This window comes from Lepidochelys olivacea (assembly GCF_965140295.1).
Source record: "Lepidochelys olivacea isolate rLepOli2 genome assembly, chromosome: 9".
Classification (NCBI taxonomy): Eukaryota; Metazoa; Chordata; order Testudines; family Cheloniidae; genus Lepidochelys; species Lepidochelys olivacea.
Window position 1 is genome coordinate 82,518,868 of NC_140419.1, and position 256,949 is coordinate 82,775,816.

The 256,949-nt window shown below is 42.3% G+C and overlaps 1 protein-coding gene across 2 annotated transcripts; it reads right to left on the minus strand.

Annotated features, from left to right (window-relative positions):
• Positions 1–981: 981 nt before the first annotated feature.
• Positions 982–227,149, minus strand: NEXMIF (neurite extension and migration factor). Of its 2 annotated transcripts, none has more exons than XM_084639966.1 (5): positions 227,119–227,149; positions 57,988–58,126; positions 12,535–12,659; positions 2,451–6,744; positions 982–1,845 (listed from the first exon to the last, which is right to left on the minus strand). In XM_084639966.1, the coding sequence occupies exons 3-5, from the start codon at positions 12,608–12,610 to the stop codon at positions 1,692–1,694; spliced, it is 4,524 nt and encodes a 1,507-aa protein (XP_084496092.1). In that variant the 5' UTR covers positions 12,611–12,659; positions 57,988–58,126; positions 227,119–227,149; the 3' UTR covers positions 982–1,691. The 2 variants fall into 2 exon arrangements, with proteins under 2 accessions (XP_084496092.1, XP_084496091.1); XM_084639965.1 differs by lacking the exon at positions 227,119–227,149 and adding an exon at positions 226,649–226,857.
• Positions 227,150–256,949: the final 29,800 nt, after the last annotated feature.

Consider the following 256,949-nt stretch of genomic DNA (forward strand, 5'->3'; position numbering starts at 1 on the left):
CCAATATGATACTTTCAGAGTAATTACAAAGCAGATTAGTTGTTAAGTAAAATAATGTTATTAAAGAGATGAGGCTAAACTAAAACCTCAGGATCTGAACAACCCCAAATGCTAAGAGATTTTGGATCCAGGTCAGAAGTTTGCAACTCAGTCCCATCTCTAAGTCTCAATACTAATAAAGTAGGGAATAATTTAATATAAAAATGTATAGCCACCTCCAACTCTGCCATTAATATTACAGAAAAAAACCTGACTATATCAAAAACACTTCCATGTACTGCAAACACAAAGTCTATCCTTATCTACTTTGAAATGCCACCTCAATACTCATGAATAGGTTGAGGAAGTGATCTCCTATTAGATTGCTACTAAGGCCCCTCTCCTTGTACCCATAATTTTCTATTGCATAAATATGTGACCTTACTTTTCTCTGCTTTCATTAGCTCCCCAGTTAGCAGGTCTCTTGCATATCAAGGTTTCATAATAAATCAGCAGCAAAATGCACAGGCTCCTAGTTGCACAAGGAAAATAAGTGAATTTTTGTTTTGTTTTTGTTTTCTCGAGGTGAGGGCATGGTGGGCTACAAATAAGGCCTTCTGAAAATACTTTTAGCATTCAATACTTATCACTGTCTTCATATAGTCCAGTCGTGTATGATCTGGCCTCGATTTGGTGAGATCACAAATATTTCTGTTTTCTCTGTTTTCTCTTTTATTATGTACCGAGTCAAAGAAAAAAATGGTTGCATTGAAAATTGTTTTCATTTTAAGTTTTCAAAAAATATTGGCATTGCAAAGTTAAACCCTTAGAAAACACCAAAGCTGTGATATGAGAGCACTTCTGACAGGATCAGCATAAAAATGTTTAAGAAACTTCTCAAAGAAAAGTAAATAGCAATAAATGTATGAAATGTAGTAGTTCTAATTTTATAACTATTTTAGAATTTATCCCAGGTTATTATAAAATATATAAAACTGAGATACAAAGTATCAGCAATATAACTTTGCACTTTAAATGATCTTCAGCTACAGGTTTTGCTTTAAGAAAACAGACACTTGAAAAGCAGCTGTTCTGTAGTCTCTAAATGCAGACATTTGAGTCCCTGTCAAACTTACCTTGAGTGATTTTCTGAATTCCTCCAACATTTCAACTTTCTCCTATAATGAAACCCAAAATTTCATCATTATGGTTTTTTTGCTCGTGTTTCTAAAGAAAGGACATTAAAATTTCCCAGCTTCAGTTTTAAAGTTCTTTTTTTTTTTTTTTTTTGGTGAGCTTTAAACCACAGGGCAAATCCATGAAATGAGGTAAGTAAATTTGGCACACTTTTAGTTATGTCCATAAAACTTTTGGTAAGTTGTATAAGTGAACAACATCATTTTCACTGTGAGTTACAGGTGCTTTCAAAGGGGGGTGGTTAATACATAATCACTGGAATGTTTATAGTAAATCAAAAGGCATAGTTCCAGAAAACACTCACAACCCAATGTTGATAGAGAAGTAAAAATATGTACAATACAGTCACTTGTTCATAGTTTGGCACAATTTTTGTTGTTGTTGTGGGTAATAGTGCATAAACTACTGTACAACAGTATGACTTTTAAAAGTCTTTCACGGAGAATACCAGATTAGGTTTGCTTTCAAAGAATAAATTCCCACAATTTCAAACTCTTCATTTCAGCACTTACATTTCAACATACCACAAGGCATATTTTGAAAGAAACAAACAAAAACAAAAAAAAAAACCAAACATCAAACGTCTTTCTAGAAAAAGGAGTCTCTTCTTCAAACACAGGTAAAACCAAAGATGTTGTTTCTGCTTTAAGAAGAATGTAGTCTGATTCCCTGCAGAAAAATCAAACATTTTATGCCATCTTAGTTAGCCTGTGTGGAGCCACCACAATAGGATCATATGCTCTAAACTCTGATACAGCAGATGACGCTTTATGATATAGGTTATGATATAAACAGCAGAGGGGGCTAGAAAGCACTCAAAATTGCCACATGAAGCTCAATTATGAATGAGTTTTCATTTTCAAACTAAAGAGCCTTTAGTTAGATATCTTGGCTTTTGGATGCGTAACCTCTTTTTTGTGTTTTGTTTTATACAAAATGTTCAAAAAAAAAGTCTTTCCTTTTCAAAATCATTAAAAAGAGCATGTAATTGTTTTGTTTTTTTTCAATAAATAAGTAATTAAAAACTGAAGAAGCCAAACAGCAGAAAAGAGTAGCCTTGTTAGTTTTTTAACCCCAGCCAAGCCAGAAAATGGGTCATTCTTTTAGGTAGCTTGCAAGTAATAAGTATTTTCATGCACTTAAAAAAAACTGTAAAAGGGGAATGTCTCTTTCATGCAACTCTTGCTTTCAGGAAGGAAAAAATGAGGAACAGCGGGCTTAGCAGGTAGTAGGAAAGTTAAGGGTGCATTCCAGCCAGTTTGGTGCAGCATTACCTCAGTTTTTCAAAAGAAGCTGTCACAGATGGGTCCTTATGGGTCTGTTCACGGTCTGTTCGCTTTACTTTACAGTTCTCATCCCTCAGTGATTTAGAACTTGATTTATGACGGTACAGCTTTTTATGGGTAGGTCCATTATTGCCTAAAGTGCTCAGGTTACTATAGCTTTTATCAAAAAAGGGAGAGTGAATGTCTATATTGTACCCAGTTGAACAGTTGGGGCGACTGGGATCACAAGTTGTGGCTTTGCCATTATTTTTGCTTGAGCCCTTGTTGCTTGACTTGTGATTCTTCGCAGTTCCCGGGGAATTACCATTTCCCTTTTTCTTGGACTCTTGTGATGTCCCTGCCAAAATTTTAAGAGTTTTCAATTTCAGGCTGTTAGATTCAGGCGACCGAAATATATCTGGGACGCTGTTATGGCCTACAGGCCCCCACAAGGGTTCGATTGAGGCCATCATAAATCTCTGAACATCTGCCATTCCAGATGCAATGTTAGATAAAATATTGGAAGGTTCCTCAAATTCCCTTTGATCATCATCAAGGAGGTTGTTAGTGTTTGCTATGCTAGTTTCGGACCAGCCTGTACTATTGTCTTTTCTTAGTGACCATTCACCAGATAGTCCATTATGCTTCCCTATCTTTACAGAGGTTGGGCTGCGGTGCTGAATGCATTCAGCTAGTGCCTTTGTTGTTGAGGCTGTATTATTTAACTGATTGACTGTCCTGCTGCCAGCTGCTTGAGCCTTTTCACCATTGACTCCAGCTGCATTTTTCCCTTTCCTTGTTGATTTGGGAGTCTGCCTGGAATTCTTACTTTGTGGTTTATCAGTTCCTTTGTTAGTTTTAGGAGATTTTTTCCTGGTGTTTTTCTGGGGAGAACTTTGGTTTGTACCTACATTCTTGCTGGATGAACTTTTCCTCTTAGATTTTGACACTTTACTATTGGTGCTAATTTGACCAGATGGCTCATTAAATGTTGACAAGCATGGACTTTTTTCAAGGAGGCCAACAGAATCTTCATCATTGAACATATGGAACTGAAACTGATGATTATTTAAAGTAAACCCACTATCTGCCTGATCTTGGGTCTGGAGAACCCCACAGTTCCACTTGACCTTATCAGTATTGCTTAGCACAGTCTGAGTGGTCTCCTGAAAACCTTTCAGATTGCTTAGCGATTTGGTATCTGACACAGTTATCTGAGGGGAAAGGTTGGGGGTGTCTGGAGGAGACATTTCCGAAAGCGATGACTGACGGAACTTATCAGGTGTGAAGTTGGAGATGTCTAAAAGGTCCGTAGACTCTTTCAAAGGGGTTATTTCATCTATACTTTGTTGGATCACTAGTTTGGGACTGCAGTGGGCCAAGAAATCATCATTAATATCATCTTCACCATCCTTTTCACAAGACTTTAGACTTAAAGAACTGTAATTGCTCGAACTAACTGACAGTGAGCCCACTGAATCAAAACTAATGAGTCTGCCATCATCCGTACTTAGTGTACCTCGTTGGAAATGAAAGCGCCCCTCTCCATTATTAAAATGGCATGACTGATAAGAATCATCAGACTGCACTTGTTGGTTATCCGGCACATATTTTTTTTGGTATAGCAATTTGCTGCTATTCAGATTTACTTGACTATATCCAGAGGCTGGGAGGTTATCTGCTCCTGCTGAGCCACCAAACTCATTTGATAATGCAGAAGCCTCCCTCATGTCACTTGCAAATTCCTGATGGTTGCTGCTAGCAGCCTTGTTTGCTGGCCACATGCTACTGAAGTTGCTCTGCTCAATTTCTAAGTGGCCAGGTGACTGCTGCAGTTCAGATTCAGAAGGCGGGGACAGCACACAACTCTGGGCTGTCTGCAGAGCAGAGAACTGCTTTTCTGCCTGAACAATGCTAGGGAGGGAATGCTGCCGTTCAGCAGGATGCTGGGTGAAGTATGAGATACCAGTGTTACTTGACAAATCAGAAGCATCTAACAATGTCTGCAGATACCCGCCGGGGATCAGGGGTACATTGGTGGTGATATTAGCAGGTGGTAGAGGCTTGTCTGGAGAGCAGGTGGCTGGCAGGAAAGTAGAATTTTTAGCAACCTTATCCTCCTGGCACTCAGAAATATGGGAGGTCTCTGAAGCACAAGGAATATTTTCATCCTTCAAACTAGCTGCTGTGTCCTGATTTTCCAAAGCAGGGGAGATTTCTCCTGTATTTGTGGCAGCTTTGATTTTCTTGCATTTCAATCGGGCTTCACTTTTGAATTTGATTCGGCGTAGCACTTTCCTCTCTGTTCCCTTATATTCCCTTTCCTGTGATTTGTACTTCACTGAGGCAATGCCTGTGATGTCATTTAAATGTAATCCATTTGCGCAGCTGGGGGTAGCGATGGCTAATGTCTGCATCCCTTTCAGGCCTGCATCTTCTTTACTGCTGCAAGGCTGCTTCTGATCAGAGGAGCAGGAGCCCAGTTTGTTCACCGATTGCTCAATGGCTTTAATTCTTTGAATCCTGTGCCTGTTTGCTAGTTTGCATTTTCGCTTTCTCGGGTGAGGGAGGAATGAGACATCCGAGCCATTAAGATAGAAATTCTGTTTGTGGTAAAGAGAGGATCTAAGATAATCCATCCGGCTCTGCTGCCTCTCTTGCCAGAAGCCCTTCAGTGGGGCCAGTTTTTCATACTTGCTGAGCAGTTCCTCACTTAGGGTAACAGTAGTCTCATTGGCATCGACTTTACTGAGCTTCACCAGCATATGCTTCTCCCCTTTAAATCTGTTAATGATGATGTACTTGATGATAACCGGGGGCTCCTTGCGAGAGACTTTTCGCCTTTTCTTTGGGCACCATTCGTCGTCATCTTCCTCTTTGGGTCCATCCGGGAGCCACTCTTTCTTATCCAGAATCTTCTCACTCTCAATGGAATCCACATCGTACAAGTAATCATCGCTGTATCGTACTTTCCTCTTTGCCCGCAGCCCATAGTTCTGCTGAATGAAGGAATTGGAATGTTCCCTGGACAGATACCTGCTACAATCCTTTATATCCCGCAGCACATCATCCGAGGACTCCGTGCAGGTGCTGTCATCACTGAACTCCCCAGAGTCCTCTGTGGAATTCACAGAGTCCAAGAAGTGGCTCCTTTTAGAGCCTATATACTGTACCACCTCTGTGTTGCAAGTTTTATTTAAGGCAGCTTTCTCCTTCTCCTCCTCCCCGTCCTCCTCCTCTCCATCCTCCTCTTCCTCCCCCCAAATGATGCCCTCCTCGGATTTGAATTGGGAAGGATCAGCCCCACCACCAGCCCCCCTCTTGAGGGTGCTCTTGTTGTCCCTTTTAGTGCAGTTGCCAAACACGCTGGGAAAGAAGTTGAACTGGGCATCCTCTTGCAGGGCATTGGTCTTCTCCCTCACGTTGTCTTGGAAAGATTCATATCTAATCTTTAAGGAGCAGACGTCACTTCCCAAGGTTGAATCATCATCATCAAACATATAATTATCCACATCTTCCTCAGAAAACAAGTTTACAGAAAGCTCATTTTTGGAGCAAAGGTCAAGCAGCTCAATTTTACTTTCACTAATGAAAGATTCGAAATAGCCCCACTCCTGGTTGGGATTTGTTAGCAAAGGTTCTTCACCATTGCATTTGTCTGATAGTAATCCCTCGTAATAATTTTTCTGAGTGGGGTCCTCTGAATCACTGTCAGATTTCTCTGCATCTCTTTTGTCTGCTGCCCTCGATTTATGCATAGGGAAGCTTAAAAGCTGGTCTGAAAGCAGCTGATCCCCATATCTCATGGTTTCTCCTGTGCTCATGCAGTGAATCCCTATATCAGAGACTGAACAGGTGTCATAATCCCTATTTATATCACCCACTTTCAAGCTTATTCCCGGCTCTGCATCAATGCCGTCCTTTGATTCAATAAAGCAGCCTAGACAGGTCCGGCTTGGCTGCATCAAGCAGTCACCAGTCAGAGCTGACATGCCTCCGGGCTCCATAATTGTGAATGGAGCCTTCTCACAATCGCCTGGCAGAGACCAGGAGCTCATGCTCTTTGTCACACAAGATGTAAGAGAAATAGCGTGTGCGGACGAGTCATCTGAAGTGTTCTCAGGTACATCAGTGAGTCTCAGAGGAGAAGGAGGGCTCAACAAACAGGGCTTCCTTGAAGTCAGAGGAGGCAGCACTCGGTGGCACACTTGATTTTCCTTCTGAGCTACTGTCAAGGCTGAAAACGTAACCGCAGTATCTGCAGCAGTGCAAGGCTTCCCATCACTGTCTGGGTCATGTGACTCTGGAGGAATTGAAAGAAAAAGGGAGAGTGGAAGAGAAGGAATAAGAGAAAGAGAATTAGTTTAACAACCTTGGGATTCTGATCTGATTATTTTCCCCTCCTCTTGCTATGTTTTGGGAGATGACTTTTGCAAACAAACAACTTCTTTGAAAAACAGCAGTGTCTTGCTTACAAGACTGCAAGACTTGTGCATATGGACAGATTTGGCATCTATGCAATCTACTATAGTCACCTTTATCAAGAATATTTATTTTACACTGAAACTGATGAGAAAACTAATTTAATGTATTTATGCCAATTTGCACTAGCTGAGGATCTAGCCCATAATGTGTTTATGTAAACACCCAGAGTTATAAAATACAATATAAAGTAAAGAACAAATGTGTTACTGCACTGTTAATGAGGAGAAAACTAGGACACCAAATCAAGAAACTCAGAAGATGAAGGTTTTCAAGGCAGCACTAACTCCAGCACATCACAAACTTGTGCATCTATTTAGTAACTTACAGGCAAAATTCTGGGGCTGTTGCGAGGTCCACGGTGCAGGGGTCAAGACATGAATCTCCATATCCCTCTGCACTCCCTGCAGACTAGCTCTGCAGTGACGCAGGGTATGTCTACACTTAAAACACTGCAGGGGCACAACTGCACCTCTGTAGCACTTCAGTCTAGACACTACCTACGCGGATGGGAGGGGTTCTCCCGTCGGCACAGGTAATCCATCTTCCCGAGAGGCAATAGCCTGGTCAACAGAAGAATTCTTCCATCAACCTAGAGCCGGTCGACACCAGGGGCTAGGTTGGTACAGCTACATTGCTCAGCCAGGCCTCTGTCTGCCAGTGCCTTGAGGAACAAGTATGGCCAGGGGATCTCCCATTCTATGGATCTATTGATATACAGAAATCTCTAGGGAGAACAGTGGCCTGTGGCTAATATTCCTGACAACATCCAGCAGTAGTGGCCTTAGGAGCACTGCTGAGCCAACAACTGCAAGATGGGGTTGAGGGTTCTGGACCTCAAGGCAGGTCTACACTGAAAACTTACATCGGCATAGCTAAGTCTCTGACCTAACCCCCAGCATAGACAGCACAATGCCAACAGAAGAATTCTTCCATCAAAATAGCGACCGCTTCTTGGGGAGACGGATTAACTACAGCGACGGGAGAACCCCTCCCCCTTTGCCATTGGGGGGGTCTACACTGCTGTGCTAGAAACTGTAGCTGCAGCTGTGAAACTGAGCGTGAAATTGGAATGGGATCAGAATCAGGCTCAAAGAGCTTAAGGCAGCTCCACGCGATTGGCAGTCTTAAGGGTTGAGACACCTTTAGCTTTAAAGCCTTAAGCAAGTAAGAGCAACCTAAAACTAAAGCGATTCAGCATGCACCCCACCTTCCAAGTAACGCTACCTTCGGGGCCCTGTGAAAATGGAAATGGAAATGTTTTACACATACACAGGCACATTACATTCCACCTTTAAACATATATAGCTTTAAAGCTACTGAACTGATTTCCCTGAAATGTGGTTTACTTTTCCTTTTTTAGAGAGGACTAAAAACAACAGGGTTCAAGAGTTCCTCACTTGAGCCATTTCTGAGTTTGAGGCTGCAAAAATTTCAATTGGATTATACGGGAAAGCAACTTTTGGGCCAGCTCCCATAACTTCAACACAAAATGAACAAAACAAATGAACAAATTCAGCTCCAACTTAAAAAAAAATAAACCAACTTTGAGCTGACAGTAAGCATGGGAAATTGAAGCCAAAAGGAATATGTCTGTGAAAGTTACAAGGACATGAACAAGGGAAGTTAAAATGACAATGGGAACTCAGTCTTAAAACATTCACTACCACCTAAATCATCTCCATTTTTTAGATCTACATCTGTAAAAATGCGCTTGACTCCTTTGAGGTGCAAATCCTGAAAAATGGATTTTCCAGGGACTGTATAATGATAAAGTCAAGATCATATTCAATTAAAAGGTGTATTTACTCAATGGACTGTAGTGACTTCAATGTACAGAGGGGCTGAGAGCCAAGAAGAGCATTTCAGACGTAACTATCGATTTTCTGGCTTTTGTCACAGTTTTTGGTCACAATTTTAACATTATTTCAGTATTTTATGGTAACATGTTAACTCAAAAGCTAAGTAAAAACACAGTAGCCCAAATACTCATCTATAGCCAAAGAGAGTGCAGTATAGTTGCAGAGAGGGAGGGGTGCAAAAGGGGCCTCCTTTGCACTCCCCAAGTTCTCAGCCTGTTTCATGCCAAGCCAATCACTGGCTGTAAGTTAGAGCTACCTAAAAGCTACTCTAAATTACACTGGATGCCAGTGTCCCCAACGGGTCAGTAAAGCAGTGAGGGATTGATAGGATATAGAGAAGCCCTGGCTACCACCATAATGAACATGCAAACATAAGAACGGCCATACTGGGTCAGATCAATGGTCCATCTAGACCAATATCCTATCTTCTGACAGTGACCAGTGCCAGATGCTTCAAAGCGAATGAACAGAACACGCCAATCATTGAATGATCCATCCGCTGTCATCCACTCCCAGCTTCCGGCAGTCAGAGGCTAGTGATACCCAGGGCATGGGATTGCATCCCTCACCATCTTGGCTAATAGCCATTGATGGACCTCTCCTCCATGAACTTAATTTTTTTTTGAACCGTGTTATAGTTTTGGCCTTCACAACATCCCCTGGCAATGAGTTCCACAGGTTGACTGTGTGTTGTGTGAAGAAGTACTTCCTTTTGTTTGTTTTAAACCTGCTGCCTATCAGTTTCATTGGTGACCCGTAGTTCTTGTGAAGGAGTAAATATCACTTTCTTATTCACTTTCTCCACGCCATTCATGATTTTATATACCTCTATCATATTCCCCCCTTAGTCGTCTCTTTTCCAAGCTGAAAAGTCCCAGTCTTTTTAATCGCTCCTCATATGGAAGCTGTTCCATACCCTTCTTCCAGATCATTTATGAATATATTGAACAGCCCTGGTCCCAATACAGATCCTTGGGGGAACCAGCTATTTACCTTTCTCAACTGTGAGACGTGACCATTTATTCCTACCCTTTATTTTCTACCTTCTAAACAGTTACTGATCCATGACAGGACCTTCCTTCTTATCCCAAGTCTGCTTACATTGCTTAAGAGCCTTCGGTGAGGAATATTGTCAAAGGCTTTTTGAAAGTCCAATCACCTGGTACAGAAACTGATTTAAGAGGTGATAAGTTACATACAACACTTAGTAGTTCTGCAATTTCATATCTGAGTTCCTTCAGAAGGGAGATGATGATGGCATAAGAACTGCCATGCTGACTAAGTCACAATCCCCTACACTGTAGTGATCCTCACATGGGCAAAGACACTGCTGTCAGCACATAACCTGCTTTTGGTTCAGCATCAAGTAACTGCACAGCACTGGAAGATCTGGGCCAAAACCTTTAGAAAATTCACTATTATACTCCAGTATTTAATTAAGACATTTTCCTATTTCTGTTTGTTTAACTGCATTTCATGGAAGTTGTATCAGATTCTACAAATCAAATCAGTTTCTATTGACAAGGTAACCATTGATTCTGCTTGGTAGGAGTAGATTAGGCACACGCATAATGGCCAGGAAATCTCTTTGTAGCTCTAGCAACTGTCACCCACTATTATTTTACAGACTGTTTGCATGTATCTGATAAAGAATAAGATTGGCTGAAACTGACAGATATATTCTGAATTCTGTCATGCTGGAAATCACAAATGTGTGTTTCATTTCTCACTACTCTATCAGCTAACAACAGTGCTATTCGCCTATACGTCTGGAGTTACTCTGGATTTATAGCTGTGTGGAAGAGAATAGAATTTGCACCTATAGACTTATGCTTCCAAATTCATTTTGATAGGGTACAAGAATCCGAGCCTATACCACCTCACAGGATTGGGCCCTCAAAGATCCAATATGGTCAAATATCAACAGTCAGAAAAATTAAAAGGCTAATAACAATTTTAAACAGAAACACGCACTTAACCATGTATGTTTAAATAAATTTTAGAGATGCTACAAAGAATGAAAATGCCAGTTTTTGTCGCAGTGCTAGGAACTTGAAAGCTAAATGACATCAGCAAATGCTCAGAGGAATTATTTGAATCGTAGAATCATAGAACTGGAAGGGTCCTTGAGAGGTCACCTAGTCCAGTACCCTGCACGTATGGCAGACTAATTATCTCGACCATTCCTGACAGGTGTTTGTCTAACCTCCTCTTAAAAATCTCCAATGATGGAGATTCCACAACCTCCCTAGGCAATTTATTCCAGTGCTTCACCACCCTGACAGGACGTTTTTCCTCATGTCCAACCTAAACCTCCCTTGCTGCAATTTAAGCCCATTGCTTCTTGTCCTATCCTCAGAGGTTAAGAAAAACAATTTTTCTTCCTCCTCCTTGTAACCACCTTTTAAATACTTGAAAACTGTTATCATGTCCCCTCTCAGTTTTCTCTATTCCAGACTAAACAAACCCAATTTTTTCAGTCTTCCCTCGTAGGTCATGTTTTCTAGACCTTTAATAATTTTTGTTGCTCTTCTCTGGACTCTCCAATTTGTCCACATCCTTCCTGAAATGTGGTGCCCAGAATTGGACACAATACTCCAGTTGAGGCCTAATCAGTGTGGAGTAGAGCGGAAGAATTATTTCTCGTGTCTTGCTTACAACACTCCTGCTAATACATCCCAGAATGATGTTCGCTTTTTTTGCAACAGCGTTACACTGTTGACTCATATTTAACTGTGGTCCACTATGACCCCAGATCCCTTTCTGCAGTACTCCTTCCTAGGCAGTCATTTCCCATTTTGTATGTGTGCAACTGATTGTTCCTTCCTAAATGGAGTACTTTGCATTTATCCTTATTGAAGTTCATCCTATTTACTTCAGATGATTTCTCCTGTTTGTCCAGATCATTTTGAATTATAATCCTATCCTGCAAAGCACTTGTAACCCCTCCCAGCTTGGTATCATCTGCAAACTTTATAAGTGTACTCTCTATGCCATTATCTAAATCATTGATGAATATATTGAACAGAACCAGACCCAGAACCAATCCCTGCAGGACCCCACTCATTATGTGCCCTTCTAGCCTGATTGTGAACCACTGATAACTCCTCTCTGGGAACGGTTTTCCAACCAGTTATGCACCCACCTTATAGAAGCTCCATCAGGTTTGCAGGCAAGCATAGCACTGAAGAATACTTTTAATTAGTTATTGCTTTTGAAAGCAACTATGGAGCAGTTGAAAATGACCAAAGACAAAGCTAGATACAGGAAATTTTGGGCATGTTCCTGAAAGATGCCAATCATTTCCCACTGATTTCAGTGGGAGTTGAAATTACTCAACAGTTCTCAGGATCATGACTTTACCAGTAGCATGTGTTTATGCACAGAAGAGGTGCCTAGAATTCTAATGTGATCTTGGGACAGCAAGTTGGAGGGACCATGCTGCCAAAATGGTCACAACAGTATGTAACAAAAACCAATACACTCAAAAAAAATCACAATTCAGATCTATGTGTGTGTGTGTGTGGGCATGCACATATGTGTGGGGAAAAAGCAGCAGTTGTTGCTTAAGGTTTAAAAACTGAAGATTCATAGCTGCAGCAACATATTTGCACAAAATATCCATCTGCCCCACTGCTCTACATTTTGAAGATGTCGGCAATACTCAGAAATTAAATACATGAACTAGGAAAGTAGATTGGCTTGCTGTTATCACTGCTGCTTCGTGCACTGTAATTAGGTTTCCTTACCATTTTCTTTCACCCCATTAATCAGGATAGTTTCATGGTCTTCTGAGGCACAATCCTTATCTTGTTGGTCATCCATCAATTTAACCTCTTATTGTTCATTCCATACTCCACTGCATCTAGCCAACCTGTACATTTCCAAAAACATAATTACAGTCATTAAAATTCCTGAAATAAGCTCACAGAACTGTGAATAAAAGAAAAAACATTACACACAGCTACTAACCCTGTTTAGGAGGACAAACACTATTTATTATAACAAAGTAGCTATCATATTTTCACTCTTCTAATCCAAAACCTCCCCCAGTCCAATGTATTTCAATGGAGTTAAAAAGAGATGACTCCATTTTCTTCCCAAAAGAACAACAAGCATCAGTAACACAATTTCTTTGCAGTTGTTGAGGAATTTTTCACTACCACCGAGAATTTTACTTCAGTGCAAATCCAAATTTCAGTGGTTCCCCAGAGAGGATGACTTTGTTAAAATGAGACTCCCAGCTTACGGACACCGACACCATTCCCAGCGCCTCAGTCCATTGCTGTGTCTGCCACAATGTTTCATTCAGTGGGCCACGGAGCCCAGTAAAAGATCTACTGACATATTTTAATCAAAGAGACTCCCCATATTTTCAGTAAAATTTCCCAGTCATAAACTATGTATTATTTAGAGCAGTGGTTCCCAAACTTTAACAGCCCGCGAACCCCTTTCACTAAATTGTGAAATCTCGTGAATCCCCTCCTAAAAATGAATATTTCCAGGGATTTAAGTTTAAATATCCTCCGCACGGCTCCTGCTGCTGGACCCCGTTGACTGCCCCAGTCAACTGAGCTCCATTGAGCTCGGGCTGCAGGTCCCGCTGACCGCCGGGGCTCGGGCTGCCAGCCCCAACTGCCCAGCCCCGCTCTCCCTGGGGCTTGGGCTACCAGCCCCGTGTGGAGTGCTGGGGTTCAGGCAGCCGGCTGGCTCATGGGGGCAGGGCTCGGGCTGCCAGCCCCAATTGCCCAGCCCCGCTCTCCCTAGGGCTCGGGCTGCCAGCCCCGTGTGGAGTGCTGGGGTTCGGGCAGCCGGCTGGCTCATGGGGGCAGGGCTCGGGCTGCCAGCCCCAACTGCCCGGCCCCGCTCTCCCTGGGGCTTGGGCTGCCAGCCCCGTGTGGAGTGCTGGGGTTCAGGCAGCCGGCTGGCTCATGGAGGCAGGGTTCGGGCTGCCAGCCCCAACTGCCCAGCCCCGCTCTCCCTGGGGCTCGGGCTGCCAGCCCCATGTGGAGTGCTGGGGTTCGGGCAGCCGGCTGGCTCATGGGGGCAGGGCTCGGGCTGCCAGCCCCAACTGCCTGGCCCCGCTCTCCCTGGGGCTTGGGCTGTCTGCCCTGCAACTGGGTCCCACCTGCTGCCTCTAATGCCCAGGGTCCTCTGGCCGCCATGAGTGAAATTTTTCTGGCGAATCCCCTGTAATGTTCTGTGAACCCCCAGGAGTTCGCGAACCCCAGTTTGGGAACCACTGATTTAGAGTATTTGCATGTAATTTTAGGAAGATTAACTTTTAAGTACGACAGATGCTCTACATTTTCCAGTTACAGGCTGCTTAATAATGTCTCCTGCCTGTTAAACATGCGTTCAGGAGATACACAGTCTAAAGTAGTAAGTGAGACAGCTTGACTTCTTTGGAATGGGCCGCTTGCTGTGTGAGGAATCTTTGGTGGGAGGAGTACTGCAATTTGGTAAGGAGCTTAAACACATCATGGATTGACATTAAACAAATCCATTCTGTCCCTCTCTTATGGTTTTCCAGGTGGAAGACAAATGTGCAATGATCATTCATTTCCAATAACCACATGTTAGGGTTGCCAACTTTCTAACTGCACAAAACCGAACACCCCTGCCCCTTCTCTGAGGCCACACCTCCTGCCCGGTCCCTTCCTCGAAGCCCATCCACCACTCACTACATTCCCCCTCCCTCGGTGGCTCACTCTCCCTACCCTCACTCACTTTCACTGGGCTGGGGCAGGGCTCTGGGTTGGGGATGAGGCATTTGGGGTGCAGGAGGGGGCTCTTGGTTTGGGGCAGGGGCTCAAGGATGGGGAAGGGCATTGGGGTGTGGGCTCACTTTGGGTGGCAGGGCTAAGGCAGGCTCCCTGCCTGTCCTGGCTCTGCACTGCGCCCTGGAAGTGGCCAACAGGTCTGGCTCCTACGTGGAGGTGCGGAAGTGCCTCCGCATGGCTCTCGCCCACAGGCACACTCCCCCCCGCAGCTCCCATCGGCCATGGTTCCCGGCCAATGGGAGTGCCAAACTGGTGCTTGGGACGGGGGCAGCGTGCAGAGCCCCATGACCTCCCCCACCTAGGAGCCAGACCTACTGGCCACTTCCGGGGCGCAGTGCGGTGCCAGGACACATAGGCACTAGCCTTCCTTAGACCCGCAGCACCGCTGACTGGACTTTTAACGGCCTGGTCGGCAGTGCTGACCGGAGCCGCCAGGAGCCCTTTTCAACTGGGCGTTCCAGTCCAAAACCGAACACCAGGCAACCCTACCACATGTGAGTAAAGTCGGATGACTGCACATTCAGCTATCCACACCTCACATTTTTGAACTGCTTGCTTGCTCATTTCAAAGCACCACAAATATGTATGTGCGTCTGGATGATCTCACATTCTGTATTTGGAATGCTGCACGCTGTAATAAATGTCCCTATTTATTTGAATCTGTCATCATCTCTGGTGTGTAGTGGTGATTCTCTAACTTGCACAGGGGCCAGTCAGCACAGGATGGAGAAGCTGAAGCCAGCTCCCTGACAGCTAACCTCCACCTCGTCTGAGTAAATTTGTCATTCACATTGCATACCACATTTCTCCAGAAAGAAAACACTGATACAGACACAGAACACTGGCAAGCTTGGACACCATGATTCCACGTCTTTTTAAAAAGACACCACTAGGATTTAATTTAGGTGAGTACGCGAACGACTCTAAGAATGTTTTCTTAAAACATTCCAACACCAAAATTGGGAAAACTTCCCCACACATTTGTTTCCTGCAGTTTTGTTCTACATCTTCCCCTTGGCCCTACTAATGAGCTGTATGAAAGCTGCAGATCATTGAATTGAGGGTTAAGATAACAATGCAACATCTGAAACTGATTCTCTTATTTCAACTTTCCATCAGTTGTTCTCCAAATCAGATCATCAAAAAATCCAAAATGTGCTTTTTTTCTGTTTTGTAAACCAAGGGGATGCTCCACAAGTCTTATGCGGCCTGGTATTCCTGGAGTGGAGGAAGCTGACTCCAAAGACAGAATGTGGACAGACATGAAAGCAATATTCCTGAGGTCAAATTCTGTTGGACAGGCTCAGTGTTACTGTCTCACAAAGAACGTTCTCTAAATAATATTCATCTCACACAGCCTCTCTCTGTCCTATAGGCAATAATGATATTGCAATGTATACAGAATCTTATTGTGTAGAAAAATCCTTTGATCAGTTTCCTTCAAGGAAGCACTTGTTCCTTTTCCTATAAACAGAAAGCATGGCTAAAATCTACATTTACTTATTTTGCAGGGGCTGAAATCAAAACTAGGGCAGAGGAAGAAACACCCCCAAATTACAAGATTAAAATATCTGGACTACTTTCTACATTTGTCTCCTGCCAGGTAATCTGAAGGCCTAAAGTGCTAGCTGTGTTATCAGTTACTATACGTGTAGAGCCTGATTCTGCTCCCACTAGTATTAGTTTTACACTCGTGAAACTCCACTGACTTCAACTGAAATGCTACTGAGTTACGCATGTGTGAGAGCAGAATTTGTTTAATTACTCGCGAAGATGCTACAGTTTATTTTGCTTCTCCTCTGCTAGACTCATGAGACACTTGTTTTCCCAAGTGCAGTGCATGAGTGTCCTTGACAGATATACACATGGAGTGGACCACTGCCCTCTCAGACTAGGAGAGTCAGCCACTTCTTTGCTCCAGTCTCCCAGTGGGGGAAATCGGCAGGCTAGTGGCAGGAGCAGGCATGCCAGGGTGAGGCAAAGGAAGCACCTCTTTCCCAGCCAGCTCTTGGTCCCACAGTGATCCACCAGAAACATATCAGATCACCTGGGATTGTGGGATCTTGTCTGTGGAAACCCCAATTCTGCTGGGAGTCCTTGGCTGATGATTGGGCAGGAGGCTGCCCAGTGCTACAGCTGGTTCAGGGGCACAGGGCCTCTGCACAGATGGCCCTGGTCTCTTGTAGATCTTTGGGGATTCTCCAAGTTCATTGCTGGGCCCTGTGGGCTGTTCCACGAGGGGCAAAAGTTGCTCCCTCAAATGACTGATTGGGAACAAATTATGCAATGGGATCTTTGGAGAGATTTCCCTCTCCTCCCCCAAGGCCCCTCCAGCAGGTTTTACAATAGGAGGAGGGGTGATCTGGCTCACAGTATTTTCAGGCACAGCAGTGCTGGTCTTGGAGATGTCTTGCAAGTGCGTACAGTGGATGAAGATAAAGAAACCCAATAAGCGGTGATAACCATGTCATCCAGTATCTGGCTGCTGATATATATGTCTACAGCTTGATGCGGATCTCCTGACTCAATTTTCCCATGTGCCAGCATTATCCTCTGAGGCCAAATACACCTCCAAGCATGGAAAAATCCATGCTGTAAAATAAATATTCTACTGTGGGTATGAACTGCCTGGAAAATGGAAACTGATCTATAGCTATCAAGTTAGCTTTATGAATAGAGATAAGATACACATACCTATATACACACAGAGGCCAATATTAGGTAGGTAGGTAGATGATCCAGTGGTGATAGCTGCTCCATAGTTAAGGCTGAAACAGAGTGTTAGTTTAAAGCTGAATATATGGAGGGTCAGTAGCCCTCAGATGAGACCCAGCATAGCGATTCCAATAATCAAATACCTAGTGAAGTGTCCATTGCTTGTTTTTGTTGTGGATGGCAAGGGTTGCAAGAGACACAGAATTGAGGGAAATCTTTTTTACGGAGAGGAGGATTAAAAACCACCATCATGGGAGATCTGATTTTCTGCAACAGAGTTGTAAATAAGTGCAAGTGTTGGAGTGAGGCCTGTATGTGCAATTAGGTCTTAGAGAAAACCTCCAGAGAAATTAATTAGGTGTCAAAGCTTCTGATGCCTCTGACAGGTCTTATAAGAATTAGGATACTTTTAATGAAACCATATACTTTAAAAAACACACCAAGTAAATGTCTCTAAGATATTTATGCACTGAAAAGTAACACAGCAAGAGAGCCCAGGTTTCCGCATAGTAAAAACAGACACTGCACACTCTGTGTTCTCATTAATACAAAGTCTTCCCTCTTCTTGGAGTGCTGTATTCATTAGGCCTTTCACAGAATAAAAAAACATGAATTGCAAAGCCCTCTCTAGCTAGGGCTCTAGGGCAGGTGCTTCTTCCCCAGGCATCAAACTGTAGCAAGTGAAAAAAGAATCAGAGCAGTCCAAAATATAGATATATTTCCTTTCCAGCTATGAGGGCTGGAGTCCTTCTTGTAGACTTTCTGACCTCCCATTTCCCTTCCTAAGCAAAGTCAGCATATTTTATACCTCCTGCTAGGTTAGCTGAAAGGGTAGCAAGGGCCATCTGCCAAGCAAATCCAACTTCAAAACCCTTTGCTGGATCTGGAGATGTTCCCATGGAAGATACAGGGATACTGAATTCTCTTCAGAGAGCATCTTGGGGCAATCAGCTACCAATCCTAAACTCCAGAGTATCCTTGTATTCAAAGAACCAGTATACCCAGTCCCAGACACAGAAACTGAATGACTTTATTTTCCTTCTAATTTCTAAGGTTGTCATAATCATCCTTCAGCTATTTCAAGTATTCTTCTTCATCCTTGATATTTATAATAAATTGATATCTTGTGTGTGACTACATTTAATATTTTCATTTGCCAATAGACAGGGGATCTCAGTCTGTCATTTGTTCCATTCCAGGGTACCTTAAAATGCCTAGTATAAAAGAATCCACTTCTCATAGAGGTGGCAGAAATAAAAATCGATGCCTTGGAACTGGAAGTACTTCTGCTTGTTTTATTTTACCAATGATGTTGGCTTTATTTAGAACAGAGGTACCCAAATTTTCACCAGCAACTTGCCAGGACCCAATAAAATCGAACAGATTGCACCCACCCTCATCTTTAATAAGATGATCCAGACTACAGAAAATACAGGTTGCAACATCCAATTTAGTCCAGCCATTCAGATCAAGATGAACATAGTGTACTAGGAACAGTAATCTCTGAAGCCTGTATATCTGTATTTAAGCTTTGTCCAGCCATAGGCTGCACTGTAGAGCACTGTAAGCCACCCTTTGGTTACCTGATACACAACTTTGAGTTGTAATGATTCTGGAGCATGAAGATAACCTTATAAAGCAGAAGAGCTGTTTGTGTGTAAAGTTGCTATACTTGTGACTCATGATTTGATATAATTTTTGTTACATGATCATGTAGCATTTCTCAAATAATACAATATCCAACTTGTTCCCTATAATCTTAGGCACACAAGGAGCATCTTGCAGCAGTGTGCATGCCAGACAAACAGAATCCACAAGAATCTTGTATAGGAAATGCATACAATATTCATCAGATTATGCATACTTTCAACATAGAGAAATAGTTTCATTTAGATGATATAGTTGGGCCAATAGAATTTACAGGTAAGGTAGCCTCATAGTCTTATCCCCTGAACTAAATCTGAAGAAGGCTATGCAGCTGATTGAAAATTTCTTTGCAATCAGGTATGTAAGGTAAATTCATGGGTGCTAATAAAATAATTAAAATTCATACCTTAGAGAGAAGAGAACTTATCATGTCTTATAAAAACTAAGTCAATAAAGATCAGATGCCACACATTTTTATGTAATGATGCAGAAAAATGTTGCTTTATTTGAGGAAATAGTATGTGATTGTGTAATTAAAAACATAGAGCTTGTCTACGTGAACATATAGTTCACAGCAAGCTGGGGTGTGGATCTAGCTCGAACTAGCTTAAAACTGGACTAGATCAAAGCAAACTAATGAACTGTTAATTTGCATCAGGAGGATCCACATGGACAGTTAGTCCACGAGAAGCTAGTGAGTGCTAGATTCACAACACAGCTTGCCACAAACTGTATGTTTGGGTAGCCAAGCCCTTGTAATACAGACACATGAGGGAGCAGAGTTAAAGTTGTGCATGTACTTTAACTTTAGTATTTCCTGACTTTTGAGTGCTTAATCATACAACTTTCATGATACCTTAAGATAGTTTTTGTAGGGAATTTTAATTCTCTTTAAAACACATGTGCAGGCAGATTTGTTTAGTAGGTTCCCTGCATTTGTAAAACAACAAGTGTTCTTACAGGGCTCTCTCTTCCATTATTCCATTCACGTTTAATAAAGCAGTGGACATTTGCTTTTGAGAATTGGTTCATTTTTTAAAATTTCCAAACAGCTCTATTCACAAATTTACGCGCCTCAGCAATTCACCCAACTAGATGAAAGAGTCATAATGAGGTACAAAGACGCGTCACTTAATTTTATCTTTGAAATAATTTTGGTTCAGCCAGATTTTAAAGTCTGTTTTTTAAGGCAAAATACTGTGTTAGGACAGATTGTAGCCTGTAAGAGATCAGTCCAGCTCTCCATCTGTATCCAGGTAACAATGTGGAACGCACATATTTAAGGGGGAGTGAGGAGAGAATCTGGACAGCTGCCACAACTGCCTGGGAAGCAATGTTTAGTTAAGTCTCAGATATCACTGAAAGATGATGTGGAGATGTCACCCTGTGGGTGAAACATTTTTCTGCATGTCAAATATTCAGCCCTGGGTCTCAGATGTGGAATCCAAATGCTCTGGTCCTGCTCTAGCTTTAGACAATGTGAGATTCCTTTCTGTGAATCTGAGTGCCTCCTCATCAGCCTTCTTTCATTCATAATCATAGGAACATCACTGCAAATTGGTCATATCCACTGCTGAGTCCCCAAACGATAATACTATGATCTGAGAATCTCAAAAAGTGTCCCCTGCATTAATGAACTGAACCATAAAACAACCCCATGGAGCTGGAAAACAGTATCATCCCCATTTTACAGAGGGGGAAACTGAGGCACAAACCAGTGACATGACTTGCTCAAGAACACACTGCAGAAGAGCAGCAGATCTGGGAGTAGAACCCAGAAGACCACTAGACCATACTGATTTCCAGACCACCTTTTCCAGTCTCACCGAATGGCTAATTTCCAGTATCACTATGTATGCTACAGTGTGTGTGAAAGCATATACATTTCTATGTCCATCCTAACCATCTGCAGCCCAGCCAGTCAAAAAACATTCATCTCTTCACAGGAAGATAACTAGTGACCATCATGGCTATGTTTTCCGTGGGTAGTGCCCTTTTCTGGGGTCTAGACTCCTTCGATTTAGGTAACAAAAGAGATGTCTGATGCACTAAACTCAGTATCTTTTGTGAGCCACAGGTACACAGTTCACTGTCAAGCTCTGAGCCTAAGAGAGAGCTATTAGTTGTCTAAAATGCATGCAAGGCTAGCACAGCACCTTCCTTTTTGTGTTGGTGGTGAGTAGGTGGTTCCTTAATGATCCGGCAAACATCCTTAGCATAGTTCCCTTGTAATTATATCATCAATACCTTGTGTGGATTCACACACACAGTTAGTTCACACTGACACTTTGCTGGTCCTATAACCATTTTCTCCCCCACAGACTGTCATTCAGCATCAATTTTTTTTTTTGTTTGATTAAACTTTTTCAAACTAAGAGGAGGTCAGTAAATTTCACCACTCTCCCTATATAAAGCAACAAGGGGAGGGGATCATAAACAAAGGCATTTATCAGCGTTTGCTGGAGGTGTTAGTCTTTGCATATTGAGTAGCAGTGCTGTAATTGTTTCATTAGAAGGACTCTGGTTTTGCCCGCAGCACTAACAATGTTTAGAGTACAGAGGAAAAAATACAACAGGCAGCACCAGAGCAAAGATAAATTGATAAATGCTCCACACTTGACATTAGTTAATACATTGCAGCTTTATTCACTTAAGGCAGCCAAAGAATCATTCCTCAGTAAAAATAAAAAATAAACATCTGGATCCATGGACACAGTATTGGTGCAGAGCAAGAAATGATGGAACAGAAAGGTGAAGCATGTACTGTATATGCCTTATATCGTCACTGCTACACTTGCAAGTCATTTCCCACTTCTAAGTATTTGGCTTTACTCAAAGCAAGCTTTTGCATGTTGGCTGAAACCTAACTAATTTGTCTCTGCTGAGCTTTCTGTAAGGGTGGCAAAGAAGTAATCTCAAGGAGACTTTGCATTGGGTTTATAACAGTATTCTAAGTAAACCAGCCGCACTGATGCAAACATAGGGATTGTAAATACATAAATAAATTGAAAAACAAAGTGAAAGATGCTTTTAAAAATGGTTTTAATCCCCTCTTACTGTAGGAGGAAGTTCTGAGCCCCAGATCACAAAGAATTCTGTAGAGATAGCATCAAACAGAAAGTGAAAGCAACCTAGTAAATGTTAAACTAATTGTGAATTCAAGGTTACATGCTGGAAAAACAAAATAAGATCATGGTTAACTCATCATCTGCAATAAATCTGAATCTGCTAGAATAACTTGTAGATTCTGACAAGGCAGACTGAACGTTTGCGAAGAAAACATGCCTGTCCTTCAAAGACAGAGTAGTCATGGCACGCAGACCAGTAAGGCTGATTCTACCTGGTAACTGCGCATTAGTAATCCTCCAACAGAGAGCACGCTGGAGCCACAGTCAAACCACTGCTTCCCCACCCTCCTCTTCCCAAACTTGCATTGCTCGGTATAAACGGGCATTATGGAAGAAGGAATGTGACTCCTAGACGAAGGCTCTGAATGGGAGGGTAGCCAGGATAACTCCATGTGTCCAGGGACCTCAGACAACTGCTACTAATAAGCAGCAAACATTTTATAACAGCAGTCCTCCACATGACACTACCTAACAGTTTTCATTTCCAACACACTGCACCAACCTTAATTAATGTATCCTCACAATAGTTTCATATGTAGCTCAGGCCATTATGTAAACAGAATTTTATCACAGGAACATTTTTGTGGGACCCTTTGTTAAATTAATGGGAGGCTGGCTGCATGACACTAGTTTCAAGACAAGGAAACCTTTGATGGATGGAGGAAAGCGCTGGGGGCCTCCATCATCCTGCACTTAATCTTGTGCTTTACAAATGTGCCACCAAATGAGAATTCTCCATTCACTCAGGTAACAAGGTAACTGTGGATGTGTGTAATGTGACAGCACAAAGTGCAGGATAGGGACAAATCAGGCCTTTAGCCTCTAGTCTCATGATGAAATCTCACCTGAGAAGTGGCTGTGGTGCAGCTGTACTGTGGTGCATTACTGAGTAGCTCATAAAGAGAGAAATCTCCACTAATGCAAATGGCCAAATCTGGACAAAAAAATCCAGCTTCTAAACTAGATGTTTTTATATGGCTCGTGCACATATTTAAGACCTAACAAAAGAATATGAGCTTCCATTGCAATAGTCAAAAGGGTGATCATTGGATATGTAAATGGGAATCTCAAGTAAGAGTAGACAGGTTATTTTAACTCTGCACTTGGCCCTGCTGCTGGAAGACTGTGTCCAGTTCTGGTGTCCACAAATTCAAGAGGATGTTGATAAATTGTAGGAGGGTTTAGAGAAGAGTCATAAGAAGCCCTATAAAGTCTACATTTAAAATTTAGGTCAGCATAGGTATGGTGCTGACAGGTGTGAAAAATCCACATCCCTGAGTGCTGTAGCTATGCTACCCAACCCATGGGGCAGACACAGCTAGGTTGTTGGAAGAATGCTTCCATCAACCTATCTACCATCACTTGGGGAAGTGGTATTCCTACAGTGACAGGGAAAAAAAGTTGATGTAGGTTAAGTCTACCCTACAGAGTTATGTCGGCATAGCTACAGCACCATATCTATGCTGTTATAGTCCCTGTTAGGGTAGTCATGGCCCAAGAAGCTCCCCTTTAATATCTACTGCTGCTGCTGGGAAAAGAGAGGTGCGAAAGAAACTACCTCTAGTACCATGGCAGCCGAAAGAGGATCCTGCCGGCAAAAAGTCTGTGAAGGGGCAGGGATAGAAAGCTCAGAAAGCTGTATTTTCAATTAAGCTCTCCCACCAGGTGAGTTTTTGCAAGCTTTTTCAGAGGCAGCATTCACCCAGTCACTCACCCAGAATCAAGGTACTTCAAGGGGTTTAACAAAATCCATACAAGACCTCGATCTTTTCATACTGCCTTTTAGGCTTACCTTTTTATTCACCTAGCCTCAATGAAAAGGCCTGTGAGGCAGAGGCCTTGAGGATATTACGGTAGCCATTGCACGCTATACAAAATACTGTACAAACAACTCAAGTCCTCATTCAGATTTTCAGAACTGTTTTTTTGGATGGTAGCAGATGACTATGTGGGGCTTTCATCTATTTTGAGCTCAAATTGATTGGCAATTTTGAAGAATGTGTTGCAAATTGCTATGCTAATCATGGTAAATCAAGCCATGTAACTATATTAAAATAACATTAGCACTGAGACAGAAACTGAGAAAACCAAGGAAATGCTGAGTTAAGGTTTCTTGCCCTGGAATCTTCATCTTGCCCACTTGTGCCTCGATATTTTCTGCCATTATGTGTTGTGAGATCCTAGAGCGGATAACTAGAGCATTATAATGCTTAGGGCACATAAAGAATGTTTTACATTTTACATTTTCAAAGCAGTGGGGGAATATTTTCAGAAAAGTGAGTTTTTGTGGCACACACAATTTTGCACCCACATTGAAATAGCAGGCACTTGGTACTTTTGCTTCAACCTACCTGATCACAGGCAGAAATCAGAGAGTCAGGAGTGCAGATCTGTGGCCACCATATATTTCAAATGAAGATGTAAAATGCACACAGAAAAGATCTTTTGCCTGGCTGTAAAAGACTGTATACCCCACAGGGTAAACCCATAGCTGGCGAGTCTGGGGAAGGAAAAGTATTTGAGGTTCCCCTCACACTGAGTTTCCTCAAATTCTTCTGTTGGGGTATACAGGGTTGCCAACTTACCAAAGAAGCTGGGGATCTGCCAGAGGAATATTGCAATCTGCATGGAGGCCCTGTACGTCTGCATCTCCTCTCCTGCACCTTGGCAGTGTGCTCCAATGCTGCCAGGAAACCGCAGAGAAGTGGCCTCCTCTACACACTCCCCTTTAAGGAGGCTTCCCCAGCATGGAGGGACTCCAGATAAATAGCGGTACAGCCTCAGAGTGTGTTACCTTTTGCAGATTCCCAATGGTTTGTAGGGAAAGGTGTGGATCTGCCCTGCCCTCCTATGTGCATTCCAAACCCCCCAGAGAGTACTCTGCAGGGCCCCTGAAAGAAGTGGAATGTGCCATGAGATAGCTGGCTTCTGCCCTTTCTCATGGGCCAAAGGAGATCAAAATGTCCCTTCCTCATGCAGAACTCAGGAACAAACTGGGCTCTAACTAATTAATCTCCATAAATTGCCTTTTAGAGGGATGTTATCTCCATTTTGCTGGGGAGGATACCGAGGCACAGAGTTGCCAAGAATCACAATACTTCTATGACATGGTTTGGGACAAGGCTACTCTTCTGTACCTGTTTACTGGCATCAAAGAAATACTGGCTACAATGAATCAAATCTTAGGTCAAACACTACACATGTGTGCTGGTATAGCTTAATTTGGTATAAATGTAAAACTAACCCTGTCAAGGTTCCTTCCCCACTCTGAACTCTAGGGTACAGATGTGGGGACCTGCATGAAAGACCCCCTAAGTTTATTCTTATCAGCTTAGGTTAAAAACTTCCCCAAGGTACAAACTTTGCCTTGTCCTTGAACCCTGTGCTGCCACCACCAAGCGTGTTAAACAAAGAACAGGGAAAGAGCCCACTTGGAGACGTCTTCCCCCAAAATATTCCCCCAAGCCCTACACCACCTTTCCTGGGGAAGGCTTGATAAAAATCCTCACCAATTTGTACAGGTGAACACAGACCCAAACCCTTGGATCGTAAGAACAATGAAAAATAAATCAGGTTCTTAAAAGAAGAATTTTAATGAAAGAAAAGGTAAAAGAATCACCTCTGTAAAATCAGGATGGTAAATACCTTACAGGGTAATCAGATTCAAAACACAGAGAATCCCTCTAGGCAAAACCTGAAGTTACAAAAAGACACAAAAGCAGGAAAATACATTCCATTCAGCACAGCTTATTTTGCCCGCCATTAAACAAAAGGAAATCTAACACATTTCTAGCTAGATTATCTACTAACTAACAGAATTTCTGTGACTGCATTCCTGATCTGTTCCCAGCAAAAGCATCACACAAACAGACAGACCCTTTGTTTCCCCCCTCCAGCTTTGAAAGTATCTTGTCTCCTCACTGGTCATTTTGGTCAAGTGCCAGCGAAGTTATGTTAGCTTCTTAGCCCTTTATAGGTGAAAGGGTTTTGCCTCTGGCCAGGAGGGATTTTATAGCACTGTATACAGAACGGTGATTACCCTTCCCTTGATTTTTAAGACATGCCCCCCAAATCACAGATAGGGTGAAAACACTGGCTGTGATTTCTTCCTGGAGCTCTAGGAGAAAACAGAATTAATAAGACACATGCACCTCTAAATAGACTACCAACTGTATAAAGACTAACAATATTTTCCACATCTCAAGGATGATTTTAACCAGTTGATTCTGGGAAACTTTCACGGGAGAGTGCATCAGCCACTTTGTTAGAAGCTCCTGAGATGTGTTGTATGTCGAAATCAAAATCCTGGAGAGCTAAACTCCACTGAATAAGTTTTTTGTTATTTCCCTTGGTGGTATGAAGCCACTGTAGCGCAGCATTGTCGGTTTGCAGGTGGAAACGCCGTCCCCAAACGTATGGGTGTAGCTTTTCCAGAGCGTAGACAATGGCATAACATTCCTTTTCACTGATTGACCAGTGGCTTTCCCTCTCAGACAGCTTCTTGCTGAGAAACACAACAGGATGGAACTCTTGATTCGGTCCTTCCTGCATTAAGATTGCTCCCACACCACCCTCGGACGCATCTGTGGTTACTAGGAACGGTTTGTCAAAGTCTGGGGCCCTTAGCACATGGTCAGACATGAGTGTCGCTTTAAGCTGGTTAAAGGCCTTCTGGCACTCTTCAGTCCACTGAACTGCATTTGGCTGTTTCTTTTTGTTAGGTATGTCAGTGGGATGGCAATTTGGCTGTATTGTAGTACAAATCACCTGTAATATCCAGCCAAGCCTAAGAAGGATTGGACCTGTTTCTTTGACTTTGAGACAGGCCACTTTTGGATAGCATCCACTTTGGCCTGCAGGGGGCTGACAGTTCCTTGATCCACCTGGTGTCCAAGGTAAGTCACTCTGTTGAGGCCTATTTGACACTTCTTGGCCTTAACAGTTAGTCCTGCCTCCCTTAAGCACTCGAAGACTTTTTGTAGATGTTCCAGGTGTACTGCCCAGGAATCCGAAAATATGGCCACATCGTCAAGGTAGGCGACTGCATGTTCTCCCAGTCCTGCTAGGAGACCATCTACAAGTCTTTGGAAGGTGGCGGTGCATTCCGCATCCCGAAAGGGAGCACATTAAATTCATACAGCCCAACATATGTGGTGAAGGCTGACCTTTCCTTGGCAGATGCATCTAGCGGTACCTGCCAGTATCCCTTGGTTAAGTCCAAGGTAGAGATGAACTGGGCCCATCCCAGTTTCTCCAACAGTTCATCTGCGCGTGGCATTGGATAGTTGTCTGGGCGAGTTACAGCATTTATCTTATGGTAGTCCACGCAAAAACGAATCTCCCCATCTGGTTTGGGAACTAGAACCACTGGAGATGCCCATGCACTGCCAGAGGGGCGGATTACACCCATCTGTAGCATACCCTGGATCTCCCGTTCTATAGCAGTTTTAGCTTGTGGAGACACCCGGTAAAGTTGGGCTCTAATTGGGTGAGCATTACCTATGTCAATGGAGTGGTATGCCTGTTCAGTCAGTCCGGGGGTGGCTGAGAACGTCGGTGCGTAGCTAGTGCACAGCTCCTTGATCTGCTTTCGCTGCATACGCTCAAGGGTCATGAAGAGGTTCACCTCTTCCATGCCGCCATCACTTTTCGCTTTGTAGTAGACACCTTCAGGCCACTCTGCGTCATCTCCTCCCTGAGCTGTAAACTGACAAACCTTTAATTCTCTGGAATAAAAGGGCTTTAGAGAATTAATATGGTACACCTTAGGCTTTCGGTTGGAGGTGCGCAATGCTATGAGATAATTAACAGCTCCCAGGCGCTCTTGGACCGTGAATGGCCCTTCCCATTACGCTTCCATTTTATGGGCCTGGAGCGCCTTTAAGATCATGACCTGGTCCCCTACTTTGAAGGGCCGCTCTCTGGCATGTTTATCATACCAGGCTTTTTGCTCTTTTTGAGCATCCTTTACGTTTTCTTTAGCAAGGGCTAAAGAGATTTGGAGGGTGTTTTGTAGGTTGGTTATAAAGTCCAGAATGTTAGTTCCTGGAGAAGGTATAAACCCCTCCCATTGCTGCTTCACCAACTGTAATAGCCCCTTAACCTCGCGGCCATATACAAGTTCAAATGGTGAAAACCCTAAACTGTGGTACAGCTCTGTAGGCAAAGAGCAACTGCTGCAACACTAGGTCTCAATCATTGGAGTGCTCATTTACGAATTTACCTATCATGGCCCCCAAAGTTCCATTAAACTTCTCCACCAGGCCATTTGTTTGATGATGGTAAGGGGTGGCAACCAAGTGATTCACCCTATGAGCTTCCCAAAGGCTTTCCCTAGTTCCTGCCAGGAAATTAGTTTCTACATCTGTGAGGGTGTCGGAGGGCCAACCTACCCTGGCAAAAATGTCCATTAGTGCCTGACACACATACTTTTAGCCCTAGTGTTACTTAGAGCTACTGCTTCTGGCCATCGGGTGGCAAAATCCATGAAAGTCAGTACGTACTGCTTTCCTCTGGGTGTCTTTTTCGGAAAAGGACCCAGAATATCCACAGCTACTCGCTGAAATGGAACCTCAATGATGGGGAGTGGCTGCAGAGGGGCTCTGACCTGGTCTTGGGGTTTGCCCACTCTTTGGCACACCTCACAAGACCAGATATAGGTAGAAACATCCTTGCCCATTCCCTCCCAGTGGAATCACTTTCCCAAATGGGGTCCTGTTCACCCCATCATGGCTTCTAGGATGATTGTGGGCTAAGTTTAATAGCTTTACCCGGTACTTAGTTGGAACTACCAACTGTCTCTGAGGATGCCAGTCTTCCTGGTGTCCACCAGAAAGAGTTTCCCTGTCTAAAAGTCCTTTTTCTACAACAAACCTGGATCAATTAGAAGAGTTGAGAGGCAGTGGGTTGCTCCGTGCCGCTGTCCAAGCTTTCTGGAGGCTTTCATCTGCTTCCTGTTCGGTCTGGAACTGTTCCCTTGATGCTAGAGACATCAGTTCCTCATTGGATTGTGGACCTAGGCTTGGTCCCTCTGGAAGAGATGCAGGTGCTGAGGTTGTTTCTGTTGATGGTGAACCACGCTCCGCTGGTGCACTATGGGGTATTTCAGGCTCTGGCTGAGCCACTTGTGTAGGGTCATCTGCTGCTGCTGCCAGTGCAGGCTCGGTGGTTCCCTGGAGTGTTGGAGCTGTACATGGGGTTGCAAGCGCTGGACTCAGTGCTGGCAATGCTTCTGGTGCTGGTTGCTTCGCCAGTTTTGGTTCGGGGACTGGCTTGGGCTGGGTCTCTGGGACTGGATCCAATACTGCCATTGCAGTTGTTGGCAGGGGATCTGGTTCCACCACCTCCATCTGGGTCTCTGGTAACATAGACGGGGCCCTGGTGGAAGGCTCAGGAACAGGGATAGGTGTGGAAGCTTGCTTGGTCTGGCTGCGGGTGACCATTCCCACCCTCTTGGCCAGCTTTAAATGGTTGGCCAAGTCATCCCCCAGCAGCATGGGAATGGGGTAATCATCATAGACTGCAAAAGTCCACATTCCTGACCAGCCCTTGTACTGGACAGGTAACTTGGCTGCAGGCAAATCGAAAGAGTTGGACTTGAATTGTCACTTGGGTCTCTGGGTTGATTAAGTTGGGGTCTGTGGCTGCAAGGGCTGGGGGGGAAGATACCGGTGAAAGGAGGACACTCAGGCCTAAGAATAGTAAACTATGCTTTATTGAAGGAAGGAAGAACTTACGCTCCAATCTGCGCGGGGAGACCCTAGGACACGTGGAGGGGCTGCAGGGAACCCTGGCCGTTCGGGACAGCTGACCAGGCAGGACTCCGCCAAGGGGGCGTCCTCTGCGGTGCTACATTCTCCGTACTTATCTCGGGGTTACATAGGATCAACAGCTGGTTACATTCTTACATGTATAATTTATGCTTTTTACATAAACTGACTTGTTTACAGGCAAAAATATGCTGAGCTATGCTACAATATCTTTTGGCCGGGTCTGTCGGACAAAGTTCATTGAAACTGCCTACATCCTCCGCTTACATCCAGTCACATACTCAGTCCACCACTTAGTTCCTCGCCAATCTTCCGCAACCTTGCCCCTACAGGGTCCACTAAGGATTGATGGATGACTGACACCTGCGCTCCAGTGTCCCTCCACGCTGTAACCTTCTTCCTGCCCATGCTCACAGTTTCCCTTTGCTCCGAGGGTATCTGGGAGGCATCTGGGCCTGAGGACCTTTGGTGTGACCCCGGTGCAATGAACTGTAAACTGTTGGGGTTCTTGGGGCAGTTGGCCTTCACATACCCCCGCTCATTACATTTAAAACATCGCCCAGTTGACTGGTCACTGGGGCGAGGTGGGTTGCTGGAGAATGGTGTGGTGGGACGATAAGGTGTCTGGGGTTTTCCTTGGGATATAGGTGGGGCCTTGGGTTGTCCCTGGTCATAGGGTTTTGTCTCGGGTTAACTTCTGATATTTGCCCCAACTGCTACTAGTTTTTTTCTTTTCTGCCACCTCCACCCATTTGGCTCCAATCTCCCCCGTCTGGATTACAGTTTTGGGCTTCCCATCTAGGATGTACCTTTCTATTTCCTCAGGAACACCCTCTAAGAACTGCTCCATTTGCATTAGGAAGGGCAACTCTTCTGGAGATTTAACACTTGCTCCTGATATCCAGGCATCCCAATTTTTCACAATGTGGTAGGCATGTTGGGTAAATGACACGTCTGGTTTCCACCTTAGGGCTCTGAACCGCCGACGGGAATGCTCAGGTGTGAGCCCCATTCTGACTCTTGCCTGGGTTTTAAAAAGTTCAAAACTGTTCATGTGTTCCTTAGGCATTCAGCCGCCACCTCTGCTAAGGGTCCACTGAGCTGCAGCCTCAGCTCTACCATGTACTGGTCTGTAGAGATGCTGTACCCAAGGCAGGCCCTTTCGAAGTTTTCTAAGGCGGCCTTGGTATCATGGCCTGCCTTGTAGGTGGGAAATTTTCTGGGATGGGAAGTGGTACCTGGAGAAGGATTGCTAGGGCTGGTTGGTATATTCTGCTGAGCCTTTGCCTTCTCCATCTCCAGTGCATGCTTCCACTCTTTTTCCTTTGCCTCCATAGCTCTCCTGTGGGCAGCCTCCTGGGCTTTTTCTGCCTCTTTCACTGCCTCCAGTCTGGATAACTTTCTGTCATCCTAGAGTCTCTGTTTTTAACTAACTTTACACCTGAGAGTTAGAAAGAAAACCACAAAACAAAAACAAAAAACCTGGCTTGTAAAATTTTGCTGTGCTGTAACATGATTACCTATGTTCTCTGATAGCTATTCTCAGTCTACAGAAATATCCTTTAAAAAAAACCCCAAAAACTAACACCTCTGTCTCCAGGCAAATAGACAGAAAACCCTCTAGCTGCTCTTAGCTTAAAAAAAGAACCTCATCAGGTCTGTGAAAACTTGTGAATTTCCCTGCAGGAGGTTAACTACCCTGCCTTTAGGTAGAGAAAACTCCAGCTCAAAAAAGAAAAATCCCTTTGTTATGCCTGCTGCTCTGTCCCCCAGGCAGAGACACAGAATTTACACCTGCAATCCTCTTTTACAAAACCTTTTAAAATCCTGCTGTGCTTCTGGTTCAAAATGATCTCAAAAAAATCTCAAAATGATGCCACCGCTCTGTCACCATGTCAAGGTTCCTTCGCCACTCTGAACTCTAGGGTACAGATGTGGGGACCTGCATGAAAGACCCCTTAAGCTTATTCTTACCAGCTTAGGTTAAAAACTTCCCCAAGGTACAGACTTTGCCTTCTCCTTGAACCCCATGCTGCCACCACCAAGCGTGTTAAACAAAGAACAGGGAAAGAGCCCACTTGGAGACGTCTTCCCCCCTCCTCCAGCTTTGAAAGTATCTTGTCTCCTCATTGGTCATTTTGGTCAGGTGCCAGCAAGCTTCTTAACCCTTTACAGGTGAAAGGGTTTTGCCTCTGGTCAGGAGGGATTTTATAGCACTGTTTACAGAAAGGTGGTTACCCTTCCCTTTATTTTTATGACAAACCCAAATTAAGGTCACTATAATTCTGAATGAGACTATCCACACAAGGGGTTTAATGCACTCTAAGTAGTCCACTTTTAATTCACACCTTTAGTTAATTTGGATCAACTGTCCTGTGTTTCCCTGTGTAGCGAAGTCCTTGTACACTACCATACAGTCCTGAATACAATGATCACACTTGGTGCATCTCCAAAGAATAACTCCAGTATAGTGACAGGCTTTCTTCCTTTTCCTTTCAGCAAGCAGTATTTCCTCTCCATAGTGACTGGGTCGTTGGGCTCAAGTGGCTGAGCGGCGTTAGGTCACTGCTATGTCTGTGCTCTCAGAGTATATTTCTGTTCTACCTAGCTATTGCTCCCCATTGCATTGATATGCTAATATTTCATTACTATGTCCTCCTTATGTATTCTTTGTGTAGCTCTGGGAAAAAATGACCTCCTTACTCTCACTCTTAAGCTAGGATTGGGTATCAGAAGTGAAGTACTGCTGAATTTATGCTAGGACTTAAAGGGATGCTGTCAACTTGTAACTCACAAAGTATTTCAGTTTTTTCACCTCTGTTAACAATACTACAGAAGTGAAAGATTTTTAAGTATCTAATTTCAGCATTACTAGCTCTCTCGATTTTATCCTGAGTTTCATATTTTGTGTTTCATTTAAAGCCTCAGCTCCTGGAGTCAAGTGGTTACATGGAATCACATCTTTCCTTTAAAACAAAAGTACATTTCTAGCCCTTGTGGCTGCAGAGAAAAGCATGAACCCATGACCCAAGTGTAACCTTAAAGGCTCAAAAAAACAGAAGGCAAATAATAAGTACCCAAAAGGTACTTTTAAAAAAATTATGATTAAATTTCATGATTTTTGAATGATCTGGCAGTTGACAATAGTATTATTTACTTTTCAACATTTATCCAGTTTGTTTACTTTTTACATTTCACTCAGTTCAGTGAAACTCAGCCTGTCAGTTTCACTTTCTAGTCTCATGCCTTAGCATGCTGTCATTATGTTTGGGGATCTAAAACTGCAGGACAATGTATTTAATTCATCCTGTTTTTATTAACAGTCAAAATAAATAAAAACTTTTTTGATAACGTTTCAAATTAGATTTCATACATTTTAAAAAAAAAACCATCTCCATTTTGCACAAAAGGACCAAATCCTTTTTCTCTGACAGGGTATTTTTTCATCCTACAACTAATAAATAAAATAATAATAATTATTATTATTTTTTAAAAAACAGTTTACTGAAGCTTATTTGAAGAAATACTTTCCTGAAAATGTTCAAGTTTTTAACATCTAGAGGCTTTCTATTCAAATCAAAAATAAAATAAAATAAAATCTAGGACAGATTAAAAATCTACCCTTTAAAAAAATTCAACTCCAAAACAGCTCAATGGATTGAAACCATTTTTGTATGAATTTTTTTAAAAAATTGCATCTGGGCTGACAGCTTGAACACTGAGTTGCAGCCCAATGAAACAGAAATGCCAACTCAATCTTAACCATAGTGTTGCTACCAGTTACTATAATGATCTTAATCAAAGAGTATTGTGATAAAAAAGAACTCTGGTTTGACTGCCTTTGGCACGTTCTAGTTATCACAGTGTCCAGATTTCACATTATGCATTCAGAGAAGTAAAACTCCTTCCCAGAAAACTCCATATTGAATTTTTCTTTTTTCTTTTTAATAAAACATAAGCGTATAGCACTTCTATCTTTCTTGAAATCTTTGTGATCACTCAAAATGTTCAGAAAAGTAAATGAATAGTAGAAACCATTGTCAATCCATGCTAAATTCCAGAGGAAATGCTTTGAGCAATGACTTTATGTTCATTGTTTGTGCTGAAAATAAAGTTCCATTTTATCCCCTTATACTGAACAGGCAACTGGAGAAATGACAAAAATATGTTGAATTTTGATGTCTATCACTTAATCGCATTCCAGAACCAAAACTAATTTTGATAACAGAAAGGAGGATTTAGTGACTGATGTGCTAAAAAGTATTTTAAACATCTATTAATGTGTGTTAAAACTTGCATTTTTCAAAATCAGATGACTGATGATAATGGATAAGAGAACCAGATTTGCATGGTGAAGTATATCATACACAAGCACACACTAAGGCCCCAATACAGCAAAGTATTCAAGAACACTTACAGCTAAGCATGTGAATAGTCCTACTGAAGTCACTGTGACAGGTGATGCCATGGCTAAAACAGGGTCCCGTGTTCTAACAGTTTTGCACTATTCTCCTCACTCATCAATACTCCAGTAAAATCCTTAGGGAATCTACCTGAAAGGCAGTTGCTCGATTAGCTGCTTTTCAAAATGAATAATACCTGGCACTTCAAAGTACCGTACAGGTTTAAAATAACAGATTCCCCACAACATTCCTCTAAGGTATATAGGTAAATATAATTAACTCATCCTACAAACAGGGAAACTGAGTTGGAGGCTGACTTGCCTGAAGCCACACAGCAAGTCAGTGTCAAAGCTGGGATTAAAATGCAGGAGAGGCCTAGCTCCCTACCCTGTACTCCCAGTTAAATACCTTCAGCCATTTAATTTCTTGCCCATCCCTTCTTCACTCCTTCTTATGATTGCGATATAGTAGCACCCAGAGACACGAAACAGGGACCAGGACCCTGTTGTGCTAGGGCTGTATAAACACACAGTAAGAGACGATCCCTGCTGGGCAGATTCTACAATCTAATTTATGACAAGATGCAACAGATGCTGTAACACACAATCTGAAGAAATGTGGGAAAGAGGGGGCGGGTAACATTGATAGGAACATGTGCTTACATAGACTGGACATGTGCAAAGTTAGGTTGCCGTGGGTCCCTTAAATATATTAGTTAAAATGTATAAATAAGCAAATAAAAACAAAATAAATAAATATCCATAATCTAACTAGGCAGTTACCTATAGAAGGCAGACTTGTGGGTTTAACATAACAGAGGCACATAATGGAATACTGCTTGTGGAACACAAATGTTCTGAGGTTACAGGAACATAATAAATAAAAGAAATAAAACTAGCCAACTTCCATAGAGTCTTGGAGGTTGCTTTTTTTTGTATTACTTAAAACAGATACATGCTATTTCAAGCTGGGAAGATGAAGAGAAGCCTTTGGAAAGTTGAATGTGGCATGAAAAGGAAGCACCCTCTCTGCTTAACAGAAGAAAGTTTTTGACATCTGAACGTCTATAACATATAAAGCAGATACTGTGGAAACTCAGCAAGCAGTTGGAGCAGTTACTAAAAGGCTGGACTGCAAATACATCTACTTGGGGAGTTGTTTCCAGTGTATCTGCTGCATATATGGTGTGTGTGTGTATGTATGCGTGCGTGTGTGTAATGCACACATTAGCTACACTACAGATATGCAGCAGATACTCCAACTACTTGGTGAGTTTCCAGTGTATGTATGTAAGTCTAACTTGTGAACACATGGGGAAAACAGCACAAGAAACCTAGATAAACAGGTCAAAGAGCAAAACGAAATCTAGGAACATCTTGAAGACATTGAAGAAACTGAAGTGCCTGTAGTCTGGGTCCATATTTTAAAGAACAACATTTTCAGCAAAGGAGCTGAAGAGATGGTCTGAGGCCTGTGGTCAGCCTTGGACAGATAACACCATAGGTTAGAGAGAGACTTTTGTCCTCAAAAGACCTGATCAAGGCGATTAATAATAAACTTGAGTCTGGATTTATTTATATTTTGTAAAACTGAACAGTGAGCCAGCATCTTTTCCCAGGCAGAGCCCCTGCCTGCCAAGATTCAGCATAGAAAGTACTTTTTATAGTCTAGTTGGAGATGCATATCACTATAATGGGCTCTGCACCTTTATAACCATCTCTTAATTAATGCGACATCTTAGGCAAGTCAGCATTTCCCTCTTTAAATGATGCTATTCAATTTGTTCTCCCTCAGTCGCCATTTGGGTTTGCAGAGGTACTGCCAAGATCTAACACGAACTTAATAGTTGGACAGGATTATATTTTTTTAAATCCTTCCATATTTTCTGATGATAATACCATGCTAAGCAAATGGCCACACACCAAGCCAACCCTTGCTGCCTTTACTCAAAGAGTACCATTGGCCACAGCATCTCCTTTGCTTTGCTGGGATTAATCACAGGACTTGGCCCAATGTATTTAAACTCCCACAATCACCACCATACTTTACCACCTCCCTACACCCACAGACTGAGACCTTATTCACTGCTGAGGAAAACATCCCATTTTATAATCTCCTGTGTAAGTGTGTGTCATGCATGCACACTTGGAGAGTTCATTGCAGTATAATCTCCAATTACCTTGTTCAAGTTCTGATGACATTTCTGCAGCCCTTGTGCTTTCCTTAGACAAAGATGGGAAGAAGGATTGATGAAGACAGGAGACTGGGAGATCAGGGTTCTATTCCTGCTTAGTGCTTTCTCTGTGACCTTAGTCAAGTCACTACCTCTGTTTACTGTAGTTTCCTAACGTGTAAAATGTGGCTAATACTAATTCCCTTCCTCATATTGTGGATCAATTAATTAATGTTTATCAAGAAATTTAGATGAAGATGGGAATACATAGAAGGCACCATATTAATTCAAAATATTATTGGTAAACCAGATTCAGAGGTCACATGTAAATAGCTCCAATGCTATTTCAAACATATCAATAACATTGTAATTTTACACTAAGGAGAACATCTTTGCTTCACACAAACATTCTTACGATTGCACCATGTATATTAATTAAGAGAAGTGAGTTGTACATGTATTAGTGGGCATAATATGTTTAAGAGACACTCTTGAATAGATTTCAATCCAAAATTAGGCTTAATAGACACCAGGTTTTTACAAAGCCTAATATCAAGAGAACACTTTGTTTTTTATTTATTAGCTTCAATTAAAACTGTTGTTTAATTTAAATCCCCCCCCCAGTGTTTTCAGCCTGAAAAATGCAGCATTGTGCTAGTGCATGAGAGCCAGAAAGAAACACTGATTAGAAACTGATGAGAATCAAAAGTTGAACTGATCTCTATTCATTGTCCAAGATCAGTGAAGTGCAAAAAGTAATCAATCAGCCTCAATAGTGAAAAGAAAATTAGATTATTAAAACTGAAAGCATTTTAAAATCTATCTAAGGGGTTCAGATTTTTAACCAGAGAGTGCCCCTTCTGATCTGATTTATTAGAGTAGACTATGGATATAGTTACCAATGAAGAGAAGTTATTCCCATACAAAGAAACAAACCTTTTTAGTGACATTTCTTGGTGTCCAAAAATAAGGTGAAAAATAAAATTATGCTATTTTTCCAGATACCATTAAATTATGCCAAGCTGCAGTGTCAAAAACTGACACCATCCTATACAGACCTTTATTGTTCACCCTCATTTTCACCTTTTTAACTCTTGTGTATAAATTACAAATCAAGACTCTCCTCCATGGTTCCACTAAAGGGAACCACTTTAGTGAGGATGCATGACTTGGACTAAAGCCTAGCGGTGAACAATTGTCACCTGTCAAACTGTATGCTACAGTTCCTCAGTTTATCCACTGACTCCAACACATGGCTGGCCAGCTATTTATCACTCCAAGCTGCAACACTATAGACATACAAAGTTCAGACAGAGAGAGAAAAATAAAATGTTGCATCAATTTAAAACCCCCTCCAACCTACTACAACCATTCCTGCTTCCAATAAACCTATTGCAAATTATGGTCCAAATTCTCCTCTTGTTTACAATGGTGTAACACTGGAGTAACTCCACTGACACCAACGTAACTGAGAGCAGAATATGCCCCTCTCTGTTTAAAAGGTATTTTACATGTTATCATCCGGATCATTTGACTTTCTTGCATAAAGACTGCTGTAGTCTGTACAAAAAAAAAAAAAAATCAAGCAATTATGCTACTTCACTGAGAGCCTTGATTTTTGCAGTTTTGGAAAAATCCTATGATTTATTGTTAGATTTATGAGACTAACACAGAGACTTGCAAAGGTTTGGAGGTGGGGTAGTCTAGCTTTCAGTCCTGTATGTAAAAAGCACATTTCCTTAGAAATTCACAGCCTCACAGACATTACTATAGAGGAACCGGAGACATTTTTGCCCTTTCCTAGCAGCTTATATAGCATTCCTTTAAAAAAAAAAATGTTCAGAGAAATGTGGTGCCTTTATTCCCTTGTGTTGTTTAAACCTTTTTTCAGGACACCCCACAATGAGCTTTCTTAGGGAAGTAGAACACTATCTTCTCCTAAGACCACAGTGAAGCAGTTACAGCTTCAGTGTGGTGAGAGGAAGGCGCGGGGGCGGGGCACGGGGAGAGAGAGAGAGAGAGAGAGAGAGAGACTGCGAATGAGTGAGGGTACAATAGGGAACATGAATTACTGAGGAAAAAATGAAATCAAGTGTGAGTATAATTGCAAAGCACCAGCTCACTTCTGGCACTGGGGAAAAAGGGGGAATTATGTACGATTCAGGAGTATGACAAAGAATCCCTTCAACGGGTTGTCTTTTATCACAACTTCACTGGCATACAGCACAGGGAGAAATTGCATCATGTCAGTAGCAAGTTTATAAAGATAAACTGGTTCTGCAGAGGGTTGAAAGATGCTGGAAGTTACCTTGTGTTTTGTTTATCACATTGCAATAAATCCTCCAAGAACAACATAAAGAGGATATTAGAGATAAAAGGTACAGATGCACTTAAAAGGTCAGTTCCCATAATTCTGAGGCTCAAACCGAAGAGTATGGCCCACAGCTTGCAATAAATCTAGAGCATTCCTAGGCAAAGGTCCAAAGCTCTTTGGTTTGTTGGGTGTTTGTTCTAGAGACAATGAGGGTGCATAACCTAAGTATTACACACTCACATATGCTGAGCACAAACATCAAACAAGGACACTTCATTTAGACAGCCTAGCTCTCCATCTGGGCTCTCAGCCTGAAATTTAGGCACCCAAATACCCATTTTTTAAGTATGAACTTGAGCTTTCACGTGCTAAAATGAAGAAAACTAGTTTAGGCTGTGGATTTAAAACTGGGGTCACCATTCCAAGTATCATGAAAACCATGGACATTTTCCTATGCAATAAAACCTGGAATTTCACAAGATAGCAGTTTAATTTCTAAATTACTACACATCTAAGATGCTGACTGTGTACGACTGAGTGAGTGTGACACTGCCTTCTGGGGCTGGCCCAAGGAAAAGAACAATGACCCCCAGCTATTTCTGTCAAAGCTAGAGCCATGTGTTTTTAGAGCAGAAGGCACAGGGTTCCAATCTCAACTCTGCCAGGAACTGATAAATCTTTACCAAGTCCCTACTCAGGTAGAACTCCTAGTGAAGGAAAATGGGAGTTCTGAGCAAGGACTAGGTAACAAATGAGTTAGAACTCAGGGTTAGTGCTCCTGGTAATATAATAAGAATGCAATAGTTTTTCAGTGCTACTACCTTCAGCACTTGTTGAGTACAGTGGTGGTGTTATTTTATTTAAGGGCTTTTCCTGCTTGCCTTTGTACTTTCCCCACAATGGATGGCTTCTGGTTTAAATGCAAATAGTGAAGATGTAGTCATAGGATCTGTTTTTAAATTCCAAAAGAGGAGACTTCTAAGTTTATCTCAGAAGGACACTGGAAAAATGAACAGAGAGAAATTATGCAGAGAAAGAGAAAATATTCAAAGAGTAGAATTATGTATGCATAATTGCATGGCTCCCTAGAGTGCATGGACAAGCACATGCAGTCACTTTGTGAAATAATTTCCCACAACTACTATATCCTAATTATACTGCCCTAAGTGGAGAAAAGCTAATTTTTAAACAGTCCTGATGGGGTAACTGGGAGAGCCATGAGGAGATTTTAACCCCTTATCTACTGCTGCAGGTCTCCAGGCAGAGAAGCAAAAACAAAAGTAGTATGAAATGCAAGCATGATGATGCATCTTTATCTGTCAATTTAAAAGTGTCCTGTAACATACGAGAGAGACCCCAACCAAGTATCAAGCGCTTCTGATTTCTGAACTAGCTGAGACAAGGAATAGATAAAAAGAAATGGGCCTGAATCAGAACACTGGGCTTGAACTCCTCTTAGACTGTGGAGATGATTGGATTCAGACCCTCAATTTGCTCTCTAAAGACAAGCTAACTTCTGTTTGGCTAATGTTATGTGAAGCTCTGAATGAAATGGGTTGAAAATTAATGTGATATAGGGGGGTGTATTGTCATCTCCTAAGAAGTGAAAGGGAAGGAGCGTGAAATTCTGGTCCCACTGAAGTCAATGGCAAAATGCACATTGACTTCAGTGGGGTCAGGATTTCATCGGGTAGATTAAAGGGGAGAAATTATGGAGCACTGGAAGAAGAAAAGACATGCCCTGTAAAAGCCTCCTGTAGTTTCTACTGAACATAGTATTCTTCACCTAAGGCCTAACTCTACTCAAGTTTTTATAGCATCTTTTCACCCAAAAGGACCCCAAAACACATTATCCATTCTATATACCTTTAGTGGTTCACTTCATCCACCACTGAAATGTAGCCCCCCTGCGTGGTACAAACCAGCTGTTTAATGGCATATCTCAATGCTAGACAATGATTTAGGACAGTACGGACCTATTTCAATGCCAGCTGAACTCAAGGGTATTTTTCATGCTTACACGTGAAGCAAGTGGTTCCAGGTACAGACATGCTAAGATACTTCTTGTTTTAATATAGTTATTACATCTTACAATTTGTACAAATAGGTATCACTACACACAAGCATACAGGATTGATAAAAACACACTATAACCATATTGAGCAAAGGGGCATGTTTTCCTGTGTGTGCCGGTATACGTCCCAGTAAAATGACAGGAAATATCTGTCTGAATTGAAAGCAAGTTACTCCGTATTCCACATAATGTAAAGCTTGCTAACATCCTCCTTCCAATGACTCACTGAGACCCCAACTGTTTATTATAGCTATGAACTCAACGTAGTTCACCTGGTTCGTTTTATTAAAAAGCACTAAAATTACTTTAAATTAATTACTTGTTCTATGCTTAAACTCCACATAAAGTTCAAAGAGAAAATAAAAAGAAATAGTAAGACAACTCCATCTTAAAATAAGAAAAAGTAAGACAACACGTGCTTCCCATGTTGCCTTTTGATTTCCTCTGAGTCAAAAATCCGCCATAAACTGCATTCTATTATTGCCAACTTCTACGAATCTAAATTAACTAAAAATATTGCCTGAAATCTTTCAACTCCCATAATTTTACTAGACTTTTCTCTGTTAATCCGACCCATATACCTCTGTTCTTTTGTGATTTTTTTCAGCTGCAAATAGATACTGCAAAAATACCATGAAGTCACTAAAGTGTTCCAATTATTTTTCTTTATTGACACAGATGTTGATTTTTTTAAAAAACAAAATTATAATCTGATGCTGCTAAAGAAACCTTCTCCTCAATTCTCCCCAATACAATACTGCCAAAGTGTGTAAATGTTTGTTATTTCTCTAAAGAGCCCCCCCCCCCCCAAAACCACAGCATTAACAAGTTCTGAAGAATATGACTTCAAACTATTCTTTATATTAACTTGATTCCTAGATTCATTGCTCTGGGTGAGAAAAGAGAATCTTCTCACTCCCAATTTCATTATTTTGAGTCCTTTGGGTATTCTGTTCTTTGCATTTCTCCAATTCCTCATTTGCGGAGCTTTTCCCATCTTTTTCTCCCCAATTGCAAAATCCTCCATGCAGTCTGCTCTTTTGAAGCAAGAATTAGGGCTATTAGTCTTGGCAATGTAAGCCAAATACTTCAGTTCTAGCAAATGCACCTTTCTATTCATAAATTCATTCTTTCTTCTAAAAGATCATCTCCAAAATGTCACCTTTATTCATAGATTCATGGAGCTTAAGGCTAGACGGGACCATTTCACCTAGCCTGACCTCTTGTATAGCACAGGCCATTAAATTCCATCCAGTCACCCCTGTATTGAGCCCAATAACTTATGTTTGACTAAAGCATACCTTCCAGAAAGACAGCAAGTCTTGATTTGAAGACATTAAGAGATCCACCATTTCCCATGGCAGTTTGTTTCAATGGTTAATTATCTTCACTGTTAAAAAATTGTACCCAATTTCTCACCTGAATTTTTCTAGCTTCAGTTTCTCGTCATTGTTTTTTGTTGGGCCTTTCTCTGCTAGGTTATAGAGCTGTTTGGTACCCAATATTTTCTCCCCAGGAAGGAACTTATACACTGTGACCAAGTCATCTCTCAAATCTTTGAGATAAACCGTTTGAGCTCTTTAAATCTCTCCCTGTAAGGCATTTTCCCCAGCTCCCAAATCATTTTTGTGGCTTTTTTCTGCACCCTCTCCATTATTTCAACATCATTTTTAAAATGTGGACCCCAGAACTCCCCAATGCTATATTCAGAGGTAAAATCATCTCTGTACTCCCACTCCCATTTACACCCCCAAGGATCACATTAGTCTGTTTTGCCATGACCTTGCACTTAGAGCTCATGTTGACTTGCTTGTCCACTCTGACCCCTAAATCATTTTCAGAGTCACTGTTCTGCAGGATACAGTCTCCCTTCCTTGTAGGTAGGGCCTACATTCCTTGTTCTAGAGCTTTAACTGTGCATTTGCCTGTATTAAAAAGCATTTTGTTTGAATGGGCTAAGGTTATCAAGCGATCCAGATCACTTTGTATGACTCGCTGTTCTCCCCATTATTTACCACTCTCCCAATCTTTGTCTCGCCCCCACTTTTTATCAACAGTGATTTTATATATACATCCACGCTGTTGAGGAAAATGTTGAATAGTGTTGGGCCTAGTGCTGAACCCTGTAGAACCCCACTAGGAACACCCTCATTCACTGATGATCCTCCTTTTACAACTACTTTTTGATATCTGTCAGTTAGCCAGTTCTTAATCCATTTACTGTGCACTCTGTTGATACTGGAGACTGCCAGACTTAACTCAGAATGTTGTGCGGTACCAAGTCAAATACCTTATGAAAGTCTAGGAATATTACTCCTACACAGTTATCTTTATCCATCAAACTTCTAATCTCATGAAAGAATGAAATCAGTTTTTTTTAACAAGGCCTATTTTTCATAAAACCATATTAATCTGTGTTTAAATACATTTGACATCTTTTTAGCTCAGATACCTAAAGCATCTATATCCCAGTCCATTTCACTAATGAACATGCTTAAGTTTAAAGTCATGGTCATTTAGGTGGCCCTGAAATTTTCTTGTTTAATGCTCCAGGTGCAGAAATATCATCAGCAGTATCTGAAAGCATCCGTGTTGTGGCAGTATTCACTGAATACCAGCATTTAAAATCAGACACACCAGCTATGGGACATAGCATTGCATATCTGTTTTATGTCATATACCTGGCATGTGATGCAGTACTAGTGATGACCTGTGGAAAACATTCATGCTTGTGAGTAGTATTTGGATTATGTCCTCTGCAGCCATGACCACATACACTTGAGCAGGTCTGATATTACATCTAAAGACTTGTCTAAACGAACATTTAGTTTGCGGCAAGCCAGGGTGTGAATCTATCCCACACTAGCATGCCACATATTAACTATCCATGTGGATCCTGCTGTCACAAACTAACAGGTCCATAGTGTGCTAAGGCAGTGGTTCTCAACCAGGGGTTCTGGGACCCCTGGGGAGCTGTGAGCAGGTTTCAGGGGGTCCTCAAGCATGGCCAGCATTAGACTCGCTGGGGCCCAGGGAAGAAAGTCAAAGCCCCACCGCATGGGGCTGAAGCTTGGGGCCCTGAGCCCCGCCACTTGGGGCTGAAGCTAAAGCCTGAGTGACTTAGGTTGGTAGTGATCAAAAGCTGTCCCTATTGATATTGGGAATCAGTCCAGTTCCTGGTATCCAGTTAACAAACGTTTACCATTATGGTTTGTTGGAAGTTTCAGTAGAAATCCCAAGGACACAGTGGGCTCATGGAGACTGAACCACCCTCTCTCACTTAAAGGTGGAACAGCCACAAGAGAATGCCATGGGGAAGCCTGCCTTGTCAGTACCCATCTTGTACCCTATGCTCTGTGAATGGTCTCCAGAGCTGTCAACAAAATACCCATTAACAACACTAAATTCACATGATTATTTGTCAAGTGCCCAAGGGAGTGTTAGGAACCTCAGAAAAACAAGTAAAGATTCCATGAGTGTATAATCTAAATTCAAAATGGCACAGCGAAGGTCATTAAACACACAATGGGATTGGGTGGCCAGGCTTGACAGGAAGGACTAGGCTGACAACAGTAAGATCATGCAGTTCTTAAGATGTGTGCACAGCTGGGTGGTTCAGTTTGTTACTCTTCTGCTTCCTTCTTCTTATGGGTGTGATGGCAGAAGAGAGTTTTTAGGCGTGATCTGAATGTGAAGAAGGTGGCTTGATGAACAGGTTCATGTAGAACATTTCAAGTGTAATAGGAAGTTGTGGAGGAAGGCATGGAAATGTCACAGAGAAAGAGACAAAGGGATATGCATCAGTGGCAGAACAGTGGAGGGAGGGATGGGGGAATCAAAAGAAAATTGGATTCAAGTTGACAAAAGAGAAAACAAATCATAGAATCATAGAATATCAGGGTTGGAAGGGACCCCAGAAGGTCATCTAGTCCAACCCCCTGCTCGAAGCAGGACCAATTCCCAGTTAAATCATCCCAGCCAGGGCTTTGTCAAGCCTGAAAGTAAGACTATGTCTACACTACAATTTATGTTGGGAGAATTTGTGTCGCTCAGGGGTGTGAATCAACCACGCCCTTGAGTGACATAAGTTACATGGACATAAGCACCAGTATGGACAGCACTATACTGGCGGGAGAGCTTCTCCCATCAACATAGCTTCTGTCACTTGTGGAAGTGCTTTTATTATGCTGATGGGAGTGCTCTTCCCCAAACACGCTGCATCGATGCAGCTGCACTGCACATATAGACATGCCCTAAGATCAGACTCAAGCAGCTTTAGAGCTTTCCATACTGATTTATAAACTGTTGAAAGGGACGTGGAGGAATGAGGACAAATCCCATCTATTTCTTTAGCTCAGTCCTGAGGGTCTCCTGGACACAAACGACCATCTCAAATTGTACCACATCAGAGCATGGAGGTTCTGTGATGAGAAATCTTGCCCATTAAGAACAGAACCAGGCACCATCATATTGAAAATATCATATTGAAATATTAGCCTAGAGGTGAAGAGCGGGTGTTCCACCGTTCCACCATTTGGAGTTTCAATTCGGTGAACACGACATTGAGGCAAGATGGAAGGATACTGATACAGCAGCACTCAAGATAAATGTTGCTTCTGAATGTAAATACATAAGTATGAAGGGAAGGGTGAAAGAAAGAGAATGGGAAACAAAGAAACATCACAGTCTACAGGCAATATTGTACTGACTTCTGTAAAGTATAATCTAAGCAATCACACATTGATGCGTAAAGCAACTTACAGACACACAGCATTATTTATTATTTACTAACTCTTCCTTTTTTTTCTCTGCCCACAGCAAGTGCCAAGCCATATATCCATGTTCATACAGAAGAGAGGTGGAAGGTGATTGTATGAAAGAATTCCTCTCTAACCTTTCCATTCTATGTAGTGTAATGAAACAACTGTTGCAGCGATTCCTAGCCTTTTCCACACTGGGATTCCCATCCCATGACCCCCTGACATCTGTTCATGACACTCAGGTTGAGAACTCATTAGCTAGTAGGTGACCTCTGCCCTCTGCTGGCTTGAATCACAAGTCCTCAATGGTGTGCTGTAGGCTGTATACTGCAAACCTCAACTAATGGAGATTCTCCTTCAGTTCAAGTGATGGGGTCTGTGTTTTTGGAACTCTACTATCTGCCTTGATGTTCCAGGTGATTATGGTGTGCACCATAGTGATGACTTTGAAGTTGTGAATTGCTCTGAATTTGGCACAACACTCTCTGTCAAATCCAATAGTCCATTTTTTAAATGGTCTTTTCTGTTAACAGCCCCAACCCAGCTAAATCTTGGAAAAGCTGCTAGTTAAACCAAAGTCACCAAAACATAAAAACAATCACTCCAGCACCTCTTGAGACAAACCCACTGTGGACATGGAACTGTCACATGGTGCTCTATACAGTCTCATCTGCACATAGACCTGCAACCTGCATCTATGACTAGCCAGCAATATACACGTGGCTGTACAGAGAGTAAAGAGAAAATTAAAATCCCATAAAAGGAGAAAAGTTAACGAGCTGCAACTCAGAGGTTCATCATCCGCAAAAGTGATGAGCAATATATAAATAAGGACCATATTAGAAACCAGATTCACATTGTTGCTAGGCTTTTAATTTCCTCATTGACTTTAATTAAACTAACAAATTGAAGATACTGTCTATTTTTCCTCCCCCCTTCACCAGGTAGGATTATCTAAGAGCTCACAGCTAAAGCAAAGAGACACAAGAAACTGCAAAATTAAGAAGCACAACAGACAGCATCATAAAGGGGAAGGAATGTTTATCAAATGTTTTTAAAACAATTCAGTTTTAAAGCAATTTGTGTGCAGTGGTACTGAGCTTTCTTGATTGGAGAAAGCAGAGAGCAGACTGGATCAACTGAGGGGTGGAAGTGGGTGCAGGGAGACAGGAGCAGTAGAGTGTGGCACGGAGGCTAATAGCATTGTAGCAATTTATTCACTGAGAAATACTGCAGAGTGATGCAGGGGTCTGTGTAGAAGATAGCAGTGAGTTCAGCAATGCCACAATGACACAGAGAGACACAGAGCGAGCGAGTGAGACTGACTCAAGAGTGATGGAGAAGAGAGTGTGGAAACTAAACACTTTAGGGAATATGGGACCCCCCCTCCAAATAAATACAATTGATCAGGCCCCCCCATGGAAAAATCTGTGGTAGAACAAAGGATATACCAAAAATGCTGTGTGATAATACCTGCTGAGCTACCAAGAAATTATGTTGGTTAGGGATGTGGATTTCTTTCCCATGGAATGAGCAGGGGTCATGGCTCTCCAGCCTCACCAAGATACATGATCTGTAGGCAACTACAAAGGGCAGGAGCATTCGTTCGCAGAGGGACTGCTGTTCCATACTGTAAGTCCCTTTTCCTTTTGGGACACTTCATGAAACAGTCCTCATTTTTTCAGCCACTGCCTGGCCCTGTATTTTCCCCTTGGCAACAAAGCTCCACCTGGAACCATGTCACAAATGTCTCTCCTCTCAGATCTGCCCCTGCCTCCACATTTGCTAGTACACTGCTGAGACCCCCCCAGGAATTATTCCCCCAGGTGTTTCCAAGGTGGGGGTGATGCCATGTAGAGCTTCTCTCTCTCCTTATTACACCACTCAACAGCCCACCCATATCCACCCTAAATAGGTAGGGAATCCCAACATGCCAAGTTCACACAGCCGGGCTTATCATGAGGCTGGAGAGAGGTAAGTAGCTGACAATGCTAAGACTCAGTTCTTCTGCATGTTCCAAACTCTGCAACTTTCTTCACCTCCCTGGCAAAATCTTGAAGGTGACTGATCTTGCCCCAAGTCCCTTCCCTTCCCAGGCAATAGTTTCTCCTTTCCCATCTCTGCAAACTTCTCTGACTTGCTATCAGTTGCTAATGAAACATAATAAATTGTTATTAGTGCCACAGGTGCATTAGGAACCTCACAGATAAGACCAGGTCCCTGTTCCCAAGAAAAGACAGTAAAAATGCAGCCAACACAGATAAAGAAAGGAGGCTGGAATGGTTATACACTAAGCAAAGGGACTGAGCAGGGCAGCTTGGGACACATCTCGTTACGCCAACAATTTTTTTTTATTTATTTACGATAAATAAAAGTAACAAGATTAGCTGTATACGGAGGATGTCTTTGGCCTTGATCCTTTGTTGATCACACAGAGGACTGCTGCACCTGCACGGAGCCACATGACCCAGTCCTGTGTGGCGAGCAGCTCCTTGTATCCTTCCAGAGATCTACTGAAGTCAGTGGAGCTCTCTGCAGGTGCAGCCGTTGCAGCGCAGAATCAGTCCTTTGCTGTCCTGCCACTTCACCAAATTGCCCTTCCCTTCCTCTTTTCCCCGTTATTCGCCTTCATGGTGTAACTGAAGGAATCCGTCTATTTATATTATTTCTAAGGTCCCTATTGCTATGATATTTACCCACCAGATTATTCTCCCTGTATGGTATCTGTATGACAACAAATGCAGTTTTTCACTGCATTGCTGCAGTGGCTGGCTATGTGTTATGTCTGAACGTACGTGTTTTATTTTCATCTATGAAAACCTCCCCCTGGTTCTAAAAGCAATGGAACAGTCCACTATTTAAACTTCCATCCCTTAGAGAATTCTGCAGTTGCAAAAACGGGTTGAATTTGATTAAACCTTTGGAATCCCTCCAATATTTCCACTTATTCCATCTGTAGAAACACTCTACTGGCACTTGGCACATTTATAGCATTAACTGCCTTCTAAATCAGCAGCAGTTCTGCCTAATAATTTGGCATTTGCACACGCCTTGCAAATTACAAATGTTGCATCCTTGAGTATGAGGAGTTTTCTCCCCAAAAAACCATTAGCTGTCTGCAGAAATTCTGGAGGAAGAAAATGTCTCTTTGTTTTGGCAAAGGACAATCTCACAAACAAACAAAAAAGGGACAAAGTGGGTATGAAATTAACTCTACATCTCATGTCGGAGAAATAGAGAGCAACGCAATGAGACCAGCTGGCTGCTATCAGCATATTGCCAGGAGGCCCTCTTTTTCGTTCTGAAGCTTGTTAGCTTGCATTATTCAATTCAGAATCAAGGGCTAGCATTTAAGCTGTAACTTGCATGTTTCAGGGCTGCAAGAGATGCTGTGTGGCAGGGAAGCAGTCCCTCCACTGGCCATGCTCCTGGAATTAAGTAAAATTCAGAAAACGAAAGATCTATATGCTTTGATACTATTGCCTCCCCAAACCAGAGAGACCGAGCTTGGAATGACCAGCAGATCCACATCAAGTCACAGAACAGTAGGAAGCTGATCAGCAATATCAACAGTGGTTTGTTTGGTCCTCAAGCATGAATAAGGAGCTAGAGCAGGTCTATAGCTGTAGCCTCCCTATCTCTCCTCTCTTATATGCCAAAACTGTTGGGGCAAAAATCACCTTCTTCCCCCAGCTCTCTGAGAATGTCATCCCATCTCTAGTTGTGTCCAGTTCCAGCTCCTTCTGTGACTGATGGATTCTGTCAGGACACAAACTATATGTTCTAGAAGACATGTGCCTCACCACCAACAAATGCAAGGACATTCAACAAATGAAGTGCCAGCTCATGCCCCTCTGCAGAGCTTCTCCCCTGTCAGCATATCAGATCTTGTTTATTCTTGGCATCCTACGCTCTGGCCCTTTCTCCCGGACGCTGCTGTTGTCTCAGTACTTTTTTATTTTCAACCATTTTAAGGAACTCTGCTCCTGCACCCCACCCCAACAATATGCCCCATCGATTTTGATATACACTGTGATTCTGAGGAAAACATATTGTTACAAATCTAGGGTCACCTAAGGACTCCACGGCTGTCACTATGCTGCACATCACGAGCAGCTGGAATCTGACAGCAGCACTGGGGACAGAACTCGGATCTTTGTGCTTCAGAAGCACAGGTCATTTTGCCTCAGCTGAAAAAAACCTCTGTTAGCTCACCTCTTTGCAGTATAAAGCCTATGACACACAGCTGAACCACGGTGATTCCATCCAGAAGGAAGTAGTGACACACATTAGCAAGTTCCTTATTATTCTTCAAATTAGTGACAAACACTTAGATTAGGTCTCCTATTCTATCATTTATAAAATTACCTTGAGTTTTTCTATTTCTCTTTTATCTTGTTTTTTCCTTTTGGTGTCTTTTCTTTTATTATTTTTTGCTTATTTTAAAAAAAAATATCAAAAGGTGGACAGTTACATAGGGTTGTGATTTACTTCCAGCCAAACTCCTACTATCATCTCACTGCAAAAACTAGCCATCAGCATTTTAATAAATAAGAATCCGTAATCTCTCTCATGGCCACGTGATCCCTTTTTGCATTTGTAGTAAGGTCTATGAACTGTGCATGTCCCAAACTCCACATCATACAAATACAGTATGTGCCTACAAAGATATGTCTATATTACAAACACAGGGTGCACCTGAGGCTCTGGTAGACATGCCTGCGCTAGTTTTAATTTAGCTAGCTTGAGTAGTGGAGCAGTGAAGCCACAGAAACATGGGCTTCAACACAGACTATACAAGCCTGCCCGGAACCCTGGGTAATTAGTCGGGCTTCACTGCTCCAGTACCCGAACTAGCTCAGGTATGTCTACATAAGCTGCATCACACCTGTAACTGCAGTGTAGACATACCCTGCAGAACTCACAGCCCAGGGGGAGGAAGGGCTAACATGCCTTTCACTCATCTTTGCACCGTTCCAACCCCATGGCTACTCCAGGGGACTGGAGAGGCCCTGACATAACTTTAACGGCCCTGGGGCGCTAAGTCATAGCAGCCTCCCTGAATTGCCCTATGGGCCACAACACCTCCCAGAACGTTTGCAGCACTGCATGGTGAGGCCCTGCCCCTCCTCCCCCTAGGCCTGCTCCCTACACCACGGCTTGCATGGATGTCCCTAGAGGGCAGTCTTACAGCTTTCTTCCACAGTTCCTATGCCAGCAGAACTCCCTCTCCCCTCACAGAGAAGCCAGGACTTTTAAGACTCCTTGCACCGCTCCAGTCTTTTTATCTGGCATAAAGGGGGCCAGAAGGAAGATGAGGATTTCACCTTATGTGCCTTATGGAATACACAGTGTACTGAAACTGTTGTGAGAGAGTGTAACATGACCTGAACTCTATATTTTTATAAACAGGGCTCCCAGAGTATAATGAGAAACAACCTTTGTTGTCCCTAGGGATCACCTTCTTCCATATCTTATATGGGAAACAGACATGTCTCACAACCACATAGCTATACTGCACTTGATGAAAATGTCTGCTCTCTCACAAAAAAAGCTATCTGCAGCCAGCAGTCAGTGATGCATACTAGATGGCTGCCTTCTCAACATGGGAGCAAAAGGGCAAACGAATCACATTACACTCCATGAATAAAGACTGAGTCTTAATGCAACAGCTACTTAATGATTTCATTTTCAATACACTAGACAGTTTGGCCTCATTTTCAAAAATGCCAAGCACCCACAACTCCCATTGAAGCCAATTGGAAGTGCAGGTTCTCAGCACCTCTGGGACCCAGAACACTTGTGAAAGTTCTCTAACCTGAAAGAAAAAAGAAACACCCTTTCCCTCCCCCCCCCCCCAAAAAAAAAATTCAGAGCATGTATTAGAGATGAGTCTGAAGTTCAGATCCAGATCTGCATTTGACCTATCTGGGGCATTCTAACCTGGGATTCTGGTTCAGGTCCATATCCAGTAATGCAGAAATTGCACTTTGCAGAATCCCCTGAATCATTCTTCTACTTCATCTGCAAGCAAAGGAGATGCTGTGCCAAATTCTGCCCTCAGTTATATCTGTGCAAACCAACTGACTTGTGACTGAGAGCAGAATTTGTCCCCGTTTTCCTAGCCATGGTCACAAATAAGAAAGGAGAGTGGTTTCAGCTTGCTCTGAGGTGATTTTATCAGGCTTGGTTTTGGACAGACTGTATGCACAAGTTAAATAAGATAATGTACAAACCATTAGAAACAAAGAAAATAGTATTTTTAACTACTGTGTGGTATTATTGACAAGGTTTTGTTCACAAAGTTCTTTAAAAAAAAAAAAGCAGTGTGTGAAAGAGGAACGGGAGAACAAATCTACACCAGTCAGGCAGGACCTAGTTAACACCTAAACACCACGGTGATGGGTTGCTTTGGAGAGAGCAGGGTTAGACAATGTGATGGTTTGCTTTCCAAACCTAACCCAGCCACTTTGGAAAGAACAACTCTTAAGATTTAAATACCCTAACAATTTATTTGCATTTTAAAATGTCCCCCATTCTAAGGCAGACTGACAACCTCTCCCACACAAAAGCTACACTCCATGTCCTGTGCTGGGCAACCCTTCAAAGCAAGCAATCCATTATTATTTATTATTGGCCTTGCCATAGTGCTTAGGAGTCTTAGTGATAGACCAGGACCTCAGTGCACTAGGCGCTGTACAAACAGAACAAGAGGACAGTCCCTGCCCCCAAAGAGTTTACAGTGTAAGTACAAGACTAGCAACAACAGATGGATACAGGCAGATGGAATAGTACAAGGCAAAAATGTGAAAAATATTGGTCAACATGATAGGCAGTGGTCTCAGTAGATCAGCAGCCTAACCATCATCAAGGTTCTTGTAGGCATTGTGGCAAAGAAGGGTTTTAAGGAGAGATTTGAAGGATAATGAGGCAGCGTTGCAGACACTTATGGGGAGCAAGGGAGAAAGCACAAAGGTGAATGTTTGAAAACTAAACAGGTGGGTGATGGAGGCGGGCATCATGGGCTGATCAGAGTTTGGAGCAGACACCTCAGCAGGGAATGAGAGATGATGAATAGAGGGGTGATAGGCTGTGGAGAGTCCTAAAAGTGAAGACAAGCATCTTATGTCTGATGTGAAGGACAACGAGGAGGGGCAGTGAGGGGATGCACAGAGATGGGTGATGTGGTCAAAGTGATGGGACAGGAAAATGAGCTTTGCAGCAGCATTCTGAATGGATACAAGTGGGGCAAGATTGCATTGATCAAAGCCAGAGAACAGGATGTTGCAGTAATGGAGATGTGAGATGATGTGATCCTGGATGAGAGTTTTAGCTGAGGAAAAGCTGCATCTTAGAGATGTTATGTAGAAAGAATCTGCAAGATTTAGACACAGTCTGGATGTGAGGATCTAGAGAGAAGTCTGAGTCAAAGATGACACCCCGGTTAAAGGGCCAGAGTGACAGGCAGGGTGGTGGTGTTGTGATCATGTGATCGTATTGTGGTCATTGTGATTGAGAAAGGCGGCAGCAGAAAGGGCTTAGAGGGGAAGACTAAGAGCTCTGTTTTGGCAGTGTTGAGCTCTGGCTTCTTGATAAGTGTGGACAAGGAGGATGACTTAGCACCATTCTTCTCAGTCAGCAGGAAACTCACCTTGTCAATATTCCCATTTTTATTTGAAAATTCTTAATGGGATAAGCCCTCAAAACAAAACCAGCCTCTTGCATGTCAAAAGAAGTCAGATGCAGAGTATTTATTGCCAACACATCTCCCCTCACCCTAAATGGCTGATTAATTTTATCCCTTAGGACATCTATCATTTCATATCCCACATAATTTTTTTTCCTGCTGGCACTGCCTTATTTTCACGCATCAAGAGAAGATGTACAGACACAATCCAATTCACAACTTGAAGTAATTGTTTGAGAAACAAACAGCAGTTTCACTGGGGTCCTAGCAAGAATATCATGAATTGATGCTTCTTATCTCTTCATTATCTTTCTGCAAGAGTTGGCTGGGATCACGTGTTCTCTGCCTCTGTGCAGTGACATTGGAACTTGTCATCCCTCCCATCTGTAACAGACTGTTTGGGAGGCAGCAACCACTTACAATGTAACAATCGGAGGCCCTTGCTAAGCTGGAGAGACTTTCAAAAGAAACAGAACATAAGCCAGAGAGGAGTATTCCGCTGGTATGTGCATCATGGCCCCCTCACTTATATATGTATGCTGCTGTGAAAATAAAGCCGTAAGCTGAGGTTTTCAGTATCTAAACATCTCTTCTGTTTAAAACAGCTGCTGAATTTTAATCAGAACTTAAAAATCAAAATCACAACTCTGGCTAATGCAGTACATCCCATCAAAGTATTTTAAGTGCTTCCATGTCTCCATTTTTGTGGGGATTTTTTAATTTGTACTGTTTGGTTGGGTTTTTTAATTAGACCTTTTGTGCTGCTTTTAAAGTATTTGCATTCAGAGTCATGCTGCAAGATATTAGTCCTGTGTGTAAGTGAGAGACCTTCTCCAGGTTGAGAGTCAGTGATCTTCATTTTAAGGAAAAATTTGAAATGTACTTGCCTATGAAATGGCTAGTGCTAATGCCACATGACTGAAACCACCCCCATCTGAAAGAGAAATCATGTATCCATCACAAGGCTGGAAATTTACAAGAAATATCAAAAACTGATTCAGGCAAAACTGTTTGCAGTTCTCAAACCTTACTGAACAACATACAAATAATGCAGGAATCTAGAGATTGGGATAAAAAATAATTGAAGCAATTAGGGGATGATTTTTAAAACAGTTACAAAGGGTAATAAAGTTATCAAGTAACTAGCCAGTGTTACTAAGAAAGGCTGTGAAAGCAAGTGTGTGTGTGTGTGTGTGTGTGTGTGTGTGTGTGTGTGTGTGTGTGTGTGTGTGTGAGAGAGAGAGAGAGAGAGACAGAGACAGAAAAAGAAAATGAATAGGTAGGTTATTGATTTTGATCCACACTCCTGCAACTACATAGAATAAACAGGTGTGAAATTTAGTTTTTAATTTTTGTCTTGAACATACAGCTGTTAATTGTAGCTATTTGGTCTTTCAATGGGGTTAGGCTCTATGCTGGTGGGCTGGGCTCTCAGTTCTTCCTGTCAGAAAAGATGCGCCTACACCATTAGTCAAACTGGCAAATTTGTTCTTGGATCCAATGATTCCACAACAAGTGGCCATGAGACAACTTGCTCCTTTCAGTGCCCTGGGTTCTCAACCTCTCTCTTTCTGAGTCCCCCCTCTCCCCAAGAACATGCTATAAAAACTCCATGGCCCACCTGTGCCACAACAACATTTTTCTGCATATAAAAGGCAGGGCCAGCATTCGGGGGTAGCAAGCAGGGCAACTGCCCAGGGCCCCATGCCACAGGGGCCCCTACAAAGCCACATTGCTAGGCTTCAGCTTCAGCCCTGGGTGGCAGGACTCAGGGCCTCGGGCTTCAGCCCCATGCAGTGCGACTTCGGTTTTCTGCCTTGGGCCCTAGAGAGTCTAATGCTGGCCCTGCTTGGCAGACCCCCTGAAACCTGCTTGAAGCCCCACAGGGGCCCCTGGTTGAGAACCACTGCTGTAGAAGAGAGGAAAAACAGTTCTTAAGCAGAAACTAAGAGACTAAAATGGCCTGGGAACTGGTTATGCACCCGACCAGTTCTCATCGTTTCCCCATCCAGGTCGTTACCGTCAATCAGGAGATTCTTGCCGCCAGAGCCTATGCTTGGACTCTGTCCTCACTGCAGGGCTCTCTCAGAAGTGAGAACTCTCACAAGCTCCTAAATCTGGCAGCTGTCAGGGCTTCATGCAACATGCATTTCTTCTGCTTAGGGCTCATGTTAGTATTTTGTTCCTACTTCATGCTTTGGCAAATGGCATGTCTAACATTTGACTCTCTGTAACTGCAGTGTTTTACTACCACAGCCCCAGGATCTAGCGAGAAGAAAAACGCCAAAGGACCTGGTTGCAGGCATCAGTGGTTTGCAAGCACCCTTGTCTTGTCCAGTGGGCGTTACTGCAGCAAATAGAAATTGCAAGCAGAGGCCGAATGGCAATGAGTCAGCCAGGCAGAAAGGCATGAGAACAAAATGAACGGAAAGGCAATAAACCTGTAATATTTCACCATCCGTACTGAATTCCTGGATAACCTCAATCTATGAGTGTTGTAGGAGATGAGCGTCTATGAGTGTCCCTGGAGATGTAGTTACAGTACATTAATGACATCACCAATGAAGAGAAACAGCAAAGTGAATGCACTTTCTCTCCACTGTGGTGAAACCATCATGAGGGAGGGATGGTGCAGCTGGCACCCCAGCCTCTTTGTGGATTCTTAAGCCCCTCAGATTCTCCTGCAGTTATCAGATAGCTTCCCAACGAGCAAAGAAAAGGCTCCCAGGGTTTACTGGCTTCCCTGAAGGAAACAGGAGTAAGGGAAGTCACAAGGCAATGCCAAGCCGTGATAGAGGCCCTGATTCAGGAAAGCATCCCTCTTTAGGAAGGGCATTTAAGCAAAGGCTTAAATGCTTCCTGCACAGGTGCCATATTTGTGAAATACTTGGGGATGAGGGAACAGAACACAGAGGTCTCAGAGCTTAGGAGAGAAGTAAATACCATGTGGTACAATGAATGAAATGTAAAAAATTACACTCACACACATACACACACACACACAGATGCATTCTCTAGAAATAGCTAGGAAGCAACCCAAAGTTTAGAATCAGAGAAGAGAAAGTTTAAAAGCAGGAAAAGGAAATTTCCCTGCTTCTCTTTGACACACACAGAGTGCAATAGTTCATCTCAGGGAGATAGTAGGGGAGACCCTATTACTCAGGATATTTAAAACTATATTGGACAAAGCTCTAGAAAATGTACAATAGGGAACAACCCTGCACTTGATTTCCCAGGGCATGGATTCACCAAGGATCCAAATGGGCCACCTTTTTTTAAATGTTCTCTAAATTTGCACTCACAAATTAAATTATTTAGATATCTAACTAGCTGACTGTACCCCAAAAATCAGGCAGAAAATCCACAGTCAATCTTTTGCACCATCAGTGCAGCAGCTGCAGGAGGTGCCAAGCATACATTCGTATGAAATATAATCACTTACTGGCTTTTTCTGGAAGTTAGTCACATAGCACTACGTTGGCACATGCTAATCACCTGACCAAATGGAGTCCTGCTTTCTTTCATATTTTCTAGGCACTCTTGCATTTGTCCCTATAGCCTACTTGGTGCAGAAATAACAAAGACCAAAAAAAACCGATTTCCTATTAGCAACACAGAAATCTCAGGCAGCCAGTTAGAAGAGAGCTCTTTAAAGAGATATAAACCCAAGAGTTTTGTATTGAGATAGGTGCCACAGATGGCATACCAGATGAGGATTAATTTAGGAATCATGTTTCTTAAAATGATATGGTCTACCTTTCCAGTTCCATATTTTCCTTTTTTGACTTGAAGCAGGGATTTAAGTTCCCCTCCCAGCTATGAATTTTTCATGAACAAGCGTTACAAAAATAGTAGTAATGAAGCACAAAACCCAATAACATATTGCAAAATTTTTGACGTGAACAACTGTGCAACCTAGCTACCTATGAATGGATATGTGAGGAAATATAGATATTTGCATGCTCATACCTCGTTTCACCTTTGAAAATTTGTTCTCCAACATTTAGAAACCACTAATCCTAAATAATGCTTTCTAGCAACTTTATTTCAGACAGGTTCCTGATTTACAAAGGCAGGGGTAATAAATCATTATTATATCTTGATTTTTTTCCTTTTATGCGGAAAGGAAAGTTCAGTATAAATAAGTCTCCTAAGATGTATATTTCCAGTTAGATTGCACCCTGATCTGATGCATAATGCAAGCTGATTCATTTACTATCCTTTATCCCTTTGAAAGCATTTTTGGAAGACCCAGTGACATCTGATAATTAAAAGACACTATCTCTCACTGATGCAGTGAGAAAGACATTCATTTTTAGATTCCGCCATTAAAAAATTTACCAAAAACCACAACAGTGGAAGATATCAGAATAGGGAGTCACAACATTCCACAAAATGCAAATAAAATGCTAATGATAAGTTACCCCTCTTCCACATCCGAGTTGCAATGTAAGTGAAAAACACACAGCAAAACTGTGTAAAAAAAGAGAAAGTTCAAAGCTCTGAAGTACTCCCTCTTTGTAAAGGTTTCCTCAAGATTATGACATCCACGTAAACCACATCATCATGTTTCTTGTGAGAACAGTTGTTTTCAGTCACGCCATCACCTTAGTGATACATACAAGTTAAGTTGTTTCATGGCTCATCTCTATATTACCCTCTACTCAACACCAAGGATTTAGCCTGTCTTCTAGACCTCATGTTAAAATGAGGGGAGAGAAGGAAAAGAGGATAAAAAGCGTCACTTACCCTTAAATTATTTCAACACCATCCCACTTTCCCTGTTCTGTTTAAGATGTGGGCCTCCCTTTTGGTTACTTTTTCCAAATTTGGTCTTTGGGTAGTTGAAGAGGAGAGTGGAAGGGTTTATACTTGTTGATGAAGGAGACTGTAAAACAAAGAGAAGTGATTTAGTGCAAAATAGTCCCCTATGCACATACATATCAGATTAAATTCAATTATTGGCACCTACATCAATGCAATGCTTTCTATTGTTTTTATGCACGCATACAAATATCACATGGATCAAGGAGAATGCAGTTGTCAGTTATTTGGAGGGAGAGGGGGAAGAGTGATTTGTAAAAAATACAACAAAACAAAACAAAAAAACCCAGCTTTTAAAAGGCCAGCAAAGGAAGCTTCTGCTGCTCTTTAGCAAGATGCCAGCCAGTGCGCTGGGCAACTGTGCAGAAGTGGGTCTGCCCTCAGATCTTGCCCTCTCTAGGCAGGTATAGAGATGTACTCCACCATCTGGAGATGAAATAGCAGGATGAGGTGCATTGGTCTTCAGCACCTCATGCAGGACAATTTATTAAGCAGCATGGGTGGCAGAAGAAACCATCTACACATTTTTTGCTGAACAAATATAGTGGCACAATAGGGGCCATACTGAGAGAGCAAAAGGAAAATTAAGAGCTGAAGAGACAAAAAAAGATGAACAGAAAGGAACTGCTGGACACTGAGCTAATGCTTAGAGCCCAGGGCAAGATCAAACCAATCTGTGTCAAAAGGCTTTCATAAACTCTATTCATTGAGCAAAGGTAGGTATGGGAAACCGCTCGAGTCAGGCCAAAGGGCAGAAAATTCTGGAACCTTTATTTCAGCTCTTCCCCCACCCCCCAGCAAATGGACAAAAGGTTCTTCCGCACTACATTCAAATGTCAACAGGCATCAAATGCAAGCATTCGTCCAAATCTTGTTGCAACAAAAGGCTGCATATTGTGGAGTGAAATTAACTATGGACAACATTTAGGGCTCCATAAGTAGCCCCAAAGCTTCAGTTTATGTCACACCATCTACTTTAACTGCAGAATTTCTTACAAGTGATTATTTCCCCCAAATACCTACAGACCCATGCATCTATTTAAACACACAGACAGACAATCGGGCTATAAAAAGTTACAGGGTAAACAGCTGCTGTACAAATAAACGTGAGGTTTTTTTTGGGGGGGAGAGTCTGAAACAATAATACATTTTTGATGTATGATAGAAGATTCATTTTTACATCTACAGCCCTCTCTCCACGCTTGGCTCACACCTGGACTCTTAAGGCAACATGGGGTGACTGGGAGAAACGTCTTGGGCTATTTCCTTGACACTGACCTCCAGCAATCATGATTTATTTTTCTACTGCACAGTTTTAGGTCCTTAAAATGTAACTTTATTTTTAGATGGTTGAAAGAAGAATGGAGATGAGAAAGGACTGATTTTCAGTGTTATCTGATGTCATTAAAACTGTCCAACCTTTTGTATCCCATTAAAATCTCTGAGACACGCACAGAGTCGTTTCCCCCCCAACCCCATGATTAATATACACAGCTCCAAAGACAACAACAAATTACATATGTCCTTGGCTAAGTTAGGTTGTAAGGCACTAGTGGTAGGGATTGTCTTGATTTGCACTGTACGGCACCATATTTACAGATGACACCATTAGAAAATGTACAATCAGAACTATTAAACAGTGCTCACAATAAACAGCTAATGGTTACATAACATAACACTTTTCAATAGATCTCAAAGCACTTTCAAAGCTGGGAAGCTTTCCATTCCCATTTGACAGAACGGGGAAGCTCAAGCACAGCTGAAGAACTGAGGTTAAGTGCCTCCCCCAAGGTCACGGGCAGAGCTGGGAACCCAGGCCTCCTGACTTCTTACCCAGCGCCCTATCTGCTGGAACACACTACCACCTTACTGCTTTTAAACAGAAGTGTTACTATAAGCATAAGTAATATAGACTCCCTGCACATTTTAATTTTTAGTACAGAGAATAAATAATTTAAACATCTTAAAAAAGACACCCTCAGCCTAATAATTGCTGAAAGAGGTGACAAAGCTGGTAGCACCTTACTGCACCTATTAAAGGGAATGCTTGCAGTCTCACTAATTTTCCTAGTGAGATTTTTAGCTCTCCTGTTACAATACAGAATAGCGCGTTGGGGCAATTGGGTTGAGGGTGTGGAACCACCTACAAACAATTCAGGGAACCTGCACACCCATCAGAATCATTTCCAGATTTGCTGTCATTGCTCCTGCTCCCAAGCTATTAGATAAAAGGTAAAGCTAAAAAAAGTAGGTAATTTGAATTACTCATGGACAGCAGAAAACTGAAGCTATAATTTCCCACATGTTTTTAATGGGTGTAGGTGTATATATGTGAATACCCTTGGAAAACAGACAAACCTGATGCCCAGAGAGAGGTCTTCTTAAAAAGAAGTCAGGGAAAAAGCAGCACACTTAACCCTGGTCTACACTATGGGATTAGCTTGAATTTAGCCGCGTTAGGGTGATTTAAAAATGACTGCGTCCACACAACCAACCCCGTTCCGTCGACCTAAACGGCTCTTAAAATTGACTTCTATACTCCTCCCCGACGAGGGGAGTAGCGTTAAAATTGACCTTGCTGTGTCGAACTTGGGGTAGTGTGGATGCAAATCAATGGTATTGGCCTCCGGAAGCTATCCCGGAGTGCTCCATTGTGACAGCACTTTGAACTACGATGCACCAGCCAGATACACAGGAAAAGCCCCAGGAACTTTTGAATTTCATTTCCTGTTTGGTCAGCGTGGCGAACTCAGCAGCACTCAGCAGCACAGGTGACCATGCAGTCCCCCCAGAATCGCAAACGAGCTCCAGCATGGACCGAAAGGGAGACACTGGATCTGATTGCTATACGGGGAGAAGCATCTGTGCAGGCCAAACTCTGATCAAAAAGAAGAAATGCAAACATATATGCCAAAATCGCACAGGGTATGGTGGAGAGAGGCTACAACAGGGACACACAGCAGTGCCACGTGAAAGTTAAGGAGCTCAGGCAAGCCTACCAAAAGATAAAGGAGGCAAACGGTCGCTCTGGGTCAGAGCCCCATACATGCTGCTTCTATGATCAGCTGCACGGCATTCTAGGGGGGGGACCACTACCCCACCACTATCCAGGGACACCTGCAAGGGGGGAGTCTCACAAAACAGGGAGGAGGATTTTGTGGATGAGGAAGAGGAGGAGGAGGAGGAGAATGTGCAGCAGGCAAGTGGTGAATCCATTCTCCCTGGCAGCCAAGACCTTTTCATCACCCTGGAGCCAATACCCTCCCAAGGCGGGATCCCCAACCCTGAAGCAGGAGAAGGCAGCTCTGGTGAGTGCACATTTGTAACTACAGTACAGGGTTTAAAAGCAATAGTGTTTAATGTTTGATTTGCCCTGAAGAATTGGGATGCATTCGCGGCCAGTACAGCTACTGGAAAAACCTGTTCACATGTCTGGGGATGGAGTGGGAATCCTCCAGGGACATCTCCATGAAGCTCTCCTGAAGGTACTCTGAAAGCCTTTGCAGAGGGTTTCTGGGGAGGGCTGCCTTATTTCGTCCTCCGGGTAGGACACTTTACCACACCAAGCCAGTAGCAAGAATTCTGAAATCATTGCAGCACAAAACAGGGCAGCAAATGGTCCTGGGTTTTGGTTGCATTCAAGCAACATACGGTCTTTATCTTTCTGTGTTAGCCTCAGGAGAGTGATATTCATGGTCACCTGGTTGAAATAGGGGAAATTTTGTAAGAGAACAGTAAAAGGACCCTGTTCATGCTGGGCTGTTTGTGCTTGGCTACAAGGGAACATCCCATGGCCACGCGGTGGGAAGGAGGGGTGAAGGATCATCCCAGAGAATAGACACGCGGCGGGGGAGGAGAGAAGGGATCATCCCAGAGAATAGCCACGTGGAGAGGTGGGGGGAGGTGTGTGCTGCACATCCACCTGAAAACCACAGCCCCTCCTTTTAAATGCGAAACCCAACCCATCGATTGCTCTGGGAAAGGATGACGCTGCAATTTGAAAACATTGTCACATGTTATGAAGGCATAAGAAGCCAACCCCGCATACCAAAAGGCTTACCATGGCTGCCTGGAAACTGCATTCTGTTTCCCAGCCGTGTGTGTGTGTGATGTTGTGTGTGATGTGTCACCATACCGGCAGGTGCTCAATATAAAAGGCAAAATGCGACCTTGTACCTAAAGCACATGTGCTGTCTACTGTGAATTGCTTGATTCACTGTGAAAGAGTCTCCCTTTTGTTCTCAGAAATGTATCAGCTTAAATTTTACTCTCCCTTTTTATCTCCCCCCCAGGTGCAAATGTTTCTACGCTCCCCCTATCATCTCCGTCCCTGAGGTTATCGCAGATTAGAAAGTGAAAAAAACGGACTTGCGATGACATGTTTTCCGAGCTCATGCAGTCCTCCCGCACTGATAGGGCACAGCTTAATGCATGGAAGTATTCAGTGGCAGAGGCCAGGAAAGAATTAAGTGAGCACGAACAGCGGAGGCAGGACGTGATGCTAAGGCTAATGGGGGAGCAAACGGCCATGATGAAGCATCTGTTGGGGGAGCAAACGGACATGATGAAGCGTCTGTTGGAGCTGCAGGAAAGCCAACAAGAGCACAGACCCCTGCTGCATCCATTGTATAACCGCCTGCCCTCCTCCCCAAGTTCCATATCCGCCTCACCCAGACGCCCAAGAACATGGGGGGAGGCTCCGGGGACCCAGCCACTCCACTCCAGAGGATGGCCCAAGCAACAGAAGGCTGTCATTCAAACAGTCTGATTGTTAGTGTGACTACAAAAAAACAATGTGGTCTTGCCCTTCCCTCCTCCCCCACCCCATCCGGGTTACCTTGTCCATTATCTCTTTTTTTTTTTAAATTAATAAAGAAAGAATGCACGGTTTCAAAACAATAGTTACTTTGTTTCGAAGGGGAGAGGGTGGTTGGCTTACAGGGAATTAATATCAACAAAGGGGGCAGGTTTGCATCAAAGAGAAACACACACAACTGTCATACTATAGCCTGGCCAGTCATGAAACTGGTTTTCAAAGCCTCTCTCTGATGTGCAGCGCACCTAGCTGTGCTCTTCTAATCGTGCTGGTGTCTGGCTGCTCAAAATTGGATGCCAGGTGATTTGCCTCAACTTCCCACCCCACCATAAATGTCTCCCCCTTACTCTCACAGATATTATGGAGCACACAGCAAGCAGCAATAACAATGGGAATGTTGGTTGCGCTAAGGTCTGACCTAGTCAGTAAACAGCACCAGCGAGCTTTTAAATGTCCAAAGGTACATTCTACCACCATTCTGCGCTTGCTCAGCTTATACTTGAACTGCTCCTTACTACTGTCCAGGCTGCCTGTGTAAGGCTTTGTGGGAGGAGGGATAGCTCAGTGGTTTGAGCATTGGCCTGCTAAACCCAGGGTTGTGAGTTCAATCCCGGCGGGGGCCATTTGGGATCTGGGGCAAACATTGGGGATTAGTCCTGCTTTGAGCAGGGGGTTGGACCAGATGACCTTCTGAGATCCCTTCCAACTCTGGGATTCTATAAGCCATGGGAGCAAGGGGTAGGCTGGGTCCCCAAGGATAACTATTGGCATTTCAACATCCCCAACGGTAATTTTATGGTTGGGAAAGCAAGTCCTTTCTTGCCTCTGCTCGAACAGCCCAGAGTTCCTAAATATGCGAGTGTCATGCACCTTTCCTCGCCATCCCACGTTGATGTCGGTGAAACGTCCCTTGTGATCCACCAGTGCTTGCAGCACCATTGAGAAGTACCCCTTGCAGTTTATGTGCTGGTTGGCAAGCTGGTCCGGTGCCAAGATGGGAATATGCATTCCGTCTATCTCCCCACCACAGTTAGGGAACCCCATTGCAGCAAAGCCATTCAGTATGACCTGCACATTTCCCAGTCACTATCCTTGATAACAGAACGTCAATGATTGCATTGGCTACTTGGATCACAGCAACCCCCACAGTAGACTTGCCCACTCCAAATTGATTCCCAACTGACTGGTATCAGTCAAACGTTGCAAGCTTCCACAAGGCTATCACCACTCACTTCTCAACTGTCAGGGCAACTCTCATCTTGGTATTCCTGCGCTTCAGGGTGGGGGAAAGCAACTCACAGAGTTCTAGGAAAGTGCCCTTACACTTGCAAAAGTTTTGCAGCTGCTGTGAATCATCCCATACCTGCAACACTATGTGGTCCCACCAGTCTGTGCTTGTTTGCCTGGCCCAGAATCGGCGTCCCACTGTATCAACCAGCCCCACTGCCACCATGATGTCCCAATTGCCACAGCCCATGCTTTCAGGAACGTCTGTGTCCATGTCCTCTTCAAAATCCTCCTTGTGCTGGCATCTCTTAGCCTGGTTCTGCATATAGTCCAGGATAATGCATGAGGTGTTTACAATGCTCACAACAGCAGCAGTGACGTTGAACTCAGCGGGCTCCATGCTTGCCATGGTATGGTGTCTGCACAGGTAACCCAGGAAAAAAGGCGCAAAATGATCGTTTGCTGTTGCTTTCACAGAGGGAGGGGCGACTGACGACATGTACCCAAAACCACCCACAACAATGTTTTTGCCCCATCAGGCATTGGATGCTTAACCCAGAATTCCAATGGGCAGCGGAGACTGTGGGAACTGTGGGATAGCTACGCACAGTGCACCGCTCTGTAAGCTGATGCTAGCCACGGTAATGAGGACACACTCCGCCGACCTAATGCGCTTAGTGGGGCCATACGCAATCGACTGTATAAAACAGATTTCTAAAAATCTACTTCTATAAAGTCGACCTAATTTCATAGTGTAGATCTACCCTTAGTCTCTGCTCTACCCCTAGGAATTTCTGTAGAGGCCATTGTTAGCATGTGACTCGTGTTACTGATTGAAGATCATCACAAGGGTCACTTTGGATGGGTCATGTTTGTGGCTTTAGATTAACCCAAAGGAGCAATGGGATGAATGAGCCAGTGGAGCAGCTGAACTAAGCAGAAAAGCTCCCACGGGGACTAAAGAATATATTTTTGGTATCTGCTATTTTAAATGAAAGGTCAGAGTCCAGAGTCCTAAGTGACGGTTGATTTGGGGGAGAGAGTTAAGAAAGCAGTTATGATGATTGGAGTTGGTGTGCAATAGGCCAGATGGAAAGATGGATCTGATACATCTGAAACCCAAGGCACAAATGGCCCTAGTAAAAAGAACATCAGAAGATTAAGTACTATAACTTGAACCCACACACTTAATTAACCACATTCCTGTGACCTGGGGTTACGCCTGCTCCCCCAAAGATTCATCTAGCTTTCATAATATTAGCTGTAATGTTTGGAAACTGGTTGTCCCAGGGAATTGGTAACAGGATACAGGGTCTTTCACCATGAGGTTGTTAGTCTGAGTCCAGCTCCGGTCCGCAGTGATATGACCTAATGGCTATTCACTGATGTATCTGAAGGAGTTTAGAGGTCTCAATCCTCTCCCAGTGAATAGGTTTTGAAATAACAACACACAATAGAGATGCTAAGAACTGAATGGGCCATGGAGATGCAAATCTCCTCCTACTCTTAGTAAAAAACAATATGAGCATGCAGGCAGGTCAGACTGGATGGTTTATTTGTTCTATGTCTCTACATCACTAGCACAATGGGGTGCCGGTCCATGACTAGGGCTCTGACATGCTATGATAATACAAATAAACAAACGTGAGGGACATTTCCACTGTTCTTGTCTGTGCCAAACCTAGTTTGCTGCTGAATAAAGAATTTCAGGTCTCCTGCCAGTTCAGTACCTTTCACCAACACTAAATTAGTTGTGAAAATGTTTAGACTGTGATTCTCAAAATAGTCTAAAGGAGTAGTAGATGCCCAAATACCACTGGATGTAATGGGCTTGGGCACATAAATCTCCTAAAATTTGTCTACACTGCAACCAGAAGTGTGATCGCAACACCTGTAGACACTAGCTTTAATCTAGCTAGCATTGGTACCAAGAGCAATGAAGCCACAGCAGCATGGGCTTCCTAGCAGGCTGTACAAGCCATGCTGAGACACTCGGTGCTTACTGAGGTGGCGAGCCCGCCCTGACATCTGTGCTGCCACAGCTCCACTACCATTGGTAATGGTGCTTAGCTTCGGGCCCTCCACGTCTCCTCTGGTTAGATTAAAAGTGGCTTAGGCATGTCGACATGTGCTGCACACACACCCCGATTGCAGTGTAGCCATACCCTGAGACTCCTTTGAAAGTCACAATCTTCAAGTCTCAAGTTGAAGTTTAACTTCCAGTGCACATCAAAACTACATCTGAAAGAGAGTTCCCCCAACTTGCTTATCACAACAGCCACAAGTAGGAAAACATCCATTGCAAACAAGCACTTTGGCTGTTTTTTTTATTGCCTTAGCTGCCATCCAACATATAGGTCCCATTATGAAAGTGCTACTTTATCTATAGAGAGAAGATACAAATAAAATCCTTCAAGGGAAATTAGGAGAGGTTATTTTTGTTGTTGCTGCCTTTGTTAATCTGAGTAGAATACCAAGTGCTGTTGGCCTTTTTAGCAGGCTGACAGCCCTCAAGGCAGGGACAGCTTCACAGGTTTGGCCATGTGCACGCCAGTTTGAAAATAAATCTAACCTTCCAATGTCTGGTTTCAGAGTAGTAGCCGTGTTAGTCTGTATTCGCAAAAAAAAAAGGCGTACTTGTGGCACCTTAGAGACTAACAAATTTATTTGAGCATAAGCTTTCGTAAGCTCACTTCATTGGATGCATTCCAATGTCTGTTTTTGTGCCATCATTCCTCCCTGGAAAAATCTGTGTGCCTGGAAGAGTTTCCCAGAGGTCTGTTGTACCTTCCCTTGTCAGAAGCTCATTACAGCACGTTTATGAAGGGTGGGGGCAGAAAGGATCTTGGGAATTGCAATCCCGACAATCATCCATGCCGAACCCCAGCAGCTAAAAACACGATGAAATTACAGAAAAAGAATCTAACTTTATCAGTGTATCTTTTTGTCTATATATGGACAGAGACTGACCTTCAGACAGATGGGTGATAGGGACAATATAGATTAGAGGATGGGTGTGATACGCAGACACAAGGAATGTGTTTGCATGTGTAGTTCCATATTTTTTACACCAAGGTATGCCAAGATGTATACTTCCCGTCAAGACATCCACAGCTTTCTAATTCTATAAATCCAGCTGACCTTGGACTCCAATGGGCTTGGTAAGACCACAGGGAGAAAGATGCTTGGCAATTTTTTTCCGCCCCGGAAATTCACTGAGCTTAAAGTTAGTCTTGTATAGGATCTCCAGTCATATTTCAGCTAAGTGCAAGTTATTTGGGAGGAGGGGGAAGGATGGGATAGAGGGAAAAACAGCAAAGAAAACCTTTGAGTTTTCAGAGTGAGTTCAAAGATGCTGCATGGGAATTTGGTTTCCTGAACTCAGAAGTTCCATTTCTGCTTAGCCTGACCTGACACCAAGAAACCTCACCTAATTTTACAGTGCAACAGGTTTCAGCACATTATAGATGAAGCAGGAGGAGCTGGTGCAGGTTTCTTGGCAACATTTGAAATTGCACATCTTTCTCCCCAGTCCTCTGCTCCCCACCTCAGAGGTACAGGGACTTGTCCTGGGGCTCAGACATGGTGATCTCTGGCAGGATTCCAACACTGCACAGATGGCCATGATTTGGTTACCCTGTGCTAAATCCAATCTGCACAGGCTATGCACATACCAAGTTCCAAAGCAAAATGAACGTTTGTTCTACAACAAAACACACTGCAAGTGGCCCTTAACCAATTTTAACTGTTGCTACAGACAGATAAGACCATGGTAGCACATCTCACATCCTGTTGTTAGGGCAAGCTCCGCGCTGCTAAACATATGAGTGGCAATGCAGACAGATCTATATTTTGTATTTCAGTATAAATTATAGAGCAGCATAATAGAACTGAAGAGGCAGCTTTGCTCTTCCCTGCATCAGTTCTTTCACATTTTGAAGCCCATTAAATTTCTTCCCATTTAGTTGCTTTATTTTGTTTTTTTGCTGCATAAAATTGTTCCACATTCAAGAAGCAATGAAGCTGAATAAATAATCACCAACTTCCATGCAAAGCCTCCAAGAGCTGTTATGTAAAGCAGAAGGGTATCAGCAGATAGAGACGACTCTAGAACAACCTAAGGTTTAGTATTCTATGTCAGCTTGACACACAGGGGAAATAACCCTTTAATCCAGTGCAGTGTATTTCATTTGCTGTAGTGTTATGCAGTTCGAAGATGTTATGAAAGGCATCCCCAGAGAGATTTAAGACTTCAAAAACATCCCGAGTTTGAACTTAATTCCACTATTCCAAAAGGCTGTAGCAACGGAAGATGACCTTTTATGTACCTCACATGCCAGGAACTGTTCTGTCTCATAATGTCATGCCAAATTAGAATGGTCTCCTCTTGGGCTTTTTTTTTTTTTAAATTAAAAGCATCTGTCACTGCTAATGACACAGCATAAAAAAATCAATAACAAACAGAGGTTAAAAATGGTGACGTCAGGAGAGATTGGTAGGCCCAGGGCAGTAGTAATCAGGAATAGGGTCTTTCACACCTTTGACTTTACCAGGTCACATCCAAATCCAGGCCACGTCACTAGTGAATGAATGTTGTTACCATCTGACCAATGTTGGTGAAATGGACCCATGCTCTCCATCCAATTCTTAATGGAGAGGTATCACAAAAATCATCACCACACTTGGTAGCTCTGCTGAGAGTCTCCACAAAAAGGAATCCAAAGACTGAATGGAACTTGGAGACTGAGGTACCATCTCAGACTTAGGGGTGATCCTTCCAAGAGTTGAGGTACAGTGTAGGAAAAGCTGATGCTACCACAGCATGTGCTGTACCTATTCAGTACATAAGGATAATGAGCTCAGGCTCAAGGACTGTTAATTTAGCTACTTTCTTCAACACTAAAGACAACCCCCTGCCACACATTGTAGCAAAAGGTTGGGCAGGTAGATTGGACAGTGCCTCTTGCAATCTAAGGCTATGTCTACACTACAATCGGATCAATGTTCTGGTGAACGATGCACCGGGGGTCGATTTAGCAGGTCTAGTGAAGACCTGCCAAATCAACCGCAGATCGCCCTCCGGTTGACCGCGGAACTCCACCCCAAACAAGAAGAGTAAGGTAAGTCGACGGGAGAGTGTCTCCCATTCACCCGAGCTACATCAACTGAAGCTACGTTATTCACGTAGCTGGAATAGCATAACTTAGGTCGACTTCCTCCGGTAGTGTAGACATAGCCTTGGTCACTGTATTGTAGGGAAAAATATAACATAGATCTCAAAAAGCTCAAACCCAATGCTGGTCTTGAATATATAGTTACTTTGATTTTAAAATGATAGTGATTGTATAGTAATAAAATAGAAATTGACAATTAAAGCATTAACTGAGGTGACAGAATTATATGACAATACCTGCTGAATGGTGCTTAATCAACAGTAAATGCTTTACTGAGCATCTGGTATTATTTAATAGAACCATCTTATTAAAAGCTTTTGGGAACCTGCTTTAAAGTGGTTCTTTAATATTAAACGTGTCCACTAATTATATTATTTCGAGTTGAACTGTAATATTTTAGTTTTGATTAATTCAAAGACCATTCCATGGAAAAAAATAGTTACTAACCTTTTGTAACTGTTGCTCTTTGAGATGTGTTGCTCATGTCCATTCCATTTCTGTTTTTAATTAAACGTAAATTTGTATTTTTAAAAAATGTTACTCCTACACAAAATATACTAGCTTCTTTGCAAAATTCTTCATAATATTAAATTATTTTGCCTGTTAAATGTGGTACAAATAGCTTTATTGTATCATCAATACTAAAAAATGTTCAGTCAGCACTGCTGAAAAAATATAAACTAAATATGTCAAAGATACATCACTTTCTAGTCTTACTATTTTTTAAATGCCTTATTTTACAGTAGATAAGTAAAAAATCTTTACCACCTGACTCAGTGTGAGGCTCATTTACTCATGCAAATTTGAAACGAAGTGTCATAATACAATGAAATTATAAAAACATATCAAAAAGAAGTTAGCAAATCACTAAATTTAGCTCCTAATGGAGTTCAATGCCTTACACTGCTTTATGTTAATGTGAATAGCTACAGCACTCTGTAAACATCAGAGTGCAGTTTAGAAATCATTATATGTGCATTGTATTTTGGAAAGAAGTCTTTCAGGCTTACAGGATCCTACATCTTGATCTAAGTGAGAGTTGAATTTTGATCCTAGCAGAGATTAGAAATATGCTTAGTAAAAATAAATTAAAATGCATTGTACTTATCTCACTACAAGTGCTCAGTTGTGCATATTCCATCATCGGACATGATTTTAGTTAACCTCTTTGCAATTGCTGATACAAGTGAAGAATCTGGAATTATTACAGGCTAGATATTTTGCATTAGTATGGCTCTTCTAACTCAGTACAAAATATCAGGGCCTGATCTTCTGAAGTGCTGAGCACCTCCAGCCTGGTGCTGAATTCCCTCAACTCCCTCAGAAGTCAATGAGAGTTAAGGACACTCAGCACCTTGCAAGCTACAACTCTAAATGTGACCACTAATGTCAGATGAAAAATTTGTACTCCCTGAATGAATTACAGCAATCCCCATTTAAGGCATGGTCTAGATCCCTAGCTATAATATTCTTCTCCACTTGCTAAGGCTTTTTCTACACTACCACTTTTGTCAGGAAGACTTTTGTCAGTCAGAGGTGTGAAGAAAACAAACACACCTCTGACCAACGTAAGTTTCACCTGCAGAAGTGCTGGTGTGAACAGCGCTATGTCGGCAGGAGAGGCTCTCCTGCCAACACAGCTAATGCCGCTTGTTGGGAGTGGTTTAATTATGCGGGCAGAAGAGCTCTCTCCTGCCAGCAAAGGGCGGCTACACAGGAGACCTTACAGGGGCACTGTAGCGGTAGAGCTATGCTGCTGTAAGGTCCATAGTGTAGACACAGCCTAAGAATCCTACACCAGCACTGGCGCTGCCTTTGAAAAAAGAAGCAGCCCAACTATCTTCTAGGGCAGGATCAAGAGCAAAGGAGATAAAGGATGAGAGAAGACAAATTAAAATGGCCATGTGATCAGGCCCACATGTAATGCTCATTTAATCTCTCTCACTGATATAGCATCAATATTCTGCTCGGCAGTTCAGGAATGCTAAAGGCAAAGGATCTCTTTCCTGCAGAGTTCTCCTGTAATTTAAGTAGACAGTTTACAGGAGTTTATGATTTAAGTATCCCCCTGTCGGAGACCCAGCTTTGGCTCCTGGCCTCTAAGACCCCAGGCTGGTAAGTGTCCTGGAAGTTCTGCAGAGACAGCATGTCCTAACCACATATGACTTTTAAAGAGAAGAGAGAGACCTGCTGTCTATATGTGCAGTCCTTCTTGGCTTGAAGGATGATGGCTGCAGCATTAAGTCTTGGCCACCTGGGTGTCATGGGTAGGGGAAAAATTAGGATCCTCAATGCTCCTCCCAACCTCCTGGAGAAAGATGAAAATCAGGCAGTGTGGAGGGTAGAGGACCGGGATCCATGAAAATGTACTGAATTCCAGTCAGGACTGGGCCAACAGTTCACTGCATAGTCCTTAGGTAAGTCAGTTAATCTTCCTGAACTTCTATCAACCCATAGGTAAAACCAGAGACATCAATAAAGTATATAACCTAGCTGTGATTTCTTCTGTGTGATGTAAATATACATATCTTTATGTAGATATAAATATACAATCTGTATGACCCGGATGACTGTGGTAGACCTGTACTTTAACCATAACATCATCCATTTCTCCTAACAGATATGACAAGGTGTGGAGAATGAGACGGAGAAGGAGAGATGTTCTATATAAATATTAATTTTTTTTTGATATTTCACATACTATTTGGAGTGTGACATTGCACTACATTTCACTCTACAGACTGAATTTTATTTTTATCCTGAGTTAGATTTGAATCAGGTTTTGCAAAAGACAAAACAACACACTGTAATCATCCAGTGTGCCAATTAAGCTAAAACATACCCTGGAAATTAAAATTAAATGCCAAAGCTATGAAAAGAAACAGACTTTTCTCAAGAAAAAAATTAAAAAGAACATGTTCTTGGCAGTCCAGAAATGTATCCAAAGCAGTTATATAACTTACTATCATCCCTCACATCTGCATACTGTGTATCTTCATCAAATTCTGTATGTTTGTGCACATTTATAATCAAGAATTATTGAAGTTGATTCCATAAATTTCATTTAGTTGTTCACTGCTGCTATTTGTTTCCAAGGCAACAAATGCACTTTGCCCAAGCTGCACAGTAAATCATGATTGTTCTGAATTTGGGGGTCCTTGCCCCTTGTGCGGTGGAATGAATGCACTTGTACTGGCAAATAACGTGCCAGCACTTAGCCTGCAATAATTAGCCACATATTTGGTTGATTTTTTTTTAAATGAAGCTATGCTATGAAAGAAAAATGTAAAATGCAAAAGCAAATACGGACTGTGGGCTGCCATGTTTGGACGTCCAGCTACTCTTTGCTGACAGGAAAGAGACTAATGCAAAGCTTCTATCATACCTAATTTGCACCTAGGGTTGCTAGTGGTTGAGAAATCCATTTTCAAATTCAGGAGTCAAGGCTAGTTCTGTCATTTTTGTCCTATCCATCACAGAGGATGCAAAAGGATAAAATAAAACAGAAAACCAATGAACAACACTTGAAATGCAAACATTATATACAACATAGCATCTACGTCCTTATTTTTATTTGCTGTTAATGCCCATCCCTCGCTCCTTACCTCACCTCACCTTTCTTTGTCTGTTAACTTCATTTCTTGTGGTTGGCTAATTAAACACCTAGAGCAGGGGTAGGCAACCTATGGCATGCATGCTGAAGGTGGAATGCGAGCTGATTTTCAGTGGCACTCAGACCACCCGGGTCCTGGCCACCGGTCCGGGGGGCTCTGCATTTTAATTTAATTTTAACTGAAGTTTCTTAAACATTTTAAAAACCTTCTTTACTTTACATACAACAATAGTTTAGTTATATATTACAGACTTATAGAAAGAGACCTTCTAAAAACGTTAAAATGTATTACTGGTACACGAAACCTTAAATTAGAGTGAATAAATGAAGTCTCAGCACACCACTTCTGAAAGGTTGCCGACCCCTGACCTAGTGCATGGTGCCCAGTATTTTCAGCTCTCATTAAAGTTAAACAGGCACTCAGCTCTTTGCAAGATTTTCATCTTCAGGCAGCAAGATTTTCGGAAGCAGGGTCTTTTATTTCTGAAAAACACCATGCAAATTGATGATGCTTATGATAGAATGGCAGTGTCTTCTGTTGACAAACCCTGTTAGCAGGTGTTGGACCCTACACGGACATGCTAATTTAGGCCTTGTTTACACAGAAATTTGCACCAAGTTCTTACTAACTTGCTATAGCAGGTGCAGCTTGTAGGGCTTGGGGGGATATTTTGGGGGAAGACGTCTCCAGGTGGGCTCTTTCCCAGTTCTTTGTTAAACACGCTTGGTGGTGGCAGCATAGGGTTCAAGGACAAGGCAAAGTTTGTACAGGGAAACTCTTTCTGGTGGACACCAGGAAGACTGGCATCCTCAGAGACAGTTAGTAGTTCCAACTAAGTACCGGGTAAGGCTATTAAGCTTAGCCCATGATCATCCTCGTGGCCATGCTGGGGTGAACAGGACCAAAGACCGTTTGGGGAGGTCATTCCACTGGGACGGAATGGGCAAGGATGTTTCTGCCTATGTCCGATCTTGTGAGGTAGGCCAAAGAGTGGGAAAACCCCAAGACCAGGTCAAAGCCCCTCTCCAGCCACTTCCCATCATTGAGGTTCCATTTCAGCAAGCAGCTGTGGATATTCTGGGTCCTTTTCCGAAAAAGACACCCAGAGGAAAGAAGTACATACTGACTTTCATGGATTTTGCCACCCGATGGCCAAAAGCAGTAGCTCTAAACAACACTAGGGCTAAAAGTGTCTGTCAGGCACTAACGGACATTTTTGCCAGGGTAGGTTGGCCTTCCGACATTCTCACAGATGCAGGAACTAATTTCCTGGCAGGAACTAGGGAAAGCCTTTGGGAAGCTCATGGGGTGAATCACTTGGTTGCCACCCCTTACCATCATCAAACAAATGGCATGGTGGAGAAGTTTCATGGAACTTTCGGGGCCATGATAGGTAAATTCATAAATGAGCACTCCAATGATTGGGACCTAGTGTTGCAGCAGTTGCTCTTTGCCCACAGAGCTGTACCACATCCCAGTTTAGGGTTTTCACCATTTGAACATGTATATGGCTGTGAGGTTAAGGGGCCATTACAGTTGGTGAAGCAGCAATGGGAGGGGTTTACATCTTCTCCAGGAACTAACATTCTGGACTTTGTAACCAAACTACAAAACACTCTCCAAATCTCTTTAGCCCTTGCTAAAGAAAACGTAAAGGATGCTCAAAAAGAGCAAAAAGCCTGGTATGATAAACATGCCAGAGAGCGGTCCTTCAAAGTAGGGGACCAGGTCATGGTCTTAAAGGCGCTCCAGGCCCATAAAATGGAAGCATCGTGGGAAGGCCCATTCGTGGTCCAAGAGCACCTGGGAGCTATTAATTATCTCATAGCATTGCCCACCTCCAACCGAAAGCCTAAGGTGTACCATATTAATTCTCTAAAGCCCTTTTATTCCAGAGAATTAAAGGTTTGTCAGTTTACAGCTCAGGGAGGAGATGACGCTGAATGGCATGAAGGTGTCTACTACAAAGCGAAAAGTGATGGCGACATGGAAGAGGTGAACCTCTCCATGACCCTTGAGCGTATGCAGCGACAGCAGATCAAGGAGCTGTGCACTAGCTACGCTCCGACGTTCTCAGCCACCCCCGGACTGACTGAACAGGCATACCACTCCATTGACACAAGTAATGCTCACCCAATTAGAGCCCAACCTTACCGGGTGTCTCCACAAGCTAAAACGGCTATAGAACGGGAGATCCAGGATATGTTACAGATGGGTGTAATCCGCCCCTCTGGCAGTGCATGGGTATCTCCAGTGGTTCTAGTTATGTTTTTGTGTGGACTACCATAAGCTAAATGCTGTAACTCGCCCAGACAACTATCCAATGCCACACACAGATGAACTATTGGAGAAACTGGGACGGGCCCACTTCATTTCTACCTTGCACTTAACAAAGGGATACTGGCAGGTACCGCTAGATGCATCTGCCAAGGAAAGGTCAGCCTTCACCACACATGTCGGGCTGTATGAATTTAATGTGCTCCCTTTCAGGATGCGGAATGCACCTCCCACCTTCCAAAGACTTGTAGATTGTCTCCTAGTGGGATTAGGAGAACATGCAGTTGCCTACCTTGACAATGTGGCCATATTTTCAGATTCCTGGGCAGAACACCTGGAACATCTACAAAAAGTCTTCGAGTGCATAAGGGAGGCAGGACTAACTTTTACGGCCAAGAAGTGTCAAATAGGTCTCAACAGAGTGACTTACCTTGGACACCAGGTGGGTCAAGGAACCCCCTGCAGGCCAAAGTGGATGCTATCAAAAAGTGGCCTGTCCCAAAGTCAAAGAAACAGGTCCAATCCTTCTTAGGCTTGGCCGGATATTACAGGCGATTTGTACCGCAATACAGCCAAATTGCTACCCCACTGACAGACCTAACCAATTAGAAACAGCCAAATGCAGTTCAGTGGACTGAAGAGTGCCAGAAGGCCTTTAACCAGCTTAAAGCGACACTCATATCTAACCCTGTGCTAAGGGCCCCAGACTTTGACAAACCGTTCCTAGTAACCACAGATGCGTCCGAAGGTGGTGTGGGAGCAATCTTAATGCAGGAAGGACCGAATCAAGAGTTCCATCCTGTTGTGTTTCTCAGCAAGAAGTTGTCTGAGAGGGAAAGCCACTGGTCAATCAGTGAAAAGGAATGTTATGCCATTGTCTACGCTCTGGAAAAGCTACACCCATACGTTTGGGGACGGCGTTTCCACCTGCAAACCGACAATGCTGCGCTACAGTGGCTTCATACCACCAAGGGAAATAACAAAAAACTTATTCAGTGGAGTTTAGCTCTCCAGGATTTTGATTTCGACATACAACACATCTCAGGAGCTTCTAACAAAGTGGCTGATGCACTCTCCTGTGAAAGTTTCCCAGAATCAACTGGTTAAAATCATCCTTGAGATGTGGAAAATATTGTTAGTCTTTATACAGTTGGTAGTCTATTTAGAGGTGCATGTGTCTTATTAATTCTGTTTTCTCCTAGAGCTCCAGGAAGAAATCACAGCCAGTGTTTTCACCCTATCTGTGATTTGGGGGGCATGTCTTAAAAATCAAGGGAAGGGTAATCACCGTTCTGTATACAGTGCTATAAAATCCCTCCTGGCCAGAGGCAAAACCCTTTCACCTATAAAGGGCTAAGAAGCTAACATAACTTCGCTGGCACTTGACCAAAATGACCAGTGAGGAGACAAGATACTTTCAAAGCTGGAGGGGGGAAACAAAGGGTCTGTCTGTTTGTGTGATGCTTTTGCTGGGAACAGATCAGGAATGCAGTCACAGAAATTCTGTTAGTTAGTAGATAATCTAGCTAGAAATGTGTTAGATTTCCTTTTGTTTAATGGCGGGCAAAATAAGCTGTGCTGAATGGAATGTATTTTCCTGCTTTTGTGTCTTTTTGTAACTTCAGGTTTTGCCTAGAGGGATTCTCTGTGTTTTGAATCTGATTACTCTGTAAGGTATTTACCATCCTGATTTTACAGAGGTGATTCTTTTACCTTTTCTTTCATTAAAATTCTTCTTTTAAGAACCTGATTTATTTTTCATTGTTCTTACGATCCAAGGGTTTGGGTCTGTGTTTCCCTGTACAAATTGATGAGGATTTTTATCAAGCCTTCCCCAGGAAAGGGGGTGTAGGACTTGGGGGAATATTTTGGGGGAAGACGTCTCCAAGTGGGCTCTTTCCCTGTTCTTTGTTTAACACGCTTGGTGGTGGCAGCATAGGGGTCAAGGACAAGGCAAAGTTTGTACCTTGGGGAAGTTTTTAACCTAAGCTGGTAAGAATAAGCTTAGGGGGTCTTTCATGTAGGTCCCCACATCTGTACATTAGAATTCAGAGTGGGGAAGGAACCTTGACACAGCTTCTTAACTCCACCCTGGCTATACAGGTGGGAGTGACTCTCTGAGCAGAGGGATTAAAGCTTCTGAGGCAGAGAGGCCCTTTTGGGAAATTTAGGAACAGCCTAGTTTAAGGCAGAAACTGACCTTTATTTGATGTTATTGTTATTTTGACTGCCAATATAAAAGAACTCCAAGAACATGGGTGAGTTTGGGCACTAATTCTGATTATTGTTGTTCCATGATATATAGCAGCATAAAGACTGTGCCCATTCACAGTGTGATGTAAATATTAAAAATAATAAATAACTAGAATGCCATACACACACATCCCCTTTGTACTGCAAAACCGTGGTACAAATCATGGCTGATGCATCCTGTTCTGGATATCATAGGTAAAACACATTTTAAATAAATGGTTGCAGAGAAAAGAAAAGCTCAGAATTTCAGAAAGACAAGTGGGACAACATAAATCCAGAAACCAAACACTGGGACTTAATGGAGTTAAAATATGTTTAATATTCCTGCAAACTTCTCAGAAGAAAAGCTTGCATGAAAAGCCATTAGCTCAGCATTTTTGAAAACTGAAACAGCCTTGTACCAATGCCTACATATCATGGCTATTGGACTTTTTAGAGAGGCAAAATAGTTATTCTTGTCCACTTTGTAATAAGCAACATCTCACTGACTGCAGAAATACTGTGTAAGAGATAGTGGGGACTCACCCTTACCTAGCAAGGATATTGATGTTGTTTGGCATACTCTGCAACTACTAAAACTGAAATGTATCAATGCACTTCAGTCTACTTCAGAGAACATAGGACCCTGATTTACTCTAGTGTAAATGGAGATCAGAATCTATGGAGCTACTTAAGATTTACCCTGCTGGAAATGAGATCAAGATTTACCACACTGTGTTTAATCACTTGCAAAAACTCTTTGCTGCCTAGTATAGTCCCTCTACCATGGATATTATTCCCAAAGTGATTAACAGAGACAATATTCCTGATGACAATAGCCACTTATTATTTTCAAATGCTGACAAGTCTTAAGCTTTCTGCTTTGATTATAAGTGTGATTCTACATTTAAATGATAGACACAAAGAATTTGCCATACCAGACTGGTTCAATGATCCATCTAGTCAAGCATGCGGCCTCTAGCAGTGTAGCTATGCCTTCTGAAGAAAGTAATATAATCCCTATACTGCTCCTGGCCAACTGTACAATGTGGGCAACTGTGAGGACATTTATTTTCTGATCTCTGCAGCAATCAGCTACCGCTCCGAAGCATGTGAATTGATTGCTGTTATTAACAGTTATTATTGCCCATGAAATTATCCAGCCCCTTCTTAAATCCACTGAGATCATCTGACTCTATTACACACTTCTAACATTGGATTCTGGCCTGTCACATGTCATGTTATTGATTATACAGCAATGATAAGGCTAGAAAATGATCAACAGAAATGGAAACAATATCATTTCAATTTAAGTAACAGGAAAAAATAGCCCTTTCATTGCCATCCTATCTCAAGAATAGAGCTCACATCTACGAAAAGGTGTAGAATCAAAATAACTAGAAATCTTCAAGTTGCGCTAGAAAATACTTGAGCCAGAAATTATTATTATTAACATGTTTATTATGGTAGCGCCTATGGGCCAACCAGAAATGGGGCCCCATTGTGCTAGGTGCTGTACAAACAGTGTATTTGATGGTCCCTGTCCCAAAAATTCAACTACTGCAAAAAAAACAAAAACAAAAACAAAAAAACAGGGATGTATTAGAGGATTGACTGTGCACCTGAAACAGTTCTACTGATAGCATCACTGTTAATAAACATAATGTAACCGGGAATTACCTTGTGTTAACGGTCACTAAGTATAACCAAACTCCTCTCATAGCAACAAATGAAATCCATTCTATAAACAGTCATCTTTTTGAACATGAAACAAAAATATCATTGCACTATTCAGACACCAAAGTGACAAACTGTATTAAATATTCCAATTAAAGGAGCTTTTCAGTTGTACAATCTAAACCCTTTATTCAAGACTGCATTTCCTGATATTATATGAGCAGGAAAAATAATATGTACCAATGGCACCATCTTCATTTCATACTACAATAAATGAAAAGCAGCTCAGAGGACCCACTCCATGTGCAAGACAAAACGTTCTCTTTCAAGAGCAGCATTAGAAATGCATGCTCCAGCACTTGGACAAAGGTTGTATAATATTTTTATATTTAATGATTTTAGCTGCTCAGGAAATGTTCTCTAGCCATTACTACAAAAGCAGAAGTTCTCTTTGAGCAGCTTATTAATAGCCAAAGGTAACACTTGTGCACTGGTGGGGGGAAAGCATCAATTTTTACCAGCCTTTGCAAGTGCTACATTCTTTTCCAGTCTTTCGCTTGCACTGTCAAAATTGGCTTCCCCCCTGCATGCTTAGTCCAGGCATCTGGGAGAGGGGAGTTTTTGCAATCAGCTCTTACACACTCTGCGAAGAATGGCAGAAAAGTAAATTTCCCTTGCCAGCTGTTTAAAAGAGATTATCAAGGTTGAAGGGTCCAAAATTAAACCTATCGGGGCAAATTCTTTTTGGGTTACACACATGGTCCCTCATTATCTGCAATGAATTGGAATGCAAGCAACAGAGAGTGGTTTTTGTTTTAATATGCCCTCCTGGATGACACGTGCGCGCACAGACACACACAAAAATATATACTATCTGCCCTCTCAAAGAGATCTGAGCTGGGCGGAAAAAAAATCTACAATGCAGCCATGCATGTGCATGTGACACAAGCACCTGTATATCACACTCCCCCACTGCCCTCCTGTTGGGTCCATTCTTGGGAAGAGATTTGAAACACTCTCCAAAGGCTCTATTTGTCAATGAAGGCTGTGTGAGCTACCTCGGCTGCAGAGATTACTTCCTGTTCACAGGAGGTACTTTGCCTTCAGAAACAACAACATAATGGCAATTTCAGCTTTCTGAGGTCACCCAACCTGCCCTCTGCCCAAATATTGGTGTCACCAAATCTGCCTCGCTCCAACCACACCAGTTTGGAAATTTGCCCCCCTCCCCCCCCCCACCACAAAATGGCTATCGGAGGGGCAGGTAGGAGAGATCTGTTTCAGTTGGAAGATTTCCCCTTCCAACTCAAATGCTTTTCCTAGCAATCAGTCCGAGCAGGAGGATTTTCCCCCAGTTGCCTCCAAAACTCAGACAACTAAATGGTGAGGCAAGGGGAGGGAAGACAGAGAGGCAGAAAACCAAGCTCAGGGCCTATTATCCTGGAGTGACTTCCCTGGAAAGCTGAGGTTTGGGATGAAGAACCAGGCTCAGCAATGAGTGCTGGCACAGCTTGCTTTCATGAGCCCCCAACCTGTGAGCAACTCCCTGCTGCATGTACGTGGCTTCTCTCATTATTTGTTATGCTTGGGTTTTAGCTTAGGCCAAACTCTCCACTGAGCAACTCAGCCCATCAAACAGCCAACATCTACAGCATCTCAGGGCCTATGCACCTCAGAAGAACACATGTAACTAAGGCTGCTTGAAAAGAATGTCACTATGCTGCAATCACTGTAGCATATTGAACTGGAATCTCCACTGGCTCCATGGTGTGGCATATATCCAAATCATGCCAAAGTAAAACCATAGGCAGCAATGCCAGCAATGCCAGTTTTTTTAAATAACACTCCAGTAATCAAGTGAACTGTAAAAACATTTCTTTTTGTTCTCTTTGTACAAGCCCTAGCACAATGGTGTCCTGGTCCATGCTTAGGGATCCAAGGTACTGCGGTGATACAAATAATAATTATTTTAAGGGTAGGGCAATTTTCAGACTTATTAATTACAGTTGGGTCCCTGTAAGGTAGGATATTCAAAACTGTAAGTAAATACGGTTGTCTAGTACTGATCTTACTAGAATTCATTTGCACCATCCATCAAAGACGCAAAACAAGGCATTCCAAAGTGGCAGTTTATTATGCAGGAACATATGCAAGGCAAAACATTTTTCTTATTTAAAATTTGCAATGCCCTTTATCCAACCTCCGACTCATTATGCAGACTTGGTTCACTTTTCTTGGTGTCAGTTTCTGCATAGGTAAAATGGGGGTAACAGTTCTCACCTCCCCCGCAGGGTGTTTACAACAAATACTAATAATTCATATTTGTAATGCACTTTGAAGAAGCGATAAGAAGCATCACCTAGCTATCCCAGGCATTTCTAATTCACTCCTCACCTTGGCTTATAGGCACCAGTTAACATTAGAGAATGAAGGAAGGATGCTGTGGTAACTTGGAAGCCATCCAGGCTGTTTGTGGAAGGGAGGTATGCAGGATACAAGGCACAACAGGGAACACGGGGGAGGAGTGTGGCTCCTACGGCCAGTAGGGGAAGAGAGACTGAGTATCCCACCAACACAAAGTGTAAAAAGCAAGGCGATGGGTAATTAAGTCATTCAGCACCCCATCTACACACTACTTATGTTTTCCACTGCAGCACTTTATATGTAAACATGGCTTTAGTCTCACCAATACATTTCCATCACCCCCATCTCCCATTATGTTCACACTCGTGCTAACTAACGTGGAGCCTTAGTTCCAACCATAAGTATAATAAACAAAGGAGCACATATGTGCACCGATTTGAACAGTGTAATTTCTACATAAAAATCATATCAACTCTAGAGCAATCATAAGCATGGATCGCCTGTTCACACATGCTTCCCTAAGCATTACAGAAAACAGTCAGAGCTGCCCTGTGCAACCTGACATCACCCCTCACTTACTGTTCACACATACACCAATACAAAACCACATACAGAACTGCATGGAAAGGCAATTTATGAAAGCCACATTAACCCGATATTAATCATCAAAACACAGGAAACTAGGTTAGAGTTCAAGGGTGCCTGTAGGTGTCCAGGATGAGGGTGGAGCCGCCTGGACACCTGGTGGTGAAAAGTAGGTAGTTCAGGCTGAGAAGGAGAACTGATGAGTGCAGGGTAGATGTTTATTTCCTCTTTTTATGGTCAGGGTTCATGGAACATGAAGTCTAACAACCTAAACTCAATGTAAGCTAAGATTTTTTCAGGGAAATTGTTAATAAATGTGATTTTCAATGAACAGCTGCCCCTTCCACTGAAGGAACCATACACCCCCTCTGGCCTGTATGAGAGCAGTGGCCATGCTGAAGTATCCAGGGCTCTGAAAAGAAACCATTTGGGCAAAAGGAGAACTTCCCTGCTTTGTAGTAATTTGTCTCTCTTTTGTGGGCCTGCCTACTTGAGAGCAATAACACTCACTCACATAAACAAAGCTAGGACATTACATTAGTATAACTGGGAACCTCAGCATCACCCAATTTACCATATAGCCAAGCTGACTAGTTAGGACCCGTCACTGTACACAAGCTCTTAAACAATTCCCTCAATATTTCAGGCATTTGTGATTCTGACTCAAGGTTTGGCCCTTCTGCTGAGATTGCGTGTGCACATGCCTGCCTATATGCAACTGGGCCTATCCTATCCATATTTGTGGAAGAATGAAGGAACTCATGCAGGGTTTTGGCAAGATGAAAGGGAAAACCTTAATTAAAATTAGTTTTAAAAACCATCACAAAATTTTTGTTAGTTATTCACATTAGCACCCATCCTAAAATTACTCTCAGTCTAAAATGTGCTGCCTCTCTTCAGACACGGTTAGCTTTGCATATGAAGCCTTGAAGGTGTCAAAACCCATGCCAACCTAATAAAATTAAAATAAGTAAATTCAATACAGTGACTAAAATGAGGCAGACCTTTGGAAAAGAGCCTCTTCATAACTTTATTTTGTGCAAATTTCCCTCTATCTAATCCATCATCATCACTCCCTGAGGCAAGTTGTAGCTAACCGAGGGCCTCTTATTTGGGAATAGGCCTATGGCTATCTCACTTCCTGGATGATTTTCAGGCTCAAGCCCTTACATTGCAAGCTCCTTAGAGCACAGACTGTGTAGAGCAGGTTCTCTAGTACACTGTGGCCATTATGTGTCACCTCACAGGCAGAATCCAGACCAAGAGCTATGTATCCAGCCCAGAGAAACTTCCCCCAATGCAACAGTGATCCTCTGGTGGGAAACAAAAAAACCCATTTCTATGGCAGATTGATTTAAAAAGCCAATAAATTGGAGCTCTTTGAAGCTGTTCATATGTTTGGAATGTTAGAGTAAGTTCCAGCAGAGATGGATTAATGAGATATCAATGGTGCGTGATAAATGCAATTTATCACATGGCTCTGCAATTTATTACATAGCTATCGCCATTATATATAAGACAGTCACACACATACACACAAACACCAAACACACATATACCTCCTCCTAAGCATTTATTTGGCCAGAATCCTAAGCCAGTCCTACAACAACAGTGAGAGCAACGGAAATGAGTCTCTTTATTAGCATTTCATTATGCTAATAATGTTATGTTAATAAAATGTTCTATTACAACATCCCCACTACCCTTCTCCTTTCATTACACACAGATTTTATGATGTTACACACAGGAAAAATACCACTTTCTCTGACCTTTCTTCAATAGCTTGTTCTTTATTTCTATTCAACCAGGATCCCTGATGAGTTCTAAACAGCAAGGAGAGGATATCTGACCATTCTCCTGCAAATCCAACTCTTCCTATACAACTCCAGTTCTGTACGGATGCTATTTCTCATACCCAGACTTCAGTTTCTGAACAATCACATTCATGCGCCATGACTTGATGTAGCAATAGCACAACAGGGAAAAGATGCAGCAGCATCACTGAAAAAAGTATGCTGTTTGACTTATTCTTACTCTCAATCATCACCACTACCATTTAGACCTAGTGTATTATCTATACTACCTACTATATACCATTAGTTTCATACTGAGTTTTCTTTAGGAAAAAGAAGAACTGAATCAATTTTTTGGGATGATAAACTCACAGCTAAAGAGAAAAACTACAATTACACTTTTCAGCCATGAAAAGTAAATCACATGGTGCTGAAATCCCAGCAGAAAACACAGATTAATTAAAATCTGCACTTTCTAAATCTGTTATTCAACTAAACACAGCTATTAAAAAATGATGTCTTTGCTATACTGTTTATGTACATTCATACCATTGAAATACAGTGAGAAAAAATTAGGGGGATTTGGTTAGCTATTAAAATTGTATAAGAAAAGGAAGTATATATATATATTATATATGCTTCCCTTTCTTCTACAATACTTATATGTATGTACAATTATAACATGGAACATTTTTTATGCCAAGCATAACAGGGGGGCAAATAAACTACCTTTGAGCAATAAAAAGTGTTACACAAAGGGACAGATTTTGAAATCAAAGCATTAGGATGTAAGGCAAGTCCTTGATGTGGAAGACATAATCCTGGAAGTGCAACTTTGCTGCTTTGGGTACATACACAGAATGAATGAAGAGGATCTGCAAAGAGAGCATCATGGCAGGAAAGGGTGGTAGGAAGGAGACCTTGAGGAAAGTTAAAGAGGCGATGAATGGATTGCATCAAAGAACACATTAAGCAGGTGGACGTTAGTGCTACCTTAGACAGACAAAAAAGGTGGATGCGTATGCAATGACAGAACCCCAGGGGATGGGAGGAAGAGGACGAGAAGTCATAATAGTAGTAACAGGGTGGCAGGCTCTTTTTGTGTGCACTCTATTTGCAGGTTTTGGAACCCAGCATGGAGACGTTGATTGACTCCTGCTGAATCATTATGGCAGGTTCAGCTTGTTAAATCCACTAGGGACGTAGGATGGCTCTCTGGGAAAGAGGTCACTAGTGCCTAGGGCAGAGAGAACTCCACAGGGAAATCCTAGAAAGAGCCAAGAAAGTTGAGGTGGAGGTTTTCACTGGAAACTCAGATAACAAGAATGAAGTGAACTCACAAGGAGGGGTTAAGTTTACAATAAATATAGCGGGACAGCTCTTCATCTGGTGTCAAATGACAGCTTCATTGAAGTCAATGAAACCATGCTGGTTTACACCAGCTGAGGATCTAGCCCTCTGTCCACAGATTCTGTTTAAAGCAGGTTGGGAACTCCACCTACTTCCATCATGGGACCAGTTACAGTTACAGTCTAGAGCAGGGGTCGGCAACCTTTCAGAAGGGGTGTGCCGAGTCTTCATTTATTCACTCTAATTTAAGGTTTCGTGTGCCAGTAATACATTTTAACATTTTTAGAAGGTCTCTTTCTACAAGTCTGTAATATATAACTAAACTATTGTTGTATGTAAAGTAAATAAGGTTTTTAAAACGATTAAGAACTTCATTTAAAATTAAATTAAATGCAGAGCCCCCCGGACCGGTGGCCAGGACCCAGGCAGTGTGAGTGCCACTGAAAATCAGCTTGCGTGCCACCTTTGGCATGCGTGCCATGGCATGTCTTCCCTGATCTAGAGCAAGGAACACTGGGTCAAGGAGCATGTTTGCACAATGCATAAATAGTAGTATTTATCCAGTCATAACTCCAGTTCCTGCTATTCCCAAGTAATGGCCACCTGTAAATTGGAGATAAGGCTTAACTGCTTCACAGCAGTGATGAGGGAATTAATTCATTAACACATAACATGCTTTGAGATCCTAACGCTAAATGTACTACAATGGCTCCCTAGGGGCTTGATCCAAAGCCCATTAAAGTCAACGGAAGGACTTTCATTGACTTCAGTGGGCTTTGGGTCAGGCTCTATCTGCGTAGAGAGTCACTTTATTAAATCCCTTGGGGAAGCACACTGAGCCTGAACGATGGTATATTAAACAGACCTCAGTGCTTGCTGTGAAAACGCCCCAAAGCCCCTCTCTAACTACTCTCATCCTCTGACTCAATGGAAGGTTTTGCACACAGTATGCAAAACTGGCAGAGTACAGCTCCCAGTGACACATTGTCTTGTGTGAAAAAAACATGACATGCCTGAAACAAAAGCTCTCTTTTCTTTTCTTTTTTTTAATCCCCAAGTCTACATCAACGATCAAAGTAGAGAGCCGCTTGCTCTGTCACTGAGGGAGGTGAAATTGCCATGATTTGAACACAACCTAAAATGCACTCTGCAATTCAACTCAGTCATTATAAACATACTTCACAGCTCTGACACAGCTGTTCCTCCCCTATGGAACAAAAAATAATATTCAAACCTCACTCCTTTTTAGAGAGGGAGAAAGCATGGAAGAGCCCATCCCTCCCCCGAATCTTTCAGAAATAATTTCAGCTTAATATATAATTAGTATTATATAATATAGCAATATATTAATATTAGCAATAATTCTTTGTGTTTATATTAGCATACAAAGCCCCTGATAATCTAGGCTCACTTCATCTCAAAACTGCTCCATACCATGAGCATTGGATAGGCGCTCAAGTGTTAAGGCCCAACCTCGGTCCTATGATAATTGGGCAAGATTGCACTGATATGATGAGTTGTAAATTTGTACCCACTCTCACTAGGTATGAATTTGGTGGGAAAGCTGCGAAGTGAATCCCACTGTCAGATTGTAAATTCTAAATCACAGACTGTTCATGTCTTTATGCAAAGCCTAAAATGCAGATTTATGGTGGTCTTCTAATGCCCACTAATATAACATATGGCTATAAATTAGCATATATGAAACTGGAGACAAGACTGTAAATGTGTTTAGTATTTATGAGCTTTTAATCAGCAATAAGAACATCTGTTTTGAAATCAAAAAGCCCGTTTTGAGAAAAGCAAAATTTGGAAGAAAAACATGCTGATACATTTTATGAAGTTTTTCCCATAAAAGCTCTCAAAAGGTTGACCTGACAAAATCCCTCTAAAACCTCAGTCCTAAGGAATCATAGGAACTTCTAGTCTATTGTATGGCAATGTATAATCAGCTATGTGTAAAAGGTGTATAAGGTGTGGTGAGCTATTGTTTCAGAAACTGGATGGAACACGACAGAGCACTGCTTGACAAATGTTGTTGTTGCTGGCTTTTGAACTGAACACCTTGATCATTACATAAGGTTGCTGTTATCTATCCATCTCCCTACCCACATTTAGCATACAACCCTTTTACAAATTCCTGAAAAAAAGAGGACCCAAGGGAAGAAACACAATTAAAACCAAACGTGCACCATTAAAGAATAGGAGTTATATTATTGTCAGGATAAGCAAAGTACCACCTATAATCTCCTATTACAGGGTGAAGGTTTTAATAAAAAGAAATATGAAGCGCTCACATTTTTATCTTTTCTCAGAGCCAGAGATGGTTTCATTAGTTTGATCTCTCATAAACCGGGAAAAAAACCCACCATTAGAGCAGTACCCCACTGGTGAATGATACAACCGTGACAACTACTAAAAAAGGTTTTCTTGGAGAAAGAGACCTAGGCTTTTCCACCTCCTCCCCAAATACAATTTCTTCATAATTCCATCCTAAGCAATTCCCTTCAGCTGCCTAGTTTAAATCAGCAGCATTCCTAGTTTTCCCCTCCCTTCCAGCTGCTCAAATAAAATAAAATAAAATAAAATAAATAAACAACAATAATAAAAGATGTGAAAGAGCAGTTACTCATTTTAAAGTAACTGGTTCTTTGAGATGCGTTGTGCAAACAGATTCCACCTTGGTGTACATGCACCCCATGTGCATTGAGATCAGGTTCTTTTAAATAGCAGTGTCCCCTGGGGCCAGGTGTACAGCCCAAGTACCCTCTCAGTCCTCTTAGCCCAGGGCATAAAGGAGAGGGCAGCCACAACCTGCACTCAGTTCCTTTGCCAGTCAGAATTCCACAGGAGCAGGACTCTGACCAGCAGAGGAGGAGGGCCGGTTGTGGAATCTGAGTGGACAACACATCTTGAAGAATCCCAGTTACAATAGGGTAAATAATTACTTTCTGCTTTGAGTGACAGTCCACACAGATTCCACTCTTGGTGACTAACACACGCAGATGCCTCAGTGCTCAGAGGTAGGTGAGCAGAGGCCTACTTCAACAGAGAATGCAGGAGAGCCTTACCAAAATTAGCATCTGACCTAGAAGCTTGCACTAGGGAATAATGAATGTGAAAAGTGTGGAATGAACTTTGCATTGCTGCTAGGCATATCTCCAATGTGGCATGAATGCTAACTTATACAGGTGGGTCTTTCTTAGTCAAAACGTAACAAGTCTGATTCCTGACACAGGCGGAGACCCATTTACATAGCCTCTGGTATGATAAGGATTACCCCTTTCAGCACAGGTCACAAAGAGTCTAGGTGCACACCTGAATGGCTTGGTTCTATGCAAATAAAATGACAATGGTCTCATGACATCCAAGGAGTGCAGTCTCATTTCACATGGGGTACAATGTGGTTTAGGGAAGAAATATGGGAGATGAGTAGACTGATTGATGTGGGAGTTGAAAACCAATGCATTGGCCAGATAGAAAATCAATTCTGTTTGGCTTAGTATGGCAGTCTGGTTGAAGGTTTGCCACCTTGGAGCATGATGTCATTCTGTAGCAGAATAGCTTTTTTCAGTAAGCATCAGCCACCTTCCAGATTGTCAAGTGCAGTGATGTCAAATCCAAGTGAAGGATACAACCACTGTTCTGTGAGATCAGATCCGGTAAGACCAGTAAGGTGATGGGTTGCCATACTGACAGATTCACAAGGCCAGAGTATCAAAACTGCATGTCGCGTGCTGGGGCTATCATGATAACCTGACACATGTTGCCTCAGTTTCCTCAAGACCTTAAGCATCATGGGTATCAGTAGAAAAGGGTACAGAAGTCCAGAATCCCACTGGATGAGAAAGACATCTGAGACGAAGCCCAAACTCATGCCTCCCCTAGAGCCCAACCTCGGGCACTGGCTGTGGTGACATATTACAAACAGGTCCACCTGCGGGAATCCCATCTGCAAAAAGACATTTAGGAGGAGTGAGGTCTTGAGGAATCACTCAGTTCTTGGATACGTTTCTGCTGAGATGGTCCGCCAGTGTGTTCTGGAGGCTGGGGAGGTGTAGAGCTACTGATGTAACATGACAATTAATGCACCTAATCACAGATATGTGTGGCTTCCTGGCGAAAGTGAGAGGATCTGGCTCCCCCTCGCCTGTTGATGCAGTGCATGGTCAGTTGACCCACAGAAGGTTGCAGAAGCATGAGTAACTTCTCCTGTATTACCACCAGCTGTAGAGCCAACATCTCTGCCATTCTTTTTAGCATGTCCTGGAAAACATGGAGCTCATCCATGGAAGCAGTGGATGGGGGTGTTATATGTTTTGTCTGGGGAGGAAGATGAGATGGTCAGAGGCTGATGAATGACTGAAGAGTGGCCATCTCCACTGTGTTCCTCCTCATCCTACACAAGTTGAGAGAGAAGAGCCTGAGATCACTGGATCTGCTCCTTTGGTGAGGAGAATCTACCTCTTGAGACTTAATGAAGCCAGCATTCTAGCAGAGGGGTTCACACCCCAGGGAATCCGTAGGGCCATGGTCGGTATGGATAGTGAAAGGGTGCGTCAGTGGGATGCTCTCTACATGTCCCTGATGATCTTCTGGTGCCCCTCAGAGATTCTTCCCAGGTCTCTGTGCCAGACTCCCACTGTGCCACCCATGGAGGACAGGAGTGACCTCTCGGGAGGAAGCGCTGCTGTATTCCTCTAAGGATAAGGAGAAAGTGTAAATCTCCTGAATGGTGGAGTAGATCTGTCTGGTCTACTCTGTCTCTCAGAAGGTACCTTGGGTGGTTTAGTAATGACCTCTGTAGCTTCTCATTGAGAGGTGAGTCTGGTGCCGCTGCCACTAAAAGATCTCTTGTATGGTACCAGCATAGAGAGTGTGTGAGCTGCCGGAACAGACGACTCCAGTGGTAATGAGGAAAGGGGTCTCTGTACGGGATCGCTCAGTGCAGTGATTCCCAGTGCCAGTGTGGATGGTGCCAAGATGGTCAGTACTGGCATATCTGATGCTAGTGTCTTCCTATCGGTACTGAAGGCAGCATGGTCCTTGAACTAGGAAGAGACCATCCGCACCAACTATGATTTCAGTGCTCGGGCATGGGTACAGGACTTCATGTTAAGGCTTCTGGAGGAATGAGCCTTATGAGAGGCTCTCTGTCCCCTTGTTCTGAGAGGGTATTCAGTGCCAGCCCGAGTCCAAAGAATGGGGCTCCTTACAGTTCCTTTCTGAACGCATCACCAGTGTAGCTGATGAGAAAGGCTTAAGCAAAATGGCCTGGGAGCCTGGAGTGGAATCTCGGTTCAAGAGGATACTGGCTGCATGGGTTTCTCTCTGAGGCTCTGCCAATTAATCTTCCACAAGAGCTTCAGCTTCAGCCCTCTCACCTTCTGTGTCCTCTTAGAGGAGGCTTTCCAGATCAAGCAATACACCGGAGCATGGCCCCTCCAAGGCACTATAGCCATTGAACATTCCTATCATCCACAGACCTAGCAGTGTTGCAGGATAGGCACATCTTAAAGCCCAGTGATTTAGGGTCAGATGTTTTAGGCTACTGTACAGTGGTGGGAGGGAGGTGCTTGTACCAGGAGGGGTCAATTACAGGGGAGAGATCCCTCATACAACATAAAGCCTATCACTACTCTGTTCTAAAATGAAATCTCTAAAGCCAACTGTCAAAGAAAACCTATCAGCACTAAACTGATGCTAACAATAAACTTTTCCTATGAGTAGAAGAACTGTTAGATACTGTGATGTTCCAGGTCTTGAATCCAGGCATCTCCTGACAGCTGCCACATCCTGGGCTCCACCTAATGGCTACTAAACCCAGGTAAGCTGGAAAGCTACTAGGGCTGTAGCTCCACCCAAGGCACCAGCCATGGGACCTCTGACTGGAGAATCGCCTGGCTCCACCGATTGGTCCAATTACGCTATTTAAGCCAGGAAGAGGAACAGGAAGTTTGGCCAAGTAACAAGATGATTTCCTGTTATGGCTGCATTGAATCCTGCTTGTGCCTGCCTCTTGCACCCAACGCTGTTCCTGGTTCCTGCTCTGCTGTTGGCTCCCGCCTTTGCTCCTGTTCCCACTGTGTTCCAGCTCCATGCTTGATCCTTGCTACTCTCCTGCCCTTACGCCTTGCTTCCAATCCTCAATGACCAGTCCTGGCTCTGATCCTGACCTCTAACTTCTGACCTTGACTCCAGCTTGACTCCTGGCTCTGGCATTTGGTATCCGACCTCGGCTCTGATCTTCAGCTTGGATTCCTGGTTCTGACTCTGGCTTGACCTCTAGCTCTGGTAACTGGCAGTTGACTTTGGTGCTGACCCTTGGCTTCGTTCCCCAACCTGGACACCCACTAGACCTGACTCCAGCTCTGACTACTAGGCCAGACTGCCTACACCCCACTCCATAAAAGCTAAACACCAAAAGCAAGGAACGCAGACACGATAGAGTTCTGTCCGACACCGCAGGCAGTAGGAAGGAAATTAATCCAGGCTGCAGTCACCCCACCCATTATATCCTCAGCTGTGGGGAGTGAGAGGGTATGCAGGGCACTGGCGCAACCCCAGCGGAAACAGCTATTCAAAAGAATCCAATTTCATGCACATAAAGCACATGCCAACCCTGAATACACTGTGCGTGGACAACACATCTTAAAGAGCATACGTTTAGTTAGCCCGTGATCATTCATTACATTCCTTGAAAAAAATCAATTTGGACTAAATATTGTCACAACATAATCCATCTGTTAAAATATATAATTTTTTGTAACACATTTGGAATTCAACAACAAAAGTGAGAATTACAAACAAGGAGTCCATAATAAGCCTTGATATAATTATTAAGTAAGATAAACTGGCCTTGGTATTCAGTGCAAGAACGTTATTTGTGGCTTAATGAGAATGAAATGTAAAACGCATCTGTAATTTCCACTGAAATATATCACAGAAAGTCAATTCAGTCCACATCACTTTGCCAACACTGCTCTCATTATTAAGTGGGTTTCCAATGACAGCAAAATGCTACTTAGTTCCAACCCTCAGGATACATAAAAACATGGCTCAACAGCTATACTAGTACAATAGATTAATTTTCCCAACAATTATATTTTGGTATCTTATGTATTTTCATGGTTTATTTTACCAATTGAAAGGTGGTTGTTTTGGGAACTTGGTTCATTGCAATGAGGTTTAGTACATTAATTCCCATCCATTTGTATATTCCAGTACCATTACATCAGGCTTTTTTTACTCTAAATTCCCTCTATCTGCCATAATGATGAGCTTTGTGCTGGTTTCATGGGCTAGCCCATGTTTTAGCTTGGACTGCTCCACAGCCAGAGTCAATATATTAATAAGGGAAGCTCAAGCTTCACCCTGGGTAAGAGCTTGCACAACTGAATGTGAGGTGGAGGGCGCTGCCTGGCACAGCAAAGTTTTTCATCTGGTAATATGGATTACCTGAAAAGATTGAAAAACACTGCTTTTCTGTTCCTTAATAACACATAAGATTACTAATCTGAGTGAAGTGGAGTATACAAAAATAATCAGTGTCAAAACAGTGTAATTACTAACACAGACCAAAAGGTGCTGAGAAATCAGGTATTGGGGTGGAAGAAATAATGGGAAATAGTTAATATTTCTTCTATGGAATCTCATTGGAATGGTAGCTCTTCAGATAACCAGAGGTTATTAGTATTGTGATAGGGTCGGGCCAGATGTCTACAGGAAAGTAATAGAAGGCAGATATATTAGCCCCAGGTTAAGTAGGTCCCTTTTTTCCCTGGGTAAGGTAACAAGGAATGTTCCAGGACAATCAGGAACCTTCTGGAGACAATTAAGACAGACAGGCTGATTAGAACACCTGCAGCTGATCAAGAAGCTGCTAGAATCAATTAAGGCAGGCTAATCAGGGCACCTGGGTTTAAAAAGGAGCTCATTTCAGTTTGTGGTGCATGTGTAAGGAGCTGGGAGCAAGAGGCACTAGGAGCAAGAACGCATACTGTTGGAGGACTGAGGAGTACAAGCATTATCAGACACCAGGAGGAAGGTCCTATGGTGAGGATAAAGAAAGTGCTGGGAGGAGGCCATGGGGAAGTAGCCCATGGGGAAGTAGCCCAGGGAGTTGTAGCTGTCGCACAGCTGTTCCAGGAGGCACTCTAGACAGCGGCATTCCACAGGGCCTTGGGCTGGAACCCAGAGTAGAGAGCGGGTCCGGGTTCCCCCCAAACCTCCCAACTCCTGGTCTGATACAAGAGGAGTTGACCTGGACTGTGGGTTCACAAAAATGGCCAAACTAAGGGCTGCCATGAAGCTCCAAGCCGAGCAAATCCGCCAATAAGCGCAAGACCCACCAAGGTAGAGGAGGAACTTTGTCACAGTATATTCACAGTTAAAGCTATCACGTTAAACTGGCTGAGTTTGTAAGGGGGAAGGGAGATGCCAGGTTGTTTTAAACAGAGCGTTGCTAAACTTCCCTATGTACTTAATCAAATTGAACATGCCAAGCACCTGATTGAGCGAACTGGGCTTTTGTGACATGAAGAAACAGCCTATAGGATCTCAAAAGTGTTGTCACATTGGGAGGGAGCTAGGGAGGTTGGTTTTAGGTAGGAGGAACGTAGGAATAGTCCAAGCATCAGAAACATGTATTAAACTAGAAATGCCTGAGAGTCGTGACCTCCAAGTAGGATAATTGAAAGGAATTGCACGTAGGTTCTCTTCTTCCCATAGGTGCCACCACAATCAGTGGAATCATTATCCAGAGCAGTAGAACTCCAATATGATTTGTACAAGTACATTATTTGCTACAAGATCTGTACTTGGTTTCAAGGCAATATCCCTTTGCTCTATGCCTGCCCCAATCCTATCCACTCCCCCAGTGACCGTCTCCTTTCACTTTTCTCCCCTTCTATTTTCTTCAAAGTGTGTCCTTCTGATTCTCCTGCTGGACCAGCAGCCCTAAGAATGCATATCTGGAGACAGCATCTCCGCTTCACTTCTCTACAGTTGTTATAACACCCTGGCACCACTTAGGACCTCCAGCAAAAAAAGCACAAGCACTGATTCGACTGAGATAAGCATAGTATAAGAACCTATATAGAACTGTACAGAATAGTGCCTCTTGGGCTAAAGGAATAACACTCCTTTAGCTGTAAGGAGCACTGTTGTTGCAGCCATATCAGTCCCAGGATATTAGAGAGACAAGTTGGGTGAGGTATTAGCTTTTATTGGACCAATTACTCTTGGTAAGAGAGACAAGTTTGTTTCCCTTACCAACAGAAGCTGGTCCAATTAAAGATATTACCTCACCCACCTTGTCACACATACACTAAGCCAATATGTTTTACACATTCTTTCTGAGTCAGTCCTAGAATGTTGTATGATTGAAACATGACCATTTATATAATTAATATTGCCACTGTTAGACTATTGCAACAAATTTTATACAAAGTATGTCACGTAAGGTGTCACTGGAAAAGTTACGATTTGCACAGTAAGATTATCCTGCTTGTATGCATGTATCACCTTTGTATCTAAAGTTATAAATATTTACTATATACCTGTATTTCAAATGTGTTTCCTCCTGCGTTAACACCCACAAAATAATTTACATCCAGTCTGGCCAGCACATTGCGAATGAACTATTAAGAAACACTTAGCTCTCCCAAGGAACCATAGAAGAAGCTCACCGCCTGGTGAGTCTTCCTGTAGACTCTTTAGCAGAAGATGGGTAATGGGCACTCCTGTGAGTCATGGAAGCATGCAAGGGCATGTGACTAGCTCATGTGAACCTGGACTCCATCTTGTGCCTGTAATTTTCCACAAACTAAGACTGACAGCAGTCCCTCCACATGGGAGAAGGTATAAAAACCCCTGGAAGCATCGCCATTTTGCCTCTTTTCTGCTCTGATCTCTGGACTATGGACTTACTTACACTAACAGGAGTATTACAACCAATGGACTGAGGACCTTCCAATCTTTTGGAAGTTACCAGAGACTTTACACTTTGAAGTCTGTAACATCACTGCTACAAATCTAATCCAGGAACTTTGCAATTATTGTATGTATGTGATTTCTTTGACCATTTTAATTCTCTACTTATTCTTTTCTCTTACAAATAAACCTTTAGATATAAGAGCAGGGGTTCCCAAACCTGTACATGTACCCCTGGGGGTACATGAAATATCTCTTGGGGATACGCAGGAGAAATTATGTAACGTAGGGTTTTATTTATCTATTATTTTATTTATCGTATTTTCACAATAGGCTATTCAGACGAAGGTTTAAAACTCTGTAGGAATTTGTTACATAAAATACAGTTGTTAATTTACTTCAAGATGTACATGTGAGAACACAGAGACACTGATGTACAGAGCTCTCACCTCCAATCACCGTACAGCGCGGGCTCAGTAGCACAGCAACTGTCCAGTCTAAGTGAGCTCAGGACTGAGTCAGGGTTGTTGGTTTTATTTGTTATATACATCGCACTGTAACTATAGCTGTACGTAACAGTGAAATATGGGCAGATAGCTAAAGACAGGTAGCATTAAGAAGAAGACACAAAGTATCAATGATGAGAGGGGTAGGGGTATGCGGGCAGCTGGTAGAGCTGGAAAGGGGTACGCAATAAGAAAAGTTTGGGAACCTCTCTATTAGAGGATTGGCAACAGCGTGATTACTGGGTAAGATCTGAGTTATATATTGACCTGGGTACGTGGCTGGTGCTTTGGGCTCAGAAGAATCCTTTGTTCGATTAAATTGGTTTTAAATGACCACTCAATGTGTAGCGTCTGGGTGATGAAAAAAGTGCTGGGATGCCTAAGGAGACTACAGTTTGGACTTCTTGTTAACCAGTATGGTGAGACAGAAGTCTACTTTTGTTGCTGTTTTGGTATTTCTTATGGAAGAATAACCACCAGTTTTGGGGTGAGTCTGCCCTATTTCTCAGCAGTTTGTCCTGAATCTGGTATCCTCAGCTGGGACCCACTGAGGCACAGTGACAACTCCCCCATTCATAGATACAGAGGACAGACAGACCAGGAAGAGCAGTGAGAAAGAACATCTTAAGGGAAGTATAGGTCTTCCAGACCCACTTTTTTGGAAGCACCAATTAAGATTTCTGAATGGTTTTATGCCTCATATGTTAAATTGGGAGCCATTCAATAAGGATTAGAGGAGCCTACTCCAGCTTGTCAAGGATAAAGGGAAGGAAGAGATGGGAAGAGGAATGCAAAGGGTGTGGGAGAGATGAGTCTCAACCAAAAATACTAGGATTGAACACTCCTAAACTATGGGGAACTTTGAACTCAGTTTTGAACTTTGCAGCTTGGACCTATTTTACAAAACCCTAATGTGGTCTTTATGTTTCCTTTAGCAGCACAGTGAGTACAGAGAGGTACCATGGGTTGAGATGGGAAAGAAGAGGATAAAAAAACAAGCACTCACAGAGCATCTCCTTATCAGAGTCTCCTTACAAATGCAAAACCTGTTCTCTTCCCACTTTCCACATGAAAGCAGATGAACTTCTCATTCATTTCTGTTGTGGCCTTTTGCTGGACTTGAATGATTGCCAATTGCTACTTCGGCCACAAGTCCAAATGGTCAGAGCGGTGATTCACCTTATGCATTGACAGCTCTGGAGTTGGGTTAAAAAAAAGTTCTCTCTAATCAGTCTTCTCATGCCCTTCCTTTCATTGTAGCACATGCCTCTTGATAGTCTAAGACCTTGGCCTCTCAGTGCATTCACAACTCTATACTTGTGTTCTTGGATTCTTCTTTTTTTTTAAATTGGTCTTTTCACTAACGTAAGGAGTTAGCAACTAGAGAACAAGAGGGGCTTTGCACCTCCATGCTCTGCTGTGTTAAAATTGATTTAGCATAATGGTTTCAGAGAGATTAAAATCCAATTTTGTAAATCAAAGAGGGAACCATGCTGACTCACCACTACAGAAGGAAAAAAATAACCTGCTGGATTCTTAGACCCACAGTAGTAGTTCTGATTTATTGACACTATTAATGCAGAGACACTAAATGAGAAATCAAAAATATATTTTTAATAAGCTGTACTTTACTAAAAACATCTGTTCTTTATCCTCATACCAATACTGAGACAAGATTATTTTGATTTTAGGTGTAGAAGAAACTAAAAGACAACAAATAGCAGTTTTGGGGCTCAACCAGTGCTTGCAGTTATGTTAGTTATGTTTCAAGTGGCTTTTTCAATGGCTCAGGGAGCCATTCACGGGGCAAAAACAACATGAGGTCCCATCTCCTTGAAGTATTGCTCCCATGTGGAAAAGGACAAGTCTGTGTATTATTTCAGCCCCCTAAATTGGTTCCTAGGCATAAAAAAAATAGCTCACGACAAACACAAATACAAATGAACAGAATTATAAATCCCAAGCCCTGAATAGACCCTAACAGAAACCCAGAAGATTATATAGTTTAATGACAACATACAAACTCTGAGAATCACACAGTTGTCTTCTTATACTGAACATTTGACTCTAGCTGTAAAGATAAAATTCACAAATTTGGAATCATTTACACTAAGTGCCTTTGAGGGTTATAGCTTTTTTTTTTTTTTTTTTAAATTCATGCAGACATACTCAACATCTCCTGGTGTATATAACACAACAAGGAGATGTTAGGTGAGGAAGACAACCCACTGAATGCATCCGATGAAGTGAGCTATAGCTCATGAAAGCTTATGCTCAAATAAACTTGTTAGTCTCTAAGGTGCCACAAGTACTCCTGTTCTTTTTGCGAATACACACTAACACGGCTGCTACTCTAAACCAGTATTCACTAGCTCCATTATACAAAATTCATATAATTTCTTGATCAACATCAAGCATAGAGACCTTATCAGTAGCTCCTCACACAAAAAAGCAATATGAACCTTAAACAGCTCCTGGTGTTTCCTGGAGAAGAAACATATATATGAAACAATTCAGCACACGTATACATCAGACTTGCTGGCTGTTCTGTCTTTCCTTGCTCCCTGCCCTATTTTTTATTAAGAACCTTTAAATACAAAAGCATCCCTGTACCTTAAGAATTCTTTTGCTGATGTTTGGCAACAAGGGTCTGATTCAATGGAAGTTTGAAGGTGCTCTACAGAATATGACCCCGTGGAAAGGGGTGGTCTTGTTACAGGGTAAAATCCAGGAGGTTTTGGTAACTGGGAAAATAGAGACTGTCAGCTGATCATCTTGGGGTGATCTGGAAGGGCTTCTCCACCTGGGAAGCTGTAAAGAATAAGTAGCCATAGGCTTCTCATTGGGGGTGGTAGGTTTAGGAGGAGTTTAATGGCTGGAGTGGTGGGTTTTGGCATTAGCGAGGTGGTTGTGCACTCATTAGACAATACATTCCAATCAAACTCTGTGTCCTCTATGACCACCATGCAGTGCACCTTTCAGAGCATGTGAAATTTGAAAGGGGGCTAGTAAGAAGGCCACCAGATCAGCCGGAGTTATTCCAATGGTATCTGAAAGGTAGCAGAGGTGGGGAGGATTTCCACACCCATTAAGGTGCATATCTTACTAGGTGGGCACTTAAATAGGTACCGAAGCCAAATTCTGCCATTGGAGCCTCCCTGCATGTCTTCTCCTTCTAACCAACATTAAAGATGGCATCAGCAAGCTCCTTGCATTGCAGAATGCCACAGTATCAATTATATTTTCTATTTGCTCATGCACCTTAGAAAGGTGATGCAATTAGGCTCTGCAGCCACATGTCTCCTGCCAGCTGACACAACAAAAAAGCTTTGGCATCCCTTTTTAAAGCAAACAAGAATTTATCCCTGGGGGAAGGAGGGAGTGGACTCAATCAGGATGAAGCCATGGACTGAGGGGAATGGTGGACTAAACAAATGCTCCTCCTTTCCTTCAGGTAGTGCCACTTTACAAGGAAAGACAATCTAGGTGGCTGTGTTCTAAGGCACGGGTCCTCAACCTGGAGTTGTATCAAGGTTTTGGGACCATGACCACTCTGACTTACCGATAAGATTAAAATGGGAAGGGTGGCCTGGCCAGACCTAAACTATATAAGGGATTCTCCAGTAGGGAAAAGATTGTGAACCACTGTTCTAAGGGAAAATTGCCAGGGTCATTTGGTATCTTCTTTACTGGGAAAGGACCTGGATATAATGAGACAAGACGCAGGCCTGGTCTGATCCCCGATGACAGTGGGGATCATCTACAGCCAAGAGTCCGCTCCTGAAAATTTGATGGCCCTGCAAGTGCACACACCCCAATCAGTCAATTACAGCAGTCATCGCGGTGTGCCAAGAGATGAAGTCTCAAATATCTTTATCCTGGCTCACTGAAAGGCCAGAACCTTGAAAAGGACCCAGTACTGGATTGGGAACCAATCTAGAGCATGGAGCGCAGACATGACGTAATCAGGAAAAGTGGATATTTAATTAAAACATTCATTAAGAAAAACTAGTGCTGTCAGTCAATATTCACTTTTGTTTTATTGGGGGGTGGGCGGGAAGAGATGTACAATAATCAATTCTGTTCTGTTTTAGGATATATTTAGTACAGTATTTATAAAGTACAGCTCCTTCAAAGATTTGTTTTAAATGAAATGCATTTCCTTGTGCAAAGGAGAACAAATTGCTACTTAAACTTTCTTCTATTGTCTATTTGCCTGCAATTTCCACCTCATTTAAAGCCTTTTTGTGTCTGCCCTTTTGTTTAGTTTTACCTTTGACATTCTCTTAATTTCTCTTCAGAGATACCTGACACCTTTACATTAAACCCACAATACATCTAATGCATGCATTTTTGATAGAATGGCTTCTAACACTAATAGCTTTGAAGCAAAGTTGAGAAATATGACGTTCTCTGCCAGTATGTACATTCCTGAAAATAATTTCTCAATTACATACCCAGGATCTTTAACAGCAGGTAGTGTTGGCAAGTGGTTGGAGCCTAGTGATTGGGGTTAGCTGAATTTTTTCAGTAAACAGTTTATTTGTCAAAAAATACATGTTTTGGCTGAATTAAACTATTAGTGAACTTGGGTCAAATTCAGCAAAGAGCTTCAGCCAAATAAAAAATTAAAATAATGTTTTGAAAAAGTTGGAACAGTTTGTTTCATTTTTTAAATGAAATGTTTCAACTTTTTGTTTTGAAATGACCATTTGTTTTGAAGTTTAGCTACATTTGTTTCTTTTTAAATTAAGGGTAAAACAACTGAAAATGTTCCACAACAAAACACTACAAAAAATTCATTGGAGTCAACAAAAACATGCTCTTTGACTCAACCCTCCCCGCCCTTTTTTTCCCCTTTTCCATCTTTTGTTTTCTCAAGAAAAATTTTAAAATGTCAGTTTTGATTCAATCCAAAACTAATTTGGTCACCTAACTGAAAAATCAGTTATTCACTCAGCTCTGCTAGCAGTCTTTGACCTTTGCAACTCTGTCACTGACTCAGGCCTGGTCTACACTACAGAGTTAGGTTGACATAAGGCAGCTTACAGCGACCTAATTCTGGAAGCATTTTGATAGACCCAGGCCAGTTGGGTACAGCAGAGTAGTAGAAGGCAGATATACTGGCCACTGGATAACCAGTTTTCTGTTCCCTGAGTGACCAGAGCAGGAGCTGCACTAGAGCAATCAGGAACCTGCTAGAACCAATTAAGACAGGCAAGCTAATTAAGACACCTGGAGCCAATTAATAACATACTAGAATCAATTATGGCAGGCAGACTAATCAGGACACCGGGTTTAAAAAGGACCTCCCGTCAGTTAGTGAAGTGCATGCAAGGAGCAGGGAGTGAGAAGGTGTGCTGTTGGAGGACTGAGGAATACAAGTGTGATCAGGCTTCAGGAGGAAGATCCTGCTATGAGGATAAAGAAGGTGTTGGGAGGAGGCCATGGGGAAGTAGCCAAGGGAGTTGTAGTTGTCACGCAGCTGTTATAGGAGACACTGTAGGGCAGCTGCTATCTACAGGGCCTTGGGCTGGAATCCGGTGTAGCAGACGGGCCTGGGTTCCCCCCATCCTTCCAACTACCTATTTGAGATAAGAGGAGTTGACCTGGACTGTGGGTCCCACCAGAGGTGAAGGTCTCTGGCCTGTCCCCCAACCCACTAGGTGGGCCAGTAAAGACTACAGGGATTGTTCTCCTCCTTTTCCCCATGCTGGCCAGTGATGAGTTTAGCTGAGCAAATGGTAGGTTTGAGCCACTGGCAAAAGTGGCCAAACTGAGGGCTGCCGTGAACCTCTGAGGCAAGCAAATCCGCCAATAAGAGCATGATCCACCAAGGCAGAGGAGGAACTTTGTCATAGCATCTATACTAAAATGTAGCTCCCACCGATGTAAGTCACCCGTTACGCTGACTTAATAACTCCACCTCTGTGAGAGGCGTAGCGCATAGGTTGATGTAGTTAGGGTGATACAGTGTCTGTGTAGACACTGCATCACTTACATCACCTATTTGCTGTGAGCCCCGCTGTCCAGGGCTGACAGCTCAGTCTGTCAGCCCTTGGTTGGGGGCTCCAGCTATCTGCCCCTAGCGGTGGGTTTCCAGCTGTGAGCCCTGTGTGGGGCTCCAACTGCCAGTGCCTCACAATGCTCCACACAGTTAAGTCAGTGAAAACGCTCCTGGTGAGGATGCACACCACTGACGGAAGGAGCATAAATAGTGTGGACGTGAAACACCACTTTAATTATTGTGGTGGTTGTATGTCAATTTAAATCAACTTAATTTTGTAGTGTAGATATGCCCTCAACTCTTTGATCTTCCCCAACTGCAAAATGGAGATAAAACAGTCACTTATCTCAAAAGAATCTTGGGAGCAGACATGCCAAATCCACGAAAAAAACCTAGAAATTGGGCTTGTTTTTGGCTTAATTGGCTTGTGAGTTGCTTGTTGGCTAGTTTTTAGCTCGTTGCTTGTTTGGCTTGTAGCTTGTTGTAACTTGTTGCTTCTTTTTTTTGATCAGCTCCCGGCAAGCAGGGGCAAGGGGCAAGCAAGGGAGAGAGTGTCAGGGGTGCACAGCGGTCCCAGACTGCATGCCGGGGGGATCTAGTCATAGAGTGTTGGGGTTCTTAGGGATTGGCTTGTTTTGGCCTTTTGTTTTGAAATTAGCTTGATTTTTGGCTTTTTGTGAAAGTCGGGGTGCTTATTTACCGCATGAAAGTTGGCAACTGTAGTTGGGAGGCTTCATTACTTAATTTTGGGAAGCTTTGAGATTCTTCAGCGGAAAAAATCATGCATAAAAAAGGTAATCAATAATATAATAATGAGCTGTGAGGTGAAGGACCTGTTTAAAGTGATCCATCCTCAGAGGTTAGGGACCCTAGCCATTTCCAGAGGACTCCAAGGAGAAGCATTGTTCCACAGACACACCACACTGTCACCAGTTTGGTCGGATTTTATAACCGTCTTTTGTCCTCAATCATCAATTTAGTTGTCCTGAGGCATCCTCTTCCCTGGCTTAGTTCTCACCATTGACCCTGATTTAGGAATGCCCTATGACACCTGCAGGAGGAAGTTAAGGCAGCTCACAAGCTGATGGTGGAAATCTCATTCTCATTCAACTGGCTGTATTCACATTTATATTTAAACCTTATGCTGTGGCTGTGCAGGAGGCAAAGCAGAATTTCCTTTGTCTCTACAACCGGACCGATGAATTCAGAGTCAGCAGATTGTTTCAACTAGCTGACAGCCTAGTTAATTTGAGATGTTTCCATGCCATAGCTCACATGAATCACTCTGGTCGTGAGAAAACGTCACGTTACTCTGTGGGTAAAACCGTGCTATCAAAGCTTGAGCATTGGATATTTGTAGAAGTCTCCGGTCAAATACTAATTTGTTTCTGAATTTGAAATTTGGGAATAATTTCTTCTACTATTTGCTCATCTCAGCCTGGAAGCCCCTCTCTGACCCCGTCAGATATGCCAGCTTCATTTCAGTTCCTCCTTCTTCCAGAAGGAGGAACTTGTTTCCCTTCCAGAACTCAATTATTAAACTTAATATTAAATAATATTTAATATTAAATAATTACTCAATTATTAAACTTAATTAAACTTCCAGAACTTGTTTCCCTCTTCAGAACTCAATTATTCCTTTTTGTTGGCTTTCATTCCCGACTCCTCTGCATTGTCTGTCTGCATTTACATTGTCTGTCTAGAATGAGAACTCTGCAGGGCAGGGACTTTGTCGTCTTAGCTCTCTGCAAAAAAAAAAACAAAACAAAAAAACCCCGCAGGTCATGTCCATACTGCAGCTGGGAGGTGTGACGCCCAGCACAGGCAGAGATCTCATGCTAGCTGTACTCGAGCTAGTGTTTTAAAAATAGCAGTGTAGCTGTAGCAGCACGAGTGGCAGCTCTGGCAAGTCACCCAAGCTTGGGCTCCGGCAGCGAGCCTGAGCCATTGCCTATGCCACAACATCCACACTGCTATTTTTTAGTGCACTAGGTCAAACAGAGTTAGCAGAAGTCTGTCTACGCACACTGGCAAACACATCTCCCAACTGCAGTGTAGACATTCCCCTAGAGTTCTTGTTCAATACCCGACAACGACCCATAGCAGGGGGTCATCATATTGGTGCTATACAAGCAACCGCAATAATAAGAATCTTCCCCCAACTACTAAACTTTCACACAGTGCCGAGGCTGGGAATATTCTGCAGTCACACATCAAGAAAAGGGCAATTTTAAAAATGTTATTCTGAAAAGTATTACGCCCATCACCCCAAATCTCAGTGGGTCACACACATTCTACATTAGCGAACACTCCACTTTTTTTACAGAATAAAGTGAAAGGGGTATTTTTTTTTCTTTTAAATGTTTGTTTACTCTCTCCAACACTCATTCAACTCTCACTTTCTCCCATCCTGATCTCCTAAAACTAAGCCAGCTGTTCAGTTTTGCTCCCTAGGCAGGACAATCTGCCCATTTTGCTTTGCTTTTAATAAGAAAAAAGGAAAGAAGGGAGGGAGGGGGAAAAAACCAAAGACAGCCAGAACTTGGCATCCCCATCAAACGTACTCTCATGTCATTAAAATAAAATTAGACTCTTGTCTGAGATAATGGCCAATCCCTGGGAATTTCCAACTGTTTCTTTGGGCTGCAGATTGGCGGCAGGGCCTGGCTAGCATTAGAAACAGCAGCACCTGGACCAAACATGCATTCCTTAGGAATGGATTCCTCGGCTTGTGGCACTAACTCCACTTCCATGCTAAATGCTTCCTGCTGGGAATACAGAACATGGATGACACAGTATATAGCTTGAAACTCTAAGGTAGTGTAGATTTGATTTTCACCTACTATGTTAAATTTTTGCTATAATTGTTTTTAACATACTTTCTCCAGAAGTCTTCATAGCTTAATTCCTTATGGGTGTTCTTTCTGGAGTTTTACTGAAATACAGAAGGAAAATTATATCTAACTACACACCAGTGATGTAATTGTTATTGGTATATACAACAAACGCATACAAGTGGATTTTCCACTTCTTGTTGTTTTTTCTTTTCTCTCACTTACTGCTTTAATCCAAGTTTTTAAATTAATGAAAGCCAGGAAGAATATGCTGCAGTTCTATAAATACTCTGAAACATAGGAACTGGATGTGGTGTAGTGCTGTCCAGTCTTTTATAATTAGTGCCTTGGAAAGTGCAGTGAAAACTGAACCACTTGCCCTCAAGTTTAAACACAATAAACAGCTACTGTCTATTGTTTTAAACCAAGATATGTTTCAGTCACAGACCAAGAAACTGAAACTCATTTTTAAAACCCTCAATAAGCTATAACCATCAGGACTTAACATATTTCTACTCTTCTAACATGAGGGATTAAGATACAGATCTATATCTCTATGCTACATTATATTCACCATGTATATGTTTTCATCATTATCTATTAATATGAGAGAATGAAAGGTGGAGCGGTGGCATTATATGTCAAAATTAATTATAATGCCAGCGAGCTACAATTTAACAATGAAGAGAAGGCTGATGAAATTATTTGAGTTAGATTATAAAAGATTAAACTAAACTGAAACAGACAGTGGCTGTCTGCTACAGATTTGGAGCTGGACTGGAGGAGAGAAAGAATGAAAAATTCCTGAACCAATTTGCAGGGCACTAAAATTCATGGGATGCCATACTCAGGTGAGATTTTAACTAGTCAGATATATATTGGGTACAGCCAAACCTGCATCAAATATACTCCTTATTTATACAGAAGATAATTTTGAGCTCCAAAAAGTGGAGATCAATTAGAATAGAAAATATCCTGGTTCTACTTCTCACCAAGAACTCAGATAACAGAGACATTTAGAACCAGAGACCACAAGCTGTGTCCATACATAATAGTAAAGAATGAGTCCCCAGAGTGCAGCTGTACAGGTTATTATATTTCAAAGGAAGCAAATAATTTTGAAGTAATTTAGGATCCAGTTGTGTGAGGTATCCTCACTATTTATCACAATCAAGCACCTCTAGGGTAAGGCCACTGGGGAAAAAATATTAAATGCCATCTGTGTGGAAGATGTTGAGGAATCATAAAGAAACCATAATTAATGCAACACACTCTAAAAAGGAAGAGTGAGGGAAATGAGAGGTAGTCAATGTGGCTTCCCAAGTCAGAAGCCAATGTGGCTCAAAGATCTGGAGTTTAAAGAAAAAAACAAACAAAAAAACCAAACCCTTGCACAAAAACCACAGATAAAGGGGGAAAGAAACCAAACAAGAGAACATACAGTCATTTACATCTCGCAGAAAAAAAGATAATGTGAACAACAAAATACAGTATGAGTAAATGCTAGCCAAAAGAATTAAAGGACTAAGAAAGGTTTTTATAAATATATCAAGGGAAAGGGAGAAAATAGACCCATTAATAAATGAGGAGAGCAATGAAATTAATGACTGAGATGACATGGCTGAGATGCTGAATTCCTTTATTAAATTTGTCTTCAACAAGAAAAATAAATAGAAGTTGTCTGCAAAATTAGGAAGTGGAAAAGACTATAAAAATGGCTATCGTTAAAAGAGGAGGTAGGGGAAATATTTTGAAAATGTAAGCATATATAAAATCAGCCAGTCTGTGCAATCAGCAAAAGAAATTTACCATATAACTATTCTTGAACAAATATCAGAAAATTGGAGAAAAGCAAATTTAGCACACATTCTCAAACCATGAAATCAGAGTGATTCCAGGGAACTACTGGCCCATATATCTAACTTCTAGCCCTAATAAAATAACTGAGCTAATATCAAGAAAAAATATTTCTAAATAGTTATAGAACCATGAGTTGTAAACAGCATTGGTTTATAGAGAATAGCTCTTGTCGTGCAAACATAATTGCTGTTTGTTTTGTTAGAGCTAGAGAATTAATGGATGAAGACAAAGCACTGGCTATTATATACTTGGATTATAGCATAGCTTCTGAGACCCAATCCTGCAAGGTGCAGAGCACGTCCTACAAGATTCTGAGCCCCCTTAACTCCCATTGCCTTTAGTGGGAGTTAAGTTGCTTAATACCTCAAAGGACCAGACCTAATCAACAAAATATTGTTCTTAAAGGGTCTGAACCAAAACCCACTGAAGTCAGTGGGACCCTTTCCACTGACTTTAGTGGGCTCTGGATCAGACCCAAAATAGTCGGCTTGAATCTCATCACTTTCAGATTACTCCAAACAAAGTGTTAAAAAAAACCAAGTACTGACTTGGAGAAAGCTGTATATATATCATAGGGATCTGTGTTAGGTTCAGTGTTAATATCTTTACTAATAATACAGAAGAGTAAACAGCATGGTTAATTAAATTCCAAAATTCACTGATTATAGTAAAGAAGACAGAGCTGTGAATACTGCCAAGGACCAATGCAGGGACACCGAGAGGATGATAGGTACACTTTATAAATCTCAAAATAATAATAATAATAATAATAAAAATAAAAACAGCATCTGGTCAATGTTCCAACTGGTCAATGTCATTCAAAGGAGTGATATCCCTGCCGGTTTAAAGAAAGTTTCCAACTCTCCCAGATTAGAAACACAGACAGAAAATAACATAGTGAGATTTCACTTGGAAAAATGCAAACGAATATATTCCCTTCAATATCATCCAAAACACAGATATTCTGCAAGAGACAGATACCTGGAAAGCAGTAATCCAGAGAGGGACTTTGGAGAGATAGTAGGCAGGAAATTAGACATGAATTTGCAATATGATATGATAGTAAAAAAGTGTAATTTTAGGCTGAATAAGCACAGACTGCATATCACATAACAGGAAGCTATAGTTCCTCTCTCTAGATGTAATTAGACCATTCATGGAATAATGTGTTGACAAACTGAAAGGAGTTCAGACAACAACAAAAATGATTCGAGGTTTGAAAGGAAGGAGTCATAAGGAAAGATCAAAAGGATGAAATATGTCCGAGTTGTAAAAGCAACAGCATAGTGTGGGGGAACATGAAAGCAATCGACATATATTTGAAAGGTGTAAACATCAAGAAAGAAAGGAAAAAAAAGATTATTTAGAATAGTAGAAGGGGATACAATGAGTAGAAGCAGGATGAAATTAAGTAAGAAAAAATTTGAGAGAAATATCAAGGAAATCATCTTGATTTATTAGAAGGCATGACAGACTCAAGGCAAGTGGTGGATGGTCCATTGCTTGAGAGAGTTAAAACCAGACTTGACAAAACACTAGTAAATGAACAATAAAGAACAATCCTGCATGGGCTAGGAAATGGAGCTGATAACATAGTAGTTCTTTTCCTGTTCCAGCTTCTGATTCTGTGGGCCTGATTCTCTTCTCACACCAGTTGTATACTGGTGTAACTCCACTGATTTCAATGGAAATATTCCAGCTTTGTACCAGAGGAGAATCAGACCCACTGATTTTAAAACAGTAATGCTATGTATGAAAGGCACCCACACTACTGCTAAACAACTTGAAAGCCAAAGGACCAAATTCTGCCCTCATTTCCACCACAAACTTGAGCCAGTCTCTAATGTTAAGAAGTATTTAAGACTTTTCATCTTCAGTTTTTACTGATTTTTACCAAAAAAAAAAAAATCCCCAGGTTTTACAAATGCCATTATTCAGTTTTTACTGATTTTCACCCAAATTTTGGAAGTGCCAAAACTCCCAGCTCCCCACTCTAGAAAGAGAGATGGTGGCTCATAACCTGGGCTGCTCAGGTCACTGATTTGCCATCTCTCCTTCTTGTGCGGGCCTAGGAGTGGAAGAGGTGGAAACGCAGTGTGAGGAGATGGTGCCTTTATCTCCCCCCACCCCCTTTTCTGCTTCCAGGCCCGCTTCAGGAGGAGAGATGGCAGCCCAGGTTACAGAACCACCATTTCTCCTTCCAGAGAGGGAAGCTGGGTCAGAAGCTACTTTCAAGCCTCTGGAACAACTCAAACACTGATGTATGTATTGTTGTCAATCACAGGCCTGCTACATACACATAACTATCCATGCTAGCTGTAAAGCTGGTAATCAGCATTCAAAGCAAACAAAAATTAGTGAACCACTTTTCTTGCTAAAATGGATTGAAAATGAAAAACTGTATCTGACTACATTTCAGATCATAAGGGGTTTGTGAACGTTTAAAAAAAAAAAAAAACCAGAGAGTAATATTTACCCTAATGTTTACCCAGAAAACAGTGGAGTTAATTTTTTTGCACAGATTTCCACCCATTTTTTATTTTTTGTAATAAACACTGATAAATTCCTAGGAAATTTTAAACAAAATAAAAACTGAAAGCAAAGGGCCTTAGAAGTGTTGCAAAGACAGTCTAAAGCGCAGGGCCAACTACTGAGAGCATGAGTATGACCATTTAAAGGAGGCTGCTACTCCCAGAATATCTATCACTAAGCATGGGAGATGCTTCTTCTAATCAACTAAACCATAGACACGCTTCTCAGAAGTTAACAAAGCATTTGGGAATAATCCTGCAGTCCTTACCAAGAAAACATTTTCCTTGAAGTCAATGGGGAGTTTTGCCTGAGCAAGGCCTGTATGGGTCAGGTTCAGGCTCCCTGTTTGGGAGAAAATAAGTTTGTTGCCAGATACATCATGACCATGGTAGCTAACACAGTGACTGCTACTACCCTAAATCAACACTATATTAAAGGAATATAATTACAAATTATATTAAACCCAAGACAAACCCAGAGCATCTTTCAAGGGATGCTGTCATAAAAACCTGACCTACCTTTTGCCAGCTGTCTCGTGTTATAGGTCTTACCTTAAGGATTGAAAAATGCAATTTCCTTCTTCGGTGCATCTCTAAGGTGGCAAACACAAAAATATACTTGCCAAGAGATTCACTGCAACAAACCACTGTACCCTGTACCATGACAGGCAATCTCATTTCGGTACCAGTTTGTCTTCAGGAAGTGGCATAGCAAGTCTGCCTTAATTGTGTGCTCTTCTAATTCCCGCTCCAATAAAGATCGGTGGATAAAATATGATACAGGTTTGTTCTTCTTAAAGAAGGACCTTTCAGATTAAAGCAATGTCAAGGGAGAGCAAGGTGTAAAGAGAGATCCATGGTCTAGTGGTCTGAATACAAACCTAGGAGTACTAATCCAGGCCATTGCCAGGGATAGAGTCCATGTTTCTGGACTCAGCCCTTTGCAAGGTCCACAGCTAAATAGCTTCCCTATATGACATTTCCCAATGCATTACGACCTGAAAACTACAATAAAAGAAATTGCAAGAGAGGTCAGTTAATACTAAAGAGAATGTATGCCACATGGCTATATACCCAAAACAACACTGTCATGCTTACGTACCATAATATAGCTTACTGAGGTGCTTTAGATTGGGTCAGCTGTACATTCAGTGGTCCACCCATAATATCGCTTATTGATGTGCTTTAGACTGGGTCAGCTGTACATTCAGTGATCCCTTTCTCTTTCAAAACAGTCTGAATTAGACCAAGGAAAAACACTGCAGTTAGCTGGCAGCTTATGTGCTACCCAGGCACTGACTCATTATCATGACAAAGGAAGGTTTGAACATCGTTCAGCAAACATGATGGCTCCCTTCTAGCATCTGTTTGAAAATTTGGCAATAAATGTCTCTCAGGCGCCTGATAACCTGTTTACTCAGAGTCAGTGGAATACCATGAAATGGACTTGGAGCTCTTTCACCAATTTTTGTGGAACTGCCTTTTGTTACTTATCGGAATCCTCCCTGCCTCCCACCAACCGCACACCCCCACTTCGATTTTTAAAGTGGTCTGAAAAAAAAGCATGTGTGTATTTGCGGGGGGGAGGTCTATCATACTCTGGGAGCAGCATCTTTGTTAAGACAGTGCTTAAAGTGCACCACTCATTGACCCAGCTCAGTTACTTTCTCCCCCACCGCGCAAGTTTTTGAGCCTCTTGCAAACTGCCAAGCACTGCACCCTATCCATCTCCAATAGATGGACTGCAGCTGTCCCTTTGCAGACTTTGCTAAGGACGGCAACTTTTAGTTTTGTTCTCTCCCCAGAATGCCACTGGGAAGGAGGGAAATATTCTACAGAATGAAGATGCCAATGATTAGTGCCTCCAGAAGACACATTTTCAGTTTGCCTCGACCCAACATCTAGTTTTGCACCTGCAGGTTTGCGGGATGCAGTTTTAGAAGCTGCTTTTGGAAAATGTGGTCACAGAAATTTCAATAAAGTAGACACAGAGATGTCAATCACTGCTGATCTGATGCCATGAAAGGGTAATATTTACTACCTTATACTGAGCACTTCTCTGTAGACACCACTCGGAAGGATGCCCTTGTCTCTAGAAGTTACCCCTTCATGCAATCAATGAAAAACATCATTGGCAAGTCAATAACTTTAGAAAGAACAATACAAGAAATAAGCATTATGGACAGAAGAACAGGAACACTGGAAGAATCTTAAGTTATTTAGCCCATTTGTAAGATGCCTATCTCCAAGCAGCTAAGACTAGAAACCAACGTACAGAACATTGCAATTCAACTAAAGAATTGCCCAGATCAAAGACATGGCCAGCAAGAATCAAGGAATGTGGCAGAGAGGGAAACCCAGTGAAACACCTCCTCTAAAACTCATTCAAAAGACATGGGGAAAGAGGTGAAGGGGATGGAAAGTTTAGAAACACATGAGAGGAGGAAGGTCCAGCACAGTCAAAGATAGCGAGCCAAAATAGAATGGCCTTGCAGTATGCCCTAAAGGCAAATAGTAAGAGAATTCAGCACACCTCCTTTGAGTGTGTGTTCCACAGTCAAGGGCCCTTGAATGAGAAATCCCTGGCCTGGCAATTATTAAACACAAATATTATCAGCTAGGATAGGTCTGCTCTCATGCTCTGTCAGGCAGGAACATAATATAAGAGATGATCACACTTGTGAAAACCATAGTTGTTATTTTGCCGAGCCTAGTCTCTCTGATTTCTTTTCTAAGGGGTATTCTGTGCACTCGTGCTTTCTGCTATAGATTAAAGATTAGACAAATTGGTCTCTCCCATAGGCTCTAAATTCCTCATGTGTTATATTAAAAACTAAACTCATTGGCTTGTCTGATGCATTCCTCAACCTGTCCAGGCAGCCAGGAGGTGCTGCTGGTAGCATTCTGCCTCCAAAAGAGAAGGGTTGCAGTTTCAGTCTCACAGCAGACCCTGGCAGCACACCCACTGATGACACTGCAGTGCAGTACTAAGAGGGGGTTGCTACATTCTTAGAAGAGCTGTTTCTTTAATCCAAAAACACTTCTTCCCCTCTAGAGTGGATGTCCAGGTGGATCTCATGGCACTTTTGGATAGATTCAGTTCCTCAGCCAGCAGCGCCACCCCGCCCCCAATAAAACAATTTCAAATGACCATGGTTGTGCCCATGTCATTATTGAGATAACAACAGATGCCATATCTGTTCATAGTCACCCTAATAGAACTATCACTGACCATGTGCAGTTATCCTCAAATAGACTTCCCTTTACAGCATTATTTCAGGTTTGGGGTATTACAAAAAGACTACCTGTTGTGGAAAAAATCCAGTAGGCCTAAACTTCCCAAGTAGGCCTAAAACTTTGGTCAAACTAACTGTGTGTGTAAAAACATAAGTAGAGGCTGAAGGAAATTCCACTGTGGAGCAGTTGCAACAGAACAGCTTAGGAAATGTAACCCTAACAGTTAGAAATTAGGAAAGACTCGCTAACCGCAAAGAACAACCTGTCAAAAATAGGAAAAGCTTGTTTTGCTATATCCCAAATAAGGAAAACTACTGTTAGAGCCTATACTATATGCCGAATAAGGAAAATGCTGTTAAAGGAAGTGTGCTTAAACTGTGGTTTTCAGCTATATAAACTCCTGTATTTTGTGCTTACGCAGAGCAGCTATGGCTGACTCTCCCTGTAAACGTATACTTGAACAAAGCTCCTCAGGCATTTCTGATTTCAAACACGTGTGGTTAATTTTCCACCACACTGTAAAAAGGGAAATTTTAGTTTTACCTTGTAAAATTGCCTCTCTGCAAGCAGCCTGCTAGTCTGGAATCTGAGCTGTGCTTAATAGTACTCAGGTGACGTCTGAAGGAGTTATTAAGTTGAGAGAGACAAGGAAACCTGCTTTGGAACACATTCCCCAGAGCACAGCATCCCACAAGCTGAATCCGTTGGCATACTGAAATTGATTTTGTATTGTCAACTTAAGGAGTGGACTGACCACTAGGTTACTGTCTGGCAATTCTCCTCCTTAGAAGTAGACTCTCCTTTCGCCCATAAAGTGGCCATGCCTTTAAAAAAAATGAGCCTGACACCCTTCTGTTATGTACTTTGCTAAGACTCAATGGGATCCTTTTCCCACCTTTCTTGCACTATGAGCAGCACATAGATGAAAACAAATATGTTGGGGGAAGAGTCAGCATAGCTTTTGTAAATGGAAATCATGCCTCACCAACCTATTAGAATTCTTTACAGGAGTCAATAAACACGTGGACATGGGTGATCCAGTGCATATGGTATACTTGGACTTTCAAATTGCCTTTGACAAGGTCCCTCACCAAATCCTCTTAAGCAAAGTGGGCTGTTATGGGATAAAAAGGAAGGGCCTCTCTTGGATTGGTAACTGGTGAACATATATGAAACAAAGGGTAGGAATAAATGGTCACAGTTAAGAGAGGTAAATAGCAGGATCCCCCAAAGATCTGTATTGGGACCAGGGCTGTTCAACACATTCGTAAATGATCTGGAAAAAGGGGTAAACAATGAAGTGGCAAAGTTTGCAGATGATACAAAATAACTCAAGATAGTTAAGTCCAAAGATGACGGTGAAGAGTTCCAAAGGGATCTCACTAAACTGAACGACTGGGCAAGACAATGGCAGATGAAATTAAATATTCATAAACACAAAATATTTAAAAATATAATCCCAACTATACATACAAAATGATGAGGGTCTAACTTAGCTCTTACCACTCAAGAAAGGGCTATTGTGGATAGTTCTCTGAAAACATCCGTTCAATGTGTAGCAGCAGTCAAATAAGCTAACAGAATGTTAGGAACCATTTGGAAAGGGATAGCTCACAAGACAGAAAATATCAAAATGCCACGATTTAAAAATCCATGATACACCCACACCTTGAATACTGTGTGAAGTTCTGGTCATCCCAGCTCATAAAAGATATATTAGAATTGGAAAAGGTATAGAGAAGGGCAACAAAAACAATTAAGGGTATGGACCAGCTTCCATATTAGGAGAGATTAAAAAGACTGGGACTGTTCAGTTTGGAAGAGAGACGAGTAAGAGGGAATATGTTAGAGATCTATAAGAATTATGAATGGTTTGGAGAAAGTGAATAAGGAAGTGTTATTTATCCCTTACCACATAACACAGGAACACATAACAGCCAAGACGGTCGGGGCGCAACCCCATGCTGAGTGTCCCTAAGCCTCTGACTGCCAGAAGCTGGGACTGTTCTGTTCATTCCCTCTGAAGCGTCTCGCACCAGACACTGTTGGAAGCCAGGATGCTGGGCTAAACGGACTGCAGATCGGAGTGCTGACAAAGCCTGGCCTTCTTATGTTCTTACAAACAGGGAGTTTGAGTTGTGAAAATCCTGGGTTCTAAGCAATTAGACATTTCAATGGCTCAGATTATATTTAAAGAATACCATAAGTTTCTGGAAAAGAGATATTAATGGATTGATCCCTTTGAAAGCTACTACTGGACCTTGGCCATGAATACTTGGACTGTGTGTCATATATCAGGATGAGGGTACCTACAGCTAAAATGCTAGTATAAATTGTCCCACCCTCCTAGTCAAAGAGATGGCCTCCAATAAAGCCAAAAAATGGAGGCCAATCCCCTCCATGAGTGAGAAATGGAAGTAAAACCTGTGCAAAACTACCATAATGTTGCTGTGAAGTTTTGATTGTCTGTGTCATGCAGCAAAGGCATCACAAAGCTGATAGACTATTATTATGAGAACTGATCAAATCTTGTTCATCCAAACAATTTTTTCTCCAAATGAAAAATAGCTTTTTGACAAAATGAAAATTTTTGCAGTTTTTGTTTGTTTGTTTTCATCAACATTTTCTGTATTTTCAACTAAATGAAAAATGAAAAGGAGACTGTTTTTGGACACCCCCGGGGGTAAATTAATTTTTTTGCATTCTTTTAAAGGAGGAAAATGGGAGAGAAAAGGGTGAAGAATGAAAAACCCCAAACTGAAAAAAACCAAAATCTGTTTTTGTTTAGTCAAAAGAAAAGAAATGATTCTGTGAAATTTTTTATAAAAACAATTCTTAATTTTGTTCTAATTTTCATGAAAAAAATATATAGCTTTTCCATCAGTTCTAGTTACAACCAATCATCTCACCATTTGGGAAGGGTCAGCAGAGAGAAATTATTTTTAAGGAAAGCTGTTTTCATGCAAATACATAAAGTAATGGAGAAAGAAGACACTTCCCGAAATGCAGTCTCTATGAGAGAAATGGCTTCTGAACTGGATTTCTTTCGCTGTTGGGTACCAAGAGGCATCAGTACTTGACTACTTATTTGCACACATTTTCACTTTTAAAGGCCATTTGTGCATTTATTTCACACTTCTTTTATCGCAGAACAGAGGGGTGCTGGACATTCAGCACAACCATTTTCCAGAAGGCATGGCAGATAGTTTGCAATCTAAACTGCATTTTTACACTCACAGAAAAATAAAATGTTTCTTGTAGGAATAGAGAGATTCTCTTGCAGTGATTGTGATTCTAAGACTTAATTACCTCAGCATAGAACTGCAGGTATCAATGCTTCAGAGATACAGAACAAACAAGGTAATTATTCCCAGAACTCCTCCTTTTCTCTCTAATTGCAGGGGTTACAAACGTGCCAAGGTCAAAAAATGTGTAATAAAGAGATTTATTTTCAACTGGAATGCACAGGTAACTTTGCACTGTAATAGCAGAAGAGCAACGGAGTGAAATGTAGCAGAGCCAAGATATAACGCATGGCTAAAGATCATGTCTGAAATTACAAGGAATAAAATTAACATGCATCTTTCCCAACTCCCTCGCATCACCTCTTTACACCTGCTGTATCCTGCTGAGCTGCATCGCATGCACCCTGCATGGAGATTTTTACCTATTTAAATACATCCTGTCTATATTAGAGATAGTCCCAAGCTGCAAAGTTTAGCTATGGATCTATAATCTTCCAGGGTTGTTCAGACCTAGAGTTTTGGTCCAGGCCCATCTCTAATATGAATGGATTAGGTTAGATGCGGGGTGGGGAGGGAACACACCACCAATGTTAAGGAAGCATTTGAGGATTCTGGATCCAATTTAGGACAGCACTTACGTACATGCTCAAGTCCAATGGACTTTACCTTAATCAGGGCTTTTGTGAGGTACTGAGATGTCTCCACACAGCACCTGGAAGGACCAGGCTCTGAAACCATATACTTAAAACACACAGAGTATTAAGGAAATGCAAGCATAAAGGTTCTCAGAGCAATGCTGTATCATCCCCATGGTATACACTTATTATTTAAAAGCCTAACTGATGATCTGAAATACTATATAGGGGCAATCTTGAGGAGTCAGCGTTGCTTTGAGAACCTTAAATTTGCAGCCCTTATTCCATTAAAGTAAACTTTTCATTTAAATGTTCTTGGTTTTTTTTTTCAATCAAAAACGTCTGAACAATAAGTTACTGTGATAAATTGTATTTTACACAACTTGGTAAACTGTTACTAGATATACTCCTGCCTCCAGTACAATAGGTCTGCATCACACCTGCAACTCCATTAGTTTTAAATTATGCTGGAGTAAAAAGACAGGAAAAGTGTCAGTGAAGCACTAAGGAGCTGTGCCATTCCTTAATACCACATGCAATGCCCTGGCTAAAAATCTAAATTAAACCTTCCATTCTCAAGTGAAATAAGTATTACTTGCTTTGTTTTGCAAATGGCGGTACCAAGCAACAGAAGTTGCGTGATTTGCCTACAGTCACACAGTGAGTCAGTGGCAGAATCAGGAGTCCTGACTTCTGATATCCTTTTCTAACTGCTAGACAACATCCTGTGCAATTTAAACCCCCCAAAAATGGACACATCCACAACAGCATTTTTCGCTGCTGCCTCCTCCCCTTTCCTTCCCTCCCCATCTAATGAACTCCTCTATGGAATTCTCAGTCAGACTCCACCTCAATCTACAAGAAAATCTGATCAAAAAGATGTAAGGTTAAAACACTTGGGAAGACAAAAGATATTGTGATCAATCTCTATCTCATAAGCAAAGCCAGCATTCCTAAAATAAGGAATAGGAGCCATCTGGTATTCAGTTCACACAAGGTGCACCTCTCTTGTTCTCTCTGATTTATAATATGTTGTATACTATAATTCTACAACACGGGCGAACAAACCAGCAGTGAGCAGGGACATACCTTGACCAGTAGACAAGATTCCCTTTTTCCAGTTTAATCATCATCTACCTTACAACCAGCTCTGGCAGCAAAAATTGAATTATCACTATGTTCAGGAACAGAGGCACATTAATAGCAGAGGTGCCAGCTGCAGATGGAAACGTAGCTGGATCACACAATTCCCTTTCGGCAGCCAGTTCCAAGAAAAGTATTGGAGTACAAGAGCACAGCAGTGCTTGATCGTTTCGATAGCTGCTGGAGTCTGACTCCAGCTACATGGAGATTCAGCTGTTTTATCTGACTAAAACAGCTTTCCTGGCCAGCAGTGTAGTGTACAGCCATTCTGAAATAGTGTTCTAGATTAGGGACCCAATTCTGCATATTCTCCATGCTCAGAACTCCCAGTGTAGTCAACGGGTGTTCAGAATGTGGAACGCTTCCAGTATCAGGCCCTAGAGGTACAACAACTAGTCTACAACAAGGTTTTTAAATTATGAAGTGTCAGGCAGACTGTGTTAGTGCAAAGCAGTTTCAAATCAGATAATTGGCTAATATGGTATAATCCCCAGGGTAAATATGAGAGAAGGAAATAGACAGAAGAATAGGTGCATGGGGCAGGAGGGGGGAAATGTAGGAGGAAAGACAGAAGAATGAGAATGGGTGAGAAACAACAGTGACAGTCCCAAGATCTCTGAACAAGTCTCATTACACAGGTCACCAGAATTTGCATTTTGCTAACTCCATGGACCACTAACCAACCAACATATAAACTGGTTCACCCTGAGTAATTAGTATGTCAAGTATGGTGTCACAGCTGCAGCTGTTACAGACCTAATGGCATTAGGCTCTGACTCAGAGTGGCTTTCTTTACACCAGGATATTTTGTCAGTGAGTGCAATCCTAGCAATATCACCAACATTACCAAGGAAATGAAGTGGTAACAATGCAGGCTGAAGCAAAGCTTACCTCGGAAATTAAAAGAAGTGAACAGTGCTTCTTCATATTGCTATGCTACCTACCCAACCCCTGGTCCACAGTTTCCTAGGGATAGAAACCTATTCCTAACTGAGGCTCCTATATTTCAATGATAGTTCTCCAGTTCTCCTCAGGGATTGAATGCACAGAGTGAGATTTCTGTTATCATTGTGGTTGGTGGTGGCAGCTGGTGGTATTAAACCATGCTCATTTATTGATTTATGTCTGAAAAAACATCAACAGGTGCATACTCCTGTTTCTGGAGCAGAATCTTTCACACTCTTCCTAAGGGGAGAATTATTTTGAAACATTCTATATGAAGTATTCCCAGCACGGAATCAGATTATGCACCTTGTGTGCCAAGAAGGCATGACAAAAACAGTAAAAAATTAAGGTTCCCTCCTTCTCTAAAAATATTGCTCCTGAATCAAGGAGGATTGTGGACAATCAGCACAGTAGATGGAAGGCCAAGTCAGGCACTCTTGAGAGCTGAATAATGAGGCAATACAAGTTTTATTTCTTCTCCTTGTTTGATACTACTTTTGTTTACACACTGTGACAGGGTCAGGCCAGATGGCTACAGGAAAGTGATTTTTTTTCCTTTAGATGAAAATTTTTATTGACATCCTTAACAGAGTAACAAAATTTTATGATCTTGGTCTCTTGAAGGCAGATATATTAGCCCCAGGTTGACTAGGTCCCTTTTCCCTGGGTAAGGTAACAGGGAAGGTTCCAGAACAATCAGGAACTTTCTGGAAACAATTAAAACAGACAGGCTGATTAGAACACCTGCAGCCAATCAAGAAGCTGCTAGAATCAATTAAGGCTGGCTAATCAGGGAACCTGAGTTTGAAAAGGACCTCACTTCAGTTTGTGGCATGCGTGTGAGGAGCTGGGAGCAAGAGGCACTAGGAACTGAGAGTGAGAACGCGTACTGTTGGAGAACTGAGGAGTACAAGCATTATCAGACACCAGGAGGAAGGTCCTATGGTGAGGATAAAGAAGGTGTTGGGAGGAGGCCATGGGAAAGTAGCCCAAGGAGTTGTAACTGTCACACAGCTGTTCCAGGAGGCACTCTAGACAGCTGCATTCCACAGGGCCCTGGGCTAGAACCCGGAGTAGAGGGTGGGCCCAGGTTCCCCCAAAACCTCCCAACTCCTGGTCAGACACAGGAGGAGTTGACCTGGACTGTGGGTTCACAAAAACGGCCAAACCGAGGGCTGCCGTGAAGCTCCGAGGTGACCAAATCCGCCAATAAGCGCAAGACCCACCAAGGTAGAGGAGGAACTTTGTCACAACATGGAGAAAAGAAGAATGTCATCAATACAGAACATTAGTTCTCAGATACTGGGGTTGCTGGGTGCATTTGAAATGTGACAAACATTAAAATGAATTGGTTTCTATATTACGATCATGACCTTTCATACAGACTGAGTCATTCCCAAACCCCATTTTTCTAACATTACTGATTGGAAAGTATACAGTATAACCACAAGTACTCCTCGTTCTTTTAGTAGAACCTTGCTAACTCACTCAGTGATTAGGAGATCATTGCATTTCCCTTGAGGCAAGAGTAATGTCCAGATCACCCAATGTTGATGATAATATTTTACATTCCCATATTACATTAAACTATATCTTTATCCAGGGGAAATGAAACGTCGGCACCCTGAGGTGGAGGTAGCACAGGCAATATACTGCTACGCTGGCCACCGCATAGCTGCATGGGAAGGAAAAATTATGGCCAGTCATTACCTTCATCAAAAATAACATAGGCTCTATATGATGAAACTTGAGGGGGCAGCTCTGTGTAGCTCTAAAGCTTGTCTTTTCACCAACAAATGTTGGTCCAGTAACTCACCCACCTTATCACTCTTGTATCCTAGGACCAACAAGGCTAAAACACCACTGCAAACACAGGATTTATAATGTCTATCCAGAGCAGAAAGGATCTTGTGAACCCTGGGGTGGAGGTAGCACAGGCAATATACTGCTATGCTGGCCACCGCGTAGCTGCATGGGAAGGAAAAATTATGGCCAGTCATTACCTTCATCAAAAATAACATAGGATTTATATGATGAAACTTGAGGGGGCAGCTCAGTGTAGCTCGAAAGCTTGTCTTTTCACCAACAAATGTTGGTCCAGTAACTCACCCACCTTATCACTCTTGTATCCTAGGACCAACAAGGCTAAAACACCACTGCAAACACAGGATTTATAATGTCTATCCAGAGCAGAAAGGATCTTGTGAACGATTTTCAGAGATACTGAGTACATGCAGTTCCTATTAAACTTTTCCAAAAGACCTACACACAGTAAAATGCAGGATACTAAGGTCGGGTCTACACTACAGAGTTAGATGGATGTAAGGGAGCTTACGTCGACCTAACTGTGAAAGCATATGCACTACAGTGTTTCTCCCGCCGCTGCAACTCGCCTGCTACACCGACCAAATAAATCCACCTCAGTGAGAGGCGTAAGGCTTAGTTTTATGTAATTCGGGTAATGCAGAGTCTATATAGACACTGCTTTACTTGCACTGCCTGCTGACAGCCTGAGGCATGAAATTCACAAGAATGGTCAATTTCACTGCTGGTAGGTTCCCTGTTTAGAAATTGAGCCCCTGGGGCAGGGGTGGTGTTCCAGCTGAGAACCCAGGCTGTGGGCTTTGAGTGGAACTCACCACTGAGAGCCTCACTGCCCAGTGCTAAGAGCTCCGTGGGGAGCTGGGAGCCCGGGGCTCTCAGTGCTGGGCAGCTGGACTCCCAGCACCCCACACTGTCCTCTTAAGTCAGCGGAAGCTACACTCCTGTTGAGAACACGCACCACCAGCAGAAGAAGGAGAATGTGGACGTGAAAAAGCGCAGTAATTACCTAACATAGATCAACTTAATTATGTATTGTAGACAAGGCCTTAGATTATCTCGTTTGGAAGAGCAAAGGAATGTGTCAATCTTGCCAGGATTTGAACCTGGCATTCTTGGGTCTGCATATTTCAAACCCGCTGCTTTGGACACTGAGCCATTCCCTCTAGGGATGTACAGACACATCAGTAATGATTTACAAGTATTCTCCTGTACGCACATACACACATACACAGAGGCCAGGCAAAGCACAACAACCAATAGGTAAGTCCTCATTTAGAGTGAGGAGGGAAAGTAAATTTAGGGGAAAGGCAGTGGATTTACCATAGACAACTACACAAAACGGAACATTTTCTTTGCAGTTAGAAAATATAAAAGTTTTACCTCTCATCTAATTTTTTTTTTAAAAGGAAATACTATAAAGAAAAAGAGTAGTTGTTCTAGGTTGCAACCCATAGTAGTTTCAGTCCAGAGTAAAATGTCACGGTGAGTTACAGCCTGCTCCAAACTTGCTGAAAATAGGCAGACCGTTAATACATCCATGCGAGGAAGCGGACCCTCGTATAATAAATAATACAGTTTCAGGAAGGCCCTTTAAGATCATAATTCCAGCAGCATGAAGCTCTCTCCACCTGCTGTGTGACACAGCATCATTTTCACCAGTTCATATTGCCTTTAATACAGACAGGAGCAAATTCCTGTCTGGTGTAAGTCCCTCTCTTAACACTAGGGATAGACTTGGCCTGATGTTTCTAAAAGTGACTGAGTAAATGTATATATTTTTCAGGAGCAATTCTGTGATAAGATGGTCAAATATCCACAAAACCACACAAATAAGGAGGAATAAGGAGACCACTCCAAATAGAGCATCTGGCTATAGAATCACAGATTCCAAGACCAGAAAGGACCATTGTGATCACTCTGGATAACACAGGGCATAGAAGTTCTCCAAAATAATTCCGAGAGTGTATTTTTTAGAAAAATATCCAACCTTTATTTTAAAATTGCCAGTGATGAAGAATCAAACATGACTGTTGGTATATTGTTCCAATAGTTAATTACTCTCGCTGGTAAAAATGTACTCCTTTTTTTCCATCTGAATATTTCTAGCTTCAACTGCCAGCCATTGGATCCTCAGGTCTGAAACAGTTTAGCCCAAAGGCCATAGAGATACTTCTGCATTGTGTGAGCAGAAGAGAACAGTTATGGGTCAAAAAAAAATTGGGATATAAATGCATTTGCTAATTCATTTCTATTCTGTATGAAAATGTAAATTGGGTGCAAAAAATAAAACAAACAGAAGAGGCCTAATTATTTATACAGGCATTTTAATCAAACAATGAATAGCACACAGCAACCTTCTACATCAATTAATAAAGCTGGCTTCTGCAAAACAAAAGAGTTACACCATGTGCCCTAATTACAAAATCCAGCCTGGAGATGCTTTCCCTCCCCCCCCAGCCCCCCACCCACCCGGTACACCTGGCTTAATACCCACTGCATTCCTGAGCTGAGGGCACTGTTAGCCCCACACTCTATTTACAAATTCATTATTGCACTGCATATTTACTAATGTCTCCGACAGTAGGAGTGGTCTTAATGCAGCACTCTGAAGCGAAACAGCAGCTAATTGAATGCGGGGAAGGGGAGGAAGGGGGATTCTGCCTCTTTCTCTCTGTATGGGAGGCAGCTGCTTCCACTTAAGCTCAGCACATTTCACTAGATAGGATAAAAAACAGGAGCTATTAGATGTTTGCATTAGATTCCAGGGAGCCACCTCTATGTTTTGTACTAACAAAGCATGCTTGACAATGTATTTCTTTATATCTTACCTTGGGCTTCAGTTGATCAAACATCATTCACCAACATAACATATGTGACCAAACTGGCTAATGATGAGCTGTCACTTTTTTGACAAATCAGTGCATATGCCTTCTGAAGGCAGATATATCGAGAGAAGCCCTGATGCCTTAAACACACAAATACAATGCAGGGTTTTTATGTGAGCCTCAGAAGGACTGGTGCAGAATAGAGGGTTCAGTAGTTTCTTGAGGCAGATAAACAATGAGCTAAACAACCTATAATGTATTAAATGCTATTTTCCCCTAATCTGGTGGTGGTGGGTTTTGTTGTTTTAGCAGCAAAAGGCAACATATAGATTGTCACATCTGTCACACAGTAACAAATACAACACGGGTTATGATAATCAGTTGCTTGCTAATATACAATGAAAAAGCCATTATGGGGGTTTCTTTATGATCCAGAAATATGCACTTTGAGCTGCAGGGGAGATGAGGGCATGCAGCACTGTGCTGGATCTCCTCTGCAGTCGGGAGCAGACTCGCTATGGAGTAACAGCTCCCTCCACAATCATAGGTCCCATTCCTTTATAAAAGAAGAATGGAGCACTGCTTCAAGCATATACACCAGTGGCGGGCAACCTGCAGCCCATCAGGGTAAGCTGATTGCGGGCTGTGAGACATTTTGCGGACGTTGACCATCCACAGGCACGGCCCCCCGCAGCTCCCAGTGGCTGCGGTTCCCATTCCCAGCCAATAGGAGTTGCGGGAGGCAGCAGGCCACAGAGACTGTAAAAGGGGGCTAATGATGCTTATTTGTGGAAAGCACTTTGAGATCTATAGATGGAAAGTACCATTAAGTATTACACTATATAAACACTACAAATGAAGTAAAAGTAAGATGACAAATTATGGGTCACATTCACTCACACAAATGGAGAATTTTCTTCTATAACAGGGACCAACCCTACACAGGAGGACCCTTGTATGTGGATTCTTTAGCAGAATTGGACCATTAAACAAGAGCTGAAGATTAATAAATCAAGGAGAAATAAACCCCAAATCTCAACGCCTCAAGGATGTTGCTCATTTACTAAAACCTTAACACAAATGAGTAGTTCTGGTTTAGGAGAGTTGTTGCATGCTTTAGGAGTCTGCATATGAATAATTTTATATCCTGACACCCACAGTACATTACCTACAAACATACTCACTCTCTTTCTCTCTAGGTACTATGGCGGTAAGTAGTGACAAGAAAGAACAAAAATATTTAGCTCTCAGCTTCCAAAAATCATCCTTATTTTTTCTGGATGTTTTCATCCCTAAGCCAAAATCTGAGGTTAAAAGGAGCATGATGTGCTCTTAACACTTTTTAAAATGTGGTCAGCAACTTTGTAAGTTGAAGCTGCAAAGCTTCTTGGCTTAATCTTGCTTGCAAGTGGGTCCGGATATAAACAGTCATAGGAATTACATTTTAGTACTCAAATAAACCGTATGTAATCAAGTATTGTTCAAGACCATTTAGTCAGTTGTATGATTAAAAAAAAAAAAAGAACTTATTAATGCCGGTCTGATTTTCCTGGAGAGGAAATGAAGAAAGCCCTCCAAATTTTCAGAACTGATGTTTAAACCAAACAAAGAAAATATTCAAAAATGTACCTGCCAGTTTATGTTGCATTATAAATTGTGCTTCAAAGAGAAATCAGAAATTACCAACATGAATCATGTTTTGGTTTTGATTGTGTGTAGGTGCTTTAATGCCCTAAATGTGAGATGCCAAAGTTTAAACAATTACACTTTTCATCAATGGCTTAAAAAAAACCCACCAACAAAGCACCAAAAGAATATTTGATAAAAACTGGAGGACAGAAAACCTTGCCTTCTCCCTATATCTTGACAGTGGAATTCCAAGAGCTAATGGAAAACAATAAAATCCAATGAGCTGCTTACTTCCAACTCCAAAAGATGGGCTGTGTGATACAGATTTCTGTAGTGCACCCAGCTCTCCCCTGACAGTAGTTTTTCTTGACACTAATGTTCCAGAGAAGTAACCCAGTTAAGCACTATTAAATAATAAATAATAGATATTTTTAAAAGGCTAGCAGGTTCCTTGTACCACCCATCACAGTCCTTACTGTACCACCCATCATGGATACTTTCATTGAAGTGGTTGAAAGCAGAGATAAAACACATTCCCTTCTGGTCTAAAAGAGCACAACAGCTCAATTGGAACTAAAGGAGAATCTCTATTTGCTGTAGGAATATTAGGCTTTTACGGTCCCTTACTGCACACTGCGAAGCAGGTCTGATCCCCTCCAATTTCTCCTCCTCTTCTATATCTTGCTAAAAAGTTCTTATTAATTATTTAATAATATACTTTAAGAATACCAATAACAATTATCTAATAAAAATCATTTTGACTTGTAATTCTTTGGCTATTTAGGAGGATATCAGATAATTACAAATGAAATCTACCTTTGAACAGTAGACCATAAATGGGTGTGTTGCAAGCAGTGAAATAACACAGAGAATAAATGTATTCCATCACCAAATATCCTGGAGGATCTTTCCGCTAAATGCTTCAATTTCAGATGTACATGTTTAAAATCTCCTTCTGGGTTACGCTGCACATTTTACAGGTAAGAGAGACTAACTGCTAACCTGAAATGTGATTCAGAGGAGAGAGATGCTACAAACAGGGTTGCTTTTTCAGTTACCAGCATGACTTCTCTTCTTTGTGATTTAGAGATACTTAAAAACAAGTAGGTTAATGAAGCAACAATACACTGACTGTGGAGTGCTGATTAACACAAACTTCAGGAGCGTCATGAGGCTATTCAGCACAAAGGCAACATCCAAAAGATTTGATTGGGATTATAAAATTGGCCTTAAAAAGTAACAATCATGTTTGTTTATTTAATATTCCACATAAAATAATTCCTAGGGATAACTATGTGTCACCATTCAGGATACGTTTTAAAACATACTTATTAATCTATATAATATACTTTTTATTCCTTTTACCTTATTGAGTTAGATTTTTGGCATTTCCCCTCCCTCTGTTTCCTCCAAAAAGCTTGGTTAGCAGTTCAGTTAAAGAGAGGCTTGGTCTAATGATTGGATCACATGATTGGAGCATCAAGATTTTCATAGTTCTAAACCTGCTTCTGACGCTTCACCGCTCTGCCTCAGTTTCCTTATCTGTAAAGCAGGGATAATAAAAAGTACCTAACCCCTCAGTGCACATCATTCAAACCTTCTAAGAAAACATACATAACAGCAAACTAACTAAGCCATTTGAGGTTACTACGGGCATCAATCAGACAGGGATGTCTTGTGTCGCCCATGATCTTTATACTAGTAATGAGAAAGACCACAGAACAACCAAGGGGCACACAATGGACTAACACAAAAGTCATAGGACCTTGACTTTGCAGATGACATCAACTTGCTATCCCATACCCATAGAGACATTCAGCCCAAAACAAAGGACCTCCAGGCCTATGCACAATTAGTAAGACTGAAAATCAACACAGAGAAAACTAAAACCATGAGAACAAACACAACAAAAAACACCAACAACACTTTCTGGGTCTGACACAGAAGAGGTCTGATATTTCAAATATCCTGGCAGCACTGTAACTACAACAGGTGGAACAGATGAAGACATTAATGCCAGAATAGTGAAAACCAAACATGTCTTTGTAACTCTAAAGCCAGTCTGGAGAAACAGAAATTTTGCCCTTCAGACTAAACTTTGAATATTTGACACCACTGTAATAGTCAGTCGTACTGTATGGCACTGAAATTGGAGACTTATTAAGACCTTACTATCTAAACTCCGTTTTCATAAGCAGCTGCCTTAGACAAATCCTCAGTATCAGATGGCCAGAATAAAAACTCAAATGAAGAATTCTGGAAGAGGACAAAATAGAAACTGATAGGACAGGAAATTATGGAACAAAAATGGAGATGGCTAACGCATACATGGAGGAAAGACCCAAATAACATGAGACAGATGTTGGACTGGACCCCCCTAGGCCAAGAGGCAATGAGGCAGACCAAGTATAACATGGAAATTCACAGCAAAAATGAATTGAAAGCTATCAAAATGACACTGAAAGAAGCTAAGACTGCAACAGAAGACCAGCAAAGATGGAAGGCAGTGGTGAAGGCCCTTCGTTTCACATGGAATAAAGAGGCATAAGAGAGAGAGAGAACCCCACAGAGGAGTTGTGAGGATTAATCATGACAATGTTTGTAAAGTGCTTTGAATGTGAAAATATAAAGTGCTAAGCATTAATATAGTTCCATTTTCATTTAGAAAACACAACAAGGAACCATTTGTTACTCAACAGAAAGGGAATTAAGCAGACAATAGGGCCCTACACCTGAGAGAAAAAAAATGCTAGTTAGAAATGGAAGTGTGTACATGACCTTCCTCAGCACTGATCTCCCACAGCTCTGCACATCAGCCTGCTAATTTCTCAGAATATTTGCTGAGGCCTGCGGCTCAGTCAGGCCTAGCACAGGACTGAAATATTAAGCTGTCATTTTGTCTGTGATTGTGATGGAATCACAACTTGAAAAGACTTTGTGAACTACATCAGCAATGGTAGAGCCCAAAACAACCCAGTGTGTTTTAAACTAATTTCTTTTAATGTATTTATTTGTATTAATTTAAAATTGTATCTAATTGTATGCCTGCTGTGTGTGTACGTGCATGTGTGTACAGAATTTAGACACTGTTCATTTCTACCGTCTCATTTGAACACCTGAAGCGGTGCCTACCCATATGAAACCTCCTGTTGCCCCGCCATTTAATCTACAAGAAACTAAAATCTGTTAGTGAAAGCATATGGCTCACTTTTGGGTTAGCATATTTAAAATAGGTATTAGATTTATAAAAATGTGTTTCATGATAATGAAATGCTTGTAGGGCCTTGTATGTATTAATCTCACTTATAACATCTGTACCCCGTGCTATACATATAGTTATGTTAAGGCTTTGTCTACTCAACGCAGCTCTTAGTGACACGGCTGCACCGCTACAGCCATGCCGCTAAAAGGTACGCAGTGTAGCCGCTGTTTGTCAGCGGGAGAGAGCTCTCCTGCCGACAAAAAACGTCCACCCCCAACAAGTGGCGGTATCCTTGTCGGCGGGAGAGCTCTCCTGCCGACAAAGCGCTGTTCACACCGGTGCTTTTCCTCGGGAAAACTTTTGTCTTTTGGGGTGTGTTCTTTTTAATACCTCTGAACAACAAAAATGTTGTCGTTCACTTGCCAATGTAAACAAAGCTAAGTGTTTTCTTTGCAAACCTCTGTAACTGTGTAGCTCACCAAACAGGAAAGCAGCATTAATTAATGTAAAGGCAGGCTTCCTACAGAATGTGGTAGGTCCTGCACACAAGAAGGCCTATTGAAACCAAATGAGCCATTATGAACGATCAAAGAACAGGGACTTTGTTAATTGCTCCTCCTCACACACCCCTGAAGAGCAGACATGCATGAGGACTCCCCTCATCAACTTGAACTCTGGGGGAAGGAATAAAAATCACTGTCGGAAAAAAGAAAGGTTTCAGAGTAACAGCCGTGTTAGTCTGTATTCGCAAAAAGAAAAGGAGGACTTGTGGCACCTTAGAGACTAACCAGTTTATTTGAGCATGAGCTTTCGTGAGCTACAGCTCACTTCATCGGATGCATACCGTGGAAACTGCAGCAGACATTATATACACACAGAGATCATGAAACAATACCTCCTCCCACCCCACTGTCCTGCTGGTAATAGCTTATCTAAAGTGATCATCAAGTTGGGCCATTTCCAGCACAAATCCAGGTTTTCTCACCCTCCACCCCCCCACACACACACAAACTCACTCTCCTGCTGGTAACAGCCCATCCAAAGTGACAACTCTCTTCACAATGTGCATGATAATCAAGGTGGGCCATTTCCTGCACAAATCCAGGTTCTCTCACCCCCTCCACCCCCCTCCAGAAACCACACACACAAACTCACTATCCTGCTGGTAATAGCTCATCCAAAGTGACCACTCTCCCTACAATGTGCATGATAATCAAGGTGGGCCATTTCCAGCACAAATCCAGGTTTTCTCACCCCCTCCACCCCCAAACACACACAAACTCACTCTCCTGCTGGTAATAGCTCATCCAAAGTGACCACTCTCCCTACAGTGGGAGGAGGTATTGTTTCATGATCTTTGTGTGTATATAATGTCTGCTGCAGTTTCCACGGTATGCATCCGATGAAGTGAGCTGTAGCTCACGAAAGCTCATGCTCAAATAAATTGGTTAGTCTCTAAGGTGCCACAAGTACTCCTTTTCTTTTTTAGAAAAAAGAAACTGGACCTCTATGCTCCTTGGACTTTGGGAGGGCAAGATTTCTAAGGGTATGTCTATACTAGCAAGTTTCTGCTAGCCACAAGTTATACCACTTTTATTAAAACGCTGGAATTAAACCGCTGTTGCGTGTCCACACTGTGCTTCTTGTGACTCTGGAGCGCATCCACATTAGCAGCTCTGGCAATGGCGAAGACAGCAGTGTCCTGTGGTAGCTATCCCACTGTGCGCCTGGCCACAGGGTGCTTTGGGAAGGGTTTGCAATGCCTCATGGGGCAGGCACAGCCTCACATGATACAAGTTTCCCAATCCCATTATTCCAGGGACTTCCTACTACATTGCCAGCCGCTTTTCAACTGAAGTGGGCAGGGGAGAGTGAGTATGTGTGTGTGTGTATGGACGGGGGGAGAGAGACAGTGTGTTTTGGGTGACAGAGAGGGTGTCAGCATGCTGTCTTGTAAATTCAGACAGCAGCAGGAAGCAACCAGTCCTGAGGCAGGGGGAAGGGGAAACTCCGACATCAGCCCCTGCCTCCCTCCCTGGGCTCTCTGCACAGCAGTCTCTCTCTCTCTCTCTCTCTCTCTCTCTCTCTCACACACACACACACACACACACACACACACACACACACCTGCCTCTGTGTTCAACAGCACGAGCATTTCACATTAATGGTTTGCTTTGGAGCAGATCAGCACAGCACGCAAGGGCTGCCAGAAAGGGTGCTTTGAAAGGGGAGGGGCGCATGTCTCCAGGGCAACTGAGTTCTAAACAGTGAGCAGAGCGGTCACTTGAGGCATTATGGGACAGCTCCAAAGGCCAATTACTGCGCAGAAAGCAATTGAGTGTCTACCCTGGCAATAGAGCGCTGGAGCCTCTGTGCAAATAGCCTTACGACTCTCGTCAAGGTGGGTTTTCTGCAGCGCTGCAACTGAGGAGTTTCTGAGCACGAAGTGGCGTGGCAGTGTGTACACACGCCTGCAGTTTGATCACAAAAAGCTGCCTTACTGCGCAGAAACTTGCCAGTGTAGACAAGCCCTAGGCAAAGCTAGGGATCCCCAGCTACTTGTCCTACCTAAAGGACCTACAGAGTTTGATTATTATAGAAGCTTCTACCATCCTTTGGGACCTAAGTTTGTAACTCATTTTTGTATCTCTTCCTACTTTAAGCTTGTAAATAATGCTCTTATTTATTTTGAGGGTTAATAAATCTTTAGTTAGTTGATTACAGGATTGGCTACCAGTGTTGTCTTTGCTACAGGATCTAAGATGCAACAGACTTGGGGTAAGTCACTGGTCCTTTGGAACTGGCAGTAACCTGAATATTGTTGTGATTTTTGGTGTAAGGGACAACCTATCACAAAGGCAAGCTCACCTGGGTGGCAAGATAGACTGGAGTACTCAAGGGGACTGTCTGTGACTCCATGTTAAGGCTATTATAGTACTTGAGGAGTTCACACTTGACACTTGATTGGTGAAATCAAAGTATAGAACTCACAACTAGTTTGGAGTTTGTTCCCTGCTTCTTAACAGTCAGTCCTGAGGTTGCTCCTGAGCCACTGCAGACAGCTTGACAACCTTCCCTAATGCAAACACACAGCAACATGTATATTTAAAAAAACCCTCAAACCCCGACCCAAAGAGGACACTTAACTATATACGTCTCCTCCTGGATAGAGGATGAGAGAACACATGACAGGCACTGGTGAGACCTCATCTGGACTACTGTGTGCAATTCTGGTCTCCCATGTTTAAGAAAAATGAATTGAAATTGTAACAGGTACAGAGAAGTGCTACTAGAATGACTCAAGGAAGGAAAACCTTATAAGAGGATACTCAAAGAGCTTGGATTGTTTAGCCCAACCAAACGAAGGCTGAGGGGAGATATAACTGCTCTCTAGAAATACACTGGAGGAATAAATACCAGGGAGGGAAAGGAGTTATTTAAGTTAAGCACCAATGTTGACACAAGAATAAATGGATGTAAACTGGCTATCAACAAGTTTAGGCTTGAAATTAGATGAAGGTTACTAACTATCAGAGGAGTGAAGTTCTGGAACAGCCTTCCAAGGGGAGCAGTGGGGGCCAAAATCCTAACTGGCTTCAAGACTGAGCTAGATAAGTTTATGGAGGGGCTGGGATGATGAGACTGCTTACAATGGTATATAGCCGATCTGCAACTGCCAATAACAAATATCCGCAATGGACAGAGATGGGGCACTAGATGGGGAGGGTGCTGAGTTACTACAGAGAATTCTTTCCCAGGTGTCTGGCTGGAGGGTCTTGCTGAAATGCTCAGAGTCGACCTGACTGGCATATTTGGGGTCAGGAAGGAATTTTCCCCTACGTCAGATTGGCAGAGACCCTGCGGGGGTGGGCTTTGCCCCCCTCTGCAGCATGGGATACGAGTCACTTATAGATTTAAACTAGCATAAATGGTGGATTCTCTGTAATTTGAAGTCTTTAAACCATGATTTGAGGACTTCAATAACTCATCCAGAGTTCATGGGTCTATTACAGTAGTGGGTGAGCAAGGTTCCATGGCCTGTAATGTGTAGGAGGTCAGACCAAATGATCATGATGGTCCCTTCTGACCTTAAAATCTATGAGACAGATGTGTAGTCACATTGCTTAGTGCACTACTGGAAGGTGCTCAGATATACTATGCTGATAAGCATGGGGAGCGGATATTGTAGGCTTTGCCTCCCCAAACAGCCTACCATGGCCCCACCCCTCGCCCAGCCTGCCTCCTGCAGTGACTCGGGGCCACTGGGGTGGCTGGTGCTGGGCTGTGCTGCCTGGCTGGCAGTGGCTGGCCGAGCACTGGGACTGGGGGCCGTCCAGAGTCCCAGGGCTGTGGGCATGGCGACCGCGCTGCCTGGCCGCCTGAGCCCCAGGGCTGGCAGCGCGCCAACCGTGCTGCCCAGCAGTCCAAAGCTGGGGGTGTGGCAATGGCACTGCCTGGAGGCCTGGAAATCTGGGGCTGGGGGTGCTGTAGCCGTACCACCCAGGGGCTGTGGGTGCTAAGGCTGCGGAGCACCAGGGCTGGGGCCTCACCTTCCCACCTCCAGCCATCCGGCACTGGGACTCACAGTGGGGGTGCTTTGGGCTCCTGCAGGGGAGGGAAAGGTAGAAGTGGAGTGCGGGGGCAGAAGAGGAGGTGCAGGGCCTTGGGCACAAGGGGAGAGGCTGGGGGTTAGCCTCCCTGGGCGACTGGGTCACCGGCCGCAAGGGGAGAAAGTAAGATAAAAGACTTACCAGTTCGGGGGCCCAGATCCGGGCCCCTGGAAGGGGCAGAGCCTTGGGCGGAATGGGTGGGGTTGGTGGAGGGGATCAGCCTCCCCCAGCCAGCCCTTCCATGCTGCCCAGTCCACGCCACCCAGGGCCCCAGCGGCGATTTAAAGGGCCTGGGGCTCCAGCCACTGCTGCCGCAGCAGCAGCCAAGAGCCCCAGGCCCTTTTCAATTGCCGGGCCCCACGACAGCTGCCCCTTTTGCACCCCCCATCAAAAGGCAGTGCTTTAATGTTGGCTGTGTATGGGCCGGTACTGGCCACTTCTTACCACTACACCGTAGAGGCCCACTTTCACTTCTGCCGGCCACCCATCCTGATAAGCACAGTAAAAGATCCAATATAGAAAGAAACACATGGCAAGGTGCATCCTCTATTGACTTCATATATGACACTGAACATTAGATACCAAATAATGGGTTAGTGCTTGTCCTACTATTGCCACAATTGGCTCCTTTGTTGGCAGGCTCAGCAGAGGACTGAACAAGCCATGGAGACTGAACTCCTCTCTCACTCCCAAGAGTGGGTCCCTCCAAGTCAGGACTGAACCATATTGATGGAATGGGAGGAAGCTTATTCCTCTGTGGGCCCTGCTGTGCTTGGTTTATGAACAGAGGGCTTTGTCTTCTTCCTGGCTGCCAGACTGGTACCTTTTGCCAGCACTGATTTCACCAAAAAATAATTTTAAAAGTTAAGTAGAATGTGATAGGTACTGAGCACACTGAATTCATTACTATGAAGCTCAGGCTGGTTAAGAAGCAAAAAAGAGAAAGGCTACACAATTTGGCTTTGGCTCCCAGCCTCCCCACAGTCTGGAGATGTCCCATCAGAGGTTTTGTTTCAGGCTCATCCTTAGTCAATAAAGAAGCACATGAGGAGGGAGGTATCACTCTGCAAAGGAGAGATGCCATGTGTTCTTCTCCACCTAACCTTTTCAGCTTTTTCATGCTTTATACTATAATCCACCAAATTTACAATAGTGAAAAACCTTTCCCCTCCCCCAACTTTTAATGGGTATGCATTGGGGGTGGAGAAGAATGGGGAAAAGCCACAAATAAATATAAAGAAAAGGTAAAAATGTGAAAGGGGAGATTTATAAGATCAAATATTTTCTCAGCTCTTGCTTTATTATTATTGCTATCACAAACAATAGATCAGCACAATGTTATTATCAAAGGTACCAGCTCATTTATAGTGACTAACCAGGACAAATAGGGACAACAGTTTTAATGAAGCAAGGATGCCTGCAACTTCAACTGAATTCTCAGAAAGAACACAAAGAATGCAGCTGTAGCAGAAAGAGTAAACTATGATCATAATGACAGAGTCAGTTGCTTTATCATGACTGCTACACAGAATCTAATGAAACATGCTCTTGAGGGTAGCTGACATCAAGGTCTCTCTTCCCAGCATTGAGTTTCACTGCATTTCCTTGCATCTCACTTGCTGCTTACATGCAGTGCTCTTTCTTATAATCCCACCCTTCCCCAGTCCCACCAAGCTATGAATCAGATTTTCACCAACCATACAAAAAAAAAATCAATAATGAACCAACTTATCAGGGTTCACAGACAACTGTGAACTGTGAGCATGTGGAGGATAAATGGGCCATAGGTCAAGGTCACACCACACATGTCTATTAGTAAGAGGTGTCTACATATTGCTGTCTATTGTATTATCAGAAAAGCTGAGTGCTTTGTTAAAGGCAGTGAATAACACTTAACAGGATAGAAGGAAGACTTGAAACACGCAGCCTCTCCTATTCCCTATATAATGCTACATATTTAGGGGAAGTAGTGGCAAAGGTTATCTTAAAAGTTTGCTTCTGAATGTGTGCTGATGAACATGAAAAGTAAGCAGCTGCTGGATGACCCACTGTAATCTGCTTGGGATATCACATCCCCGTTTCTGAACAGGGCTTTGGAATAGTCAAAGAAGAGGCTGCCACCAGAGACTACATTATAGGTTTTAAGCCCAATACTGTGCATACTAATCAGGGTGATGTGAATACGTGCGATCAATAAAGCTTGTCATTATGACCTGCCTTGATTTAAAGAGTTCCAATAACCTTGGACTCAACTACAGTGTAATAGTATTTGCAGTTACTGGGGAGGAATGATGGTCTAGCATTTGTATACTATACTCAACAATATGGTATTTGAATGCCTGGTCTTGTGCCCAACATATAAGACAAGGAGTCAAGGGGACTTCGGTTCTATTTATGACTCTGCCACTGATTTCCTGTGCGACTTTGGGAAAGCTGCTCAGGTAATTTTCTACCTACCCTCTATCTGCACACTCACACAGATGTGACCCACCCTTTTCAGGTAAAACACTTATGTCAATTCCTTCAGCTTTGCAGATACAAATCGTTACGCCTGTGCTCACAGAGACACTAAACTTTTAAAAAATTAAAATGTTTATACACACAAAGGGTTGGTATATGTATGTGAGGACACAATTGGGGCTGAAAATGTCCCTTTCAGCCCCTCTGCATCTTAGTTTCCCTATCTATAAAATGGGTACTAATACTTCCCTGCCCTAAAGGGGGGTTGAGAAGCTAAATTCATTACTGTCAGTAAAGCAATTTTAATTTCAGTTACAAATTCTAAAGTCAGACTTGTTACCATAGAGCCACTGAGAGTGCCACTGAGATGGGTAGACCCAGGCAGACTGTCTATAACTCTGGAGAAAAACACAGTTAGGGGACTGGTGAGAGAAAGAACAATCTTGAACAACAGGTTCACAGCCTTGCCAAGCCACACTGGCAGATGAGAACTGAGGTTCCAAACAAGCCCTTCATATGCTGGTTGGACATAGTAGTGACCAAGGCTTATACACATGTATTTACAATATGGCTGATATAAGGGGGACAGGCATAACTTAGATGGACCCACTGTGTTGTATAAATGTGTGCTTCCTACAATGAGATCTTCTCAAGTGAAAGTTATAATTGTGTACATATTGTAAATGACAGCGGTACATACTTGCAATACAAATGTAAAATATCTTAGGAGGCCAGTGCTAAAACACAATAAAGTACTCTGATTGCCTCTCACTTAAGTACCTACCGGTCCTGATTACAGCTAGGGGACTTGTCATCTTATTAGGGGGTTCAGCAGGATCATTGGTATTATCCTTACTGGATTTTTCATAGTCAGTATCATACAATTTCACCATACAAGTGACAAATCACATTTTAACACCTTTCTAAGTACACACTTTCCTCCCTCCCTGCAAACGTTTTCTGACCCCTCAGGAACTTTTGTTGAGAAATGGAATGCATTTAGCCCCACAACAAAGCTTCATGAAAGAACACATTTAATCAGCACAGCCTTGATTTATATGTCTGCTTCTAACAAGGCCCAATTTCCGATGCTGAAATTCTGATTTGCCATCACAACCTTTAGACCTACAGCCAAAGAATGTCATTTTTAATGCCGGTCATTTGGCAAACCACAAAGAGAGCTCACAAATCCAATGAAGGAGATAAAAAAAACACAACAACTCAGGCCTGCTGCATAGCAATGGGAAAAAACACATAGTAAATCACCCATTTGACCACTGAGCAAGTGCCAGCATTCACTGGGAACCTGGCTAGAGGCGACACTTTTTCAAATTATTCACAAAGCGTTGCTTCAATTTGCTTTTTAACCAAACAGAGCTTTGACGTCAGCGCTTGCTGGCAAAATATTCACTGAGAATATCTGAGTACCTGGAGTGTTGCAGCTGCACACATATCTGGAGAGATTTAAATTCAGTGGAACACTGAGGATTCAAACTTTGACTGGGAGAGCCATTGTGAATGACTGAATTATATGAATTAGCTACTAAGAGAACAAGCCCTGGATTTATTTAAAAATAAAAAAGCAAGTATGCCACACCAGAGCATTGACTAAGAATCGTGCATGACCAATTATTTTTCTTACTCCATCTCCTCTGACCCTCTTGTTTCATCTGCCTGTTACATCCTGTCATTTATACAGCAAGCTCTTTGGAGCAGGGACTGTGATTTACTGTCTGCTTATACAGCACCTAGCATAAGAACATAAGAATGCCCATGTCATAAACATACAGCTAAGGGTAGCATAAAATCCCTCCTTTACCTGTAAATGGTTAATCAGTTCCATTAACCTAGTTGGCACCTGACCAGAAGGACCAATGGGGTAAGAAGATACTTTCAAATCGGGGTGGGGGTTGTTTGGGTTTTTGTGGTTCTCTCCGGAAACAAAGAGAGAGACCAAGCAAGTAATCCAGCTCCTACTGAATGATACATCTAAAATTACAGAAATAGTAAGTAATAGCAAGGAAATGTGTTAGAGTATCTTTTGTTTTAGCTTGTGAATTTTCCCTATGCTAAGAGGAAGGTTTATTCCTGTTTTTTTTTTTGCAACTTTAAAGTTTTGCCGAGAGGGGAATCCTCTGTGTTTTAAATCTTATTACCCTGTAAAATTATCTTCCATCCTGATTTTACAGAGGTGTTTCTTTTACTTTTTTTTCTTTATAATAAAAGTTCTGTTTTTAAGAATTTGATTGGGGTTTTTAGTGTCCTAAAAACCCAAGGGTCTGGTCTGTGCTCACCTTGTTTATTCTCAAGCCTCCCCAGGAAAGGGGGTGAAGGGGCTTGGGGGGATATTTTGGGGAAACAGGAACTCCAAGTGGTCCTTGTCCTAAATCTTTGTCTAACTCACTTGGTGGTGGCAGCAATACCGTTCCAAGGACAAGGAACAATTTGTGCCTTGGGAAAGTTTTTAACCTACGCTGGTAGAAATAAGCTTAGGGGGTCTTTCATTCAGGTCCCCACATCTGTACCTTAGAGTTCAGAGTGGGGAGGGAACCCTGAGAGCCCATATTGGGTCAGACCAAATGTCCATCAAGCCCAGCATCCCTTCTTCCGACAGTGGCCAAGGCCAGGTGCTTCAGAGGGAATGAACAGAACAGGTAATCATCAATCATCACCGATTCCCAGCTTCTGGCAAACATAGGCTAGGGGTATCATCCTGGCTAATAGCCATTGACGGACCTATCCTCCAGGAATTTATTTAGTTCTTTTTGAACCCTGTTATAATCTTGGCCTTCACAACATCCTCTGGCAAGGAGTTCCACAGGTTGATGGTGTGTTGTGTGAAGAAATACTTCCTTCTGTTTGTTTTAAACCTGCTGCCTATTAAATATGCCTATTAAATATGCTGCGAGCATAACTGGGTCCAACCTGGTTGCTAATACAATTTAAACGTTAAAAACCAATAATTTACCCTGATCATTGTTTAATGATGCAAGCATTATTATTTGAGGTTGGTGCTTCCTTAGTGGCTGGGCAGGTTCTTCTGAGCCCACTTGGAGTTAGCTCCTTCTGATTAGGGACAATGCAGGAGAAGAAAAGCATGGAGAGCTATGTTTCAATTAGAGGAGGAAACACTGTGCTAAGCAAATGTACGTAAAAAGTATCTACATGCTGCAATGATCGGCTCTTTAGAACTGTTTATAATAATAATAGTTTCATTTTAATAATTTATGCTAAAATTTCATGATATGCCAGCAAATGCACTGCAGTTTGGTTAACAAACCAATGACCAGTTAGAAACAGCATGGCTCTCATTATGCTACGTGTCATGGCCCTACAGTTCAAAGTTACATCTGGGCTAGAACTCAGATTCTCCCATTCTACATGTCTGAGCTAAAGGAGTCTCTCTCGGTGGTAAAGTCTCTGTGGCACACAATTGAGAAGTTCTGATTCCATCTGCTAGGGGGCAGTGATGCACATACCTGCAAACTAGCTCATTATATACCTCTATCTATATATCATATTTGAATAATATGAGAGCTCATTTCTACCTCTTTTACTAAATATTTGTTGAGATGTAGGAAGGCACCATCCGTTTTTCTGCAAATAAAGTGTTGGGGGTGGGAAAGTTAGCAAGGTTCGACTAACAGTCTGTTCCAATTATTGGAGATCTGATTTATTTTTTAAGACATTCATACCAGTCTTCGGGGTGGGATCTGTGTTTTATTCTTTTGAACGTGCAAAGTACAAGATATTTTTTAAGTCATGCCCATGCTTTTGCAATGTATTTCTCTCTTCTGCCCCCATGCTTGGAAGACATCTCCTTCATTTCATCCCAAATTATAATTATATAAATGTAGGAGGTATGAGGAGGAGAGGAAGCCAAAGTAGCCATATTATACAGTCATACACATACTAAAACAAGTATAAATTAGAGCTGTCCTTATTCTGCCATAACCACAACAGTTTACATTTCTATAGCACCAAGTCTAAGCATTATTTCCCCCATTTTCACTAGGGTAAACTGAGACAACAAGTGATTAAGTGATCTGCCCAAGACACACAATGAGAATGTGGCAAAGCCATGGTAACTCAATCCTATGCCTTGACCTCAAACCTTTCCTCTCCTTCTTTCCTTCTCTAAGAGAGTTCTATTTTTCATCCACTGTACTGTAGTTTCTGCCTGGACATGGCTTTTTTTCCCTCAATTCCCCCATGGCTCGCTTGAAGGTAGACATGGGAGAAGGGGTTGTTTACAAATAAGCTGTAAAACCAACATAAAGGAGCAAGAGAAGACCATGTGATACTGTGCATGGGTGGCAAGGCGCTGCTGCACCAGTGACCCCTACTATTTACACTGGTTAAGCTCTTCTTCCATCTTTAATGTGATGGGACATAAGGCATAGAGCAGGTTGCATCTGACTGCTGGGCAGACAGTCTTGCTACACCTCTGATGCGGGCTCTTTCATTCACATAGATCTCTGTCATACGCAAATGGTCTTCAATGTCGGAGGGGAATGGAACCGTTCACAAAAGGAAATCTGTGGACTTCTTTGAAAATTTAGGCTTAGAGCCACCAATGTTCCACCAACCTTTGCATAAAGACTATCTTGGTGGTAGTTCTCCATCTATGACCAAATGCAGGCAAAGGCCCGCTGTGTACTTCCAGTTACAAATTATGAGGTGAAAGAGAAGCACTCAGCCTAATTCTTTCCTTTCTTCCCCCCTTATGCCCCAAAATTTACTGTGCATCAAGAAAAAATATATTAACGTGCGGAGAAAGCACCAACCAGTCACAGCGCTAAGACACATAGAGACTTATGTTTTGAACTGAAATTTCCTTTGCACCAAATGTGTATGTTTTACAGATTTCTACCATAACATGACTTTCATCCCTTCCTCCTCACAGCTCTTACTTGTCTCGTGGTGTGAGATTGAAGTAGACAAGTGTGAAAGATCATATAGGGCTCAACATCATTAGGCTCATTTTGAAAGCATAAGAGCTGACAGGTCTGAGGAAGCAACTTCCTGTTTCCCTCTGGGGCCCAGATTTGGGGGCAGGGAGGGTTGGGGAGAGGAAGAAAGATCAAAATTTCAGGCTTGACAAAGCTCTGGCTGGGATAATTTAGTTGGGATTGGTCCTGCTCTGGGCAGGGGGTTGGACTAGATGACCTCCAGCGGTCCCTTCCAACTCTGATATTCTATGATTCTATGATCTTTCAGAAAATAAAACCAGAGGAATGGTTTGGGGTTTTTTCTGCAGACTTGGAGCAGTTGTAAGGATAGCAGGCTACAGAATTACAAAGGATTAAATAACTATTAAACCCTCAAGTTAAACATAAAGCCAAACGACAAAAACACAGTGAAAGTTCATTCTATCAGAACTACTGTGCTGGATGAAATATTAACACATTCACACTTGAAAGTTGCAAAAGGGTCAGAACTATCCCCCATTTAAAATGTATCCTTGTTACACAATATCTGATTTCAAGGCAGAATGTATCCTGCAGACACGCAAAAGAAAATAGCTGAGTAGGTGTCATAACACAAACATCCATTTATTTCCTGCCAAAGAAGATCAATGTCCTCTCTACACAAAATAATGCTCCCTGCAAAGTGTTCAAGTTCAGCTTATATACAGCAGAACAGGTCACAAAATCAAACAGCACCATAGCACACAAACAGTGTTTCTTTTGTAAAATTGGCTCAGTTGCATATCTCAGGACAATTGTATTTAATTCATATCTCCTATATTTGTACAAAAGAAAGAAAGAAAGAAAATCCCCAATTCAAACTAACACAAATCCCACCTCCAGGTGAAAGCCTAACAAATGGACCTTGCACCATACCCTAAAGGTCAACAAACCTGATCTGGTAGTCAATTCCAAAGTCAAGGGCCCCCCAATGAGAACGCCTTGCTCCTAGCACCCAGATGATTAACCTAGTGACTGTTATCTTGAGCAGCCTTGCTAATCTCATCTGCCACAGTGGCTCAGGGAGGGAATGGTGGTGTTTTAGGGCCAGGATGCAAACTTCAGCTCAAAGTCAACACCTTGAACTGCACCCAGAAATGAAAAGTAAGCTGTTGAAGAACAAGTCTAATTTTTATTCCCTGCAGCTAACACCATCAAACAAGCAGGCAGCTACATTCTCTACCAGCAGCTTCGAACTGGCCATACAGAATTGCCCTACGTGGAACATACGGCAATTAGAGCAGCAAGGCCCGAACCCAAAAGGAAAGGTCACCAATGGCTAATCAGTGAGGAGATTTATATACACACAGAACATGAAAAAATGGGTGTTCTGTGTGTATATAAATCTCCTCACTGTATTTTCCAATGAATGCATCCAATGAAGTGAGCTGTAGCTCACGAAAGCTTATGTTCAAATAAATTGGTTAGTCTCTAAGGTGCCACAAGTACTCCTTTTCTTTTTCCTTAACTACAGTTCTGTAGTGCACAGATGGTTGGTTAGTTAATGTTTGCTAAGTCCTTTGAAGTGGAAAAGTTCTGTATATAAAACCTACCAAGCTATTTAAAAATCTGTCAGTCGTCGGCCCTTCCTGCACCCCAATGTCATTTTAAGAAGTCTCGACTATCAAGGTAAAATCCTGACAGGAAACAACCCTGCTATTAGGGCGCTTGCCAGAAAACTCAACCATTAATAGATCTGTGTAGCAAAGGAAGCCTCTGCAGAAACTGTTTCATGTGTCTCACTACATGTCAGGCTCTCTCTCTTTTTCCTTTTATCTTCAGATTTAGATAATTCTCATTAAAAGCAAGGTGGTCGTTTTGGCAAAATTACCATAACGTCTCTTGATGGACTTTTAAGTTATCTCCTGTTTGTTGTACAGTGCTTTGAATTGTGTGTTTTGCCAAGAAATGAAACATTGTTTATTCTTGTATTAGGAAGACAAAGTGTTTCCCACTTAAAGATTTAGTCTCTCTTTAAATGTGCAATGTAACAGAAGCTGAGTGGCACAAGTGAAAGGAAGAGACTCCTAACTGCAATTGAATTTCAATTTCATTGATTAGTAGTATCACCGGTGTAAAGAGATTTAATGTCCAGGCTAGTGTAAATTGGATTCAAATTGCTATCTCTGTGTAAAAAGGGGTCTCACATAAAGGATTAAATGAAGGCCAAGGTTTCACAATGAGCCCACTGGCTCATACACAATCAGCTTTGTGTATTCATTAGAAAAGGGAGCTAATCACCCCAGTTTGTGCTGGTTTCAGAGCTGCAAACAAAAAAGACTCTGACCTCCCACTGAGAGTCAAAGACAAAATATCCCTTTTTCTCACATTTACAACTACCACACATTTTGTGTCCCCAAAATTTAATGATCTGACTGAACCACAATAAGAATTACTGCAAGGAACGGGAGTTCAGCTACCTACCATTTCACAACTTGATGCAGTTTAATGAAGAGAGAGAAAAAAATCAGAAAGGTAGGCTAGGAAAATTAAACATCTGTCCAGGAAAGTGTCTTGAACAGTGACCTAGTTTTGTCACAGTGAGTGGCTTGTTTGTAAATGTACTGCAAGCCTGTACAACACAACAATCATAGAATTCCAAAGCAGTCTCACTGGTAATCAAAGAGACCTTCTCCATTTTAAAAGGCAAGTATAAACATATTTACACACTTGCTGGCACACCACACAAAATCAAAGAGTTCACTGAAAGTCACATATAGCACGAAAAACATAGGGTTCAATGCTTCCCTCTGCTTTTTGCTGGTGGAGGAGAGATAAATCTGGTGGAACCACATGGTGGAGGCACAGAGAGGGAGAGCAGTAGCTACACTGCATGCTCCCCTCTCGGCCTGAGCCTACAGGAGCTATTCTGCAGCCATACTGCTGTAGTCGGGGCTCTGCAAGTTGGAAGGAGGCATGCTGCAGATGGACCGTGGAGCCAGGTGAGCAGCCTCTGTACACAGCATGTTCCACTTCTAACCTGTCAGGCTCTGAGCAGAAATCTATCCAGGAGTTAAATGGCATCCCACTGATCTTGGGCTGATGTACAACATTTTTTATAGTCTTTTCATTTTGAGGTTGCAAGTGCTATAAAAATGTTTATGCTGTATCCACCGCTGAAAGGTAGCCACCTCTAGGATAGAAGATGGCAACTGTTCAGCAGAGCACAGTAACTGTATGACAGATTAGGGCAGGAACTGAGTACCAGAATAGGCCTGGATTTCTCAAACCACATCTATGGACCACATCCTAAAACATCCTATGGACCTCCCTTCCCATTCACAGTCTTGTAATAACCCTGTGGCATCACTCACATGAACCGAACTATGAGGAAAGCTTTTATGTATTTTCAGGGTGATAAGTGTTTTCTCTGTTTTGGAAAAAAGTCCATCATGCTGTCTCCTTTTGCTCCTCATTTCATCTCCCCCTCCCATCTGTTTTGTTTCTCTCCACTGTGAGTGAGGAGGAGAGCCAGCACCATGTGACAAGTCAGCATCCTGCACACACCTGTGCCACATGCAACTGAAATCGCAGGGGACATTTAAGTCAGAAAAAAGGATTCAAGCACATTAGAATGGAGACAGCACAGTGTGAGCCAAGATCCCGCTCAGTAACTTATGAAAAATGCCATAGAGTCTTTAATGACCATAAAGTGGTCCCATGACCTCTGTTTTACATCTCTCTCAAAACATGGCACCTCCAATGTTAGCATTAGTATCTTACAGTGTCCGAAAGCATGTGAGAGACCTTTCAGCACAAGTGACACACATAGTCATTGCACCAAAGAGCTTACAATCTAATTTCAGTTTGGACCCTGTTTAACTTGCAAAATCTAATGAGATCAGTACAGCAAGGTACGGCTAAAAGTAATTTGCCTCTCTTCCTCTCTTGCACTAGTTTTTTCACTTTGTGTTTGTACAGTGGCTAGCAAAATGGGGTCCAGATCCTGGTATGGGCCTCTACCTGTAACCTTAAAACAAATAGTAAACAATAATACTGTGATACTGGCAATCATTTCTAGTAGCACAAGTAAAAGGAGGAGCATTACCCTGTGTCAGAGATAGTCGCATAAAACTTTCTACCAAGAGAAATTAATCAAACAGGAGCATCACAGTGATTATACTGTTGACCCCATATAAACTCCATTCATTTAACTTACTTTAACTTTTAGGTAAATTTAAAAAAATAAATATAATTAATGTAAGATGGAATCTCTTCAATGTGCAAACTCTGTGTTGAGTTATTCTTCTGCTTGAGTACAATGCAGTCGGTCATATACTCCGCCAATGCAGGTAGCAGCAGACTAAAGAAAAATAAAGGCCCAACCGCTAACAACTGGCCCTCACCCTACTATGAAAAAATAAGGCTCAAAGACCCTAGACAATCCCAGAAGATGGGACAGACTAATACAATCTGCTTACAATGCATTATCGCCATTTTATGAGACCTATATCGGCTGAACAGCAAAGGGAAACAAAAATCAAACAATTCACCCCTTTCCTTTCCAAACTCCAGGGCTACAATTTGGACGTTTCAGAACTCTACAGTATCAATACACAAAAAACTCTGTTGTGAGACAGTCAAGACTGCTCAATACATAACATACTTGGCACAAAAAGCACAAATACAAGAAAATGAAAAATTAGGCTACTTACAGCATATACCCCATCTACTCCTCCAACACAGACAAACAATTACTATTCATACAGACCACTCAGTACAACCTTAACTCTGTCCTCTCAACCTTTGGGATACTCCTTCCTAGACTGCAGCTTTGGATATTTGCTATAATTGGGTGTGTGGGGAGGAAGAAGTTTGGTAAAGGGGGCAATGGAAATTCTGGCATCCTTAGGTCTGGGAGGAGGACAGAAATTTCCCAGGGGTGGTTTCACTATTTAAGTATCAGGAGGAGTTGGGAAAGGTTGGTGGATCCATATGGGGGAGTGGTTCTGGAGCTCTTCCATAGAAGTGCAGCTGTTGATTAGAAAAGATTTTATCCATCAGCAGCTGCTTTTGTCAGGCAAATAAAATCTTCTGTCAATAGCTGCACATAAAACATTCATTGCTGTAGGACAAAATATGACATAAATGTGCAGCTACCTATTGGCACATAAAACTTTCAGTTGCAACAAGTAGGCTAAAAGTAAACTTAAATCAATTTTCCTTCCTTCTTTAAAAAACCTACCCATTAAAAACTAGATCTACACAAGACTCATCTCTTTGCCAAATTTTTCCATAAATAGTAAATGATTAAATAAAAGATATCAGTCGGCAAAAAATAAACTAAAACAAACAAACAAAAAAAGCAAAAACAAAAAAACCTCAGACTGCCAGAGACAAATTTAATCCATGGCCCAATTTCAGCGTCTCCTTATGTAATTTTATTAACAGAAATCAAACCAAAACTACAGAGAAAATTCAAAGGATATGAAAACTATCTGTGAGGTTCCATACTGATAGTCCACATACATTTAGAGAAAAACTAGAAATGTATTCCCCTTTTTAAGCCTATTTCAGAACACAGCACTACTATGGAGCACCAACCAGTACCTCAATAACATGGACCTGTTTCAAAAAAATGTCCAGTATACCAAGATATGAACAATGTATACGTATCTGGAAATGGCCCAACTTGATCATACACATTGTAAGGAGAGTGATCACTTTAGATAAGCTATTACCAGCAGGAGAGTGGGGTGGGGGAGAGAAAACTTTTTGTAGTGGTAAACACCCATTTTTTCACAGTATGTGTGTATAAAAAGATCTTCTGTACTTTCCACAGTATGCATCCGATGAAGTGAGCTGTAGCTCACGAAAGCTTATGCTCAGATAAATTGGTTAGTCTCTAAGGTGCCACAAGTACTCCTTTTATTAATGCACTGTGAGACCCTGAAGTTGTCTATCTCGTTAAGTCTTTTATCCCAGAGTTTACCCAGCCACACCAGCACTTCACAACTGGTGAGTGAATCTCTCTAGTTTTCCTAACTCTACAGTCCCAAAGTCCCCCACCAACATGATAAATCTCAGTTTAAATTTATATCCCAGATCATCATTTGAATTTCTGCATGGCTTACATCCCAGGTTTTTGGCATATGGAGCAAGAATAGCATTGGGCCCACTGATGGTTATCTCTGTGACTTCAATTTTCCTCTGAGCCTCTTGCAATCTTAAACCAATGCTTTCCAACTTTTTATCCACTGCAGCATGAATGGCATCTTACTTTTCTGTAATGTCTGCCAAGTTCTTTGCTAGCCCAGCACTGCTTGATAAGCCAAATCCATGCCTCCTGATGGTCTGAAACTGAAAGCAGTCACGCCTGACCCTCCCAGTGAGGGGAAGCTTGAAAGTGAAATATCAAATCAAATGCCTCCAGTTTTACTCTGTTTTTTTCTCCAGCAGCTGCTATTATTATAACTGAAAACAAGCAGTAACTAAAACTTCAAATTACCAGGATAAGAGTGAGCACTAAGAACTGCACACCACCAAAAGTTGTCCACCATCATGCTCTATCCAACCAACCTTCTTTAAGATATGTAATTTATGTATCTTAAAGTCAAGCCAGACTGAGTTTTTGGGTTTTATAGTTCTGGAGCGCAAGTGCCAAATATTATATTACCATTCCAGATGTAATGTAGCAAGACAAACTGAGAGAGCAATATAATCTCTTTGGCTTCCAGAGCTATCAGAGGTCAGGAAAGAGTCTGATGAATCAGGACTGTTTCCTGCTGTGCTTTCAATTGTTTAAAGAACCAAACTATTACCATCACTTCCCTGTGCCTTCAGTCATGTAGATTCAAAGTATAGAATATACATATATTTCATACCAGCAGATGTCTTCATAAATCATGTTAAATTAGAAAATAAATGCCTGAATATAAAAACACACATGCTATTTTCCTCATGGTTATATGTTCACTGGTTTCCTTTTTAATGAAAAGCTCTTTTCCACCACCCTTGGGTGCAGGAATGGTGACATCTCAGTGGAATACATGTTTTCTTTGACATTTCTCTCCACATATTATTCTCAGTCCCAGTAGTAGTGTTGATCTCTTCTTATTGTTTTAAAGTTACACCGTCATTTGTCAGTGAACTGTCAGAAACCAAACAGTTTTGTCTCTGGAATTAAATGGTATCATCCTTAAAACAGGAGGTAGGGGTTTTTTTGCAGGGGGGAGGGTAAAACAGAAAACGTGTTAAGTCTTTTAAAAATTAAAATGATTTTTGAGTAAAATGTGTTTCTTCCATTAGCTTCGGAATACAAATCAGACCGAAATCACATATGCTCTGGAAAACCTCAGTGCATATTTAAGGAGAGATAAAACTATCCCATCCTATCCATCGTTTGCCAACAGAACTAGCTGGGCTCTAAATCATTTTTGTTCCTACTAACAGCAAAACAAAAGGTTGAGGTGGGAAGAGAACATGTGGTGGGGAGGGGAAAAAGCTGGAAACTTAACCACCTTGCTTCTCTTAAAGCTTCTTCCTGCTATTCCCAAATGTTCTTCGTCCAAAAATGCCCTGTGGGTGAACAAGACAGTGAACAGACTTAAAAATAAATACTGGGGTTGAGGAAAGGAAAATGGGGGAAGGAGCAAGCTCTTTAAGAGCCACTTCTAGAAAATGGAACATTATGCTGAAGTAATCTTCAGCCTTAGGAGGAGGAGTCCCATTGTCTTTCAAAGAGACTTGTGCTCCTGAGACACTTTGAAAATTCTACTCCACCTTTAATGTCCCAATTAGCTCCTGATAGAAAGAGATTTTTAAAATGACTATTGGGCCTGCAAAACAGAAGAGTTAAAAGGGACTCAGGCCTGGGCATTCAACATTCCGAAGGGCACAGTTCATACTGATCAGACCCTAGTTTCTAAAACTGTCCCATAAGGCTCTTGAAGAAATTAATGGCAGACAAAATGTAGCCCAAATACAAGGAAATACTACTCCATGAAGTACACGCACTGAGCATGAAACACAAGAAGGCAGTCAAAGAGCCTGGGTTTTTTTTAAAGGGTTAGGTAATTACCTGTTACTGCTCCCCTTGCCCTCAACGGGAGTAAAATCAGACTCAGCATGTGTAGTTGTGCACACTAAGGCAGAAGCAAGTAATCAAATCTCATGCATAGAGAGTCAAGGGTTCTATCCTGCAAGGTGCTGGTAAATTCTTGCCCTGCTTCAGCAAAGCACTCAGGCACGTACTTACTTTTAAAGCATGTAAGTAGTCTCATTGATTTCAAATAGGATATACTTGGTGCTTAAAGTTAAGCATTGTTTAAGTCATTGGCTGGTTCTGGGATAGACAGCAAAGCATTCTGTAGGATCGAGCCCCAGTAGAGTTCCACAGGAGTCAGGAAAGAAATTTTCCCACACATACAGTATTGCAAAATTGGCCAAGTGCATTAGGTGAGGGGAAGGTTTCTTCTCATGGTCTCTGAAGCATCAGATAATGGAGGCAGCATACAACCTATCAATGGTCTCATCCAGTGTTGTCCTTGGTATTTACTTTGTATTCAGGTAAACATGTGGCACAGTAAGAAATCAGGGTCAGACAGAACCAATTAAGTTCTGAGAGTCCAATCTTCAGTTATACCCTTAAGGACTTTAAAGCATTTGTGGCTAGAATTAGTGGACGTCTCATCCTATTTACATAAAGTATGACCTAATTTTGTGTTCACTGAGTATTTAATTACAGCAGATTGAATACAAAAATGATTCAAAACACTCTCAGAGCTAATAATTAATGTTGTAACTGTGATTTATTTTTCATGTGTAACATTTTGCCTTTACATATTTTATATATAAATAAAGAAAACGCATTACTTCTTTTGGATCCAGTTTTGAATGGACTGTGCCTGCTCAGCTAAGTGCCCTTCCTTCCATGTGGCAGTCAGGAGTTTTGTATTTCACACTATCATAAAATTAATAATTCCAGTCCATTTTGTGAACCTCTGTCAGTGCACTTATATGGTTCTGTCCCTCTGGGACAGGGCCTTGTCAAGCACCGCAGCATCATCCGTTTGCCTCAGGCAGAACCGAGAAACAACTGTGTTGAAAAGAATTCAAGCACAGCTGCTCAACAATTACTCTTGCAGCACAAGACAAAATGTCTGTATGAGTAGCATCTAACTATTAATCAGTGTTTATACGATATTTAATGGGAACCTCCTTAATAAGTGTGCATTTTCCACCCATGGGGTTACATTAACACACTGTCCTAGGGAATTATTACCTCTATTCCTCAACATTTCTTTGGAGGTGTGGGAATACCTTTATAAACACTAAACAAAAATGTGTTTTAAAGGGGAAAGGGCATTTGATGTAACCATCTCAAAATATATTTGTAAAAAATGGTTCACTCTTGGAAAATAATTAGAAGGGTGGCAAAAACTTATAAGTGTAGTCTTGCTTTTACACACTGAAGTAAGGCTTTTCTTACTGTACCCGTAACACAGCCTGCAATATGTTCCTACTATATTGCAACATAAGAATATCAGTCTTGCTACAGCCTTTTTTAAGAAGTGACTCAGATAATGATTGCAAGTTGCCAATTAAATCATACCAGCACCACCAGAAAATGCAATCCTTTGTAATTAGGATTTTTTTGAGACAAAAAAATCAGATATAGAATGCTTGTCTCACGGACAAGAGCCCTTTTTGGTTTTTATTTTCATTTTTAAAAATGTCAGGTTTAAGGCATTTTAAGAAGCCTTTCAAGTAGAGGTTTACTATAAATAAAACCAAGTATTAGTATGTAAACCACTGTTCCAGTACAGCCATGTGACACTCAAAACATATTCAATGCGTTAATCCCACCCAACACAAACCACCATTTGTTTTCACTTTAAACCTCAGAGTCAGAGCCAATTAACTCTGCTTTCATGGATTATATTCTGTTATACTGAAATGATGACCCCCTTCCTTCCAACTCTTCCGATGACAAAAATAATGATTGACAGAAAGTCCAATATTTCACGGAAGTAAAATAGGCAATCTTATGCCAAACAAACAAGAAAAAAATCATAGGCGCTTCACATGCAGTTTTATAAACGGTCCGTCAGCTGGCCTGGCCAATGCTTTTAAGATCAATAGTTATAACTATACTCAGCACTTATCTCTCTCTGGGCATTTATATTATGTTCATCATGCTGGTATCTGAGCTCAACATAAGAAAAGAAGAAAGTGATGCATATATAGAATAATGAATCTTCAAAGTGTTTTACAGCCACTAGCTAATCTTCACAATACCTCTGTGACATCTTAGATGGAGAAACTTAAGCATATGGCTTAAGTGAGTGACTTCCAGCTTGAGCGCTGCTATTAGAAAACAGGTATTTATTAAATCAGATACTTACGTGGCTATCCCCAGTACAGTCATGGGGAATATGGGCTCAGAAACAACCTCAGGGTAGTCGTTGTTGTGGAACTTCAGTGCCATGGTTAGTTATGTGGACTCCAGAGTAGGGGTGAAGAGAGTATGGCCGCCTAATCTTTCTTTGCTTGAATGCAAAGTAAGTCACCAGTTAGAAAAAGTTACAACAGCAGACATCTAATGGAAAGGAGGGAGAGCTGTAGATGAAAATAGCAATAAAATAAGAGATCTGCTTGTGCCACCCTTTGATTAGATGGCAACAGAACCCCTCCATCTGAATGCCTGGAAGACTTCAGGGAGAGATACCAACCACACTGCCTAGAACTGGGGTTCTCAACCTCTTTCTTTCTGAGGTGCCGCCAACATGCTATAAAAACTCCATGGCCCACCTGTGCCACAATAACTGGTTTTCTCCATAAAAAAGCCAGGGCTGGCATTAGGGAGTAGCAAGCAGGGCAACTGCCTGGGGCCCCATGCCACAGGGGCCCCCACAAAGCTACACTGCTCAGGCTTTGGCTTTAGCCCCGGGTGGCAGAGCTCAGGGCCCTGGACTTCAGCTTTCTGCCCTGGGCCCCAGCGAGTCTAATGCTGGCCCTCCTTGGTGGACCCCCCCTGAAACCTGCTTGCGGCCCCCCAGGGGGCCCCGGACCCCTGGTTGAGAACCACTTAGAACACAATCTTTACTATAATGTCCTTACTGGTTTGTTTTTAATTCCTCAGACTGGCTTCATTATTTTTTTTTTAAATGGAAATTAGATCTTCATCAACCTTGAATACTCAGGCTACCTTTATCTGCTATACATACTTATCTACCAAGCCTTGCTGGGCTTTAGAGAGGATTGTTTGAAAAGCACTTGGAAACTAAAAGTGTTCTATTAGTCCTAAGCATGATTAATACACACAATCTGCAACCAATTTCTGATTTTACTTTTAATTATAAAACACCTGTATAATATTACACCCAGTGAGGGCCCAAGACAGACAGACCCTTCAGAGAAACTGACCATAAGGAATCTGATTTTCTTGACCTTCCAGAGCCATTAAATTCCCAATCCAACCCATTGTTGAGGTTTTTTTTTTTTTAAATGGTAGCTACATAATGATCTGCCGTTGACAAGTTGCCAAGAAGGACAGGTGTTTTACCCATTAATTAACCATTTTAGAACTAATTGCTTCTGACTAGCGCTCAAACACCTTTTTCTCAATGTATCAGTTGCAGAGCTCTCCAGCCCCTTTTGTTTATAGAGTAGATGCAAGGTCTGTAAGCATTTGTGGGGAGGAAGGGAGGAATAAATCATCTGAACCATTTCACCCATGAGATTGTTTATTAAGAGAGATTCAGAAGACAGTAGTTAATGAACAATGAGGAAGCTCTGCCCTCTGACATCAGTGATTCTTGAGTGGTTGCACCGTGGTGCATCCACCTCAGCCCATGCCTCTCCACTTTAAGTTTAAAGCAATCTTTTTGTCTTCAGCAGGGCTAATAGGAATAACAAGCTGCTTTTTGTCAGTAAAATACATGGATATGACTCATTACATTCAGGGAGCACATCTGATGAGTAAGAAGGTGTCATTTTTCATAACATAGTACCTAGTACCCACAGTATTCATAACATAGTACCCACAATCTCAGCTGGGGCTCCGTTGTGCTAGGCACTGCATATAGGATGTGTCCACACTAAGGAGACTATAACCATGTTGGTGCAGCCCACACCAACAGAAGGTTTTTTATATCAGTGGAGGAATACCACCTCCCAGAACAAAGCCAGCTCTGTTGATGGAAGCGCTCTTCTATGGACATAGCTGTGTCCACACTTGTGATTATGTCATGTTGCGCCATTGGTGAGGGATGTGTTTTTTTCACACTCCTCACCGATGTAGCTATGCCAATACAACTTTTCACTGTAGACCAGGCCATAGTGAGAGATGATCACTGCCCCAAAGAGTGCATCGTCTAAACAGCACGACAGACAACTTGCTAACAAGTGTTAAAACTACAAATTCCTTTGTCTTCACTAAGATTTTATCTCATGTTAGTTCTTATTAATAGTAGAAGCCCCAATCGTGGCCCAGGACCCCACTGTGCTAGATACTGTATACACAGAACAAAAAGACAATCCCTTGAATAGGCGCTGAATATGTGGGAGCTCAGGGGCTCAAGCACCCACAGAAAAAAAAAATAGGGGGTGCACAGCAGCCACACTGGTTCCCGCCCCAGAGCTCGCCACTGCCAATCAGCTGTTTGGCAGGGCCCCGGGGCTCACTGCTGCCGATCAGCTGTTTGGCGCCACCACCAATTAGCTGTTCAGCGGGGCCCTGGGTCTCGACAACAACGACCAACTTTTTGGCGGCGGGAGGCACTCGGGGAAGGGTGGGTGGAAAGGAAGGAGTGGCGGGTGGGTGGAGCCTCAAGGGAGGGGGCAGAGTGGGTCCAGGAAGAGGCGGAGTGAGGGTGGGGCCTTGGGGGAGGGGTGGAGCAGGGGTGGGGCCTCTGGGAAAAGGTGGAGCAAAGGCAGGGCCTTGGGGTAGATCAAGGGTGGAGTCCATGCCTGTGGTTCCTTGCCTTACAATCAAAGTGTAAGACAAGAGACAACAGATGGGGTAGTCCAAGGAAACAATGAGACAATATTAGTCAGCATGACAAGCTGCGGTGTCAGCACACCAGCGGCCTAACCGTTGTCAAATTTTTTGGAGGCATCACTGCAAGGGAGAGTTTTGATGAGGGATGTGAAGGTGAATAATGAGGTCACCTTGCAGATGTCTACAGGGAACTCCTCCCAAACACGAGAGACAGCTTGTGAGAAAGCACCAAGCTGCTTGTTTGAACATTTAACAAACAGATGATGGAGTCTAATATCATGGAGTAATCGGAGGCAGGAATAGATGAATGAGAGATGATAGGAAGGGTGGGAATAGGCCGTGAAGAGCCTTGTAAGTGAAGACAAGTAGTTTATATTTGATGCAATAGAGAAGGGGAGACTGTGGAGAGATGACATGAACAGTGCAACAGAATAGGAAAATGATATTTGCAGCAGCATTCTGAATGAGGGGGGCATGATTGCATTTGTCAAGGGAGAAGATTTGCCTGAGAGCAGAATATTGCCATAACTGAGGTTCCACATGTTTGCTAGTGAAGACAGACCCTTATCGTCTAAGTGCACATCACGAAAAGAACGGGATGTCAAAGTGACTGAGTGACACTAAGCAAGAGTTCTGATAGTTTCAATTATGTTTAGAGTTCTTTTTGTTCGTCTGCTTTGCTAATAATTCTTTAAAAGACAGCTCTTCCCCAAGGCCAGTAAACCCTAATCCTCTGCTTACAGGGGGACAGTAGAGAGGGCGGAGGCCTAAAGGAACAGATCAGGGAGCAGGTTCCAGTGGAGTGGAGCAGCAGAAGAGAAGACACAGAAATCAGAGTCAGAGAAGGGCTTGAAGGGAGAGGTTAGTCATGCAAACAAAGAAGAGGCTTCAAATAGGGGTTCCATGAGCTAAACACATGCAGGGGCAGAACCTTAATTTGGAGCAAGCTGAACTAACTGCACTTTTAATTTGGCCAGATTTCTGGTGAGAAGCTGAATCAGACGAGACTGGCTGTATGTCACAGATCCACAGAGGTCACGTTTGTAGCTTTCGGAGGGGGCAGAGAAAAAGGCCACTTCCTCCCTCCCAACCCCCCAACCTTTGACTTCTAAATTAAAAGAAAAGCATACACCAGAGGTGGGTGTGGATACAAAGTGAAGCACATGTGGGAGTGGGGAGGTGGGAAACTTCTAGCCCTAACAAAAGCAATTGTTTGTTTCAAGTAATCCTTTCCAACTGCTGTATGTCTATCTAAATACCTAAATAATCATTTATTGAAAAATATACTGCTATTATTTATTGAACATTAGATATATTGTAAAATTGGGGCCTCTGAGGAATTATGAGATTCAGTACAATACTACCATTACTATTACAATACTATTACTGAGCCAGTGCTCAGCTTTTGCAGATAATATCTAATGCATATCAGAAGATATTTTGTTCACTATTAGTCATCAGAAATAACTTGCCTGGCATTCACAGTTTATGAACTAAATCCAAATATATTCAAAACTGATTCAAAATTTAAAAAATTCCAAAGTAACATTTGATCTTGGCCCTAAACAAACAAACAAAAATCATCCTTTATATTTTCAAAATTAAAATGCTGGTGGCTGCTTTAATCTTCCCAACAAACATTTATGAAAATTGATTTTTAAACCATCTTAGCATCTTTAATCTTCATGATGTTTGGTATATCACTTTTCTTTGACAACTAATCCATCAAAGTCATCAGACCTTTTGTAAAGCTGCCAGTTCAGTCTCACTTCCCCTCATTCAACAATGGTTTATTTTCTAAAGAAACTTACCTGTTAATAACATGAGAACGTATAAAAGGAGGACAGGAAAAGAGAAGGGGGGGGGGAAGAGGGGGAATGCAGCCAACACAATATACTGCTGCTTAAGAGTATCAACAGAAAATCCCTGGCTTCTAGTCAGTGGAGCATATGGTATGTCAAGGTAACTCAGTATCCAATGAGAAAAAACAGAGAATGAACAGGTCCACAGAATTCTGTTACTAATCAACCCAAGAGGCAACGGTAGCAGCAGCACTATCTGGAATGAATAAAGACAACTCTCTGCCTTTTCTGACAGTGGAAGGGTAGTGAGGAGAGCTGTTTGCAGGACACACAAGCTGTTGGTTAACCAGAGCAGCCTCCAGAAGTGTACCAGCAGAGATCAAGCTGGGAGTACATAACTACCTGTCCTTGACCTGGTGTTCACAACCTAGGAAGCCAGCAACACACACTAAGCAGGGAAAGTGTAGCTCATTAAAAATGGCATACAGTGAGAGCAGGAAGAAAAAAACATTGAAAGCAAATAGCAGCATCATGGAGCTACTCAAAGAAATGCACTTCTCAAAGCCACCTTAAAAATCTCAGCAAAACTCTCTCAAATACCATACTGAAATCCATGCACTTCAAGGACCCCCCTACTCACATCCAGGGCCTCCAGTGAAATTCTATACCACAGACAGGTAGATCCTTCTATCAAGCTCTGCTGCCCTGAAAAGCATGGAGGCATTCAAAGAGAGATTGATTTCCTTAACACGAAGTGCACAGTCTAATTCCATCGTTTTCAATGGAGCTGTGTTTGAAATGTCCATTCAAGTGTAATGGTACCTTCTGGGAAAAAAAGAGAAGGAATTAATTTTTTTTTCTTTACACGCTGCGATGATTGACTTAGTAAAAAAAAAAAAACCCACTAAACTCAGTAAAAAAAACTCTTGGGGTCTAAAACATTTCAAAACCACAGCAGCAGATATTTTGTGCTAGCAAATTTGGTATCACCTTACACCAATACCCAACCTGCCATGTGTCCATGGGCACTCTGAAGCAACGTCTGCTGTTGCCATGCTTCTGCATCACTCCTGGAAGTGCAGCTCTCACTGGGCAGCTGTACCACTAGAAATGACATCTCACTGTGCTAGCTAACTGGCCGGTACCAATTCTGCAAGTACAGGTTGGGTGGCGGAGGGTCGGGGGGTGGGGGGTGAAAAGGTACTTCAGGGAGCAAGAAAGATGACATGCTAGAAGTTGAAGTAGTTAAGCAAAAATACCAACCTACAGACCGTTCCTGTACGTAAAAGCTACCCAAGCGAAACTTGTCCCAACCCACCATTTCTATAGTCACAAGAAGGGTCTAAGTATTTCAATTTTGAGACTTTGAGTGGTCAGTTTCTGATGACCAGATGCTGTTAGGTTGGTTGGCAGAAATGCATAACGGGAGATGATAAAATTATCTATCACTAAAGTCAAAGTCAAAGGCTTTCTGGTTACCTGGAACTCCTAGGAATACAGCATTATTCCTTCCTCAATTTATATAGTTAGATTTTTGCAGAGACCATTCCTAAATTTGGCCATAACTTTCAACCTTCCTTGGTAGTATCTTTTAAGTACTAATTATCATCTATGATTAGATTTGGGTGGGTAAAAGATTCTAAGCAAGCCTTTCACACAGTGTTAGTGATCATAATTTGTTTAGCTAACATTTCCTGCTGTTGCAATTTGATACAGCAAATTGTTTTTGTGCTGCTGTATAATCTTAAAAGGTTGTTGAAATCCACCCCAGAGGAGGTTGCATTTCAGTGTTCTGGGTAAAACTATCTATACATAGCTTGTGAAGTACTTTGTGAGACTTTCAGATGAAAAGCATTATATACAAGTAAGATGTTAATATACTAACACTGAAAAGGAAGAAAGCTGTTGTAAAAGTACCATAAATTCTTTTCTTCTCATTTCTATGGTTTATACCCTGTAGCTTTGCTCCAGAAATTATTCCAGCTCGCTTTGTCAAAGCGACACATTTCAGTAAAATGATTCTGTTTTTATGCGCAACTTGAAGTATAAACTTTAAATGGAAAGCTAGAAAGCAAACGTTTCGCCCTGGAATAAAATGCATCCTGCTCCAGATTTAAATACTCTCATTTGTTAAAACTGTGTTTTCATTTTGTAAACATCATGTAGAACAGCAGAATTTGCAGCATAAAATAAGTTGATCAGAGGAGAATGTTAGCAGTGACACATATTATGATTGAGTCACACATACACCTACAGTACTCTGAAAAAAAAAGGCCTGATACCAACAAGGTTAAATCAAGAATCTCTTTTTGCCATGTAGAGAGAATTTTGATTGGGTTCCTTTGCAGGGCTCAGCAGATAACGGGTTAGATTAGAACTTGGACAAAGAAAACATTAGGAGACTCCAGAACTTTTTTTTAATAATATAAATAATGCTCATAAACTTACACAAAAAAACCCTCACAGACTAAAATGGGAGAAACAAGCTTATGGGAACAGAAGTGTCTTCAATGAGAAGCAATAAAATAACACAGATGATCTTATTTCTGGAGTGCTGTGCCATTGTACCAATGGGTACGTCTTCAGTTATTCCGACTTGCTCTTATTCTAATGAACCTTGTTTACTCCAGTTGTGTGTACCTCCAGACAAAAATGGCCCTTCAGCTACTGTACATCTTATTTGTCCTTCATTCTGTAATAAGCACTCACAGCAACGAGTGTTTAAAACAGTGCACAGTTCAACAGAAACTCCCCCCCAGGTGGTCTATGCATATAAATAAGTATATATTTTGCTTTTTTCATAAAAAGATACCCTGCAGGTTTCAAGCTTTTCTCTCTGAGAGATATTCTCAGACAACAGTGCTGATTTGGTGTAAGCTGATCCGTATCACTGAATTCTGCCTTTGTTTTTGGCGGTCTTCTTTCAAGGTGATTAAATTAAAGTGAAAGTATAATTCCCACAAACCCTACAAGGGGAGAAGGTTGTTTTGCAAAATCTAAAAGGCTAAATAAGAGAAAGCAAACCTTCAAGCTAAAGAGTTACTTTAAAAAATAATCATGCTGCAACAGAATGTCACTGGAGATATTGGAGGTGAAAAGACTACACTAGCCATGAGAAGGTGGGGGGGAAAGCAGGCGGGGGGGGGGGGAGAAAGAAAGAAAAAAACAGCCGCCTGAATCACATTCATTTAAGACAAAATATTTCAAGAGTGAGGTTACAAATAACATTCAAGAAGCTACTTCTTGAGCTCTGTCAATATAATGAAACCATTTCAGTGAAATTTGCCAAAAAGAAAATGTGATGGTGACATTAGCACAATTGTGTGAAGATGCTGCTGAGATACAGTAGGTCAGCACCAATTTTATCAACAGCAGGAAACACAAAGATCAGTCATATCACAGTTCACATTGTTGCCAAAAGCAAGCGTGATATATACACACAGGTGTACACAAAACTACGTGGATATTAGTCTAAAATGTATGAAACCTAAAAGAGCTAAGGCAAGACATAGCTGCAGCCTACACTTATGTGAAACCTGAAATGGAGAGTGCAAGTGCTCTTAAATGCTTTGCATACAGATCTACGGCAAGAGATAGTAACAGCTATATTACGCACTGGAGGATGGTCAATGGTCCCATTAAAATGAAAAAGTTCAACTAGAACTTTAACTAAGATGGTTCCAGAGCTCATGTGCTACGTCATTCCCTCAAAGATCAGTTTGCCTAACAGCTTTGGCCTTAAAATGAAATTGTCATCCAAAAGCCCCAAAGCAGTCTCAGTAGCAGTTTGAGCCTCACACTACTCCCCAACTCCAGTGGATCTGTTAATGGATGTCTCAAAGCACGATCTCCCCCTCTCCTGCAGCAGGACTCTGTGCATTTGGGAGGTCTTAGCAATATCAAGCCCAATTCCTTTACGGCAGTGCTTTAAATTGGCCATGTTGTCCCTTCTGCCTGAAGGAGTGCTGTGCCACAGAAGCTGGAAAATAAAGCCAAATACTTTGTGAGTCAGTGGGAATACATGAAACTCAGACCACAAAAACAGGTCATTTGTATGAAAAGCTGAGCATCAATTATTAGGCCAGAGAGGACATAGCCTTGGCTACCAATGTTGCATCACTCTAAGGTTCCAGGATCACAGGATAGGAGATATTCCTTCTTTAAAGGCATGCATTACAGACTCAAAGCTAGACTACTGCAAACTAAAATGACTGCTGCATAAAGCACAAAACTCCGCCTATCCAAGATTAGCATAGGGATAAACGATGAGATTCGCTGTGCTATATACAAAAGCCAAAATCACCAGTGCATTTACAGTTCAATATTCTCCTAATCTCATCTTTATTTCTAGTGCACAAATAAAGTTAATTATAAATGATTTTCTTTAGAAACCTACTAGCAACTGGAAATAATTCATGCATGTGCCGTTCGTGTTTATACATCCTTGACACCCAGTATAAACATCAAAACAAGGAATCCAGTCAGTAGCATTTGTTGTAATACATAGAATTTATAGAGAGAAGAGAAGTTACCATAAATTCTACCAGTAAATTCCCTCAGTGGCATCTTTCATGTTGTTATATATACACAAATACATACACACACATTTTATATTGACTTCTCAGTTTCTCACTTTCCATTACTAGATTATGTACTACATTGTAATGTGTGCATGTTTGTACATAAATCAGTAACAAAGTAACTGAAGACCTGATTTAAAAATACATATTTTATTTAAAATTTATTGATAAAAGTTATTTTTAAACATTGTCAAATAGCTATTATATTGTATGGAGCCACTTTCTTCACTGCTGTTCTAATAAGTTATTCAAAACAAATGTTACATCCTCTTTTGGTTCATTTCACACCATCCAATCTGCCCACCAAATGAGGCAAAGGTCTTGCAGAAACAACATATGTGACTGTGTAATTACAAACTGTAGCACAATACACATTTACAAAGGGGCAGAGTTGAGATTGTATTCTAACCTTAACTTCGGCATTTCCTGACTTGAGCCCTTAACTTTGTTAATTTAAGATGTCTTGTAAAATTTTTGTATAACGTTTCCTATATTTTTTTAAAGAACAAAAATCCTAAAAAGGACATTTACTATCTGCCTAGACAGCTTTGCGAGACAATTCTACAATTTCAGAAGCAAAATTGGATTGGTTCCTCATTTAAAAAAAAAAAAAGAAAGAAAGGTTACACACCCTGCGCACAAATGTCAGTAGGTAACAGAGACCCACCACTTCACATAAAAAGCTCCCTTCCCTCTTTACAACACATGAAGTAACTGTACAGTGCTATTAGACAACCCTATCTTCTTTACTGTTCAGTAACCACTAAGTGTAGTGCTTGTGTATAACTTGCTACAACTTTACATTCAGACAGTGACTTTAGCATGGAGTACATGTGAGTATTAAATAGCAAAGTTCTACAAGGTGATACACAGGGGACAGTTTTGGTGGATGCTGGGGAGAGCAAGAGTGAGAAGGGTGCACCAGTCCCCTCTCTCCTTCACTGACACCTGGTGGGTCACACTCCACCTGAGTAGGAGATGCTAGTTCAAATATCACTGCACCTAAGCAGCCCCATAGAAGGAGTGGAAAGAAGGACAAGAGACCAGCATATGACAAACTTGGTGGTGGAGGGTCTTGAGTCACATACATGTGTCCGCTAGACCCGCTGGCAATTTTACTAGTTCAGCTGGCCGATGGCTCCTTCAGGTAATTACAAAACTGGGCATGGATTTTTATAAAACCACAAGAGATGCCAACAACATGTCCTGCTGGATTTCAGGGATACCCTAAGTAAGTATAGGTTTCAGAGTAGCAGCCGTGTTGTTCTGTACCCGCAAAAAGAAAAGGAGGACTTGTGGCACCTTAGAGACTAACCAATTTGTTTGAGCGTAAGCTTTCGTGAGAAGTGAGCTGTAGCTCACAAAAGCTTAGGCTCAAATAAATTTGTTAGTCTCTAAGGTGCCACAAGTCCTCCTTTTCTTTTTCCTAGGTAAGTAGCAACTAACCCTGCCTTACTCACTGCACATGTGCATCAGACAGCATCTTGGCCAATATACTGGGAATTGTACAGGGGACCTACAAAGCTAAAAGCATGAGCTGCAACAGTTTGAGCTAGAGCCAGGGCTCTCTAGGTGCAGCTGTAACAACTCACATCATTTGCAAATCTGGTACATAGGGGGGATTCTAACATATACTCCCTGGTGTTTTACACACATGCACATGTGGGCAGCAGGGCCACAGCTCCTGGCCACCGTGGGCAGCAGGGGTCCCCCACAGCTCCAAGCTGCTGTGGGTGCCAGGGCCATACCTCCTGGCCACTGCAGGTAGGGGGGAGGGTGCTGGAGCTTCCAGCCACCATGGGCAGTGGGGGCCCCCCGTGCAGCTCCCAGACGACGCAGGCAGCGAGGCCCCCTGGGGCTCCCAGCAGCCGCAGGCGCCAGTGCCGTAGCTCCAGGCTGCCGCAGATGGCGGGGACTACCCCGCATCTCCTGGCCACCATGGGCATCACGCCCCCCCTCAGCTACTGGCTGCCGTGGACAGCGGGGCCCCCCAGAGCTCCCGGCAGATGCGGATGGCAGGGGCCCACCGGAGCTCTGAGCTGCAGAGGGGATCCTTCAAAGCTCCCAGCCACCATGGGTGGCAGAGGTCTCCCGGAGCCCCGAGCCAGGGGACCCTGGAGCTCTGAGACCCCATAGGCGATGGAGGCCTCTAGAGCTCGGAGTGGCCCCGCAGCTGCCCAACCTCTGCTGGCAGTGTGGGACCCCACAGCTGAGCTCCCCATTTTGTCAGGGATATTTTTAGTAAAAGTCAGGGATAGGTCACGGGCTTCTGTGAATTTTTCTTTGTTGCCTATGACCTGTCCCTGACTTTTACTAAAAATATCCCTGACAAAAACCTTAGCCTCACCTATGATAGAAGGCTGAAAAAATTGGTTTTGTTTAGTCTGGAAAAGGGAAGACTGAGGGGGAACATGATAGCAGTTTTTAAGTACAATAGAACCTCAGAGTTATGAACACCAAAGTTATGAACTGACCGGTAAACCACACACCTCATTTGGAACTGGAAGTATGCAATCAGGCGGCAGCAGAGACCAAAAAAAAACAAAAAACAAAAAAAAAAGCAGCATATTTCTTCTGTGTAGTCATGTTTCAAAGATGTATTAAGTCAATGTTCAGTTGTAAACTTTTGAAAGAACCATAAAGTTTTGTTCAGAGTTATGACCATTTCAGAGTTACAAACAACCTCCATTCCCGAGGTCTGAAGTTCTACTGTACATAAAAGATTGTTATGAGGAGGGAGAAAAATTGTACTCTTTAACCTCTGAGGATAGGACAAGAAGCAATGTGGGGCTTAAACTGCAGCAAGAATGGTTTAGGTTGAACATTAGGAAAAACTTCCTAACTGCAGTTATACACTGGAATAAATTGCCGAGAAAGCTTGTGGAATCTCTGTCACTGGAGATTTTTAAAAGCAGGTTAGACAAACACCTAACAAACACCTGTCAGAGATGGTCTAGAACAGGGGTAGTCAATAGGTGGACCCAGGCCAAATCCGGATGGCAAGACACTTTTGAACGGACCATGAAATCTTTGTATTTATTATCATTGGGTTTTTTAATTATTTTCTCTGGAGTCTGGACCTTGACCATACCTTGACCATGAAATTTGGACCTTGCCAAAAAATAATTCACCACCTCTGGTCTACAAGATAATACTTAGTCCTGCCTTGAGTGCAGGAGACTGAACTAGAAGACCTCTCAAGGTCCCTTCCAGTTCTACAATTCTATGATTTTATTGCCGTTTGAAACACAATTCAACATATACAACTTTACAAATGAAATAATTAACTCCTACACCCCCAAAATAAAAACAAGAGTACATATTTAAGCAACTGAGAATGAAGGTTGAAACCCCATCAATAATAAAAAAGAAAGCATATAATAGCTTATTGTAAGTGATATCTCCACAGCTTTTGATCACATTAATTATTTCCAGTTTGACCTCTCTCTCAGTTAATCGTTTCTAATCTTCCTTGCTAAACTGGCATAGAGTTGAATAAAGCTTTTTGGTGCCCATTTGTTCTACCGCATGACATCACAAGATGCCTGCCAATAACACAGAGATGTCTAAAAGCTTTGAAATTCTTGGCTTTGGAACTCCAGGTTTTCTGAGAACTGTTAATTTATTTTGGCTAAAATCCTAGCTTTTGGCTCCACTTGAAAAAAGTGTCTCTCACACAATAATTAAACTTGTAGTGGACAATACTGCAGCAATGAGAGAGAACTCCAAAAAGAATATATCGTCTAGTCACGTCTTAGTGAGGTTTCTGGTTTTGCTGCCATGACAAGAAGCAGCGCAGGAGATGTGCAACAAGAGTGCAATTTAAATTCTAATTAGACAATTAGGGGAAAAGAAATGGTGTTTTTGTCAGACAAAGCTTTATATATTATTATAAAATTAAAGAAAGCTTAGCCACCAGCATAGACTGCTCAGCCATCAATTAACAAAATACAGTTTAAATTCAGTCCACGTAAAATTTCAGTGAGACAAGGTGGGTGAGGTAATATCTTTTATTGGACCAACTTCTGTTGGTGAGAGAGACAAGCAAGCGTACACAGAGCTCTTCTTCAGATCCTAGGACCAACCTAGTTAAAACAACACAGCATACATAAAATTCAGTGTAAGTCATTAGATTTTACAGCAGCAACCAAATTAGCTGTTTTGTTTTTTTTAGGCAAAGGCTTCACGTGATCTCAGATGTATCCCTTTGGTAGTGTAAAGTACAAGTCAGGAGAAACCTCACCTCTCACACCCGTGTGGTTGATTCTCCATGGAACAGAGATAAAACTAGAGGACGTTACAAAGGCAGTTTCCCTGACTCTTCAAAATGTCAAGGATGCAGTCTGGGCCTTCGGCCTGCTCTCTCTCTCCAGGTGTGGCAGTATTTCACTGCACTGCTGTGTCACTAGGGGACCAGGGTGAGCCGAATAAAAATGGCACAGAACTGCAGGTTCAAATATGTTACAAAATAATCTGCAAAAATAGCTGGTCCTTTTAAGAAATACAATTCTCCATGGAAACGGACGCTCTCAATTCCAGCAGAATAGAAAAAGCAGATTCATATTACTGAAGGAAATGTTGATATATTTAGGATTTTATAGTTCTAACCTTCAAAAAAAGAAAGTAGCAGTCACCGGTCAACTACACCTTCTCAAATCCTTACACTTTCTCATCTTTCTCTTCAGTGGCTCTGTAAATATTTGAGCAATAAAAAAGTACTGTAAAGTGTTTTGGATGTTTTTTTTATAATTGTGCATCTAAAATTAAAGAGACCCATGACTCAAAACACCTGCACATATAAAGAATATACTTCAGAACATTTAGGTGTGGAAGCAAGAATGGAATCAATCAATATGACTGTAAAGAGTACAGTATATTTCAACATCTGTGTATTCCAAAATTACTATATACTAGCAAATACCAGATTAGCCATTTCTAATCTCTGTTTCATCCAAAACAGTTCCCACTTAGATTATCTGATTGGGAGCTAAATATTAATTAACAAACCCTAACCTGGAAGATCCACTTCTCCACATAACACTATCTACCAATCAGTGAACTGTTATCTACAGAGTCTAGAAGACACAACTCTACAAAAGAACTGAATAGCATATTTTACATAAAGAAAAAAAACGATGCAGCCTCAAAATGTTAAAGGGATGGACTATCAAAAAGCAGCCCTATAGGAAGCAGTATTAGATATCTAATGAGTCTGTCTCAGAAAGTAAGAAGAGGTGGCGAGCATCAAACTATACAAAAAAAAAAAAGAGTATGCTCTCACAAAAAAACACATAAAGCTGACTTTGCTATGTTAACTCACAGTGCTTAATGTCTTTTCAATTTGTTATATGACTTATGGGTGAAAAATATAGGAAATATGCATAATACCAAAAATTAAATATAATCACTTTTCATAACGGACTGTTAAGTCAATTGGCCCTTCTGCCTCCTGAATCTGTTTTCTGCTTTTACTCCAGACCTTGTATATTTCAATACAAAAGATAAAAATCCACAACATTCATTCTAAGTATCTGCTTCTCCAACGCATCTTTTATGAGCCCAAACACTAAGTCCAAACACTAACTGAATTCCTGCGAAAGTTCAGATTCTACCCTGACCTCCCAATCCAAACTTCATGATTTGACATAATCTCTGTTAGCGCCTGCATACTTGTGCACTAATCCTAGCCCATGTTTCCCTCTATTTCAACCTATTCAGTCACTTCTTCTTGGCTTTTTGACTAAGATCAAACATAGCTCCCATACCCATCTCTGTAACTTTTTCCACTCTACCCAAAATGCATGGCATTCCTTCCCCATCCAGGTTCACTAAACCAACACCCTCTCTCCTTGTTCTTATGCCTCCCTAAAGACTATGGGGCAGATACTCAGCTGGTGTAAATTGTCACTGAACTCAATGTAGCTATGAAAATTTACATCAGCTGAGCATCTATCACTCAGTTTTCTTCCACTGCCTGCAAAAAGACCATCAAACATTTCAAAATTTAAAACCACCACCATGAATCCCCACCTATGGACTTTCCAGTGCAATCTGTCATAGCAATGAATGCCTTATAGATTGTGCACCTTGTGGCAAGGACCATCTTTACAGCACACTGCTGTTATTTGTTTAAAATAATACTAGGTCATCATCCAAAATGCCCAACATCTGTCTGGTCAGCAAGGGAAACTATATTCCTTCCTTGGAGGTGAATGCACTCTGACTTAATAGAGTAATTCTATCTTTAACTTCTGAGACAGGAAAGGTTATTTTTATTATTCAAACCAAACTTCCAGACAACATAAAAATTGGGTTAAAGCTGAGGTTAAACACTAACCTTTGAAAGTCTGATCCTTTCAGGCAGCACCATTCAGACCTACAGAGTGGGTATCTTAATCAAGACTTCAGAACAAAATCTCAACATTTAATCCTTAATCCTACCAATCATCAAAACTTGAAAAATATGTAGTTTGCATGAAAGAAAAAAAAGACTTTAGCTTTCCCTCAGTTTGAGAAGGTAAAGGATAATCTACAATGATTAAGAAAGTTTTGATGGCTTAACGTGCTCAAATTGTCATTTTATTTTTATATTAGCCACATTTTATTAAGTGACTTGTCTCAAAGATAATATAGATTTATACAAAAAAGATTACTACTATTCCCTGTCTTAAGAACGGGTGCATTTTCAGCATACATAGCTTACTAACCAATATTCACTGTAGTCAATTTAAAATTTAGAAATGAACAAGTTCTAATTGAGTTTGTCCTGTAAATTAATACAGCTCCAACAAAGATGTCTATTTGTTTAGATATCACCTGTATAAAGATCATTAATAACACAACAGATGATTGGCCAAATCTAAGGGAAATGTGCAAATACAGGCAAAATAACAAGGGATATCACTCCTTATGATGCAGAACCAGTTTGTATCTCACCAACCATAAATTCCAAGGGTTAGAGTCTGTCTTGTGTGTCTCAGCCCAGGAGGAAGAGGCAGCTAAGGTGGCACTAAGCAGTGTCTTAATGTGTTTTCAGCCTCCGAGCCCTCAGCTATCTGGGGCCAGGGCAGCACCCATTATGATTTAGACAGCCCTGTAGGGATGTCTACATTGTAACAGCCTCCCTAACCTGCCCTAAACTCAGAATGTTACAGATCTGTATGCTCTAGCCCCACACACAACAGGCCCCTCCCCTCTCCAGGATATTCCCTATGGCAGGGCTTGCCACAGGGACCCAGCTTCAGAAGATAGCCTGTCGTGCACCAGGAGAATTCTCCTCCAGCTGGATCCTTTTACCTGGTTCAGAGTACAACTGAGAATGTCGTACATGCTCAAATTCCATACGAAGCATTATGATTTATGAAACATTTAAGATAAAGGGACATCATCAACTTGAAATCTAGTCAAATTTTTTTTAAAGAGTTAAATATAGTTTCAGATGTTACATTGGCCTCAAGTCACTTTACCAGTTTTTGTGCTTTAAGAAACACCCTTTGTATTTTTTTAAATGTTTCTCTCTCCCTGTTGTATGTGAACGACCCACAGAAATAAAAGGGGAAACTTATTATTATACCAGATTGGAAGCTGCAAAACTGACAGTATACAAACACATAAAATAAATTAGAACAAAATAATTTTTCCCCTTTAAGCGCTTTCAGTTACAGTTAACTGCAGGTGTTACTTGCAACAACAGTATGTAAACAAAAAAAGTCAAAAAGAAGTCGTGATTTTCAAGTTGACTGATCCCTGTAAAGTAATTGTACAGTTGCATCAGGCAAGGTCCAAATACACAGTACGCATTTATAGCTGAACGGGAAATGGTTTTGTAAATGCTATTCCCAGGTACAGAAACGAGGAAGAGGGAAGAAAATTAGAGGTCAGGATTTTTGTTTTGTTTTGTTTATTGAGAGATCAATCCCCTGTCATCCAGCTGTTGCATCCATGACCATCTTGACTAATAGCCATTGATGGACCAATCCTCCAAGAACTTATTCTAATTTTTTTTTTAACACAGTTATACTTTTGGCCTTCACAACATCCCCGATCAACAAGTTCCACAGGTTGGCTGTGCCTTCTGTAAAGAAGTACTTCCTTTGCTGCCTCTTAATTTCATTCCATGACCCCTGGTTCTTGTGCTGTTTGAAAGGGTAAATAACACTTCCTTGTTCACTTTCTTCGTACCATTCATGATTTTCTTTTCTATTTCTACCATTGTGTCTCTTTTCTAAGCTGAACAACCCCAGTTTTTAATCTCTTATGGAAGCTGTTCCATACCCTTCATCATTTTTATTGCCCTTCTCTATACTATCTCCAGTTTTAATATATCTTATTGAGAGGTGGTGACCAGAACTGTACACAGTATACAAGATGTGGGCGTACCATGGATTTATATAGTGGCATTATAATATTTTCTGTCTTATCATCTATTCCTTTCTTAATGGTTCCTAGCATTCTATTAGCTTTTTTTTTTTTTTTACTGCTGCTGCACATCGAGTTGACGTTTTCAGAGAACTATCCACAATGACGCCAAGATCTCTTTCTTGAGTGACAACATCTAATCTAGAACCGGTCATTTTGTTCATATAGTTGGGATTACATTTGCCAATGTGCATTATTTTGTATTTATCAACATTAAATTTCATCTGCCATTTTCTTGCCCAGTCACCCAGTTTTGTGAGATCCCTTCAGAACTCTTCGCAGTCAGCTTTGGACCTCACTTTCTTGAGTAATTTTGTATTGTCTCCAAACTGCCAAGTCACCGTTACCCACTTTTCCAGATCATTTATGAATATGTTGAACAGCACTGGACCTAGTACAGATCCTTGGGGGACTCCACTATTTACCTCTCTCCACTCTCTCCACTTTCCTATCTTTTAACCAGGTACTGATCCATGAGAGGACCTTCCCTCTTACCCCATAACTGCTTACTTTGCTTAGGAGCCTTTGGAGAGGGACCTTGTCAAAGGCTATCTGAAAGTCCGAGTACATTCTACCCACTGGATCAACCTTGTCCACATCTTTGTTGACCCCCTCAAAGAATTCTAATAGGTTGGTGAAGCATGATTTCCCTTTATAAAAGCTGTGTTGACTCTTCCCCAACATACCATTTTCACCTATGTGCATGATCATTCTATTCTTTACTTTGGTTTCAACTAATTTGCCTGGTACTGAAGTTAAGCTTACTGGCCTATATTTGCCAGAATTGCCTCTGGAGCCTTTTTTAATAATTGGTGCTACAGTAGCTATCCACCTGTTATCTGGTAGAGAGGCTGATTTAAGTGATAGGTTACATACCACAGTTAGCAGTTCTTCAATTTCATATTTGAATTCCTTCAAAATTCTTGGGTGAATACCATTTGGTCCTGGTCACTTATTACTATTTAAATTTACCAGTTTGTTCCAAAGCCTCCCCTGATGACACCTCAATCTGGGGCAGTTCCTCAGATTTGTCACCTAAAAAGAATAGCTCAGGTATGGGAATTTCCCTCAAACCCTCTGCAATAAAGACTGATGCAAAGAATTCAGTTATTGGCTTCTCGGCAACAGCCTCGTCTTCCTTGAGTGCTCCTTTGGCACATCGATTGTCCAAAGGCCCGACTGCTTGTTTGGCAGGCTTCCTGCTTCTGATGTACTTTAAAAAAATTGTTGCTGTTAGTTTTTGTGTCTTTTGATAGTTGCTCTTCAAATGCTTTCTTGGCCTGCCTAATTATACTTTTACACCTCACTTGCCAGAGTTTATGTTCCTTTCTATTTTCCTCAGTACGATTTTACTTCCAATTTTAAAAGATGTCATTTTGTCTCTAACCACCTTTCTACTCTGTTTTTTAGCCAGGGTGGCATTTTTTTTTTGGTCCTCTTACAGTTACTCTGACCCCAAATTAAAAAGCAAAACAGTAAGAGGACCAAAAAAAATGCCACCCTGACTAAACAAGAGTAGAAGAGGTGGTTAGAGACAAAATATATATAGTTTGAGCCTCTATTACGGTGTTTTTAAAAAGTTTCTATGCAGCTTGCAGATATTTCACTTGTGACTGTTCCTTTTAATGTCTGTTTAACTAGCCTCCTCATTTTTGTGTAGTTCCCCTTTTTCCCCCCCTACAAGGATGTCAAATCTAATTACATTATGATTGCTATTACCAAGCACTTCAGCTATATTCACCTCTTGGACCATACCCTGTGCATCACTTAGGACTAAATTAAGAATTCTCTCCCCTGGCGGGTTCCAAGACTACCTGCTCCAAGAAACAGTCATTAACGGTGTCTAGAAATTTTATCTCTATATCCAATCCTGAGGTGACATGTTCCCAGTCAATATGGGGATAGTCGAAATCCCCCATTATTTTTGGGTTTTCTGGTTTTGTAGCATCTCTAATCTCCCTGAGCATTTCAAAATCACCCTCACCATCCTGGTCAGGTGATCAGCAGTATATTTCTACTGCCATATTCTTTTATTCAAGCATGGAATTTCTATCCATCGAGATTCTATGGTACTGTTTGATTCATATAATATTTTTACTGTATTTGTCTCTATTATCTCTTTCACATACAGTGTCACTCTCCCCCAGCATGAACTACTGTGTCTTTCTTATATATTTTGTACACTGGTATTACCATGTCCCTTTGATTATCATTGTTCCACTGAGTTTTTGTGATGCCTATCATATCAATATCCTCACTTAATACCAGGCAATCAAGTTCGTCCATTTTCGTATTTAGACTTTTTGCATATGTGTAAATCACTTATAAAATCTGTCACTTTTTAGTTATCTGCCTTCATGTGATGTAATTGAATGGGATGCTTTTTCGTTAGACTGTTTCTCTTCAACTCCTATCCTCTCCTCTTTACTAGGATATAGAGTGTTTCTTTAGTAAATCCTCCCCAAAAGATACGTCTGTACAACCACGGGCTCCACCACACCAGTCACCTTTCCCCCAGCCCTTAGTTTCAAAAGCTGATCCACAACCTTTTCAATTTTACATGCCAGCAATCTGGTTCCATTTCAGTGCAGGAGAAGCCCATCTTTCCTGTATAGGCTCCTCCTTTCCTAAATAAACCTAACACCACTGTCTCATCCATGCATTGAGACAGTTCTACGTGGCTAACTGGCCATCCCCAGCCAGGGGCCCCTGGACAAGTGGCGGGCCCTGCACGCTGCCTGAGCCCCCTGGCTGCCCCCCATCCTGGGCGCCCCCCAGCTGGAATAAAAGCATTGGCCTCTAAAAAAAAAAAAAACACAACCACCTGGCCTTGCACATGGAACTGGAAGCATTTCAGAGAGGTCCTTAAATTTGGCCTCCAGGCCTCTCTGCTACCTTTCCCAAAGGTAATGATGCCTACATGTTCCAAGACCACTGGCATCTCCCCAGCACTGCACGTAAGTCTGCCTAGATGTCTCGAGAGGTCTGCAGCCTTTGCACCCAGCAGGCAATTCACCATGCAGTTCTCCCAGACATCACAAACCCAACTATCTCTATTTCTAATAATCCAGGGGTTGGCAACCTTTCAGAAGTGGTGTGCCGAGTCTTCATTTAGTTACTTAAATTGAAGGTTTCACATGCCGGTAATACATTTTAATGTTTTTTAGAAGACCTCTCTCCCTATAAAAGTCTATATATTATATAACTAAACTATTGTTGTATTGTAAAATAAACAAGGTTTTCAAAACGTTTAAAAAGCTTCATTTAAAATTAAATTAAAATGTTGATCTTATGCTGCCAGCCCGCTCAGCCCACTGCTGGTCTGGGGTTCCGTTCACCTAGGCCAGCAGCGGGCTGAGCGGGGCCTGCGGCCAGGACACCTGTTGGCAAGGGGCCAGCAGCCAGAACCCCAGACCGGCAGTGGGCTGTGCGGGGCCGGGATCCCAGACCGGCAGTGGGCTGAGCGGCTCAGCCCGCTGACGCTCAGGGGTTCCATCCGCCGGCTCCTGCCAGCCGGGATTCCGGCTGCTGGACCCGCTCAGCCCGCTGCTGGTCCTGCCCACATACAGTGGGTACCTACCTTCTCCCTGGTTCTGGCCCATTCTCTTCCTCTTTCTGCACTGAGCTGAGGGTGGGAGTGCACTGAGCACAGGGCTGGGGGTGAGGGAGCAGACTGGAGGTTGGAGTGTAGGATCTAGCCAGGAGCTAGAATGAGGGAGGGGGCTCAGGTTTGGGGCAGGAGGTTTCGGTGTGGAGTGCTTACCTGGGCAGCTCCCATTTGGTGTGAGGGGTGCAGGTGGGAATGTGGGGGGGAGGGTGCAGGAGCTCCCGTTTGGTGCTCAGGGTGGGGGTGGGGATGTGGGGGGTGCAAGAGTCAGGATGTGGGGGGTGCATGGTGTGTGGGGCGGGGCTGGGTTTGTGGGGGGTGTGAAGAGTCAGAGCAGAGGGCTGGGGGCCTGTGAGGGGGGTGCAGGTGTCAGGGCATGGGGTGTGGGGGGCCTGGGTATGTGTGGGGGTGCCAGAGTCAGGGCTGGGGTCATGGGGGGGTAAAGGAGTCAAGCAGAGGGCTGGGTGTGTGTGAGGGGGGTACAGGGCTCAGGGCAGGGGCCTGGGGTGTGTGGGAGGGGGGATCAGGGCAGAGGGCTGGGGGTGTGGGCTGGGGTCGTGGGGTGCTCACGGCAGGGGGCTGGAGGGGGTATGCCCCGCTTCCACCCCCCCTTCTCCAAGGCCCTGCCCCCGCTTCTTCTCTGCTTCCGCCAGGAGCAGCAAGCAAGCTCCTCCCCCACTCCCTCATAAGGGCCATCAGCTGATCGGCGGGCAGGGAGGGATGGAGAGGAGGAGGAGGGGCAGGAACCCAGCACACTGCGGGAAGAGGCAGGGGAGCCGGCAGGACAAAGCTTCTGCCCCTTGCCCCCACAGGAGGGGGCAGGAGGGCGAAGAAGAGCGGGCCGGGCCGGGCAGGGCAGGATTTTTAATGGCACGCTGCTGCTTCCCCGGCAGGCAGCAGCGTGCCATTAAAAATGGGCTCACGTGCCGTCTTTGGCACATGTGCCATAGGCTGCCGACCCCTGTAATAATGGAATCCTCCATTACTATTACCTATCTCTTCCTAATAACTGGGATCCCCTTCTCTGGAGGGTTATCCTCAGTGCAAGATGATACCATCTGGAAGAAGGGCCCCAATATGGGATTGTTTCTCTCTGCTCCAGCGATGTTCTCCTTCCCCGAGACTTTCATCCTCACTAACAGCACAGAGACTGTCAGACTGCGGGTGGAATCACTTTACTGTATCCCAGGAAGTCTTGGCTACATACCTCTCCTCTCTGTCTCCATTAGCTCCTCCAGTTCAGCCACTCTGGTCTCAAGAGCCCATACTCTGTTTCTGAGAGCCATGCACTCCTTGCATCAAACATACAAATGGCACTTGCTCACAAGGTAGATAATCATACATACTGCATACAGTGCAATGAACTGGACAGCCCCATCTCTGTGGCTGGACTTCTACCTGCAGGATTTTTACTCTTGCAGGGGCTTTTGTTTGTTTCTTTGTTCTTTGTGTGTGGTTTCTTTTGTTTGTTTGGTTTGTTTCTTTTTTTGTGCGAGGGGTGTTATTGGCCTACATTACAGAATGTTTATTAGGTGAATCTGGCTCTCAGTGCTCCCTTGCTAAACTCCCGTTTGCTGCACCTATTCACTAGCTCCTCTCTTTAACACAATTTTTTTAAAAAAAATGCTAAAAGGGTCCCACTATAGACTTATCGCAAAGGAAAAAAACTGGAAATTGTACACATCAGTGATTTGGGCAGAGAGTTTAGTGAAGAGTATAGAATTCATTGCTGTTCTTCTAAACAAACTGTCTTGTTTCATTAGCTAGGAAGTACATTAGTTTCACATGGCTAGATAATCATATTCTGTTCAAGTGCAGAGAGATTGTGTAAAATCAAAATACAGCACCTTGGATTCCTCTATGTCCCTTCAAGAGAAGACAGTTGCACTGTATTGTGAAGTCGTTTTTCATCCACAAGTCTCCACTAAAAGGAGAGTTTCACTAGAGCAGTGGTAACCAACCGTAGATTGCGATCGACTGGTCGATCCTGGAGTCTCTGCCAGTCAATCGCAGTCTCCGGCCGCTAAAAGTCCAACGGCACAGTGCTAAGGCAAGCTCCCAGAAGCAGCCGGCATGTCCCCGGGCAGGGCAGGAGGGGGGCAGGGATCTCCACACACTGCTCCTGCCTGCAAGCACCACCCCTGAAGCTCCCATTGGCCAGGAACAGGGAACTGTGGCCAATGGGAACTGCGGGAGCGATGCTTGCAGGCAGGAGCAGCGCACAGAGCCACATGACACACACACACATCCAGGGTCCGCAGGGGCATGTTGGCCTCTTCCAGGAGCAGCGTGGGGCCGGGGCAGGCAGGGAGCCTGCCTTTGCCCTGCTGTACAGCCAATCGGGAGTCGCCTGAGGTAAGTGCCACCTGGCTGGAGTCCACACCCCAACCCCCAGCCCTGACCTCCCCCCAGAGCCAGCACCCCATACCCACTCCTGCACACCAACACTCTGCCCCAGCCCGGAGCCCCCTCCTGCACTCAAACTCCCTCCCAGAGCTTGCACCCCTCACTCCCTCCTGAACTCCAACCCACTGCCCCAGCCTCCTCCCACTCTCCGAACCCCTTGGTGCCAGCCCAGCCCAGAGCCCTAAACCCCAAACCCTTGCCCCAGACCAGTGAAAGTGAGGGAGGGTGGGGGAGAGTGAACGATGGAGGGAGGGAGGCATGAAGTGAGTGGGGCGGGGTAGATCTTGTGCGTAAAAAGGTTGGAGACCACTGCACTAGAGGAATCTGGCAAATTATTTCACTCCTTGTCAACTTGGGGAATGGTAATGGGGCTTCTCTCTCCACTCCATTCAACCACAAGCGGGTACTGAGCTTCAGCTGCAAGTGCACCTCTACAGATATATTTACTTGCAATGGGAGACAGCTATAAGATGACTGGCACGTCTCTTCTTCATTCCACCTGGAGAAACTTTCACCCTTTCTCCTCTGCTGAGCAAGGCCCCAGTTTAGCAAAGCATTTTTAAGCACAGGTTTAATTTTAAGCACATATTTAACACCCTCCTTCTTCCCTAAGCCTTGAAGCACATGTGTAAGTCCACTGAAGGCAATGGGATTTATGCGTATGCTCAAAATACTTTACTGAACAGGGATGGAATTACTCAACTGCATGAAGTGCTTCCCTAGAGCAGGAGGAGGAAGGTGATAAATGCTGAATTCCAAGGAGGTTAACACCTAATAAGTAGCTGGCATTCTTCACATTCCCAGGCTGCATCTTCACTGCAAAAAGTGATTGTGGAACTACAGATAACTATCTCAATGTAAAATTGTAGTGGAGACAGGTAGCTTTTATCTCAGTGAACTAGTAGGGTTCAACCCTGTACTCACACTTGGGGTTTAAAGTTTTTACCTCCTTTTAGCTAGTCAAGATAAAAACCACAGCCAAAGGATTTAGCACCAGCGAACTCATTTTCACCATTTCACTAAAGCGATGTTTATCATAAGCAGGCTCTGCTATGTAACACAAGACAAGGTGTGACCACTTTACAAAAATGTTTTGTGTTTGGGCATAATTGTGAACAACTGATGGTCAGCATTGTGTCCCCTAAGTCAGTTGTTCACAATCCTGTTTCAAACATGTTACATTTTTGCAATGTACACAAGCCCCAGGAAGTTAACCCATAGATAAACAAATATAGTATTCTCTTTTACCAGGAAGGGAAGCACATTTATATAAGTTCTCATATCATCAAAAAAAACCTCGCCATCACATGATCATATTGGCGGGGAGGGGAGAAGTATTGATCACGTGGCCTTCAAACAACCCCTAACCCCTCCAAGCTCATTGTCAAAAGCAAGCTCGCCACAGGCCAGTACACACCAACTCAAAGTGGCGCCGGAACCTAACATAACAAATGCAAAACCTGCAGTCATATCTCCACTGCTACAATAATCAATACCCCCCCCCAACACACTTTTCCAGATCCATGGGTTTTACATATGCCTATCACGACATGTGGTGTACCTCACCCTGTGCATTAAATGCTCCAATAACAACTATGTGAATGAAAAAAATAATCACTCTCTCTCAAATGAACTTGCACAGAAAAATGATAAAACACAAAAACTCCATGTCACCCATAGGCAAACACTTTTCACAAAATGATCACTCCATATATGACACCTCAGTCCTCGTCCTCAAAGGAGACCGCCACAACACCTTCAAAAGACGAGCTAGGGAACTTAAATTCATAACTCTGTTAGACACCAAAAATCATGGACTCAATACAGATGCCAGATTGATGGTTCATTACAACAATCTGTAACCCACTAACCCTTCTTTGTCCTCCAACTGTAGAGGTGTTAACTCTCCACCTCACCTTGAATGATCTTTTGCAACAGGTGTTAACTCCTTATCTGTTCCACTTCTTATTGAGCTGTGACACTCTGAGTAGCATTCCCAGATCTGAAGAACTGCGTGTAAGCTCCAAAGCTTCTCTTTCACCAACAGAAGTTGGTCCAATAAAAGATATTATCTCACCCACCTTGTCTCTCTAACGTCTCTACAAAAGCAACCAACCATAGATAGCTGAATTGTCCATCAGTTAGGGAGTACTGATTTATTATTTTTAAAAGTGAACTGACTGGGGACCATTGAGTTGTCCAGCAGCTCCTATGCGACTCTGTGATCTTATTTACATTATTCTTAGAGACAAGGAGGGTAAGGTATCTTTTATTGGACCAACTTCTGCTGGTGAAAGAGATAAGCTTTTGAGCACCACAGAGCTCTTCTTCAGTTGTCTCTCATATCCTGGGACCAACAAAGCTACAACAACACTTTCATTGTCCTTCTTACACACACTCACTTGTGTCTTATCTCAGAGGAACAGACAAACTCTTTGGGGAAGGAACCACATCTATCTACACCTCGCATACTGGTACCTCCGATCTTGAATAGGGTTTGTAGGTGCTACTGAAGTACAAATAATACACAACAATGAAATAATAAATTCTGAAGTATTGTTACATGTAGGGGGACACTATCAATGTGTTGTTGTTTTTTCTTTTTTAACTGACTAATGTGGGCTGGGATTTTCAGAAGGCAGTTGGCATCCAAATGGTATTTGGGTATGTAGCTCCATTAGGCTCCTCTGAAGTCCCAACATTAAAAAACTCTAGCTCCTGTTGAGAACTCCTCTAAGTAAATTCTGAATTTTTGTTTAAATCCTTTAAAAATGCGTATAAGGGATTTTCCGCTCTTCTTTTCATGTTTATAAGAGTCCTTTCAGAAGGGAGAAAATGACTGACTATACAGAAAAACAGTGAAACTGTCCATACACAAAGAACTGTCAAAAACATAGATTAAAAGTAGACTAAAAAAATTGCTAATTTCTTTCTATCATAATAACTTCAGGTGTTGGAAGTAACTATAGTAGGTACAAAACTTTCAGGCAAAAAGTAATTTGCATGTTGATGTCTCTTTAACCCCATTAGTGGAAATGGAGGAAGATGAATGAGAAGTCTCATGCTGAGAGATAGGGTGCCTTTATGCATGTTTATCATGAGCTAATACCTTTATGAAAGTCCTTGGAAATATTGCTTTGAAGATGGAATGCAAAGCGAAAAAAAAGTAGTAAGTTTTGACCTTTGCTAGCTCTTTATGTAGTATCAAGACCAACTCTAACTTCTTGTTTCTTCTCTCTCTCTCTTAAAAACAAAACATTTTTTCCTTTTGCTCTTACACTGGAATATCAGGCTCTTTATTTTCCTCTCTTTGCTAAAAGATCCTGAAGGACTTGAATAAAGATGTCAACATCGAGCTGTAACCCAAAGTACGTCTACACTGCAGCTGGGAGCATGCCTCGCACCCCAGGTAGACAGACATGCGCTATGGTCTGCTCTAGTTGTGCACTAAAAATAGCAGCGCGGGCTTCACAGCACAGGCAGCGGCATAGGCTGCCCACCCCAGTTTAGACGCAGGGGGTCAGGCAGGTCTATACTCCAGCGGCTAGCCCATATTGCAACATCCACACTCTTTTTTAGCTCACTGGCTTAAACAGAGCTAGCATGTGTCTGTCTATCCTGGCTGGGAGGGCACACTCCCAGCTGCAGTGCAGACACCCTAAGCTGCAGCAATCCCTCCTGCAATGCCCTTCCTCTCATTCTTTAGAAAGCAAAGACCTAAAATCTTACAAATATAAGACTACACTCAAAACGCTACAGCAGCTCAGCTGGAGGGCTGCAGCTGCGCCGCTGTAGCATTTCAGTGTAGACACTCACTACAGCAACAGGAGGGATTCTCTTGTCACTGTAGTTTGCCCTAGATCGACCCAGTGCTGTCTACACCAAGAGTTAGGTGGTCTTAACTACGTTGCTCGAGGGTATGGATTTTTCACACCCACCCCAAGTGACATAGTTGAGTCAACCTAACTTTTCTGTGTAGAGCAGGAAGAAACAGGCACTGGGGAAAAAATGTTGAAGAAAAGTGTGTAGCCACCTAGATGCAGCATGAAGAAGCAGCAAAGGGCAAAAGCAAAATAAAATCTTTACTTTCAGCTTTGCAGTTCACCATTAAGTAGGGACTTGAAACTGAATCACAGAGAGAAAAGCAAGCCAAAGAGAAGAGATTTCAAAAGAAGTGCAAGTATTGAGGCTACATAACAACAAGCTAGGGAGCCCAATAAAGACATTCAGAAGGCTTGGGGGAAAACCACTTAAGACAATTTTGTGATTATAGAAACTTCAAATACTGAATTATCCTGCAGCAGTTTCCTTGCATTCTTTGCCTCCCCTGCAAATAAAGTTTAAACCTGAGCACAAGCTAACAGTAACAGTAACTGCAATTAAACTCTCTCTGGCAGAAGCTTTGGTTTCCAGAACAAAGGTAAATCAGGCTGGAGAAAAAAAAATTGCTACAATTAACATGGTGAAAAGCCGTGATGTGACAAACAGCTTTTCTGTTGTATGTGCTTCACCAAGTTAAGTTTGGGGTTTTGTTGTTTTTATTTTTTAAAGTTCCCAAGAGGGCAGGATATAATGAAACACAACCTACTTATTCTCAAAGTTCTCTCAGGCATTTCATCCTATTATACCATCCAAATGAAGTTTTAGTGTTTAAACATTTCACACACATCCTCCCTCCCACCTCCCCCACTGTTTCAATGGTGAAAATCTCCAGGAAAAAAGCACTGAGAGCAGCACAATGCACATACCCAACATACCTAAGACAAGACTAAGGGTTTTTCTTTTTTCCTTTGGTCACATCCTAAAAAGCCTCAACTCCCAATTATCTACAATTCCTTTTAGCTGTACTGTAGTTCCATCGTTTAGGTCTTTAGCTTTTCATACACCCAATAGAGCATGAAGAGGTCTATCACAGCGCAGACCAAACTTTATACACCACACATGTAAAGGGCCTATTAAAACATGAGGATAGTTGGCTATTTTACACACCAAAAGAAAATATACACCGCAGAATCCACCCTTCAGTTACAGGAATATTATGAGACACTTCAGACATACATTTCAATATACTCTGTTTTGGCTCAGCAGAATTAAATAAATTCAATTTTTGAGCACATCAAAAGTTTAGTTATGAATTAGGTAAGTTTCATTTTTGCTGACAAATGTTTGTAAACTTACGAGGAATAATTTTTTTTGTTACTGACTTAATTAAATGCAAGTGCCTGATTTGGTTTGCTGCCATGCCACCACTCACCAGAGTGGATGTTTATACACTCCCCTACACCATGGGAGTGCCTCCTGTCACTGCTGCTTTCCTGGTCACTTCCAATGGTCTGTCTGTCGGTAGCTAGGGACGGGGAGTCAGCTGCCACCAGTCTTTCAGCTGCCAAGGATGGGGGCCCCAGATGTTCTTCTAGTATCTAGGAGTGGACCCCAACACCTTCCCCAGGAGCAGGACCCTCCTAGGACAGTCAGAGAGCACTCTGCTGGAGTGAAAGCAAAGGACACACACACACACAGAGTCCTCTGATCGAGTGGGCGGGGAATGAGACCTCTGTCTTTCTGAATGGACCCCAGCCCACATGAAGAGAGGCCTTAGCCTGACCAAAGATTATAGAGCTGCAGTGACAAGCTCCCCCACCATCCCAGCAGATGGCTTTTATGGGAGCAGCTCATGCCATCACCTCCCCAAACAATGGCAGAGCCACAGTGTAACGGCAGGGCCCCACTGCCTTACCTCAGTCCTGGTGATGACTTCACACCAGTGCCCCATGCAAACAATTCCCTTTCAGGAGCAATTCAAGGCTTTGATGTATTTGTTTACAATTAATAAATTGGGCCTTTGAAACCTCTAGGCACATGCGTGTAACACACACCAAAAATGGACTAAACCAACAAAGCCACTATAGAGCGCTAAGAGGAAAAAAAAATTAAGTGAAAATGACCAGTTATTCGAGAGATCGCATCTCTCTCCATACCCGATCATGGGGGTTAAAATCTGCTGGGCTGCTCTTGTTGACAGTCCTTGGGGTGTCATTGTTCAAAACGAAAGGCAGGGTATTCTCAATGGAAAGCTCCTGCCTGTCAAGCACATTGCAGCCACAGTTTGGCAATCTTTAGAGCTCAATACAAGCCATATTTATAGGAACAAGCCATTGGTTATTAATAATACTACATAGCTCTTAGGCAGTGCTTTTCATCAATAGTTTCCAAAGCACTTTACAAAGGAGGCAAGTATCATTATCACCATTTTACAGATTGGGAAACTGAGATAGAGAGCTAAACTGACTTGCCCAGTCACCCAGCAGACCATTTGCAGAACCAAGAACAGTGAGTCCCAGTCCAGTGCCCTATACGCTAGACCACACTACCAACCTTAGCCTTCAAAACCAAGTATGGTTCATTAATCTACATAATATTGCCTGTGACAAAGACCATTTTATGTCATGTCAGTTTTAACTGATAAGGTGTACAGATGCCAAAGCAAAAGTCTCTGCCACAAAAAATAAGTATAAATCGAGAATATCAGACTAGATTATCAAAATGGTCCCTTCTAGCCTTGTAATCTATGAATCATAATTCTGTCCTCCATTAACAGGATTGGTGTTCAGCAGCAAACAGATAATCAAGTGCTCAGATGGGTTTAAGAGTTTTAAAGCCAGACATCTGTAATAAAAGCGATCACAGTCAACAAACTATTAAGAAGAGTAGTAATGGGATTATCTGTCAACACAAACAAAAGGAAAAATACAAGTAAAACCATCAGTCCCTGAAATATAATTCTTGTGTATTTAAAAATCAGACTATGGCAAGGAGATTAAAGAGTCTCAGGATCAAATAAAAAGTTATTGATCGTCAAATTCTTGCTTTAAAACAAAATACATGTTTAAGATCACATCTGAAATGTACTGCAGTAGTAGACCAGAGCTGCTGAGAAATTGTACTTTCCCCCTTAACATCAGATGGCCCGGGGAGGGGGGAAGGAGGGGAGAGCATCAGAGGCATGGCTATGGGGGAAGTGACTGAAGGCTAACGCTCACTTTACTCACTCTCACAACCATTACAACGATTTGTTTTCACTAAGCACATGCATGATATTTGCAGAACCCTCAGCAACAGGATCACAGATGCCAACCCCTAACATTGCAAGACAGGTCAACTCCTGCTCGGGTCCAGCTCAGCATGACAATAAGGAATAGTTCAGACTACAGCTGAAGCCATGCTAACAGCAGCAATATTTAAAACAAGTTATTGCCAACTTTTATAGTATGGGCAAGGCCAAAATTGGAATGCCCTTCCAGAGAATTTGAGATTTGGGATGCCAACACTTCTTGCAACATATGGGGTGTACTCAAAAGTACTGCAGTATGTAGAGAACTTCTACTGCATTAGAAGAAGGAATGTTAAAACAATGGGTGACTGATTTATCTTTCAATTATATCTGCTGTTGCTAGGACCCATTTGAAAATGAAGTTCTATAATTTAAATGTAACAATATTAGTGAGAGTTTTATTGTGTCTTTACATTGAAAATGTCCAGCACTTACATTTTACAGAGAAAGAGATCTGAAATGTTCACATAGATCCCATTTCCCCATTCCAAACACAACACACCTGGGTGAATAGAGGGAAGGGGAAAAGGAACGTATGGTTTTATACGGTTTCACAGCCACACTTGCCAGCACCCCCTTTACCTTTTTATGTGTTCAATAAGGTTGCCAAGACTGAATCCAAATGAATTACTTCAAGCATGAAAAAAATAACATTGACTTCACTTCAGCTTCAATCTAATTACTGGATTCATCTGAGTGCACGGAGAGAAAGGGGGACCCGGAAGGGCCAAGAAACTGTTGCAGCTCCCACTTCATTCAATGGGAACCATGCTTCAGGTCCGGTGTAAATGCAGCTCTGTGAACCCAAAGAGATGATTTTCATTGCTGCCCACATTAAACATCCATCCAGCCATTGCTAAGAGTCCATAGCTGCATGTCTGATGTCTGTCTCTTAGGGTCTGAACCACTGCATGCTAAAGTCTGTGAAAAGCACTGTGTCAGGCCCTCACTGTGCAAAGAACCTAAAGGATGCCTTCAAGACTGGTAGGGTAGCCATGTGAAGGCAGGCCTCAGAGGAAGGTACATTTCAGCCTCTCAGATAAGGAAAGAATTTCAGAGAGCTACTTCCCCAAGAATAGTGGGAATTCAAGCACCACCTCCCCACATAAAACATCATTCAAATTGCAACACCCTCCACACTAAGGTTTTCTCCCTTTCAGGCAACTCTCCTAATCTGAAAAAAGAAAAGGAGTACTTGTGGCACTTTAGAGACTAACCAATTTATTTGAGCATGAGCTTTCGTGAGCTACAGCTCACTTCATCGGATGCATCCGATGAAGTGAGCTGTAGCTCACGAAAGCTCATGCTCAAATAAATTGGTTAGTCTCTAAGGTGCCACAAGTACTCCTTTTCTTTTTGCGAATACAGACTAACATGGCTGTTACTCTGAAACCTCTCCTAATCTGAGGCTCTAAACCCACCGGTTACAAACTCCCCCGAAGTCCACTGAAATTTCCCTCTCTCTCTCTGTACAGCACATACAATTATTAGCTCCCAAAGAAGTATATAATAGAACAGACGTATCCATATTCATTTTCTTATGCAACTGTGCCTTTCTGCACAGGACTGAGGAGATTTTCTGCAAACAGTTTAGCTATCCACCTAATGCTTACTTAATGGAAGTGTTTTCAGAAAAACACTACAAGAATTTTCAAATAGAAACAATTAGCATGCACAGTAATTTGCATTTACTTTTCCCCCGTAAAAGCTGTGTGCTCTGCTTTAACATTAACCCCTACGTGTTCATCAAAGACTTGCACAGGAGATTCAGCCACACAGCTCCCATTAGAGTCCACAGGAGCAGTTAAAGTCAATGATGAAAAGATTATACAGCAATGCTTGAAATTTAGGGGTATGAGTCTTTGTTTTTAAATGCATATTATGTCAGCAAAATGAGCAGCTCCATCATGTTACAAGAATTCTCACCCGTACTTTGAAATATTGTTTTCCAATTCATTCTCAAAGGCATCCACATAGCTATGCAATAGAATAGGGTTCAACTTAACTAGAAAAATAATTCATTGATTCATTCCCACTTCACTTAAAGTGCTTTGTATACATTAAAGGCTGAGGCCAAAAGGCCAAAGATCCTTGGGACGCTGATAAATAGCCTCCAATAGCCTGTATTTTTGATGGATACCCATTTCAAGGTCTGATACCTCATAAACTGTTATGCCTGGAAACTCATGCAGTATGCCATCAAAAAACTGGGAATTGTGACTTTCCATGTTGTAATACAATAACTTTGAGGGTTTGTTAAAAATCAAGCCACATATCCCATAAATTGGATTATACTCTTGCATGTCCATGGAGTCCTGTGCTCATAAACTAGCATGTGACCCAGGCCAATCTGCCCCTGGGGATGGGCAATATTCGCCAAGCTATGAACTATAGACAAAGGTGAGTGGTTGCAGGGTAAAGACGGACTCACAAAATGATTCCTGTGAAGCAGGATTGCACAGCGAAGATGCAGAAGGGAGCCCTGTCTCATTCAACACAGCAGTGCCCACTCAATGAGGCAAGGCTACACAGAAACCCTTAGCAGTAGAGAGAGGAAATATATTTTTGTGAAAACAGAGTTTAATACTGCAGCCTAGCAAACCATTTCACAGGATGGAATTTATATCCCAATTTTCTTTTTTTTAAACCCTAAGAAATTCCATACACAAAGAAAATCTATGTTTAAATAACATTAAGATTGTAAAGCACTCAGAATCCGAAGGTGTCAAAATTAAGGCCATCTGTGTAATCTTAATTCTGACCGCTCGTTTACATGCATTACAATACAGTCTTTATGTGATCATATATTACTTTTTCTACAGGATCACTGCCTCCTTCAATGTGCAGGTCGGATGGCGAGCACAGAGTGAAGCAGGGACACATAACGGATGAGAAAGATTTACTCATCTGTGCCTTACTTGGTGCTTAATTCTATTTGCAATGATGATATGGCAAATTCTGAATTTACATAGGTGTTACAAAGGCACTGTTTGGGTCCTTGGAGGACAGGATGGATGATGTGTTGTAAATTAGGCAGGGATCCAGGGGACCCATCTCATTCAGTTTGCAGTTGAATAGTTTGCAATGAATGAGGCTGGAGTCCAGCACCCCTTGAACAGCAAGGATAGAAATAAATTTTAACACTCTCCAAACACTTTGCTATCAGTCAGTCAAAGACTATATCGTAATGGGAAGCAAACTTAATGGGGTAAGCAACCTAAATGATTTTAACATGTTTTGTTGTTTTGGTCTGGTTTTTGAAAATGGAATGTATCATTAAAACTATAGAAAGTAACCAAATATTCTTTGGACAGAGTCACATTTCAACAATTTAAGAACAAAATACACAACATGCTGAACAATCTCAGCCCCATATAGCTATCTCCCAGGCAAGGCACACATATTCCTCTCCATCACCCCCACTTACTTGGGAAAGTCAACAGACTCCGGCCCAGGACAGTGAGAAAAATGCAGAAGGCCCTCCACTGAACATCCAGCTTCCCATTCCCAGAACATCAAGTATGACGACTGAGAGCAAGAATAACCCATACAATCTCAAATGATACAACTGTGCATAAGGCAAGAGAGATATTTCATAGGTAGACAGGGCTCAAAAACCACGATAGGGACCTATGCACAAATGATTCCTACTCTTAGCAGGAGTGAGAACACTCGTGTAGAACTATTCTCAGATAGGATATCAGAGCATACCACTTAATGCCACTTTTGCAGCATATTTATATATATGCATGCATGCAAGCATGGTCACATTTTGTACATTTTGGCCCGGTTTATTCTCAAAAAATATATACACCGGACCCTCGCTAGAACACGTGTCTATATAGCACAAACTCGCATATAACGCAGCCATGGATCCCAAATGTAATCACTTCAATTGCAATTCATTTTAACGCAGTCCCCGCATTAACGCAGTACCACGCATGGATCCCGAATCCCACGTTCTAGCGAGGGTCCGGTGTATATCTTTAAAAATGTTAAAACCTTGTGAGTCTGTATAGCCATTTGTGGTAGACAGAGATACCGTATTTTGCCCACTACTTGATGTAGCTCCTCAATTGGTTCCTATGTAATAACTTTAATACTAGAAAGATTAGGATGGTCACTGTAATTCCATCCAGTACAGAGCAAAGATGCAGGATAATAATCTCTGAAAGCTGCAAGCTATACCATTGCCCCATTTCTTCTTATCAGCTCAATTAAAGACATGCTCAACCTGCTGACAAGCAAAATTCAGTGGTCTGTAATTCACTGAAATTTATTATAATCTGGTTTGGAACTACTTCCTGATCCTCAATATTCTATTTCTTTTTTAATGTAAATGTTTAAAATGCACCAAGGAACGGATGACAAGAACAATCACTGCCATTTTGGTTTAGGACATGGGCCGTAAGCTCTTCAAACTGTTTCGCAAGAAGAACCACCAGCAGCTACAATACACTGTGGTACACATGTCTTCCTGCTAACAGTTTCAATGAAGTTTATGCCCAGACAGTGAAACAAACAGGAAAAAGTAGGCATGTCGCCTTTTGCTGAATTAGAAAAACTGCAGGACACAATGTATGCTACAGAGTGAAATTCAGAAGACTAACGTTTTTCAAACTTCAGATGATTTAACAAAAAATTTAAAATAAAAACAACATCCTTTTAAGGAACAGGTTTCCCTTTTAATTTATCTGCTTATATTTGTGTGTTTTTTCCTTCATGGTGCAACACTGATGGCTCCTCTTGATTAATTAAGAGCCAACAAGGTGCTCCATACCGTACAAAACACACAGGAATCCCACAAAAATGAAAATACAATTAATCTTTTGCTTGTTCCCTTAGGCCCTGGTTCAGCACAGCACTTAAACACATGCCTAAGGGCCTTACTCACTAATTTACAAAATACACACATTCGGAATGTGTCTTCCAGTAATGAGAGCGCAAAAGAAAAGTTCTGCTGTAATTAATGAAAAGCTCTTACACACAGAAGCACTTCTCAAAGCACTTCCCAAATGTTAATTTATCCTCCCAATACTCCTTTAAGATTGGTAAGGATTATTAGCCCCATTTTACAGAAGGGAAACTAAGAGTTAAGGGCCCAGTGCTGAACAATATCCTCTTCCTGTATCTTACCCAACTAACACAAGTTTGGCAACTGCAACTACCAAATGCAGGCCAAACACTGGATCTTTCTGAAGCAAAGGCATCTGGTGGTCAATTTCTCTATTTAACATGCCTTCCTCCTCCCTCCTGGCTTTACTGCCAGCCGCAGTACAGTGCAGAAATAGCTTTGTATACTGCCTGGAATACTGCTTTTTTCTTTTAAATCCATCTGATTGTGAATTATTAGAACAACTGAATAAAGATCCCATGCCTGTTCTGTTCAGTGCTTTATTTCTGGTCAAGACAGGGAGGATTTCAGAGCCTATATACTTGTAAGTTTCAGTCTTCAATTTGTAAAGCTGTCTACCTGCCATGGAGCAGCCTGCCTCATCCTGCATGCTAGACACTTGTGATTAATTGACTTTGTGAATCGTGAGTTCAAAGCTAGTTTCTTTCTTCATCACCACATATAAAGGCCTCTGTCAGGTGACTGAAAACCTAAGGAGGTTAATTTTTTTGTTGTTGATGCAATGGGGTTGGCGGTCTTGCTTTCAAGATCTGAATGTGGGAAACAATACATGGATAAATACCTGCATTAATTTCAAAAGTACTGATTGGAGGACAGCAATGTTGCATTTTTTAAAGGTCACTGGCTGTGCAATCATACATTTTGCATGGGAGAAAGTGATTCCTGTGACATGGTAAACAGTGGAAGAAGTGACTAGAATGTACAACAATATATGTAGTAAAATTCCAGTACCAAATGTAAAGAGGCAAAATCAGCATACCCTCTAAGTTACGAGTTTTGGTTTGTATCTGAAGCAACTTTTTACATGATTACAGATTAATAACTAATAAATATCTAAAAATACACCTTTTTCAAAAAAGTACCCCAGGCAGATTCAAGTTGTCACATACTGTATCAGTGACAAAACAGAATAAAGGCTAAAGCAAAAATATATACTAAAATTGTCACCGTTCTTGATTGGTTGAAGTCAATTACTACAGTAAAGCTGTCATGCTGTGAAAATGATATTTTGTCTGTAAGCAATATAGAACTATCAAACATACATAGTGCAAAAGTAGAATATTTAAGATCTCCCGGTGCACTGCTCTGCTTAGCCAGAAACGCAGGAAGAAATCAGCATTTATGCTTGTATGGGAGGTTCAAATATTATTTCCCTCCCATCCCCACCAAGACACATATAGAAAACGACTGTTAACTATGAGATAGTGTTTACAGTGCAGAGATAAGAGAGAGACACACAAAACATTTAAGCAAAAGCACAAACTGCTACCCCGTTATAAAATCTATTAAAATGCCACCTCTAGGTGTGAACCTTGGGTTGCTCACTGATCCATGAGAATTATTTGGTAAAAGAAAGAAACTGGAACTTGAGTGACTCCCACATCCACACACGGGGGTGTTTCCAGAACATTAAGAATCAGAGCAGTGCCCTCCAATGCATTTACCAGACTGTCACCACAAAACAAAGGCACATGTGGGTTCTTCCTTTTCCCGTAGGTGGAAAAATAATCTGACCAAGAATAAAGTTCAAATGGACACCCTCAGGAATGAGTAGCCTCCAAAACAGGAGAGAAGACTGTGGGGGAGAGGTAGCAGAAAGATATCTTTCCCTTCACTATTCTAAGATGTAACAACTTCTCCATCATGACAGATTTTTTTTAAGCTGTAACACATTCATAACACTAATTGATTTTCATAGGGAAGAGAGCAGATGAGGTCTCTTTGGGAACTGCCTGTTACATTTCTGCTTGAAAGGAGATCGCTGCTAGTGTGCCTCAGCTCCTTCATAAAAAATTTAATTAACAATATCTCCAAGAACGAAACCACAGTTAGGTCTCCAGCTATCATGTGACTCCCAGCACTCTGATGCAGTGTGACAAATTAAACCTAAGCAAATGATACCTGTCGCATGTTGGGTAGCCTGTGTATTATCGTCTGGATAGATTCTTTGGGGAGAGGGGTGGAATGTAATGAGAATTACGCACCCGCGCGCACGCACACACACACACGGATCAAGAGATGCCTGCATCTTAGCCTGGTAGTGACAAGTTGTTTTCCTATGTGCCATGTCTAATGGTTACACATTTTTATCTGTGATCAGATGGCTCTGCCAGAAAGCAAATACTTAACAACCCATGATTCCAGTTGATCTTCATAAAAATTATATTTTAGAAACAGCAGAAATTGCAAATATGAGCCCTTTGCTTTTGAATATACAGGGATGGCCATATAAATGGGAACTCGTGTGTCCCTCAGGAGAGGCGCTGCACCATCATGACTATATGATGCCAGAAATAGAAAGCCACAATGTGCGGCTCTGGAAGTTCCATCTGGCATAGCAATGGAGGAGAGAAGACAGGAGTGTGGATTGTTCTGTTCTTTCCACCACCACACTCTCCCCCCACTTAACTTTTTGAAAATTCCATTCAAAAGGGATTTGTTTCATCAGCAAAAAAAAGAAAACTGTGAGAAAGGAACCTGAAAATATCAATGCAACAGCAAAAGATTCAATACTATAAACAGATTGTTAAAATCACTTCTAATGTCTAGGTACAAGATCCATATTTGCACTGAGATGGTATCCAGAGGCTCACATCAATATCTTTTAAAATTCTCTGAACTTCATTGTAATTAGTGCTGATTTACAAGATATTCCAAGACGGCCACTGGATATCATCAGAGCTGTATTTTTAGCCCTTGTTTTGTTACAATTTAAAAACTCATACCGTTGCACATAGGATACCAATAGGCTTGATTTATTATCTATAATGTCAAAATTGAAAAGGTTAATCACCATTATTAGTCAGTGAAAATTAGGAGAGTCAGAGATTATCACTTGAATACCGAAGACGACACAGGGATCAGAATCTAAAAAGAAAAATTAGACACAATTGGGCACCATTCACATTCACCAGATGGCAGTATGTATTCCATCCAAGCATTATGTCCTGAAACAGTGTTCCTCACATTTGTAATTGAATACAGTCTTGCAACCCAATCATCATTCTGTAGAAAGATTAGAGAATGTCAACTGTCTCCATGAAGTGAAGACTATACTGAAAAGCACAATATAAATTTATTTTTAAAAGGTATTATCCCTGGTCTGCCCTGAACCAATGCCACAGCACGGTGCTAAGGGGTCCTATGCTAAGTGTGCCATCTTTTAGATGAAACATGAAACACAGATCTAGACAACCTGCACTCATTAAACATCCCATGCAACTTTAATGATGTATATGGGTGTAAATCGTCATGTCCTGGCTAAATTCCAATTCATAACTGAGCAGTTACATTCCTCATGACTAAAGGTATATCTACACTTACGGCAGCATGTAAAGTACAGATACTTCACACTCAGCTAGCATGGACATAAATAGCAGTGTAGATGGTGAGGCCCGGCTTAGGCAAGTAGACTACAGACTAGGGTTGCCAGCTTTCTATTTGCAGAAACATCCTTGCCCAGGCCCTTTGCCGAGACTATGCTCCCCGCTCACTCCACCCCCTCCCTCCGTCACTCGCTGTCCCCCACCCTCGCTCACTCGCTCATTTTCACCAGACTGGAATCGGGGGTTGGGTTGGGGAGCCGGGGGAGTGGCGGTGAAGGCTCCTGCTGTGGGTATGGGTTCTGGGGTGGGGCCAGAGATGATGAGTATGGGGTGCAGAAGAGGGCTCTGGGCTGGGGCAGGGGGTTGGGGTGTAGGAGGGGGCTCTGGGCTGAGGCAGGTGTTGGGGTGCGGGAGGGGGTAGGGGCTCCAGGGTGGGGCCAGAAATGAGGGGTTCAGGGTGGAGGAGGGGGATCCAGCATGGGGTGGGGATTGGGCCTCTGGGGTGGGGCCGGAGATGAGGGTTTGGGGTGCAGGAGGGGGTGCGGTCTCAGTGAGGCGCTTACCTCAGGCAGCTCTCAGGAACCTGCCGGCATCTCCCTCTGGCTCTAAGCAGAGGCGCAACCCCATGGCTCTCTGCACTGCCTGTGCCCGCAGGCACCGCCCCCTCAGCTCCCATTGTCCGCGGTTCCTGGCCAATGGGAGCAGCTGAGCTGGCGCTGGGGGCAGCGAACAGAGCCCTCATGGCTGTCCCTCCGCCTACGGGCCAGATGGAGACACCGGCAGCTTCCCTGGAGTTGCACGGAGCCAGGTAGGGATCCTGCCTGCGCCGCTGACCAGACTTTTAACAGCCTGGTCAGCAGTGCTGACTGGAGCTGCTAGGGTCTCTTTTCGACCGGGCGTTCTGGGCGAAAACCGGACACCTGGCAACCCTAGTACAGACACATCAGAACCACAGGGTATTGTCTACATGACATTCTACATGCCCAAGCAGTGCCTCCCATGTCTACACTGATATTTTTAGCAGTGTAATGTCCTGATGCTGGAGCCTTTCCACACCCCAGTGTAATCCATTGCTAGACTGGAGGCAATGGGGAAAGACTCCAGCAACTCCTCACTGCCAGAGCCTTTCCTTGCTGCCTCCCCCTTGCCAGAACCTTTCACTGCCAAGTGTAGCTACACACCACAGTATGGATGCAGCCTGCCTTTCTCTGTTGCATATAGCTACATGTACCCTACGTGCAGGGCTGTCCCTAGGAGTGTGCGGGACCTGGGGCAGAAGTGATATCACTTCCGGGACTGACCACACCGGGTAGGTAGGGGAGGCTGGGGGGAGGCGGTGCCTTCCCAAACAGCCAGGCATGGCCCTGCCCACACTCCGCCCTCCTGGGACCCTGCTGGGGCCACACCGCCTGCCTTCCTGGGACTGGGGAGACTGCAGCGGTGTCGCTGGATGCTCTCCCTCCTGGCACGCTCTCCCTTGCATGGAAGGGGCAGGCCTGGGGGTAGCCTCCCGCAGCCAGCGGTTCACCTGCCGCCCATGCGGCGCCGGCATGCAGGGCCCCCCCAGAGCAGTTGCCCCGATTCACTGTCCCCTCAGGAAGGCTCTGCCTACATGCCATTGCAAGAGTAGACAAGGCCTCAGTGCACCCTAGAGTTTCCGTTGGATACCGTATTCTTCACTTTGTGTCCTGAACTGTTGAGCTGAATTACTATGCACGGTTAAACAGCTGATTTGATTCACCTCAGAGGTGGCTGCATTTCAGTCATGGATTGATTCCTAGGTATTGTCTGCTTCTCAGTTGAAGTTTGAAAGGTTTTTTGGGGCAGAAAAAACATTACAAGTATATCATCTTCTGCTAACATTTTTGACACCCTTAGTGTTTGTATAGTAGCACTCAACTGCTGTCTAAAAAAAATACTCATAGGATCTAAGAATTGTTATACTTTTAGTTAAGGTACCCATTGTAACTTTACTCAAAAAACTCCTGAAAACTAGAATGCTGGAGGAGAGTAGTTAGTTCCAGTTCCTGGATGTCTTACTGCATCATTGACCATTTTGTAGTTACAGAAAAGGGGCCAAGTTCACTGCTGGCAGATGCAGACACCATTCCATTACAGACAAAAGCGTTGTGCCTACTTACGTACACCATTGGCAGATTCGTATTAATCAGTGCTTCAGATGTGAAAAGCCTAGACAGGGAAAAGGTTTCAAAATTGCAGAGGGAGGAAACTAGAATTTTGCAACAGCAAATGATAATACAAATCAAAAAAAGGATACAGAAGAGGGGAGGCACATTTTACCCATAGGAAGTTAATAAATCAACATTCAGAATCAGATAGCTGAATTTTTTTTAAAGAGGGGACAGAATTTAAAATAAATCACTGTGTGCTATCTCTAATTTATAACAAATGTTAATGGGCATCCCTATTATAAGTCTGTCATAGCATTTCTCTATAAAACCATATTTTCACAGGGGTATAAATCTGCTGTGAACATTTGCTTCGGACTGAAATGCGGCATAGAAATTAAAAGCCCTGGACTATATATTGTCATTACAAAAAATTTCTAAGCACGAATCTGCCACTAAGCACGAATTAAATTGTTTTTACATTAAGCAACTGCAAAAAAAATCCAGACTATAGCTCCAAGCAGGTTTTTGTGTGTTTATAACCCCTAAATGTGTCTTTGTCTTGCAGTGATTAGTCAAGAATATGGTATAGGTCAGTGGTTCCCAAAGTTGTTCCGTCGCTTGTGCAGGGAAAGCCCCTGGCGGGCTGGGCTGGTTTGTTTACCTGCCACGTCCACAGGTTCGGCCAATCGCAGCTCCCAGTGGCCGCGGTTTGTTGCTCCAGGCCAATGGCAGCTGCTGGAAGCGGCGGCCAGTACATCCCTCGGCTCCCGCAGGGGAGCAGTGAACCGCGGCCGCTGGGAGCTGCGATTGGCCGAACCTGTGGACGTGGCAGGTAAACAAACCAGCCCAGCCCGCCAGGGGCTTTCCCACACAAGTGGCGGAACAAGTTTGGGAATCACTGGTGTGGGTCCTTTGAGTGTATGTTTGTTGGTTTAGGGGATATTGGGTGTGGAAAGAGATTGAATAGGAGATAAAATTGTAAAACAATCATAATGAACGTGATCAATTTTTAAGTAAAGGAATATTTGAAAAAGCATTTGTTGGGTAGATTATATACTTTTATTGTGTCCATAACATATAGCTTAGTTTTACCATTTTTCATTTTATTAAGAATGTGATCTACACATTATTCTGAATTGGTCTCCTTTTCACAGAAGGTAGAGTTGGAAAGCAGCACCCTGCGCAGGACTGTTTTTTTAATCCCGCTCCTGTCCTGCCCTGCAGTATCCACTCCTACCCGCTCCCACGTTGTTTCTTGCTTTTTATCCTGCTCCCACCGGCAAAAGCCTTAGATCCCATATGAGAGAGATTCCCCCATGCTACCAAAAAAACCTCAAAAAGTTGTATAATATATTATATAAACAGAATTCAGACACCATTTTTATCACTAAAAGAATAAAACAAATCTTGCTTAAACCATGTAAAAATACTTTAACTCCTGTTATAATAGATATCAAATACCTTTCTATCCCTCACTTAAATTTAAGTATTAAAACGTTTATTTAAAAGAAAAGAAAAACTTGATTTACATTGCTGAAATTCTATTTATGAAACTCAGAGATTTAGTGTTTTCCCACAAACTACCAGAGTCTGGTTGGGTTTTTTTGCCCACCCAATCCCACCTGCAATAAAATACATTTTACCCACTCTGCTATTATGGCAGTGGACCCTGTGGGACCTGGAGATCCCGGTCCCACTACAGGGCTCTGTTGGAAAGCCCTTTTTGTTTTTAGATGAGTCATTAATATTTGAGACCAGGCATGCATGTACAGCTAATAATTTTGTTCCCTCTTTCTAGCTTTTAAGTATAAACCAATCCCATGCTAAGGAATACATACAAATAAATGTAACACCCAAGATCAGCATAACGACTCCAAAAACATAAAAATCAGAAATGTGTTAACCGGTCTCACTTTGGAAAAGCATTGTAAAGACACCTGATAGCCAGCAAGGCTCTTACCTTCAAAAGCTCACCTTTTGTCAAGGGGCCAGGTGACCCTCAATGCATGCTGAAGGTCAGCTTGGCATGCACACAATCCAGTATATGAAGCTTTGGCTCCTCTATCAGCCATTTAAAATTTGTGTAAAAGCTCTTAAAAGATGAAACGATATAGCTCCCAAAGAGCCCAAGAAAACAATACACATTTTTAAAGTTCTCTCTTTCTGTATCTCTATCGCTCTCTCAAAAAACATGCTATCGGGGGGCAGGAGAGAGTAGAACCATATGCGTTCAAGTAATCTTAAGAGATGGAAACTCAGCAATACAACAGTTAATCTCTGAACGTAACTCACCCTGTTATGCTGAGATTTTGCTGGGATCTCACTGAAGAGCGGGTAATTCTTACATACCATATGTTCTATAATTGCTCATAACAACACAGAGAGGGTGAGCAGAGGATGGAATTCCATCTTCATCACTCAACTTCCTTCAGAGTCTGAATTTTAAAAGAAAGTAGCGTCAAGTGGGCCGAGCAGGTGTCTGGTTGTTGAGACTCCTGAATTTTTCTCCTAGATCTGTCCATTAACTCTTTTAGTCACTTTAATGAAGTCTCCTGGCCTCCTAAGTCTCAATTTCTCTATCTCACAGTGGTGTCATGAAGTAGCAGTAGAGTTTTTAAAGAGTTTTAAGATCCAGGAATGAGAGGTGTTACATAAGGGCTTGATTCTCCCCCCATTACAGTAGTCAAAATAAAAGCTCCCATCAAATTCAACCGGAAGAAGATTGGACTGTAAGGCCTGGTGTTCACCGGGAAAAGTGTTTTCACCAAGTTACCTAGCATGTGGTATCTAACAGGAGGTAAAATCCTAGTAAAGACAAGACAGTCTGTAGTTTTAACACATTAGTAGGTTGAGGTAATCCCAAAACTCCCCCCCCCCTTAGTGTTTACCTCTACCTGCTAACGTGTGTGATAACTACAAATTGCCTTACCTTCCGCAGGATTTTTCCACACAACTACTAACTCTAGTGAACATATAGTGAGAAAACACCTTTTTTTCTTCTCTGTGGACACACCTTTAGTGGACATTTTTATTGTTACTGTAATTGGTGATTTAACACATGCTTACTGGTTGGGCATCAGTCAAATGTGACTGGCAATATCCAATAGCCATTTTAAATTTGCAGCCAAAACCTCTCGGTAGGATGCCATAATTTATTTCTTGGCTGCTGTTTTTATTCAAAGTAGAATTCAGTCAACATTAAATAAGGCCAATAAACAGCAGTGAAACAAAAAAGCTCATTACTAGTAAGATTATTGGACTAGTAAAGCAATAAAAATATTCCAAAATAGCAGAAAGAAAAAAAGCACAGATTAAAATCAATACACACCAATAAATACTCACGTCCCATCTTACTGCACGTTACTGAGCACCTGAACATTTGAAAGTTTACCATTCTGAGGATTTTCACTACAGAAATTCACTGTTGACTTAAAATACAATAAAGCTCATATACATTTTTAATAGTTGTATCGCATTCATCATGATAACATCTGGGTAAGTTTTCAAAATAAAAGGCACATCCCCAACTTGAAATCTAGTCAGTTTAAAAAAGGAGTTTCAGACAGTACATCTGCCCCTAACTCACCCTCAGAATTTATGTGGTTTTACAAATCACATTTTCCCCAGTTTAAAAGTGTTTTTTCTCTACTGTTGTGTGAAAAACCTACACAAAACAGGACAAACTGACTATACATAGGAAACATGGAAATTAACTGTACAGGTATTTTCAAATGCACAAAAATACCCTGAAAAGATGGAGATTTTTTTCCTCCATTTTAGATGTTACATATTAACACTGGTACAGGTAAGTAAAAGGAGTTCACACAGAAGTGCAATTTTGAAGATGACTGTCCCTTTAAAAACAGTATTTGTTGCTAATAACTGAACATAAAATATTTTCCACCCACTACCACACCCTTGCCTCAGTCTACAATAAATACCCACTCAGATTAGTACAAAATAGATTAAAGTGGTGGGCATAGCACTGTATCCTAAAGGCCCCCAGAACTGTGGCTGCATGCAGCTCTTTTGCAGACCACAGGACTGATTCTTTCATTCTAACAGGAAATACCGCCATTTTTGCTTGGCATGCAAAGAGGCTAGGGGAGAAAAGTGTGTCAAATGGAGTCATCACTGCAACAGAAATGAGACAGTATGTTGCCATCATGTTGCATTGCTTCAGGGTGGGTAGGTGTGAGTGTGAAAAAGCTAAGGTAACTACATTCCAGCTCCACAAATAATCCCAAACTCCCTCATAATCCCGGATGGATATTTCTGCTAAAATTATCATTAGAGAATTAGTTAACAAAATTGACTTTTAAGACCAAATTTTTAAAAAGAAGCTTAAGCATGCATGTATTGCACAACTGTGCACCACATTTCCTCTCAGTTACCATGCACGCACACTGAAATCAGGTGATTGTGAAAACAAATGGCCACTTTGATGACAAAACATCCATTTAAGAGAGCTGCTAAATTATTGTTAAACCATTGTAACTGGGCATGCAAAAATAGGCAAGTTTCACAAGCAAAACAGAAAAGGCATATTGCAAGTGCCTTTTCTTCTCCTGTTTACAAGTTTGGACCATAATCTGTCATAACTAGGTTTCAGAGTTAACACACAATTGACAAGACCCTCTCAAAGCTACTGTCACAATCTATCTGCAACTTCAGTCAACACTGCAAAATGGATATACAATTTATTTCATGTTTTGAAGGTCATATTCGCAGCCATAAGGGCTATAAATTTAATTCTATTTCAAAATAAATATTAAATCCTGAAGAAACTAACGGGGTCACTAGAAAATTGCTTATATGGAGAACCACAAAATAGCTGCTTCAAATAACCCTTGGTCATTGCAATGAATCAATATATGATGATAGAATGTCCTTCTGATGCAATGCCATGATACAAACATCACAACTCCTAGCAGCAATGCTGCAGGACGAAGTGGCTTCTCAGCTCCGTATAGCCAAATATCACCGCTATAATCATTCTGCTTACACACATGAAAAATGGCAAGGCAAAGTTTAGACACATAAAAGTTTGTAAGTTGGGACATTATGAAGCAAACCAGTTGTTATTTGCTAAAATGTGTTAATCCCTGCAGGAATTTTGCCAGCGTAGCCTGAAAATTTCCAGTCTTCAAGTCTAACCACAGTCTTCAGCGGTTTCAGTGTTTCATAAAGACAAAGATAGTGGACACGAAGGACTGGAACACAGAATGTTACAAAGAGAAGATAATACATGCACACAGCATGCACGCCACACTCCAACACTGTTTATCAGATTGTAGCAGCACTGCGGCATCCAGCAGAGTAGATGTGCTGCTGTTCTGTTCACATTTTAATGTGCCATCTTGCAGTAAATGCCTGCACAACAGAGTGAATGCAGTCTCTATATATACCCTGCGTAGGCGTCTGGGGTTATTTCTGACTGTCATTATACTTCATTGCCAATTTAAAATGTAAATAAATAAATAAATAAATAATCCTCAAAATGATTTAATTCCAATTTTATAATTATTTCCAGAACCTTTTCATTATGCAATTTCAACTGTTCATTGAAAGCTTTTCCTTTTACAAAGTTTTCCTTGAAGCAAGTCAAGCAAACCAGACACAGCTAAACCTTCTCCCTCCCCTGCTTTGTTATAAACACAGACATGAATAACATTCAGAACATTTAGCCCCAAGAACAGTTTAATAATAATGCTGCAGCTCGCTTTATATGGAGGAAGCTAAAAAAGAAACTAAAAGGCTTAAGAGGTACAGATATTGTGCTTCAATTGCAATAAATAAATCATGCTGAACTGGAGAAATGTAGTGATAGCAACAATCTGAATGATGTGGGTTCTGGTAACCCTCAAGCTAGAGCCGATTAGGTTTTGTTACATAGGTCCTTTGTGTATTTTTGTGCTGCTATACCAGTTAAATTGACCTCTGCAGGCATATGTGTTGCTTGTATTGTTTAATGACTTCACATTTTAGCTTAAGACACACACACAAAAACAACAACAAATCAAAGTCTTTGTATTTGCTAAGACTATCTGTGACAAAGGAAAGGTAGCTGAACATAAACACTGTGAACTGAAATCCAGGGAACTCTAAGCAATTGGTGCATAGGCAGAAGAACACTTTGGCTGCTAAATGGGAGGCCTGGGCCCAAGAATGGAGTTAGATTTGTTGGCAGTTGTGTGCATTGGGCAGAAGTGTTATTCGGTAGCCAACAGAGTTGCCATACTGGATCTAACCATTAGTCCCACTGATGTAGTATCCCACACCTCTGAGAGCAGCCAATAAGGGATGTTTCAGCAGAACAGGGAAAGCCCCTAGAATGCAACTAGGAAATTGTACAATGCTGTAAACTGGGGGAAATTCCTTCCTGACCTCTTGTGGTGATCAGCTAACACCCCAAAGCGTGAGACATAATTACCCATATAGAGCTGGCTACTGCAAATATTTGTAGTTTCTACAAATATGATTGGTTGCAGAAGTATCCAGCCACAGCATTTGATTCATTGACCTTTCTGTGGCAGTGAATTCCAGAGTCTGACCATACACTGTGGCTTTCCTGCACTTTTATCTATTTAAACCTGCCATTAATGCAGTCAATGGACACTTTGTTCTTGTACTAGGGGACAACACGAAAAGGGGTCTGAGCAGTTTTCACTATGCCCCTCATCCTCTGACAGAGACCCCAACCATACAATACGTACCAGGCTCATAAAAGATAGCACTGCCACATCACACTGGCCATTTACTCCCTCCTTTGTTTGGAGGGAAGATGTTGTGAGAGCTGGAACGACAGTGGTGCAGAAGAGAAGATCTGGAAAGCCAGGTGGAAAAAATCTGGTACAAAATTTGTTCATGCCGAAACACCTTTATTTGCTCAATTAGAATGTCTTGACTTTAGGGATACCTCATTAAGTAGCTGAAGGGAAGTTTCAGCCAAGTTCTAACTATGTATTTTTCTTCTAGGAAGCAGAATAAGTAAACTTGGCTACAGGCCATAAAACATAATTACTTATGTGAAATTGTTTAAGTATCTAACTACAATTACTAATAGAAGAGCCTAGCACCACAAATACAAAGGGATTCTGTGGACTACCAGCCTAGATGCAGACAGAAAGCTGAAGATAATTCCTGAAGGAATAAGCATCTCTTTAAGGAAAAACTTCAGAAAAGAATTTCTAATTAATGGGGATATAATATTAAAGTGCAATCAGGCTCTGATAAGGAAGGTGGGCAGCAAGGGTATATTTTGAAACATGTGGCAGCTCATCATAAAGACTTTTTGGAACCATGCAGAATAAAGGGAAGAACAATCTATTTCCACAGTAACAGCCAATCTCCTTCTTTCAGAATGTTCAATGGTCAGTGGCAAACTAGTTTTCACTTGAGACATACAAAAGCCTGGAGCTGAAACCATAGAGAAACTTCAGAGACACTGCAGAGCAATAACAAATGTTCAAGATATTAAAATAAAAGAATGGTGTATTAAGTGATGTGGTAAATGCAATTTGTCATTTAGCGCTGTGAATCTATGGATTTTAATGACAGGGTCTCATTTACATTTAACAATCAGTGTACTAGAACATTTCTTGGAAACTGTGGATATTTTCCTGTCTCAGTAGGAATATATAGAAATTTCTTCTCAACTAACAATTGAATGAAAGAATTCTGCCCTGAAATCTTAGTCCTGTAGGTTCTCTCTAGAGCCATATAAAGAATATCAACATACTGAACTACTGTCCAGACAAGTCAGCTTCTCCACAAATCAGAGATGTTTTGGACAATTATGTATTAGCAATATTTTTCCTCCTAAATCATCTCTTAAACCAACCAACATTTTATGGCTTAATGACCATTTATACGATATATATGCTTTAAAAACTTTAAAATAAAAATATCTTGTTTTTAATATGACATTTAAGGTGGGGTTTTCCAAAACCACTTGAAGTGACTTAGGAGCACAGGTCCCATTGACCGTTTCTGGGACCTGTGCTCCTAAATCACTTAGGGGCTTTTAAAAATCCCCCCCTTAATCTCAAAGCATTATGCATATTCAACAGATCATACATGCACACCGAAATCGCTTCACCAGACATTGCAGTGCAACCACCTCAGGGTAAAAGGCAGCAAATGTTTCACATTGTACAGCAGCACGGTACAGTTTTAGGTCAGAAGATTAAGAAGAATTCCAAATCCAACTGAAACTATAAAGGAAAATTTAGGGAGGCAAAATGTAATGACCCAAGTCAAATCTGAAATGACCCTAGGCTGCATCAACACTGGCAAAAGTGGAACCCCTAATTCTCTACCTGCTCTACAAAGGTTGCAACAGTGCAGACTGTAGGATAGACAGACCTGAGGTGGGTTCAGGCATTTTGAGACAGTGTAGCGCTTGGCTCCAGACAATGCTCTAGCTTCTAAAGTTGCTACCACCAGAGATGATGTGCCCTAGTCTTGCCAGTACACACAACCTTACCCTTGCCAACAGTGACCACATCATTGGATGACAGAGGGGCAAAGTTGCTGACAGCCACTCTACTATAGCCACTGCATCATTACCACAGTCAGTGAAGCTGAACTGGACATAAATGCAATGGTGGAAAATTTTAAGACAGTTGCTAGAGTAGATGCATCTATAAGTGTTAGTGTAGAGTGGACAAACCTTTTTTGCAATAGCCTTTCAGCCAACACTGGTTCAGGATTTCTCAAGCAGCATGGAGATGGTTTTGTCTGGTATACACCACTTTCATTTCTGGTTCAGGAATGAACAACTGCTGAACACCATCCTCAGTAATGGATCAGTTTCTAACCGGGCTGTAGAGAGATTAGTCTAAGCACATGATTGGGAACTAGGAATTCCTGAACTTTTCTCCAGACTCATACTAACTCTCTCTGTGACTACACATGGCCCGATCTCAGTAGGAGATGTGTATGCTCAGCACTTTTGAAAAATCAGGCCATTAACTTCCCTACCTCAGCTTCCCTCATCCGTAATATGGGAATAAAATACTCATTTGTGGAGATTTGTTAATATCGAAAAAGTGCTATAAGAACTGTTGCTTTTATTATAGCAAATTCAGCTAAAATTGAAAACAAGGCAAAATAGGCACCAAGACCTTTTAAACACTTACATGCAATTGCATAGACATTTGCTGTTTCTCTCTTATGATTCTAAAAGTCACAAAAAAGGATTTTTTTATGAAGGGTAGTAAATGGAATTTGTTCATAGCTGGTTTGAAAGATGGATTATTCTTTGTTAGTTATACAAAACCCAAATGCGTGAGAGGCTCCTTGCGGATGAGATGAAGAAAAGCTCATGCCCCAAATAGCTCACTATCAGTTTACAATCAGGTTTTTAAACAGACCTACTTTTTGATTCCTTCCTCCTTCTCTATGTAAAACTGTAAAATTATCACTTTTTAATTACGCTGACTTTCTGATTTCTTGTACATTTCTGTGCATTTATGGCTTGGTCCTACTCTAATGTAAAGCAATAGCTAAACTCCCATTGACTTTAATGGCGTAGGATCACAACAGGGAAGCTTGCCCTTTGCCTGTCTGCTGTTTTGTTCTTAGTGCAGGTGCAGAGACTACTAGGCACACGATGCCAGAGCAACAAACACTACAGACAAGCAATGGGCAAGTTTCCCTGTCATGATACTGTGCCAATGTGCTCATCCATCCTTGAGCTTGGATATCCCTGCTCTTCTAGTAACGGAACATATAACCAGACCGTACTTGCTTTTACCAAATTAGGTAGTGAGCTTTTGATAAAGACACCCAAAACTGCTAGCTTCACTTCCACTGAAGAGCAATATTGGCAGCCTAGAGACAAAAAGCTTATGCACTAAACCATTCTGATGCCGGACTACCCTGTCAAATCATTTCTAACTCTTAATTAAAATGACTATTATTGATAGTGTAAAATGAACTTAGGTTCTAGTCTCGTTTGGTAAAAGTCCTGTTCTCAGACACATTTATGATCCATTCAGAGATTCCCTCAAGACAACGCATCTGAGCTAGAAAGACTCAGGACCTCTACTGTTCTCACTGAAAACATGCTGGTCAATCCACTTAATCCTTAAATAGGTTGTTATTTTTAATGTAAGTCACAAATAATCATTTTAGAAGAAACATGTAATATCAGATGTCACACCACTAAGAGTTTTTTTATATACAAAAGTTATACCACCTTAACTATACCGGTACAACCTCCCTAGTAAAGATTCAGTTATACTGCTTTGATGGTTATTATACAAGTATAGCTTATTCCTGTATGGAAAGGGGAATAAACTGTACCAGAGTAAAGCACTTTTAATACTTACTGCTTTAACTGGGTCCACACTAGGGTTTGTACCAATATAACTATTTAGATTAAAAAAAAAAAATCACACTCCTAACGAATAGTTATACCGGTGTGGAGACCAGGCCGAAACATTTGCAGTAGAGAAGAGCAAAACCTGCTTTGAGCCAAATAAAAGTATGGACAAGCTTCATGAAAGGCTTGTCTACATGGCCCCACATTTTGGACTACACGGGTGTGAACTGCAGGCCCCACTATCACAGCACTCTGTAAGGACCACTCATGGACGCTGCTGGTGTTGTGTCAAAGAGAGGACTAAGTTAACGTGAAGTAGGTACCTTTTCATTTGTGCCAGCAGCATCCCAATGGTGTTGTTACAGTGCAGAATGCTATTTGTGCTGCAATTCACACCCCAGCAGTCCGAACCGCAGGGCTGAGTAGGCTTGACCTCATTCTCACTTTGCTCATCTACAAAACCTCATATTTTCATCCCAATAAATCAACCCAGTCTCACTCTACTTCTCAGAGTGCTACAGTGGAGGCTGCTAACAGACTAGGAAATGAGAGTGCTCAGCACCTTACAAAATTAGGCCCTTACTAAGCCTTTGCTGCTTCCACTAAATATACTGCAGTATATATTCTTGGGTAGCATGTGGTACAACGGCCAGGCAAGGGCTAGTCTACACACACTTCACTTAAGTAGATTCCTTATCAAGGTGATAAGTGTAAACAGATTTAAGTGCATCCACACAAGGGTTTGCACCAGTTTAACTAATTCCATTTAAAAACTGATTGATTTTAGTTAAGCCATTGCATCTTTTGCATGCTGACAAGGCCTAAAACAAAAATGACCTAATATATTTTGTGTCACAGCATCCTTGTATCATCATGTTTGTCCACCGAGTAACAAAGTGTCCATTGGTGAGAATTAGAGGGTTTTAATGGAATCTGAACTTTAACTACCTGAATGTTTTTAAAAACATCTCCCACAATAAGCAAAATTTTACTTACCAAAAGCCAAACATTCAGATATCATAGATGAAAACCTTAAAAATTATAGGACCAAGGAGCGCTTATTTTTTAAATGATAAAACATTCACTCTGTTCCAGGACTGAACAGTAAAGCTTTTATCTCATTTAATTATACTTATTTAATCACTTGCATATGTGTTTCTTATCCTGAGGAGATCCTGCATGCAATCCAAAGCACCTCAGACCAAAGTCTGCCACTGAATTCTTCACATCTGCCTTATGCATTCCAATCATCAGAATGTGCAGTTAGTATGCCGTTAGGAATTATACAACTAATTGCCCACGTGGATAGGCTGAATTATTTTAGAAAAGCTGAACTATGTATTTTGTAAAATAATGCAAGTCATAATGAAATACAGCAAAGATCCTTGCAACAAAAGTCTTCAGTGTACTGTGAAGCTCCCCACACTCTGTCAGAAGAACGGATTTTGGTGTTTTTTTAAGTCATACCCATATTTTATATACAAATGAGATTAGTAATACATGTTTCCAGGTGCACTCAACTTGTATATTAATCGTGGACTTCTAAATTTCTTTTAGCATTAGAGCTCCATATTTCTCAGAGATGAAATTTTTAAAAAAAAATCAGAATAGCACATAACGAAGCATATTTCAATAAAATAAAATAAATCATATTCCCATATCACAATAACCCTAGTATTGGTACAGTAGATTGAATAATTCACTTTATTATTCTGTTCTCTACTTTAGGTTCAATAATGTTTGTATTAGCTCTAATATTTCCAACTAGTTGCTCTACTTTTAGAAGAACTAAAAGGTAGTAATGAGCATTTTGGTTTCATTCCCCTTCTAGGATTTCCCTTTAATGAAGAAAACATTTACCCGACAATTTGCTCTTGGGATTAAGTAAAAGGCATTCACTTGTCTTCTAAATGTGAGAAGTATATTGTTCAAGACATTCTGTTAAAAATGGCCACTCAACCCAGTCAAAGGTCTTCCCTGCATTAACAAACAACAAGGCAAGTTTATTTTACTTTGTTGAATGGATGCAATTCAATATACGTTACAGATTATGTGAAGAATGTCCTCTTTGAATATGAAGTCTGACTGACATATATCACTTGTTTGATTATAGTCTCTATTCTAATTATCAAATTTTAGCATAAATGTTAATATCTATTGTACATTTGGAAGATAAATGGGTATGTAGGATCCACAATCATTCAGAGGTATATGTTCCCTGTGTATCACTGTGATGGTATCTTGCTGCGTACTTTCCAGGAGACTATCCTTTTCTAGATTTCAGCAGGACTCTACTTAATATGGATATATGTTCAGTTCTTGCATAAAAGTTTTAAAGAATTTGGGTGTATAGATATCTGGTCTTGGGTTTAAAATTGTTGATAACTCTTTTGTTGTCTCCTTCCAATACTGCACCTCTAATGCACCAAAATTGCCTCATCATCTTTTTAAAAACAGCAATTTTACTTTAAACTCTGCTATATTTGCTCTGTATTTGCATCCTGTGATATATACAAATTGGCATGGAAATCCAGAAAGGCAGATTTAATAGATCTAGGATCTTAGAGAAAAGTTACAAAAATGGTTTATAATCTGGAAAACATACCTTACTCTGAAAGTCTAAAGAAACTCAATTTATTTAGCTTATTGAAGAGAAGGCTAAGAGAGGAGTTGATCATGGTCTACCATTACCCATACAGGAAAAAGATTTCTGAGAGCAGAAATCTCTTTAATCTAGCAAACAAAGGCGTAACAAAACCCAGTAGCTGGAAGTTGAAGACAGAAAAGTTCAGACTAGAAATAAGACACTTTTCTTTTTAAAAACAGTGAAGACAGTTAACCACTAGAACAGATTACCAAGCGACGTAGCAAATTTTCCATCGCTTGAGGTCAAGACTGGATCTCTTTCTAAAACATATATTCACGTTCAACCAAAAGTTATTAGGCCAGATGCAGGAATCAGTGGTGAAGTTCTATGTCCTGTGTTACACAGGAGATCAGATTACATCATCATAATGGTCCCTTTCAGCCTTAAAAAAAAAATCTATTAACCTAGGATTTCTTACCTTATCTCTTTCAGTTTCTGACAACTATCAGTGTTGCCAACTCTTGCGATTTTACCACTAGTCCCCTGACTTTTAATGTATTTATTAATGCTGCAACTCCTGGAGGAACATGAAAATATCAGCTTGTCTCATCCTCCCACCAAAGTAAATTTCTAGCTATCATATTTGTGGAGAAAACCTTAGAAATGTGAACCCAGTGGACCTTAAAGACTAAGAAACTAGAAGGCAAATAGAAAGATACCAACCATAGACAGCAAGTATCATAGGCTGGGGGAGGCTGTGCCTCCCCAAACAGCCTGGCATAGCCCCACCCATGCTCCGCCCTAGGAGCATTCCTGCAGTTCTTTCCCAGTTCCCAATCTTCTGTAGCCCAGGCTGGCTACTGCATGGCATGGGGACTTGGGGCACCTGGCGCTGGGGTCAGAGCCAAGTCACCTGCCCGGCACTCGGGGCCTGGGACTGCATCACCCGACCCTCCAGGGCTGGGGTTGGGGGCTCGCCTGGAGCTCAGGGGCTGGGGGTGCCATGCTGCCCGGCCACCTGGATCTTCGGGGCAGGGAGCTCGCAGACGGCCCATGGCTTGGGTGCGGGAGGGTGCTATGGGCTCCTGTGAGAGAGGGGGCAGAAGGGGCTGGGCCAGGGGCTAGCCTCCCCAACAGCCAGTTCACTGGCCGCCCATGATCCCAACACAAGGCCAGCCAATAAACTGGAATTCCATTTCATGAAAAATTTTGAGGTTTTGATATTTGGTTACTTTCTCCATTGGGACAAAAATGAGACCTTAAAAAAAAATATTTTTTTGCAAAAAAAACAGAGAGAGCCATCCCAAAATAGCCAACAGCCCAATGGTTAGGGCACTCACCTGGGATATGGGAGACCCAGGTTAAAGTCTCTGCTCTACCCGATTCAGACCAGGGACTGGAACCCAGTTTCCACATCCCAGGTGATATGTCATATTCACTAGACCAGAGGTTCCCAAACGTTTCTTATTGCATACCTTCTTCCTTGCAGATCTACCAAATGCCCGTATACCCCCTTCCAGATCTGCCAGCTGCCTACATACCCCTACCCTTCTCATCACCGATACTTCATGTGTTCTTCTTAACACTACCTATCTTTAGCCATCTGTCCATATTTCACTGTTACATATAGGTATAGTTATAGTGCAACATATACAACCAAAAAAACCCCTACGTTCTGAGCTCAGTTAAACTGGACAGGTGCTGAGCAACTGAACCCGCGTTGTACAGTGATTAGCGGTGAGGGCTCTGTATGTCAGTGTCTCTGTGAATCTGAATTCTCATTGGTACATCTTGAAGTGAATTAACTAATGTATTTTATATAACAAATTCCCACAGAGTTTTAAAGCTTCATCTGAGTAGCCTACTATGAAAATGCAATAAGTAAAATAAATAATAAATACAATCCACCATTTCTCCCATATACCCCTCAGAGATGTCTTATGCACCCACAGGGGTATACATACCACAGTTTGGGAACCCCTGCACTAGACTATAGACTCAGCCTCTCTTATTCCCAGTGAAACAACTCCAACAGGAGAGACAGAGAGAGAACTGCTTTAGAACAGCCAGTAGCCTGATGGTTACAATGCTCAGCTGGGATATGGGAAAGTCAAGTCCAAGTCCCTGCTCTGCCTGATGTGGTGCCCAAATCACTGGGCTATAGAGTCAAACTGTTTCTCCGGCCCAATGAATATGTACTTATTTATGGAAAGTTCCACAGGAGAGACTGAGAGATCCCCACCGCATGAATTTGGAACCTCCACATCCCAAGTAAGCGCCCTAACCGCTACCAACCATTAATTTTTTAAAATCTCTGATTTTTAAATACTTGGGTTTGGCAATACTATAACTTGCTTTCTTATGAACTCTCCTTCCCAAGGACATATGCCAGTATTTTATCAGCTTTCTTGCTCTTGACATAAGCTAACGTTATTTGTCACTCTGCCCTATCCCGGCATAGTATAGTAACTTCTCCCCTTTCATTGTATGTGCTATGTATTGATTCTGATTTTCTGTATGTGCCACTCTATACCTTGGGCAAGCACCCTGTAACCCCATATTCCTCATCTATATATAATTGTGATTTTGCATATAAAGCGTGCCTTGCAAGGTATCATGGGAAAGGTTATGATCTGCTGAAACCCACTGTTCCATCTAAATATGTATATCATCAATGCATAAGGAGTTATGAGATTTTTGTGGTATGGTTGTCACTAAAATATGCTGTGGGTTTGGGAAGCGCCCAGATACTAGCTCCCCAAAGACAATAACCAGGGGGATAACCAATGCCTGGGCGAGTGTCGAATAACGATCAACAGCCATTGTCCAGCAAGGGAGCTACAATGCAATGACTCACTTGCACAAGGCCACACCAGGGGAATTGCTCAACCTTGTCTGGTGACTCAGCAATGCCCACCCAGGCATGCCTGGACTTGTGCTCTCCAAGCACATGGACTAAGGGCATAAAACAGAACACAGGGGCCCCATGCTTCGCCTTTTCTCCTCCCCGCACCTGTGCTTCAAGCAACAAGGACACTTAGAAGACTAAAGACTCTGACAGAGGAAATTGGCCCAGGTTTCAAGGGTGAAACCTGTGTAGTATAAAGTGCAATATCCAGTGGGGTGAGAAAAACTGTTTAATCTAGATATTTCCCAGTCTAATAGGGTTGAGAAGTTAGATTACGTGGTCATATATTTTATTTTATTTTGGTAACTAACTGACCTTTTGCCTATCACTTATAGTCACTTAAAATCTATCTTTTGTAATCAATAAACTTATTTTACTGTTTATCTTTACCACTGAGTTTACATAAAGTGTTCGGTAAATCTACCTAGGTTTACAAAGGCTGGAGTATATCCACTTTCTATTGATGAGATGGGGACCAATTAATAAACTTGCACTGCTCAAAAAAGAGTCTTGAGCAGTGCAAGACAGTATATTCCTAGGGTACAAGGCTGGGGGCAGGAGGTATTTGTATGGTGCCTTTCTCTGTGTGATTCAAGAGTGGCTCTGGGAGCATTCATGCAATCTAGCTGCGTGTGGAGCGCCACGTGCTGAGTGATAACAGTGCCTGGAGGGGTTTGCTGCTTGTCCCTAGCAAAGCATTGTGAGAGACAGCCCAGGCTGGAAAGATAAGGGGGCACAGTGGTCCCAGGGTCCCTGGATGCACCCTGGGGATCCTGTCACACTGTATACTTATGAAGACTTCCAGTCTTTGTACCTTGCTTCATTTTTTTCCTTAGGACATTAGACCTTATCAAGCAACCTCCAGTAGCATTTTCCATATCATTCAGTTCTCTATATTCAAGGTTAATTTTTGTGACTATTTTACAATTTCCAGTGCTTTCCTCATCTTTCTTCCCCTGCAGTTTGTACAGCTGCCCATACAGTGGGACATAATCTGACAAATACTATTGTTAATATCAATTCTATATACCATATATAGATCTTTACAGCCTACAAGCACCAGATCCATTCTGGAGTAAGAATACTGACTCTCTCTGCATATATCTGCTAACAATATTTCAGTAATTTTTCTCCCCTGCACTATTTTTTTTAAATCACCCTGTCTATCTTTAGTTCCGGGACCCAATTAAAGTCCCCTATCACAAATACTATACCATGGATGTGAGGAGCAAGATCTAACTAGACATTATTAATGAACTGATTTTTTTCATTGGGAGCGTACAGATTTATATAAAGGTAGTTTCTCGCCCATTTATAATTCCCAAGACAAGTATATATCTTATACAGACCTCATTTGATTTTTTAAAAAGTATTACAAGCCTGATTCACCACTGCATTACCGCAGTCTTGCACTAGTATAACTTTAACTAAGCCAGTGTAAAATTAGTGTAACAGAGGGCAAATCCAGTCCTACTTATAATGGGAGATTTATTCTGATTAGGATAGCCTCCCCTCTGTTTTCTCTTACCAATTGCAGAAGATACATTTCCAATAGCTGACTCTCTTCAAAGATGAGTTTCTCACCTTCAATATCTAGATGCAACTTTTTTAAGGTAAGTTGAGATCTCTTCCCCACCTCAGGGGGAGAGGGATAGCTCAGTGGTTTGAGCATTGGCCTGCTAAACACAGGGTTGTGAGTTCAATCCTTGAGGGGGCCATTTGGGATCTGGGGCAAAAACTGGGGATTGGTCCTGCTTTGAGCAGGGGTTTGGACTAGATGACCTCCTGAGGTCTCTTCCAACCCTGATATTCTATGATTCTAGCCCCCCTTGATTTGGTTATTAAGTCTATTAACATTCAAGATACTATTATATAAGTACTGCTACTCACTATTATGTGGTAGAATTAGAGAGAAAGCTATTAGAACCAAAGTTTTGTCTTGTTTCCTCTAATTCTCTAATGTGAACTCTGATACCAGGGAGAGAGAAAACCTTTATGAAATCATCTGGAGCTTTTGACCGTGGAGAAAAAAAGAAAAGTAGATAAAAAGGTTCGCGGGGTAGGGGGTTTCAGAGAAGAAAGCACACAAGGAAAATGAAAAAGTATACTTTATATATATTTGTTAGATAAACTCAGTGATGGGGAAGGGATACATCATACTTTTTTCGCCCCTTCAGGGTGAATAAATTACTCTCTCATCCTAATTTTGTTCTCGTTTTCCCCATCCTTATATTTTTACCCTCACCTCCACACTTTAGAACTTTACAGTCTGAGTAGGATCAGGCTTGATCAGTACTTAATGGGAACCCACCTCCCAGCCTGAATCCTACAGAAGTGCCATTGGTGACACTCCTCGCTCTTAGCTTAGGCTGAGAACTGGCTCCTCCCCAGATTATTTTCAGGGACCACTGCTAGAGGTGCCATTTTTCTCACATGAAACTGGCCCTGAATAAGAGTGGTTATTAAAAAGACCTCTGCACCTTTAACAGGAAGAGAGCGTTTGTGGTTAAAGTACTTCATCAGCATTTTGGAATTAAGCCAGACAACCCCTTGTGACAGAGGAAACATTTCCATTTTACAAATAGGAAAACAGAAGGTCAGAAAGTTTTATAGGCCAAATTTTTCAAGAAGCCTTTGATTTTCTCAGTGTTCAGATGTCCATGTTCAGATGCCTTGGGTCTTGTTTTCAGAGGTGTAGAGCACTTGGAGCTCTCATTGACTTCACCTGGAGTTGTGTGTTGTGACTACAGATAAAAGTCGTATCCAAAGTGTGTCTAGTTGAGCTCACAAAAATTAGGGCACCCAACATCTCACATTACTTTGGAAAATGATGACCTTTAAGAGATATGCCTAAAGTCACACCAAAAGTCTGTGGTAGAGTCAGGGTTAGAATACAGACCTTCTGGCAACCACTCCTGTGCCAATAGCCACAAGGCCATCACATTTATATGCCTCTTAGCACACTCATTCCTCGACTTTTCCAAAAGGTTCTGCCATCACTGTAAGATCTGTAAGGCTTCACACAATGTAAATGTGTTCTTTAAATAGGCTCCCTGTAATATCTATCACATATTCATTTAAGTGAATCTCACTGCATAAATGAGCCATGGATAGCACCCAGTTAGGGAATAAGTGACTACAGAAGTAGCAGCAGCACAGGGGTTTTCACATCCCACTCACCTTTCAATTGCGGTTCACAGACTTCTGTAGTAATGACATATTACTGAATGTTTTGATTTTCGAGCACAGACTTATTACAAATTCATACTGCATACTGTACATGGAAAGAGCCAAAGGATGCAACACAGAAGTAACAAGAAAAGGTGAGGAATCAACAGTAGCATGAGAAGAAATACTTTTTTCAGAAGGAGAAATTGAAAACTGTATATTTTAAGGTAATTGATATATTAGTTATAATACTTGGCACCTAGCGTACTTTTCATCTTCAAAGCACTTTACAAACTTTAACCAGTCTTCACAATACCTGTGGGACGTTGGTTCTTAAGTATTAGTAATTTCATTTTACAAATGGGGTCACTGGGGCAGAGCAGTTATGATGCTTGCCTAAAGCTACAAAAGTCATCAATGAAAGGGCTAGGATTAGAATTCAGGGATTTCTGGCTCCTATGCTCAGAACACTGAGTGATGCCTCTAAGTATTAGATTTATACCTCCTCCCACATCCCTCGTCAGTTTATCCCCACCCCGCCTCTCCAATATACTAGCACAGTGCCAACTCCAGCCTTTGCTCCACCAATTGCCCCAGCCCCGATCACCTACTTCTCCAGCAAACGATTACTGCTTTCTCACTTGCCGCCACTCACAGGTGGGAAAAGCTCCCAGTGAGAATCCATAAGACACCACCTTCTTGCCCACCTCAAAACTCACCTCTTCTGTAATGCATACAGGAAACTGCAATCCTAGGCAAGTGGAGAGCTGTGATCACTGCCACCGATAGCTAAGAACTGTGCACTTCCTATTACTTTATTCATTAATCTGTCTCTCCCACTCAGCCTGCTTGTCCACCTCATCTACCTGTTATGTCCTGTCTTTTGGACTATAAGCTCTTTTCTATTCTATATGGGTTCTTATGTTGTGCACTCATCGCTATAGTATCTGAGTGCCTTCCAGTAGTGCATTAAATAATGAGACTAATAGCTGTCACGTGTTTATTCTCTCATCCTCTCCCCAGGGGGAGAGGTGTGTGCAATGGCATGTTTTGTCTTGGATTTTTTATATATATATATATATATATAATACACTGCTATGTATTTATTAGAGAAGGCAAGGTCAAAGAGATCATAGAATCATAGACTCATAGAACTGGAAGGGACCTCGAGAAGACATCTAGTCCAGTCCCCTGCATTCACGGCAGGACTAAGTATTATCTAGACCATCCCTGACAGGTGTTTGTCTAACTGTGTATTGCTCTTAGAACAGAAGGTGATGAGGTTCATTCCACAGTTTTAGGCTAGCCCACAAGAATACTCTGTCTCGTGCACAGACTAGCTTTACCTTTATTGAAGACAGTTCCACTACGCCAGAGGACCACAGTCTTTGTCATGGAGCTTCGGTTGATCTTTTAGATTCCCTGGGCAAAGGCTACTGAGTGCCTTGAAGGATAGAGACCTTGAACTTGATTCAATGTTCTATGGTAAGTTAGTGTAGGGAGCAGAGAACAGGTCTGATGTACTCATAGTAGACTGTGTTCTTGAAGAGATGCACTGCAGCATTCTGTACCAGATGGAGATTTTTAACTGCTGATGTCTTCGTTCAGGTATATCGCATTGCTGCAGTCCAGAAAGGTGACAAGGGCATGCATAACTGAAGCCAGGTCATTGTTCAGCAGGATGGGATGCAGTCTCCCAGCCAATTGGAGATAGTAGGAAGCATTATTTTTTGATGCTGCTACATGAGAGCTTAGCATCAGAGAGGAATCCAGGAGCACTCTCAAGCTATGGACTGAATTGACCAATTGTGGTTGTGTACCTTCAACCAAAGGAGACTGCACCATGGCTTAAAATGCTTCAAAATGTTTTCCTCTGCCCCACAGCACAACATCCATCTCGCCTGGGTTCAGCTTAAGCCTTAGAGGCAGAGACTGGCATTCATAATATGCCTACCATAATGGGGTTCAACCTAGCTGTGGTCTTTAGGTACTACTGCAATATAAAGGTTAAATGAATAATAAAACAACATTTAAACAAAAGGAGCAAAAACCTGGCCATGAACCTCAAACTGAGATTTCAGTCAATCAAATCCACAGTTATTGCGTTACATCCATCCTTACCGTAACTCCACTGAAGTCAGTGATGCCACACAGGAATGAATTTGGCCCACCTCTTGTATTTGGCCAACAACTGGTTATATACATAGAATACATATGTATTATACACAATGAAAACTGAAATATAACACAGATAGAAAATAGATTTGTCAGAAGTGTTACCAGCCCTAATCAGCTGATTATACACTGAGGAATAATGTTATTAAAATGGATAAGATCACCCAACAACTACAATCACAATCTTCCCATGTCCAAAAGCCAAGATCCTCTTCAATTAATTGTTTAAAAAAACTGTAATTGTTAAATGTAATTTTCAGCTAGCAGGGCTGCCCCCCCCTTCTTAATATATTCCATTCACGTGTATTCCCTACAGTACCTGACTGGCTCAGCAATCTTCTCTCCCTTCCACATGTACCCATACATTAGATTTTACACCTAATCCCATCATATAGCTCCCCAGGAGAACCCTGTTAGGCAACTGCCATTTAAATGAGTTCTGAGTAGATTGTTCCTCTGCTCTACCTTGCACCAAACCTTGCCTTGCTCATACATCTAATCCCACTGACTTCAGTGGAACTGTTTATGAGGATAAGACCAGCAGACTCTGGCCCATAATCAGACACCTCTGGCAAGACGTGGGTGCTCTGTCTTCACATATATAAATTTATTTCATCATACAACACTGAACCGTTTTAGATAGATTTAGATAGGAGAGAAAGGTTTCCCCACATTTGTAGCACAGTTTCAGCTGTTAAAGAGACTGTGAACTTTCCTTTAACGCACATTTAAACTGATACAACTTTAATTAAAAAAGTAATTTTGAAAGTTGCTTATGCAGTGTGTAAGGTGGTGTTCAGACAGCATCTCTGATCCCTGGAGTTCTGCAGCCTTGAGTTTAATAAACTGAATTTTCAAAAAGTAAACACAGCTTCATATCAGCATGAATCTTCCATTTTAGACAAATATTTTTCAGCTATTTCTTTTTATCCAGGAGATGGAATTTTTGCTCCACCCCATTCACTTCATACTGTGCAGTGGTTTGCTACTTACTGGGGAGCAGGACATAAGAAGACATAAGACTCTGAGTAAAAGATTTTCAAACTATAGCTTCACCTAGCTACCAAAACAGAAGCCTTGCCTTTAACACAATGATACAAGCAGTCAGGTAGGGTGCCCTGTACCACACACAAGATCATAAAGTTGACAACCTGACCCAGTCCAAACCCTGGTTATATAATAGAAAGTCCATTGGGAACCTAATGCCTACCCAGCCCTCCCATTCCCTCCCTTGGCAGCTGCACAGTCTGCAGGTGCTTCTTTCCAGCCTGCTTGTACTGCTATAAATTAAAGTTTACATTGCTTCATTTCTTGTTTTCAGGGGCAATAATTTGGCTGGGGAAAACAAATTAAACAAAGGCAGTTTGCTCCAGGTAGAAGCTAGGCAAAAATAATTCCAGCTCAAAGGAGGGCTTTTGTTGTTTTTGTCATTGGTTGTTTTGCTTTGCAAGTATTTTTAAATAAATCCCTTTAATTACCCGTAGTGTATCAAGAGTGCAAAAGGATGTCTACTGAATAAAGGTTTATTTTTGTCATCAATTTATCACAAACAATTTAGGATAGGCAGTATACCTAACAAATAGAGTCCAGGACTGGGCAAATCGGGACTTTTGGGTCCAATTCATGACTGTGCGATTCTGAGTAAATCACTTAATTTTTCTGTCACTCGGTTCTCTCACTAACAAATTAGGTTGGGGTAGTGGTAAGGCTTACTTAATTTGTGTTTATAATTTGAAAACCTCCACTGAAAGGTGCTGAGCTGGAAATACCAAGTATTTAGTTTTAAAAAACAAACAAACATTTACCATTTTCACATATTTTAGATTTTTTTAAATCTTATAATCTTTTAATACTATTGAGAACACCTAAAAGAAGGGGCTTTCTGTTTTCAAATCTGTTCCATCTGGCAATTTCAAAACTGCATGTAATTTTGAACCCACACTGAGTTTTGATAAATTTTTAAAAGTTGTATTTCTCAAATCATATCTACAATAGGTAAGAGGCCCTTTGAAAACATTTATGTACTTTGGTTTTTAATGACAGAACTGTGCATGCTTAAAAGTTCACTACTGAACATGGGCAGTAATTTATTCATCCTAATGTAACTTAATTTTCAATATGATTTCAGAATCTGCTATGAAGTTTGCTTTCATAGAATTTGTCTCACAGGAAATAAAATTAAAGAAATGGTTGATTTCATACTACTGTGTACATAGTCAAGAATTCCAAGTTATGGGGGAGTTGTTTTTGTTTTTTAAGCTCCCTTTATTTTACAGACTACAAAACAGCTCTTCATTAGGCTTACACTGTAATATTTACCATCTCTATTCATACATTATCAGCCCATTATCATGTGATGCATAGAATTGTGCAAGAAAAAAAAATATGGTGAAATTTTTGTGGGTGAGTGGTAACAGAGTTATCTTCTAGAGGGATACCCAACACAACTATCCTTAGATCCAAAGGAGAGTATTCCTCTGTTTCCAGTACCCTCCAAATGTTTTAAGCAGTACACAGTTTTTTAGCTATATGACCTCTCCAGTCTTTAATGCTCAAAATTTAAGAGCTAATAGCCCAGGATGCCATTCTGCCCCTAAACATGGCAAAAGGGTCTTTCAAGATACTAATGAAGTTACTGATGTATAGCAGTACTTAAGAGACTAATGGGTTACTTAAGAATTGAGAGTTACCACCTCAACTTTTTATTTACTTGTACTTGAGATCTAAGTGTGACTTTACCGGTTGCGTTCAGCACGTGCACAAGCTTAACGCAATTGAACTTACTGCACACCCTGTAATATCTCCTTTTGTTTGAATGTCACGGAGTAGAATATTGGCACCAGAACTCACGTATGGCACACCGCCAGCAGCAAAATTAATTCTGTGGTTTATTACAGGTTGAAATGGGGAAAAGCAACCCAAAGGTTTCATATAAAATTTAAGAATTGCACAATCAGTAAGCATTTGAAATATGATGTGTGCGTTCCCCCATGCACACGCTTATCGATCAGTGCACAGATAAAGACGTTCAGTACTGTATTGTGCAGTCAGTTCTGAAGCATAACTTATGCAGTATTTCCCTCTCCTGCCCTGTCACCAACATTGAAATTTCTGACCTGCTACCTCCTTGAAACCTCTGCACCTATTCCTTTTCATTAGCTTTCTCCACCCCATTCTTGTGTCTCTCCTCTTCCTATAGTTTCAGAAAATGGATGGCAAAAGGTCAGGGTTGGTCTTGGGTGCCTATGAAGATAAAAAGCTGATCACAGACGTTTTGTTCAAAATCTCTAGACTTTTTGTGGCAGTGATAACCTCCAAAATCTAAACTGATTGCTATGGTTGAAGGTTTAAATCATGGCCTTCCTAAATCTGTCCTGGACTAGCCTGTGAAATTCTGAGGTATCTGTAACTGCAGAGAAGGAGCTGAAAAACTTACTACAGTAGCACCCCTCAACATCCTGAAAAGACTATGTGGGTCTTTTTGGTTAACAGTAATAAAACATCTGCCAGTCGTTAGTGCAAGGAAGATTGGGATACCACAGAGTTTGCTTAATACATTAATCAGAAGTCAATAATTCCACAGACCAGTCACCATGTAATGGTCAATATGTCAATCACAAGCTAATGCTATTTGTAACTCTTCATCACTACTAATAGCAATCTACCTGCCAGAGCTCCTAAAGAGCAAATCTCACATCACATTCTAGTGGCTATTCAGCACTATTTTCTTATCCATCTATAAAGCACGAGTAAGACTGTACACAAGTAGAAAATGTATATTAATGTGACATAGTATAAAATACAATCTCTAAATTCATTGCAGACTCGGACCATGGAACTCACTGCTATGTTAGACATTATGGAGCTGAGATGAATTAATCTATTTGATCTAAAAAACTTACCCTTTTACTGATCTTTTCAAAACAGATATTTTCTGCAATACAGTGGATTATCTAGAAATTCATTTAAACTCAATAAAGCTAGTGTTTATAATAAACAAAATCAGAAAAGGCCAGGGTTCAAATATAAAAAAAATTAGGCAAGAGATTAATATAAAGAGAGATAGAGGCACAATAAAGAACAATCATCTTATTGAAATCTTATTACTAGATCTCAGTCAAATGACCTGACCAGATGAATAGGACAATTAGGTAGGTAACGATTACTGGGATAGGCAAAGTTATTTTTTCTACAGAGCAGCTGATCAAAGAAACTCTTTTAACTCCATTTTATGGATGAAGAAGACTAAGATTTTGTTGCAATTAAAAACTCATTGATTTATACAGCAGTTGCAGCTGATGAGTTTTAATGCATTTTGTCATGACTGGTTGGGCTCTTTTTCCTTTACTTCCTTTAACCTTTAGATGTTTTAGGTTATTAATAGTCACATATTTCAATATTATACATTAATTATTTTGTTGGTATCACCACAGAGTCTGCGATATTTTTGCCCACATCAGCAGTGTCAATTATCTAATTATATTGCAAAAATGTACAACACACTACTACACAATGGATTTCTTTTAAAAAGACAGAAGAACTTTATGTTATACGGGGCCATTTTAAAGTAGAAGTATCCAGCTAGACACTATGAAGTCACTGCACATTGCTCCATATAGAAATGCAACAAAAACTGTGTGGTCAACAACAAATATTTTAAAATATATGTAAACAGAGGGATTAGTCATCAGGACACCAGAAATACCCCTTCATGTTTAAAAACAAAAACAAAAAAGTTAAGTGTCACCGCATCTTTTGGATTCAGAAAATTCTGGCACTGCCCTCTCTAAATTACTAAAGGCACCTTAAATACCAACTATAGATATCTGTCCACCCAATATTCCGGTTGAATTATCTAGCTAGCTGTGACTATGCTATCAAATACACCCACAATTATTCGTCAAAAAATTCCACCTCAGTCCCTGGAAAAATCATGAAGCAGGTCCTCAAGGAATCAATTCTGAAGCACTTGGAGGAGAGGAAAGTGATCAGGAACAGTCAGCATGGAGTCACCAAAGGCAAGTCATGCCTGACTAACCTAACTGCCTTCTATGATGAGATAATTGGCTCTGTAGATGAGGGGAAAGCAAAGGATGTGATATATCTGGACTTAAGCAAAGCTTTTGATACGGCCTCCCACAGCATTCTTGCCAGCAAGTTAAAGAAGTATGGGCTGGATGAATGGCCTATAAGGTGGATAGAAAGCTGGCTAGATCGTCGGGCTCAACGGGTAGTGATCAATGGCTCTATGTCTAGTTGACAGCTGGTATCAAGTGGAGTGCCCCAAGGGTCGGTCCTGGGGCTGGCTTTGTTCAATACTGTAACTTCATTAATGATCCGGAGGATGGCGTGGATTGCACCCTCAGCAAGTTTGCAGATGACACTAAACTGGGAGGAGAGGTAGATACACTGGAGGGTAGGGATAGGATACAGAGGCACCTAGACAAATTAGAGGATTGGTCCAAAAGAAATCTGATGAGATTCAACAAGGACAAGTGCAGAGTCCTGCACCTAGGACGGAAGAATCCCATGCACTACTACAGACCAGGGACCAAAAGGCTAGGCAGCAGTTCTGCAGAAAAGGACCTAGGGGATACAGTGGATGAGAAGCTGGATATGAGTCAACAGTATGCCCTTGTTGCCAAGAAGGCTAACGGCATTTTGGGCTGCATAAGTAGGGGCACTGCCAGCAGATTGAGGGACATGATCAGTCCCCACTATTCGACATTGGTGAGGCCTCATCTGGAGTACTGTGTCCAGTTTTGGGCCCCACACTACAAGAAGGATGTGGAAAAATTAGAAAGAGTCCAGTGGAGGGCAACAAAAATTATTAGAGGGCTGGAGCACATGACTTATGAGGAGAGCCTGAGGGAACTGCGATTGTTTAGTCTGCAGAAGAGAAGAATGAGGGGGGATTTGATAGCTGCTTTCAACTACAGGAAGGGGGGTTCCAAAGAGGATGGATCTAGACTGTTCTCAGTGGTAGCAGATGACAGAACAAGGAGTAATGGTCTCAAGTTGCAGTGGGGGAGGTTTAGATTGGATGTTAGGAAAAACTTTCTCACTAGGAGGATGGTGAAGCACTGAAATGGGTTACCTAGGGAGGAGGTGGAATCTCCTAGAGGTTTTCAAGGTCAGGCTTGACAGAGCCCTGGCTGGGATGATTTAGTTGGGGATTGGTCCTGCTTTGAGGAGGGGGTTGGACTAGATGACCTCCTGAGGTCCCTTTCAACCCTGATATTCTATGATTCTACTCTATTATTTGCATTAACAAATCTGAGACACTTCTTAAAAATCAAATCCTTAATTTGTACTTGCTCAGCTATCAGAGACAGCCAAGAGGGACTTCAGTTTAATATCTCATCTCCAGGACAGCACCAGTCAGCCATCAGTATTGCACCAAAATGTCAGCATAAGCCATAAATCTGGATTTGGGACTTTAAGCCATGACCTTGTGACCTGTAGAAAACCATGCTACCAACTAAGCCATACTGACACTTCATTCCTTTCATCTTTGCTAATTCCCCAAACATACACCCTTGTTTCAGTGAAGCAGTTAAAGAATTTGTTGTAGTTATTCAACAACTATGAAGGTCAGATATCATCCTGACTCGAAAAGTCCCTCCACCCCCAAGGCTACATGTGTTTCTGCTTGTTTTAAGCACCAACTACAGTGTGAAATCTAGATCAGTCACAGGGGGAAATGGCAGCTAAAACAGAGATTCGGAAGGAATCTAACTGACCAGACCAGAAGACCTGGCTATTGCAGCAGATGGGAAAGAACCAGTCTTGATGTGGAAAACTAGTAGTGTCAGTTAAAATGCTAAAAATCAAAACATAAAAAACCAGCTTCAATAGCACTTCTTAAGGGAAAAAAAAAAAGCTTTGGAGGCTTTAGATTTGAAGTCTCACGAACTTCTTATGAAAAATGGAAGCTTTGAAAAAACTTCTGAAGATTTAATATTTTTTACTTTGGGTTCTTCTACTGCCAATCAACTACTGATGCTGTAACTAATAAAAAAAATAATTAATACTAATAAATAGCCTTTTCATAAGGCCTCAGCTCTTGTTCCCCATCACAGACTCCAGTTAGTCACTTGTACGTTGTACAGGAGACAAAATCTGTGGACTTTCTAGTCTCTAATCTTGGCCATTTTGCACTGTGACTTTCATGTCTAAGTGCCTCTGGGAGAAAACTTTGAAGGGTGGGAAAGAATTTAGCCTTTTCCAAGTTTGTGACTCCAAATGCAGCTTTGAAACGCTGTACAGCATAACAAACAAGAGATTTCTATAATACTGGGGATTTTACAGACCACATTTCCAAAAGAGCTCAGGTCTCACTAAGGCAAATAAATATACAGATTTTCAAAAGAACTCAACATTCAGCAGCTCCCAGTGTTCCGCATGGAAGCTGCTGGGTACTGGATACCTTTGAAAAACTAGTCATTTACAGGGTTGCACAATGTGAGCCAAATTCTATTGAAAAATCTCTCTCTAAATGTCTGCATGTCCTCACAATTGCAGCTCTCGCATGAGAAGTGCAGACCACCTTCTCTCTGTACACTTACAGCACTCCAGAAATAATTGCATCATGATGCTAAAACCCATGTATGTATAGAACTTCTAAAGGAGTAGGGTTGCCAAACCTCCAGGATTGTCCTGGAGTCTCCAGGAATTAAAGATAAATCTTTAATTAAAGATGATGTCATATGATGAAGCCTCCAGGAATACGTCCAACCCAAACTAGCAACCCTATAAAGAAGAGAAAGACTGGAAATGTCTCCAAATCCTAATCATATTTCCAAAAACCCCGTTGCTCCCCTCCTGCACTCCTGCATTAGGAACTATAGAATAATTTCAAAGCTTAACCATAAAAAAACCCCACAACAGTAAAGACCACTTTCATAAAATTAAACAGTAAGGAAAACCCCACATGGGATGAAGAAACATGAAAATGTTCTATATAGAAAGGGTAACAATGTTTGTAATTATAGATAGGGCTGAACCAGAGCACCTGATACATAACCTCACCATTCTGCCAATCTTAGGGAAGTCCAGATCCATCTATGCACTAAGCTTTGCAAGTCAGGCCACTGTATAATGAGCCAACCTGGAAACCAAACTCTTCCACTGTCTGAGGAAGTTCACATCTGAATTCAAACTTCACTTAGAGATAATAAAGTGTTATTACCACTGTACAAGCCACTGGTGAGACCTCATCTGGAATACTGTGTGCAGTTCTGGTCTCCCATGTTTAAAAAAGATTAATTCAAACTGGAACAGGTATAGAGAAGGGCTACTAGGACAATCAGAGGAATGGAAAACCTGCCTTATGAGAGGAAACTTACAGAGCGTGGCTTGTTGAGGCGAACAAAACAAAGGCTGTGGGGAGATACGATTGCCCTCTATAAATACATCGGAGGGATAAACAACAGGGAGGGAGAGGAGCTGTTTAATTTAGGGCCCATTTTGGCACAAGAACAGATGGATATAAACTGGCCGGCAACAAGTTTAGGCTTGAAATTAGGCGAAGGTTTCTAACCATCAGAGGAGTGAAGTTCTGGAACAGCCTTCCAAGGGGAGCAGTGGGGACAAAAAACGTAATTTGTTTGATTATCATACACACTGTGAAGAGAGTGGTCACTTTGGATGGGCTATTACCAGCAGGAGAGTGAGTTTGGGGGGGGGGGAGAGGGAGAAAACCTGGATTTGTGCTGGAAATGGCCCAACTTGATGATCACTTTAGATAAGCTATTACCAGCAGGACAGTGGGGTGGGAGGGGGTATTGTTTCATGGTCTTTGTGTGTATATAATGTCTTATGCAGTTTCCACGGTATGCATCCGATGAAGTGAGCTGTAGCTCACGAAAGCTTATGCTCAAATAAATTGGTTAGTCTCTAAGGTGCCACAAGTACTCCTTTTCTTTTTGCAAAGACAGACTAACACAGCTGTTACTCTGAAACCTGTTTCAAGACTGAGCTTCATAAGTTTGTGGAGGAGATGGTACAATGAGGTTGCCTACAATGGCATATGGCCCAAACGCAACTGCTATTAGCAAATATCTTCAACAGTCAGAGTTGGGACTCTAGATGGAGAGGGCTGAGTTACTCCAGAGAATTCTTTCCGAGGTGGTCTCACTGGTAGATCTCACCCACATGCTCAGGATCATCTTTAGAGTCAGGAGGGAATTTTCCCCCAGGTCAGATTAACAAAGAGCAGGGGAATTTTTTGCTTTCCTCTGCAGTGTGGGGTGTGGGATACTTGCTGCTTTGAACTAGAGTAAATGTTGGATTTTCTGTAATTTAAGTCTTTAAATCAAGATTTGATGACTTCAGTAACAAAACAAGAGCTTAAGGTATAAACCCCCATGCTTTAGGGCATAAGCCAACTTCTAACTATTTAGGGTTAGAAGGAAACTTTCTCTGAGGGCAGGTTACCCTATAAATGTCTACTGCATGGTTTCTTGCACCTTCCTATGAGGAAGCTGGTTCTAGACAGTCTCAGTGACAGGACAATGGACTGGACAAATGGACCACAGGCATGGTATGGCAACTGGTTATATTTCTATATAGCTGCAGCAAAATTACAATATAGAAACAGAACAATTTTTCATGTACCTAGAGTTAAGCAATTTTACAACCATCCAGATCTCTATAATCATCTGATGTAAAAGACATACAGAAACACCTTCAATACGCAAGCAGGCCTAAAGATTAAATTAAAAATTTTAACATGATCTGACAAATACTCTAGATGAAAGATATCCTTTGATATATGTGCTGAATGAAGACATTGCTATAGAAATATTAGAGACTGACTGGCCTAGCCCTTGCTATCTGTCACTCAGGAGACATCAATTTGCAACAGAGTCACACAAATGCAGTCTTACCCAGACTGTATTATTCCCCTGGAATTGCTAACAAAATATAGCTAGCACTACTATCTAACTGTCCAAAATGTTACTCACCAAAAGCAACTATTTTGTTGTTTGTGGGAATACCCCATTATGTATAATTTATGGGTGAAGGTTCAAAACTGTTTTATAGAAATGATGGATACTTCAATAACTTTCATGCCAACTCTGTGTTTGTTAGGTATCAGCAAAGCTAGTAAAGTCACTGGGTGTGAAATTGAGGTTTTCAACACATTTACACTGATAGCAAAACAGCTTGCCCTAAGTTTATGGATATCTTATGCAAAATCCATGTATGACATCTGGAAACCAGAACTAATTAATTACCTTAAACTTGTTAAGCTTAGCCACTCACTACAGGACAACACAACACATTATTTAATATTGTATTGCAGCAGCATCTAGCAGCCATAAGATGAAGGCCCTGTTGTGTAAGGCACACAGTACATATAATAAATAAGACAAGCTCCTACCCCAAACAGCTTGCAATCTTAGTATATGATGAGATAATAGCAAGAATGGTGGGAGTGGGAGGTCTGACAAGCTATCAGTGAAACATGGTTCACTTGGTTTTATGCAGTATGGCTCATTTATTCACTATTGGATGGTTCCACAAAATCAAGAATCTCTAGTATCTGACTATATGCATGGATACTGATTGTAAAACCAATTCTAAACTGGGATAAATTACTCCAGATCTACAACAGACTAAATATACACTCTTCCTCCAGTTGAGTGTATAAAACCTTGTAATAAGTAAACTATTTCAGAGTTATTAATCCTTTACTCGGGATTCTTAATATATTCTGTTGTTATTCCCTGAAAATTGTCATTACTGAGCAGCAGTGGAAATTTTATTTTATTTTTCCACACAGACTACCTACCTATCTTGGGGTTTTAAACTTCAGCTCATCCCTGAAGTATCTGAGTACACTCCACATAAAACAGATTGGGAATAGCAAGGTATTAGCTGACTTTGTGGGATCCCTGGCTCTTTTCCCTTTTCAGAGTGTGGGGATTCCACTTGGGATAGATTTTTGGTTGGTTCATTTGTCTGCTTCAGTTTGGTTGGTTGTTCTTTTTGATGGGTGGGGAGGTAAGAGATGGGTTATTCTTTTCTAGATTGGGTTTTTGTGTTTGATTGTAGGGGGCGACTGGTGGGGGTGGTGGTGTTGTGAATGTCATTCTCACAAAGGAGGAAAGGCTTTCTCAGAGTAGAAAGTTTTTCAGCATTTCCTAAAAATGGTTGGATTCTGGATCTGTCTAATCTCATCTGGAAAGTCATGCCATAGGCTGATCCCCTGAACTGAGAATTCTTTGTCCCCGTTCTTGTGTGCTTCATCCTCAGCTCTGCATGCGTGCAACACACACTCACGCTTCTATTTCCTTTCCAGACATATTTTGGATGGATAAAAACAGAAAGATTACATACACACACACAAATATCCATCAGGAGTCATCATCTCAGGAAGGGAGTATTCCATAAAAGTACTGTCTGCCTTACATTTCACATATATACTTACTACTACCTGTTTTGCACCAGCTTGAAAAGTTCATGTCTATCCGTCAAGATCTTTTTCACTGAAAAGACACCTCCCAATCCAGAACAATTAGGAAGGTTAGCAAGTCACTGTTATGAGCAACTTGGTAAGGTACAGAGCTGAAAGCTTCTTAGGTTGGCGCGGGAAACATGAATGGTGAAGCTAGTTGGTCTGTTCCCCTTTTTTGTCTTCCTTTTACATTTCTGTTGTGTGTAGAAACACTTGAACTGGCACTCTTTATTTTCAGCCGGATACACAATTTGTAAGATATTGTACTGCTGTGTAGACCAACTAGGGTCTGTCATTCTTCCTTAGTTAGCACTTTGGGGAAAATAATTATTCACAGAAACTGCCATCATGAACAGAGAAACCAAAATCAATGTAGCTGTGTATGGGCCATCGCCACTGCAAAGCAAATACTCAATCAAGACATGGATCAGTGAGAATTATATCACTGGGAATCCTTAAGCACATCTTTGTGTATTTTTAATATCTATCTTATTACTCGCTGATCTCTCCTCCCCCTATTTTGAAATACACATATATGCACCTTCAAGACCTCTCTCTTATCAGGGATTTGGGCATAAGATTCATATAAACAGCAGGAGAGATCTTAAATGCACAACTAGGTTTATTGCCTTTTTTAAAAAATAAAGCATTGGTGCATAGCAGATTTATTCATTGAACAGGTTGATTTATTTAACAGACTTGACATACATTAAGCCCCACCATGTGCTTACATAATTGTTACCCATTTAACAGGTCTGTTCTTTTGTCAAATATTTGTTTAAAAAGTGGTTCACTGAAGATTGTTGCCTTGTGCACAGTTCACATATTTTAACAAATGTATTCTTGTATTAGGTATCAGCTGAAGTAACTTAACTGCATCCTCCCTGCTTGAGTGCTGTCATTTCCCCCCCCACACACACACTATACCTAAACAAACAAACAAAAAAATTGTGTGTGCGCGCACGTGCGGGTGCGCACACACACACACACTTTCTAGCAGAGATATTTTGCTGTTGGCACAGTGGTTACTGCATTACCATACTGTTCCACTGATAACAGCAGGTACCTAAAAACACAGCGAACACAAATCTGAATACCAGGATGTTGATGGATGTGAATAGATTGCAAGCAAGCTGACCAGAGAGGCCAGGAAGGGGCAAAAAGGATGAACAGACCACCAAGTAGAGATGGGGGAAGGCTCAGAACAGATTCCAAGGCCAAAGAATTTTTTTTTTAAGATTGCCCCCTCACACATTCACGTCTCTCCTCTTCATCCCCCCAATACACACACACACACACACACACACACAATCCTTTCACCTAGTGAATGTGTACATTACATATTTTCAGCAGGGGGTAAAATATTGGCTGACATTTTAGAGACAAAATGTATAGCCTTTGCTTTAGTCACTAATCCATTAGAACTGGTTTGGGTTACTATATTGTAAACATGCCATTTTCAAATTGCACAATTAATTTTGAACATCAGGGTTTAATTTTTTTTAAATCAGATATTAAAACAGACATGTCATATAGTACACTTAGTAAGCAAAATACATTACTGTTATCACTCTTGCACAAATGCACAAGCAGTTCAGAATTGAAGACACTGAAATAAAAATATATGAGCCCAATTTTCAATTGCTCACTAGACAGATGGTTAATTATATTCACAGCCGCATTTTTCACTGGGATAGAGTTTCAGACAATGAGCCAGTTTTATTTGATTAGCCAGTTTTCTAGTTTAATATGTGAAATGACAGTTACTTCAGTGCTTTTTTGTTCCTTGCTAAAAATAAGGTTTCAATGTAAATTCTTCCACCATTCAAAATATCATAGCTGTAAATAAAAACCTGGTCATATGTTACCCAGTGTGTAAGTAGTGTAAGGACGACACACAGAAAATACAAATGGCCTACAGTAGTTCAGATGATACTGATTTGTAGAACCTTTTTCCTCTCACTGTGGAATATTTTAGTTCCCACCAGAAATCTCATCAGTGTTGAAATGCATGAAAATAAAGTAGCTTACATCCAATCTTTTTCAAAGTGCTTTAATACCATATTTTTACCAAAATTTAGTTTACCAGAGATTCAGAGACAAATTAAATACTAGAATACCCAATAGCAAATATATTTGTCAAACAGTTCTCTGTGAACACAAACAGGAAATGTACTAAACAAATAATAACAGTTGCCCAAAGACAGAAAGTCTTACAACCAGTAGACTGTAGTGTAGTTTTTAAAACAAAAACTTCTAGAAGTATTCAAAAATTCAGAGGGCAAATTTTGGGCTGACAAAAACACACGTCTATTTTAATTCCTAAACTAGTAGATTCCACAGCAGAAAATCTATTCATTTGTGATATTCACACACTTTCAGTGAGCCCAGGAGCCTCTTACAATTTGATCCAAGTCTCCCCTTTCTGTCCCCTCAGAACACGTATTAAAGCAACTAATTAATTATTGGAAGCCTTTGCCCTAAATTCCACTTTCAATATTTTAAGAAAAGAGACATAAGTCAGGAGCAAAAGCATGGAAACTGAATATTTCCCTCTCTGGAAAATTCACCCTGGATTGATTGGAATGGGGAGGGCTAAACTTAACTCGTGCCCCGCCACCCCCCAAGTCGCCTTGAAACCTTCTCCGCTTTCCCACTGCTCACCAGAGACACAGGGAAGGTTGGAGGAATTTGATTGACACAATTTATGTTTCCCTCCTGGCAAGAGACGGCAACAAGACAGACCTTTTCTCAAACATGCAATTTCTAATCATCATCACCACCACACACACCCTATCGGAGCCGTGCAAGCCGCCGGCTCGGGGCTGCGTGTGCCTGCGCTGCGCCTCCCCACAGAGGAAAAGGCCTTTCCAGGCTGGCCGGGGCTGAGTGGGGGGCTCCCGGAGAGCGCTGGATGGGCACCCCCGCCGCCCCCCCAAGAGAAACTCCAGCACGCGCAGCCCGCCCGGCTGCGGGGTGCAGGCACTTACCTTGGCACCGGGCCCGCCAGGGGGGCCGGGGAGCGTGGGGCGGGCTGGGGGCCACCCCCCCCCCCGCCTCCAGCAGGCAAGGCTGGGGATTGCGGCGGCGGCTGCTGCAGTCACCGCCGCTCCATGAGCCCGGCTCTCCCGTGCGCGCAGGTGGACGCGCCTGCCTCCCTCCTCCGGGGAGTGATGGAGCCAGCGCTTCCCCGCGCCTCTTAGCGCCCGGCGCGGCTCACGGCAGCCCCCCTGGCCCCGCAGCCATGCCGGGGACCCCGGCCGCCGAGCCCCCCCGGCCCGCTCCCGCTCGCAGTCACCCGGCGCTTGCCGGCGGCTCCCTGCTTTGCTGCGGGGGGGGCGGGCAGCTCCCTCCTCCCCTCCGCCGCCGCCGCCTCCTCCTCCTCCGCCGCGGCTGTTTCTTCCTCTCCTCCTCCTCCGCCCCCACCCAGGTTGCTTTTTCCCATTCAGAAGGTGCCTACAGCGCTGCTGTCGCCGCTGCCATTGTTTCCTCCGCCGCTGGACCGACTCTCTCTCCCCCTCCCCCCCCTCCCACCACCACCTTGCTTTCCCCGGGAGCGCGCGGCGCGCGGCCACCTGTCATAAAGGGCGCGCACCCCCGGCAGCGGCGGAGCGCGCCCGAGCGCTGGTGCAGGGCCGCTGAGCCCGAGGGAGGGAGCGCGCGCGCGCGCGCTGCGAGGCTACCGTGTCTGGTTGCGTGAGCAGTGAGTGTGCAGCGGGGCTGTCCCCTGGGGCAGCGGCCGGGTAGAAATCAGTGACTCACAGCCGGGGGGGGGGAAGCCGGTGGATCTAAGCCCCCGCGGAAAGGATGGAGGGGAGGCTTTGCCGCACATGGGAGGATGAGGGTATCTTGTCCCAAATGCTCCGGGATTCTCCCTTGCTGCCCTCTGCAAAGCCCCTGTGTGCTGGACAGGAGTGTGCTCATTGCTGCGGGGTGAGGGACCTTCCCCCAGAAGGCTCCCTCTCCCCCGGGTCCCATAAGGGTAGCTACTGTACTTTGAGAAGGGCTAGCCTCCCCTTTGGAAGGTGCAGGACAGAGCAGGGGCCAGAAGAGGGGGACTGGGGCCCTCGTACCCCGCTGGGGAAGTGTGGCCACCTACCGGGCTAGAGAAAGGCATGAGGCAGGCAGGTGGAGGGTAAGGCTTCCTCCCCTCAATGGGACTTGGTTGCATCACCCACTCCTGTCCCATCTAGAGTTCCCTCACTACTAGGTCAAAGCCCCTCAGCCCTCCCCTGCAGCACCCCTTGTTATACCACATCTAAGCCCTTATATGCTCTGTGACTACACCCCCAAAGGCTAAAGACAGCTGCTACTCCAGTTCTAGGCTTTAAGTCAGCTCTGCTGCCAATGCTTCTCATTCTGATTTGTAGAATCCTATTCCACATCTGAGCTCCCACATTGCTTTACCAATATACTTCACCTTCAACCTCCATCCAGTTCACACCCACCTTCCTGCACATTCCATTTCTGTCCCTGATACAGCTCTGTCAATGCATCTCTCAATCCTAATTTGCAGCACCCTCTCCTATTCCAGTCCTGGATTCTCACACACCGCTCTTCCAGCGCATCTGAACCCTGATTTGAACATCGCTAGTGTTTTTCCAGTTCCATTGTTCCCTCATGAATCAAGACTGCTACAGGTATAAAGTTATGCCAAATTGCAGGGGTACTTAGTGAATTGTTTTTCCACAGGAGAAAGCTGATATGAGTGCATTATTGCATCTTAGTGCTTTTGATGCAAAACTCAGAAGCAAAGCTGGAAGATTCAGGAATCAAGATTAGCTACATGACATCAGAATAAGAAGGAACTTTTTAAAGAAAACCCTTAAACTGTCAGAAAGTGGATTTTAGGCAAAATAAAATTCCACCCTGAATTTTTAAATGGAGAAGTGAAAGATGCCAACAGAGCAAAAAGCAAAGTGTTTATTTGCAAAGATGAGCGCTGTATATGCTCTGTACCTTTGTTTTGTGTTGCAGATTATCAGTTCTGGCATTACACTTAGTTGAGGAAAAGGTGCAGACCTTGAGAGTGAAGTCCTATTTATCAGCACCAAAGCTTCTGAATGGCCCCACCAGCCTGCCTCAACTCTGGCCTAGCAGGACCCCCTTTAGGGATGGGAAAGCCTTTAATTCTCCATGAATTGACCTCAGTGTTGAGGTTGGCAAAGGAGCCAATTGTCATGATGGTTTTTGTGATATGGACCCTGTTCACTGGGGTAGGGTGGGGCATTTTAGCTCAAGGGTATGATCCGCATATACTGCTTCAGATCAGTGCAGGTAAGAACTCTGGAGCCAGAACCTAAGAAAGAGACCTATTATATCTAACAGTATTCCTACAGGAAGGCCCCTAGCTCCTGTTGTTGTTAAAGATACAGAGAAGCCTACCACAATTGACTTAGCCCCATCCTTCACATATTGCAACATCTTGATTCAGTAGAGTTATTGATAATGTCAGCCTCATATTGCATGTGACCTATGCAGAGTATCATTGCATATAGAAAGAAAGGAATCTAGAAAAAATGCATAAAGAGGGTAAATCAAGGTTTAAATTACAAAAAAAAAAAAACCCAAAAAACAAAACAAAAAAGCCACTCTTTGCAGTAACCACACCTGTGGGTCTTCCAGTAAGGTAATTTGGATTAAAAGTGTTCTGGAAATGAAAATCCATTAGTTTACCTGCCAAAATCAGGACGGACAACATGTTCATGAAGATAGATTTGAAACTAAATTAGGGACCTCTTGAAACGCAGGAACAGCAAATTGATTATATAATTATTGTAGTACTTCTTGAAAGGGGTGAGAAGGTGGAGAGAGAAAATCACTCACTGCAAAAATGAAAGACAAGCATTATATAAAAATAGGTAGGGAGGTCAATATTTCGTTTGTACAAGTCAACTTTTATTCTGCAGTAGTTCTTTTGCAGGAGGAATTACATGACACACTGTCAGGTAAAAACAATGAGGAGTACTTGTGGCACCTTAGAGACTAACAAATTTACTAAAACGGCTACCCCTCTGAAAACTGTCACGTAGTTTACATTGAACATTTAAGCACTGCAAATGTTTATATGTGGACAAGGGACATTTATCCATTAGGAATAGAAGACTTATGTTGTTTTTTTAATTATCCAATTATTAATATACAAAAATGTCTAAAGTATGATATTTTACTTTCACATATTGATTACAATTAAGAGGCTGCTTTATTTTTCAATATTGTGTATAACTATTTATTAGTGTTCCGTTATGACACCCTACCCCTATACCTCACTTTGTCTGTCGCTAGGGGACAGAGCTCTAAGAAGGTGCTATCCAGCATGAGTAAGGTTATTCTACAAGTCGTCCCACTGACTTCAGTGGGACCCTCTGTGGAATAAGGTTCAATTCAATAGGAGTAAGGGCATGGGTTCTCAACCCGGGGGGGGAGGTCACAGACAAGTGTTTTTGGGAGGTCATGACCACCCAGCCCCTTTTCATATTGCAAAATGAAGAAGGTGTCAACAGTATGGAAAAAGCTAAGAACCACTGAGAATCAGAAAGTGGCCCTATATATTTAGTTAATTTAAAATAGATGCATCTTGTCAAGGTTCCTTCCCCACTCTGAACTCTAGGGTACAGATGTGGGGACCTGCATGAAAGACCCCCTAAGCTTATTCTTAGCAGCTTAGGTTAAAAACTTCCCCAAGGTACAAACGTTGCCTTGTCCTTGAACAGAATGCTGCCACCACCAGGCGTTTTAAACAAAGAACAGGGAAAGAGACCACTTCTGCCAAAATATCCCCCCAAGCCCTACACCCCCTTTCTTGAGGAAGGCTTGATAATAATCCTCACCAATTGGTACAGGTGAACACAGACCCAAACCTATGGATCTTAAGAACAATGAAAAATCAATCAGGTTCTTAAAAGAAAAAATTTAATTAAAAGGTAAAAATCACCTCTGTAAAATCAGGATGGTAAATACCTTATAGGGTAATCAGATTCAAAACATAGAGAATCCCTCTAGGCAAAAGTAACAAAAAGATACAAAAACAGGAATATACGTTCCCTCCAGCACAGCTTATTTTACCAGCCATTAAACAAACGGAAATCTAACACATTTTCTAGCTAGATTACTTACTAACTTAACAGGAATTGGAAGGCTTACATTTCTGATCTGTTCCCAGCAAAAGCATAACACAGACCGAGCAAACCCTTTGTTTCCCCCACCACCATCACCCCAGATTTGAAAGTATCTTGTCCCCTCATTGGTCATTTTGGGTTAGGTGCCAGCGAGATTACCTTAGCTTCTTAACCCTTTACAGGTAAAAGGGTTTTGCCTCTGGCCAGGAGGGATTTTATAGCACTGTATATAGAAAGGTGGTTACCCTTCCCTTTATATTTATGACATCTGTTTTCACAGGACCATGTAAATAGCTTCAGCACTATTAGCACTGAGAGTATGTGGCATAAACAGGCATCTGCAGCATTGATAGAGTTATACACACAGCATATCCTGTAACTAATACACTGGGAATTGAAGCATAGATTACTATTACAACTTCTGACCCACTGGGAAGTTTTAATAGGTTGAATATAGGACTGGAAATAAGCATTATAAATGTAATTAATAAAATATTAAGATATTCTCCAGGTTTAATTAAATCTTTTATTATATTTGAAAGTATGTTATTACCAACCTGTTCCTTACTTACAGAAGATTCTCAATTTCCTTATTTCTACTTTTAGTTTTCACAAGATTCTACTGCCATCTTCCCACAATGGACAATGCTATATATTAAATCCAAACAACTCTATTAAACAACATTATGGATGTGATTTTAACACACACGCCAGGCCACTTGAAACTGTGGTTCTCACGGCATTTGCAGCTGGGGCCCCTTGTGTATCTGTAGAATAAAAAAAACAATACTGCTTAGCCCTTTGTGTAGTGCTCTGTCATCATAACACTTTACAAATCAACCAGCCTTCAACACCTTTATAAAGTAGGCCATTTTCATGATAATTTTGTACTCATTTCTGGAAGCATCTAGGATGTGCTAGTTGTACATCCATAAATGACACTGTCCCCACCACAACAAACTCACACTCTAAAAATGTGTCAGTGTATTTATGTCTGCATCTGTAATTTTCACTCCGTGCATCTGAAGAAGTGGGTTTTTTACCCACGAAAGCTTATGCCCAAATCAATCTGTTAGTCTTAAAGGTGCCACCGGACTCCTTGTTGTTTTTGTGGCTACAGACTTACACAGCTACCCTCTGATACTCTAAAAATGTTATCTCAATTTGTAGAAATGGAGGCAGAGGTTTTAAGTGATTTGACCAAGGCCACAGAGCAAGTCATAAGCAGAGCTGGGATTAGGAGCACCGGAAGTCTGAGCTCCCAGTCCTGTGCTCATCTATACCTCTCTCAAGTATTATTGTGCACCAGGATCAAGATACAGTTGCTGTAGAAATTATAACTTTTAGTCCTCTAGCTTTTGCACATTTGAAATCTCATCCATAAACTTATTTTCTTCCCATTTAATTTCATTGATAGAAAGATTTAAAGAAATATAAATATGAGTAATAAATCAGGAGCATTGCAGGGTCACAAGAGAAAAAGTGACAGTGCATCTGGCAGCGCTCAGTAAAATAAACACATATGAATTTGTTCATTAGATCTCTCGCTCATTTCAAAAATGTGATAGGGGTTTTTTCACCCTCTCTCATTCCCTCGCCTGCATAACTCCTTCATTTCCCTCCCCCATCCCCAGCACAGTCACATACATGCTGCTACCTTCAAAGTGGCATTGGAAAGAGACAAGCAAATCTGGCAGCTTCTCTGCTAGGTCATGCTGCCAGCAATTTCACATGCGCTGTAAAGGCACATTGCATGCTGGGGTGGTGCACCTCACCAAGCATGGAACATTTGCAAACAGCACCACTGGGTAACCAATATCAAATCTGGCAGTTCTTGAACAACTTCTGTTGCCTTTAAGAATGAGAGAGAGTGATGATGTTATGTTATGCAAGGGAAGGCAGGTACCATGGTGATTAGCAGAGTATAACCAGCTAGATGAGGTTAGAGAGGTCTCTTGCAGATAAAGAGCTATGTTCCATTAAATAAACATTCTGCTTGAAACCAGTTTAGAAAATGATGACTCAGGTATTATTTAAGTATTCAGGTATTTACCAAGAACACAAATACGATGCTTAGCGATTATCCTCGGGCTGTGGATTCAGTGTAGCATCTTGGGTTTCACTCATCCACAAGCTAATAATTTAAGATACTACAGTAACATTGTAAATGAAATATTAGCAAATCAGCAGCATCTAATTCCACACAGCAGTCTGAGCAATCTTAAAAATTAACAATCTGTGGACTATGATCTTTTATGTACTGCCATAAACGGATGTAAAAAGTGCAGAGTCTTGCTGGAAGCGCAGCTACATGCCTTAGCTGGATATTAATTTTCCAGACTGTCAAATAAGAGACTCAGGTATGAGAGCAGGATTCTGAGAACACTCTTCTTTGCAGGAAGAGACCAACAAAACTCAGAGCTAGGAAAGGTGTCAGTGCCTTTCAGTGTTTCACTCTGCCCTCTTACACACACTCACTGCTCTCCTGACCTTGCCAGTACTATGTAGTTGCAAAATGCACTGTAGCCAATAGCTACAAATCAGACGTTTACATCTGTCTTTGTATAGTTACCAATACCATGCAATTTTAAAATAAGTAATGTTCCTACTCACACTGATTTAAATGTATGATGTGAAGGAATTAAGCCCTTAACTTCTATGCTCACTCAAAAAGGCAGTGAGGTTGATAGTGGAATCATTTTACCTTTCAAGAATTCTCCCAAAGTTGTTGTTCTAAATCGGATGGATGATGATTGAAATTCCCCCAAAGTCCAACTTACCCCTCAAATAACCATCCTCTTCTGATGTGTCCTCCTGCATACAGTTTGTAATCCCTAGAGTTTGAGAATCATTGACAATTTTCATATCACCGGTTTGAAACAACGCAGACTATTTTACAACCTTTTAGGCCTTCTCCACACTACCTCTGAAATCAGGCTAGCAATAGCCCTGGTTACTGCTAATACATTTCTCCCAACCTGTTGTGACAGAGCGGAATATGGCCGCATCAGATTATGGCTCCATTCTATAGTCTGTGTTGAACACACATCTAAACTTACCTTTGGACAACCTATTGTAATGTCTTACAGATTGTGGCCTTGACCAGGATAGGTGCTCGACACCTAATTGAAGAACTGTTACTGAGCATCAAGACTGCAGTCTGGGACATTCAACTTCAACTCTCAACTGCTGGCCCACCCCAAAGGAACAATGATTTTTCTACACATGGGCCTGCTGTGGTGGGGACAGGCACCCCTTTGTATTTTGTAAACCTATGTATTTATTAACATTATACATTTTTTAATGAATGTAATATACAAACAAAAAATATATCTAGGTTTAAAGAACTGACCTGCTTTAATGATTTTTGATAAGGGGTGCAAGAACATATTTTGATTTTTGTTAAGAGGTACGAGAACTTATTTTGAGAATCAAAGGGGTGCAGGCAGGGCCTGAAGCAGGACTGATTAGGCATATGTCATAGAGGAGACACCCTACGTAAGAGCAGGGTTCTGCTGTTTGAAAGGGTGGCCAACCATTGCTCCCATCTCACACACACACACACACCTCCAAGAGACTTGCAGGAGGAACTCCACCCAGCTGACAAATCTCATATTCACAGAAGGGGTGAGATCGGGTCAGAAGAGGGAGGGCATTTGCACTGTTATTTTATTTTTAAAGATTTATAACTCTCAAGTATAAAGTCACTGTGGTTAAGAAATTGCTTTTCTAAGTCTCTGTTCCTTGCTTCCTTTCATGTTGTCCCCAAAGGGGTTAAACTAAAAGCCCAGAGTGCCCTCTCTATTCCTTAATATGCTGTTCAGTCAGCAGAAAATAAAAAAATCTCTTTCACATAGATAGTTGGGATTAGACTACCAGCCTGCAAAAGTTGCTCCCTCCCTTCTCTCACCCAGTCTGGGACCTAACATCCTCTAAGGCTTCTCCAGCCTGAAATAATGTTAACACCACACTCACATGCTGAACACAACTAGGTCCCAAAACCAATTTTTTTTTTTTTGTAAATGCATTAAGTCTGAAATCATTACCATAGTGTGCCTAGGTGCTGGTAACCTGACTAGCAGCAACGTCTGAACAAGCCAGTGTATAGCGATAAAATGAAGACATACAAAGTATCAACCTGTGGCCTTGCCATGATGCAGAATGTAAAGGGGGAATTATTTTCTTTCTTTCCATACACAAACAACATGCTTTTGTTTCTATTTGGCAGGATCTTCCAGCTCTGCTGGACTCAGGCAGCCACCCAGGCCTTTTGGGGAAAGGACCCTGAACCAGTGGGGCTAACTTGCAACATCAAATGCATAGTGACTTTGGACACAGGTCAGATGAACATTACTACTGGGGGAATTCTGTGCCACTGTGTGCGTGCATAATTAATGAGCCACGCATATTTTTAATTTTTTTTGCACAGAAAACAGCTTCTGCCAGAAAGTTGCTGCAGTTCCGCCTTTTGCCCACCAAATGGCACTGTGGTGCTAGAACAGAGCAGCCACAGCAGAAAATAACTTGGCTGGAACTGCCGTTCTACTTTTTGCCCACCAGAGGGCACTGTGGTGATAACACAGAGCAGCAGCTCCCAGCCAGCTAGGGAAGAGAAAGAGCCTGCCTTCTTCACACCGCCTGTTGGGCCAGGTCAGGAGACAGTGGCTATAGGGAGACAGAAAGCATGTGGCTGCTGGAGGGTCAGAAAGGGCTGGTGGGGGAGGACAGACTGGGGCAGACTGGACTGAATGGGAGTGGAGGTGCAGTGCCACGTGGTGACAGGGGAGGGGAGCAGGTCCACATGAATCATAGAATATCAGGGTTGGAAGGGACCTCAGGAGATCATCTAGTCCAACCCCCTGCTCAAAGCAGGACCAATCCCCAACTAAACCATCGCAACGAGGGCTTTGTCAAGCCTGACCTTAAAAACCTCAAAGGAAGGAGATTCCACCACTTCCCTTGGTAACCCACTCCAGTGCTTCACCTCCCTCCTAGTGAAAAAGTTTTTCCTAATATCCAATCTAAACCTCCCTCACTGCAACTTGAGACCATTACTCCTTGTTCTGTCATCTGCTACCACTCAGAACAGTCTAGATCCATCCTCTTTGGAATGGTGGCAGGTGGTAGCCACATGGTGACACGGTGGCTGAGTGGTGGTACAGACACATGGGGGAGGGGTGCAGGGCCACATAATGATGCGGGAGTGGGTGTTTTTGTGGGGGTGGAGGAACACATAGGGATGGGCAGATGTGCCTGACTGAATGGGAGAAGCTAGGGGCCAGCCAGTGTCTGCCTGAGGGAAGCTCCCTCACAATCCCTCCCCACCCCTCAAAAACCCTGTTCCTTACTTTTCCCATCCATACCCAACAACCCTTTAAGTTCACACCCAGGCTCCTGTCCAGAAATTTACTTGTCTCTCCCTCAGCTCCTCCATTACTCCTGACTCCCCCAAGCCTTTGCACTGCTTCTGAGGGGTGCAAGAAATACTGTTCTGTATTGTAGTTTAAATGAACTATTACTCAGAGTTCTGTATTAATATGCCTAGTAAGGAATCTATTTGTCAAAAAACATTTCCTGAATCTTTTTTGTTGTCTATATTGTTACAGACATACTTGCTGACAGGTATTTTGAAATAAATGACCAAAAATAATTGAAACTGGTGTGATTATATTGTTATTTTGACAAATAAAATATGCAGACTTTTACAGATTTTGAAAATATTGTGCACAGAATTTTTAATTTTTTATTGCAGATTTTTTAGGCGTAGAATTCCCACAGGGAGAAAAGGAGGAGCAGGACAAGGAGAGGGAGAAAGCCAAGAGGGAGATGTGATGTTCCCTAAAGTTATCTAGGGTTGTGAGGCACCTCATTACTGCCACCTGCCTTTTTGTGAGAAGCAATCTTGTCTCTGCCTGATGTAGATCAACTCCCTGAAACCACCAGCCTCTGGCAGCACAACCACTACAATCCAGGCTTCTGCAGGCCTCTCTCTCTGTACAGGTAACAGTGGCAGATTAGTTACTGAGCCAACTGGGGCCCGTGCCTAGGGGCCCCAGCCAATTGCGGAGCCCTGGAAAAATGGGTGCCCCGCTTCCTCCGCCTGTCTGGTGCTCCTACCAGGGTTAGGGCACACGGGTTTGCCCCCCTCTGCCTGGAACTCCTGCTGGGCAGCGGGGTCAGGGCCCAGGGGCTTGCCAGGAGTGCCAGGTGGGTGGAGGGGGGCAAGCCCCTGCATGCCGGGCTGGCGAATGGAAGCTCCCACTCCCTGGTAGGAGCACAGGGGTGGGGGGTGGGAACTGCATGTGGAAGGGGTAGGGAGGGCCCCCACTCACTCTGGTGAAGGGCCGCAAAGCACCCTAATCCTCCTCTGACAGGTAGTGATAGCTACACACCAACCCGTAAGTCCTCAGAGCAGGGCCGGCTCTAGGCATCAGCAAAACAAGCAGGTGCTTGGGGTGGCACATTTCTAGGGGTGGCGTTCCGGCACCGGCCATGCCACTCCTAGAAACGTGCCCCCGCCGCCCCAGCTCGCCTCTGCTCTGCCTCCACCTGCTCCCCTGAGGGTGCCCGCTGCCACTCCGCTTCTCCCCCTCCCTCCCAGGCTTGCTGTGCGTGAAACAGATGTTTTGCACAGCAAGCCTGGGAGGGAGGAGAAGCCGAGCAGCGGCGCACTCAGGGGAGGCGGCGGCGGAGTGGAGGTGAGCTGGGGTGGGGAGCGGTTCCTTTAACCCCCATTACTTCCTGCATTCCCCCCACACCCTCACTCACCTCCACTCCGCCTGCTCCCCTGAACGCGCTGCCTCTCCCTTGCCTGAGAGGGAAGGGGGAAGAAGCAGAGTGGCAGCGTGTTCAGGGGAGCAGGCGGAGTGGAAGTGAGCTAGGGCAGGGAGGGGAGTCGCAGGAAGCAATGGGGGGGGGAATGGAGCACGCCCAGGGGAGGAGGCAGGGCTGGGGATTTGGGGAAGGGGTTGGGAAAGGGCAGAGTTGGGGCGGAGCCGGGGGTGGGGGGGCATGGAAAAAAAGTGGGGGCGGCAAAAATCCTAGGGTCAGCCCTGCCTCAGAGTGTTCCCTGCAGCATCCAGGCGGTTATCCATTCAACACTCACAGAGTAACCACGTCTGCTGTCCCAAAAGGAACAGTACGCACCAGCATGTAAGATTCTACTGTGGACCAGCACTGCTCTTAATACCACACCACTTAAATTTATTCTTGTTTTCACTATAAATATATCTATCATCAAAGAGATAGAGATTCAAGTAATAGCGAGTAAGAATATTGGAGTCACGTGGTTACAGATAAAAAAAATCATAACATGCTTTTAGAGCAGGGGTTGGCAAATTACAGGTCGCAGGCAGCATCCGGCCCACCAGACATTTTATTCCAGCCCTCAAGCTCCCGCTGGGGAGCAGGGTCTGGGGCTTGCCCTGCTCCGGCACTCCAGCCGGGGAGCAGGGTCGGGGGCTGGTTTGTGCAGTTCCCAGAAGCAGCAGCATATCTCCCCTCTGGCTCCTATGCCTAGGGGCACCCAGGGGGCTGCGCTCCGCATGCTGCCCCCATCCCAAGTGCCGCCCCCACAGCTCCCATTGTCTGGGAACCATGGCCAATGGGAGCTGCAGGGGCAGCGCCTGTGGATGGAGCAGCATGCAGCAGAGCCACCTGGCTGTGCCTCTGTGTAGGAACCAGAGCAGGGACATGCTGCCACTTCCAGGAGTTGCTTGAGGTAAGCGCTGCCCAAAGCCTGTGCCCCTGCACCTCTCCCCATGCCCCAACCACCTGCCCCAGCCCTGATTCCCCTCCCACCCTCCAAACCCCTCGATCCCAGCCTGGAGCACCCTCCTACACCCCAAATCCCTCATCCCCAGCCCCACCCCAGAGCCTACATCCCCAGCTGTAGCCCCCTCCCACACCCTGAACTCATTTCTGGCCCGACCCGGAACCCTCACCCCCAGCCAGAGCCCTCACCCCCTCCTACACCCAACCCCAATTTTGTGAGCATTCACGGCCCGCCATACAATTTCTATACCCAGATGTGGCCCTCGGGCCAAAAAGTTTGCCCACCCCGTTCTAGAAACTAAACTTAAGTAATGGGTTAACCTTCTGCCTGAAGGAATTAGTCTCACCCAAAGTTTTCTTCAGCATTTTCAATCCAGCTAGGTTGAGACCCCTTTTTCATGAAACAAAAGCTCTGACTTTTTCCTTTGTCAATGAAGGACACCTCTCTGCCCTCCACATATATTCAAGCAAACCTTTGAAGTGCACCCACCAAATAGGGTTCCCTCCCCTCTCCTGCTCCTCTCTTCCTGTCAGATTTTTTTCTCTAAAGTCCTCACATTCCTTAATTTGCATTCAATTCAGACTGGTGATTGGTTACCCATGGTTATACAACTAGACAATACTCAAGTTCAAGTAAAACAGACAAATGAATAAATCTCTCTTATCTGACAGGGTACCTGTTTTTCACTTTTGCTGGTGACTTAATACTTTGATTCAGACTTTAAGAATGTGCTTCCAGTATACATACACATGACACCTTACAATAGTATCTGTACATACATTTCACAATGATAACAACCCTTGTGACCCTGGCTTTCATTTGAGACCTCATATGACATTCTTTGGCAAACCAGAATGTACACACCAGAATCAGGAGATTTCTGTAGTCTTTCTGCACCCTCTTATCAGCTGGCATTAAGAGGTTCTTGGATCATGGGAGGACTGAATGATCATGCAGTACCTCAAGCACAACCAGAAGGTGAAGGAGCATAGGAGGTGAGGAGAAAGGAGCAGTCTGAGCAGCTGCTCACCCTGATGACTAACAGGCTGCAGAGCATAATACTTGCACCATCACCAGTGCCTATGGACTGCCCTCCACGCTACCTCATTCTGCAGCCAGTGCAGCCACTGGAAAATTTAGGAGTTGGGTGAGCTATTAACTCCCTTTTTATCCTGCCACCATACAACCAAAGGTAAGGAGTACCGGTATACTTCTGACATCCAGGTCCACTACCAGTGAAACGATATAGTTTGCACTTACTGACACAGTTTGGTACATGTTTGCACTTCAATTTTTTACATTTGTTTACAGGCAGCTGGAATATGCACAGTGGTTTTAAAAATACTTTGCTAATAAATTGGTTTGGTTCTACAATATGTTGCTGTTCGAGTGCTTGAGAAAGAAGAAAGCGAGGAAGTTGCATGCAAAGCTTTTAATAAAGTTTTCTATTCCCTGCATTGTATACTACAACAGTACACAGCATCACATTCCCTCATGCAGGTCACCCTGTGATGCAAGGATTTGGGAGCACAAGGCTTCCTTTATTTTCCTTGCTCACGTGGACCCAGCCCCACTGATGACAGGTGCAGTGTCTTGAGCCCACTTCTGATGAAAATTCTTACCTTTAATCTCCTAGGTTTGTGCAGGTCACAGCATGACACAGTAATGAGGATGGCATTGGCCACGCTGGCATCCAATCAGTTTTGTAGGCAATGCCATCTTGCCTTCAGCCTGCCAAATACGCACTCCCCCACCATCTTGCAACAGCTAAGTGGGTAAATTAAGCCTTCTTCTGCCATATGCTCTGATGTCAGGTACGGTCTCATGGGCCAGGGCAGTAGAGGGTAGATGGGGTCCTGTAAAATGACAGTTGGCATAGGCATACTGTTGATATCTATGTTATTTGAAGAAAGTAAGATCCCTTTTTGTTCAAATAGGTAAATGCCAGATCTCAGCACCCTGGTGTCACAAACCTTGTACATCCTGTGCAGTTGTTCGTGAACCTTAGTGGTCAACCTAGTCCTACAGAATGGAGGAGTATTACCCTTTATGACTGATATGCAGGTGTTCCTTGTGGCAGACAAATTATGGGCACCAAGAGTGCAGTGATGGCCCGAGTGTAGTTCTGGAGACCCATTCTCTCAAAGCCAGGGTTTTTTTAGGCACATTAACTATGACCACTACCAATGGGTAAACCACAGTATTAATTCCTCCCCACAAACCTCCACAATCAGCGCACTGACAGTTGACTTGAGATCAGCAAACTAGATAGCCATGGGCATTTAGCTGTCTGGTGGAGCCAGCTTCCATCTGGCAAGAGAAACCTGCTTTTGGGCTGGTATGGCTTCCCTTATTTGTATGTCCTTGGTGGTAGAGGGCTAGAGCATATGGAAGTTCTAGAGCTGCTGCTGGGCACCCCAAATCTGCATGACTATGTGATCCAGCTCACATCATATCCCCTCTGAGACCCACTGCTGCCTTCTGAGGGTCAGAAGCTGCTGCTGAAATGCCCCCACTCCCGCTATCTCCCATTCCCTCAATCTGTGACCTTGTGCAGTCAGAAGCAGGAACAGCTCATCCACCTCTACTGAATCCATGGCTTGGCACGGCTGGAATGGACACAAGTGAGGAGCACACAGAGACAAAAGTGCCACAGGTAAATATGTCAGTGGGCTAAATACACTTCTGCACAGGGGTTTGTGAAAGAAAGATAAGTTCTCCCACAACACAGAACAAAAAAATGCCTAGGATTGGCTTAAGTTACTGAGATGCTAAGAGCCCTAAGACATACCCAGAGAAATCCTAGTCAAACATGGGTAACTCTAGTGCCAGTTTCAGAGGGTAGCCATGTTAGTCTGTATCCACAAAAACAACAAGGACTCCGGTGGCACCTTAAAGGCTGACAGATTTATTTGAGCATAAGCTTTCGTGGGTAAAAACCCCACTTCTTCAGATGCATGGAGGGAACATTACAGATGCAGAAATAAATATACTGACACATGAAGAGAAGGGAGTTACCCAGTGATGAGCTGCCAAAAGCTGAAGAACCGGTTCCTTCAGTCCCTCCAGGTCTTCAGCGGCGGGTCTTTCACTCGCTCTGGGTCTTTGGCGGCACTTCGGTGGTGGGTCCTTCAGTGCCTCCGAAGTCCCAAAGCACCGCCGGGTGAATAAAAATTAAAAAGGGATTCTCAGGGAAACCTCCCCAGCAGAGAGCTCAGGCGGGCTGGACAGGACGGTCCTGTGGGCCAGATGTGGCCCACAGGCCGGAGTTTGCCCATCCCTTTAACAACTGGTTCTAAACTGGCTTCAAAATTTAATAACTGGTTCGCGCAAACCAGTGTGAACCGACTCCAGCTCACCACTGGAGTTACCTCATAAGTGGAGAACCAGTGTTGACATGGCCAATTCGATCAGGGTAGATGTAGTCCACTCCCAACAACAGATGAGGAAGTGTCAATTCCAGGAGAGGCAAAGCTGTTTTTGTAATGAGCCAGCCACTGCCAGGTCCCTATTCAAGCCCAAATTAATGGTGTTAAATTTGCAAATGAATTTTAGTTCTGCTGTTTCTCTTTGAAGTCTGTTTCTGAAGTTTTTTTGTTCAAGTATAGCTACTTTCAAATCTGTTATAGAATGTCCAGAAAGATTGAAGTGTTCTCCTACTGGCTTTTGTATGTTACCATTCCTGATGTCTGATGTGTGTCCATTTATTCTTTTACATAGGGACTGTCCGGTTTGGCCAATGCACATGGCAGACAGGCATTGCTGGCATATGATTACATATATAACATTAGTAGACATGCAGGTGAATAAGCCTCCAATGGTGTGGCTGATGTGGTTGGGTCCTCTGATGGTATCGCTAGAGTAGATATGGGGACAGAGTAGGCAACGAGGTTTGCTACAGGGGTTGGTTCCTGGGTTAGTGTTTCTGTGGTGTGGTGTGTGGTTGCTGGTGAGTATTTGCTTCAGGTTGGGGGGCTCTCTGTAAGCGAGGACTGGCCTGCCTCCCAAGGTCTGGGAGAGTTAGGGATCATTTTCCAGGATAGGTTGTAGATCGTTGATAATGTGCTGGAGAGGTTTTAGCTGGGGGCTGTACGTGATGGCAGGTGGTATTCTGTTATTTTCCTTGTTGGGCCTGTCCAGTAGTAGGTGATTTCTGGGTACCCGTCTCGCTCTGTCAATCTGTTTCCTCACTTCCCCAGGTGGGTAGTGTAGTTTTAAGATGCTTGATAAAGATCTTGTAGGTGTTTGTCTCTGTCTGAGGGATTGGAGCAAATTTGGTTGTATCTTAGGGCTTGGTTGTAGACAGTGGATCGTGTGATGTGTTCTGGATGGAAGCTGGAGGCATGCAGGTAAGTATAGTGGTCAGTAAGTTTCCGGTATAGGGTGGTGTTTATGTGACCATCACTTATTTGCACTGTAGTGTCCAGGAAGTGGATCTCTTGTGTGGACTGGTGCAGGCTCAGGTTGATGGTGGGGTGGAAATTGTTGAAATCCAGGTGGAATTCTTCAAGGGCCTCCTTCCCGTGGGTCCATATGATGAAGATGTCATCAATGTAGTGCAAGTAGAGGAGGGAAGCTAGGGGATGAGAGCTGAGGAAGCGTTGTTCTAAGTCAGCCATAAAAATATTGTCATACTGTGGGGCCATGCAGGTACCCATAGCAGTGCCACTGACTTGAAGGTATACGTTGTCCCCAAATCTGAAATGGTTGTGGGTGAGGACAAAGACACAAAGCTCAGCCACCAGGTGTGCCGTGGCCTCGTCAGGGATACTGTAGTGCCAGTGTTGATGTGGCTACATGGGTAAGGCTCAGTTCTGCAGTGTAGATGCTCGCAGGTGAGTTTGGTAAGCTGAGGAGCACATCCGCAGGTACACCCTACTGTAGATCCAACTATGCCAGAGACCCATTACACTTAGCACAGTTAGAGGCTTTAATGCTGTAGCTTGGCAAAAGCACATCTTGGTTTAAAATGGTTGGAACACAGCTGTTACTAGCATTGTTTCCTCCTTGGCCTGGATAGGACATTAGGTTAGTATGACCAGGTTGGTGGGAGTAGTGATCAGGATGGCAAGGCCTATTTACCAAGAAGAGATCAATTTTGTTATCAGAGATTTAGAGAGGTCTATACAGGGTAACATGACTTTTCAATAGCACAGTTCCCAAATGTGATTGTTTATAGAAAGACTCATCTTTAAATTGTTACCCTGAAACACCAGGATAAAGCTCATTTTGCAAAGTGTTGCTATGAGTGAGCCTGAAACATACCTTTGTAGAATCTATGGAATTCTTCCCTCTTCCTCCTCCACATTTAACAACAGCTGCTGCAGCCCCACTGAATCAAACTACTTACCTTCGATAAGCAAGAAGAACAAAGCAAAGCAAGTCACTGTCCTCATTGTTTTAGGCCTTCTTGTGTGTGTTTTAATTTAAAGCCCAGAAGTTCATTCATGAGTTGAATGAGATGTAGAAAATGAGAAGTTTCTTGCACTGTGCAGTAACTGGAGTTCTAGATGTTTTGTCCCTATGGATGCTCCACATCACGATGTGCATACCTCTGTGTACTCTCGATCTGAGATTATTTTGTTGTGAGCAGTGCCAGCGGGTGCACACCTGCACCATGTGCCTCCTTATACTCTGGTACAAGAGCATATAATGAGGTGCAGCCCTGCACCACTCCATTCCCTTCTCAGCTTCAGAGCATGGTAGATGTCAAAGCAAAGGGTAGAGGAGGATGGGTTACAAAATGTCTTTAAGAACTCCATTTACTGTACCAGGTAAGTAACCTCTCCTTCTTTCAGTAGTGTCCTATGGGTGCTGTATGTGAGGAGACTCCCAAGTAGTATCTTAATGTGGATATGGTGCTGAGGAAGAGGCTCCAGTACAGTGGGTAGAACATTTTCACCAAATGCTGCATCCACTCTGGAGACATGCATTAAGGTATAGTCCTGTGAAAACGTGTGAACGGAGGACTAGGTGACTGCCTTCCAAATGTCTTTGATGGATACATTCCTAAGGAGGGCAATGGAAGTCAATTAGGCTGAGCGGAGTGAGAAGCAATTCAATGAGAAAGGTGCACCCCAGTGGACTTGCAGTGTTCCAAATGCACCCCAACACCCACTGAGATACTGCCTGAGAGGAGATTGAGTGACACCCTTCCCCGCCTTGGCAAAGGAAACAAAGTCTGGGGGAAATCCTAAAAGGCTCGGTGAAGGTAGAAAGCCAGGGCTCTTCTTATGTCCAGCGTAGGGAGACTCGTCTTCTCTAGACGAGTGGGGCTTGGGGTAAAAGATCAGCAGTTCCTGACAGATGTGGAACGCTGATGACACTATAGGGAGGAAGTGAGGGTGAGAACTCAACATAGCTTGTGGAAGAAGATAGTAAAGGTCATGTCTGAGCCCACTACAAACCTGAGGAAGCATCAATGCACTGGGTGTATGGCTACATGAAAGTGATCAACCTGAAGGTTGAGGGTAATGAAGCAGTCCCCAGGATCTAATGATGGAATGATCATTGCTAGTGGGACCATCCTGAAGTGTTACGCATGAATAAGTGTTTAGAATCAGTTCTCTACCCTCCCCCCTTTTTCTGGGGGACCAGAAAGTACCTGGAGTAGAAACCCTTTCTGGTCAAGTCTGGAGGAATGGGTTTGATTGCCCCCAGCTGCAAAAAAGATTCCATCTCCTGCTTTAGGAGCCTCTCAGGAGAAGAGTTTCTAAATAGGGATGGGGAGGCAGGGCTGATGTGGGGAATGGAGTTGAATTTATTGGAGTAAACAGTTGAGATCACTTCCAGTACCCATTTGTCTGAGGTGATTGTGACATACCAGGGTACAATCCAGACTAAGGAGTAGCTGTGTCACCCCTGCTGTGTAACCTGGGGTGCCCTTTACAATGCCCTGATGCTGTAGCCTCCAGCCTGTAAGTCACTCCCAGCTATGTCTGTGTGTGCTGCAGCCAGCCAGCCAGCCTCACCATGGCTCTTATCAGCCTGGGTTATGCTGCCGGGCGACCCCAACACCCACCCTGTCCTGAATCTTCCCCCAGAAATGTACGTTTTCAAATGATACCTTACAGGACATACTTTGTACAAAGATTATTACAATAGTGTGTAGGGAGTGAATATAGGGATGTATTCCATCACAGTGATATGTTCCCAAGAACGGGGGAAATGGGTCAGATGGTCTCTATAGGGTGGGTGGATGGAAGGTTGTTCCAGCTGAAGAGCCAATGGGGCAGGTTCATGAGCCTCAACCAAGCTGTCAAACTGGTCATTAGATGAGGTAAGCAACTGAAAAGTGACAGTACAAGATGGGCCTTTCTTATGAAGCCTGAAGCTCTTTCTGGGCAGTTCTATAGTTCTTGGGGGCACCTGAGCGTACACTGGACAGGAGCATTGCACTGGCTGAGACTTGCTGTATTTCCTCTTTGTAGATGGTCTATAGATGCGGAGAGTGTGCAATGTCACCCTGGAGTCCTTCAGCATGTGCAGAGCTCTGTCCATGATGTCACTAAAGAGTTTAGGTCCTTTGAAGGGCAAGGCCTGCACAGTATTTTGCACCACCCTGGGCAAGCCAGACTATTTGTAGGTAGGAGGCCTGGCACCAGGGGTGCTGGAACAACTTGTATAGTGGGGGTCCTGAGAGCCATTGAACCAAACTGTAAACCCTGTATATGAAGAAAACTACTTCAAGCCCGGGGAACAGAAGCACCCCCAGCACACCTAGCTCCAGCACCCATGCCTGGCATATGACAATAGCAGGGGCGATAGAATGGGAGGCCATATCCACTGTGTCAAGGGAGGTCTGTAGGGAGGCTTTGGCTATTTTCTGACACTCTGTAATAAGAGCTTGAAATTGCTCTCTTGTGCTGAGGCAAAAACTCAGTAAAGGTGAGACAATTGATTATCGTTGGTGAAGGCATATTTTGCTACCAGGACTTGATAGTTGGTGACTCTGAACTGATGAGTAGCTCTTATGCCATAGGAGGTCCAGATGCTTAAGTATCTTGTCAGTTGGTGTTGACTTGAAGAGATGTTGCCTAATCCTTTCGTTGCCGGTATTGATGACCAGGGAGTTAGGGCTGGGATGAGAAAACAAGTACTCTGAGTCCTTGGCCAGGACCTAGTACTTTTTATTGGCCCTCATGCAGGTGTCTGGGATGATGACAAGCATTTGCCACACTGTGCAGGCTGGTGAGAGAAGGGCCTCATTAGTAGGTAAAGCTACCTAGCCCTGGGTGGAGGTGTGCAAAATGTCTACCGAGGAGTGCTGCTGTTCCTGGATTTCCTTCAAAGGAATCTGAAAAGCCTCCTCTGTGCATTTCATCAAGTCCTGAAAGGCCTTGAAGCCATCCATGTAGGATGGTGGAGGTGGCCTAGCTATCTCACCTAGGGTGGAAGACGATGGGGTGTCTTCTCAGTTCTCAAGTCTTGTTCCTCTAGTTGCTCCTCTTGAGTAGAGTGAGGAGGATCCCGAGTTGGTGGATGAGTCTCCTGGTAGGACCGCTTCAATCCGTAGACATGACCACATAAGAAGCCCAGAAGTAACAGAAAGCCCACTACAGAACATAAGAGAAAGAAGCCAGACCACATGGGTGCTCTTGCTAGGACTATCAGGTCTGTGTTTGTTAGCTTCTGGGGTCTGCTCCTCAAAGATGACCTTAAGGAGAGGAGGGTGGAATGGATGGGTGGTAGAGGACTGAATAGAGACCTCAGAGCCAAAGAAAGTATCAGAGTTTAAGGGCAGAAGGGACCACTAGATCTAGTCTGACCTCCTGTATGTCACTGACCATCAATCCCACCCTGTGCCCACACACTAAACCCAACAACTGAAATGTGACCAAAGTACTACAGCCCACAGGAGACAGACTATTATGTGTCACTGGAAGAAAACTGAAGGGACCAGTGCCCCAAGCCCCCGCAATGGTCAAGAAATGGTTAGAGAGAACTATATCCAAATAATCCTGGCAAGTGACGTATACCCACATGCTGCAGAGGAAGGAAAAAAACCCCAAGGTCACCGCCAAACTGAGAATCTCATATATGGCGATCAGTTAGACCCTGAGCATGTGAGCAAGAACCAGCCAGCCAAGCACCTGAGAGAGAGAGAGAGAGAGAGAGAATATGCTCAGTGCCACCTCAGAGCCCTGGTCCTCCCCACCCAATCTCATTTCAATCCATGACTATCCATGATGCTTCAGAGGAAGGAGATAAAAACCCACCCAGAATACACCAGGGGAAAAAAATCCCTTTCTGACTCCAGCCAGTGACCAGCAGAAGCCCTGAAGCAAGAGCATTATGAACATAAGACAAACTGCAAGCAAGCCCTAGGGATGTAGGCCTTGTCCCTTACCTCACAAGCAGCCTAGTCATACAATTGCACTCAAATTTGTCCATTTCTCTTTTAAAAGTAATCCAGTTCTTTGCCCCCACAACTCCTCTTGGGAGGCTGTTCCAGAAACTCACCCTCTCTCATGTCTAGGGTGGAGCTAAATGAGTCAGTGCATTGCATTGGTATCAGATGACAAGGAAGGTCCAGCCATTATAATGGTACCGATGGGAGGATCTTTACTTGAGGCAGCAGTAAATGCGTTGCTGGGTCAAGGTATGAGACAGGTACTGGCAGGAAGATTCTCCTGGTGCTCCTTAGGGGGTGAGGGGAAGGCTCTAACTCCTCCATAACACAAAGGTCCTCATGAGAGAGGAATCTGCCAGTTGAGAAGGCCCAAGAAAACAATGGGCCTGGTTCTCAAAGAAGAAAGATGAGAAGGGGGACCCCCCCAAAGCACAAACTGTGCTAGAAAAGGCAAACAAAATAACTAAAAGTAAACTAAAAAACAAATCAAGTGTAAATATGGGTAGAGGAATAGCTGTGTCAAATAGATAGTGGATGCCACAGAACTCCATCTTGAGCCTAAAGCAGCTGAGAGGGAACTGGAGTGGTGCAGGTCTGCTCCTCTCTACTCCCTCATGCTAGAACATGAGTAGGCATATGGCACAGGCTGGACCCGGAGTCACTGCTAGCAAAACAAATCTGACAGTGTATGGGCATGTGCATAGCCTCACGTGGAGCACCCACAAGGACAAGAACTTGAAGAAGCAGCTCAAAATATCTCCCATACACATATGAAGATGAAGAACCCAGTTACATGCCACGCCAGCACTCCTGTCTAACCGAGAAGAGTGCTAGTTCTTCCGACACATTTTTCTCCAGGATCCCAGTTTGTTCACTACAGAAGCTGATATTCCACGGATAGATGTTAACCAATAACCTTCCCATTATAATTCTCACTATAGTCTATGACGTAGGGATCATTTATTGGAAACAAGGGCAGAGTGAACAACATGGGGTTTTTTTGGTTGAATTAAGATTACAGGCCTGATGCATTACAGTTTATGCCCTCAGTCTTATATTTTTCCGTTAAAATATCTGATATTACCACATTCTTCATTATTATTTGTGGCACTAAATACTACAGTGCACAGTGCCAGATGGCTTGTATTCAGCATAAAAATAATGCAAGGCCCATATGAGAAAGGCTCAGTGAGACTATAACAGCATGTATTCATCCTGCCTCCCTAATGCACTTAGTTAAAACATTAGACTTAAAATCTGGTTTTCCACTTTAGAAGTGGAATAGCATATTGTGGAAATTATTTATGAATTCAAATTTATTTCAAACATTATTTGTATGTTTCTAAGGTCTTGGCATTACAGAGGAGCAAATATTCTTTCACTCTTTGGAAGGTTATTTTGCCTTTTAGCCTCAAGTGAAGAAAGCTGAATTGTTTTAAAATGCATTAGGAACAGAAGCAAAAACCTTTTTGCAGAGATTGTTATTGGTAAAAGCTACTTTTTTTAAAAATGTATAAACAGCTTGAGTTCTAAACTTAACCAGATGGAAATGTGCCTACAAAGAGTTGGATGTAATTCAGAAGCGACTGACAGCCAATAGATGAGGCAATTTAGACCAACATATGCCAAAAATGGTCAATCATGTTATCGTAAGTGTGACTCTGCTGTGGCAGATGCCAACTCTATCCAAACAATTTTAAGTGTCTTTTTGGAAGACAGGAATATTTTACACACACGTAAAATAATTCATCATGATGCTTGATTTTTCTGGAAATATTCCACCTAGTTTCAGCATTTTCACAGAGGATTTTTTTTTTTTAAAAGGATGATAAATCCTCTTATGGCCTTCTAACTAACTAAATGTTGTGCAATCCATCAAAGACTGGTTTTAAAAAAAACCAAAACCCCACACACTTCACTGAATCCCCAATTTAGTTTAATATCGAATACAAGAAAAGCTTTGCACTCATACAAATCAATTTAGTGTTTTACTTAAAAAGAAATGTTCACTGTTGAAAGCCTTGAAAACAAAAGAAACACGAGTGAGAGAATAGTAGAGTACAGAGTAAGTGTGCTCCCCGCGCCAGCCCCTTAAAAACAAGCTAAAATCAGAATTAAAGAATCTTTGTGGGGAATGATCCAGACTAGAAGAAAGATTTTTCTGCACAATTCATAGTTATTAGGAGACCACCAGATTACTAAGGAGTACATCTGACCTTCTGCAGATGCTAAGGTACCTTGCTACTAACCCGTCTCAGGCTATATCAGAGAAGGCCTCTCAGATGCCTCCATTATAACGATTGTACTCCCTCCAGTGAATGCAATACTAGCATGATAATTTTTCTCCCTTGTCATCTAACCTGAATTAGATTTGTCAGAAAGATGGAAAAGACCTATTTGTTTATAAATCTGTCCTGACAGTGTAGGTTTGTTTCCTTTGGAGTATTCTCCCGTGCTTTGCATAGGTTAGGTTTTAGGCCCTGAGTGCATTGAAATCACAGTCACGTCACTGAACTCAGTTACATCTCAATTGTCCCATAATCTTACAAACCTGGTCCCTATTTAAACTGTCACCTGGACATTAGCTGAGTTTCCCAAGTAGGCTACAGAGCTAACATCTCAGGTGAGCTATGACAGCTGCTAGGTTAGATTTGCTTTCTTTATTTTCCCAACACTTTTACTAGGTGACACCTCTTAAGCCATTTCTCCTCATTGTCTCCTCTTCTTCTGCATTTGGAAGGACCACCAGTAGGGTCAGGGGATACTTGAGGTCTGCATGTCCTTTCAGCCTTTGGCACTGCTACTTGAGACTACCAACAAATATACCAATTATAGCCCCTGCTGATGGGTCTTGCAAACACCTAATGGGTCACGTGGACACTTATTTACTCAAAGCTGGATTAATTTCAAATAGGCCAACCAACAACGAATAACTTTTGGTCACTACTGCTCTGGTATGGACTTGAACCATAATCCTTAAAATAATGGCTCATTATGCTGTCATTAGTCTCCTGAGTTGAGCAGTTCTTACATAGTTGTTTTAATTCCCAACTCTATTTACCTTTTGTTTTCACGATTGTTACATACATGTGATTTACTGTAAACTATTTTCATGTTGTTTGCATTGATTAACTATGGTGGGTGTGTACTATAGTTATTGTACACAAACATACTCAAAATACATGATGGTGGGGTAATCAAGTTTTATCTGCATGAGTTTGGGATTGGGTGAATTACTCACAAGATGATCTATACAGTTCACTCACATGAGTTTTGATAAAACCTTGATACCACATCACTCTTTCATGTAGTATTCTATACAAGTCAGATATTACAGGGTGTTGCGAGTATAAAACCTGTAAGGTGCTCAGATACTATGGTCATGGGGACCACTAAGTACCTCAAATAGATCGATAGGTGCTTTAATTACCAAAGTCCAATTATGCAGGGCATAAAAAGAAAGGCTTACAAATGTATAAAGTGATCTACAATCACATTTTAGTACAAAATATTTAATGGCACTGAAATCCAATATCTTGGAGAAGTTTTACCATTGACTTCTGTGGGAGCAAAGTTAGGCCAATACTGGGTGCTTTTGAAAATCCCTGTATTAAAGCTATAGCTATAAAACCTGCTACTGACCCAGAACTAAGTCTTGCCTATCCTGAACCTCAAGCTGGTGTAATTTTGGGTCAAAATTCCAGTTTGATGAAGAAAGATTTCTCTGGCAGGTTACAACAACAGCTGCTTGGTATTGTTCAGGGGTTGGAATGTCAGAATAAATTCCAGAGGGATGGATAGCAATGAGTTGGTCAAAGGTGAATATTTAAATTTACTTATAACGTGACTTTGCACCTTCGCATACAGATAGAGCTTTCACATATATATTTGGGTGGGTAGATATTCACAGTATCAACATTAAGCCAACATCTGGTGTTTTTATAGGAAACTAGTTTTCAATGGGGCATAACCCTGCCAAAATGATTCTTTTCATAAGAATTGTTTGGTGCCACTTTTAACAAAGCTATGTTTAGCCAATCTGGAATTGATATGCAGTAACATGATCCCATATGTAGAAAATTAGGAACCTATATGGCCCTAACAATGTATAAAATTTAATATACAAAGGACAGCACTGAAAAAGCTGCTTTAATTAGCTGCCTTGTATTTCAGTGTCCGCCTGCCTGACATGGAGAAAGCAGACCACATGTCATAGCTCACTGAGCAGTATTTTATAAAATAAACCTCTCCACACATGAATGCAGAGTCTGCTACATGAGAAGCACAAACCTAACACAGGGTCCCATTGTCCAGCATCCCTTCCCAGCCAGGTCACCTTATAGAAGGTTACTTTGAAAGACAGCACTCTTCTGTAGAATGCTAGGAAGAATCAGCCCTGGGAGAGAAGCTGGTAACGTTTCTCCAAGTTTGACAGGAAACCTTTTGGGGAGGATTATATTACTATCTAGCTAGGGAAGAAAAAGAAGAGGCAGAGCAGGGGTAGATAATATGAGTAAGGAGCAATCATCTCACCACAGGCAGTAGCTTCAAGGAAGAGACCTGCAAATCATGGTTGGTGTGCCTGTAAGGCAGATAGAGAGAACTATGCCCAGATATGGGAGATTTCTCTGTTTGATTTAAAGTCGTAAGTTTCAAGGTTAAAATAACTATAAAAGGTTTTGCTACATTCTGAGAGATGAACCTTAAATTAAGCAGCATTAAATCTCTGCAGTTAGAGAACAAATTTAGCAAATTGCACTATTTGTTTTTTGGAATATGGATGAGAGGTTTTCAGATCTTTGAATTACTCTTCCTCAGCTATTTATTATTTACACCGTTAACTATGTTATATAGCTTAATTTCAGACTGCTTTTTTGCAGCTATAGTATATCTCTGCTGAGGTTTCTGAAATAGCTGTTTGTGTAAGGCATCCTCATCACTTCCCCACACAACACTGTCTGCAGAATTCAGAAGTAGCAAACTAAAGGGGCTTGAATTTTGAAATTGGCTAATTTAAATATTTCCATTTGCTGATAAAACAAACTAAGATAAGTTAGATGTATTCAAGTAAGCAGGGCCTAATGAAATTCACCCAAGGGCACTTAAAGAACTAGCTGAAGCAATCTCAAAACCATTAGCAATTATCTTCACAAACTCAAGGATGGGTCTGGTCCCAGGCAACTGGAGAAGGACAAACACCTAATCTTTAAAAAGGGGAACAAAGAGGCCTGAGGGAATTAGAGACCAGTCAGCTCAATTTCGATACCTGGAAAGATACTGGAACAAAATTAACCAATCAATTTGAAAGCATCTAGAAGAAAATAGGGTTACAAACAATAGCCAACATGGATGTCAAGAACAAATTGTGCCAAACCAACCTAATTTCCTTTTTTGACAGGATTACTGTTTTAGTGGATGGGGGGGAAGCTGTAGACATGTTTTTTTGTTTTTTTTTTTCCAGTAAGGCTTTTGCTGACAGTCCCTCATGCTATCCTCATAAGCAAACTAGGGGAATGTGGTTTATATTAAATTACTATAAAGGGGATTTTTTTTCCAATCAGTTATGCATGCTCAAAAAGTACTTATCAATGGTTTGCTCTCAAACTGGGAGGCTGCATCTAATAGGGTTGCATGAGGGTTTGTTTTGGGTCTGGTACTATTCAATACTTTAATTAATGACTTGAATAATGGAGTGGAGAGTACCCTTATAAAATTTTCAGATTATGCCAAACAGAGGGGTTACCAACACTTTGGAGGATGGGCTTAGAATTCAAAACAACCTTGACAAATTGAAGAATTGGTCTGAAATCAACAAGATGAAATTCAACAAAGACAAGTCCAAAGTACTACACTTAGGACAGTGATCAATTGCCCTCCATGTCCACTGAAGGTAGGACAAGACTATATGGACTTAATTTGCAGCAAGGGAGATTTCGGTTAGATATTAGGAAAAGCGTACTAGCCATAAGTGTAGTTAAGCACTTGAATATGCTTCGAAGGGAGGTTATGGAATACTAGTCTTTGAAGGTTTTTAAGAACAAGTTACACAAACATCCATCAGGGAATGGTCTAGATATATTTGATCCTGCCTCAATGCAGGGGAGCTGAATTAGATGACCTCTCAATGTCCTTTCCAGCCCTACATTTCTATGATTCTATGAAACTTAAGAGTCTGTCCGGAGAACTATTTCCTTTAAAATGAGGAGTGGGGAGGAGGGGAAAAGACTCCTGGTTTTTGTTTCAATTGCTCTTTTGGCTGAGACTGAGTAGTACATACACGCCATCTTTACTACAGCTCCACTGCTCTGTGCACACTCTGCAGCCTCCTCAATTTCAGCCTTGCTGCTGTTACTGGTAGAAAGCCTTATAGCAGGGCATAAGTCATTGACATGTCTACACTACAAAATTAGGTCGATTTTATTGAAGTTGACATTGAGCCTCCAATTTAAGCAAGTTGATTCTGCATGTCCCCACTTTGCACAGTGTGTTGGTGAAGCGCATCCTCACTAGTAGGGCTTGCATCAACTCATGGAGTGCTGCACTCTGGGTAGCTATCCCACAGGCATGGAACTGAGTGGAACGTTGGGTTGGGCTTGCAATGCCTCATGGGACCAAGACATTTGCGCAGGTGGTTACGGGAACAGAGCATTAGCCTCCCATGATGCACTTACCTCCTTTCCTTCTTCCCTGAAATCAACGGCAAACAAACCAAACCTTTTTTGAGCCTTTTTTTCCCTAAGCCTGGGTTACCCATGCAAATGCCATAGCACGGCAAGCATGGACCCTGCTCAGCTGTACACTATTGTTGTGAGCATTACAAACACCTCACGCCTTATCCTGCAATATTTGCTCAGCCAAAACAGGAGCCGCCGCATGGAACAATGTGATGCCACACAAGCAGCCCTCCTGGAAGCCATGGAGCGGAGCAATTTGCAGATGCGGATGATAGTTGTGTATCACCTTGACACAGTGGAGCGCCACTTCTGGGGCCAGAAAACAAGCACTGACTGGTGGGACCGCACAGTTATGTGGCCATGGGATGACAAACAGTGGCTGCAGAACTTTCGAATGCACAAGGTCACTTGCATGGAACTGTGCAAAGAGATTTCACCAGCCCTGAAGTGCAGCAATATTAAAATGAGAGCTGCTCTGACAGTTGAGAAGTGAGTGGCAATAGCTCTGTGAGTGGCAATAGCCAGACTGCTACCAGTCAGTATGATTGGGGAATCAATTTGGAGTTGGTAAATCTACCGTGGAGTCTGCTGTAATCCAAGTTGCCAGGGCAATCAATAGACTTCTGCTAAGAAGGGTAGTGACTCTGGGAAACGTGCAGAACATAGTGGATGGTTTTGTCATGATGGGGTTCCCTAATAACTGCAGTAGGGTGATAGATGGCATGCATATCCCCATCTTGGCACCAGACCACCTTGCCAAAGAGTACATAAATCAAAAGGGGTACTTCTCAATGGTGTTGCAAGCGCTGGTGGATCACAAGGGCCATTTCACCGACATCAACGTGGGTTGGTTGGGAAAAGTGCATGGCACGCACATCTTTAGGAACTCTGGTCTGTTCAGAAAGCTGCAAGCAGGAAATTTCTTTCCAGACTGCAAAATAACTGTTAGTGATGTTGAAATGTCAGTAATGATCCTGGGAGACCCAGCCCACCCTTTACTTCCATGGCTCATGAAGCTGTACACAGGCAGCCTGGACAGTAGTAAGGAGCGGTTCAACCATAGGCTGAGCAAGTGCATAATGGTGGTGGAATGTGCCTTTGGACGTTTAAAAGCCCACTGGCGTAGTTTGCTTACTAGGTTAGGCCTCAGTGAAAGCAATATCCCCATTGTTATTGCTGAGTGCTCCAGAATATCCATGAAACAAAGGGAGAAAAATTTCCGACAGGGTGGGGAGTGGAGGCAGATCGCCTGGCAGCCAATTTTGAGCAGCCAGACACCAGGGCAATAAGAAGAGCACATTGAGGTGCACTGAATCTACGTGAGGCTTTGAAAAGTAGCTTCATCAATGACCCACGGTAATGTGACACTTGTGTGTTGTTCCTTACCTAGCTGTCCCCTTCATTGCATGTACTCCCCTGTAAACTACACTCCTGCTAACTGCTTGTGCTGAATGAATAAAGAGCCTTTTCTCCTCAATCTGTTCATTTTTATTATGCTCACACAGAGACAGAAAGGAAAAGGAAAAAGAAAAGGAGTACTTGTGGCACCTTAGAGGTTAACAGATTTATTTGAGCATAAGCTTTCATGAGCTACAGCTCACTTCGTCGGATGCATGCAGTAGAAAATACAGTGGGGAGATTTATATACATAGAGAACATGAAATAATGGGTGTTACCATACACACTGTAACCAGAGTGATCACTTAAGGTGAGCTATTACCAGTGGGGGCGTGGGCGGGGGACCTTTTGAAGTGATAATCAAGGTGGGCCATTTCCAGCAGTTGACAAGAAAGTCTGAGGAACGGTGGGGGATGGGGAATAAACATGGGGAAATAGTTTTACTCTGTGTAATGACCCATCCACTCTCAGTCTCTATTCAAGCCTAAGTTAATTGTATCCAGTTTACAAATTAATTCCAATTCAGCAGTCTCTCATTGGAGTCTGTTTTTGAAGTTTTTTTGTTGAAGAAATTGCAACTTTTAGGTCTGTAATCGAGTGACCAGAGAGATTGAAGTGTTCTCCAACTGGTTTTTGAATGTTATAATTCTTGTTGTCTGATTTGTGTCCATTTATTCTTTTATGTAGAGACTGTCCAGCTTGGCCAATGTACATGGCAGAGGGGCACTGCTGGCACATGATGGCATATATCACATTGGTAGATGTGCAGGTGAACAAGCCTCTGATAGTGTGGCTGATGTGATTAGCCCCTATGATGGCGTCCCCGAATAGATATGTGGACACAGTTGGCAACGGGCTTTGTTGCAAGGATAGGTTCCTGGGTTAGTGGTTTTGTTGTGTGGTTGCTGGTGAGTATTTGCATCAGGTTGGGGGGCTGTCTGTAAGCAAGGACTGGCCTGTCTCCCAAGATCTGTG

Coding starts and splice junctions, on each gene's coding strand:
- NEXMIF (XM_084639966.1), bottom strand. CDS start 12,610: ATGGATGACCAACAAGATAAGGATTGTGCCTCAGAAGACCATGAAACT. Junction 6,745..12,534: donor TAATGGGGTGAAAGAAAATG/GTAAGGAAACCT, acceptor CAATTCCTCCAG/AGTCACATGACCCAGACAGT. Junction 1,846..2,450: donor GCTTCTTTTGAAAAACTGAG/GTAATGCTGCAC, acceptor ATTTTTCTGCAG/GGAATCAGACTACATTCTTC.